The sequence below is a fragment of the Lytechinus variegatus genome, chromosome 4 (assembly GCF_018143015.1).
Source record: "Lytechinus variegatus isolate NC3 chromosome 4, Lvar_3.0, whole genome shotgun sequence".
Classification (NCBI taxonomy): domain Eukaryota; kingdom Metazoa; phylum Echinodermata; class Echinoidea; order Temnopleuroida; family Toxopneustidae; genus Lytechinus; species Lytechinus variegatus.
In genome coordinates, this window is record NC_054743.1 from 59,522,555 (window position 1) to 59,781,199 (window position 258,645).

General features: G+C 37.1%; 9 protein-coding genes and 1 long non-coding RNA gene across 11 annotated transcripts; 6 read left to right on the forward strand and 4 right to left on the reverse strand.

The window, feature by feature from the left end:
* Positions 1-1,061: 1,061 nt before the first annotated feature.
* Positions 1,062-11,326, reverse strand: LOC121414414. The gene is made up of 3 exons (XR_005969856.1): positions 11,316-11,326; positions 8,926-8,928; positions 1,062-4,134 (listed from the first exon to the last, which is right to left on the reverse strand). It is a non-coding gene; the product is annotated as an uncharacterized LOC121414414 (long non-coding RNA).
* On the reverse strand, positions 4,186-7,053 carry LOC121414413 (headcase protein homolog). Its single transcript, XM_041607582.1, has one exon. The coding sequence runs from the start codon at positions 6,902-6,904 to the stop codon at positions 4,991-4,993; it is 1,914 nt and encodes a 637-aa protein (XP_041463516.1). The 5' UTR covers positions 6,905-7,053; the 3' UTR covers positions 4,186-4,990.
* A 2,988-nt stretch (positions 11,327-14,314) lies between the features above and the next one.
* Positions 14,315-38,239, reverse strand: LOC121414415 (synapse-associated protein 1-like). The gene is made up of 9 exons (XM_041607583.1): positions 37,745-38,239; positions 35,445-35,518; positions 34,277-34,417; positions 32,340-32,479; positions 31,559-31,650; positions 30,659-30,733; positions 29,384-29,578; positions 28,458-28,519; positions 14,315-14,414 (listed from the first exon to the last, which is right to left on the reverse strand). Exons 1-9 carry the CDS (start codon positions 38,130-38,132, stop codon positions 14,325-14,327), a joined length of 1,257 nt encoding a protein of 418 aa, XP_041463517.1. The 5' UTR covers positions 38,133-38,239; the 3' UTR covers positions 14,315-14,324.
* A 163-nt stretch (positions 38,240-38,402) lies between these two features.
* Positions 38,403-47,042, forward strand: LOC121414416 (40S ribosomal protein S4-like). Its single transcript, XM_041607586.1, has 7 exons — positions 38,403-38,461; positions 41,292-41,369; positions 41,800-41,980; positions 43,174-43,271; positions 44,390-44,561; positions 45,165-45,275; positions 46,707-47,042. The coding sequence occupies exons 1-7, from the start codon at positions 38,459-38,461 to the stop codon at positions 46,844-46,846; spliced, it is 783 nt and encodes a 260-aa protein (XP_041463520.1). The 5' UTR covers positions 38,403-38,458; the 3' UTR covers positions 46,847-47,042.
* Positions 47,043-54,508: 7,466 nt separating this feature from the next.
* LOC121414418 (uracil phosphoribosyltransferase homolog) lies at positions 54,509-59,833 on the reverse strand. The gene is made up of 6 exons (XM_041607588.1): positions 59,690-59,833; positions 59,015-59,057; positions 58,602-58,734; positions 58,052-58,213; positions 55,369-55,467; positions 54,509-54,630 (listed from the first exon to the last, which is right to left on the reverse strand). Exons 1-6 carry the CDS (start codon positions 59,824-59,826, stop codon positions 54,524-54,526), a joined length of 681 nt encoding a protein of 226 aa, XP_041463522.1. The 5' UTR covers positions 59,827-59,833; the 3' UTR covers positions 54,509-54,523.
* A 386-nt stretch (positions 59,834-60,219) lies between these two features.
* LOC121414417 (alpha-taxilin-like) lies at positions 60,220-74,850 on the forward strand. The gene is made up of 13 exons (XM_041607587.1): positions 60,220-60,291; positions 61,706-61,907; positions 62,644-62,877; positions 63,259-63,362; positions 63,818-63,988; positions 64,610-64,675; positions 65,321-65,449; positions 66,313-66,432; positions 66,851-66,925; positions 68,508-68,600; positions 69,613-69,708; positions 72,993-73,113; positions 73,833-74,850. Exons 1-13 carry the CDS (start codon positions 60,247-60,249, stop codon positions 74,219-74,221), a joined length of 1,845 nt encoding a protein of 614 aa, XP_041463521.1. The 5' UTR covers positions 60,220-60,246; the 3' UTR covers positions 74,222-74,850.
* Positions 74,851-89,820: 14,970 nt separating this feature from the next.
* On the forward strand, positions 89,821-99,758 carry LOC121414419 (midasin-like). 2 transcript variants are annotated; one of them, XM_041607590.1, is made up of 8 exons: positions 89,821-90,011; positions 92,768-92,991; positions 93,920-93,992; positions 94,488-94,621; positions 96,501-96,608; positions 97,615-97,804; positions 98,946-99,227; positions 99,630-99,758. In XM_041607590.1, the coding sequence occupies exons 1-8, from the start codon at positions 89,904-89,906 to the stop codon at positions 99,738-99,740; spliced, it is 1,230 nt and encodes a 409-aa protein (XP_041463524.1). In that variant the 5' UTR covers positions 89,821-89,903; the 3' UTR covers positions 99,741-99,758. The 2 variants fall into 2 exon arrangements, with proteins under 2 accessions (XP_041463524.1, XP_041463525.1); XM_041607591.1 differs by having other exon boundaries at positions 94,491-94,621.
* A 421-nt stretch (positions 99,759-100,179) lies between these two features.
* LOC121413124 (midasin-like) lies at positions 100,180-165,486 on the forward strand. The gene is made up of 70 exons (XM_041605887.1): positions 100,180-100,339; positions 101,584-101,698; positions 102,316-102,518; positions 103,168-103,249; positions 103,651-103,853; positions 105,417-105,629; positions 106,025-106,213; positions 106,282-106,316; positions 106,723-106,811; positions 107,460-107,596; positions 107,888-107,992; positions 109,480-109,593; positions 111,083-111,230; positions 112,777-113,045; positions 113,830-114,008; positions 114,659-114,750; positions 115,615-115,731; positions 116,343-116,489; positions 117,052-117,196; positions 117,764-117,918; positions 118,459-118,586; positions 119,208-119,346; positions 119,584-119,856; positions 120,540-120,736; positions 121,601-121,770; positions 122,015-122,233; positions 122,666-122,868; positions 123,493-123,615; positions 123,867-124,064; positions 124,858-124,965; positions 125,896-126,105; positions 128,037-128,141; positions 128,900-129,043; positions 129,547-129,675; positions 130,281-130,440; positions 130,764-130,877; positions 131,570-131,723; positions 132,455-132,571; positions 133,854-133,938; positions 134,650-134,922; positions 135,137-135,456; positions 135,887-136,113; positions 136,576-136,735; positions 137,432-137,559; positions 137,998-138,128; positions 139,119-139,279; positions 139,952-140,298; positions 140,911-141,145; positions 141,681-141,987; positions 143,486-143,742; positions 144,175-144,533; positions 144,983-145,140; positions 145,863-146,054; positions 147,382-147,717; positions 148,862-149,040; positions 149,636-149,894; positions 151,780-152,062; positions 153,056-153,309; positions 153,884-153,979; positions 154,252-154,346; positions 155,246-155,616; positions 156,155-156,261; positions 157,502-157,606; positions 158,386-158,523; positions 160,741-160,944; positions 162,158-162,254; positions 162,779-162,914; positions 163,443-163,548; positions 164,640-164,755; positions 165,168-165,486. Exons 1-70 carry the CDS (start codon positions 100,227-100,229, stop codon positions 165,484-165,486), a joined length of 12,282 nt encoding a protein of 4,093 aa, XP_041461821.1. The 5' UTR covers positions 100,180-100,226.
* Positions 165,487-168,691: 3,205 nt separating this feature from the next.
* LOC121414420 (midasin-like) lies at positions 168,692-186,875 on the forward strand. Its single transcript, XM_041607592.1, has 19 exons — positions 168,692-168,853; positions 169,288-169,460; positions 169,968-170,129; positions 170,692-170,829; positions 171,853-171,991; positions 173,452-173,679; positions 174,179-174,273; positions 174,910-175,051; positions 176,761-176,999; positions 178,202-178,429; positions 178,832-179,071; positions 180,064-180,261; positions 181,057-181,386; positions 181,941-182,056; positions 182,741-182,915; positions 183,898-183,971; positions 184,531-184,645; positions 185,208-185,429; positions 186,371-186,875. The coding sequence occupies exons 1-19, from the start codon at positions 168,706-168,708 to the stop codon at positions 186,557-186,559; spliced, it is 3,351 nt and encodes a 1,116-aa protein (XP_041463526.1). The 5' UTR covers positions 168,692-168,705; the 3' UTR covers positions 186,560-186,875.
* Positions 186,876-232,227: 45,352 nt separating this feature from the next.
* On the forward strand, positions 232,228-238,348 carry LOC121413125 (calcium-activated chloride channel regulator 1-like). The gene is made up of 4 exons (XM_041605888.1): positions 232,228-232,366; positions 234,900-235,025; positions 236,498-236,722; positions 237,753-238,348. Exons 2-4 carry the CDS (start codon positions 234,911-234,913, stop codon positions 238,346-238,348), a joined length of 936 nt encoding a protein of 311 aa, XP_041461822.1. The 5' UTR covers positions 232,228-232,366; positions 234,900-234,910.
* Positions 238,349-258,645: the final 20,297 nt, after the last annotated feature.

A 258,645-nucleotide genomic window follows, 5' to 3' on the forward strand; every position in this document is an offset into this window, starting at 1 on the left:
GCTTGGGGATTACCTTCCATGGGAAGTCTTCTTACAATGTATATTTCTACATGTAGGCATACATTGATGTGGCCAAGGACAAACTACTTGAAATATGCATGTAGGACTACAAAATTACAATGTGTCGCCATAGATTTTGGTATTTTGATAGCGATTCTCAAGTGTAGTTCAAGATGTCAACAAGCATGATACCTGATCATTGGTGACATATCTGAACAGTTCATAAATTATGTTAAAGATGCATTTTATGCTTTCCTCTATGTGCATTCTTTCTTTGATGTACGAGTGTACATACTTTATCAAACACGATATTAAGCCTTTCTCATTTACACCTTCAAGATAAACATGTTTGACCATCAAGTGAAATTCCTTGTAAACTTTCTATTGTCAAATAATTCTTTTTAATCAACTGGCCAGAAATCCTGCTTGCACAACTTGTCTCAACTGCCTGGATGTTTTACAAATATGCTCAAAATACATTGTTTTCTATTCATTCTACTGTAAATGACTGTGAGGCAATCAGATTGTAAATACACTATCTTGAAGCAAACGAACATGTACTTTGTAGTTGTATAGACACAACCTAGTTTGTAATTAAAATCAAATTGTTTAATGTACAAGTATATATTCAGTGAAAATACGCTAGTCTGCAGATACAGACCCTAATTGACATTATAATCAAGAAGTGGCAGAATTGCCGTAAATTGTAAGGATTGTGTCTGCAATTCGGGCAGACCATCTACTGGGTGTATAGATAGGGAGGGGTCTGGTAATGGGTAGACTAATTACTATATGGCTAATTTAGGCAGTTACACATAAATTACAATTTTGTTGACAGTCTAAATAGCTAATTCATTTCTTTGGAGACATTCACACCTGCCTGAACCTGAAAAAACAACTAGAAAATACCAGCTTGAAATCCAATAGCGAATTATGTGCATTTGTATTGCATTCTGACATCAAAAGTTCATACAAACGTACATGTATGGCTAGATAATTACATATATAGCCATTTCATTTTTCAGTCCCCGATTGAAAGTATCTGCACGAATTTGATTTTATTTCTTCCTTGATTTTTCATCCATACAAACAATGTAAAATACAATAGGAATCAGTATCTGTTTACTAACACCTTTGTAATGTTACCGAATGCTTTTCAATGTTTCCAAAAACATGTAGCGAGTATTTTCTCCTATTTTTGTAATAGCAGGTGTGAAAGCAAAATAAACAACTGAAATGGAGATGAAGGGGTGGGGGGGGGGGGTTGACATTAAGAGTAAATGCAACATAATTATCTGACAGGTTCTCGCACACATGGGACATGTACAAGCCAAAAATAAATTCTCTCAAAGCATTATATACAGTACAAAACATGAGGTAAAAGTATTATTAAACATATATATTGGATGCAAAAGCAAAAATGAAATTCAACTGAGTAGACTATTTATAGTCTAATAAACAAACACAAATAACCAAATAACTGCTACATACACAGTTACATACTACAGTTCATTCTAATACTGGCTAAGACTGAAGGCATCTAGGCCTCATAAGAGTAAGACTACCTTTGAAAATAAAATAAATGCATGGAAAATCTAAAACATATACAATACTTTGTTATAATCTTCTTTTTTTTTGCACATTTCTGTAACATTCATAATATCTACTTGAGTTGTGAATCTGACTATGTAAAAGGGTCAAGTTCTTATTCCAACCCTTATAATTTATATCAAATTAAATTTGAACGCCTCTCCATGTATAGGCCTTTTGATTTATCTTTTAATAATATAGTATCTTTCGGCTGGTACATAAAATACTTTACTCATCTGAATAATGATCTTCTCAAATTTCAAAATATTTAAATTTGTTTCTAATTTAATCATTCAGTATCAGGTTACTGAAGGATCATGTAGGTTCCCCCAAATCGTCAGTGATTTAGATCACAGAATCTATAAGTACAAAATTGAAAAAAAAAAATCCACTAAAAGGGAAACAACTCCAATATGCATATGTATGAACTCAAAATTCAATACATACCGTTTCAAATGCAAATACATATACATGAAATAAATATGAAAAATATGTGAACGACCTATACAAACGTTTCAATCAAAATTTTAAATATACTTTATCGATTGATAAAACATGGATCCTTCACTCATCACTGCTATGCTACACGTAGCAATATCAGCTCTCAAAGCATATATTTGACAATTTTCCCCCAGCTGAGAGTTTTGACCAATTTACATGTACATCAACACCTGTGGTGTGCAACAAATAGATACCATCATTGTAACTTTTTGTTGTTTAATACAGATGTACAGTTATAGTAAACTACAGTATAACTGAAGTATATGTTACAGGCCCCTGGGTGGAGAGTACCAAATGCATATAAATGACTTGTCAGCTGACACAATGGCAGTGGTTGAAATGGAACCATATTCCTTTGTTTCATTCTAAAATAATCCCTTACAAAACTTTGAAAGAATGACAAATTCAAACGTTATGGTTAAAATAGAAAATAAAATATTATACAATAATATGGAATGGGAGGTTTTCCTTCTCTAACTCCTCGTCAATAAAATGAAGGAAGGATTCAACTTGAATTGACAAGATACCAATGTACATGTGATAATCATATATTAAAAATAAAAAGCTGAATTAATCACTTTTCATATCCTAAATGCTAAATCTACACACATGTATTTTTAATTGAAACAAGAATTAATATAATTTGGCTTGTCCAGATAACTTGTAAACTACATCATACAAAACAAAATTATAGTGCTAAACAGCTGCTGTATAATGATAAAGATGATAGCACTTTCAAACTCCTTTCCAAGAAATAAAATCAAATGCACATTTTTTTCCCCCTTTACTTGTTTTTCTTGCACAAGAGTTGGGAAAATACCCCACATTCCAATGTTGGTCCACTTCATATTCACAAACATTCTCCATTTTTCCCCAAATTGTCTAACAGTTTTCTATGAGTTTGATGAATAATCTATGAAAATATAATGCAAGGCTTCTCCCCAATGATGGAAATTAAGATCAATGACTGTTTCAAAAGTGTTCATTAAATTATCAAAACAAAAATTTTGCCATCTCCTCATTTATTAAGATGAGTTCAAATTCCACACAAAAGCCACTTTTTCGACTTTTACCAACACTCAAGCTTCATGTTTTTAATGTAAACTTCATATTTCTCATAATTTCTGAAGAGTACATCAAAAGTTATGGACATTTCCAGTGAAATATTGACATAGTATTCTTGAGTACTAAATCAACCATAAGAAAATATTAAGTTGGTATACATGTATGTGTTACTGGAACAGATTATCCATCTCAGATCTTTCCAAATAAAAACATTCATATTTCAAGCAGATGTTCAGAAATTTCATGAAAGCTTGTCAGGCAGAGCAACAACAAATGCTTCAAAACTGAATGGCATGCATTTGTGAAGTTTATTCACTAACTTTAATAATGGAAGACCCCTTTAATAGGTTTGCCAGGAAAGAAACAAAGAATCAAAGCCTCTGCCTTTATTTTTAATCAATGAATTCTCTTCACATTGAATGACTAGATGTAAGTTGTTGAAAACGTTATCAATGATATGCTCAATGTGTCAGTCCACAAAACAGAAGAAAGGTCAACCGCTCAAGTCTGACTCACTAAAATGGAAATAATTTAAGAAATTAACGACAATTGTCTGTCTGAACAACAAATAAGCATTTTCTTTTCTGTCTTTCCACATTGAAAGTGACCAGGGCCCATCTTACAAAGAGTTACGATTGATACGATCAACCATAACTATGGAAAGCCAGCAACATCAACACCTAAAATGCATGTTTGCTCAAAACAGTGTTTAGATATGCTGTTAATTCATACATTCATTTCTTGAAAAATTCAGTGTGCTTCTCTTTGTTTACATAACAACAAAGAACACTGTACAAATTGTAGACAAAAATTATGACATCAATGGATCTCCATACAGTTGAGGTAGATCGGTTCGATCATACCATAACTATTTGTAAGATGGGGCCCTGGAGTAATTTCTCTTTAAATAATTCAATCAGGATATGCATTTTAATAATAATTTCTACACTCGTAACATTATTGATCTGGAGCTTCAATCTATGAACCTTTACGTACATGTTCTCCCAAAATGAACTGAAACTTAAAAAAAACTAATTGTTTATTGTTGTTAAAGTTCAGTATTTTTCCTTTCAGGGGCCTACTGCAGAAAGAGTTGCGTTTAAACGCACGTCAAAATATCAAGCGCAAGTCCCCATTGCGGGTGCTTCATCGACTGAAAATCAAGTTGCGCAAGATTTTTTGAGTTGCGTTTGATTGCAACTCTTTCTGCAACTGGTCCCAGGAGACCTATTACCAGTATGCTGAGAGTAATTTTATATATACTTAGAGCACATGATCAAACACAGAAATTGCTAACTTTGCCAACTGAGTGCCAGCCAATTTTGATAATTAGGCATATCCTAAATCTTGGCAATTCAGCAGAGAGCATGAAAATCAATACCATCAGTCATCTTTCGTTATCAACTGATCATTGATGATAAAGCACACTATCAAATACAATGTAAACATGTATGTATGTGATCAACAATTTACAAACAAATTGATTATACTTGCTTAAATACAAAAAACATCAATATTGATAAATGCTTTACACATATGTATGAACTGCTTTGTATAGGAACAAAATCTATGCTTTAAACAAAGCATCTTGATAAGTTCAATTACCATGCTTTCAAAAAATATAGATATCAAACAATATACTAAGTTTTAAAAATGAGAAAATAAGAAAACATACTATGTATGAAAAGGTCAGAAAATATAACACCGTATCAGGCTCGAGAGAGTTCAAATCGGTCTAAGATTTTGCCATAATAATGCGATTCAAAATCCTTGCTTTCCGCTGGAGTATGCTTACATGTACACTGAATCAGCACTCTTCTAAGCGATCAAGTGGTTAACATACATTGATCGATTGTACAGAATTGGAGTGGACTTCGTAGCTGCTCAGCGGTTTCACAAAGTGGAAGTCGGGAACGCCGCAGTGGGGGCATTGTATACTCCTCGAGTACTCGCTGAAGAAGTGCGTGCCGCGGGTGGGGTCGATGACTGGCTTGCCGCACCGCTTGCATCCCGCCCTCCCCGGGCAGCAGGGGTAGGCCGCAAAGATGTCGTAGGAGTAGAGCGTCCCCAGCTGGTGATGACTACCATCCCAGCGCGACTTGCATATACGGCAGACGATCCGCTGAACACCCTCTAAGCACTGCATGCAGACAGCATTCAGGTACTGGGAGCTCTGGAGACCAACTTGTAGACCCTTGTTGTTACCATCGCCCTGTCGTTGCGGAGTAAGATAGAATGTGCCATCGATCAGAGGATAGCGATCAAAGACGGGAAGCTTCCTCGTACACACTGAACATGGAATGACGCGGGTGCCATGTATATTGAGAGTCGCGAATATGAAGGAGCGTATCTCCTCGGACTCCGGCTGACTGTCCTCTTCCATCTTGATGTGGTACGAGTTGAGCTTGTGTGCCGGCAACACCTGGTAGAAGGCAGACAGATCCAAGCGTGGTAAGAAACCTCGTGTACCAGTTCCGCCACTGCCACTGCTATTTGAACTGCTGCCAGGAGGAGGCATATTATCTGTCGTGGGATTCCAGTAGACGTTGCTGCTGAAGAAGTTGGTGTTGAGGGCAGCTTGCATGTTGCCAGACCTCTCTCCCTGCGGTCGGAAATCGGGTGGTCCACCGTGATGAAATTGTGGTGATCTGTTGGAAGGTTGGGCCTGCCTGTTGCCACCCTGTTGGTGATGGGCCATATTCAGTGGTGGCCCATGGTAGTCGTGATGGGATTGTGGCCCCTGATACTGCTGCTGTGGCATCGGAGATACAAAATGATGGGGTTGATTCTGGATTTTCCCTCCACTGCTTCCACCATGTTGCCGCTTATTCCAATTATCATGGCTCTGTGACTGCGTGCTGTGGCTCACTGATGTTGGGGTTACAGCGGGCGCCGATGTACTAGCAGTCGATGTTGCTGTTGTGGTTGGTGTTGCTGAGTGGCTAGAAGTTGCAGCTGTGGCAGCAGAAGTGGTACTGGTAGGTGGATTCGAAACCACTGCTATCTGTGGTGGAAAACGTTGGTTCTTGCTGCCTGGTTGATAAACACTTGGACTTTGTGGTGGAGTGTGGTTGCTTTCGGTCGATGCTGTTGAGGAAGCAGATGTGTGTCGCAGTCTACCGTGTCCATTTCCGTGGCCATTTCCATTCCCATGTCCATTGCCATTTCCATTGCCATTTCCAGAACTTGAAGTGATCGAATTAGCTCGGCCAATGGTTGGTTTCTCATTGGACTTCTTGCGGCGTCGATGTCTACGTTGCTGGGCATTCTCAGCAGCAGCACCCTCGGGGAGCTTCGGCGGGATCCATTCCAGGTCCTTCCGTAGATGACCCTTGCCACACTTGCACGAGCATGCTTTCCACGCCAAGTCGTAGCCTTTCTTTGTCCACAAATTCTGGCGACGCTGCTTCTCCGACCAGCTTCTCGCCCGACCAGACGATCGCAGATATGTCAGAACTTCATCCTCCCATATATCAAAGCAAATCTTATGCATGTATTTCCCCTGTGTACACTCTGGATTGTTGCAGACAACTTTTTGACAGTCATCCGGATCGTCCGTGTGCACAGGTCCGCCTTCAGTGCAACTCAACGGAACACAACATGGCTCCTCGTGTTCATTGTTGTTTACTTCGCCATCACCATCGCCAGCATCTTGCTCATCCAGCTGTTCTTCTACTTGCTGGCGAAATTGGTCGGCTCTATGCTGTTTATCATCGCGAGAGAACGGCATGGCTGTCCGACAAAACATAGACGATTACATTTTACACAGAATGGTTGTAACGGGGTATTGATAAATCCCAAAATTCAGTCCAATTTATGATGTAAACAAATGCACATGAGGGTCGTCTCACGCTTTCGAGATGATTGTTTGGATTTTTGGGGTCCGCTGGAGGCGTGTCTCGGTGCCCAGATCGGCTTTTAGCATATTTGGTTCAAGGTCTGTCATTGGACCAAGCCTCGACAGTGTAAATTATCAGGCTCGGTGATTGGACCGAGATGATGTAATTGCAAATTTGCATAGAGCTGCAAGTAAACAACTCGGGCTTATCTTTTGCGCACGACATTGTGGTTTTGCATTGACGGGTTTACCGTAACTGTGCCAAGCAGCATTCAGGGATCAACTCGTTTGTTTTGATTCTCTAACGTTGTAAATCATACTGTACTCCTTCAAACCAGGGTTCCAGTGTGGTCATGATAAAATAGGAAATTGTACGTACGAATTATAAGCTATAGCAGCAGTGAATGCAATTGGTAATTTAATAGGGGTTTGGGGGCATTCGCTCGGGACCAATTAGCATACAACTGTACACCGTTGTTTCCGGGACAGTGCAATGCATTACGTAATATTAGATAATGATCGATTGACGGACGTGCAAACTCCTATTCATCTTTATGATTTTGACATTCAATTCATTTATAAAAAACATTTAAAAAATTTGGTAAATAAGCGGGAGACATTGTCCCTTTTCTTGCGTTTACTTTCCTATTTTTTTTCTTTTCCTAATGCTAGATCTATATATCTTCTCTTCCTTTCTTTCTTCCTTCTGTCTATCAATCTTTCTTTCCTTCCTTCCTTCTGTCTATCAATCTTTCTTTCTTTCTTTCCTAAATTCCTTCCTTCTGTCTAGCAATCTTTCTTTCTTTTGCTTGGCCGGGGGACCAACTCTAAATTGCAGGGATTTAGAATAGATCCAGGTGGACTGTAGTTAGGTATACCAATCGTATTACAGATTTAATTAAGATATCTTTTAATTAGTTAGGAATTCGAATTTAAATCCTCTTTCATTCCTTATTGCTTCTTTTCCTACTTCATCAATATTTACCCTTCTCCAGTTTATCCATTCATCCACCCAACCACCGACCATCCGTCCGTTCGCCCTTCCACCCATTCACCCAATCCATCCACCATCCATTCCTCCACTCATCCATCCATCCACTCACTCACCTACCCATTCATTCATCCATCCATCAATCCACCCATCCATCCATCCACCCACCCACCCATCCATCCATCCATTCATCCATCCATCCATCCATCCATACATCTCTCTCACACTTATCCATTGATCCCTTCTGTAGGTCATCCATCCAGGCTCTCAATTCATGTATCAGTCCATCTCTTCATCTGTCCATTCCCTACTTCATCCATTTGCCGAGTCCCTCCATTCATCTATCAGTCCATCCCTTCATAAATCCATCCATCCATTCATCCAATTTCTCAGTTCTATTAAAAATCCATGTATCTATCCATCCGCCCCTCCAAACTTGATCCATTGATTCTTCCATCCCTTTACTTTTGTACTTTTTATTCTTTCAATCCATCTAGCCCATAAAGTTAATCCACCTACCTACCTACCTACCTAACTACCCACCCATCCATCTATCTATCCTCTATCTATCATCTATCTATCTATCTATCTATCTATATATCCTCTATCTATCCTCTATCTATCTATCTGTCTATCTATCTATCCTGTATCTATCATCTATCTATCCTCTATCTATCATCTATCTATCTATCTATCTACCTATCTATTCATCCATCCATCTATCCATCCACGATCCTTTTCATTGTTTATTCATCCTTTGATCTCTTCCCTGATTCATCAATTCGTTCACTTTCTCCTATTCACCCACTTATCCTTTGACTCCACACCCACATCCATCTTTCAGTTTATCTCTATCCATCTTTTTTTTTCCTTCTCTTCACTATTTTCCCCGAACACCTTTTAATCTGTTCATTCATTAATTAATAATAATCCTTGCAACATTCTGTAATTCACCTATATTGGAAAATTACAGAATGCTATCAGTATTGTGGATTAAAAATTTCAACTCATTCAAGATATTCATTTCAGAATAATTGACACACAAGATGAGCAAAAGTATTCACTGTCGCAATTTGAGCTTATGCGACCACTAGCACACTACTCCACGTTAAATATGAAACATCAACATTACATACATGACATAAATCACAAAACAAGTCTTTGGGACGTGAAATGATATAATGATGCATTTTTATTACAACCCATATTGCAATGTTTTCTCTGATACTTTACAGCAATGCTTATCATTATGAATTAAATATAGAAGTATATATTGACAATTAATATATTTTACAAGGAAAAATAATTCCCCTCATCCACAGATGAATCGGTATACTGTACAAGGTTTATTATTATTTTTCAGCATAAAATATGCAACACTAATAATATACAAACAAGGAAATCAATTAAAAAAGATATAATTAAAAAAAAATCAAAATTAATAACATACATGATGCGCAATGCATGTACATGTATGTAATGCATTGACAATGCTTAAGAAAGCAAAATATCCGAGGAGAAATAATCGTGGATTCATAGGTCAGAGTGAGACATAGTATATACATGTAGTTATGTATTTCAATGGTAATATCAATAAGCAACATCAATCAATGATTTTTTTCCCCAGAGAATGGCCAGGGGTGGGGGGGGGGGGTAAGTCATATTTTTTTAAATTTTGAGTGAAAATGAAATTTCCATTAAAAGAAAGGCAATACGCTACAACCTATATTTTGCAAGTTTCATTCATACATACAGCATACAAGTTGGTATTTGCCTGAGCAAAAAAATATGATCAAGACCAGTAGGAGGCGCGATGGCTCAGTCGGTAGAGCGGGGGATTCATATTCCACTGACCCGGGTTCGATTCCCACTCGGTGCGCTAGTACCCTTTGGTAAGGCATTAATCCTCAGTAACAGGTCCTTCGGAGAGGACATTGAGCCGTAGGTCCTCCCTCTGGTTGCTTGCCTACAAGTATTCACGCTTTCTTGGCAATCTGGTAAAAAATCACCACCAATTTCATCACTTAAAGCAGGAGATACCTCTGATTATACCTTTCTATGCAATCTATTATTAATTCCAAATTAGTAATCTGGAAAACAAAAATACAATCAAAATATACACAAAGGAATATGACCACAACCTTATTTCATGAAATGATGTCACAGAATTTAGGCTTGTGCTAAACTCAACAAGGCCTAGTTTTGAGGATCAAATACTTTTAACACAAAATACTGAGCCGTAAAGCGATGATAATGCATGAAACTTCTTCTACTTCTTTGTACCTATCCACTGATATATATATAAAACATATACAGGTATGTATTGTACATACTTGCTCTGGTTTTGATAAAGTTTTCAAAGAAAAAAAGTTAATAAACCACTGATATAATTCCAGCTCTCCCTTGAAATAAAAAAAGGGAAATAGACAGTCACAGAAATATTAATTTATTGACATTCCACAACCCAAACCAAACTCCAATAAATATAAACCATATGTTATACATCTACACATGTATGTTACTTTCATATTTCAATAAACCCAACCCAACAATACCCTTATGTGCTTACTACGGCAAAAATAATTAAACTGAACCTTGTGAAATGGCAATAACCATTCATCAAGGCCACATCTAAAATATAGTCAACAAATAGTCCAATATAAAAGCAAAGCAATCATTCCTTATTGGTGCATTATTAATAAACAGATCAACTATTAATGCAATATTGGTTTTTCTATATGCACACAGATTTTTCACATTACTCAGACATATCATGAAGTTAAAATATCATAAAATAACTTCCACTCATCAGTCAAGATCAAGATGGACCTTGACTAAATGATGGCATCGTGGTCTAGTGGTTATGACTCTCGTCTCTCAATCTGAGGGACATGGGTTTGTTTCCAAGCCACGGTGTGTTTTCCTTCAGCAAGAAATTTATCCACAATGTGCTGCACTCAACCCAGGTGAGGAGAATGGGTATCTGGCAGGAATTTATTCCTTCAAACGCAGCGTGAGCAAAAGCTGCTCTGTTAAAGCCAGGGTAATAGTCATGCTGCATTACTGTAGAGTGCTTAGAGACTTCTGATAAAGTATATATGTTAAGTGCAATATAAGCAATTATATGCCTAATTATTATTTTCTCTCACTTTCTAAACAAGATACCAGGTGAACAAATTCAGACAAGAATAGGGGGAGGAAAGACATGCATTTGATAATTTTGGTCCTTTGAAAAAAAAATTGTCACTCATGTCTACATCAATACATTTGATGGCCCAAAACGAACAAACAAATTTTGCCATTTTTGTCTACAAAATATCCATAGATAACCATACATGTAGGTTTAAAGGGCAAGCAAACCGGTTACTAGCCTTAAAAGCACCACCTCAAGTCTTCAACCATTCATATCTGGCCAGGTTTATTACCCATAATGCAACATTCTGCACAATGTAGTCTTGTGATTCAAAAAAGTTACCCTTTCTCTCAATTTTTTTTTACTTTTTCTATGATAAAATAAAATTATAGGCTAATTTATCCTTTGTATTACTATTAGTTATCACAATAGTTATAGTTCAAGACTAGTCATTTATAAGACACAGTCAATTAGACACAACATGCAGTTGAAACCCCTTTAAGGCATGGTTTTAAAATAAAGCTTCTGTTCAGTATATTTCATGGTAAATTGCCAATTCGTCCAAGTGCTGCCAACTCGTCCACTAACCATACGGTCTACCTGCATTTAGTCTAATACCATTCCGTCCATCAACATTTCGTCTAATAACCGTTAGGTCCAATAAACATTTGGTCCAATCATCACTTACGTCTAATCACCAGTTTGTCTATGACCATTTTGTCTCATAACCAGTTGGTCTAATATTCGTTTCATTTTCATTCATTTTGCCCAATTAAGACTTAGTCTAATTAGACCAAATTGTATATGGACTAAATGGCTACTGGACCAACTGGTTATTAGACGAAATGGCAATTAGACCATGTGGATATTGGACAAACTGGTGGCAGGCCGAATGAGAGTAGACAAGTTGGTAATTGGACGAATTGGCATTGGACCAAATGAAAATAAAGTTATTTCATGATCAGAGAGACCAATAATATAAGTACCATCGTTTCAATGACTTCTAAAAGTTCTATATTACAAAAAATTATAATGAAATATAATACCATCTTGAGGACATGTAAATACATAATAGGCCCCAAACAATACATGTGTATGCTGAAAAGAAGAGAAAGTTACATATAAATGGGATTAATTTCAATACCTTCACCCCTTCTTGTATCTACACTTGCACATCAGTGCCTGGGTTATGACTATCAAGTAAGATAGGGCACCAGCAACAAGCTGGTTTGCCCGACATACATGTATCTGCATGACATTGTCAAAAATCCTAGTGCTCACCTATTATTCAGGGGGTGGGATGATCTATTGTTCCATCCCCCCACCTGAATACCATGACATCATAGATTTACGCCCGTGCTGCATGATATAAAAGCTAATCATTCATAATATGATCCCAAAACTGTATATCTCTCAGGAACATGTATATCTAATACAAAATGTATTATGATTTTACATCTAGCATTCCATACATCGTGACAACTATGGCTCTAAGGGCTTTAGAGATGACCCCAGTCATTGGATTCCGGCTTGCCCACACGCAATGAATGTACAATCTCCGCTCCCTGTGGAGCAAAGTCCATAAATTCTTCTACAATACATCAACAAAATATCAAATCATAATAGAATTCTGCATACCACTGCCCTATATATTCCACGGGGGTTTGAGTGGTCACAAATAAAAAGATCTGAAAAAAGCTGAAGAGTATTGAAAAAGTCTGAAATAGAAAGAGCTCCCATACTCTTTGTACAGAGGAAAGCCAACATAAGCTGAAATTCAGCTGAAAATCAAAACAAGAAACTCTGAAATCAGATAAAAATCTGAACTCTCACGACCCTGATATTACATATAATTACCTTATTATAGCCTAGTTGGCTTTGGTGGATAACATACTGTAGAAAAGCTCATCTGAATGGCAGGATCATTTGTAGATGTGGATCTAATGGTCTAGCAGTATTTTGGAGACTCCTTAGCAAATACAATTGAATATTTGTTTCAAGTTGGTTCAATAAACTTGAATCATGTCTACACGATCTGAAATTCCCAAATGAAACTTATGTGTTCCTCTCCCATTAACAATTGAATAGTGTGTTGTGTTCAGGAGAATTTAAATTTCTGTTCTTTTTCTTTTTCATTTCAATTATTGTTGATGTATAATTTCTTGAAGCGCCATGAGCACCGAAAGGTGGACCTGTGCACTATATAAGTAGCCACTATCATTTAAATTGAAATTATGTATCCCATCCAATATTATGTAATGATTTTGAAATATAATATAACATGGTAGTGGGTATGAAATGGAACATGGTACTAGTTGGTCCGCGAATCTGTGACACAACATTAACTTGCAAGACAAACATATTTTGTTAAGATACCAATTCCAGTGTACTGTTATCCTTGCCCTATGTGTTTCTTTGTGGTTACAAGAGTACATACATGTAGCACATCATCATCATCAAAATATTGGAAATTATGTATATCAACCAAGATAATTCATGTACATCATAATATTTATCATCATCATCATCATCATCATCCATCGTCATCATCATCATCATCATCATCGTCATCATCATCATCATCATCCTTGTCATCAAGATTATAAATGTTCAAGATTAATAATGCAGGAGAAAACAGGAAACCATGACTGTCGCCAGAATCTGTGTTTTATGGGGTTTGATCGAGGAATGAGAAAGAATCTTTGAAGGGATGAGAAAGAGCCTAGGATGCAGACGACCAAGTAAAACCCGAGACATTTTGCACGTGTATCTCATCACAATCAATCATCATCATCATCAACCATCATCAAGATTTAATAGCATCATCATCATCATCACCATGTCATCATAATAATCATAATCATATATGAAGATAATCAACATGATCATCAAAATCAGGACCATCACCACTGGTTAACAGGATATCTGGTGGTTTCTGCTGACCACTAATTTACCTAGTAAACTCATGGAACAGTGAATCCTCTGGTACCAAGATGCTAAATACAGGATCAGACTGGTAGATGATTTAGTCTTCAACCCCCTGACTACTACATGTAGATTCTCCTTTTCCCTAAGAGTTCCTACTTGTACAACAATGCCCATAAATACAACCTGTGGGTTTTAAGAGATTCTCGAGTTCAGTCAAGACACTATTTGGTCCTCCTTGGCGTGTCACTGGGCGTGTCCATGTTCGTGTCCAGCCATTATTACGATTGTTTGTCCACTTCATCTTCCAGCATCTGATTGATCTCTCTCTCCCACTCCTCGTTCTGCTCCTCCCCAACGACCTCATAATCCTGCGACGGAAGACAGTGGGAGATAGTTCAAAGGTCATAAAAGATCACCAAAGGGACACTCAAAGATCTTAAGACTTAGGTATGTTACATTTAGGATAGAAATAATCACTGTGAATCATCAAATTCTTCTCATGATATTTAGGAAGAACATCATTTAAAAAGAAATTGCAATCCAATGTCCTCGTACCTCAGACACATTTGCTCTACGACGGCCGTACGGCAAATCAAAAACAGCCGTTTTATTCATTTTTATTCAAACCACCTAGTAAACTGGTAGAAAAAATGTTTAAACGGCTGTTTTCGACTCGCTGTACAGCAACTGTAGAGCAAATGTGACGGAGGTATCACACTCAAACGATAAGAATTCATGCCTGAAACTCTTCATATGGCAATATTGGTGCAGTCCCATTATACATGTACAAATTATCTGTGTGCAGCACATGCAACCTTTTGAAAAATCAAATCAATCTGTTATCACTTTACTGATTCCATTGGTTATCAGCAAACTCCAATTCTTGGTGGATAACAGGAAGCCTTTCTTTATCACTTGGAGATGGTTTATTGCTTTGTTCAAATTAAGAGCCAGCCACTTATAATCCATTATTTAAAAAATAAGCATGTTTTAAGGGCAAATTCCAGATCAGTCTTTACAACATAAGCATGATTTCAGTGCAAATTCCTAATTTTGTTTGGTGTCACACATGTCCGCACGTGGATGTCACGTGACTTATCCAGCCAATCAAAACATCTACCCTGCAAGGTACTGTGCATACCAGTGTTGTAGTCAAGGCTCAAACCTCCAAGGCCAAGGCCAAGGCTTTAATACCCAAGGCCAAGGCTTCAATAACCAAGGCTGAGGCCAAGGCATGGAAACCCAAGGCCAAGGCCAAGGCCTGAAAACCTCAAGGCCAAGGCCAAGGCATTTCAATTGTACAATATATGGAGAAAAAAATTAGACAACAATGCTTAGGCGGCATACATGACACACAGGACCAAATGTATAAAAGGTGTGAGCGAGCAAAATTTTTGACCCTTGTACATTTAAAACGAATATAATTTCATGATAGATCATGTAGATTTAGGCATAAAATTAAAATAAATATGTAGTTACCTTTGTACATTTAATTATTGTTCTAGGCGATTCACATTGCAATAATTATTACCAAGGTGATCTGATCCTGGCATGCCCATTCTCAACATATGTCTTTCTCCTCTACCTGGGACAGGGGAGGCAGAATGTATTTTTTTTTTGGGGGGGGGGGAGGTCAAAGCCAAAAATGCACTTACAGTATAAGTCAAAATGAGAATTTTGGTGCAGTTCAGCAAAGCTTTTTTAAGTGATTTCTAATTGATAAGACATATATTTTGATTTAGGCTTTAATTTCCTGCTATAGAAAGCATAGCGAGCAAGTGGTTTTGAAAAAAAAAATCAATTTTGAAGTTGTAAAACTCGATTTTGGGTCAATTATGGTGCTAATCACTGTTAAAAGGGCATCCTTGCGAGATGTTGTAATAAGATGCAATAAGAAATGAAATTTAAATATTTCGAGCTGTTTTTGTAATCATGAAAAAGGTGTGCATCTTACTAAACAAATTAACGCGAGCACAAAACACAAGCTGAAATTTTTACTGACCAGAAAAGGAGGCTGTTCTGGACTGCATTTAGTGACTCATAAATAGGATACATAACTCACCAATCAAATAATGCGAGCGCAAAGCGCGAGCTAAAAAATTTGTAATATTCCGACCTAAAAACTAGACATTCTAAGCATTTTTTTTTTTGTAAATTGAATGCGAACCTTACTTAACAATAATTTATGCAAGCACAATCCAAAATTTGTTGATTTTGAAACCTAAAATTTTGCTCTGTATGCCATGCTTGGCCCCTCAAAATTGTTGGGCTCATCATGCCATTGATGCCATAGCCCATTTGGAAATGACGAAATTGAAGTTTGTGTTTAAGTTTACCGAATCTTTTCAGAATATCATTAAGACTTAAACAAGGAAAACCTAATGGAATAGAAATCAACCTTGTTATCATTCTTTAGAGTAAGCTATTTTTAAAGTATGAAAATTGTTGTCAAAATTGCAGTCAAATCTGTCAGAATTATTCCTGTCATAAAATCACTATAATCAGTGGCGTACCGTGGGTCACGGCATGGGGGGCACCAGCAAAAACTTGGAATTGCCTATGAGCGCGCGAAGCGCGCCCAGTTGCCAGGTATACTGACCTAATAGAGATATTTTTATAAGGACAGTGCCAATAAACGGACATGTATCTCACTTGTCAAATAATGCGAACGCGAAGCGCGAGCTTACAATTTTTGATATTCAAACCTAAAAAGGGACATTACAATCAATCTTTTGTAATCATGATACGTACCTGTCTCGCTAAATAATAAGAGCGCGAAGCGCAAACTGAAATTTTTGTAAATATTGACCCCAAACAGGAAGATTTTAAGGACTATATTTTAGGAATCTTTTATCTATTAAGATTATACACATCTCACCATAGTCATCTAATGGGAGTGCCAATAAGCGCTTGCTGATTTTGTTAGAATTACATCTAAACATGCACATAAAGCGCTTGTAATCATGATTAACATACCCATCTCACTAATCAAATCTTGCGAGCGCAAAGCGCGAGCTGAAAATTTAGGAAATTCAGATCTGAAGAGGGGCATTTGAAGGCTTGTTTGTAGGAATTCAAGAAGACATTACGTAGTTCACTAACCAAATGATGCAAGCGCAAAGCGCGAGCTGAAAATTTTTGATATTCAGATCAGAAACAGAAAAAGGGACATTTTAAGGACTCATTCTAGGAATTGATGGAGAGCAGACATCTTTCAGAAATCCACTACTGCGAACGTAAGCACGGACAGGAAATGTTTTATATTAAGACCTTAAAATGGGACAATCACTTAAAGTGTTCATGAAAAAGAAGCATACTATTGTACATGTAAAAGAATAACTCGAAGTGCAAGCAAATATATTTGGTAGTTTGGTGTATATTTGTTTGGTGGTAAGCGCATAGAGAACTAGACCAGTTATTATGCGCTTAATAAGTATCCTCTATTATTATTATTATTATTGACTTGAAAACGGGAGGTTTTAGTATAACAGGATTATATATCTCGGTAAACAGACAATGGGAGCACCAGGAACAATGAAGACATATGCCCTGAGCAAATTGTGTTTCATTTATATGAAAAAAATGTTTCTTATGTAATGTAACATAACATAATTATAACATTATAATGAACATAAATGTCTTCTTTCCCACTACATTTCTCTTCCTTTCTCCCTCTTTTCCTCCTTTTTTTTGTCAGCCGATGGGGGGGGGGGGCACGTGCCCCCATTCCCCCCCCCCTGTAGTTACGCCACTGACTATAATCCTAATCATAATTATTATCATTATTATTGATATTGTCATTATCCTTATTAGTCATGATTACATCATATTACCAATAAATAATATTAATTTTCATCACTTCTCTTTGTTACATAATTATGTGATGATAATTGCAATTGATGGCACTGCTAAGTACACTTACTGCTTCTGCTGCTGCTGACTGGTAGTATTTAGTGTCATTAGATGTACAGAACAATTGAAACATTTATAATTACTTGTATAAAACAAATGAAAGTACAAAATACAAAATGCCTTGAAAAAAGCCTTGAAAATGCCTTGAAATTTCAAGGCTCAAAATCCTCAAGGCCAAGGCCAAGGCCCTCTCAAGGCCAAGGCTTGAATGTTCAAGGCCAAGGCTTTGAAAAAATAGGCCTTAAGGCGCCTTAAGGCCAAGGCCGAGCATCAAGGCACTACAACACTGGTGCATACAGCACCTTGACAGAGTATAGGGGAAGGCGGGGTAAGTTGAGCATAGGGGCAAGTTGAGCCACCAGCCCCAGGCCAATAATGAATGAGTCAGACATTGTGGTGGTGTCATGTATTGATGACCCATAGCATAACCCCTAACCCCACCACATTTTTTTCAACTTTGAAACAAAAGGTAGTTTTTTAGGGGGAAAAATATGAATTTCAGCCAAAAAAGTAAAAAAGAGTGTGAAATAGATAAGTGCTCTATAAACACACACGTCTTTAAATATAATAAAGACATGATAACAACATTATTAGTCCAGGTATGGATCTTCATTCTTGTCATAGTCTTTTATAGGATGGATGCATAATAAATGTGTGGATAAAAAATTATCGCACTAAGTTCGGACTGGGGTAAGTTGAGCCAAACAGCATGGGGCAAGTTGAGCCATGGTAATTCCTATGGTAATGTATCTTAAAAAACAAACAAACCATAAAAATCGATTGAAATGCTGGCTGAAAGGAGCAAATTTACATGACTGCTCTTTTCCTATTAAAAGATGTTAGTATTTATGGAGAATTAGCAAGTGAAAAGACGTAAAACAAAAAATTGACATGCTACTTCTTCCCTCATACATTTTGCACATAGTTTTTGTGGCTCAACTTACCCCAGAAGGTGGCTCAAACTTACCCCATATATGGGGCAAGTTGAGCCATTTGACATCGTTTTTTTCAAAGGTCACGATGACTTTCAGTGTGGGGATAGAAAGTTAAATATAGGGGGAAAATATTTCAGAAGAATTCAATTTCAAGGCAAGGTACTTATTTCGACAAGATTATTAATCATATCAATTCTAACATGCAAAAAGCAAAAACTGTCACAACTTACCCCGCCTTCCCCTACATAAGGCCTGCTTATACAAACTTTGACCAAGGGTAGTGTAGATCAAACAGCGATGAGCCTAACTTGATAGAAGGCCAAATGGATCCAGCCGATGTGGTGAATATAAACCATTTTAAATATAAGTTAAATGTTTTGAGGGCACAGCCACAGTGGTAGTTCGATAATAAACTGCCGTATCATACAGAAGTTAGTGGTCACAAGTTTTGTAAAGGAGATGCTGCTATATATATTAAATATCTGTAATGGTATGAGCATGGAGCTATTTCTCCATGTACTCAGATTGTGTGTTTTAACTGGGGACACCTCAGAGCTAAGTATTGATGGAATATATGGAATTCTTTTGAAGGAAACTACATGTAGATCCACTCTCCCCGTTTCAGAAGAGGAAACGCCAGATAAAATTGTTTTCCTGTTGTTTCATCCACACTGGCCAGAGTCCAAATACTCAATGAAATTGAAACAAGCTTTTGAAAAGCTTCTGTTTGAGACATTGAATTAAGTGTCTGCATGGTGGAGTATCGAGAGAGAGGGGTAGAGGAGAGAGAATGAGAAAGAGAGGGATGAAACTCAAAAGTCAACAGTCCAGGGGGGGGGAAGAGTTTCATGAAATGACTTGTAGAACGTTTTATCTGACAAAATATGTCAGTTACCAAAGTAATAACGCTTCTCAGCCAATAAAAATCAACAAAACTGGTCAGATCCGACAACTTGTCAAACGACAAATGTTGATTGATGATCCTTGGTTGTGATTTTATTTCCCTTTTTCTTCTTCTCTTCTTCATGATGACAAAGATAAGAAAGCAGAATACCTCTTTTCTTTTTTGGAAGAAGGGTTCTCCTTTCACTGAAGCAACATGAGAAACATGCCAAAAAGACAAGTGCATTTCAAGATTCCACTTATTCCACCACTTAATCATAACATGACAAGTTCTTCAAGTACAGTTGACTCCATGCATTCTACATACTGACAATGTCTATTTTTCCAAAGGATAGTTATAAACATACAAATTGCATTTACAAGATGATTTAGGGTTCATTAATCTTAACATTTGTGGCATTATTTGGTCGATTTCTTATTCTGAAAATTCATTATAAAAAAAAGAAACAAAATATTTGAAAAAAAAAGAACCATATGAACCCTAAATCAGTTTTTGGACTATTGAACCTTCGTTAGAACAATTTTTTTAAATAGGTAAACTGCTCTCCTATCTTCATAAAGAAAAGATGACCGAGAAGAATAAAAGAAAAATTATAACCAAAGAAAGTTTGCAAATTTAGGGAGCATTTCATTAACCTTTTTAATTACGGTATTGTTTTAGTGGCCTAAACATGTGAAGTAGTATGTATGCAGTGCTTTGTAACTGTACGGAAAAGGCGCTATATCAAATAACCTTTGGATTGGAATTTTCAGATTAACCAACCTTTGGAATACTGTACATCATTTCAATTACAGAGTAACAAAATCTTCAGATAAACATACTTTCAGAGTGACACTAATGAACATTTGGATCACAAACTTTTGGAATACCCGGTATTCAAACCTTCAAAATGACAAACTTCTGAAATAACAAGCTGTTAACATAATACTATTCACACTCATCCTCAAAGTAATATTTTTTCTCCTATGAAAATATATTGAACTCTTTTTGTTTTGCCACTGGGTGCCTTGAAAAGGAACATTTCCCCAGTACTGTTTCTTGAATAATATTCCAGGCCTTACATTTTGATATCTTTAAGTCAAGACAACTTTTCTATTGCCTGTTTATGTAATACAGCACAAACAGGAAAAAAATGTAAAAAGTACAAACATGTAAGGCAAATAGGGCATCCAAGTATGTTCAATGCTTCAAAAATACCACAAACCATTAATGAAAGCAAAGTAACTAAAAAGTTATATCTTCTCTCCAATCTGCATCCTCAAAGCACCTATGCTTATCATTATCATTCTTTACATTCATGCTTGCTAATTCACCTTTAGCTCAGCTTTGGCCGTGAGCAACATTGTAAAGGGGAATAGAAATAGGCGACTGGACTACTGCCCAATGGAGAGCTAGTTTGTGTAGACTTGTTTGTGCCCTGAAATATAATACATTTATGAAATCCTTGAGAAATGGCTGTATACATACAAGGGAATTTTTCCATGTTTGCATTCAATAATCATATCACTTGAGTTGTTCCATGTTAACACTATTCAATTTCTGATGTGGTTTACGGTACACCATGTGGAGTGTTATAGAAGCAGTGGATAGAAGAAGAGAGGAAATGGATAGGCGAGAAAGTGGAGATTTGAGAATAGAGTATTCTTTCTTGAGAATAGTCCTGAAAAGGACTGTAAACCAGAAGGAATGTTGAGTGAGAACAGCTTGAGTAGTAGAGCTGATGAGATGCTGGCTTGCGTCGGCGAGTAGAGATGATGAGTAGTAGAGACTCGACGTTTCGGACAGGTTGACTGTCCGTCTTCAGGAGTGAGTGTTCGCTCGGCGTGCGGCGGTACTTATGGCGTGCGTGCGTACGGTTGGGGAAAGCTCTAGGCCGGCGGTCACGGCGGGTAGACGTCGTAGGTGGCGCTCTGTGTGTGGGTCGGCGGTTTTTGGCAGGAAACGAGTGGGCGTCGTATGCGGACGTGGTGAGTAGACGGCGGCGTGAGTTACGGCGGCGTGTGTGTGTGTCGGCGGTGTGTACATCAATGGTGGCGTTCTGTGCGTGTTGGTCGGCGGACTCGTCGGGTGAGCTTCGGCGGGAGTGAGTGGGTGGCCTGGTGTACGGATGAGGTGTTGGGTCGTCGGCGGAGGTTGTAGCGAGGTGTCGGTGGCGGTGGTGTGTGTGTCGGCGGAGTCCCTGGTTGAGTTGGTGATGCAATCAGACTGCTGTGTTGGGTAGGAGGGCTCGGTGGAGTGACGGTGGACGGCTGGTTGTTTGTGGATTGGTTAGAAGTTTGGTGGTGACGTAGGATTGGGTGCCAGATGCTGTTGATGTGGAGGCCAGGGTCTTGAGGCACAGTGTTGTGTTGATGTATCTCAATGGCTTCCCTGACCCTTCTGGTATTCCAGTGCCGGATGTTGGTGATTAGGTGGCTCCTTTCCCATTCTATGCGGTGATTCTCTTGTTGTGCGTGCTTGACGATGGCGGATCGGTCCCAGTCGCTGCGTCGGTGGTGGGTCTTGTGTTCCTTGAGTCTGGTGTCGAAGTCTCGGCCGGTTTCCCCAATGTAGACTTTACCGCAGTCGCAGGGGATCTTGTAGACGCCTGGTTGTTTGTTGGATGGGTGCTTGTCCTTATGAGAGTGAAGGATGATCTCCTCATCAGCTCTACTACTCAAGCTGTTCTCACTCAACATTCCTTCTGGTTTACAGTCCTTTTCAGGACTATTCTCAAGAAAGAATACTCTATTCTCAAATCTCCACTTTCTCGCCTATCCACTTCCTCTCTTCTTCTATCCACTGCTTCTATAACACTCCACATGGTGTACCGTAAACCACATCAGCAATTGTACATGCCACCATGCAAACCTTCAAACAACATCTGACTATTCAATTTGTCACAAATGACAGTCCTATCCACCTGCTCCCCCCCCCAAAAAAAAAAGTGAATTAACTCAAGCAGATGCTGCTCAAGTAACGAGCAATGAATACTCATTTGCTTATAAGCTATGATTGTTGTTTCTTTTTTAAAACTTTTGTCTCATTTTCATTTTCACACAATTTACCTTTCTACCAGGGCAGGTTTTCTTTACTAATGGAGGATCAATCAAAATAATCATTGTGAGCTTTTAAATCATTTGCCCAGACAAATGTTATGGAAAAAAAAAAAAATCCCCTGCAAAAGACTGCTCTGCAAATACTCTAACATTCAAAATAATGACCGAAACTGTTGGGCAGTCAATTAATTGGGTGTAGTCCTAGACATGTTTATCTGTGTGCAGTGCATGTGAGCTTCAGAAGAATTGAGTAAACCCGTTGTCATTTTGCTGATTGAATTGCTTTACAGCAAACAACAATTCTTAGATGCATAAAGGCCACCGCACACCTTACGACCCGACTGGTCTGCGACGGAGTGAGGGGAAATGTGAGTGACGTCAAAGCTCTTGTCAGCTTGAGAGTCGCAGGCCGGTCAGAGACAAATCGCAAGGAAAATCGTAAGGATTTGACATGTCAATCCTTACAACTGGATCGCAAGCTCAGTCCAACATCCAGTCAATCAGACAGCGTAGTTGCCACGCGTACATAATACGCAACGCCCATACACGTCATTTTCTCAGTTGCTATGGCAAAAAGCAAAAGCACATGCGTGAGTCGCAGACAGCAGGGCAGTCGGATCGCAAGGTGTGCGGTGTCGAGGCTTATGACTTCCTTGCAATTCATCTCCCCTCACTCAGCTGCAGACCAGTTGGGTCACAAGGTGTGCGGTGATCTTTATAAACACTCTTTCACAATCACGTTGTCGTTGAGACACTTTCCTTCATCATTCAGATTCACAAGTGGGACTCAACTTGTTTCAAGATTAATACCAGGCGGGTGTTTCATAAAGCTGTTCATAAGTTAAGAGCGACTTTAAGAACGACTGGTGATCCTTTCTTACGTGCGTAACCATCGCTAATGATGCCATTTACCATAATAAATGATCACCAGTCGTTCTTAAAGTCGCTCTTAACTTACGAACAGCTTTATGAAACACCCCCCAGTTGTGGTAACAATCTCAAAATGAGTTCGAACAGAATCTAATAAAATTACCACCGAAGTGTTTGTACCTATGAATAAAAAATATGTGCCAAGTGGCTCTGGAAGAAAATGCGTAATTACTGAGAAATCAGCAAAAAAGCACGAAATTCTATCAAATGTTGGGTATTTTTCTGAGCAATATTAATAAACTGTCCCACATATGCTTTTCTGTGTTAGTTATCATTATCGGTTTTGAGCTAAGATTTCATGATTTCACAAAGATAAGTTTACATTTAATAGTGTACAAGATCTAGATATATGATAATATGGTGACAATTAACCTTGATTTTAAAGACTCTCTCATGAAATAATTGTTTCCTGCAACTACATGTACTACATTTTACCTCTAATCATTTCCGCCCATCTCAATAAACTGTTTTTAATCAATCTGCTAATAAAATTTCAAAAATAAATAAGAAGTTCATACATAATACCAATCTCATGCACAAAACAAGAAAATAAAGAGTAATTCTTGACAGAGATCAATGCTGTACAAATGATAAATTTCATGATTAACATTTTCTACATTTTGCATGAAGTGGCAATACTGAATACTAAAGAAGTGTAAGTCTTCCTGTCTCAAAACAATTGATTCACTTACATGATTCATGATTTCAATATCAAAGTTATGTAAATTTTGTAATTCGCTTAAAAAAATAATATGATATTTTTGTTGTAAGTGTAATTTGAGCATTATGATACCACCAGACTCTATAGTGTCCTTGGCTTTGTTTATGTCAAAGTACAGCGACTCTACAATATGAAATCCAACCTCTGACTTAGAATGTAAAAAAATGAAAGAATATGTTCAATTTTTATGTAAACTATCATCAACACACTGACATGTACCATATACATGCAAATTTTCACTGGACAGATTGCTACCTGCATATGTTTCCCTGCAAAGGAAAGGTCCTTGTTGGATCATGTGCTTTGTATATTAAGGCATGGATATATTCTTAATATGTAAATAAACTTTGGTTTATAGTTAACCATGAATAAATTTGGAACAGGTGTACACATTCACATGATATTAATATTTCTAGATCATACTACAAACAGAGTCAGCGTTTTCATACTGTACAGGAATATCATTTCTACCGTTTACACATCAACTGAAAATATTTCAGTGGTGTAATGAGGTAAAACTTTTGCTGGATGTGCTTTGAATAAGGTGCTTTGCAATATTTCTGAAATCAAATGAGCAAAAAAAAAAAAATGATTACAAAACAAAGTGAATCATGAACCACGAGTCTCGCCTGATTTTGTGATAGATAAAATATGCACTATGATCTTTTGACCCCTAGATGACCTTTGACCTTATCATCCTCATGAATACATGTGGTATTACTCATGGAATATAAGTGTAAACACAATTGATGAAGAAACAAATAAAAAATGTGGGCAAGTTGACCAAAAAGTTTACCTTTTTACCCCATCATTCTCAACAACACGATCATTTGAACGAAGTGTGATCAAAATTGATGTTAGCGCATGCGTGCAGGTGTTAAATGGGCATTAGTGTAATTAATTACTTATTGAGAGGTTACTTTCCATTTTAACAAGTAGGTAATTAAATAACAAAGGGATCAGATAATTGTAGCTAAGTATTTTTGACAATTTTTTAGGTGTGTCAAATCATGGGCCAGTGAAATATTGAATTAGAAAATGTCAAATTTTTGTGGGAGATTTGAAAGTGGTCGCTTTTCAATCACTTTGGGGGACAAGTTGTACGTGTACTGCAATGAGAGTGAAAATACCTGTGACTCTAGCCATTAGTCAAGATTTTGCATCCGATGTGATGTTTACTGATATATAAGATGCTGAGCAACTGAGAGAGGCCAACTGAAATACCCAAGCCACATACGCTGAATTGGATTTCTTTTGTACGTTATAGTTCTTCTTCCCATATAAGCACTGGCGTATCGAGGGGGGGGGGCACAGCCAGCCCGTGCCCCCCCTTTTGAGAAGCAAAATTAGAATTTGTAATGTAAAAATGCCGTTAAAACAGAAGTGTGCCCCGGCCCCTTGTGAAAGTGGAGACCTTTTATCATTTATTCTTGTTTAAGAACAGTTTTTTTGCTTGTCAAATTTTCCTCAGAAAAATATGGCCCCCCCCCTCGGAAAATCTTGGATATAAGTATCAGCGAATTCATGTGAAATGCCATACTGACACCTGGCTAGTTTACCCGACATACTTCACAAATAGCTGATTGAACCACACTAGAGCATGCTATCATGCAACAGCCCTTTCACAGCAAATTGTGAGCATGTAAATTCAGTTTCCCAAAGTTAAATTTCTGATCACCATTCATAAATTCGTGTATCTACTGGTAGAAGAAAACAAAGCGCAGTAATTACTGGCAAATATCAATTCTTTAGTGGTATGCATTTTGCCACGCTGAGGTATAGTGATCTTAAGAGGGCGCTATGCCAGTTTATGTTAAATCTTTGTATACAAAACAATAGCATAGCTGTCACTGGATAGCAAATCCAGTGTTAAATGCTACTGGATTTCCTCTAAAATGTCCCTGGATATCAAATCCAGTGTTAAATGCTACTGGATTTCCTCTAAAATGTTGAGAACGTGTAAACACCTTTTGTGCTTATGGAAATGTACACCTGAATGTTTCCAAAGTATGCATTTGTAATTAAGTATCCCCGGGGGCTTCCGACATTATTTGAGGTCCTAATCTCCGCCTCTTTTCCTTGGATCTAAATTTCACTCATTGGTTAAGGCTAAATGGGGTGTTGTCTTTGTAGGATGTGCAGCTCCTCTTGTTTTATACAATAGGAGCTCTGATTGGACACACACTAGTAGAGTTGCTCTCAGATTGATTAAAATGTAACTGTCTATGTGATAGGTAATTTTAGGTTAGGCGATCTTAGGATCGGACCAACTAACGTCGCGCTTAAATTGGTTATGGCTGTAATGGCCCTTGTGATTGGAAAGTGTTTTAGGGACTTCTCGCTGTGTGAGAATGAACAAGCGTAGCGAAGGCGAGTGAGTGCTCCTCACAGAGCCTGGTCAGATTATTTTTGTTCTTCGCTTAGGAAGGATGTGCACCTGCTAGTTGGTCTCCGGATTTGTGGCTCGCCAAGCCTTCAGAGAAAGACATTTCTTGTATTTACGAAGATTAATTTTTGACATTCATCAGAACACTGATATATCAATCTTTTTGAAGAGATCTGATAAATAAAATAGACTTCAACTGGAATGAACTTGTTCTTCTCTTTATTTTTGTCGCCACTATACAGTACCCCTCCAATTCCATTTTGTCTTTTGTGAAAATATGGTGCGGGGAAGATTACAAGCACCAGCTAGTTGAACCCTTCAAACCAACACTACCAGTGCAATAGTAGTGTAATATGGATTTATGTGTGCCCGATGCAAGCACATACAGCTCGCACAAAGGAACTGGCACAGTATAGAATTTGACATTTGACACCAATCTATCAATTTTTATATAGTGGGTTGTCCAAATTGGTAAGCAATACTGTGTCCATTACAGACCTCTGCACTCACTGAGAAATAAATAGGGTGATTTTAATTTCAGTGTTGACCTTATGGCACTGGTGTTTGGTCAATTTTTACATGAGTATAACACCAAACAAAAAATCAGGAATTAAAGATGGTGCTGAAAAGTCACTCACTAGGTGTTGAGCTGTCAATATTATGATTTGTGTAGACTTAGAATAGGTTTTGGAGCCAAGAAACACAATCCAAATTGTGCTTGCAACATGGACACCGGACTTGAAATCACTGGCACATAGAGCAAGATTATATACACCTACACCCATCCACATAGCTACTCACACTATGCATATTAGCATCATCAGTGTGGGTTGTTCAAAGCTGGCTGTTTTGCATACTCATGAATAATTCATGTCATGCATCTTAAACAGGAAACAAAAGGCCTGATCACTGAAGTTTCTTGATCACACAGTCTCTCATGTTCTCTCTTTATTCCCAGCTAGCTTTGTTTCAGCCACTGGAAACAAACTGAGGCTCTACCAAAAGGCTTATGTCACCTATGTTATTATCTATGTCTGTTACTGTGATTGCTTTGAACAACACCACTGACCTTGTGCAACAATTTCTACTGTTTCCAGGCGTGACTCTAAGATGTTTCTGAGGGGGCACGTTTTGTCCCAAATATTTGACAAGGCCCCTCACCAAAAAAAGAAAGAGAGAAAAAAAGGTCAACATTCATTTTACAGGGTCCTGAAATCTGCGCCTGGTTTCCAGCCTACATATATCTTTCTAATCAGTAGTCCAACAACACCGCTTAGATCATCTTGTGCAATACTGCCCTCTTTCACAAATGGATGTAACATTTCACCCCAAAATGAGTTTTTTTAATGTGTTTACATTACACAAATTTATTTCTTCTTCTACGACAAAGTTCATACAAAAGCACTGTTTCTAATAAAATATGATTAGTCAACAATCATGCTCATGTATTGGTGTCTACATAAATGAAAATTACATTTTATTCGTTTATAGGACATTTTTACTGTCACTTTCTTCATTTTGTCAAAGAAGGGCAGTCAAGTTTTAATGATATCCCACAGTGTTCAAAATTTTAACATCAATTTACCTGAAGCTCTTGCTGAAGTTCTTTTTCCCATTCCGGCACGTCCTCTTCACCTCCTTCTTCACCTGAGGTTAGAATGAATTAAAAAGAGAGAATATTGCATGACAAATCAATGTAACTAGCAACATCATTGATATTGGTTGAAAATAGTTCAAATTCTTATATTTAAAATGTTGTGTAGTATGTTTCACGATACACCATGCACACATTCAACACAGCCCCATATACAGTGTCCTCGATATTTTCAATTTTTTGTTATATAATTTCTAATTCACTTTTGTTTGTTTATTTCATATGTTCTAAATTGTAAAGCACTTTGATATGGATTTCATGAAAAGCCCTATATCGGACTAGGTTATTATTAGTATATTAAATGTATCTTTAGTTGGCAATTGTTAGTCCTGAAAAAGACCACTCAAACTAGAGTCTGGGTGGTCCATTTCAAGACCAACAATTGCCCAAGAAAGATACATGGTGTACTGTGGAACCTACTATACTTTTCTCCTTTGCCATGGAAACCTTAAGAAGTTAAAGGTAAAGTTTCCTTCAGTTGTGCATTAACACAAATTTTGGTCTGTATGAACAATCAACTGAAATGTCCATATATCAATCTTCCAGAATCAAGACAAAAGGGAATATCATATTCCCCATTTTCCTGGTTAGTTTCCAAATAAATAAAAATACTCTAAATTATATATGGAAAACAGATGGGCATTCTGGGGATGTGGAGATGTGAGATTTAAGCAACTTCAGAAGCCCTGTCGGTTAACAATAACCATCCGTTGACAAAGAGCAGATAAACGTTTTTCAAAATAAACAGTGAGATAATTAAGATGACTCAAGCCAAGTCAAACTTCCTTTTTTTTCTCTCGCCTTATTTTCTTTTTTTTTTGGGGGGGGGGTAAGAGGAAAGGGTACAAAATACAGACCCTTTTTGTCCATTCCTAGCTGTTCCATGCCCTTCATCAGATCATCTTCATCCAATTCAGAGTTGAAAGCATCGCTGATGAACTCTGACCCTGGTGGACTGTCAGGCGTTTCCATATCCAGCTGATCTTCTTCGGACTTGGTGGGTTTGGCAGGAGCACTGGGGGCGCCCTTCACATCAATAGGAGGAGTCTTGTCTGAAAGAGAAAAAAAAAAACAATATGATGATAATTATGATATTATCAGATGAAGTTATACAGCACTGTTTCCATAGGTTTACTTCCGCTTGTTATGTGTGCTTCCTTAGAAATGAAAACTGCCTTAACGATTTCTTTTGCCAGTTGGAACTCCAGTCTCCATTCTCACACACTTGTCAAAACGTCGAGTTTAAAGGGACGGTCCGGGCTGAAAATATTTATATCTGAATAAATAGAGTAAAATTCACAGAGCAAAATGCTGAAAATTTCATCAAAATCGTACAACAAATAACAAATTTTTTGAATTTCCAAGTTTATCAATATCTTGTGAAAACAGTTATTTGCACATCATCATGAATATTCATTAGGTGGTCTGATGATGTAACATCCCCACTCTCTTTTTTCTTATGCTATCACATGAAATCATAATTGTTTGATTTTTTCCATACATGTGTAAAATGATGTGTCTCCATTATGATGAAATAAGCTGCGGCAATAAATAACTAATGCACTTAATCAGTTGTCAGTTCAATTGTTTTAGTTCTTGGTAGAATTTTGAAAAAACCTAATTTGATATAACAAAATACAAAAGAACAAGTGGGGATGTGACATCACCAGCCCACCTAATGAATATCCATGACGACATGCCTAGAACTGTTTCATCGGAATAATGCAAATCTTTAAAATTCAATAACTTTGTTATTTCTTATCCGATTTTGATCAAATTTTCAGCATTTTGCTCTGTGAATTTTACTCTCTTTAATTAGATATAAATATCTCCAGCCTGGACAATTGCTTTAAGTGGTCCTGAAAAGGACCAACATACATGTATGCCCACGAAAGAATACACGGTGTTCCATGAAACACACTGCACTCTTTTTCTTCCTCACCATGGAAACCTTCAGAAGTTACATCTTCAATGTTTATTCCTCATAAAAAAATCATAAACACATAAAATTCAAATTTACCAAAGCAAGAATTTCCTCTTCTTATACACACAATCATACTAGATTTTCCAAAGCTAAAACACATACTTATTCCTTTCTGCGTGTGATGTACAAAAGAAAAGTTATGACTTACCACCTTTTAGCGATGAACCTTCATCTGATGAATGTGAAGCAGAACCGGTCCCGTTACTTCTTCTCCTTTCATCACCTTTAAAAAGAAATATTGAATTAATCAAATTTATCACCAAATCTTACAGTCCAGTATGTATGTAGATGAAACATTACATCACATACATAGCTAATAGAATAAGAACATGCCATTCAAGGTTAGTCCAAGATAAACAATATTATATCCTATATAAATTAAATCCTGTATGCTGATTGGTTTAAATAGCATCATGTGACCAAACATATTCTCACTATTTTGTGATGATGTTGAAAATGAAATGCCCACTGAAGAAAAATCGCTACTTGTGACGGAAAAATAGTAATGCCAGTCCAACCTTGTATAAATAACTCCTGCCATACTTACCCAAAGTCTGGTACATAGTTTAGACAATGTTATCATAGTTAAAAACTATAATATAAACTAACTCAATATTTGTTACTTGCTGCGGTAATTCCAATACCTCAAAATAAGTACTTCTTTCTACTTACTGATTCTGATTATTTTTGTCATCTTTAAAAAATAAATACACTATTTACAAAATGCCTTCTTTATTTACCAAATCTGGAGATGAAAATTACATATCCTGCAGTTTACATACAGACATCTAAAATCAATAAAACCTGTAAAATTCTATAATTGATCTGATATCAAGGTGAAGGTTGTTCTACAATTTTGGTGCCATTTCCTCTAAACCTGTATCAGCAAATATATAGTGGAATTGACATGGGTATTTTAGAGAAGATCCTTTGATTGTGAAAAAAGATTTTGACTGAACTGATATTCCTTGATGAGACTGCTATGGACTTCCCATTAATGCATTTTATAATAAGAGCAAGGACCAAATTATGAGTTTCTCTAACTCACCTGATTTTGATGCTAATGATGTTAGTTGTGAAGACTGCTTGATAAGGGAAACACGGTAGAAGTAATTCCTCCAGAAGTTCTCTTCTGTTATCCTGCGAATAAATTCATTTGAAGGACCATTGGCTTTTAAAGGAGATGAATGATCATTATGACATATTTTGATTTGATAACAGCATTTTTTGACCAAGAATAGACAAAGTGTCATGAAACAATAATTTGATACCCCCCAAATACTCTGTCTTTAATATCTAGTAATTCCTCACAATTTGAGAATGCCACATTACTATTTATGCAGACATGTTGACATACCCAACCATTACATGAGCTTAAAGTCTCTAAGAAATTTCTAAAGTAAATCTATATATGAAGATTCAAGCTTAGTACAATTACATACTTTTGGTATTACCTTATGTCACTATTCTTATTTTGTCAAATTATACATTTCTTTTTACTTTGTTAACATTTTTCACTTCTTTTAAATACCTATTTCATCAAGTTTTCAATGAAAAAATTCACATTTACATGTAATCTTTATTTCAATTCACTTGTTACACTTTCTATACTTTATTCCACTTTTCATACTATATGTATGAATACATGAAAGCTCCCCCCAAAGAAAAAAACAAAGTTAATCTAGCCACACCTCTTATAATACCAATGTACCAAAGGATAGGCCCATCAATTCCCAGAGCGTCTCTTCGGCTTCGAGCTATTAGTGATGATAATCACTAATAAATACCTACTGTCTTTACCTATAGTTGAACAGATATGACAAACTTACTTCTTTGGAACCAGAGCAAATCTCATCTTTTGGAGATTAGGATCCTCTTGTAGGGTTGCCATGGCGATAGGATGGATGGTATTGTAGTCAAAATGGAACTGGACGCCAGCCGGAGGATTCCTCATGAAATTCCTCTTGTCCTAGAAAATACAGACAATGAAACAATATGAGAAGAGCAAGAAAGAAACAAAAGAAAAAAATGTGGAATGAACAATTTACGATCAAAATAATATATATACCAGGGGCGGTATTCTGAACATTGTCTTTTCTCCATATTTTATCTTTTCTCAGAGATATGACAAAATTGGTATTCTGGTGGATGTCATAACTTTTGTCACAAAAATTGTCATAAATTTAGTTTCTTCTCTTTAACGCGCAACCAAAATACTTGGTTTTAAATACGCGTAACCCTTTTATACTGTACAAGCGAATGATATGACAAAATTTATGACGGGGGGGGGGGGGGTAGCAGTCATATGTTTTGTCATATCTTTTAGTACCAAATATCTCGATACCCTGCCGACTGAATAACAAGCATATAATGATATTATTTAGATTAGATTGTGGTATTAGTTTCACTCATCATCGATGACAATTTTCAATATTATATTTTCATGCTACAATTAGTTAGGCCCTACATATTAATTCCTCCTTTTTTTCTCTGTTTTCCTTCTTTTTCTACTTCTCCTCTAAAATCCTTCACACCTACTTCACAGCTCCCTGTCTCTCTTTGTAATTAAGCGCATCGATATTCGCGTAGTTGCGCGATGCCAACAACTGTATTGGGGATACGCCCTACCTGTCACGGGGCCTTCCTATTGGCTAGATTGGCTTCCACTGGGAACTAACCATGATTTTGATTGGTTTGCTTCAGAAAAGATGGGCGGGAACTTATAGAGATATGACAGGGAAAAGACAATGTTTAGAATACCGATTTGTGACAATCATAGCGGTGTCACATCTCGGAGAGAAATTACAAAATTTATGACAAAAGTTATGACAGTGTTCCAGAATACCACCCCAGGCTTTGAGGAAGTTAGCAAGAATTTTTTTATGTGGTTGGACTGGCAATTACTATTTGTAATATTGTCAGTACAACCAGGGTGAATAATTCTCTTTATATCCTACACAAATTAAATCATGTACATGTATGCTGATTGGTTTTAATAGCATCATGCAACCAAACATGTTCTCATTATTTTTGGGATAATGTTGAAAATGAAACGCCCACTGAAGAAAAACTAATATTCTGTACGTCAATGATGGAATGGTGCATCATTGACGTCACTTATCGCGCAGTCTCTCAGCGCAGGCACAAATCCGCATTATGCTGCGTGTGTAGCTCCTGGAAAAGTAAGTTAGTCAGTGCAGTGCACTATCTATATTTTGGTTCTGATAAAAAAAGATGAACAGATAATTACAGATTGAAAAAAGATGAAGATCTGACGTTGTTCTAACTTATTGAAATAATAACTACTTTTTCCTCGAGGTCTTCGCCCCTCAGGAAAAATAGTACTGCCAGTCCAATCTCGGACAAATAATTCCTGCTAGATACCTACTCAAAGCCTGGTATATTTGTATACCATACTTTTGAAATAATGGCTTGGAATCCTCTTTTTTAATAAGTTAGAACAACAAAATCTTTACAATCTAGTCCTCGTGGTTCATCCCCCATCTGGGCCCCATTGCACAGAAGTTACTATCACAGTAACTTTGCAATCCAATGGTAACCATGGTAACGATGCTCATCAGCCAATCAGAATTAAGAATTTCAGGGAAGTTACCACTGAATTGCAAAGATGTAATAATAAAAACTTTTGTGAAACAAAGCCCCGGAACCAAAATCGAGATAACACATTGCGCTTGCAGATCCCGGTCGCGTTACTTGCGCTGACTGGCCTACAATTCCAACTCCTTTAACTTAGGTTCCTACATACCTGTGATAAAGCAAGGATCTGTTCTTTCATCTGTTCTTCTTCATTGTACCCAACCCATGGAGGTACAGCTGCCTCCGATCTCTTGGAATGCTTCTCCTTTACAAACTTCTGCTGTTCCCTTGTAAACTCTCCTACTATCGTCTATTGAAACATGACACAATTCAAGACTAAAATCAAAATGTGATCAAAATCCATTCATTTTCGTTAACTATCATGGACCTCTTTTGGGTTTCTGTTTCCTTTTGAATATGATCAAATATTGTTCATTTTTTACACTTTGTGCCAACTTTCTGAAACATTGCAAAAAAACTAATGATGGTATAAAATGGAAATTTAGATGGGGAATTTCTTTCCAAATACACATGCAAATTCCTTTCCAGTTATCTCAGGTGATGGTTCGTGTAGGCTCTACTACACTTCACTACTGCTCACGATCGGTCAGGTGTAGCAGTAGTGAAGTGTAGTAAAGCCTACACGAACCATCACCTGAGGTACTTTCCAGTAAAGAGTTTTCTCAAGAGTATTATCCGAGCAAGGATATCACCCCTAGATGTGAAGAATCAAGAATTCAATTTCAGAGAGTGGCAGCATACTATTTTCAAGTTCGCTATTGATTCCGAACAAAAGCATTAAGAGAGTACATTGACGCTGCCAAGAAAGGGGAAACCAAATACTACACTGTATATAAGAAAAACCTGACAAGGGTATGTTTGCAGCTAATCATTCTTTCAAGTATTCAAGCTTTATGTTATTCCCTTCTCATTTTTTATTTTTCTCAGTCAACAAAATAATGAAAATATGCATACTAAGCAGACTCAAGTAAACTTTGAAAATGAAATCAAAATCATAATTCAGGGACCAATATTTTGTGTAAGAGTATTTATATATCTTACTTATGTCTTGGGAGCGGCATGTGTGGGGGCTCATGCCTTTGGGCAACAGTGATGTATTTCGCTTTTGTGCCCCCTGACCCACATGCCGTTCCTACATTACTTTAATTTAATGTAATGTGTATGTACTTTTTTATATTGGTCAAATAAATAATAATAACCAACAAGAAGCAAGAGAGCTGGCCCCTGATTTACAAAGACTCAAAAAATAAAATGTTTAGTTCCACATTATTATAGGCCTATTTCATTAATCTTAAAGTTTGAGTTAGCGTAGGTACCTGTTCTTCAACTGTCTTCTGGATCATGTTAGCTGTCTTAGATGCAGTATCAGAAACCTTCTTGAATAAAAAGCCTGTATAAAAACAACGAAAGTGACAAAATAAACACTTTACACTGACTTACAAAGCAAAAGAATATACGCTAAGCTAATAAGCAGAACAAGTGGAGCGCCTCTGGCAGTCTCGCCTGCAATACGCCATTCAATAGAGCAACAGTACTGACTTTGAAAAACAACTTTTAATATTTGTAAAAAAAACACACAATTCATATGATAATAAAATACTATACTGATTGACACTAGATGACCTTTGACATTGGTCATGTGACCTGAATCTCGAGCAGGATGTTCAATGATACTAGATTACTCTAATGTATAAGTTTCATGAACTACATTGTAGATCTATAAACTTTCATGAATGATGGCAATTCAGCAAATACCTACATGACCCTAATTGACCTTTGACCTTGGTCATATGACCTAAAACTTGAACAGGATGTTTGCTTATACTTGATTGCTCTTATATCCAAGTTTCATTAACGAGATCTATAAATGTTCAAAGTTAAGATGGCGATTCAACAAATATCCCCCTCAAAGCTAAGTTCATTGACCCTAAATGACCTTTGATGTTGGTCATGTGACCTGAAACTCACAAAGGATGTTCACTAATACTTGGTCTAATTTTCATGAACTAGGCCCATATACATTCTAAGTTATGATGGCATTTCAAAAACTTAACCTTCGGTTAGGATTTTGATGTTGATTCCCTCAACATGGTCGAAGTTCATTGACCCTAAATGATCTTTGCCAGAACAAAAACAAAAAATAAAAAATAAAAAAATGTGGTCAAAAGCTGCAAGTATTTATGCACTTAATATTGCCAATTTATGTTAAGTTCCCTAATTCCATTTGACCAAAAGCTTCAATGACCAATCACTGTCAAAGTCATGCAAAAAATTACATTGGGTCTCACTGCAATTTCATCCCGATAATGCTCAAAAGAGCCCTCGAAAATGAAAATTCAAAAATGGAAATAGTAAAAAAAAATGATGAAATCCAGGCATTTAAAATGCAGCCTTTAGCGCCTATATGGCGGCTCAGCTACAGCCGGGGTAATAATATGATACCAATTATCAAAGCGCAGTAGAGTATATGCACATAGTAGCTGCGCTATATAAATGGACCTATTATTATTATTTCCATGTTCTCATGAAGAAATCTCAAATTGTGAGTCAAGTGAATGGACAGCAGAAATCTGTTTTGAATTTTTTAAACATCTTTTGACTTTTTGAAATTCCTCCAGTGGAACAAGACAAACGTAGTCTGGTGGAACAGCCATCAGAGACAGACATGACTGAAGCTTTTGGTCTAACTGTGAATGGGTGCGCAGACATGGGGCACCACTTTTTTCAATCTGAAAATGACTAAATGCGTTTCATTCTTAGTTTACTGATATTTCTCAAGATCTACACCAGTAGAATTTATTTCTCTTAGTTCATGAGTCTTGGCATTCTTAGTTAAAGGACAAGTCCACCCTCACAGAATCCACAGGCATAGCACTGAAAATTTCATCTAAATTGGATGGAAAATAAGAAAGTTATATTTTAAAGTTTGGCTTAATTTGCACATCCTTGTCGGCAGGGCTTGTCGGTATGCAAATGAGTAGACTGATGACATCATCCACGATCCACTATTTCTTTTGTATTTTATTATATAAAATACTTAATATTCTAATTTTCATCTCATTGTCAAGTGAAATATAGATTAATTCCTCCCTGAACATGTGGAATTAACATTAATTTAATACTACAAGTATATGGGTCAATCAAGTTGGCCCTTGTTGTCAAATCTGTAAAAATGGAAAAATTGTATTTATATAGGCCTAATTCAGACAATAAAAAACAAAAGAAATAAGGACATCGTCAACTCTCTCATTTTCATGTCGCTAAGTTGTGCATATACTGTTTTTAGAAAAATAAGCAAAATTTTAAAATGTCATAACTTTCTTATTTTACATTCGATTTTGATCAAATTTTCAGCACTATGCTAGTTTCATTTTTCTCCATTTACCGTATTTAAATCAACATTTTTCTGGGATGGACTTGACCTTTAAAGTTAAACATGGTCATGCAACATTTAACCATGTCAACTGGAAATTTTTGCAGAATTTCAAAGAAATTCATGTTTAATCTGAGAATATGCAATACTATTTTTAATGATAAGGCCTATATTCACTGTTTTGTTTTGGAATAGCAAAATATTTTTGGATGTCATTTATCACATCATTCAAATCAAACTCACTGCCAAAACTATATGCAGAATTCAATGCTGCCTCTGCAGCCTCAGCTGCTTCTTCTTTTGTCATTTTGGTCAAGCCACCAAGTGCAGGTGTTCCTTTGTCTTCAGTTTTTGTTCCGTCATTCGCTTTCGTGTCGACCGATTCTTTGTCGTTGTTGTCATCGCCACTCGGGTGCTCCTCTGGCTCGATAGCGGAACCTTGCCCTTGGTCCCCCGTATCTGCTGGCGTTGCAATACGAGGAGCCGTTTCTTCCAAAGCTGGAGTATCGTCCTCGTTTCGGTCTTTGACTTTGGGTCCAGTTTCACCTCCTCCATCATCTTGTTTACTGACTTTGTTTTCCGATATTTTGTTATCTGGCTTTCCGCCCCACCAGCTACTCAACATATCCATATTTTTCTAATTTAACACTCAAAATGATGAGAAGGGCCGTGAAATTCGCTACGAAATAGAGACAAGTGTCGTGAATCTTGTTGTTTTCATTTCTTACGATTCACTTCCGGTCTAAAACAAATAATATTTTAAAAATAAAATTTATCATATTCTTACAGTTTATGATTATTAGAATTAAAATAAAAAATATAAAATTTGATCAAAGTATTTTAATACATTAGAATTCTTTGAAAATTTATTCGACTTTTTTTTAAGAATTAGGAAAGAATAAATGTTCATTCATATTTGACATTCATCAAATTGGCCTTTTCCTCTAGCCGAGCAAAATGGTACGGAGTTCATTAGAAGATTTTATTAAAATCTGTGTCAATCTTTAAGATCCGTTTATAATATGATACAAATAACGATTATAATGTTCATGGGAATAATAATGTTATGAAAATATATGTTTTGAAAGAAAAGCCCTTCGTGGAATGAAGAAAAATAATGTCAAAATGTGAATCTGTGAGACCGAGACTGCGGTACGCAGGCTGTATGTGTGTGTGCGTGTCGATTGCATTTTCGCTTGCCACAAACAAGATAGGATTTTGGGTGGTTCTTTGGCCCTAATGCAGTTTCGCACAGGCTGATTACCAGCACACCATCGCCACCAATAATTGTTCACAACTGTCGAGTCTCTCAGTCAAATGTTGAGGTCAATGACGTACCCACCGCTTTTCAAAATATCTGGAAAGGCTGTATTTTGGCTTTATTCTCACTAAGTCTTGGTCATGTCACTCTACATTCATCTGTTACTGTTAGATATCATGTTTGTCATTCATATACATGTACTTGTGTACTCAGCCAGGCTTGCTTGGATTCGTCGCGCATTTGTAATGTATTGTGTTTAATACGTATTGAAGTTAGTGACCAAATCATGCGGCAAACTGTGCCTGTGGCATGTGCATGCTGCAGGTGAATTCCGAGTCCATATCAACTTTATGGTGAGCGGTGAAGCAAGGAGCGATGTTTGACTCGAACGATTGATATTGCATGGAACTTAAGCTGAGTGAAATACAGCTGTTGGCATTGCCAATCGCGATAATCGGAAAAGCGGTGGGTATATTTATTGACCTCGAAATGCGACGGAGAGACTTGATTATTGATGACATTTGCGAACAGTGTGGTGAGCTGTTCGGTACGCTGGTAATCGGCCGGTGCGGAACTGCATTAGCGCCGGTTCTTTTTACTTTCAGCCAAGGTGGCGTCATGAGTTAGTACTAGTGTCAGTGTAAATTAGTGTTCATTTGCACCACCTGCTAAATTTTGAAGAGTTGTGTTGTCAGTCACTTGCAGCTTTCTCTTGAATTTTAGACATTTTGTGAATCTCTGAGTCTGAAAAAAATGAAAAGTTAATTCACCTGGAGAGCTGACTGAGTCTGAACCAAGTTTAGTCATTCATTGACCAGTAGAGCCGCACGGCCAATATTGTAGACTGTCTCCAATGTGCAGATGTGGGAGATTATCTCCAATATCAGAAACTTTTGTAAAGAATTTGGGTATCCAATTTCAGAGACAGTCTCCAGTTTTGGAGTCCAATTTCCTTTGTTTACATTTGCTGCAAAAGGATTACCTTGGCGGCAAATAAAAATGTGATAAGCAGATTCCTCATGAAAAATTACCCCTTTTCACCATGTACTTTAAAAATTCACTGTCTACTTTTGTTTTGATAAGGATTTTTGTTGTCAATCACACAAAACAAAAATGGGCTTCTGACCTCAGTGAGACAAAATTTTGGGTGGAAAAAATCATGCTTTTCTTGGTGTTGTTTCTTTTGTCCTTTTGCAAAGCAAGTCTCCAATGTGGGAGATTGTCTCCCCTATTGGAGAGTCTCCCATATTGGCCGTGCACCTCTACTGTTGACAACATGAATTAAAGTTGAAACTTATGTAGTCAATCATGTCCTGACCATGGGATGGGAAGGCCTAAGGTCAGGAAGATGGCAGGTCTTGAAGTTGAATGAAAAAAATTAGATTTGAACGAGAATGTGCCCCAAGTTTGACATATCATGTATATTCTATGACTCAAGCATATCTCACAAGTCGTCATCAGTCTATTGCCACAACACGCAACCATGGCATGACACCCAATATGGGAGACTGTCTCCCATGCAAGTGGGAGATAAAAAATTTTGGTTTCCATTCCAATTTCAGAGAGTCTCCAGTTTTACTTTGGCCTTTGGGAGACCAATTTTCTTTTACTTTTGCTGCAAAAGGATTACATGTACCTTCGTGGCAAAGCAAAATGTGATAGCAGATTCCTCATGAAGAATTAACCCTTTTCACCATCTAGGTCTAGATTTACTTTAGAAATTCACCGGCTACTTTTGTTTTCAAAGGATTTTGTTGTCATTCTGACATTCACACTAAAACTAATGGATTTCAGACCTCAGTGAGACAAATTTTTGCTTGGAAAAATTCTGTTCTTGCCAGTATTTCTTTTGTCCTTTTTTTTTTCTCCCATATTGGAAATCCAATATGGGAGACAATCTCCAGTATTAGAGACTTTCTTGGAGTCTTTTGCCATGCACCTATACTGACAATACACACAAAACACATTGTTTTATACATGGGCACTATCACTAAAGGCATGACAGGAAAGTCCCTATTTCAACTAAAATCCCTGCTGAAAAAAAAAAAGAATTTTGCCTTTAAAAATTCTGAATCTGTGCGATGTTTCCAAAAATGGCTCAGCTCAACCTTTGATCTTTGAAAATGGGTCTCAAAAATTGTCTTGAATATAGAATTCTGTTCCCCCTCCCGCCCCCAGATTGTGAATTTTCTCACAATTGCCAAATAAAAAAAACAAAGACCCACAAAATGAGGTGAAATCAATTAGGGCCTACATAAGCAGGAACTATCTAAACTCACCAGAAGTTGAGAACATGATTTGTCTCGGTTTATGATTTTTTTTCCCCAATTGTTTACCCCTACGGGTTTGTGGCAAATCATGTAAACCAAGAAAATTGAAACTCGTAAATTGGGCATGCCCTAGGTTTACCAAATTTCTGAAACTCTAATATTGGAGATTGGATATTTAGAAAAATATGTCTCATGAATGCAATTGTATGTTTGTCTTGTCTTGTACATTAATAAACCTCTCTCTCTTTGTATGTTACAGGCACGCGGGCCAAAGAAGCATCTGAAACGGTTAAATGCTCCCAAGCATTGGATGCTTGGGAAGCTCAATGGAAATTTTGTAAGTAGAATGTGTTTTTTTCACTTTGACTAGAAGTAAAAAAAATAAAAGACATGTTAATAGCTTGTGCCAGATACCCAAGTGTATGATGTCTATTCCCTGTTTAGGAGAAGAGCAATATGTCAGCTGAGAACAAAAGCTGTTTAATTCTGTTTGCACATGTACTTTTTAGTGCACTTTGACAAGACGTCTGACTAATAGATGCCATGTTGGGTGGTAACAAAAATTTGGTAGATGTTCAGTAAGTTCAGTAACACTTCATAACTTAATGAATTGTTGTCAGTGCACAATTTGTATCTAGTCAGCTGTTAGGTTGGACATATAGACCTAGTGATTTAGTGAATGAATGGTTCATCCCTTTATTTATTGGGGGGAGGGGGTGTCATCTATGCTTCTAAATGGACTCTTATGCAATTTTTTTTCCTCACAGGCTCCCCGTGCATCAACTGGACCTCACAAGTTGAGAGAATGCCTTCCTCTCATCATCTTCCTCCGCAACCGTCTCAAGTACGCCCTGACCTACGTTGAGACCAAGAAGATCATGATGCAGCGCCTGATCAAGGTCGACGGCAAGGTGCGCACTGACATCACCTACCCGGCTGGATTCATGGGTAAGTAAAGGCTGTACAGTGGTACCCATCTCGAAAGATCCCGTAGATGGAAGAGAGGGAAACGGAGAATGTTTCATAGAGCAAATAGTCTGTGATTTTCACTGATTAACTTGTCCTTAGCCAATCGTATCCAAGGATTTCAGTAGCTTATAACAGCAAAAGTCACTCTTTGTTTCAATAATGCCCCATGGTGTTTGTTGGCAGGTGGTATTGACTGACCACTTCATAGTGCTGAGCACTCCATTTTTCCAGCCCCCCCCCAAAAAAAAAAATACCCCAAATGTTATAAATTTGTTATGCCAGGGCCAGGGGTATCGTATGGGAGAGGTAAAAGGGGTTGGTGTTTTTTAAAATTTCCTTTTTTGTTGATGTGTATTTTCATGTACATTTGTATTGTGGCCTTATCGAAGGCAGCACAACTGATTTTACCACTGGTTGTGCTGTTCAATACAAAGGCCTATATCAAACAGCATTCCCATAAGGTCGTCAGCTTGGTTGTGATATGGTACCATTTTGGCATCACCCAGGGAATGAACACAAACGCCTTGAATAAAGTCTTATTTGAGAATCCTGCTCAGAGTTGGGCCCATTTCGTGAATAACTTACAACTTTTGAAACTCTGCTAAACATAATATAGTAACTAGCATGATAACATGGCTCAATGGCCAATCAATATCAAGGTTCCGTGATATTTACAATAATAATGGCAGTTATAGTAATTGTAAGTCTTTGTGAAAGGGGGTCTTTTTGTGCATCTAGAGACAAATGAATGATCGTGCCTGCGACAAATCAACTAAAAGATGTTGGACGGGACTAACCAAATTCTACATTTATTGCAGCAATATTCTGCTCAGATTCACAATGTATTTTGGCTATTTTCTATCATAAAAAATCATGTATGAAGTGTACAAACTTCAATAATTTATTTAGCAAAGATGGCGTTGCCATCGGGTGGTGGCTGTGTAACAAAATCTTGAGGTTTGCTATTTCTCACATTCCATGATATAAAGCACAGTGCTTTTTAAACAGTTTTGCAATCCCATTTCTATTTCTTTTCTGGTTCGTACAAATAATTTTTTTTTGTATTGGTCTGTAGTAATTGAATGGGTAAACTTCATTGAACATTCTTTTCCAATTTAGACTTGTCAAGACTTGCATTGAAATTAAGATAATTTTGTATAATCTTTTCTTAGATGTGATCTCCATCAACAAGACTGGAGAGAACTTCCGTCTGATCTACAATGTCAAGGGGCGCTTCGTTGTCCACAGGATTGGCAGTGAAGAAGCCAAGGTATGTAAGATTAATCACTTCTAGCTTGAAGACAAAGTTAAGTTATCCTGATGAGATCAGTACGAAAAGTCAGTGTATATAAGATTTGCTATGTCTCCGTTGCTTGGAGGAAGAGTGAAGGTGATACTGAATTTGTGGGAGAGGTAAAACAAATGTTAATTTTCTGCTAAATCTTCCTGTTTTAGGGTAGGGAGAATTCGTGAAAAAATGTCCAGATAACAATGTTACATGTGGCAAGGGGGGGGGGGGAGTTGAATGTAAAATCGTCAATCATCAAGAAAGGCTGTACCTAACCAATGAACGTAGAGGGATAACGAAACAACTTTATGACCTCCCCCCCCTTGCTGTGGCTGATGGAAGGCAATGGAGAATGACCGTCTCACATCCTCCTTTGTTTAATTACATCAGCCAAGATAAAATTTTCCTATAAAGGTCGTCATCATGGTTGCTCTCTGTACTATGCTGGCATCACCCAAGGAAAATACATTCTATCCTGTATGAACCATGAAATGTGTGGTAATCCAAGTTCTTAGAGTTGAGTTTTTCTGTCCAGATTGGATGAACCGAATAATATCCAATTTCATGCAGTTTAGTTTTTAAGTCCAAGGGCCCTTTGCTGAAAGTTGCCATCAAAGGTAACTTGATTTTGAGCCAGTCATACGCGCATATTGAGATGTTGATTGATGATATCTTGAACTGCAATTAAATGCAACTCTTTTTGCAGATTATGCAAAACATGTTATTCGTCCAAGTCTAATTTGCATGGGCCAAATGATATCCAATTTCATGCAGTTTATTTTTTAAAACATGTTTTAAACCTGTTTTAAACCTCTTCCCATTCTAATTATCAATGTGGTCCCAGTTTCTTAAGATATTTGTAGCAGGCAGATTTACCTGTACATCATCCAGGCCAAAAGTTATTTTTCAAGGGCTCCCTGTCCCAACCTACTTCCTAAATCTGCTACATTAGAAAAGATTTAACATGGCAGTGAATGGAGGATTTCATGGCTCTTGACAATTTTGTGGGTGAAATCGCCAAGAGCCCCCCCCCCCCCTTGTAATTTTTCCCTGACATCATCTCAGAATATTTTTTTTTTGCTTTCATTGTTTGACCACAGTTCAAGCTGTGCAAGGTGCGCAAGGTATGGACCGGACCCAAGGGTATTCCCTACCTCAGCACCCACGATGCTCGTACCATCCGCTACCCAGACCCCCTGGTGAAGGTCCACGACACCATCAAGGTCGACATCTCTACCGGCAAAATCACAGACCACATCAAGTTTGACAGTGGTGAGTGCACCGTAATTAGAATTAGAATGCCCCTTTTTGACTTCATACTTGGAAGATTTCTGGAATGTTGTAGTTTTGTATGAATTTCAGTTGAAAATGTATGATTTGCTCACTTGTAGAAAGCACTTCGGTTAAATGAAAATGGGTTTAGTGGTTTAACTCTCATTGGTTGTTACCCCAGACTAGTGAAACTATAACAGCATTTTCTCCTGATGCACAAATAACAATCCTACGTGTTACTCAAGTCATTACTTTTCAATCTATTATTGACTGAAAAATGGTTTGTCATGATCCCCTCGGAGAAGTGAAACTACGAAATACACCTGTTCACTAAGATATTCAAAATATATGCATAATTTTCAATCAAAGGATGTTCTTGTTGACAACCTGAAAGTTGGCCTGAGGCTTTCCAGAGCAACCAGGTACACCAGCAACTAATGAATGAACTGGATTCCAAGTATATTGTAGTTCAGTCATTACCAGTGGTTGAACGGAATACCTCGTTGCGAGATTCCCGCAAACAAAACATGCAGAAATTAAAATCTGTTAGTAAACTGGCTGATTGCTTTGGATGCACTGATTGAAAAACTGTTTGTTTCCTAGGTCACATGTGCATGATCACCGGAGGTCGTAACTTGGGACGTGTTGGTACCATCACCCACAGGGAGAAGCACCCTGGATCCTTCGAGATCGTCCACGTCAAGGACGCCTCAGGTAAGAAATGTTCAGTGGTATAGCCATAGTTGGGCAGATGAGACATGAACACCCCACCCCCTTCCTTTCAGGGGAATAAAAATGAACCCCAAACAGCATTTATAGTTTGAACCATAGATCATATGATTAACGATTAACATTAAGAAAATACATCCTACCATGATTTTACATAACATTGTAGATTAATATGACAAATTGTGTTGTGTCGTGAACCCTATCTAGGCCGGGGTATTTTGGGAGTTCATATGGCCGGGGGGGGGGCCCTCCCAGGCCCCCCTTGAGATTTCGGCCATCGACTGCGCGATCGCGCCGAAATTTGGCACAAGGGTTGTCTGGGATATAATCTACAAATTTGTATAGTGATTTTTTTCATGCGAATAGTTATTACGTAATTATGCTAATTTATGTGTAATTAGTATGCGAAATCATACTTTTTCCTCTAACTCCATAAATAAAGCTCCAAATGTTCTAATTTTTGAAATAGAAACTCTTTGTGATGTTCTTAGCAAGTGCACATGAAAGAAATTGTGATATCAGATCAATTTCTTATGTATTATATTGTTTTTTGCAATTTCTTATGTATTATATTCTTTTTTACAATTTCTTATGCACTTCTTTGTTTTTTGGACCGTTTGTTTTTCATTGTTTTTTCAATGAAATTCGTTGGGGACTCTTCTAAGATCATAAACAGCATAAAATACATACATTTAGGCCAGCAAAACTAAAAATAATCATACATTTATGATTTTTGGTTGAAAACACAATTTACATTGACATTGTACACGAAAGCACGTTTTGGAGCAATTTTGAGTCTGACATGCACTTACATAACATTGCGTAACTTCGGAACTGCATACCCGGGTGACGGAAAATTGGTCTCAAAAGTTGCGCAAGACTTGAAAGTAAAAAGTCAGCAAGCAGCGCAGTCAAAAAATTTTGCGCGGCAAAAATATCGCGCGACTCATTTGTCCCCAATCCCCTTATAATGAAATTAATAACACGAGCAATACAGACAAAAATGTTTTGAATACAACAAATGATTATTCCTAGACAGTTTAAAATTTTAGGAAGCAAATGAGGTTGAACTAAATAATAATACTAAGGGGCAGGACAAGGTGTTAAACAACTTTTTTGTAAAGCAAAATCCAAGCCCTTATATGAAGGACCTTGCTAAAATGTCACTGCTTTGTGCTTCATATGAAAAAGTATATGATTATAATGGCTTGACTAGTTCATGAAGTGAAATGGGAATCGGGATGTACGAAAAGGTTGATTATTTTATGGAATGGCTTTAAAATAAAATAGCATTTCTTTGACAATGATGCCATCTCGATCTCCTGGTTATCCTTTCATTGTCGGAACAAATCAGTCATTTCAAATCATTGACGGGACGCTTTATGAAACACTCCCACATCTTCTTTTTGCTTCCAGACCACACCTTTGCCACTCGTCTCTCCAACGTGTTTGTGATCGGCAAGGCCAACAAGGCCTACATCTCCCTCCCCAAGGGCAGGGGAATCCGTCTCACCATCGCAGAGGAGCGCGAGAAGAGGATCGCCCAGAGGAATTAAGCGACCAATCCCTCCGCGAAGCAACCGTCATGGATTCCACATCCTCATGAAATTTCCTCAACATCACAAACACAAAACTATTCAGTGATCCGTTTCATTCGTCCGTATCCAACTGTCCATTCTGAATTGCGACATGGCTAGAGGTGTTGAACAGAGACAATTCAAACACACAAATAAATATTATGTGACACAACAACTTTCAAACGTGTTTCTCTCATTTTTGTGTGTCATAGTGTAAAAACCTCAAAACTGGCTGTTTCTGTTGTGAGAAAGTTGATGTGTAAAAGCTTTATGACCTACATTCTATGTACAATGCAACCTGTCTATTAAGGCTACCCAAAGGGAAATGTGGCCCCTGAAGACAGGTTCTGTTAACATGTTTCCTTTCAATTAGGAGACTATTATAGTGGACACTATAGTCAGGTGGTCGCTAAGATGGGCTTGACTGTATTACAAAAATGGAAGCAGATACTGGGTATGTAACATAGAAAATCCATGATACGTAGAATAATACCAACCAGTGTCTAGTGAGGTTCCATGACATTTGCTCCGCGCTATGAATTCCACACACAAGTGTAATTACCAACTTTAACCTTGGATTTAACATTCCCTACTGCAACCTTAACCCTAAATAAATCGAGCAATTGTCGCCGGAGCAAGTGTCGGGTCATCTCTTGTGGACCTCTGTTGTTCCTAAACAAAGTTACCCGAAACACGTGTTTATACATCATGGGGACTTGAATGTGAAATGTACCAAGTTATGTAAACTTCATTTGAGTATGCCCAAAAGCAGTAGTGTTGGCTGACAAAACAAAATGACATTACTGTACATTAGATCATGAGTTTGATGCTTAGGTTTTCATTGTTAGTTTTCCAACATGTATGGCTGCTTTTGGGAACACGGTATGTTTATGATACTTGGTCCTGTGGCAAATTTGTACAAAAAGCCAAACGCGACACGGGGTCTATCTTATCCTGGAATTACAAAAACCTTATCAACAGCTTAATTTCATCTTGAGTCAAACGGCAGGAGCAGTTGTAGGATCGAAGACCAAGTCACAGAACCTCGACTGCATTTGTATTATTGGTTAGATTGCAGAAATTGGCAGAATCTAACCTTTATGATTCGACTTCAGTGGTCTGTTTCACACTGAGTTACATATCTATGACGGGGCTAGCTGCTAAGGGTAAATTGCCAATTCGTCTATTGCCAACACCTCCACTTATCACATGGTCTACCCTCATTTAGTCTTATGCCATTCCAACCATCAATATTTTGTCTAACAACCATTTGGTCCAATAACCACTTTGTATAATCACCACTTCACCTATGACCATTTCGTCTCATAATCAGTTGGTCTGATACCCTTTTTCTTTTTATTAATTTCACCCAATTTACACTTAATCCAATTAGACTAAATGGCAATTGGATCAACTGGTTATTAGATGAAATGGCAATTGCTGGATAGTGGACAAACCGATGGTAGACCAAATGATAATAGTAATTGAATGAACTGGAATTTTACCTATTGGAAATAAACCCTGCTATTCAAGGTCAAGTCCACTCCAGGAAATGCTCACTTGAATAGAGAAAACAAAACTAGCGTAGTGTTGAAAATTTCATCAATATCGTAAGAAAAATAAGAAAGTTATGACATTCTAAAGTTATGCTTATTTTTCACAAAACAGTGATAGTCGATGTCCATCACTATTTCTTTTGTTTTTTTGTTTGAATTATACAATATTTGATTTTTTATAGATGTGACAATAAGGACCAACTTGACTAAACCATATATTCCACATGTTCAGGGAGGAATTAATGGTATCACTTCACAATAAGGATAAAATTAGAATATTTCATATAATAAAATACAAAATAGTGAATGGATGACGTCATAGTCTCCTCATTTGCATACCAGCCAGGATATGCATATAACAGTTTTGTGAAATTAAGCTAAACTTTCATAGCTTTCTTATTTTACATCTGATTTTGATGAAATTTTCAGTGTTATGCTTGTTTGATTTTTCTCTTTTTATTAAAATCAACTTTTTGTTGGGGTGGACTTGTCCTTAAAGGTCAAGTCCACCTCAGGAAAATGTTGATTTGAATCAATAGAGAAAAATTAGACAAGCACAATGCTGAAAATTTCATCAAAATCGGATGTAAAATAAGAAAGTTATGACATTTCAAAGTTTCGCTTATTTTTAACAAAATAGTTATATGAACGAGCCAGTTACATCAAAATGAGAGAGTCGATGATGTCACTCACGATTTCTTTTGTTTTTTATTGTTTGAATTATACAATATTTCAATTTCTACAAATTTGATGATTAGGACCCCCTTGCCTGAAGCACAAAATGTTAAAATAATGGAATTCCACGTGTTCAGGGAGGAATGAAACTTCATTTCACATGACAATGACGAGAAAGTCAAAATATTTCATATTTCAAACAATAAAAAAAAGAAATAGTGAGTGACACCAACTCTCTTATTTGCATGTAACTGGCTCGTTCATATAACCGTTTTGTGAAATGAAGCGAAACTTTAGTGTCATAATTTTTGTCTCACCTGCGAAGCAAAGTGAGACTATAGGCGCAGCTTTTCCGGCGGCGGCGTCAACATCAAATCTTAACCTGAGGTTAAGTTTTTGAAATGACGTCATAACTTAGAAAGTATATGGACCTAGTTAATAACACTTGGCCATAAGGTTAATCAAGTATTACTGAACATCCTATTAGAGTTTCATGTCACATGACCAAGGTCAAAGGTCATTTAGGGTCAATGAACTTAGACCATGTTGGAGGAATCAAAATCGAAATCTTAACCTGAGGTTAAGTTTTTGAAATGTCATCATAACTTAGAAAATATATGGACCTAGTTCATGAAACTTGGACATAAGGTTAATCAAGTATCACTGAACATCCTGCATGAGTTTCACGTCACATGACCAAGGTGAAAGGTCATTTAGGGTCAATGAACTTTGGCCGAATTGGGGATATCTGTTGAATTCCCATCATAACTTTGAAAGTTTATGGATCTGATTCATGAAACTTGGACATGATAGTAATCAAGCATCACTGAAAATTTTGTGCAAGTTTCAGGTCTCATGATTAAGGTCAAAGGTCATTTAGGGTCAATGAACTTTGGCTGAATCGGGGGTATCTGTTGAATTACCATCATAACTTTGAAAGTTTATTGGTCTAGTTCATTAAACTTGGACATTAGAGTAATCAAGTATCACTGAACATCCTGTGCGCGTTTCAGGTCACATGACCAAGGTCAAAGGTCAATGAACTTTGGCCGAATTGGGTGTATCTGTTGAATTACCATCATAACTTTGAAAGTTTATGGATCTGATTCATGAAACTTGTACATAAGAGTAATCAAGTAACACTGAACATCCTGTTCGAGTTTCAGGTCACATGATCAAGGTCAAAGGTCATGTAAGGTCAATGAACTTTGGCCATGTTGGGGTTTTTTGTTGAATAACCATCATATCTCTGTAAGTTTATTGGTCTAGTTCATAAAAAAGGGAAATAAGAGTAACCATGTATCACTGAACATCTTGTGCGAGTTAGAGTAGTATTCAAAGTGAGCACTGCTGCTATATTGAAGCGCGTGATGCAGGTGAGACGGCCAGAGGCATTCCACTTGTCTTATTTTACATCCGATTTTGATGAAATTTTCAGTGTTATGCTTGATTTTTTTTTGGTTGGGGTGGACTTGTCCTTTAAAGTCTCCCTCATTGTCAGAGGCTCCCTGAAAAGTTTTTAGTGAAGCTCCGCAACATCCCCCTGATTAACACATTGATTTCTTTCATTGGATCGTGCGTAATCAAAATACATCTTCCTTTATCAATTCCCCAGAAAGATGAATATTAAAGTTGGCAGCTTTGCTATGGCAACAAGCATGTTAAGGTTTCAAAGGTAGCTACAATGATAGGAGAGCCACCACAGCAATATATTTGACTGCCCCCCCCCCCGGGAAAGCTAGCTTCCAAGATCCATTACTGTGCTTTTTGTTACAGGCCCCAGAAATATGCCCCCCCCTTCCCAGCAATAACTTGGGGGGTGTTTCACAAAGATTTAAGTATGACTTAAGTCGCACTTAAATGCCGACGCGTGCATGATATGCAACACGCGATCTTATTGATAGATACGCAATAGTGCGCGTCCTCATGACACGATCTGACCAATGCGGTCAAGCCTTTCATACCGTACGCAACTCTGTATTTAAGTGCGACTCTAAGTCATACTTAAATCTTTGTGAAACACCCCCCTGGTCTGAAATGGCCAAGTTAAAATAAGGAATTAAAAGAGGACCCTTCTTACAAATTTAGTGATATGATGTCGATTCTGAAAGCAAATGTAACATTATATCCTGAAATTTTTAGCCCATACCATGCTTCGGAATAGGTTGATACAAAACAGAATTTAAAAAAATTGGCATCAAATCATGATAAATTTCGTGGATAACTCGGAAATGGCCATGAATATAACAAATTCTTCTTTCATATCCTCCACATCACACTTCTAGGGCATGCACTTGCATATAATCTAATAATGAATGAGAATAGTGGAAGATGCATTTTCACTCTGAAGAAAAGTTTGTTGTAAAGATACCAGGAAATAAGGAAAAAGATTAAAGGTTTGAAGTTTTGAATTGATTTGCGGCGGCGTAAATGAGCAGCTGCACCATGTTATGCAATATAAAATGGATAAATTTCAATTTTTGAATGGTTCGTGGCGACTTATTCTTTTCTTTTCAGTAACGGGTGTGAAATGATTTGGGTATTGATATAATGAATGTAAAGTAAAAACTATTTTCTTAGAAAATGACATTTCATTGATATTTTACCATATGTAGGAAAGCTCGCATATGACGACACAAATCAAATAATTCAAATTGTAATTATTTTTGGGGTGGATTTTTCTCAAACCTTCGGCAATATCTTTCTTTTTCTGCTATTTTTACAATAAAACTTTTGTCAGGGTGAACTTCCCCCTTATAATAATGGGTTCAAGGAGTGAAGAAAGAAACATTAATGTGGGGAAAGTATGCTCACAGGCCAGTTTAACAACATATTCAAATTTCAAACATTTTTAAAAGGAAGGTCATTCATGACAAGTTGCCCAACATAGCGGCATTCAATGTATGCAACAGGGATTCCAAGGAGTAGCTGGAAAGGAATACCTTGTCATGAAATATCAATGTCCACATTATTAATTCAAACACAAAGTATAGAGTCCAAATGTGAAAAGGAAATACACAACACAAAACAAAGATGACAAGGAAAGCAGACAATACTTTCTCATACATATTTTATTAACAATATGGAAGAAATGAAATAAGTGAACATAATTGTTTTCATTCACACTATTTTTGTTCTTTATGTAATATCTCTACTAAATATGAATACATATTTTTAGTACAATATTAGGTTTAAAAAAAAAAGACCTCAAATATTAGGGAGAGTCCCTTCTGAAATCAAGTTGATTTTAATTACAAACTCCAGCAGTATTAAGTAACCCTCATACTACCTGTCAACACTGACAATTTGAAATCAATCAACTACTAGCAGAAAAGAGTCTACAACAGATCGGATTGTTTGATCCAATCACTTTGCGTATGCACATTGTACACAGATGCCGATACAACACATTCAGTTACACACAGAATCATTGTACGCAAATGTACTGCTGTTGGAGTCCAGTTAGCTAAACTTACTATTTAAATCTTTCGTTAATGTGAAATAAAGATTGACTTCAAGCTTAGTAATCTGGCGAGACATTTGATCTCATTTCTGGGTTCATGTCATGTCAGATCTTTAGCCTGCCAGATTGAATGTAATTGGACTCCCCATTTGATAGCAATAGCACCATATCGAAACTTTAAGGGATGCTCCAGGCTAGAGATATTTATATCTCAATAAAAAGAGTAAGATTCACAGAGAAAAATGCTGAAACTATGATCAAAATCGGGTAATAAATAACAATGTCATTGAATTTTAAAGATTTGCATTATTCCAGTGAAACTGTTCTTCTATGCATGTATTTATGAATATTCATTAGACGGGGTAATGATGTCATATCCCCACTTGTTCTTATGGATTTTATCAAACTAAAATTAGGTTCATTCAACAATTTTCTACCAAGAACTAAAACAATCGCATTGGCAACTGATTAAGTGCACTAGATATTCATTGCTGAAACTTATATCATCATAATGAAGACACATCATTAACACAAGTATGAAACTTATGAAACAATTATGATTTCATGTAATAAAATAAGAAAAGGGAAAGTGGAGATGTGACACCATCAGCCCACCTAATGAATATTCACGACGATGTGCATATAACTGTTTTCACAAAATATTGATAAACTTTAAAATTCAATAACTTTGTGGTTTGTTCTCCGATTTTGATGGAATTTTCAGCATTTTGGTCTGTGAGTTTTACTCTATTTATTTAGATGCAAATATTCACAGCCCGGAGCATCCCTTTAGGTAATCTAAAGATAAGTATACAAAGACTGGAGTATAAGGTTGCCAATGACAATATTCAATATCTCAAAATAACTGATAGCAGGGAGCAATCAATGAAAGCAAATGTCGAATATTTATCCGACAAGTCCTGTTTTATCAGACAGTTACCATTAGAAATGTGCTTCTCAGCTAATCAAAATCAAAGAAAGGTGTCAGGTTTGACGTCTTGTCAGATGGAAAATGTTCGATGAAATGCTCCCCTTGTCTTGTCAAGGAAGATGCCTAACAAAATGACAAATTCATGGAATCCGATATGTGGGTTTGAAGAGAAATCTTCATACAAAATTCTCTGCTCCACAGACTTTAAAGTATGCTGGAATGCCAGAAGTCCATCATCAAATTGTACAACCACACAAGATCTTGGAATTTCCTTTTGAGCACTGTATGGATTATAGAGTTTGGGAGATCAATCGATCATGTTTTGGCATTATGTAGATAAGCGGAAAGCAATATAATTTGGCAAATTCATTTAAACTAGGATTCTCAAATCATAATGACAATGAAATATACATAATTGTATAATTGCATTTCTCTTCTGCGTATAAGATTCTTTTTAAATACAGTGTATAGAAAAAAATATGATCAGTGAATATATACTTCAGCCAAATTCAATGGGATAGGAAGGGTGGAGGTACCTTAAAAACACAATAATGTATGTCATGTATGTTGCCGTCAAATACCTTGTTATTTATGTAGTAAGAAAATACTAAATTTATACATCCAATCCCAATCAGGAATTACGAAAAGGTAGCTATAACTGGGGAATAAATGATGCTTTAGCGTAACAATCTCAAACACATGTATAAAAAATCCATTTATGAATAGGTCTGGACCTTCAAGCATTGATGGATAGAGTAACGTCAGAAGTTGAGTGAGTATAGTGGAGTGAAGAAAGATATTTCTTCAGATCTTAAAATAATGCTTGAAATAATCCATTCTTATAATTTTCCTATAATGCTTGACTGTATCACACACGTCAGTTATGTTTCACTTGACAGCAAAGACAGTGCTGCAAGGCTACCTGTACATGGAGGAACAATACACTGAATGAAATTCAATGAATTCCAATGGTATTCTTGCATTATTGCAATGAATGATTGTCTTTCATTTCTTTATTGGTCAGTGGATTGTCAATCTGTCCCAAAATATTTCTGTCCAAAGTGGACTGGTGGAACCGGGTCCTTTTCCGATGACAAGACGGTGATGTTTGGAAATTCCTTGATCACAGTTTCCACACCTGCAGGCAAATATGAAATGGACCACAACAAAATGGAAGCATCCAAATAGTTAAACGATTGAAACATAAACAAACTCCATATAGGGCAATCCCATAAATTATTTATCCAACCCGTATATTTTTTATAATCAGAACCTATAATGATTCATCTCTGCATTGGATATCATATAGAGGTGCTTTGCTCTCAAATTAGCATGGCTTCAGTAGGTCATGAAGTGAAGTTAGTTGAGAAAATGGAGATTGGGCATACAGAAGTTAGATTTTTTTGTCACAGATTTGCCCTTTACACTCATGGGAATCTTCATTTCAAACTTTAACAAAGGGGGTCAATAATGTAAAAAGAAAAGTTGTCAAGTAAATGAGAAACGAGATACAAAAAATAGTTTCTTTGACACCATTTTGGGGGGACTGCTTGGAAGTTTCACTTAGATGACTCAGTAATCGAATCAGTGGCTTGAGTGAACCTCAAACTTCAAACCTTGTTTACTATTCTTTGAAGCTCTTACATTCAGTCAAATATTTCTGTGGTTAGGTATTGTTGATCAATTTTGACAAGTTATTATTTCAAAGCTTAGGATGTGCTATTTCAAACTTGGTGAAAATTTTGAAAAATCATTTCAGGTGACTTATTCTTGGTTTTGGGGTGGAGGGTCATAAATAAGTGACATTTGAGCTGTCGAGTTTTAAACTTTTGCTGATCTTGCAAACAAAGAAAAGAGGAAATGAAGCTATTCTTACCATGTGGAGTACAGAAGAGAGTGAGAAGAAGAATGTTTTTATCATCAACACCATGTTCTTGGAGAACTCTTACTGCTTGTATCACAGTGTTTCCTGAGTCTGGTTGCAAGAAGAATTGAACAAGGATAAGTCAAGAAATTACTCTTCGCACAACACCGTCTTCAATTCTTCATATAAATTGCACTGTTTGTCTGATTTTCCTTCCCCTTTCTTTTTGATGCCTTTATCAATTTCAAGCTCTAAGCTTAAAGGACAAGTCCACCTCAACAAAAACTTGATTGCAATAAAAAGAGAAAAATCCAACAAGCATTTCATCAAAATCGGATGTAAAATAAGAAAGTTATGGCATTTTAAAGTTTCGCTTTATTTCACAAAACAGTCATATGCACATCTCGTTCGCAGAGGCGTCGATCCTGGGGGGGGGGGGGCGATCGCCCCACCAATGAAAATATTGGGGGGGCAAACATATCATTTTGCCCCCCCAATAATTCCGGATATGCATTAAAAAAAAACAAGATTGTAATGTTCAGCAAGCGAGATGGTGATACACAACTCGTTCTTTATTTAAAATCGTGCTCAAAATGTCCGCTTTTCAGATTGGAATATACAAATTTTCAGCTCGCGCTTCGCGCTCGCATCATTTCTGTAGCAGAAACCCATACTTTTCATGATTAAATAGGTGAATGTAAATGTCCCACTTTCAGTTCTAAGCCTCAAAAGAACTCCTGCTTCGATTTGCAATCATCTTTTCTTGGATATATATCTTGTTCTTCATCAAAAACGTCCACTAAACTGTCATTTTTTCAGATCGAAATATCAAAATTTTCAGCTCGCACTCGCATCTATTGTTCTTTTAGATATACAAATCTTATCATTGGTACCAAAAATGCTTAGAATATCAAGTTTTCGGGTCAAAATATAAGGAAATTTCAGCTCACTCTCGGCACTCGTACTATCTGTGTAGTGAGATATGTATCCTCCTCATGAGTTACTACAAACAGTCCTAAACAGGCACGCTTTTCCTGTCAGTATACTAAAAAAAAATCAGCTCGCGCTTCGCGCTCGCATTAATTTGTTTGTGAGATACGTGTCTGGGTCTCACGAGTCATATATATATATACATATAAATATACATATATATATATACGTATACATACATATATATATGTGTGTGTGTGTGTGGTGTGTGGGTGTTTTGTACGATCGAGCGCCTTTGGAACATTAATGATTTTGCCCCCCCAATCTGAAAAATGGATCGACGCCCCTGCTCGTTCGGTATGCAAATGAGGAACTGATGACATCACTCACTATTTCTTTCGTATTTTATTATATGAAATATGAAATATTTAAATTTTCTTGTCATTATCATGTGAAATGAGGTTTCATTCCTCCCTGAACAAGTGGAATACCATTATTTTAACATTTTGTGCTTTAGGCAAGGAGGTCCTAATCGTCAAATTCATAAAACTTGAAATGTTGTATAATTAAAACAACAAAAAACAAAAGAAACAGTGAGTGACGTCATCAACTCTTTTATTTGGATGTAACTGGCTCGTTCATATAACTATTTTGTTAAAAATAAGCGAAACTTTGAAATGTCATAACTTTCTTATTTTACATCCGATTTTGATGAAATTTTCAGCATTGTGCTGGTCTGATTTTTCTTTATTGATTAAAATCAACATTTTTCTGAGGTGGACTTGACCTTTAAGATGAAGGTCTCCCACATGTCAAAATGTATTATTGTTGATGTACGTATATATATAATTTTTTTCTGCTATTTTTTTCAACAATTTAAAAAAAAAGAAATTTATCAGGTATAAATATATTTCAATTAGATTGTATATGCATATGTTATAAATGTCATTTGCTTATTATGTTATGCTAAGAAAAATTTATTACACTTGTATATGCTTTTGTTATTGGAACGTGGAAATAAATAAATCAAATCAAATTCAAAATAATAATATGTTATAACAGCAGTGATAAATATAAAGGCCAGTGACCTTTTTCATGAAGCTTTTTATCAAATGTTAAAATTTTAGTGGGATCCCTGTGCAGAAAACATGACTGGCTTTTCACAAGATGCCTTAGTATGTTGGCATTTATTTTTAACTGCATAATTATCTCATGACTTTGACATCCATATTCATAAAATGATTAGCTGTGAAATTTGCTGAATGCTTAAAAAAAAAATCATGCAGGAAATCAGCATGCAAAGCATAAACCTAAAACCCCACCCGAAGAGCTTATTACCCATTTCAAATTTTCCATACATGCGATAAGAATATTAATATGCAACACTTATAAAGCACCTTACTACAAATATTTCTAAGCGCTGCATATTATTACCCTGGCTTTAGCATGGCTGCCCCAATCGAACACTTGAGCATTCAAGTAATTTTTTCCTATAGGGTGCCCATTTACTACACCTTGGTGGAGAGTGGCAAATGTAGATAAACGCCTTGCAAAGGGACCCTAGTAATGTGGTAGGATTTGAACCCCAAACCTTGTGGTTCAAAGCCCGATGCCTGATCTCCTGAGCCACAACACCCCTCATATTAGTGAAGGTTAGGTGTCAAAGTTGAAAGCTATAAGCTTGTGATTTATAGGCCCCAAATAAGAAATAATTATTATGAACGTAGGTATGCAATGAATGGAGAAATGGATTGCAGAGACTTACTAAGTATAGGGTACATGAGAAGCACTCTTCGTCTACTAATATCGGGAGGAAACTTGGCATAGTACACCTTTGCCTCATCTGTCTCTTCGTTTGTTTTGATTAGAATCTTGCCGATTCGTATCGACCTGCAGCAGTCTCGTAGACCGTGTTCCATGGCCTCGCCTTAATATGAAGCACAAAGACAATAGAGGAAGGAGGAAAAAAATAATTCATTAAGTGACCTACCATTGTCAGCAAACACTATCTAATGCAACAACTGAAATTCATGCTCTATACCTAGGAATGAACACAATGCTTGTCACTGGTAAACCGTTTGATAACTTTTAATTATTCTAAACATAAACAAGATTTCTGAATATTAATCTGTAAAGTTAGGGTAGGATTTGTTTTCTTAATGTTATCTACTTCACCAGGAAAAAGTCTCAGTTTTCAGGGGAAATAGAGAAACAGAAGAGGATTAAGATACAAAGAGATAACGAGAAATTTAGAAGAAATGAAAAAAAATAAAGAAAAAAAGAGAAAGGGGAAATTAGAACAAAGGAGAGCTCACCACTTCTCATAATGCTGACGCCACAATTTCCATGAAGAAACTCCACTCCATCAAAGGGTTCATCTGTCGGTGTGATCACTTCACATGTCTTGTAAGGTAGCTGGTTCAAGCCCTCCTCAACAACCAATCGGATCTAAGAACATATTTGAAAAATCATAAATATACATGTATATAACATGATAATTGATACTAGAACAGGTACTACTATTTATAACAGAAAACCAAAGCACTGTCTAATTGATAAAATATAAATGATCATAAACTAAATGAAGGAAATTTTCAATGAGAACTAATTTTACACAGGCAAGAGAAATACTGAACTAGAAAACATTGGTACTTAAGTAAACATGAAATCACTAGTAGAAACACTATTATTTTCGAAAAGTGTTTTAACAGAGATACATGGATCTTACCAGCCTGTTTGCATAGAATACAAAGTCTCCTCTAGAAGTTGTCCTGAAAGAAAACAAAACAGAGTTATAAAAAAAGAGAGTAGAATTACATGTTGAATAATGACAGAGACCTAGATCTACTACATTGTATGTAGAAAGAAAAAGACCTAGCTCCTCCAGTAATTGGAACCATTCATGAAAATGAAACAAGCAAATATAAAATGAAAATATTACACAGAACATGCTTCAAACAGCCCCCCAAAAAACCCCACTAGAGTCGCGAGTAAAGAAAGAGAACGTTCATTCATGAAACAAGTCCTTGACTCATGAGTGAAAATGTACTAATTTACATGTATGAGAATTTTGTTGTGCCAAACAACAATATCCAAAAGCAGCATCAATAGGGACATCAACAACACTTAAGACTTGTAAATCTATCAAAACAATGCAAGATTAGACTTTAAAGCAAGGGTTAGGCTTTTGAGTTTTCATTAAAAAAATTAACTTCACTATTTGCCCTGATGCTGATCAGGCTTTTCAAATTGAATCATCAATGTTAAAACAGGTGACTTTAGAGCGACAATTGACAGCCTGACTTGGTTTTAGTTAGGGCATGTTAGCTCTGGTCTAGAAGACAACATCATTTGAAGTTGAACGTGTAGTGTAGATGAGCTCCATTTCCTAAATCAGACTCACTTATCTCTGATGAGTGTTTGCAGTTCATGAATTTGGTTGTTCAATTTTAAAATCTTGAGTTGGCATCCATACTCTGGTTCCTCAATGCTGTTTGATCCAACAGAACTGTCACTTTTGTCAGACTTGTCTTCTCCCATTGTCTGAAGCGAGTCTGGTCTGGACGGTCTAAACAGTTAGTCCAAGTCGAACAAACCTCAAATCTAGTCCAGGCTCAATGTCAATATGAGACGCGGCGAGCACGTGCTCTTTGTTTTTATTTTGTGATCTGTGTTCCCACGTATTCAATTCGACGTAAGTTTTATCAGAAGAGATGCAGCACCTATTTTGGAGCACTTAAGGAAGATAAATTCTCTAATAAAAGTAAAATCTGAAGCATCCAAATGTTTAATCTTGTTGTTAGCTTCGAAACATAAGCAAAAATGAGTCGATTTCACCAAAATTACGGTTAAAAATCGACAAACTGAATCGCGAGACTTTCTCGGGTCTGCTAGCGCGGCCGTTCAAAATTTCAGTTTACACTGTGACAACATTCAACGCAGAGGGCTACAAAGCTCATCATGAAAATCGCGATGGCGGAGAGCATGGGAAGTATCCTTTCTCACGTAAGGTTTTAGAGATATTTAGTCTTTTAATTTCGTCTTGTGCATATGTTGAGGAATATATTTTCGTTCAAGTTATTGATATTTCCATCATGTCTACATTTTTTGTCTGTAACTTGATCTTTTGTTTGCCCATATCAATAATAATTGCTTTTGGCATGACTTGAATTCGTATTCGTAGTTCACTTTCGTGCGTTCTGCTGCGCAGCGAGTATTGTAGCATAACATGGCCAAATATAGCCGGGTCGTTATGGCGAGACGTTTCTCTCCAGCTCCGCTGCTTAAGTTTTAGTTTGACCACGGACGTCGGGCAAGCACAATTGCGTAACGCTAACGGTAAATCTCGATTCTCGCATGCAACCTAAAATATCTTTCTGACACTGACAGAATGTCAGAGATATTAGAGAATTAAATAAAACCAATTAAAGGGGTTTTAGAAAAATCATGATTTTATAACATGAATGATCATATTTACTTTGTAATAATATTTTTTGCATATTTTGCAAAATTTTGCATTGATATAGATTTTAGTTTGACATGTTTAACAAGTTACATATCTAGTCATGTTGAGAAGAACGAGAGGAAAGGTAACAGAAGAATGAGATGTATGAAAAAAGAGCAATTGACAGTTAGAAGGAGAAGAACAAGATGATAAAGAGAGAACTCGGTTTGGGAAAATGAAGATTAAAAATAGGAACGGAAAAGGGGGAAAAATGGGAGGAAAAAAATAAAGATTTAAAAAGAAAGAAGGGAAGAAATTGAGAAAGATAGGATGACAATGAGGCCAATCCTACACAACTGGAAGGGAACAATATTAATATTGACTATTGAGGAATCAATTTGATGAAGGAAATAAGAGGACTAGGACAAAGGGAGGATGAGAAGGAGAATTAACACAAAAAATGGGGAAAATGAAGAGAAAAAAGAACAAAACAGCCAAAAGAGAAGGAAAAGTAAGGAATATAGAGAGAAGAACTGAAAGGGAGAGCAGGAGGACACTATAAAAGGAGATGATGAAGGGATGGTACTATTGAAGGAAGAATTAGGAGGATTGGAAGTAGAACAAACGAAGGAGGGGAAGACATACATGTATAAGTCAAAGTATTGATGTGATTAGACTTGGCCTTGGCTACATCTTTAGTAAACATCATCTCAAGCCTTTCAACTCCCACTTAATCAATGCATTGGTTAAGTTGTTTGGTTCTTAATCCCTAGCTATCACTTCTCCTTTTCATAAAAGACCCTTCACCTGAGCCGTGGAATACCATGCTTATTTTGCTCATTTCAAGCAATTACACCTTTTTTTTTCTTCTTTTCTATTTTTTTTGTACAAGCATTTTGAGATTTTTACCACAACTTGCCACAACAAAAATTTATTTAACTGACTAACAAACTTGCCATTCTCTTCAACATGCAGCTTTCAAAGAGCACCAACCAACAGACAAGCGAATCAATGGAAATGGAAGAGACCGGAGATACAACCTCGCTGGAGTCCAGCTCAGTGGAGCTGCTGACCAGTGAGGATCCATCCAGTGAGAGGGACGTCCCGGAGCTTCCTCGGGAGGAGAGTGTGGACAATCTATCAGAGAACTTTACAGATGCCTTAACCACTCAGGAAGGTTAGATTTGATCAAGGGGGTAAGGGGGGGGAGGTTGCATTAAGGAATATGACTGATATTTACGATTGATTTTAATTTTTGTACATGGGTTGCCATAGACTTGAAGTTATACTTAATTGTGCAATCTTTGATGGTTACTTTTATGTTACAAGTCCTAGATTTTATTAATTAATTTGGTTGTATTTGATCAGTTCAACACCCCCCACCCTCTCCAAGGTAGGGGCATATATCATGTTATTTGAATGGATGCTTCAAATGGGTTGATTGCATAATCTTTGCAAGGACCTTCCTTTTGTGTTGATGAATCATCATAATGCACCATATGATATGCCTTTTGTTATACATTGGAATTATATTTCATTTACCCTTGAAACATTTGTCCTTTAACAATTACTTTTTATGAGAAATATTATATGATGATAGATTTAAAAGTGTGCTAGGTATTTTTTGGAGACTGAGAGTTGATAATGCATTATTTTGCAAAAATTGTAATAGGCACTACTTTCCTAGGTTCTTCCACTTTTTCCTTATATCGGGCAGGAGGGCGGGGGATATGATTTTTTCTCATAATGGGGAAAGGGAGAAAAAAGGAGGGGGGAAGAGGAGCAAACAAAGGTTGTGTAACTATATATGTGCTATTATTCAATGGAGAATAAACTGGCCTTGTTAACATCCTATCAAAATACCTTGGTACCACCCTTGAGTTCCTATAATATCCATTCTCTTGTTCTATCAGAGCCAGTAATTGAGGAGATTGTCAGCAAGGAGAGTCCACTTGTTGAATCCATCCTGGTGCAGTCCGAACCGGTTGAATCCAGTCAACAAGTGAATGGTGATCTTCAAGGCAAGGAAGACGTGGAGACCAGTACGGAAGAGGTGTTGTCAGAAGGAGCCGAGACTGCCACCTTGGTTGTAGCTGAGGAGAAGGCATCCAAGGAATCCAAGAAGGAAGGAAAGAAAGTCAAGAAAGGCAAGTTTGATATAGGGCAGATGTCATGATCTTCAACCACAAAGCTCCCATTAATCACATACAAACTGGTGTGATACTATTACTATAGAATAGAATTATAAAGGCAAACTTGCATTACTAAACATTTGTCAAATATAATCGCCCAAGTTGAAGCATTATTTTAGACCATGTAATGTGGAAAATGAATTATTTATTCTTTTTATGAATTTCTCTGAAGTCTAACAGGTTTTAGTGGTCCCAAAAGATCTGTTCTTAGATTTAAAATTAAAAATTTGATGTATATAAAATAGATCATTTGGTTTAAGACGAAGTGGCATTACCTGCAGAATTATATTCTATATTTATTTGATTGTTATAAAAACTGCCCCTTTTACTTCTTAGGCAAAGATGCTGAACACATGAGCCGTGCCATCATGCAAGCTTTGAATGGACTGGAAACACCTGAGGACAAAATAGCTGCCTTATGTAAAAAATATGCAGAGCTGGTAAGTTCAGACATATAAATACAATCCATGGTGTCAAAGTGTATACAGATTTTACAGGACTAGATTAAAGAGAATGTACTTTATGCTATCATATTTGCCTTGATAACCCTTTTTCGGATTCTGTCAATGTTTATATGGACTCCATAACCTGGCTTGGCTACCCATTTTAATAAATTTATATTGTAATAAATCCACCCTAAATAATTGTTGATTTGTTTACTATGGCAACCTGTTAATTTTTCACAAACATGGCATGTGATGAATTGCATCTTTTTTTTCAATCTAGTAAATTTGTGTCTTTACAGCAATTCATGAAATTCTCAAAATTTAAACCTCTTAATAATAGAAGCAATGGTGATCCAATGTAAGTCACATTATTTAATCTTTCACAAAACTTTATTCTGGTTATGATGTAATTCTTACTTTAATTGATGAAATAATTTTGTTTCATTTAGCTTGGTGAGCACAAGTCCCTTCAGAGGGAAAGCAAGACACAGACTAAGCAGCTTTCTCAGATCCAACGAGAAAGAGATCATCTCCAGAGTGAACACGGAAGGGCTCTCCTGGCCAAGAGTAAGCTGGAGAGTCTTTGCAGGGAACTCCAGAGGCACAATAAGACTATCAAGGTAAGCAGATCCAACAAATTACTACTGAATTCAATCAGTTCAAACTGGTAATTGTGAAATTTGAATCTCCAGAGCGAGCATGGCAGGGCACTCCTGGCTATAAGCAAGTTGGAGAGTCTATGTGGGGAACACCATGTGTGTAATATGACTACCAAGATATTCCAACTGGTTACAACTGCTTCAAAGCAGTTTAACCCTAAATAGACTGGTTTGTTTGAAGTCTCCAGAGTGAGCATAGCAGAGCACTCCTGGCAAAGAGCAAGCCAGAGAGTCTGTGCAGGGAACTCCAAAGGCACAATAAGTTTATCAGGGTAAGCAGATCCCACTGGTTACAACTGATTCAAGCAGTTTAAACTGGTTTGTTTAAAGTCCCCAAAATTAACATGGGAGAGCACTCCCGTGTTTTCCTGTTTATTCATGGAAAATATGACTACCAAGCTGCCAATATTCTATTTCTCTGATTTCTTTATGAATCTGGAAATATCCTCCATCTATTTTTGAAAAAATTTATTGAAGTTTGAATATTATTATGTTTGGTAACTTTCATCATGTGTGTAAGATTCTCTCTTAGGGTTTACCAATCATTGATGTAAACATATTGTATGTTTCTTTCTTTTATAGGAAGAGAGCCTTCAGAGAGCCAGGGAGGAAGACGAAAAGAGGAAGGAGGTTTCCAATAAGTTCCAGGTAGATTTGACATTGATAAGATATGATGGTACACTCATAATTTGGTCTAGTTGGATACATGTGAGATAAACATTTGCACCATGTAACCTTTCATCAGTAGGGTAAAGAAAATAACCTGTCTCATAATGGTCTCAACCCAGCTCACAGAATTTTTCAAGAAGTTCCTGATTGGTTTCAGATTTCTAAGAATGATTGTACACTCCTACTTTGTTAAATTTGGTTGTTAGATCAACAAATATTTGCACCATGTAATGTGGTTGTCTATCAGAAAAAAATTATTTCATCCTTTCTCAATTACGAAAAGGCCTCAATCATTTGGTAAATTTGTACTGCGCTTTTTTGGGAATGGCCTGTATCACGGAAAGCTGGAGACCATAGTGCAGGATCGCTTTTCATGTTGTAGCTGCAATGGAGATGATCGTGGGATGAATCTTACTAGGTGATGAGCTACACTGTATCAATAATATGATTGAATAATGTTTGTAAACTCACATTAGGTGTTGGACCTACGATAGAGCAGACACTGATAAATGACTTGTTATATGAATAGCCAAAAGTACTGTAAGCAATTCTATTATATGCACCTTTGTAGCATTTTCTTTTATTTACAAAATGGTACTCATGAATATTTTTTGTCTGTCGCAGCAAACAATCAATGAGATCACAACACAAATGCAGGATAATCACACTAGGAATATCAAGCTAAAAGAAGAAAACATTGAGCTGGCATCCAAACTCAAGAATCTTGTTGAACAATATGAGAGGAGAGAAGAGGTAGGTACACTTTATTATCATATGTGACCTGCCACCTTAGGAAAAATACAATAAGTTGCTCAATATAAATTTGAGATTTTGTTGAGCTTAGAAAAGCACATCCAAAGCTTTAGAACGGTGCACAACATGTTAAAATTTATTAACAATAACCCACACCAGTACTTGATTGAATGTAGAAGGATTCAAGTAAACATTTGAAAGGATAAAGGAGAACCAGGTTTGAAGTTTTGGTTCACTCAAGCATGAGGTGTCCACTCTGCAATCAGGTGAAACTTCCAAGTAGTCGGGGGAAAAAATGGGGTCAAATAAATAAACTCTTGTATTTCGCTTTTTATTTAAGTGAACAACTTCAAGTTTTGACAGTATGAAGAAGAATAATGATTTTTCAGATATGCTGATTCCCAAATATTACTTTTTGAAGACCAAATTATTATTTATGCTATTGGCAGAGATATGTCATATGCATCACATTTGCAAGTGGTGTCTTTTGATTCTTGACAGTTTAACGGTATCTAGGCTAGAAGTGTGTTTATTATAATCACCGATGGCCAGTAGCACTCACAGTGACTTCCTCATGTATGAAAATCAGAAATGAATGAATGACAGTATGAATAAATGAATGAATGAATGGGTTTATTAATGAATTCATTCATGAATAAATGGATGGATGGATGAATGAATGGATAGATGGAAGGATGGATTAATGGATGGATGAATTAATGAATGGATGGATGGATGAAAATGATTGATTAAATGATTGATTGATTGAATGAATGAATGAATGAATGAATGAATGAGTTATAAGTGGATTATCTTATCAACTTCAAATTTATTATTTTCCTCTTTTGTGTCTCCCTCCACAGCACATAGAGAAGTTATTCAAGCATAAAGACCTCGAATCACAGCTCTATGATGCTAAATTACAACAATCAAATCTAGCATTAGCAGAAGAGAAAGAAAGGAATAAACGAGAAATGGAACTAGTAAGTATCAGTTTTGAGTAATGAAATACAAAAATGTAGTTATCATAGTTGCTCTGATTTTCAGATATATGGATCATATTCAATTCAGTTTTATTAAATTTCTTTATTTTCAGATGTTGCAAGATAAAATGTATGTTGATTGAAATGAGTAACAGCTTAAGAAGCCTATGCTTGTCAAACGAGGTGCTCCCTTACAGAAAAGAATAAACAATATAACCCAAATAAGTCGACTACCCCGAACTTCTGACACATCGGGATTCAACTTTTGTACAATATGTAACATACAATCATAAAAATTGAAATAACTCCATAACATGACCTGCATTCTTACATCTGGGTATTTGTATTGTGTTGAAAATATTTGATAATCTTCACATTTGTTAACATTTTATTTTTCTCTTTATTTTCATTCCTCCAGTTATTGACAGAATCGGTAGATTCAAAAAGAAGGTTGGAAATGTATACAAAACAAGAAGCGCAGTTGAAAGCTCAGGTGAGGTTTGCATTTATTTGATTTGGGCCCTGTTACATAAAAGATGCATTTAAAGACAAATTCCAGTAGTTGCAGTAAACACTGATTTCATGAGAAAGTCTGTAAAACAAGGCTTAATTGTCAGTCTATCATCGAGGATCTAGATCTGGTACAGTTACATTAACTGAACTTTGTGAAATCTTGAAATCTACGCTGAAAAATGTTCACACTGAAGATAACCAACACAGTGTATTATTATTGCTGGAATAAAGACCCGACGGAAGTGACCGAATCCGCGCTTATCTTGCTGATTTTTCTGCAATTACACAATTTCTTCTAGAATCCTTTGGCACATATTTTTTATTCATACAAACAGACACTTGGTTGGTCATTATATTAGATTCTGTAAAAAGTCATTTTCAGATCGTTACCAAAACTGGAATTTATCTTTAATTGCACAATTTAGCTTAACAGGAAACTGTGGTGAATCATGTAAAGTAAAGAAATCAATTGTTTTAGTCGTACCACTTTACTCTTCTCCCGCGATGCCTCATCCGGATTCCGATGACCCGAGTTCGATTCTCACTTGGTGTGCTAGTGCCCTTTGGCAAGGCATTAATTCACATTACCAGGTCCTGTAAAGAAGACTTAAAGCCGTCGGTCCTCTGGTTGCTTGCTAACAAGCATTCATGCTTTCTTAGCAGTCACATAAAAAAATTTCCATTTACCATTTCTATGCTGGCTGGCCTTATTTGATTTTTTTTTCAAAATATATCGGGTTATCTATGTATGATAAATCAGGAAATGATGTCTTGTGAGAGGTGCCAGGGGGGGTGTCATAAATAGTGTTTCACAGTATGCATGTGTATAGAACACACACTCTCCAGATGTGTGCTCTGAAGTAGGTACCTATAACATTTACAGACTTGCCAACCAGTACGTTTTAGGTGTATTAAGTTCGTTTTTGCATCCAAAATATGGCAGTACGTTTTAAAAAATGTGTTTTTTGTAAAAAAAAAAAAAAATTTTTTTTTACAAAATCCTAATTTATTGAAAAAAATCATCTCCACATGTCTCTAATTCATAAAATAAACTAATATGGTTATTAGATCATTGTAATTTCAGTCATTTTGTTAACACTAGGGTGAAGATATACACATGTTTCATGTTTGTTTTTTTCATCTGCAAGAGCAGTGTGCATTTTAGCTTGCATGCAGCTTGAGTGCCGTGATGAGCGAGTGCTCCAAGCATTTAGTATGAAATACACTTTTTTGGGGAACAATGCAGTTTTTTTTTATCACAGAATACAGTCTTTCAATCCCTGAGGTTGACAGGTCTGCATTTATTAATCATATTTTTATTGCCATCTCTTGTGTGATTGTGTGTGTGTTTGTAATGTACTTCACCATCTGGCCAGGGTTGTCACATAAGTGCCATAAAACGCAAAGGCAAAAAGACATGTGTCTTACATAACCACTCTCCAAGTAGATGTTGGTGAAAGTTGCAACTCTCCAGTCTTGTTTCTTGTTGTTATCAAGGTAACTCTCTTGCATCAATGCTGAATGAATAAATATGAGATCTCTTTTGTCTCTTTGTCACACAGTTGGCAGTATATACCGAGAAGTTTGAAGAATTCCAGAGTACATTAACAAAGAGCAATGAGGTCTTCCAGACGTTTAAACAGGAAATGGACAAGGTAAGAAAATATCCATGTTGTGTTAAGATCGTCTATGGATTAAAAATAATTTTACCTGTGGTAGTGATCATAATAGACCAGTTCGTAATTACTTCATGGGCAATTTCGGTCAAATGACCTTTCATTTCTTTCATCATGATAGGCAGATTTCAAAGCAAGATATTACGTAAGCTTGCCTTACATAGCAGGATGAAGAAATTGAATAGACCAGGTGACTAGAATAGCACACCAATGGACACTTAATGAAGGTGTTTGTTGCATTCCTACTTTGAAAGCATGTTGCACAATATACTTGACAAACTGTGAAATACCAGTCGTTCGTGGAAGCGCTTAGAAACATCACGTATTAAGCGCTATATAAATACAATGTATTATTATTATTATTGTTGTTTTTTGTGGATGTAAATGAAAACGACAATTCAAAAGAATATATGAATAATCAAGACATCAAAGTTGGTGCTTATCTCATTAGATTTTAAAGCACCATGTCACTTTAGTACAAATGACCTTCTTCTGATCATGCGTAGAATCTTTTGATCATGCGCAGAAAGGAACTACGAACTGGCTTATATAAGTTGGAATTCAAGCCAACAATGTGTATGACAAGTTGAGTGCATTTTGAAACTTGTATTGGGTGAGCATGTGTAGCATGGAGTGACAAAGTTGTGTGACCTTTTCCATTTTGACATAACTTGATTTCAAAATGTTTTTTGAAGGGAAAGGAAAGGGAGAGGAACTATTTTTTCCCCTGATACCAGCTCTATAAGCAATGCATTCTTTTACTTGACCATTCTCTCTTTTTTTGCCTGATTAATAGAAAGTCTGCATGTCATCACATGGGGGGGGGGTTACAGGAAATACATTCCTATTATGTTAAAACTTGGAAAACTTGGGGTATCTCTGTACAGAAAATGCCAAACAACTATGTATAACTTACAAACAGCAATTATGAAACAGCCCAAGACAAATCTCAAAATGTAACACTGATTTCTGTTTCTCTCTCGCTTGACAGATGACAAAGAAAATCAAGAAACTGGAGAAAGAGACAAACCTATGGAGAGGTCGATGGGAAACCAGTAATAAATCACTCATGACAATGGTGGAAGAGGTAAGAGTAATGTTGGGTTATTATAGTCGAGTGGTTTGATTATGAGGGCTGCTTTAATGAAGGTCCAATGTTCAATATCTACTAAGATACCAGTATTAAATTACTCGTGACAATGGTTGAAGTATGACTCGCCTTGGTTAATTCTAGTTTTTATCATTGGGGCTGCTTTAGGAAGGTCCAAGGTTCAATATCCACCAGGTAATCGGTAGTAAATCACTTGTGACAATGGCTGATGAGGGAAGACTAGCGTTGGGTTATTCTATTTTAGTGAATTGTTCATGAGGACTGCTTTTATTATGGTCCGAGCTTCAATATCCACTAAGAAACCAGAAATAGATCACTTATAATGGTCATAGAGGTAAGAATAATATTGGCTTGTTTTAGTTGATGGGTTTGATCATTAGGGCATTTTTTAATGAAGTTCCAAGGTTCAATGCCCACTAAGAAACCAGAAATAAATCACTCACGATAATAGTCATAGAGGTAAGTCTAATGTCAGTTTATTTTAGTCAAGTGGTTTGATCATCAGGGCTGCTTTTATGAAGGTCCAAGGTTCAATATCCACCAAGTAATCGGTAATAAATCACTCATGACAATGGTCGAAGAGGTAAGGCTTCCATCTTGATTTATTTTAGTCAAGTGGTTTGATCATTAGGACTGCTTTTATGAAGGTCCAAGGTTCAATGTCCACTAAGAAACCAGAAATAAATCACTTATGACAATGGTCGAAGAGATAAGACCAAACCTGGTGGATTATAGTTGAGTGGTTTGATTATATTGACAGGCTTTTATGAAGGTCTAACATTCAATGTCATCTAGTATCTCTCATGGCAATGATAGAAAAGATAAAGAGTTCCATCTTGGCTTCTTCATTGTGAGTTGTTTGATCATTGCTATGGGCTTTTATGAAGGTCGAAGGTCCATATATCAATCTCAGCTAGGCAAATAGGGTGGTGTTCTGATAACCATGGTTTATTTAAACCTGGGTTAACTTAGACCACACTTTTATGGAATGCCAGTTGTCAACTCATTCACCAATTTAAAAAAAAAATTCTTATCCAACTGCAAAAAGTTATCCAAAATTTATTCAGACGTGAAGAGGAAAAAAATCATGAATTTGACAGAATTAATTGATACATTATAATTGCCATGAATATGGAAGAAATATTGTGAAGCCCAGCATTCCATAGAAGCATGGATTAAAACTCTTGTTTAGAATGGGTTTTTGTCTCACCTGCGAAGCAGAGTGAGACTATAGGCGCCGCTTTTCCGGCGGCGGCGTCAACATCAAATCTTAACCTGAGGTTAAGTTTTTGAAATGACATCATAACTTAGAAAGTATATGGACCTAGTTAATAAAACTTGGCCATAAGGTTAATCAAGTATTACTGAACATCCTATTAGAGTTTCATGTCACATGACCAAGGTCAAAGGTCATTTAGGGTCAATGAACTTAGACCATGTTGGGGGAATCAACATCGAAATCTTAACCTGAGGTTAAGTTTTTGAAATGTCATCATAACTTAGAAAATATATGGACCTAGTTCATTAAACTTGGACATAAGGTCAAATATGTATCACCAAACATCCTGCATGAGTTTCATGTCACATGACCAAGGTCAAAGGTCATTTAGGGTCAATGAACTTTGGCCGATTTGTGGGTATCTGTTGAATTACAATCAAAACTTTAAAAGTTTTTGGATCTGATTCATGAAACTTGGACATAATAGTAATCAAGTATCACTGAACATCCTGTGCAAGTTTCAGGTCACATGATCAAGGTCAAAGGTCATTTAGGGTCAATGAACTTTGGCCGAATTAGGGGTATTTGTTGAATTACCATCATAACTTTGAAAGTATGTTGGTCTAGTTCATAAATCTTGGACATAAGAGTAATCAAGTATCACTGAACATCCTGTGCACATTTTAGGTCACATGACCAAGGTCAAAGGTCAATGAACTTTGGCTAAATGGGTTATCTGTTGAATTACCATCATAACTTTGCAAGTTTATTGATCTGACTTTTGAAACTTGGACATAAGTGTAATCAAGTATCACTGAATATCCTGTGCAAGTTTCAGGTCACATGATCAAGGTCAAAGGTCATGTGAATTTTGGCCACATTGGGGGTATTTGTTGAATTACCATCCTATCTCTGTAAGTATATTGGTCTAGTATATAAAACATGGAAATGAGAGTAACCAAGTATCACTGAACATCTTGTGCGAGTTATAGTAAATTCAAAGTCAGCAATGCTGCTATGTTGAATCGCGTGATGCAGGTGAGATGGCCAGAGGCATTCCACTTGTTTAACCCTAAAAAGACTGGGGGGGGGGGCTGATTCAGCCCCCTCGACATTTTTCGCGATAAATCCGCCGCGCAAATTTTTCTGACCACGTCGCTCGCTGACTTTTTACTTTCAAGTCTCGCGCAACTTTTGAGACCAAAATTAAGACCCCGGGTACGCGGTTCCGCAACATTTCGTAAGTGCATGCAGACCCAAAATTACTCAAAAACGTGAATTTGTGTACAATTCATATGCAAATATTTTTTTTATCCAAAATTTATAAATGTATCATTATTTTTCCTCTTACTGCTTAAAATCAATTAATTTTATCTTTTTTTATGGTCAAAATAAAGTCCCAGACAATTTCCATTGAAAAAACAATAAAAAACAAAAAGTCGAAAAACAAAGAAATACATAAGAAATTTAGAAAACAATAGAATACATAAGAAAATAAATGTGATGTTGAAGTTTTTTAAAAATAAATTTGATCAGATGCCTATCAAGAGTATGTGAAACATAAATTAGCATTTCAGGGGCATTATTTTATTAATTAGAGCAAACTTATGATTTTACGCATAAATTAGGAAATTAATGAGACATGAGATTTTTTTGCAGAATTTGATATTATAGTTTTGTTGGTAATGCCATGGGTAATGCGTGTGCCAATTTTCGTCGCGATAGCGCGATCGACGGCCAAAATCATTAGGGGGGAGCTGAATCAGCCCCCCCCCCCCCCAGTCTTCTTAGGCATCGAAATAGCCCAGTCTATTTAGGGTTAAGTTTAATCATCAGAATATGTAGAGTGGAATCCCAACATATATTTGGTAGGTCATCAGATTTCATCTCTTTCAGTAGAAAAAAACCTCAGATGAAAGCCCATTAAAACTGGAAATTTAAGCTTATTTTGATGTTTTTAATGTTGTAGTTTATAATTTCATTTTGCCTGAGGCAGTCATTATTTTCATCATATTTTTTTTTTGTGATTGTCTTTTTACAGAAAGGGCGGCACGAGAAGGAGCTGTTAGACAGGAAGATCAAGATCAACAGACTAGAGAATCTATGTCGAGCTTTACAAGCTGAGAGGAATGCTCTAATAGGCAAAGCAAGATCATCAAAAGGTAAGTCATATTCCTGAGGGATGTTTCACAAAGATTTAAGTATGACTTCAGCACACAATTAAACTCTTAGTTGTGTACGATGTGAAAGGCTTGACTGAATTGGTTAGATCGAGTCATGAGGACGCGCACTACTACGTATCTATCAATGAGATCACGTGTTGCATATCATGTACACGTCAGCATTTAAGTGCGACTGAAGTCATACGTAAATCTTTGTGAAACACCCTCTAGATTGTTTTGGCCTTGAAACAATTATTTTGAAAATAGTCATTTTGTCTTCCAAATTCTAACTTAGATAATTGGCTTGTCCAAAATATGATATTTCTTCATACTTCAAGATCTAAAGGTGAAGAAAAAAAAACAGATGTAGGTGTTTTCTTGCACAATTTTTACAGTCTGCTAAAAAAAAGTTCCACATATATTGCACAGCATGCACATCCCTTGCTTGACAGAACATTGAACTTCACACTGTATTTTCTCCATATTTTTTGAGGTTCTCATTGAAATTCTTCTATGCTCGACCAAGTACTTGTATAGGTTTACTGTTATCCATTTCGGACAAGCTATAAATATATATATAAAAGCTTTGGATAAGCTTTTCAGACCAAAATCTCACAGATTCATTTTGGGCGACTTTTTGTGGGCTTTAGGCTTAATAGTTTCATATATGTATGATTTATTTAAATGATGTATTATCTCTCTTTGTATATAATATTCAGATGGTTCTCAATCCTCGCCTTCATCAGACCTAGTCACAGAACTCAACTCAGCCCAAGAACCAACCTGCAACGGGGAAATCATCTCAAACTCCCAGACCGAGACTAACCCTGCCTCCGATCCGACAGACAGTAGCCCTTCAGGGGATAGCAGCGCTGCAGCGAGTGCGGATGGAGGGAACAAGGACGACGGAGGGAGAGGTGAAGGAGGAAGCGGAAAGGAGGAGGAGAAGAAGGAAGCAGCTGGAGTGGAGGAAGGGGATGGAGAGAAGGGAAAGGAGGATGGTGAGACGAAAGATAGCGTAGAGGAGAATGATCAAGCAATGGAAGAAGCAAATGATGAAGGTAGCGAGGATACCAAAGTAGAATTGCCTGTGTCATCAGAAGCATAGGATATGCCATTGCACAACTAGATCCCTGAGGGGCACTTTCATCAAGAACGTCAGCACTGAATAGATTGTCAGGTCTGTCAATTTCAGTCAAACCCTTGATTTTTATTGGCTGAGAAGCACTGATCTCCGACTGTAGCTATGGTATCTGTCAGAGAGACGTCTTGTTGGTGCTGGCAAGGTTCATGAAATGGTCCCCTGTTTCATAAAACTTGTGATCAAAAGCTGCTGTTACAAGCAACTGAAATTGTGGTATCTCATTGGCTGGTATCAGATTTGTCAGAAAGATTTCACATTGCTTATCAATAACATGTTTTTGTGAAGCCTGGCCAAGGGATGTAATTTGAGCTCTTGGAAAATCAGCTTGTCATTCATATCCTTTGCGTTCCCTTCAATATAATGAATTCCAATATCATGTTTTCATAAATCACTGAAATGATTTATTGTGTGAGTACCTTTGGCTTAACACACGAAGCCTTGATTCCACTTTTCATCTATTTTCCATTATTTTTTCCCTCTTTGCATGGTTTGATATTGAAATGAAAGTTGCCTACATGTAGGATTAGTGTTTTGACAAAGAACAATACATATGTGTTTTGACCATCAGAAACTAAGCATTTTGAGAAAATGTAAAGCAAAGGAAACCATTTGAACTTTGTTTGTCTGTGATTTCTTTTTACCCATTCAAAAGCTAATTTTATTCAAAATCAAAATTTCAAGGCCCATGTCCAAGTTCACATTTAACCCTATCTAGGCCGGGGTATTTTGGGAGTTCCTATGGCCGGGGGGGGGGCCTCCCAGGCCCCCCCTAAGATCTCGGCCATCGACCGCGCGATCGCGCCGAAAATTGGCACGCGGGTTGCCTTGGACATAATCTACAAGATTGTATAGTAATTTATTTCATGCGAATTGTAATTAAGTGATTATGCTAATTTATGCGTAATTAGTATGCGAAATCATACTTTTTCCTCTAACTCCCTAAATAAAGCTCCAAATGTACTAATTTTTGGTATAGAAACTCTTTGTGGTGTCCTTAGCAAGTGTACATGAAAAAAAATTGTGATATCAAATCGTTTTCTTATGTATTATATTGTTTTTTGCAATTTCTTATGTATTTCTTTGTTTTTTGACCTTTTGTTTTTCATTGTTTTTTCAATGAAATTTGTTGGGGACTCTTCTGTGATTATAAAAAGCATAAAATGATAACATTTAGACAAGCAAAACTAAAAATAATCATACATTTATGAATTTTAGTTGAAAACACAATTTGCATTGACTTTGTACACGAAATCACGTTTTTGAGAAATTTTCGGTCTGACATGCACTTACATAATGTTGCGTAATTTCGGAACCACATACCCGGGTGACGCAAAATTGGTCTCAAAAGTTGCGCAAGACTTGAAAGTAAAAAGTCAGCGAGCGGCGCGGTCAAAAAATTTTGCACGGCGAAAATATCGCGCGATTTGTTGAGGGGGGGGCCTCCGAGGGCCCCCCCCCCCGGCCTAGATAGGGTTAAGCAGTCAGGACAGGTGAGCAATAGGATCTATTTCAAGCATCACTCAAAAACTCAAATTTTTCGCCAGACACTTGGACATAACTTTGTTGTAGAAATCTGCACCTTTGAATCTGTTATGGCATCACACTTGCATTGATTGTGTGAAACGTCGTCATCAACAACAGGTGGAATATAACAGGAAATGACAGAACTATTAAACGTGCCTATGTGAAGGCAATTGATCTAGTGAGAGGGAGCTAAAATTTTGGAAAAGTATGGTCTCTCATTTCAGCTGTCATGTTTCAAGGTTGGGTCAATGCAATATTGTCGTATTTATAAGGTGTTTATCCACATTACTCGGTCCCTCAAAGAGGATGTTAAACCTAAGGTCATCTGGTTGCTAACCTACTAACAGCAGCCTCTAAGTAGTCTGGATATTGTGGGGGGGGGGGGGTAAAACCACGAAACCTCGAATTTGCTAATCCACTATCAGTTATGTCTGGGAGTTTAACATAAAAGGACACATTTGATATTTACAATTAATTGTAACTTTAAGTACAGGGTTTGCCATAGAGGTAGAGTTACACTTAATTGTAAAATTGATTGTATCTTTTATGTAATACAGGGTAGGGCAAGGAGAGCATTTGAAAGTTGGTGAAATGAGGGGCTTTGATTCTTGATATTTCTCGTGTTGATTTTCAGTGGGATATCATCTTAACATGAGAAAGAACTGTAGGCCCTCGTTTCGTAAGGATTATGGGGGAAAACAGTTTAAATGCAAAATTGAAATCCTTCAAAGATTGTGGCTTTGTATTAGGCAGCTAAGTCTTAAGTAAACTCCACTGAAGCATTTGCTTGAATTCTTTGCAGCCAGTTATGAAGAATACATCCCTGGAGTGCAGTGGTTTTACAGTTCACCATGTATTCTTCCATGGGCATATGTTGGTCCTGAAAAGGACTGCCCAAACTTGACTTTTTAACAAGTGTGTTCTTGTCATCTTCATGAGAATGAATACACTTGTCATACCATTGAGTTTGGGTTGCCCTTTTCAGGATTAACATTCATGTATGCCCATGGGACTATGGTGTACCATGAAAACACTGCACTATTCTTCTTTGCCATGGAAACCTTCAGAAGTTACTATTCCCTATTTTGACCGAAGGAAGCATGTGACATATCAGCCAGAATTCTGTTTTAATCTGTTTACATTTTACAAACAAAATTCTTCTTCCGGGCAAATTTCATAGAACAACACTGGTTCTGCTATGAGATATGGCTTGTTTATCGTCATGCTAACTCATGGATGTCTTGTCTATGTAAATGACAGACACAATTCTGTTCTTTTTAAAGGAAATAACACATTTGCTTCTTTCTTCATTTTGTAAAAGTAGGGCAAAATAGATTTCTAGAATAGTTTTGAAGGATTATGTAAGCAATTCACTCCTTTTGGTTTCATTTGCAGTAGCTGATGGATGATATCCCAATGTTTGGAGGAGATGGCAAACTGATATTTGATATTGAATATGTTGATAGTGCTGTCTATTGTTTGATCAATGTTAGTACTTTGTGCATTGATATGTTCTTTCACTTTGTCGGTGATATTTCAGCTCTTTTCAAAAAAAATATTTAACTATTGAATACAGAGGAGGGAACATGTAGTTTAACCCGTAATTGCTCTTTATAGTAGCATAAGTCTTTTTGGGAGCTCTTTTGAATAAAATTCAGATGAGTGGTTATAGTCTTTCAAAATGTAGGGTACCGGTAATGCTAGAAAATCATGTTCACTTTGCACAGTTGAGAGTGTAGAAAGCAATTGCCCCATTATACAAATAATGCATGAACATGTAATCTATCCTCGCTCAAGTTGAGGCTATGTTCGAGCTACTGGATAAAGCTGTTAGGCCAAGTGCAATATCTTGAACATTGCCTTAACAGCGAATGGATCACTTAATTAGCTATAAGATGTTAATGTTCTTTTATCTAAAAGTGGTTTGTTTAAACTCCAAGATTGCCGCAATATATATATCACTGCGTTGGAAAGTGAGTATTGTGTAGTCATCAATGCACATTCGCACTAAGCTATTCTGTGACCCACTTGGCTCTATAAACAAATATATGCTGAAATGAAATCTTATTCAATAGGTGCATCCTACTTAACTCTATGAAAAACAACTTCCTCATATTGAGCTTTCATTACCACAGTATCATTCTTTTTTTCTGATAATTACAGATTTATATACTGATTTGATTTATACACTTTATTACAGAACAGAAAATAAATCTATTCATCTGGACTTACACTTATTGAAACTGAGACAAGTTTCATGTCTGATCCGGGACACTTCTTCAGCTCGTCTGAATTCTGCGTCTGGGTCAGTTTGGTACGATTTCCCGCCAATTCATACAAGCTGAAGAAGTGTCCTGGATTGAACATGAAACTTCTGTCTTTCAATAAAAGGATAAATGCATTTATCATCTCTTTTGTAAAATTTGACCTTTTTCCTGGATGAATCAAAACATACATTAGTTAATTACACTTTATATTGTTAGATTCAGGAAATTAAGTGCCTAGCCTTAGAAACACCAGTATTAAGCGCCTTACAAAGGTTAGTATCATCGTCATAAGTACCCCAAGATCCATTTTGAATGAAGTTCAGCATCCGAGTCTTTGCTTCCAACACCAATGCTAAACAACCAGCGCCATGCTTGAAATCATTCTGGTCAGTAGTAAATGGCAGGTGTACTGTGACTTCGTTTCTCAGACATGGAATGTGAAATAAGTTTTCTTCCTCCATGAACATGGGGAATTACAATTGTTCTAACATTTAATGGTTCAGTTAAACTGGTCCTTGTTGACAAATCTGTAAAATGGAAATATTTTATAAATAATTCAAACAATAAAAAAGCTAAAGAAATAGTGAGTGAGGGACATCATCGACTGTCTCATTTGTGTTGCTGAGTTGTGCATATACCGGTAACTGTTTTGTGAAAAATAAGCAAAAATTAAAAATTTCATTACTTTCTTATTTTACATCCGATTTTGATGAAATTTTCAACATTATTCTTGTTTGATTTTTCTCTATTGATTAAATTCAACATTTTCTTGGGTGGACTTGACCTTTAAATCTTTGTGAAACACCCCCCTGGTTTCTGAACTTGGCATCTTTGGTTTCTGTGAATTCAGTCTATTTGCAATTAGTCAAGGTGTCTGTAGTGTTCTCCATATATGGCAGTGTATCCTATTGCCGGACACATTCATTTCAGTGCTTTAAAAATGACAACTAGAGGAAATACAATCAAGAAAAATTATCACTTGCTATTCCAAATATTCTGAAAATTATGAATATGATGAAATTATTTTATATTTTCCAACCATTTTCTTTGCACCGCACTTGCCGCATACCCCTCCGCGAAAAACAATTATTTTCGTGCGTGACAAATTATATTGTAATTCCGGACGCGCGCCGGACGGGTAAAAATATTCTTGATTATAATGATGTAAGAAAGAATTGGTGTGATTTTTTCGGGATTAATCATCTCATGAGTAAATTCTAAGTTTTTGTTTGCTTTCTTATAACGATTCTGATCAGATCTTTGTTATAAATTTGCGTTTGCTAACTAATTTCCTTTTTTTTAATTGCGCGTTCGATATTGCACTTCCAAATGCTCGTTCATATCGTAAGACTCAGTCATCAAGTTAAGTTCTATCGATGCGCTGTCGATCATTGACGGCTCTCCATCACGGTGAACCTCGCGCACGGCCGGGGTACGGGTACATTGAGAACTAGCCCTCAACGATTTAATCGATGGAGCGTACGAGATTGAAATTCGGCAAATCAGGTCCGTATTTCAATCAGAAAATAGATCAATTGGGATCAATTGTTAATGCCAAAACTGTGTTATATGTTATTTCAAGCATTTTCTGTCATTTTTAGAGAAAAATAAGGTAAAAGTTATATTTTCGCCTTGTTTTTGCAATCTCGTTCTTTGAATTGATCTGTGATATTGAACTGCGGAAGTCTTACGGTACGAAATTGATTTCCTACGCAGTTATATGCGCGTCCGGAAATATGATAGTGTCCGGTAATACAATACGTCACTATACATGTATGGTTTTCATGTTTGACCTTTAAGATCCATTTCATTTGGTTTATACAATGTCATTTTTGTTGTTGTTGTCTTTTCGTGGTTTCATGATGTCATTGTCATTGGTTGTCAGTTGTAGCTATTTTTTTGTGGTAACTTTTAATAATGTATTGACAAATTTGAAGTGACATTTGATGTTGTCTTCTATTTCAAATTATCGTTAAGTAATGTTATGTCTTTCGTATTATGAAATGAATGAAGATTGACAAAAGTTGATTTTCAGGATAAAATGTTAATTTCTGATTTCGAAAAATACCTCAAATAGTACCATCAGATGTTGCATGAGATTCTTGGTAGAAGTAGTTTCTTTAAAATTATTGATTTGAGTGAGGTATATTTCAATGATTTAAAATTAACATGTCATTTGTTTTGTAATTGATTATGTTCAGCACTCGTAAATGTACTGATATGTTCACATGAGGTAGCTTATCTGCTTATTTCATTGGACATCAAAGTATTGACTATTTTTATGTGTTTTGGGGGGGGGGGTGAGTTATGTCTCTATTCCACATTTATTTCTTACATCATGCTCTAAAATTATGTTTTTCATCAATGCTATTGAATCCGTATCCTTCAAATGGGCTGTTTATACAGTGGTGCTAAGAAGTTAATGAACCCCACCAGAACATATTTCAAGTGTTTAAAATTCTGCCATGTTTCAGATCTTTATTTGTGAAGTCAGGTGATAAAATATAACATTCAGTAAAGTGTATTTTTTCTGGGCTCGCCGAACATTGCAGTGGTGCTGTCTACGTTCACCACTCGGCATGAACGAGTGCATTTTCTGACGGGTTCACTAACTTTCTAGCAGTTATGTTCAAATCAGTTTATCTACTGTACCACTTTTTCAGAGGGAATATTTTGGATATTAACTACCAAACTGGTAGAAGACAAATACCTCTTTAGACTAATGTGAAGTGCCTTATATACATGTCTGATGCTTTTCACCTGTTGTCTGTGGTTAGCTTCTAACGTGCCAGCGAAGTTGCATTTTTGGGGGAATTTGTGATTTGATGTGAATGTTAGCCCTAAATAGACTGGGCTATTTTGACGCCTAAGAAGCCCCCCCCCCTTATGATCTCGGCCGTCGATCGCGCAGTCGCGATGAAAATTGGCAGGCGCTTTACCCATGGCATTATCTACAAAACTATATCAAATTCTGCGAAAAATCTCATTGCTCATTAATTATGCTAATTCATGCGTAAAATCACAAGTTTGCTCTAATTAATAAAATAATGCCCCTAAAATACTTGTTTTTGTTTCACATGCTCTCAATATGCATCTGATCAAATTTATCTTTCAAAAAGTTCAACATCACATTTAGTTTCTTATGTATTCTATTGTTTTCTAAATTTCTTATGTATTTCTTTGTTTTTTATTGTTTTTTCAATGGAAATCGTCAGGGACTTTATTTTGACCATAAAAAAGTTAAAATTAATTGATTTTAAGCAGTAAAAGGAAAAATAATGATACATATATGAATTTTGGCTAAAAACACCATTTGCAATGGATTTGTACACAAATTCACATTTTTGAGTAATTTTAGGTCTGCATGCACTTGCGAAATGTGTAATTTTGGAACTGCATACCTGGGGTCACAGTTTTGGTCTCAAAAGTTGCGCAAGACTTGAAGTTAAAAGTCAGTGAGTGACGCGGTCAAAAAAATTCGCGCAGCGGATTTATCGCGAAAAATGACAAGGGGGGCTGAATCAGCCCTCCCCCAGTCTTCTCCCCATTCTTAAGAGAATGGGGAGGTTTTTTTATAAAGATTCAAGTCTGACTTTTAAAAAAAATTGCGATTGAATTCCCAGTTGCATGTAGTGTATAATAATAATAATAATAATAGGTCCATTTATATAGCGCAGCTACTATGTGCATATACTCTACTGCGCTTTGATAATTGGTATCATATTATTACCCGGCTGTAGCTGAGCCGCCATATTAATAGGCGCTAAAGCGTTCAAGGAAAAATCCTACCGGGTACCCATTCACCTCACCTGGGTCGAGTGCAGCACAATGTGGATAAATGTGTATATGATAGTGCATGGTCGCATTGTTCATATCACACTGCAGATGGCATCTATTGTGTATGAATTGATTAGATAATTTATGCGTTAAATATAATTTGCACATTGGAGAGTTTGACGTATCTCTTTGTGCCCCCCCCCCCCCAATTTATACCTCTGTATAGGATGTATTCAGGAAATGCGAGTAGTTAAAGGGGAAGTTCACCCTGACAAAAAGTTTATTGTAAAAATAGCAGAAAAAATAATAAAAAATATTGCTGAAGGTTTGAGAAAAGTTCATCAAATATTTAAAAAGTTATTAGAATTTCAATGACTTGATTTGTGACGTCATATGCGAGCAGCATTCCTACATACCGAATGGTAAAAAATCAATGAAATGTCATTTGCTCAGATAATTGAAAATGGTTTTCACTGTAACTTTTGTATATCAATAGACAAATCATTTCACACCCGATCATGAAAAGAAAACAAAATTAAGTCATCAAGAACCATACAAAATTTTAAATTCTTACATTTTATATTACATAACACACGGGTCGGCTGCTCGTTTATGACGTCACAAATCCAAAATTTTGAACTCTAATAACTTTCGTACTCTTTAACGGATTTTCCTCAAACCTTCACCAATATTTTTTACTATTTTTTCTGCTATTTTTACAACAAAGTTTTCTTCAGGGTGAACTTCCCCTTTAATGATTGTAATCTCAGTGAATGGGACTTGATATTTTGCACATTACTTCTCTTAGAGAACACAGAAGATATCACACGAACTGACAAGGTTTTTGATTGAATTGGACAACAAAATGTAAATTTTGAGAATTCTGTTTCAAAAGGCACTTCATCCATTTTTGTAAATTTAGAGAAATGCATTCGTGCACTATATTTTGTACAGACAGAATGGAAAGTGATCAAAAGTGTATTTTCCAATTGCTGTCTCAAAACTAAGTATACACTTTTGTTCAGGTCCTATACCTGAAAAATATAACGTCAATAACTTTGTTTTAATCAGAAATGGATGAATTGCATTTTGGGGAGAAATATTTGTGTGTAATAACTTTAAATGTACTTGATGAATTGGTACTCACTTTCACAAGCTGACATACTACTCTTGTGTTTGTTTCTGCATGTTTCAATGCATAAATTGATTAAGGTATGATTATCGTTTTTTCTGGTATCATTTGTCAATATTTCATTGGAAAACCTTCAATCATGTTCTATCCGCAGTGTTCTGAGTATTTGGAATGCATCATTGTATTTTTTTAATTATATTTCCCCCTCAGAAATCCATCAGTCCTTCTTTTCTCTTTGCTTTTGTTTTTCAACAATAAGATCTAAACTTTTCCTTTATCTATATTTGATAGGAAAAACAGTAAATGAGTAGGCCTTGGGAATGACAACAAAATGACATTGTTTTATGGTTCACCTTATGTATTTTTTTATGAGGTGAAATTAATACTCTTTCTGGGCCCAGTTGCATAAAAGTTACTATTATGGTAACTTTGTCATCCAATGGTAATTACCATGGTAACTATGCCCAATAGCCAATCAAAATCAAGGATTCCATAATAGTAAACATTTGCATGGCAAAGTTGCCATAATGGTTACTTTTATGAAACAGGTCCTAATATATTTTATGAGTTCCACATCTGCATCCACACATGAATCTTAAAAAAAAACATGCTTGTGTCAAGTATTTTCAATATCTTGTATCATGTCTTTGGAACATACTTTCTCTAAAACGAGGCAAGTTTGAAATCTGCTTTAAGAGTACCGGTACATGACTGGACTTACACAATGATATCAGCATCTATCCCTTGTACAACTTTTTCACATCCTCCTGCCTAAATCTGCAACATAACTATACTTGATGAGATAATTCCTCTTGCAGCTCCAAAAAGCTAAAGTGGAATGAAATGATAAGATTAGTAGTGTAGTGGATGGGAATTTTTGTGAAAAATAAGGGAAACCTTAAAATGTCGTAACTTTTTTTATTTTACATCTGATTTTGATGAAATTTTCAGCGTAAGGCTTGTTTGATTTTTCTATATTGATTCAAATTAACATTCTTCTTGGGTTGACTTGACCTTTAAGCTTTAATGAGACATGTAGGATGATAAAAATAGAGATAGTCTCTCTTTCTGCAGATTTACATATTGCATGTTCATTTGTTATCAAGACAAGGTTTTAGTTTCCTAAGTTGCCATTTGCATAACGGTCATAGCACATGTGTATTAATGAAGCTATTTAACCTTATTTGGAAAAGGAAAAAAATCTGAGTTAGCTTGGACAATTCGGTTAGTGGAATATACGCTATTTATTCAGAATATCCTTGCAATGAGCATGTTTCTGGTACCTTTATTATCACTGTTTATGATTTGTAAGTATTCAATTCACGCTTGCCCAGGTTAAACAAGACATCACTTTTTTCGCATCATGTTTGAAGTGTCAATTCATGGAACTATGATGATGTATATATATGTATTATTCAGAAATATTGTGATAACCAGTATGCAAGTTTGGGGTAAGATAATGTGAATATTCTTTTTTTTTTCTTTTATAGGAACACAATTTTGTACAAGACAGTGACAAATGAGATTGATATTTGTGTTAGGACTTTGATAGTAGAGAATTTGACAATTCACCTGTATAAAGTTTGAAAGTGACCTAAATCTTGGAGAAAAAAATATGCCAATAAAATATGGGACTGTTCATCCATTGTGGACTAATGATTATTTCTTCCAGTGTGCATGTGTAATTACAAAGTAGCGGATAGGGAGAAAAGAGATGGGGGGGCGGGGGCGAGAAAAGGAAAGAGAAAGGATGAGAGAGAGAGGTTGTGTGGGTGTGTGTGTGTTGGGATGGGGGATACAGGAAATGGAGTGGGGGGAGAGGAAGAGAGAGAGAGATCAAGACCGGAGAAGAACGAGGAGGCGGATGAGGGAGACAGGTTGAGAAAAAGAATAGGGGGGGGGGCTTGAAAGCGATACATTTTAACGGCATGCAATCGTTATGAAAGGACAATAAAGCGAACAGTTGACATAATTTTTATTTTAACTCCACCTGCAGATTTGAAGTTTTGCACACAAAAAAATGTTAACAATATAAACAAATTGCCAATGAACATTCCTCCATATTTATGCTCCTCTTTCGGCCCATGCAACATGCACCTAGCAGTGTAGGAACGAGTCCCTCCCTCGCTATTTTTATTTTAGTTTACTGATTTTTTTTTTTAAGTCATTGGAAATACATTTTCCTTTTATTTCCCCATTCTTTTATGCCCCTTTTCCCTTTCTTTTCTCCATGTCCTTTTCTTTCTCAATATCCTTCCTTTTTTATTGCTGGGGGAGCAGGGCGAGGAGCATAGCCCACCCCTTTGCCCCGGATTGCGTGCAATAATTTCATTCTTGGGCGGTTATGGCATTCATGGCCAGTGAACTTTCCATCATTTAGGATGGCAACATCAGGCCCAAAGAAAAATCTAACAATAATAACAATGAACAGAATAATACTCATGATAGGCTATCCCCTATTCCGCTTTCAGCTTATAACTATAGACAACCATATTTCCATGCAAGTATAAAAAGAGGCAGGCATAAAATTCATGATTTTTTTTCATTCTTTCAAACTTCGATGAAACTTCATTCCTTATGACACCTGTCGCCCAACCCATTCCCTCCTTCCATGATGTAAAATAATTGGTAAAAAAAATAATAAAAAAAGCTCACATTCTTCATTAGTAAAAAAAAAAAGAATACACATCTTTTTTTCCTCGATAAAATAATCACAGACGGGTTCTCACGTTTTAAACGAGACTGAAACACATTTCCAGGGCCTGCATATCAAAAGTTGCATATTTCCCATCAGTTTTTGCGTCCATCGAGTTCATATCGATTCTGATTCTCTTGGAAGAGCCGGTGATGGTAGGCTAATATAGGCCTATAACAGGCCTGTTTGCAATTAGTTTTAACAAAAAGAAAATGATTATGAAACACCATCATATTGCTGTGGTCCCAGTGATGCGCATGTTTTTTTTTTTGAAAGCCCTGAGATAGCGACGTGAGCGAGCAAAGAAGGGAGTATTGAATCAAAATGAAATTGATATAGGCCTATACCATAATGCTACTGTGACATTTCCCCTATACGGCGGCCGTACGGCGAGTCGAAAACAGCCGTTTATATATATTCATTTTTATTATGAGCTTCATTGGACAAAAAAAAATTATGTTAAAACTGATTATTTCGACTCGCCGTGCGGTCGCCGTAGGGGAAATGTAACTGCGCCATTAGGCCTATATAGAGCTTCTTAAAATGGTTGGCTGCTCATGCTTCTTCTTCTTTTTTTTTTTTTTTGGGGGGGGGTTCTCTGTCGTTTTCTTTGTTTGTGTTTTATCATGTACGTGTCGATGTTGTTCTTTGTTTTATTTCATTATCCATTTGTAAGTTTAGACAAATGCATTATCGGAAAGAAGTGCATGGGTCAAAGTGTTCCAACTCACCGGCCCCTAATGAGTTACAATAAAGTGCCCAGTGCAAGTGATTCTTCCTGTAGTTTTGGGGGGCAGCGCCCATATGATAGACATCGGCTAATCTTATCTGTAAAGTTTCTTATTCATGCTCAATTGTCATGTAGGAGAATCCCGGGGGGGGGGCACTTACATTGACGAGTGGATACCATGCGCGACCCCGGCCGGGCGCGACCAAAAAATCACGTAAAAAGGATGTTACGTACGTATGTGATAAGCCTGGGTGTCAAAACACAAAAATATTGAAAAAAGGGTATCTATTTCACTAGGAAAATTACGTGTTTAGGGTTGAATTTGCGGGAATGATAAAACAAAATTAAAATATTTTATAAAGGATGTCCATTTTACCCCAACACGTCGTGTTTAGAGTCCGATTTGCACGAGATGTAGAAGGTGGGGTCGTACCCCTGGGGGGGGGGGGCACTTCCATTCACGAGTGGATACCATGCGCGACCAAGGGGTCTCGAAAAGCACCCTAAACACGTAATATCCATATTCTGAAAATGAACCCCTTAACAAGTATTGGCGTGTGAAACCCTACCCTTAACAAGTATTGGAAACAAAACTCCTGGCAAATACTCTTGGCAAATATTCCCTGAAATGAACACCTAAACAAGTACAGGAATGTTTTATTGTTACGGTTCCTTCGGTCGTCGGCTTATTTGGTTTAGTACGACCCCACTTCTACACCTCGTGCAAATCGGACTCTAAACACGAAGTGTTGGGGCAAAAATGACATCCTTTATAAAACATTTTCTTGTTTTGTCACCCCCGCAAATTAGACCCTAAACACGTAATTTTCCTAGCGAAATAGATACCCTTTTTTCATTATTTTTGTGTTTTTGACACCCTTCCCAGGACCAAAATCCAGTTAAAACCAATTAGAGCAAAACCAATTGATACCAGTTGGCCAACTGGTTTCAATAGGGAAATTGGAACAACTGGTTCCAATTGAAAACCAGTTGCCAATTGGTTCCAGTTAAAACCAACTGGGCAACTGGAACCAGTTGGCAATTGGTTTCAATTGGTTTTCAATTGGTTCCAGTTGTTCCAATTTCCCTTTTGAAACCAGTTGGAGGCAACTGGTTTCAATTGCTGCGAGTTGAAACCAATTGGAGGCAACTGGTTTCAACTGGAACCAGTTGAAACCAATTGGTTTCCAACTGGATCCAATTGGAACTTCCAGTTGGAATGAACTTAATTAGTTACAAATTAATTAACATTTGCACTATTGCTCATGCCAACACAGAAGCAGCGTTATCTGTCTATTAATACCAATGTAAAGGGCATTGATAACATAGAGACTTTCATATGTATATATTTATATGGGAGATGTGTGTGTATTTTAGTTTTGTCAGACGTGTATCAATCAGATATGATTATTTACGTCTGGGACCGACCTTTAACGTCACCATCCAAAAGACGTGACCAGGGCTCGAACTTCGAACCTCTGCATCAACTTGTAACTTCCCCACAGCTTGGATTACAGGCGCACGCCACAACGCCCAGTTCTTCAAATATATGTATTTTTATTTGATGTAATTTGGTAACAGTTAATGGTGTACTAATTATCTTTGAATCTGTTTTAATTATAATCTATAACATTTATGAACATGGCTTTCACTGCTAAGTATTGGAAACACTTATCTGAAAAAAGTGTGGTACTTCAAATTGAAAAAAAATAAATAGATACATTGTAAATTATGATGAATCTCATAAAACATTAATCTGTGCACACTGGCAGAAAATATGCAAATTAACTGGTTTCAATTGGATCCAGTTGGGTAACTGGAAAATTTCCAATTGGAAACCAATTGGAAATCATTTCCAGTTACCCAACTGGATCCAGTTAGGATTTCCAGTTACCCAACTGGTTCCAGTTAGAAATAATTTCCAGTTAGAAATCATTTCCAGTTATCCTCTGGTTCCAGTTAGGATTTCCAGTTGCCCAACTGGTTCCAGTTAGGATTTCCAGTTACCCAACTGGATCCAGTTAGAAATCATTTCCAGTTGGAAGTCATTTCCAGTTACCCAACTGGTTCCAGTTAGGATTTCCAGTTGCCCAACTGGTTCCAGTTAGGATTTCCAGTTACCCAACTGGATCCAGTTAGAAATCATTTCCAGTTGGAAGTCATATCCAGTTACCCAACTGGTTCCAGTTAGGATTTCCAGTTGCCCAACTGGTTTCAATTGGTTTCAACTGGAAATTGTTCAATTCCAGTTAAAACCAATTGAAACCAGTTGGAAATCCAACTGGTTTCAATTGGATTTTGGTCCTGGGTATCACGTTACGTACGTTACGTGCCCTATCGTGAAAAAGACATCCTTTTTACGTGTTTTTTTGGTCGCGCATGGTATCTACTCGTTAATGTAAGTGGCCCCTCCGGGGGTCGTACTAAACCAAATATGGTAAAGCCGACGACCGAAGGACCCGTAACAATAAAACATTCCTGTACTTGTTTAGGGGTTCATTTCAGGGAATATTTGCCAAGAGTATCGTTTTGTTTAATTCCAATACTTGTTAAGGGTAGGGTTTCACACGCCAATACTTGTTAAGGGGTGCATTTTCAGAATATGGAAATTACGTGTTTAGGGTACGTGCTTTTCGAGACCCCATGGTCGCGCATGGTATATCCACTCGTGAATGGAAGTGGCCCCCCCGGAGGAGAATAGAATTAGCCAACCATGCGAATTAAGAGAATTCGTGTAGGATGTTTTACCATAATTGTGAAACGTAACAAGTAGTAGTGAAGAAAAAAAATCACAAAGCTAATTTGTGAAATATATAGCTTCTTAATGGTACGCGGCCCACCTCATAAAAATGTTGATTAAAATAAACAAAGAAAATCAGACAAGCATTTGCATACTGACCGGGAAGTGCATATAACTATTATTTAAAACTTTATAATATCATAACTTTCATATTTTACACCCGATTTTGATGAAATTTTCAGTGCTATGCCGTGTTGGAATTTTTCTCTTTACCTTTTGTTGGGGTGGACTTAATTCGCATCTAATTTGAATTTATGCTACTATATAACCTTTGACTGTCCAGTATATCTCCTCTATACGACCTTCAGTCTGTGTAATAGAACATAGTAATGCTCGCACGGAGCGTAATGTTATATCATACCATAAATCTGAGATATTTATGCCTAATAAATAAATTAAAATTGATATTGAGTGTGCATTTTGTTTAGTTATTTATTTCTAGATTTCTTGTTTTATATCGCAAAAATTTGATAAGATATTAAGTGCTATGCTTGTCTGGTAATTATTTTTATTCAAATCAAGTTCATTTTCATGGGCATGATCAAAATGTACATCAAACCTTCGATAGAGACTAGTTGCAGATAAAATAAAAAATTATAACAATGCTTTGCCTTGAGACTAATTTTCTCTAACATGTGCGAATTTCGCAATCGTCTAAAACGACATGCGTGGAGGGTGTTCATACAATCTGTAATTATGATTTAATGTAAAATAATTCACCATGGATTTATTTGACAGAAGTGATATTCAGAAGTGTCTGAAACATTTACGAGCGTCGATTCAACGAGATTCGTTGCCGTTGGACAGCGAATTATTACGAGAAGATAAGGTGAGTGAGCACGTTGTTTACTATTTTTCCTCCGTTATGCTGCTGTCAACGTACCCGGCACTTTCCCGTGCAATTTGTGCGCAGTTCCGTAAGTACCACGAGATGACCCGAGCTGTGACGGGAGTGTGATTAGACGGAGCTGTGCTTGGTGATGGTGCAAGCTGCCAGTACAGTGCAGCTGTGGTCACTCATTCAATGAACAAGGTGAATGGGTAGACAGCTGGCAGCCGTCTGTTTTGAGGAGTTTTTAAATTTATTTTTGTTACACGTCTCCTCGTACACAGATGGCTCGCTATTGTGCAGCCATTAGGGGGCTTCATTGCAAAATCCCCCCCCCCCCCTTCGTTCGGGGCTCTTCAACTTTTTGTCTTTATTTTATTTTTAATTTAATGAATCAAAATTTTGAAAATTATTAATTGATATTGTGACCGAAATGCAAATTGATATTTCCTCTTGGCATTAATTGCCAAAAAACGTGGAAAAAATCAAGTTAATAAAAGGAACAAAAACAATGACTTACATGTACCTCGGCTGTCGCGCAAATTCACTTCTCTGTTTTATCCGAACTAAGTAGACCTACATAAACATATGATATGGCCATTGAGTCCCCTGTAAAGATCATGCTAGTAGAACTTCGGAGTTTGGTCTCTGTATTTGGTGAGTGAAGCCAACGGAGTTCAGCTGAACAACCAAATAAGCTTTTGGTCTAGTGCATGGGGTGCATTCACGTACAGCAGTAGGATTGGGTTGGTAGTGTGTACATGCACCACTGCACGTCAATGTTCTTTTTTTATGGTTAAAAAAAGAAACTGGAAATTTCATCAAAATGTGATGTAAAATAAGGTAGTAATGACATTTTAAACTCTCTTTATTTCACAGAACAGTTATATTCACATCTTGGTTGGTATGCAAATGAGGGGACTGGTGACATCACTATTTCATTTGTATTTTATTATATGAAATATGAAATGTTCCAATTTTCTCCCTGTTGTCCTGCGAAACAAAAGTATTATTCCTCCATTGACATGTGGTGTTACCATTGTTTTAACATTTTGTGGTTCATTCAAGTTTTTCCTTATTGTCAAATCTGTAAAAATTGAAATAGTGAGAGACATCATCATTTGTATGTCACTGAGTTATAACTTTTTTCGTGAAAAATAATTGAAAATTTAAAACGATATAAATTTCTTATTTTGCATTCAATTTTTATGAAATTTTCACTGTTATAATTTTATTTATTTTTCTCTATTGATGAAATCAACTTTTTTTGGGGGTGGACTTGACCTTTAAATTTATGTCTTTTATTATTTTTTCACTATCAATAATCAAAATGATGAAATATGAAATGGCAAATTGCCAATTCGTCCACTGCCAACTTGTCCACTCACTACACGGTCTACCTTAATTAAGCTTGTCTAATGCTATTCCTTCCATCAACATTTCACCTAACAACCATTTGGTCCAATATCCATTTGATCTAATCATCACTTTGTCTAATCACCAGTTTGTAGATGATCATTTTGTCTCACAACAAGTTGGTCTAATATTTGTTTTATTTTCATTCATTTTGCCAAAATGATGGTAGACCAAATGATAGTAATTAGTAGATGAGTTTTGGATGAATTGGCATTGGACCTAATGAAAATAAACCAATAAAACAAAAGGCAAGAATGAGCTCTAAGGCCGTGTTTATGCTTCCATTTTTCAGGCCAGAATCAGTGTTTCCAAACGTGATTAGTCCAAAACACGGTTGCGTCCATGCTTACTTTCATTTAAACGCTGTTTCAAAACGCCGATCGTAAACTCACAAATAGGTGCGTTTGTAAACGTCGTTTGACCAGAATCAGGCTTTCTGGGGAAGTATAAACAGAACCACGATCGTAAACGTGTTTAAATGACGTCATTTGGTACATGCTTCCGGTGAGATGAAAATCTGCGGGCAAATACAGTCGCATTGCTCCATATTATCTTCACGTAATAACAACACTCAGAAAAAAAACTTTCGAAAAAGGGCGCCCAGTTTGACCTCGCTTTCCTGCGAAGCCAGCTGGAGATCGTGATTTCACCTCTGGAAAGTTAAGCATAAACAGCACTCCCAGAACCACGTTTACGATCGGCGTTTTGAATCGACGTTTGAAAACGCTGATTCTGTCCTCGCAATGGAAGCATAAACACACCCTAAGTCAACTCAAATACCTTCAACTTGGTGTTCTTCAATGTGTCTTGTCTTTCTTACCACATGTGCTCATCTTTATATCCTCCTAGCTATAACTAAGTTCTCCTGCAGTCCTGCTCCCACTCTTCATCTCCCCCTTCACCATGGCCTTTGAATCTTTCCTCATCTGCTTTTAAAATGACCTCTGTTGTTTTGTTTGCCCTCTTCTAATTTCTCACTGGCTCTACCCATTCTCTTTCTGTCTTCTTTCTATTTCTCTTTTTTTCATTTTGAATTCTTTTATCATGTTCTTAGGTTTTTTTGTTATTTGGTCTATTTTTCTCCTTATCCTCTTTATCCTCTTCATTTCTTTGTCTTATATGTTTTTCTGCCTAATTAGAGATAAAGTCTACTTTTATTTTGTAAACTTTTTCTTCTGACTTGTTTTTGTTCTTAACTTCAAACTTCTCACCAGTTGCTTCCAAAACTGTATTTACATCCTGTACAGTAAACTGAGCTGACTGAAAATATTAGTTACCGGTATGTGAAGTATATATTATTTCAATGGTTTGGATAAAATTTTTCATATTTTTTTTGCCAGATTGTAAGCAGCATTGACAAGAAGAACCTCCTTGACTACTTGAGTGAACAGCTGATTGTATCAGGCCATACAGTTGACATAGCAACATCATTCTCACCTTTTCTCCTTGACCTCTTGGAGAGGTCATGCCAAAGGTCATCTTCTTGTCAGTTTTCATTGGATCGTCATGAGAGGCTATGTGCTGCCTGTTCTCGGCTGGTTGGTTCCTTTCCAGATGCTCAGAAGTGAGTAGAATATCTGAAAGTTAACTACAACTATTTTTGGCATCAAATGAATGAATGAAATTTGTCGGGAAACTGATCATGGGCCTGTTTCATTAAAAAAAATAATTTATCGTAACTCCGCAATTCTGGCAACTACAATGGAAACCTTGCTTTTGATTGGCTGCTGAACCCTGTTACCTTGGTAGTTGCCATAATCCATGGTAGAGTTACAACAGTTGTGTATCCTTTATGAAATGGGTCCTTGGTATATTTTACATGTAGTTTCTTTTAATGTAAGCTGTACCTATACCCCAAAATCCCTCGCCCAAGTTTGGAGTGCTTTGTTGCAGATATATAAAGGATGAATTTTAAGAAAATGTTTCAAATCGAAGGAGATTTGCCTTATTTTGTATCTTTCCTGGTTTTATTGTCTGCTTCAATTCTTTATTTGGATGGAGACAGAGTTTTGGGCCATATGGAAATAGTGGTTTAAACAGAAAGTATTGGTTTCAATTAATTGTAATATAAATTTCTTTATAAGAAGGGAAGGTAATAGTCTCTTCATGCATTTGACCACTGTAATATTTTCATGGAAATTTAGATTCCGATTAGATGTATAAAATTTTGTAAAATTAAAATCCATCAGAAACATGAATATTCATTCTACAAGTAGAGTCTCAAGTAACTGATAAGTTGATTCATTGGGGATAAGGCATCTTCAAGCGGTTTGTTTGGCTGTGCAGAGCTCTCCTGAGGGGGGGGGGGGGATGATGAGCCCTCAGGGGATTTTGTGGCAATCTTTCTTCGAAATTCATCCTTCAACAGGAATTGTATGGTTATGGTATATACCTTGCAATACTTTCCTGTTTATCCTTTTTTTTCACAACAGACTGTATTGATATGAATTTATTTTTAAACTGACATTTATCATGTCCGACTTTCTTGCTAGGTTCATCGAGAAGTATCTTCAGACATCACCCCCTGTCTTTGAGAGATTGCTGAAGACCAAATCAAAAGCAAAGGTAATGTTTCCATTTTTATTTTCATGAGACTGTCAATGAGCATAAATTGTGGAAGTGTTTTGGGTACCCTTCTCTTCTAAATAATAGATAATTGGTCATATTTAGATTAAAAGGCTAGTTTTTTAGCCTTGTCTATATTACAAGACTGTACTGCTTTTAGAATGTTGCATATTGAGTCTTGAACCAGGACAGATATGAATAGTCGATGACATAGGCTGCTGGTTTGTACGCCATTTAACACACACCCATCAGTCGCTTGTTTTAAAGCCATTATATGATATTCTCCATGCTATCTGTCACATGATCAAGAGTTGGACAAGTTGTCAACACTGAACTTGCCAAAACCTTTTTGTCCAAGTCACATTGAATCCAATGATAGAATTGTCCTCATTCGAAGCTCTTGAGAGTGTTTTAAAGAGATTATTGTTGATCTGAAATAGATGCTATTTCATTAAATATGAATTATAATTGATTTTGATTACCAATGTTTTGCAGAAGAACGCATCTTATCGTGACATAGCTCAGACAGCAAGACGTCTTGTTGAACATTCCCCTAACACATATGCAGATATGTGGGACTGGAGCCCATTCCTTGGTCTTCTAGAGTCACATGATGTAGAAACAAGATGGTGAGTCTATGTGTTGTAGAAATTTGGCAGGAAAAATGTATTTATGGATGTTTTTCGTGCTCCTGTTCATGATGAATGACCTTTTGATTGATTATATTACAGGGGCTTTTTTGTCATTTTTTTTAGGGGGGGTGGGGGATAGTGAGGGGGAAGGGGGGGGGGGGGGAAATGGGCGGGCGTAGTAATTCCCTGACATGAAGTCGATGAAAAATATGGAAAGGTCATGACCTAGTGACAAAATTGCTTTTTTACTAAGTGGTAACATCCCTTAAAAAAAATCTTCATCCAATCCACTCATGATGGTCAATGATCTGTCTTCTTCCATTATACATCCATGGCATACTAACGCAAGGCATTGTTGATAAAATGATTCTGGGTTAACATAGATATTTTACCCTAAATTATTCCACTACTGTTAGAAATTTTGTCCTACTCTTAGTCATTTTGCCTCCGAAGAAGATTCTGCTAGGATCGAAAGCTTAGGCCCCTTTTGACTCTCTTACTTATTTATACATGACATTGTGTATATATATAGTTAAGCAGGGTTTGAATGGATTAGCAATGAATTAACATTCATTTATTGATTCATGATTTTTGTCTCACCTGCGAAGCAAAGTGAGACTATAGGCGCAGCTTTTCCGACGGCGACGGCGGCGGCGGCGTCAACATCAAATCTTAACCTGAGGTTAAGTTTTTGAAATGACATCATAACTTAGAAAGTATATGGACCTAGTTAATAAAACTTGGCCATAAGGTTAATCAAGTATTACTGAACATCCTATTAGAGTTTCATGTCACATGACCAAGGTCAAAGGTCATTTAGGGTCAATGAACTTAGACCATGTTGGAGGAATCAACATCGAAATCTTAACATGAGGTTAAGTTTTTGAAATGTCATCATAACTTAGAAAATATATGGACCTAGTTCATGAAACTTGGACATAAGGTTAATCAAGTATCACTGAACATCCTGCATGAGTTTCACGTCACATAAACCAAGGTCAAAGGTCATTTAGGGTCAATGAACTTTGGACGAATTGGGGATATCTGTTGAATTCCCATCATAACTTTGAAAGTTTATGGATCTGATTCATGAAACTTGGACATAATAGTAATCAAGCATCACTGAACATTTTGTGCAAGTTTCAGGTCACATGATCAAGGTCAAAGGTCATTTAGGGTCAATGAACTTTGGCCGAATTGGGGATATCTGTTGAATTCCCATCATAACTTTGAAAGTTTATGGATCTGATTCATGAAACTTGGACATAATAGCATTCAAGCATCACTGAACATTTTGTGCAAGTTTCAGGTCTCATGATTAAGGTCAAAGGTCATTTAGGGTCAATGAACTTTGGCCGAATCGGGGGTATCTGTTGAATTACCATCATAACTCTGTAAGTTTATTGGTCTAGTTCATAAAACTTGGACATTAGAGTAACCAAGTATCACTGAACATCCTGTGCGTGTTTCAGGTCACATGTCCAAGGTCAAAGGTCAATGAACTTTAGCCGCATTGGGTGTATCTGTTGAATTCCCATCATAACTTTGAAAGTTTATGGATCTGATTCATGAAACTTGTACATAAGAGTAATCAAGTATCACTGAACATCCTGTTCCAGTTTCAGGTCACATGATCAAGGTCAAAGGTCATGTAAGGTCAATGAACTTTGGCCATGTTGGGGTTTTTTGTTGAATAACCATCATATCTCTGTAAGTTTATTGGTCTAGTTCATAAAAAGAGGACATAAGAGTAACCATGTATCACTGAACATCTTGTGCGAGTTAGAGTAGTATGCAAAGTCAGCACTGCTGCTATATTGAACCGCGTGATGCAGGTGAGACGGCCAGAGGCATTCCACTTGTTTTTTCTTTACAGGCATGCAGCTAACACAGTGGCTTGTATAACAAAGATGGGTGGGAGATACCGTTCTAATCTTTTCTCATCTCTCTTCACCAAAGATGAAATCTGCTCTTATCAATTAAGGTAGGTATATAAATGATAAAGACAGACCACCCCTTGCCTTGAATGATTTATTCTTTGATATATCGATCCATCCATTCATCATCCCTCCATCCGACCGCCCGCCCCCTATGCTTATCTACGATTGGTTGATAAGCTAATGAATATTCATATGAATGGGAAGAAAGGAAAAAATAAAATGGCAAAACTGCTTTTAAGGATCTTGTAACCCAGTCATTTCAAATGGGTTTGAGTCTATATGAATTGCCTATGTGTCAAATACAAATTATCAATAATTTTCTTCAAAGTCATCACCTAAATCTAGTATGCCAACATCCAATCCATCTTTTCCATGTAACTTTAAAGGGGAATGAAACCTTTGGAACAAATAGGCTTGTGTAGAAACAGAAAAATAAAAAAATAAGAATTAAATTTGAAAAAAATCGGACAAATAATTAGAAAGTTATGAGCATTTGAATATTGCAATCACTAATGCTATGGAGATCCCCCCATTGGCAATGCGACAAGGATGTGTGATGTCACTGATGTACAACTTTCCCTACGGTGGGCTATAAAATACCCTCAAAATGTCTCTGCTTTTATGATGATACAAACTCTTTATCCATGATGTATTCTTAAAAAGTATGTATTACATGCCCCCATGGAGAAAGAACACATGATCTATGGATAGATGTGATAAAAGAGGCAATTCAAGTAAAATGTATACTAGAGTAATGGGGAGTCGTTCACAAGTGACATCACACATCTTTGTCGCATTGTCAATTTGCTATCTCCATAGCATTAGTGATCGCAATATTCAAATGCTCATAACTTTCTCATTATTTGTCCGATTTTTCTCAAACTTTTGTTGATCTGTTTCTTTGATTTTTCTGTTTTTACATAAGCTATCTTGTTCCAATTGTTTCATTCTCCTTTAACTTATTTCTTTTTATTTCAGAAATGTTGTATTTTACTGCTATTTATAATTAAAAGTATCAGAAAATAAATTTCATTTGTTTTTAATGATCAGGGATGCAGAGACTATGAATCAACAGATATGTATGGATCAGGGCAGCTCTGAGGTCACGACCTTTGACCCTGACCTTCACTCTGCTCAGAAGAACGATGGTCATGACCTCTTAGTGCAAGACCATCATGACAATGTGGTGTCAGTGTGTGGTGTCCTTCTTCCCCGAACCAACGTACAGGATACAGCTCAGGTAAAATATGTCTGTGCAATGCAATCAATAACCGACTATACCTTACTCATAACTTGGGTGCGCCGTGGTCTAGTGGGTATGACTCTCGCCTTTCAAACAGAGGGTTATGGGTTAGAATCCTAGCCACGGCGTGTTTTCGTTCAGCAAGAAATTTATCCACAATGTGCTGCACTCGACCCAGGTGAGGTGAATGGGTACCCAGCAGGATGATTTCCTCGCATGCACTGAGCGCCGGTGATGGTAGCTGGAGCTAAAGCCAGCGTAGTAGTAGCAGCGCTTTGTATCCTCAGGCAAAAAGTGCTTTATAAATCCAGCTATTATTATAACTTTAATATGAGCATGATCTTAGTTTGAATATGCAGTGTTCCCAGCCCATCAGGGAAATCAGGGATAATTATTTAACTTTTTTCCAGTCTGGGAAAAATCAGGGAATTTGATAAAAAATACCTAAAATCAGGCAAAAATGCCTCAAATGAGGGAAAAATCAAGGAATTCTGATCGGCTCATAAGCCAAAAGCACGGTAGTCAGTCAGACTGTTCATTGCATATCAAAAAACATCAAGTGAGTGACTGGTTAAGGTGGTACTGATTAGTTTTACGTTATTGTTTTTATACTGAAAATGCATGTAATTCATTGCAACAACTTAGAAAACATGCGAAACTGGAATGGGTTTAAATTATTATCAGGGAATTTTTAATCTTCATCAGGGAAAAATCAGGGAATTTCGTTTTCTTGAAAAACTGGGAATTCTGATATGAACATTGAATTAGATGTCGATCATTCAGTATCATTTAGATTTTTTGATATTTTTTTCAAATAAGTTCTTTATTCAACATTTCTTTATAAACCATAATCAAATACAAAATGTAATTCATGCACATTCGGTATTATACATGTGTAGAATTCAACATGTAAAATTAGCTTGAAGTGCCTCGATCCATCAAGATATAAAATAAACTTATTTGTTGTGGGTTCATAGTGATAGTGCGTTCTATTTCATGCTGATATCTCAATTTCTTTTGATTTGATAATTATACATGTAGTGTTATATAAACATCTTTGTGAAATCTTCTAAATCTCTGAAAGGGTATGAGTTATTCAATTTTATAATGAAGGAAAATAAATTGTTTTTGACTTCAGACCTCATTGCCCAAGCTGGTCCAGGTCCAAACAACCAAGAAGAACTTGCGAAGTCTGGCCCTGGCCGTCTCGGCAGGAAATGGAGTCCTACTCGAAGGCCCAGTGGGATGCGGAAAGACGGCCCTGGTGGAGCACCTTGCGGCCCAGACGGGTCGAACAGCGCCCCCATTGATCATCAAGGTGCAGCTGGGAGACCAGACAGACAGCAAGGCTCTCCTTGGGACCTATCGATGCACGGATATTCCTGGAGAATTCGTCTGGCAAGCTGGAGCCCTTACTCAGGTATGGATGCACTGGTTCAGATTTAAAGATTGACAGCGTGGAAAGGAGGGAGGATTGGAGGAATATGCATAATTGTATTTGATTTAGCCTGAAGTATATGCTTCACTGGATTACTGAAGTTTGTGGATTCCAACCAACATGAATGGGATGTGATAGTGGGGAAGGGTTTGGGGAATGAAAAATATCAGGATTTTAAACAATTTGAGGTATGGCTCCCATCCAGACTTAAAAATTTCATTGGATCCTCCTTGAGGACATAGACTACGCCCCGATCGATGTCATCTCTGTCCTTCTACTGCTCCTAGAATCAAGGTTTCTATGTATCCCGTGACATGGTTTCCCCTTTCTACTGTATACTTCAGACCGTCCATCTCAATTTCAATTATATGTTGTTTATTTTAGGCTGTGACCCACGGTCATTGGATCCTCCTTGAGGACATAGACTACGCCCCGATGGATGTCATCTCTGTCCTTCTACCGCTCCTAGAATCAAGGTCTCTATGTATCCCGTGACATGGTTTCCCCTTTCTACTGTATACTTCAGACCGTCCATCTCAATTTCAATTATATGTTGTTTATTTTAGGCTGTGACCCACGGTCATTGGATCCTCCTTGAGGACATAGACTACGCCCCGATGGATGTCATCTCTGTCCTTCTACCGCTCCTAGAATCAAGGTCTCTATGTATCCCGTGACATGGTTTCCCCTTTCTACTGTATACTTCAGACCATCCATCTCAATTTCAATTATATGTTGTTTATTTTAGGCTGTGACCCACGGTCATTGGATCCTCCTTGAGGACATAGACTACTCCCCGATGGATGTCATCTCTGTCCTTCTACCGCTCCTAGAATCAAGGTTTCTATGTATCCCGTGACATGGTTTCCCCTTTCTACTGTATACTTCAGACCATCCATCTCAATTTCAATTATATGTTGTTTATTTTAGGCTGTGACCCACGGTCATTGGATCCTCCTTGAGGACATAGACTACGCCCCGATGGATGTCATCTCTGTCCTTCTACCGCTCCTAGAATCAAGGTCTCTATGTATCCCGGGCCATGGTGATGTCATCAAGGCTGCTCCAGGATTTCAGCTCTTTGCTACACAGAGGTAATGCAGGAAAAAAAAAGAACAATTTCATCAAACGGAAACCAAAACCCAAGAAGTTAAGCAATCTTAATTTAAAACAAGTTTCATCAAAATCAGTTATAGAATAAATGAGTTCATTAAGTTTGAAAAGTCTTGTACTTTCTATGGGATCCTCAAATTGGTAATGGCTGATTTTGTGGACCACCTTCCATTTGTTTTGTACATATTTATAGTTTCTCCCCTTTCTTTTATATATTTCGCACAATCTCCTCCTGACCATGACGTATGTGGTGTAAATTATATTTTTCCATGGCATATGTTATGCTCAGAATGAGGCAATACGCAATTTTAAAGATGATAGGGAAAATCTGAAAAATTGTGTACAAAAAGATGGAGAGTTGTCCACAAAATCAGCCATTTTAAAGCCAATTTGAGGATACCCATAGAAAGTACAAGACTTTTTAAACGTCCATAACTTGCTTATTTCACAACCGAGTTTGATGAAACTCTTATTATACTCTTTCCAATAAAATTGCTTTTGATCTTGGGATTTGGTTTCTTTTAAAAATAATTCCTTGCTGCCCAAGGTTTATTGTTGAATGAGTGAACAAATGTAAAGGTAAACGTTACGTATTGAAAATGGATAAAACTGCAAACTTACGATTCTCAACTTCTTATCTTTTACAAGTTCCGGTTTCAAAGAGATCCTGGGGTTAATGGGCTTTTGCTCATGCAGGGCCAACCCTGTAGAAATCTCTTCAACAGGGTTTGTAAACCCAGACATATGCAACCACCTTCAGAAGCAACCTCAAAACATATCTGTATAATGGCGCTTTCTGACAGACAACCATCTAAGTATTGAATGCTATCCTTGTATAGTTCGAATTTGCTATGTTTTTCCCCTTTCTGCAATTAGCTCTGAAGTGCCTTGAGCATCTAATTAAGATGGAAAGTGCCCGATACAATTTTATGTATTATTGAAAGGCTATTTGCAAGTTTCCTGATGATAAGACGTGGTAAAAACTTTTTACAATGTGCCTTATACATATCACAATTCACAAACATCCTGAATAATGCAAATTGGCTCGATCCTGATATTCTTATGATGAATTTGTGAATTTATTTGTATAGTTCAAATTTACTTTTTTTTTTTTTCTCCCTTTTTGTTCTTTGCTCTGAAGCCCCTTGAGCATCTAGCTCAGACGAAAAGTGCGCTATACAAATTTCATGCATTATTAATATTATTATCGATTTATTATTATTAGATTGCTAAGTACCAGTGCGGGACTTCACAGACAGCACGTATCCCATGGTGCAATGCTTGATCAGCTGTGGACTCGTGTTCGGGTGGAGCCCATGTCAAGGGATGAACTACATCAGGTAAACAGATCTGTGTGATTTAGATAACCAGCAGGCATTGGAGAGTAAAAATTATTTGCTAATGAAAGCAGAGCTGCTAACTATTAGGAAAATGGCATAATTTATATGCTTTTCACACCAAATTATGCCACTATGCTTATGTCCTTTATTACTACAAATTTTTTTTAGCGCCAACACATGTAGCTATGTGCAAAATACCTCGCGCAGTGGCTAACTCATCCGAAGGCGTCAAGTACTGCCATTGCATGCATAATTGTGTCACTTTGTTTACATTGCTGCGCATGTGATGATTGCTTCGGTCAGGCAGCATAGCGTAGTTGTACTTGTGCGTGCATTGCATTGCCTATGGAAAATTCTTGCATGAATCCACGCACGTGCGCAAAACGGGAATGCCTGTCCATGTTTCCAACGAAGAAATCACTGTATTTACTCATTTAACTGCACATCTCTTGAACTGGACCTGTTTCATAAAACTTGTTTGTGATAACAGTTTAAGCTACTGAAATCATCCAATTTGATTGGCTGATAGTGAAGTTTGTCATAGAAATTGTGCAATTGTAATTATAATGAGTCCTAATGAAATGGCACCCTGGTTTTCCACTCGGTTTTGGACACAGGTCATCACAACTCTGTACCCCAAACTGACCACTGTGGCCAACCGATTGCTGGACATCTTTTGTACCTTGACTGCTGGTCACCAGACATGGCTGGACACTCCGGCAGAATCCGAGGGCAGCCCTGGCGCTGATGAAGATGGATCAAGTACTGCTGGCGGCAAGATTGAATTGGGATCCCATGACAGGAGACTGGTTTCTACCAGGTAATATTTGAAATAATTTTGAATTCTTTTTATTGAAAGGCAGTGTCTATTTTCTTGTAGTTTTATGATTTCAAAGTATTTTCCTATTTTTATGTATTTTTTTAGATCATAATTTTCCATTATGCCTGTCTCCATAACTGTCTGCATGTGAGACCACAATAATTGTGTAGAATTTCATGGTATTGATCGAGTGTAACATCTCAAAATGATCTCTTAGAGTCAAGAAAAAAGACATTCTTCATTTTCTTGATTATTTCAAACTTGAATAACAAAATTTTAAAGGAAATATGGAAAAAGATGGTCTTTTCATGGATGTAAGATGAGAAATTTCAGCATCTTTTTGGGATTTTTTTTTTTTTATTTCCGTATGGTCTAATGGTTGTCAAAATAGAAAACAGTTTTATCATTTTAATGATTGTTTGAATAGCATTTAAACATTTTGACTCGGCTCTAATTATCATGTGCACATTATTTTTGTGTTTGTTAATAAGTTGCTAGTTCTTCACAAGTTTCTTGTTGGTCTCTGATTTTCATTGTTTACTCTGTTATTTTAGTTGTTCTTAGACTATATCCATTTATGTTCTTGTTTACCAAATTGTTGACTGAAAAGATATGAAAATGGTACATTTCTACCTTTTTCTGTTTTCAGAGATCTTATCAAGTGGTGTGAGAGAATTGAGAGAGATTTCCAGATCAATTCATCACAGAGTGCTAACATGGTCTTTCTTGAGGTAATGCTGCTATTTCACAAAACTAAGCAAACATTGAAGAGAGTAAAGCTATTTTGCTAAGTGGCATGTTTCTCCTTTGTCATACCCTATAGATTGTTGTCTCATAACAATAGCTAATCCACAATTTAATGATTGTTTTGTTTGATATCCTAATGGATCAAGAAACATGAATAATGATATAAATTGTCTATTACTTAGGAAGATTCTTTCTGTCATCTTTGAAATGTCATGGGTGAATTATCTATTGATGATGTGCATGTTAAGAAAAGTAATCTGTACAATGTACAGTTTGTTTGCACATATGTACATTCAGGAAAATGCCCTACCCTGTTGCCAAATAGATTCAATATATTCACAATTTTAAGAGACCAAAACTTTTATTATTGTGTGTTTGTTTACAGGCTTTAGACTGTTTCTGTGCAGCTCTGACCAACCCTAAGACTCGTATGGCTGTGGCTGAGCAGATAGGGGCAAAGCTAAACATCACCAAGGAGAAGGCTCGCTTCTACTGCTCTACGTACAAACCAAACATCGAAGAGGGGGACTCTACCATTACATCGGGGAGGGCAATATTGCAGCAGAAAGAGAGAGACACATTAAAGATGTAAGCTCTTTGTCTGATTGAGAACAATAAGTGGTATTCATGCATCTGTTTCATAACATTTGCTTCGGTGACAAATTGCTCTGCTCTAAGATCCACACACTAATCGAATGACCAACTTTAAAGGGGTGGTCCAGGCTGAAAATATTTTTATCTTAATACACAGAGCAGAATTCACTGAGCAAATTGCTGAAAATTTAATCAAAACCGGATAACAAATAATAAAGTTATTTAAGTTTAAAGTTTAGCAATATTTTGTGAAAACAGTGGTCATGAATATTCATTAGGCGAGCTGATGATGTCACATCTCCACTTTCCGTTTTCTTATGTTATCACATAAAATCTTTTTTTTTCATTATTTCATACTTGTGTGAATAATATGTCTCCCTTATAATGAAATAAGTTGAAGCAATAAATACCTAATGCACTAAATCAGTTGTCAATCTATTTTTTCTAGTTCTTGGAGGAAAAATTTGAATAAACCTAATATCATATATTAAAATGCAAAAGAACCAAGTGGAGATGTGACATCATCAGCCCACCTAATGAATATTCATGATGACTGTTTTTACAAAATATTACTAAACTGTAAAATTCAATAACTTTGCTATTTGTTGTCCGATTTTGACGAAATTTTTTGCATCTTGCTCAGTGAATTCTACTCTATTTATTAAGCTATAAATACCTTCAGCCTGGACCACCCCTTTACACTATACCCTACCCTAAACCTAAACCTAAACCTAACATAAAACCCTATTGCAACCCTAATCCTATATCTTCGATGAAATAAAGCCTGGAGCAATTTTTGCAGGAGCAAATGTCGTCACCAATGCATCAAAATATCCCAGTGTAATATTGACCAACTACAGTAGCAAGGGATGACGGTAGAGCATGCGGGCAGCTGTATTCGCAAATTTCACTTTGTTTTTCACTTTTTCATAAGACTTTTCCTAAATGTGTGGACAGCTGAAACAACCCCCATTCAAGTTTGAATGTACCTAGTTATCTTTCCAATCCCGATAAGGACCACTGCATCACAGTATTGGTATAGTACAAGGCCTATTTTATTTTGCTTGTTATATCCCAGTCATTCATAAAGTTGTGCTGAACTTTATGAACACATCTATATGAAACTCCACACCCTCTTGTAAGATTTATTGTACATGAACCTTGCTTTCTTTCCTAAAACTCTTAATAGGTCTGCTGCATAGTGGTTAGCTTTCAGCCAAGTAGCGGCAGTATTTGTTTAGGTGAATAGGCTATTTTATTTTGCGTGTTATTGAATTAAATCAATTTTTCAGCATAAAAAGCAACATCAAAATCATTTACCATCACAAAGGTGTACAAATGAATGAGCCAGGTCATCTGTAAAAACAACGCATGCTGCTGTATGAGGCCCTTTCAACAACACACTAAAATAGATAATTAAATATAATATGAGGGAATACATGTACACACACAATAGTGTACAAAAATATTACACCACAGTTATTCTTTAAGTTGTGCCTAACTGCATGATTTGATGATACATGTACATGTGTCTGTTTCTTTCTGAAACCCCAATAGGACTACTACATCACAGTTTGCCTTCACCAGACCAGCCGCTGTGCTGGTAGAGCGTGTAGCCTGCTGTATCGCTCAGAACGAACCGGTCCTGTTAGTTGGAGAGACGGGAACGGGAAAGACCTCTACCATCCAGTATCTGGCCAGCCTCGTAGGTCAAAGGTTAAAGGTCATCAATATGAACCAGCAGAGTGACAGCACTGACCTGCTTGGAGGGTAAGACTTCAGTTTTATTTTACCTAAGTGTTTTAATCTTGGAATAAAATAATGAAGGTGAAAAATGGAAAATGATGAAAATCAAATCATGAAAATTTTGTTTGATTTATTACATGTATTTTCTGTGATTTGGCAACGAATCCCATAATATGAAAACAAAGTTACGTGAAATTAGCAATTGAACAATGTGGCATATCAAATGGGCTCAAACGTTTGCCACTAACAGCCCCAGTTGATATCGAGTTTCATATACTCTTCTAAGCTCTGTTTAAACAGTAGACGTTGCGACATGTATAATCTCACTCTCTTACAGTTCCTTATATAACGTGCAGGTTATAAAAATGTAAATTCTCAAAGATGATTTATGGCACCATATTGATGTTTTCCCCAACCAGGTTCAAGCCCGTTGACCTTCGTCAGGTCGTTGCGCCGGTCAGAGAGGCATTTGAGGGTGCTTTCCGTGCCACTTTCTCAGTGAAGCAGAACACCAAGTTCTTGGGTCATATCCAGAAGTGCTTCACGCAGCGTCAGTGGAGGGAGCTCGTTCAGCTGATGATACACAGTCAACAGGCCGCCCTCAAGAGGTTTGAACAGGCAGAAGGCAAAAATGGAGGTGTGTTTGCTAGTTTAATTTGGATATTTGATTTTGCAGGGAAGGAGGGGTGTCTGAAACCTTGGCTGTGAAAGGTCTGATTGAAGTCAAATTTGATTTGGATATAGATTTATAAACAGGTTTTAAAGCTAATGCTCTCGGAGAATAAAAAACTGTAATTTCAGTAGTTTGTAGCACAATACTGTAAAAGTTTCTTGAACTTGGGCCCTATGGAGTATGCTGAGCAATTGAGTGTGGAAACTTTTTAGAATGCTCTCCAGGTTGTAGGGAAAGTGCATGCATTGTTGTTTTTTTGTTGCTTTTCTTTGATGAGTGATATATCTAATGTATCTGTGAAGTGCCTAGAGACCTCCCAATTTATCAAGAGCTGTATGAAAACAGTTTGTCTTTATTATTGATGTTTGTTTTCTTTCTCTTTGTGTTACCTCTATTTTTTTTGTTTTTCTGTAACAGATGGGGCAAACAAGAAAGACATTGGAGGTCAGTGGAGGTCACTGGGTGAAAGGTTACACCAGCTTCAACTTCAAATACAGCACTCTGAGAATACCTTGGCATTTTCTTTTGTTGAAGTGAGTTTTGTGAAGTAACCTGAAGTAATTGTGTGGAGATAACATAGAAAAAGCGGGGTTCTACCAGTTTATTTTTGAATCGGAAAAAACCCTGATGGTAAATTGTAACGCAGCTGCCACTCCTAGACGATAGAGCCGTGTGTGATGTGTGGTATTGTTGTTTGGATTGGACATGCATTTCTTCATATCAAGAATTCAAGATTTCAATATATCAGTTCTTGATATCAAGCAATTCAGATATTGAGAATTTAGTTCATAATGTAAAATAATCTGTTTCTTCATACCCCAAACTCGTGTTTGTTAAGAAAGGGAAATTCTTGATACAAAGAATGGACTCCTTGATTCAAGAAATAGTCCCATGACATTTGCTCTGGTCTAAATTCTATACCGTAATCGAGTGACCAACTTCAACCCTTGGTTTAACACTATACCCTACCCTAAACCAAACATAAAACCCTCTTGCAACACTAACCCTACATTTTAGACAAAATTAAGCCCAGAGCAATTGTCACAGGAGCAAATGTCGTGTCGCCCAAGAAAAAGGCTAAAATAAAATGGCTTGCTCTATGCAAAGAATTTCTTCCCCTGCAATGTGATCTACATTTCATGTGCTAGTCTTATTTTTTTTGTTTGAAACATTTTATATAGGGTACCCTGGTGAAAGCACTCAGAAATGGAGACTGGATCCTCTTGGATGAGATCAACCTTGCAACTGCTGAGACCCTGGAGTGTTTGAGCTGTCTCCTAGAGAGTACCGAGGGGTCGGTGGTCCTCATGGAAAGAGGGTAGGTATTATAATATTGGCACTCATCACTTAGTGGCTCAGTGGATAGAGTCTCTGGACTTTGAACCAGACGGTCCATGGTTCAAATCCCACCATGGCACTTTCCCCCTTTGGCAATTCATTAATTGACATTTGCAAATCTCAACCCAGGTGTAGTAAATGGGTCCCTGGTAGGAAGAAATTCCTTGAAAATGGCTGAGGCTTTGTGTTCGACTTGTTTTCAAGATTTATATGCACAGAAGAGTTTTCATTTACACAATATGCTATTAATGAATTTGATTTACTATCACAGGGATACCAAGCCGATTGTTAGGCATAAAGACTTCCGATTGTTTGCCTGTATGAACCCTGCCACCGATGTCGGTAAGAAAGAACTGCCTCCGGGAATCAGGAACAGGTAAGAAACAAACAAACTGGGTTCTGCTTCATATATTCCTATAACTCCACGTCGTGATGAATGTTAAAAACAACTGTGATCATGGCATTTAATTGGCTTATACCACCCTTTTCATGAATATTGATATCATAAGTGTTGCATTTGTTGTTGACAATAAGTTTTATGAAGTGGGATTCTGGGCCCCGTTTTGTCCCAAAGTTTAGCATTATTGACCTCACTGATAACAACCTAATTTCAGATTTAACAACAATGTACATGTATTTGTAGAAAAATGCTTAATAAATTACAAGAAAACATACAATTCAAAGGAAATTAATGAAAATTTGGTGTCGCAGTATTGACATTTAAGTTAGCAGTTTTCGAATTATGCAGTGGTAGTAATACCACATTACATGAAACTGAAAATGAGGGATTTGCAGTGGTATGCCCCTTTCAGAGGGAAATCATAACCAATAACCATTAAACATGCAAATGTGAAATATACAAATAATTGTGAATGGGGCTATAGGAAACGAGCTACATCTCTTTTTTCCTTTAAAGCTTTATTGAAGAAGTTTCTTGTATCAAAGTACGTGTAAAAATCTCACCTGCACGTGCACCCACATCTGCACCACTTCACATGACCCCTTTACCCTCTCCCCCCTTTTTTTTCTTAACATTTCAAATAATTATGTGACATCATTATTATACACCCGTGAATTTTTCTCTACAATGGTTTTCATGTAGCTGCTTTCCTCTGGCTGCTATTCTCTCAAGCATTTTGCTTATGATAGCTGGCCACCATCTGTGTAAATTATTCTATTATGTAATCGTCACAATTTGTAATTATTTCATTTATTTTTGTATTTCTTTATATTCATTATGATTACTGTGTTTGATATATTGAATTTTCAATAAATGCAGAAACACCTGCAAAAAAAATGATGAGTGTGGTTATATCTGCTGCATACATTATTTGTTGCTATGTCTGACATATCAATACCTAATTACTTTATTTGACGACATTGTTCAGGTTTAAAGAGTCATTTGTCGATGAACTTGAAGAAGTTCTAGATCCTAAGATCTCAAGAATTTTCCCGGACTTCGGTCCAGTTTGGATGCATTATTTGTTGCTATGTCAAGCATACAGTCACCTAATCACTTATGTTTAACTCCATTGTTTAGGTTTTCTGTGCTGCTTGTTGACGAGCTTGAAGATGTTCTAGATCTCAAGATCTTAACAAAGAACTATCTCAGACCTTTCTCCGATTTGCATACATTATGTGTTGCTATGTGTGGCAAACAGACACCTCACCATTTTTTTTCTGACTCCATCATTGTGTAGGTTCATCAAGCTGTTTGTCGACGAGCTTGAAGAAGTTCAAGATCTCAAGATCCTGACAAAGAGCTACCTCAGACTTCTCTTCAATTTATGGACATTTACTCGTTGCTATGCCTGGCAAATGGGTGACTAACCACTTCTTGTATTTAACTCCCTCTTATTATAGGTTTACAGAGCTGTTTGTTGATGAGCTTGAAGAAGTTCCAGATCTTAAGATCTTGACAAAGAGCTACCTTAGACTTCTCTCCATCACAGAGGCTCAAGTGGAAGGCATCGTGCAGTAAGTGACGTTATTACATGGCCTTGATTGCCAAAGACCTGGGGAGCATTCCATGATATGACTTGTCAGAAGTTTTATCTGACAAGTACTGTTTTATCTGACAGTTACTGTGGTAACAGTGCCTCTCAGCCAATCATAATCAAGGAAAGTTGTCAGATCTGATAACTTGTTGGACGAAAATGTTGATGAAATGCTCCCCTGTAGATACATGTACCAGTCAATGTTATAAGCTACTGAAATCCTGCTACATGATTGGCCAATTAATGTTTAAGTTTGGATTAAAGACTCATGAAGCAGGGTCATGAGTCATTGATAATGTAGAGATGAATGAACTGGGGACAGCCTTGCTGGATAGAGAGGTCTGGAAGTGTTTCTGTGTTCATGGTACCCCTGAGATGGCATAGGCCAAAGCCTTTTCCGGCCATGAACTGACTGACTGAAATGGACTATACATTTATGCCTTCTGTTGTCATGATTATTTTTCTTTAAGGACAAGTCCACCCCAACAAAAGCTTAATTTGAATAAGAAGATAAAAATTCAACAAGCATAACACTGAAAATTTCATCAAAATCGGATGTAAAATAAGATATTTATGACATTTCAAATTTTCGCTTCATTTCACAAAAACAGTTATATGAACAAGCCAGCTACATCCAAATGAGAGAGTCGATGATGTTATTCACTCACTATTTTTTTTGTTTTTTATTGTTTGAAATATGAAATATTTTGATTTTCTCGTCATTGTCATGTGAAATGAAGTTTCATTCCTCCCTGAACGCGTGGAATTCCATTATTTTAACATTTTGTGCTTCAGGCAAGGAGGTCCTAATCGTCAAATTCGTAAAAATTGAAATATTGTATAATTCAAACAATAAAAAACAAAAGAAATAGTGAGTGAGTGACATCATCAACTCTCTCATTTGGATGTAACTGGCTCGTTCATATAACTATTTTGTTAAAAATAAGTGAAACTTTGAAATGTCATAACTTTCTTATTTTACATCCGATTTTGATGAAATCTTCAGCATTGTGCTTGTCTGATTTTTCTCTATTGATTCAAATCAACATTTTTCTGAGGTGGACTTGACCTTTAATGAAAGAGTAATATTTCAGACAAATTTGTTTTCAGAACATATCAAACATAGAAAAGATGATTTGACTAAGTAATGAATCTGTTGGGTGTTTTATAAAGCTGTTCCTTGTATGCACGTTTCTTTACCTATTAATATTACATGTGCATTTTCATTTAGATGTCTATTTATTTATTTTGGTATATAAAACATTGCACACAGCAGCCTTGCGGCTGAGTTGCACACAATCTACATTAATCATGATTGATACAACAGTACTTTATTTTTAGAGCTAGATTTGACGTGTGAGGATGAGTTTACAAATGAAAAAGATAAAGAAAATTTGGCTTGCTGCAACATACAGAGATTTGGCTTCGTATATTTTTTTCAGTATTATTGACCATTATTCTCATTTTAGATTCTACTTGTCCGTAAGGAAGGAAGCCATTCAGAAACTGACCGACGGCACCGGTCATCGGCCGCACTACAGCCTCAGGACTCTTTGCCGTGCCCTCAAGCTTGCCTCGACAAATCACTGTGATTCAGTGCCGAGGTCACTTTACGAGGTCAGAAGATAAACAAAAAAATAGGATTACATTATAGATTATGTATTTCCTCTTTATATGCCAGTTTGTTGGAAGTATCTGATTGTCATTCTTTGTCAGTTGTAGAGCAAACTGAGGATGTTGCCTTTTGAAGCTGATAACAGTGATTTTTTTATTGTCTCACCTGCGAAGCAGAGTGAGACTATAGGCGCCGCTTTTCCGACGGCGGCGGCGGCGTCAACATCAAATCTTAACCTGAGGTTAAGTTTTTGAAATGACATCATAACTTAGAAAGTATATGGACCTAGTTCATGAAACTTGGCCATAAGGTTAATCAAGTATTACTGAACATCCTATTAAAGTTTCATGTCACATGACCAAGGTCAAAGGTCATTTAGGGTCAATGAACTTAGACCATGTTGGAGGAATCAACATCGAAATCTTAACCTGAGGTTAAGTTTTTGAAATGTCATCATAACTTGGAAAATATATGGACCTAGTTCATGAAACTTGGACATAAGGTTAATCAAGTATCACTGAATATCCTGCATGAGTTTCACGTCACATGACCAAGGTCAAAGGTCATTTAGGGTCAATGAACTTTGGCCGAATTGGGGATATCTGTTGAATTCCCATCATAACTTTGAATGTTTATGGATATGATTCATGAAACTTGGACATAATAGTAATCAAGCATCACTGAATATTTTGTGCAAGTTTCAGGTCTCATGATTAAGGTCAAAGGTCATTTAGGGTCAATGAACTTTGGCCGAATCGGGGGTATCTGTTGAATTACCATCATAACTTTGAAAGTTTATTAGTCTAGTTCATTAAACTTGGACATATGAGTAATCAAATATCACTGAACATCCTGTGCGCGTTTCAGGTCACATGACCAAGGTCAAAGGTCAATGAACTTTGGCCGAATTGGGTTTATCTGTTGAATTACCATCAAAACTATGAAAGTTAATGGATTTTATTCATGAAACTTGTACAGAAGAGTAATCAAGTATCACTGAACATCCTGTGCAAGTTTCAGGTCACATGATCAAGGTCAAAGGTCATGTATGGTCAATGAACTTTGGCCATGTTGGGGTTTTTTGTTGAATAACCATCATATCTCTGTAAGTTTATTGGTCTCGTTCATAAAAAGTGGACATAAGAGTAACCATGTATCACTGAACATCTTGTGCGAGTTAGAGTAGTATTCAAAGTCAGCACTGCTGCTATATTGAACCGCGTGATGCAGGTGAGACGGCCAGAGGCATTCCACTTGTCTTGTAGATGAGGTGCTATTTAAGTTAAAAACATATGTAGATATTTTCATTTAAAAAATGCTAAGAGGAGGCCCCAAAGGTTTACAAATTTAAATAAAAATTACTTAACTCAAAAAAGGGTAAATGCAATTGACAGTGTTCTTTGAAGCAATTTGAAGTTTCTTGGTCCACGTTTCCTAAATTCCTTTAGTAGTAGTATTTATTTTTTTATTTGCATTAGTTCGTAATTCGATAATGTTGATAATGTAGTAATAGTAATAGTTTTTTGAAAATTTCTTTTTCTTTTCCAGAGCTTCTGTCTGAGTTTCCTCACCCAACTTGACCGCGCCTCCCACCCCATAGTGGAGAAGCTTGTTTGCAAGCACGTGATTGGCAAATCCAACCTCAAGAGCTTGCTGGGCCAGTCCATTCCTCCTCCAGCAGGGGGGAACAAGTACATGAAGCTGGAGGGATACTGGGTAGCTGTGGGAGAGAAGGAGGGGTACAAACCCAAGGACTATGTGATCACGCCGTCGGTGAAGGCCAATCTGAGAGATCTTGCAAGGATAGTATCAGCAGGGTTAGTGCACCAATAAAGAATAAGGAATGTATCATGCATCTAAAAACAACTTTACAGGTTTAAAAATTGCTGCCTATTAATTGATGTGTGATGTTTTATTTATATATTTATTTATATATTGATTGATTGATTGATTCATTGATTCATTCATTGATTGATTCATTCATTCATTCATTCTCTTTTGGAAAGCAGGGGTGTGGGGGGGGGGGTTGACAGTTGGTATGTACATGTAGAGAAAGCTCATTTCATTTGACCCCAAAATAGTAGTAGAAATCTTGTGTCATGTAACAGAAAGGTTAGTGATTAATTACTACATGAAATGGCCTGTGAAGACCATGGTTGCATGTGCATTTTGCTCAGTAGACTGACTAGGAAACAATCATGACTGTTCTTTCAAATTAGCAATTAATCGCTAACCCGGTAGTCCCTGACAACGGGGATGGCTGGCCTCACCTAACACCAGTATCACCCTCACCCCACACCGGTATCACCCTCACCCCATCCCTCCACTTTACTCTATTTGGTGCCTCCATCTCCTTCAACCCAACCCTCGTACAAACAGAATATGAAATTCTTCATGCTTGGATGAACAAGATGTTCATGGATTTCAGTCAAACTGCATATAGAATTATAATATTTTCTAACGTAAAGCACAATTTTCAGCACAGGAAGAATTGAAATTTGTTGTCGTTTACTGTTTAACAAATGCGCATTATTTAAATAAATTAACTTCCACTTTCATCATCAAATAATCTTGATCTTTTTTTCTTTTTCATTTATGAAGGCGATTTCCAGTCTTGATCCAGGGTGAAACCTCTGTTGGCAAGACCAGTCTGGTCAACTACCTAGCCCAGCTGACCGGTAACCATTGCGTAAGGGTCAACAATCACGAACACACTGACCTCCAGGAATACGTAGGATTCTACGCTGCTGATGAATCAGGCAAGCTGGTCTTCAAAGAAGGTTAGTATTCTCTTGCTATCAGTCATGTTGGTCAGATGGTCAGTTTTTCTCCCTGTCTGATTGGTAACCATTGTGTAATGGTCAGCAATCATGAACACACTGACCTCCAAGAATACATAGGTTTCTATGCTGCGGATGAATCAGGCAAGCTGGTCTTCAAGGAAGGTTAGTGTTCCTATTTATCTCTTACATCCACTAGCCATTGCTCATAGTGGTCAATTGGTCAGTTTTGTCCTTTTCTGACCGGTAACCAATGTGTAAGGGTTAACAGTCAAGCACACTGACTTCACACACTTACAGTTCTTGAATTATATGACAGTATTTAGAAGTCAACAAATTAAATATATAAAAACAAGCTTAATTGAAAGTTTTCCCGGTGGCAAGATTGGTAGGAGAGGTTTGCGGTAACACCAAGTAGGTTAACACTCCTGACTAGGAGCAAAGCTTATGGGCTTGAAATATCAAAAATAACAGTTCTTTCAGTCAGAGCTGTTATCAGAAAGATAAACCAACAGTCCTTTTCAGGACTAACTTACATGGTGTAACCGCAAGCCTCTCCACCCAGTCTTACCACCATGCAAACCTTCAAAGCTCACAAGATTTATAATTATCTTGTTATCCATGTCATGTTTTATGTTTCTGTATCCTAGGTGTGCTTGTGGATGCTATGAGGAAGGGACATTGGATCATCCTAGATGAGTTGAATCTGGCTCCTTCGGATGTCCTAGAAGCTCTCAACAGGGTAAGTCATCAAGGTCCCTTTATCACAAAGTTTAGCGATTGATCCTGCTGCTTCGTTAAGAGTATACCCGCGGCATAATGGTGGCTCAGTGGTAGAATGCCTGCCTCAGAGATGACACAACATTTTCCCCTGCGACAATTGGTCTGGGCTTAATTTCGTCTAAGATGTAGGATTATGGTTAGGGTTGCAATAGGGGTTTTCTTATAGGTTAATGTTAGGTTGAGTGTAGGGTATAGTGTTAATCCCAGGGTTGAAGTTGGTCATTCGATTAGTATGTAAAATTTAGAGTGGAGCAATTGTTGCAGGAGCAAATGTCATGGAACTGCCTCAGAATGGGAGGGGGTGGGTTACTTTGATCCTGTCTGAATCCTCCCAAAGACTTAGAAAATGGGACCATCTGCCTTCCTGTCTGGCACTTGACCTATTAGAGTAGACAATGATAACATGGTATGAAGGGCCTGTTTGGAGAATTAGTTCTAGCTGAAGTGGCTACCCTGTTATTATTTGTTTTGGCGTCAACTGTGCCTAGGCGAAAAGTGAACTGAATCGCTATGACCTGCAAGTCTCTCCTTCTGATATAACTGATTGTGCGGAGTGCAGGTGGTCCACTACAACGGGGTTTCCCCCTACTCTTATACGAATAGTGCAGTGGGTTCTTAATGAGCAAAGGTGGTGACTCTCCTCTATGCGGGGCCTCCATTTAACATCCTATCTGAGGGACGGTGTGTAAATAAGAGTTATTGTTATTAATATTATTGTTATTATTATTATTATTAGCAGTAGTAGTTGATAAATTTATACATGTTATTTGTTTATTTTCTGTGGTGACGTGTCTTCCTTACAATTTATTTTGGTCCTTAACAGCTGCTGGATGACAATAGAGAGCTCTTCATCCCAGAGACACAGGAAGTAGTTGCTGCTCATCCAAAGTTCATGCTATTCGCTACCCAGAATCCACCTGGGCAATATGGCGGCCGTAAGGTAAGTCGGCACTCAGTTCGATGTGATGCCATGATGATTAAGAGTTTCACGGAGAAAGTTAGCAGGCTCGTTGTTGAATGTAATTGTTTATAAAAAAAAACATTAACAATTATCCCCTATCAAAAAAAGGGAAAATGATTTGTGAATCCACACCTTGATTAGATCAGGAAATTGCTGTTAAAGTTTTGATTGGATACATGTCATAAGGTTTAGCTTTGTGCAGTTGTTTTTGCTAACTTTTTTTTGAGCAGTCAGTGCCTTTAAATATTTTTTCTCTCTCTCTTTTTAGCTTTTATTGATAATCACAAACAAATTTCTTTTGTTCTGTATTGTTTCTTTTATTTCCATTTCGAACATTGACAAGAATAATATTGTGTTTTGTTCCTTACATCTTGATATGTATTATAAGCAATATGACAAAGATTTTCATGTACATTAAATGAAGATAATCATATAAGCAGGTTGGGAATGAAGGAGGCTGCTAAAAAGTGGGGCTTGTAGAGCGCAGCCTCCTATAATTATCATCAACGACAATATACATCTTTTTGACTAACAGATGAAATTCATGTGTTCTTAGGTTATTAATTGGGATAATTTGAATCTTTTAACAGGTGTTATCTCGAGCATTCCGGAACCGGTTTGTTGAACTCCACTTTGATGAGATCCCAAGTAGGGAACTGGAGACCATTCTTCATGACCGCTGTCAGATCCCAGTCTCGTACTGCCGCAAGATGGTCGCTACTATGCTGGAATTACAGGTATGTCTAAATGTGTTGAATTCAGATCATCAACCCCTTGCGACAATCTGCAAGCACCAAATGAACTTTCCTGAACTTCAATATACCTGAAGTACTTTTGCTTAGACATTTTAAGATTCTGTTTAATTCAGATTTTTTTGGGAAAACAAGATATTTTTTTTTTCATTTCTACTATATTCTCTTTTCATTTGTTTTCAAGTCAAGACACTTCGTTTTTATCTTTTTATTCTTTTGCCATTCTTTTTTTTTCCTTTTATGAAATTTTATCGAATTTTTTGTGTACACCTTGTTCCCTTTGTCATGTGATCCATTGCAAACCCCTGGATTGGCCTTTTGTATCTGATTGCCAACATTTTTGACTCGTTAAAAATTTTCTATAGTATGTATGAAATTGACAAATCTCATACTTTCCGATACAAATTCATACAGTAACTTCGATGGCTTCACAATCAAGGCCTCTGTTTCAGTTGTGTTGCAAATTATGATGAGAACCGTGACAGTGGGAACTAAGTATACAATTATTTTTCTTTCTTCTTTATACTGTTTCTCTACTTCTGTCAAGATGAGACGTAAAGGATCGGGTGTGTTCGCTGGGAAACAAGGATTCATCACTCTCAGGGATCTGTTCAGGTGGGCGGAACGATACCGACATGCTAGCCAGGGTGACCAGGCGTTTTATGACTGGAACCAACATATAGCAGATGAAGGTACACTTCAAACAAGCATTCAATGACTGCATAAAACATATAAAATGCTTCAAACAGAATAATTTTGAGTTTGTGTAGGATATTGATAATGATGATGATAGTGGTGATGATAGTGTTGATGATAATGATCATGATGGTGATGATGGTGGTGGTGATGACGGTGTTGATGAAGATAATCATTGTGATGTTGATGATAATGGTGATGGTGATGTTGATGCTGATGATGATTATGATTGTAATGATGATAATGATTATCTTGATGATTATATTGATTATGATAATGGTAATGTTGATGATGATGGTGATGATAATGTTAATATCAATGATCAATACAATATTGATGATGATGTTGATAGTAATGATCGTGATGTTGATTATAGTAAATGATGTTGATGACGATGATGATGAAAATTGTGATGGATATGATCGAGATGTTGATGATAATGATGGTAATATCAATGATCATTATAGTGTTAATGATTGTTGATGGCAAAGGCATAATGAAGGCACTTTCGTTTACGAAAACTGTCAAAGAATTTGTACTTATAATTTTCTTTTCTCCTCTAGGTTACATCCTGCTTGCTGGTCGAGTGAGGAGAGAAGAGGAAGCAGAGACGATCAGAGAGGTTCTAGAGAAAAACATCAAGAGAGTGGTGAACCCACAACAGCTCTTTACCCTATCAGAACACACCTCACCGGTCACAAGAAATATTCTCGAGAAGGTAACAACCACCATTCTTATTCCATTTCTGTAGCATGTAAGCAGATTGAATTAAAAAGGATTGAAATGAATTCATGAGAAATTAAATAATGTTTCTCAGGGTAAGCAATCTTTTACACTTTCTTCTCTGCTGGAGATTAGACAGATGTTGCTATTGTTATAAAGCACTGCTTTCAACATGCAGGACAAATGTTCTAAGACGTATGTATTCAAACTAAAGAAGATACCACAGAGTAAACGATTATAAGGTTCTTTAGGCCTTGTGGAATGATTCCATTTGGGCAAATGGAAGTATCTATTACAACCCTGTTTTAAGTTCACAGTTTAATTTCATTTTAAGTTATTGACAATTTACAGGATTAATTATGGTCAGTATAGTTTATGCCAAGGACTGAGTATACATGTACATGCATGTGGAATGCTCAGGTTTTGGAATTATGAATGCCATGCATGTAAGTGCAAGATGTCAATGGTAGAGTATGTTTTACTCATGTGATTATACTGTATGTCTTGTAATGATTAGAATTTGTGTTTTTTTTAGGTAACATCTGCAACCTCCCTTCCTGGCTTCAACCACATCGTATGGACCTATGGAATGCGTAGACTGGCTGTTCTCGTAGGACAAGCCCTCAAGTTTGGCGAACCAGTGCTTCTCGTCGGTGAAACTGGGTAAGCATGAGAACAACATTATTTGTCATTGGCATTTTCAAAAATAAAAACGAGAGAGTATGTACAATGCATTGATAAGATTTCAATGAATAGAAATAATTTGTAGATCCTTGCTCACGCAACAAGTTTTGCCTGGGTAGGGAATAGATCAACTTATTAGCCATGGCCTGCATTCCTTCTTTTCTATACCTGATTAAGTGGACAAAGATCTTTATAATTTTTTCTGCATAAATCACCCTTCCATAGGTAGAATTATTGTCGAAGTTAAAGCATTTTTTCTGACTAATTTATGCTAAATATATGTTACCCATCATTTCAAAGAGATATCTGTTTTCTCATTAGATTTGACGTACCATGATAGATTACTTTTATGTTTCATAGTTTGATGTAATTTGTCCATTCACTTTATGTTTAAGAACGTTGTTAATTTTTTGTTTAAATTGAAGCCATCATATCTTGTCTATTCTTAACATGTTGAACAATGTCAGGTTTGTAATTTTTATATATTTAAGGAATCATTTGAAAACATTGTTTTCATAACATCTGTAAATTGCATGGAGACATTGTTTCAATGTATTAAGCACTATATAAAAGCAGAATATTGTAATATTTTTTGTTCAGGTGTGGCAAGACCACCATATGCCAGCTGTTTGCTGCCCTCGCTAGTCAGAAGCTCCATGCAGTCAACTGTCACCTTCACACAGAGACATCCGACTTCTTGGGAGGGCTACGTCCGGTCAGGCATCATAGCGATGAAACTGTAAGTAAAAGCTAATGCAGTTCCATTCTTGAATAAATAATGGAGTTTGCGATACCAGTTGTCTTTAGACTCCTACAAATATTGCTTGGTGCCAAGAACAATCTAGCTTTGTTTGCTGCAAAAAGTGTGTAGAGAGGCACTTACGTCTCATTTGCTTTATTGAAATTTTTCATTATAAATCAATTTAATTCAATGTTTTATTGTGATGCTAAGCATATAAATGTATTGTCTTTTCAGGATGAGGAAAGTAAGAAGTTATTTGAATGGTGTGACGGTCCGCTGATCCTGGCCATGAGGGAAGGAGCCGTCTTCCTCATCGATGAGATCTCCCTGGCTGACGACTCCGTCCTGGAGCGTCTCAACAGCGTGCTGGAGCCCGAGAGAACACTGCTCCTGGCGGAGAAAGGCAGCGGGGAGGAGTGCGGGGATGATATAGCCGTGATCAAGGCGGAGGAGTCCTTCAGGGTGGTGTCGACCATGAACCCTGGGGGAGACTTTGGCAAGAAGGAGGTATGGATGGGGCGCTTAGGGTAGTTTTGTTTGATATAACAAAAGCGGAAGATGTTTGGTAAAAGCAGACAGCTTTATCACAAGCATGAGGTCTTTCCATAGCAATAGTATGAAGGAGGTTGATGGTGATGATGATGCTGGTGATGGGAGAGGTGGTGGGAATGGAGATGGAGGTCATGAAGAAGATGATGTACAGATGATGTCAATGCAGGTGATGATGGTAATGATAGGGAATGATGAAGATGGTGATGGCGTTGATATAAATGGTGATAGATTGTAATGAGGACTGGGAAAAGAATTATGACAGTGATGGTAATTTTGGAGGTGGTAGTATTTTTAATGGTGATGATGATGGTGATGATGAAGACGATGATGATAATGCTCATGATGGTGATGGTGGTGGTGAAGGATATAACACGATTATGCAATCTTTTGGAAATCAATCTAGATTAAACCTTAGATGCTTCTGATAAGCAACTCCTTATTGTTTTTCTCCACTGTAATCAGAGATTTTTGGGACCTGTGATGTGCTAAGCCTTTTAACATAACATCAGGTTTAGGGATGCATGAAGAATACTAATAAAGGAGAGTCTCTTTGTATATGGATTAGACCAGAGATCCTCTTGCCTTCACCCCTTGACTTAACAATTATCTCTATTTGATTATAATCGTTCTTTCCGTAGCTTTCACCGGCTCTGAGGAACAGGTTCACTGAGATCTGGTGCCCTCAGAACACTCAGCGTGCTGACCTGGTGTCTATCATAGAGCACAACCTGTGTGATGGGGTACAGCTGTGCAACCAAGAGGACGGTTCCAGCGGCATCGGCAACGCTGTCATGGACTTTGTGGAATGGTTTGCCAACAATGAGGTCGGAAAGAAGTAAGTCATGGTGACTTCTGTGATGGTAGTTGGGGGTGATGATGGTGATGGTGATAATCATGATGATGGTGGTGATGGTGATGATGATGATGGTGGTGATGGTGATAATCATGATGATGGTGGTGATGGTGATGATGATGATGGTGGTGATGGTGATGATGATGATGGTGGTGATGGTGATAATCATGATGATGGTGGTGATGGCGATGATGATGGTGGTGGTGATGATGATGATGGTGGTGATGGTGATAATCATGATGATGGTGGTGATGGTGATGATGGTGGTGATGGTGATGATGATGGTGATGATGATTTGATGAATATGATGATAATGGTAATGTTGATGGCGACGGAGATGATGATGGTGGTGATGTTGATGATAGTGGTGATGGTGGTGATGATGATGGCAGCGGTGGTGATTATGATGATGATGTTGATAATGGGGATGATGGCGATGATAATGATGATGATGTTGATGATGATTATGGTGATGGTCATGATTCTGATAATTGTGATGATGATGATGAAGATGATAATGATGATGATCATCATGATGATAATGCTGAAGATGTCAATAATTTTAATAATGAATTTATGGTAAAGATTATGATTGTGAGGATTTCGTATTTGCTGATGCATGATGCTTCTGATGTAATAGCTTAGTAAGAAACTGAAAGTGAAAATATTAAAAAATTTGATTATACATACAAATATAGAGATAATCAGTAAAAACTATAAATAAAATGGATCAATGATTATATATAAATATATACACATACAGTATGAGTAAAAATTTGCACAACATATACAAAAGTTATCAAATACATTTACTGAAAAAATACTTGTTACAACACATACTTTCAGGTGTACTGTCAGCATTCGGGACATCCTCTCATGGGTGAACTTCATAAACGTTTGCTGCGACCCTTCCCATCATGACCCCATGACCTCACCTGATGACCTTTCTCCTCTTGACCCGGCTGTGGCCTACATCCATGGCGCCTGCATGGTCTTTGTGGACGGTCTAGGCTCAGGTAAATATGAATAGATATTTTTTACTCTTCGTGTTACCCCACCAATGTACGGTTAAGTACAGAAAGGGACTTGGCTCTTGGCTCAAATACCATGTTTATTTTGTTCACTTCTCTGTAATTACAAATTTTCTAACAAAATAATTTGGCACAATTTTATTTCGATTGGAATTTTATTTGATTCTGTTTGAATACATTTCTAGATATTGACAATATTATTTTCATCGCATTTGTGTTTTACATGTAGGTACAACCAGCAACTCCTTAGTGCCTCCGACCCAAGCCAGACACACATGCATCCGTTGGTTATCAGATCAGATCAAACAACTCACGGACCAAGAGATTGACCTCTCCAGCCTCCTGGTGACCTCTGACCCGAGTGACCTCAAGGAGGTCAAAGGTCATGGAGGAGGGATTGTGTGTGAAGGGAACAAATTTGGAATTCAACCTTTCTTCATTGAAAGAGGTATAGAATAGAAATACTACTTTTCTTATTTTTTAGATCATATCATTATATTGTTTATTGTCCAATTTGGGAAAATTTAATAATAATTTTGTTTATTCATACTCTGATTTTGTTTACAAATTTTACATAATGGTTACTTTTCATTTGGTTGAATAATGATAAACGGAAATGAATTATAACAATAGGGTCTCACCTGTTAATGCCTCCAAACTATCACCTTAATTTTGTCTCTACACATAATGTTTGCTGTAAAACATATATGTATGCTATAATTTGTTATAATTTTGAAATGCATTGTACACTCATTTGAATGAACTTCTAGTTCAGTAACAATACTCATCAGACACCAGAGAATTACAGTTGCTGAGATAAAAGATCAAGTTGAGTGTTTGATAAAAGTTTACTTTGATGCTTGAAATATTTTATGAAAAGGGCCATCGCCAAGATCACCAGTAGGTTACGCCCTTGATGCCCCGACCACCGCTCTCAATGCCCAACGTATTCTGCGAGCACTGCAGCTGCCCAGAGCTATCCTCCTTGAAGGGTCCCCAGGGGTAGGGAAGACCAGTCTGGTGTCAGCCCTGGCCAAGGCGTCGGGTCACGAACTTGTGCGGATTAATCTATCAGAGCAGACGGTAAGTTGTGGGATGATGGTGGTGTCGCTAGTGGCATTAATGGTTGTGGTAGTGGTGGTTGTGTTGTTGTTGTTGATGGTAGTGATGATGGTTTTGATGTTGATGATGGTAATGATGTTGATTGTGATGATGCTGAGGATAGTGTTGCTGTTTGTGTTGATGATGGTGGTGTTAATGATGATGGTGTCGATAATAGTGGTGTTGATGGTGTAAATGTTTGTGGTGATGATGATTTTGTTTGTAGAGTCGATAAATTTTATGACATTGTTGCTGCTGATATTCTTGTACCCATGGTATGAATCTTGCCATTGATAATTATCGTCAGTTGTTGTTGTCAGTGGTAAATATGCGGAGTCCATGGGTTTGATTGGCTGTTTAGGAGTGGTGGTAATGAAATTGAGCTGGTGATGGCGGTGGTTACTATGTTAGAGACGACAGTATTGATAGCAGTGTTGATGATTTTGATGATGATGATGATGATAATGAAAACAAAATTGGGGATGAGGATAAGTGATGATAATGGTTTTAACAACAGACTTGTTATGATAATGTCTACAATACATCTTATCATGAATTGAAGATCATTATTTTAATCTAATTTTAACACATAATTTTCTTTATCAGGATATCACAGACCTGTTTGGAGCTGATCTACCGGTAGAGGGAGGTGAAGGGGGTCAGTTTGCATGGAGGGATGGACCCCTCCTCCAGGCTCTCCGAGCTGGGCATTGGGTTGTCCTTGATGAGGTAATTCATATTAACAAACTGATGTTTCTTTTTTTATATTCATGCTTGCACAATCATTTGTTTAGTATGACATTTATTCACTCATGCATTATTTCTTGACTTGTATTCATTCATTCATCCTTTACTTATATCCATCCATCTATCATCCAGTTTATTAGCATGGGATAGATTATATCTAGATAGATGGCTCTAATTAAATGCCTATTGTAATAATCATTACTTAGTAAGCTAATTTTGACCCATTTTTGCAGCTGAACCTGGCCTCCCAGTCAGTACTAGAAGGTCTGAATGCCTGCCTGGACCACAGGGCAGAGGTCTTTGTTCCCGAGCTGGGCCGATCCTTCCAGATCCAGCACGAGAAGACCAGGATCTTTGCATGCCAGAACCCGTTGAAGCAGGGAGGGGGCCGGAAGGGACTGCCCAAGTCATTCCTCAATAGGTTTACACAGGTAATGGGTGTAGTGTTAACTGGTGGTGTGAACTTGTAGCAGAGTAGGAAGTACAAAGTACCAAAAGCTAGATCCACTTCAATATCAATGCTTGAAAAGAGCACTTCAATTTTTCTGGCCAAACATTGGCACGGATGAGCTCAGCAATCTCACTCAACTTTTCAAAATGAGTCAGGAAAGTCAAAAGAAGACATTGGAATTGGATAGGTCATGTCTTCAGAAAGCAAGATGATGGTCATTGTTACGCTGCTTTAACATGGAAACCAGAAGGAAAATGAAAAAGGGTTGACCGAAGACAACATGGAGGAGAACTGTAGAGAAGAAGAGAAATACCTACGGATGGAAGAGTTGGAATGAGGCTAGGGGTTGTGCTAGAGACCTCAAAAAAGGAAAGAAAGTGTGGAGGCTTTTTGTGCAACAGGGCACTAATGAGGATAGTAGTAGTAGGCGCAGCAAAGGGCGACAGTTGATTATCATGACAGCCAAATTTGCCGCTAAAATTCCCCAAGTGACACGCATTGGGGCAACAATCTTTTATAGAATGACCTCAGTGTGTGTCGCAAACAATTTACAAAATCAGTATTCTACAAAATGAAGATTGATGACATTTGCATTGATGACACTGCATAAATTGATTGTCCTGGAATGATTATCCTGGAATTTTTAGACATTAGGGGAAATTCAGGGAATTTTGTTTTTCTTGAAATGCTGGGAACCCTGATCTTAATATATGCATCCATAGATATAGTTTGACTTGTATGCTGTATCCTTTATTGTTTCTATTTATGTATAGGTATACATAGAGCCGTTCACATCAGGGGATCTGCTCTTCATAGTCAGCTCAGTGTATCCTGTGATTGACAGAGATGTACTGTCCAAGATGGTGGAATTCAGCAACAGGGTAAGTTCCCTAGGATTACTGTTAACTGTCCATATTTATCAGGGACAATTCTAATTTGATGAAAGATATCATTTAAGGGTCTTTCAGAGATCTTTTATACAACAAGTGATCTTTCAGAATTCTTTGCATGGACTTTGCCTGGTCTTTCAGTGATCTTTGAATGATCTTTCAATGATCTCTGATCTCCGCAAAAATCTTTAGAGACTGCCGAAAGATTATTGAAAGATTATTAAGACCTTTGAAAGTTCATCGAAAGACTGCTGAAAGACCACTGAAGGACCATTTTCTTGTAAGACCATTGTAAGACTGTTTTGAACCGTTTCAAAAAGTTTTGGAGCCCATGAAGACCACAAAGACCACTGAAAGATTGGTCAGGACTTGTGTAAGACCTCAAAGACCATTGTAGGTTCATTGAGAGACCTCTGAAAGATCAACCAAAATTCACGGTCTTTCAAAGGTCTTTCAGCGGTCTTGATCTCTGTGGAATGTATTATTGTACAGGCAGCCCTACAATATAACCATTTTCAGCCTCTTGTTTTCCCATTCCCCCACTTTCTTGGATTCTATGGTTGGTAAATAAGAGATAGTAGCTAGTACCAGCTCTTGCAAATTTGAAAAATCATAGATTTGTTGGATAGGAATAGATTGAATCAACAGAACAGATGCTATACCTAACCAAGCATATATGCTTGTCAAACAATATGAGGATGACCACCCCCCCCAACAACAACGACAAAGAAATGATAGGGCACATTTTGATCAGGTGTGATGATGTTTTGTTAAGTTGTAGAATGACATCTGCATATGTACTTGACATGGACACAACTACACATGAGGACTTGCAACAGCTTCAAATTCTCACCAATTTGTTCATTTTCAACCATATCTTCATAAATGTGATATTATTGTTATTGTAAATTGTGATTGCAGCTGTACAGGAAGACGATGATCGAGGGTCGCTGGGGTCAGAGAGGAGGACCATGGGAATTCAACCTCCGTGACCTCTTCAGGTGGTGTGACCTGATGGTGCATGACCAAGGGGTCGAAGGTCAGATGGGGGTCAAAGTTCAGATGGATCCGGGTCAGCATGTGGGTCTGGTCTACGGTGATAGGATGAGGACTGCTGATGATAAGGAGAAGGTGGGTCCAGGAATGGGATTGAGAAAATGGGTGATGGTGGTGAGGTTGGTGATTTCATATGATATTGTTGTTGCTTTTTTTTTAGTTGTTTTGTTTCTTTTGTATCTTTTAACCCTATCTAGGCCGGGGGGGGGCCTCGGAGGCCCCCCCCTCAACGTATCGCGCGATATTTTCGCCATGCGAAATTTTTTGACCGCGCTGCTCGGTGAGTTTTTACTTTCAAGTCTTGCGCAACGTTTGAGACCAATTTTGCGTCACCCGGGTATGTGGTTCCGAAATTACGCAACATTATGTAAGTGCATGTCAGACCGAAAATTGCTCAAAAACGTGATTTCGTGTACAAAGTCAATGCAAATTGTGTTTTCAACCAAATTTCATAAATGTATGATTATTTTTAGTTTTGCTAGTCTAAATGTATTAATTTTATGCTTTTTATGATCACAGAAGAGTCCCCAACAAATTTCATTGAAAAAAACAATGAAAAACAAAAGGTCAAAAAACAAAGAAATACATAAGAAATTGCAAAAAACAATATAATACATAAGAAAATGATTTGATATCACAATTTTTTTCATGTACTCTTGCTTAGGACACCAAAAAGAGTTTCTATACCAAAAATTAGTACATTTGGAGCTTTATTTAGGGAGTTAGAGGAAAAAGTATGATTTCGCATACTAATTACGCATAAATTAGCATAATCACTTAATAGCGATTCGCATGAAATAAATTACTATACAATCTTGTAGATTATGTCCCAGGCAACCCGTGTGCCAATTTTCGGCGCGATCGCGCGGTCGACGGCCGAGATCTTAGGGGGGGGGCCTGGGAGGCCCCCCCCCCCGGCCATAGGAACTCCCAAAATACCCCGGCCTAGATAGGGTTAAGATATTACATGTACACACTGAATACTATTTAGTCATGTACTTGAAACAAAGGAGACCCTAGCCTTACAAGCCCTGCTTTTTCAGGGGTTCTCCTTGTCTTTCTCTCAATACGTAATTAGTTATTTGCTGTGTTTCTTTTTTTCTACTGTAATAATGATTTATGGTTAACTGATTTTCATTTGTAGAATGTGAAATCACACTTGTAAGATAAAATCTATGTGCAGACAGAACGATGAATAAATATCTTATATGATAATGGTGACCTTGGTTGTATGATGGTTGGCGAAGATGATGGTGGTAATGGTGTTAATATGGCATTTTTATGGCATTCTTGTGGTGATGGTGATGATGGTGTTGTAGTGGTATTAGTGGTGATTATGGTGGTTTGGTATTGGTGTTGGTAATGGTTTTGGCGTTTTCATGGCCTTTGCATGGAGATGGTGGTGGTAATGGTGGGAGTGTTGTAGTGGTATTCATTGTGATGATACTGGTGATGATATGGTGGGGGTGGTAATATATTGGTGTTGGTGATGTGGTGGTAATTTCCATTGATGGTTGAAGTGGTGCTTTTAGTGATTACAATCTTTGTGATGGTGCTTAAGTATTGCATCTGTATAATTTTGTCTGAAGGAAAGCAGCAATGGACATCTCTACTTAAATCATCAAACAGGCTTAGTCCGAGAACATTTTTGGAGTAAAATAAAGTAAAGTATGGTAGTGGTTGCGATGGACTGCACATTTTGGTGGTAATGATTATGGCATGCAGATGATGTTGTGGTGTTGGTGGTATGGTGGTGATGCTGTATTGGTGTTGGTGGTGGTGGTAATGGTGATAATGGCCGTGATTGTGGTGATTGAAAATGTGGTGTTTGTGGTATGGTAGTGATGACATGGTACACGTATTGGTGGTGGTAACAGGGATGATTTGGATGATTGTAGTGATTCCAAACGCACATTACCACCAAGCAGTGCTGTTTCTAGGCTGCCTCAGGAAGCTTGCATCCACCATTTTTATTCCATATACAAGTTGAAATGTTTGACTTGCAGATTTACAAGCTGTATCATGTAGTCTTCAGAACCAAGGGAGAAGAGTTACCATCAGAGGCCTATAGGAGTAGCAGACGATTCCATATCACTCATTCACATGTCCAGGTAAGTAACCACCAGTCAATTCATTTTCAGTTGTATTCCATTGAATAATTATTTTGTAAAGTCTGATTATAGAGTGTATAAATTAAAACATTTACCACACTAAACATTGTTAGGATTTCATACACTTTACTTGACATTTTTGCATTCTGAGTTTGCACACCATGATTTTAAAAAGTACAGTAGTAAATGTAACACACTGTATAAAAAAACCCCAAATATTTGAAATAATGCATGCTATTCTTTGAAAAAAAAAGAAATGGACAAAAAGCATCAACTATACCTGTATCTTATGAGGTTGTAATGGTGGTATCGATGATATCTAAAGACGTTTTCCATGAAAAAGAATTGCTTTGTTAAAAAACAGTTGATAGGTGCTCTCTATTTCGTTATAATCGATGCATGAAGTTCTTTCAGGGGCATGGATATTTACAAATGTACAACGTTGCCTTGTAAGCGATGAACAGCTGACAATTTTTTTTAAAGTCCTGTAAATTGGGCCATTACATGCAGAGGCTTTTGCCATTGTTCATGAATAGAAATGGGGAAAAGCAAAGAAAATATGCAGGATTCCTGCTGAAAGACATGATTACCTTTGTTAAGGTGTCATATATTTCCAGACCCTGTAACAGAAAGCTTAGCGATTGATCGTAGGACCGATTTCCACGATCGATTGCGTTTGATAAATCATGCAATTCAGCTCCACAATCAATCGCTAAGCTTCATGTTACTGGGTCCTGGTGTCTTTTCGTCCTTGTTAGGTTGGGTATTCTTTCCTGGCCCGTGATCCCGCCTGTGATGTGAACAGCGCCCTCTCCAGGTCACCCCTTCAGCTGCTTCACCATGACTTGGACACACTGGAATCTATCATGAAATGCGTCGAGATGAACTGGATGTCCATTCTGGTAAGATTAAGCAGTCTGTATTTCTTTATTCAATAATTTGACATGATTGTGACCTGTATCCTTAAATCATGGAATTTTTTCCTTGTATTCTGAAATTTTGTAGATTACATGTATACTGTGGGTGATGTACTGTATGTGCTGATTTGCTGATTACGAACGTGAATTTCACATCAATTAACATTCACATGCATTCTCAAAACAGCCCAGGGGCCTGTTGCAGAATGAATTGCAATCAAATACAACTCCAAAATTCAAATACAATTTGATTTTCCTCCAATCAGATGCATGTATTTTGCATTTGTGCTTGACCTTTTTTGAGTTATGTTCAGACACATCTCTTTGTGGAACATGCTCCAGCTAGAACAATAAGCGCTCATGAAGATGTTTTTTTAAACAGACTTTGTTGAACAAATTCAAATATATATGTACATGCATACTGCCTGAACTATTCAAAATATTTTTTTTACACCAAGTTTTACTTGTAATCATTTGTTATGATCCAGGTTGGTCCAAGCTCAAGTGGGAAGACCTCCCTAGTCCATCTCCTAGCTTCTCTGACAGGTCATCGGCTCCAGGTCCTGGCCATGAACAGTGCTATGGATACTACAGAACTACTGGGTGGATTTGAACAGGTAAGAAAGAGTCTTGACTCTTAAAGAATAAGATTTAATTTTTTAGTGATTTCATAAGAATATGTACCTCTTTTTCACAATTAAGATAAAAGTATATCTAGGGACCTAACTACATGTACAATGGCCCGTATTCTGAAGTTGGGTTAAGTTAAACCATGGGCTAACACTACTAAAAGTATGGAGAGCTGGAAATGTCATGTAATTTTTTGAGCATTGTAAATTTCTCATGTTTACTCTTTTCTTTTGTCATGGTATAATGGTGAGGAAAACTATTCCAGTTCTTGTTCCCAGACAGTTATGAATGACCTGAGTGACAGACAAATTGATGAATTTAAACAGTGCAGATAGAGATTTGTTTCACAATTGGCTATCTACATGTATACTTAAACCACAACTTTAGACTAAAGTTCAATCTAAACCAGAGCTCAGAAATGCAGGACATTAAGTTTAAACTTTAGATCAGAGTATCAGTATGTTTTATACTTGATCTGATGTTTCAGTACAAGCATCCTGGATCTGCTTTAAATGCTAGCAAACAGTTTGGTACCTTGAAACACACAGATGACATTCACTTTACATTTCCGTATTTCTTTCCGTCTTTCTAGGCCGATCTGAACCGGCATTGGGAGAGTTTGTTGGGTATGATAAATGATGTTGCTATGGCAACCATCAGAAGTCTGCTAACCAGTGATGCATCCGGAATCAGATTGAAAGCAAAGAGAATCATGGGAATCTTGAGTACTCTGAAATTGCCCGATGAAGGAAGTAAGTTCAGTTGTATATTCACATAGTTTTCAAATTTATTATGATTTTTCTATAATCAAAATGCTTCTTTTCCGTATTAATTCAGATCCTGCTTAATTTATGCAGCAGTAGCTGTAGTAGCGTTGGCGGCAACAGTAGCAGCGGCAGCAGTAACAGTGATAGTAGTATCGGTAGAAGAAATGGTAGTGGTAGTAGTTTAGTAGTAGTAGTAGTAGTAGTAGTAGAGTAGTAGTACATGTAGTAGTAGTACTAGTAGTAGTAGTATTAGCAATATTAGTAGCAGCATTGTTATTATTTATTATTATTGGTACCATCTTTTTCAGGGGAACAAGATAGCCTCTTTCCTACTCAGCAGAAACTCAACTTGCTTGACCAACTCTTGGCACAGTTACAGACTTGTTCAGAAACTATGCAAGGTGGTCCAGAGCTTGCAATAGGTAAGTACAGAGTGAATCAGAATTTCCTTTATTGAAATACATGTACAAGTTATAAGAAAATAAATGGAAAATGTATAATTTAGAATTGTATTAGATTCATTCGCTAGGCTGTGTATTTTCTTTTCGATCAGAGAATGATTATTCCAAATAATTTGGGGAATTGCAAGTAATGATCAAATATAAACATGCTCAGAACTCTCGGGGGAAAATTTCATTTGTTATAATAATTGCATTGATTTCTTACAAAGTTATTCAGTCATAAAAGTGATACAAGGGTGTTCAACCGAACTGTTCGTCAGTTATTTGTGGCTTTGCTATTGATTGCCGAAATATTTTGATAAAGTACATGTCCTTTTGATCTTGTAATTTATGGACATATGCGCTAAAGCTTGGGGAAGAAAAGTTGGAGCTTCAGGAATATAAAATATATGAACATGCTAACACTGCTATTCAGTTGTTGTAAACAATTAATTATGATCTAACAATGCTTGTTACAAAGTTAGATAATAATTGAAGTCTGGACATTACCACAGATGCCAAATAATTGAGAGAATTCTTTATCTTATCATATGCCAGTCATTTGTGAAGTTGTGTGTAACTTTAATATCAGCAATAGTAAGCTTTCTGACCATTTTGATATTACACAATGAAAAGTGACATTAATTGATCCTCCCTTTTCTTGTGTTTCACAGTGGTCGAAGCTGCTGATGCTTTGAAGAGCAAATGCAAATTAGAGGACCCTTCCATTCCTGGTGGGGGAGGCAAGTTTGAGTGGGTAGATGGACTCTTGGTCCACTCCCTCAAGAATGGAGACTGGCTCCTCATCGATAATGTCAACTTCTGTAGGTTAGTGTGGGAACTCTTGTATTCAGTTTTCTGAGATGAAGAAAGGATAAAGCACAGATAACGATAAGTTTCAGCAAACCATTATTGAACAGATGTAACAACAGCAATCCTAATTGAGAGAATAACATTAATGGGTTGTTGTAAGAAACTTATATTAGGTTCCAAATAAGTCCCTACATCAAGTGCAAGTTCTTTGATTAAACTCAAATTTGTAGTTGACTTACATTCAATTTCACCTCAATTTTCTTGCAACACCCCCCTTTCATATTAATTTGGAATCAAACATGAGCTTTTGCAATTCTCCATAAGTAGATGCTACATGTAAATGTAAGGGATTCCTCAAATTATATCTAAACATGAGATACTGAGTGAAAATATTTGTATGGTGGTCATCATGAAAGATTGAAAAAATTATTTGAGACAATTATCAAGGCATTGCAAATTGTTTTGTTCTTTAAAAAAAATACTGGCAAAGACGTGGAGTTGGAGATCCGCTGAAAGATGCAAATGCAACTTTGACTGTTGTTACAGTGTCAAAGCTTTTCAAAATATTTTTTTTCAGATACTTTATAAATTTAGAGAACTATAAGACTATCATTTAAAATCAGTGTTGAAATAGTATTACTTAAAATTTATATTTCATATACCTTTGTTAACACTGTATATTTTTAATTGTTAAGTTGACTGAAGATGCTGATAAATCATTTATCATCTAATTTGAAACTCCTCAGTCCCTCTGTGTTGGATCGTCTGAATGCTTTGCTTGAGCCTGGCGGTGTCCTGACAATAAACGAGAGAGGGGTCATAGACGGCCAGATCCCCGCCATCGCACCTCATCCACAATTCAGGTTTGTGAAAAATCACTCATTCTGGGACTTTCCCTTTACATAAATGTAGGTTGCTACGTCCTGCCCCACGTTGGTCGGGGGGGGGGGGTTAACTTTTGATATGGTAAATTTTTAGCAAGCAATACATTTGCTAGATTGAAATTCAATTTACTTTGTATGTTTTTTTAAATATCTTCAGTGTATTACATTAAAATATGGATATAAAAGAAATTTATATTGAATACCAGACTTATGACAGTCAGTATATGGGGAGTTTCCCTTTCTAATCTTGAAGATGATTTCTACTTCCTGACATGGGGGGGGGGCTTAACCCTAAATAGACTGGGCTATTTCGACGCCTAAAAAGACTGGGGGGGGGCTGATTCAGCCCCCCTTATGATCTCGGCAGCCCCCCCTTATGATCTCGGCTGTTGATCGCACGATCGCGACGAAAATTGGCACACGCGTAACCCATGGCATTATCTACAAAACTATAACATCAAATTTGGCAAAAAACTCATGTCTCATTAATTATGCTAATTTATGCGTAAAATCATAAGTTTGCTCTAATTAATAAAATACTGCCCCTGAAATGTTTATTTTTGTTTCACATACTCTAGATAGGCATCTGATCAAATTGATTTTTAAAAAATTTCAAAATCAAATATATTTTCTTATGTATTCTATTGTTTTCTAAATTTCTTATGTATTTCTTTGTTTTTCGACTTTTTGTTTTTTATTGTTTTTTCAATGGAAATTGTCGGGGACTTTATTTTGACCATAAACAAGATAAAATTAATTGATTTTGAGCAGTAAAAGGAAAAATAATGATACATTTATGAATTTTGGCTAAGAACACTATTTGCATTGGATTTGTACACAAATTCACGTTTTTGAGTAATTTTGGGTCTGCATGCACTTACAAAATTTTGCGTAATTTTGGAACCGCGTACCCGGGGGTCACAATTTTGGTCTCAAAAGTTGTGCAAAACTTGAAAGTAAAAAGTCAGCGAGCGACGCGGTCAAAAAATTTTGCGCAGCGGATTTATCGCGAAAAATGTCGAGGGGGGGGGGCTGAATCAGCCCCCCAGTCTTTTTAGGGTTAACTTATTAACTCCATTTGGCAAGTTTTAAACTTGAAGGCACTAGCTTTAGGCATGGACTATATGGATCTGATGTTATTGGAGGTGCAAGTTGGACTTCTGGCTGCACTTTTGGTGATGTCATGATTATTTTATTGTTAAAATTCTTTGGGGGAATATCAGAAATGCTGAAGTATTTGTTTTTTATACATTTCATCCAGATTGTTCCTGTCTATGGATCCACGCCATGGCGAGATCTCAAGAGCAATGAGAAACAGAGGAGTGGAGATATACATGTTAGGAGAGGTGAGTATATACACATTGATTTCAAATTGGCGGTTGGTTTTCACCTGCTATATCTATTTTCTGATTCATCTCATCCCTCATAGTCTAATTCTTGATTACATGTATGTGCAACCAGAGCATTCTAGTTGTAGTGAATTTCAAATATGAAAGAACAACTCTGATTGGTTCCAGGACAGTGTTTTTGTAACCAAACATGTCAACTGTATTGATATTTCATAAAACAAATAATGCACAGGTTTGAATTTCCAGAGGTTATTGGCAGCACATATAAACCAGCTGTTTACAAAGTTATGGTGAAATCATTTCTTATATTATTAAAAAAGATAACAGCAAAATTGCACCTTCCATATTTCAGAAAATGTTTGGTATACTACGTTATGAGCTTTTAACTTATATATTTCTCCTGTTAAAATGTTACATATATGTCTGGAAATTTGGAAATAAACCCTTGAGTGTGGATGGTTTCAAGGCTTTGTTAAAATGTAACATGAACTGAGAATATTACCTTGCTAAGAAAAAAAAACTTTCTCTCCCCATTTCCAAAAATGGAGATTTGATTGATTACTTAATTCAGTGGACAAATTGGCAATTTACCTGCCCAGTCCTTATGGCATCATTACTTATACATTTGAGTGCATTGCATTGTTCACTCACACTCTCTCACCTGTTTATTACAACTATAATTATTTTTTTCAACTCTGTGGTATACAGAATGAGGGTGGGGCATACAGCGATCAAGACACAAGGACCCTCCTACACTCCCTGGGCCTGACTTCCGAAGGCACTATCACCAGCCTCATCAACATCCACCAAGAGATGCGATCCCATCTCCAGGGCACCGACTCCGCCCGGTTACCAAGCCTCCTCCTGGCAGCATCCATGGTGATGCAGCTCTCGAGGAATGGATCGGGGATGACGAGGGCGCTATGGGAGGCATGCATGGAGGTATATGTCAATGGGCAGCTCCTCATCGCTAATAAACAGGTGAGTTTTCTATTATATCACCTATATTGTTTGGTTCCAGTACAAGACTAGGGGAGTAAGGGAATTTTGTATTCAATGGGGTAAGTCTTTGCCACGTGTTGAAAACAACCTGTAAAATTATAGTTCCTTTTTGACCTATCAATATGGTTTATTATTCTCTTTTAACATTTTATGAGAGATACTTCAAAATGCAAAATATTCTGAATTTGAACAGAGAGCAAGAGAGGTACTTGAGCGATGTCTGCAAGGACAATCTGGTAGCACAGCCGACGATGCAGACCAAGACTCTCCAATGGAGATTGAGGAGCACTCTCTTACCAATTCCCACCTTGCCAATAGTGAAGGATTAGAAGACAAGGATTACAAGGATGATGGTGATGACGACGACGATGATGATGATGTGGAGGATCATGTCATCAAGGCCTACCCTCTAACCGATGCAAAGAACCTAAGCACCAACCCGATGCTGGTGACCATCCAGCGACAGGGAGCTGTGTTGCATCATCTCCTTACAGAACTACAAAGCTCAGACAGGTTTTTAGTCCAAGCACTAAAAATAATTTATATGTACCAAATTCCCAGTGTGGTATGATATTAAACGGTTTATATTTGATATCAATTATACTTTCTGTAGTTCTTCATCTGTTCAAACATGAATAAGGTAAAGATTTGTCAAATCTTGGAAACATAAAGAATATGTAATGAGGAATGAGCATTATACATGTAGTAACACAAATCTTAGGATATATGTTTTCTGTGCTTCTTGTGTATGTTGTGTAACAAATATTGTTCATATACAAGTTCATGAATATTGTGATTATTAGGTCTACAGATGAAATATGACTGTTGCAGTTTTTCAATAACACTGGATAATTCAGTATCTCTTTCTAGATCTGTGTATATTGATCTGGGTATATTAAAGTACTCTAAGATTATATTTAATTCCTTTGTATTCACATTGCAGAGCCACATCAACAGAAATGCTCTTGAAAGCTGCTCTCCTTATTGTCCTGGAGAAAGCCAGCCTTGGGGACTGTAAGCTGCGCTGTGATTGGTTGAAGTCTCTTGCATGCCCAGGAAAGGTGCTAGACATTGGATCATTGGCTGAAGGTGTCCTTCACAGCTTGATGAATCATCCAATCATGGAGCAGATTGAGAAGGAGATGAAGGAGCTGTGTTCTGGTCACCAGAGTAAGTTAAAAGTGATGACTGTCACATGCAGGGTTTCTACAGCTCAAGAAATATTTTCCGAAAGTGAACCCCTAATTTCCTGAAATTTAGCAGCATTTCCTGGAATCCTATGTTTTGTTTCATAAACAGAGTATGAACATTGATACAGTAAGCCTGCAATAGGTCCAGATAATTTCCAGAAATCAAGCAATCAATGTTAGAAAAATAATCACTAATCCTGGTTCCTCATTCATGAAAACTTGTGACAGTGAAAAATTCTCAATTTCTACATCAAGTTCAATATCAGCCAGCTAAACTGAATGATTTCAGTAGCTTTAAACTGTTATTGCAAACAAGTTTTGTGAACTGGGCCATAGGTCTCCTATCGTAGGATGCTCTGATTTGAAAGTAGACCTCTACATCTTCTCATTGTATATGTAAGAGAAAATAAAACTAACATTTTTTTCTGTCTTTGTTTTTCAGTGAAGGAATTCTTGATCAACTCTCCCCTTGATATTCTCTGGAACGAGCAGTTACACAGACTGTTTAATGTTCACCTCCAGAGGGCAGTATCAGCTCAAGAAGAGAGCATGGAAGATGACGGGCCGAATCCGATGGAAAGAATCCAATCCCTAGCTAGAAGGTTTGTTAATGAGATTTCTCATGTTGGGGCAAGAATGCCCTTCGCAAAACTTTTTCACACAGTGCATCGGTGCAGAAATGCCCTTATGCAATGCACTTTCGCATGAATTGGACACTCTATGGCACATTCGGTTGGGTTTTGTGGTCTCGTGGTTAGTGCATTGGACTCATGATGGTAAGATTGTGAGTGTGGATCCCCGCTTGGCCTTTTCCTCCACAAAATATGCCCAAGAGTATTTTCTGTCATCAGTAAGGCCAGCCCTTATGACTAATTAACTTAAGTATGAATTGTTTTAGCTATTGTTTGTACCATTTTGCTGTTAATGTAGCAGAAAGCTGCTCTTTCAAGTTCCTAGGGAGCTACTTCAACAGAAAGAGATAAAAAGTTGTACATGAACCTTGATTACAGTGTTTTATACTATGCAATATAACACTTCACTAGTCTTTCTTTCATACTGCAGTGATTATGTTACCAAGTAGTACTTTCCATTTCAAAACATTTGTTTCTCTTTGCAAATAGGATTATAGGTTTGTTTATTCTCTGTATTAATATTTTTCTCAAAACCTATATATTAAGAATAGCGATAGCACAAAGTCAATGAGTGACCACATTACAGTGTTGGTCAACTCTCTCTTCCTTTTAGGTACAGGGATGCAAATTTGTATCTGATTTCAACTCTTATGCATTTATGTTCAGATTATTTGTGTTCCTGAGAAGAGCATTGTCCGAATCTTGCCTTTCCCATCAAACCACCCAAGAGCCAAAGAGCAAGAAGAAGAGGAAGCCATCAACAGTCCTTCAACTCTCTCAGGCGTTTGAAAAAGGTACTCTATTACCAATATTTTTGCTTCTTACAAGTACAAGAGACTGTCTAACAATTATCCTAATTGTGACTCATACCACCAAACTATCGATAAGTTGTTAGGGAAGGTTTCTGTCAATAGCCATATTAGTAATTTTGTCTTCAAAAAGGGAAAGATCAGGAAATCAGGTTATCTGATACTTTTCCTTCATACTGTCACAGTTTGAATTTTAACGTTAAATTAAGGACAAGATACAAGAATTTCCTTGACACCTTTATTTTTTCTGGACTCATCCTGTGCTGGTCTTCTGTTCCCAGTGGGACGTGTTCACCAATTTCTTTGCAATGTAAACTACATGTATAAACATCTCATGCTTGAGTGAGCCCGGAACTTCAAGTGCGACTTGGAATAAAAGGGATTGAAAGTGTGAGTGATTTTTTAAATTTTTGATTCATACAGGTCGTCTTAGTAGTGAAGCGTTACCTCATCAGTCTGTGGCTCATGTTGGTCCATTCTTCCAGTCCTGGGACCAGTTCTTCTCAGAGAGGCTCGCATTTGATGGACCTCTGGCAGAGGACCAGGCCTTTCAGGTAATCTGAAGTTTTCATGAACTCAAGTTATCCTCTGCCCTTCTAAAACAACAGTTACGAGCTGAACAGGACAGATTTCCTTGAAGGTCAACAAACCACACATGATTAGTCTCTGGGCGCATCTCCTCCTGCTTAGGAGAGGTCTTTCGAGAATACAGTACCAAAGCGATGATGTCATTTGCCATGGTTTTCATGGTGGCCTGGTTCTAAACAAATGAACCCGCTGAATGAAAGCGTGTGTTTCTCATAGGAGAAAATGGCTATCTATTTTATAGACAAGCTAAAGACGTACAAATGTGTACTCTGCGGCTCTGTTTAGAACCAGCCGGCCTTGACACCATGTCAACTGACGTCAGACTTTGGTACTCTCTAAAGCTCTCAGAAAAACCACCTACCCAAATGAACTCCATTTGAATTCCACTTGCCAGGCATTAGAATTTTTTTTTTGAAAACACAAACCTGAATATTTTTGTAAGTTTTCACCTGTGATACAGCAACCTTCATCAGACCTTCACCTTAATTGGCATAGTTGCTATTTGATCTTAAAGGAATAAAATTGTACATTGGCAATGTCCTATTACTCTGTCGATCTCAGGAGAGGAGGGGAGGGGAGCTTGCAGGTTCCCCCCAGGCCATAAGATGTCCCAAAATACCCCTGCCTAGATGAAGAAAGTAATATACATCTTTCTCTTTCAACACTGTATATTTCACATCCGCAGCTAGACAATGTATGATGAAGGCATGCCAGTTAAAACTTGCCAAAGAAGATCAATTTTTCTACGATTAGGATAAAAAGAATGTATTTTCTTTCTATAATGTAAGTCAGACAAATTTCTTCACTAATTTTAATGTTCTATTTATCATTTTCCCCCAATCAGTCGCTAGAAATGTCATAAAGGCTGATTAAATTAGTATGAGATGTACAAATGTGAAACTTTTTTGTATAATTAAATTATACAATGAAATCATTTTCTTTCACCCCCACCTTAGATTCTTGTGGCCTGTGGTTGGAGGGATAGGTTATGGCAGCTATGTACTCAACCAATCACAGTTGGCGATAGATTCTCTTTTGGTCAGCTAGCACTCCACTGGGACTGGTTCTTGAAAGAAACTGTCCAAGTAGTCAAGTCAACTCTATATGACTCCTCAAGGTGAATATAATTTTTTCTTGTATGTTTGTGCGAAGTCGTACGGGTATCGGCTTCTGCTGGGATGAATTGCTATTTGTAGACCCCAAACCTTGTGAAAAGCATTGGGAACACGTGTAATATACATAAAACAAACTCATTTTACCAGCCAGAAATTCTTCAGCCAAGCTTGCTTTTATAACCTTGTATAAATGTTATGCTAGGGAAAGAAAATGATATTTTATTTACCATAAGGCATTTCCAATGGCATTACATAATTTCTGCTGGGCATAAATCTCATTCTTTTGTGGGTGATTTTGTGATGATATTGGGGTTATCATAAAGAAGTTGAATACTGTCATGTTTAAATGGTCTTTACAGCTTTTATTGTTCTTGCTAATTTTCAATTGCTGATCCAAGGTCCCACTGCATAAGTACTATTATATAATACCTTGCTATTACAGCAATGCGATGGTAAGAGGGAGAAGGAGTCAAATCAAATGCCAGTTACCCATTAGTTGCTATAATGACACAGAAACCACAATTTTATAGTCAGTGATAATCTAATGGGACCAAGCATATTATCTTGAATTACTGGATGCAAGCTAGTAATAATTTATATGATAATTCACTCGAAATATGCTTCTTTCTCTAGCACTCATACGTGTCCTACCTTGATTTTCCCCCTCTGATTAGCTTACCAGCTGCACTTCACACCATCATGAAATGCCTGCATGCCTCGCTGACCCAAACTGACGCTACCTCCACCATGACCCTCGACCTCGGCCAGTGGGAGGAGCTATGCAGACTCCTCGGCCAGCCACTCCCCTTCCGGACGGCCCACGTCGCAGAGACCAGCCAACGCGTCTCCAGGCTCTGCCAGTCGTTGAACGTAATCAGGCAGGTCAGAGGGAAGGTGATCGGGAGGCAGCGGGATGCTGATCGTTGCATCGCCTTCATGTCGAGCAGTCGTGGACCGTTCACGTGTAGATTGCTCGAAGACAGCCTCATGAAGGTTCTCGTTCTACAGGACCAGTCTGAATGTAAGTCATTTTCAACCTAACTAAATGATAGAGAAATGGGGTGTTGTGGCTCAGTGGACAAGTCTTGGGACTTTTTACCACAAGGTCCTGGGTTAAAATCCCTATGCAGAAAGTGCATCCTTTGGCAAGATGTTAATCTATATTTGCCACTCTCCACCCAGGTGTAGTAAATTAGTACCCGGTTGGAAGGAATCCCTTGATCAGGGTGACTGTGTTAGAGCTTTAAGTCAAGTGATTAGCTAAGTCTTAGCCTTTTTTCAAACAAGAATATATAAAAACTGTTTTTTACATTTTATTTAAATTTTTATGATTAAGGTGAACAGATTTATGGAATCCTAGGAGGTGCGAATTATATCCTACTATACATATGCCCTTTAGTCTGATATTTTTGGAGTGGTTTGATTTTTGTTGATTTCATAAGTCCTTCATTAGCCTTAATTGGTCCAGTTGCTCTTTGTCCATTGCCTGCAGGGATCAGTACAGTCTTCCATACTTGTTTTAGCAACTTACTGACAAGCTGTCTTCATGTTGGTAATTTTTATTGCAAAGTAGAGCAAAACCTGGACAGGAATTCTCACTTTTAATATTTTTTACCTCCACTTTGTTGTACAGTCGCAGCTGAAGCAGTTGGCCCCATTGAGTACAACCTGATCCGGGAGGGCCTCCTTCCCCCCAATCCCACCCTCTATCCCGAGGACCATGATTTCACCCCCGATGAGAGAAATGGTATAGTCCAAGATGCTCATGAGATGACTGTTTGGTTATGGCCCATGAAGGAGCACTTGGCCATTACCACTTCTCAGCGGGTGGTTGCCGAGTTGATGTCTGAAAGCTTCAAGCAGGTGGGGTAAGTATCGTGAATGAAGTGAAACACCAAAGCGAGGATGATGTAGTGAGGATGATATTGTATGACAGGGTTTCAGCTTCTTCAGGTAATATATAGTGTGCCTTTGAATAGGCAACTAGATAAATTGGCCTAATAAATAATGATAATATGGACATTCAATTCGCCGGTATCCATCATAAAAAGATGCTCATGGCACAGTTAAGAAAATAAAATAAATGGAAACCTATTAAAGAATGGGAAGAATTATATTTACTTAAAAGCTTGTTTGAATAGCCAAAATTTTTAGTGAAATTTTGAAGGTGGGAGGACAAGGAATATTATGGATGCCTTATTATAACAATGTTTATTGGCATTACTGTATAAAGCGACGTCATGATGTTGTTCGTACAGAAATATCATGTAAGCATTGGTGCCAAAGCTAAGTCGCACATAGTTCATTATGAAGCATGATGTTTGAAAGCATTCTCAACTGAAATAATAAATGTAAATTAGATAAATCTCCATATTTTATTCACTTTTTCTTCTTTAAATGCAGCCTCCAGAGCAACAACGAGAACCAACTGAGAGAAGTGGAATCCTTGTACGAGTTCACCCGCTTCCAAGTTCCCTTCAACCCTTTCCACCTCTATCCCCTCAACTCGGTCCTCCTGCACCCCCATAGCAAGATTGGATCAGTCCAAGGTCACACTGGGGTCATCGCTGAGGTAGCAGCAGCCCATCTCACCCACGTGCAGTCCAACACTGTAGTGGCAGAAATGGAGAGGTGGTTGTCATGGAAACCACGTGAGGGAGATGAGGAGGAGATGCAGATTTGTGGAATGGAAGACGGCAGTTCAATTATGGTAATAACTTGCAACAGTAATACAGTTGAAACCCACACTTCGTGAAAAATTAGATGTAAATACTTTTGGATATTACAGTATTTTTCTGAATTTCAAAAGGATATTTTTTTTTTCATTTCCCCTCATAGCACAAGTACAATGTAGGTTGGATAATGCAATGTCAAATTACCCCTGATAGAATAGTATCTTTCTTGCAGCAACAAATAATATTGCTATGTTAATGAAAATGAAAAAATAAAATAAACATTTTGAAGTTTGATCCTTGAGATAATCGAAACCTGTTGATTATAACTATCACACAATAACGTGGGTGCATATCCAGTCATTATAATTTTTCAGAATCTTGAAGATTAAGATAAGTTCTTATTGCAAGTTTGAATCGTGAAAGAGTCTCTTTTGGAGGTGTTGTGGTTCAATGGATAAGTCTCTAGACTTTGAACCACAAGTCCCTAGGTTCAAATCTCACTGCAGCAGATGCATCCTTATGCAAGGCATTTATCCACATATTCCATTTTCTACCCAGGTGTAGTAAATGTGTACCTTGACTGCGTGAGTGCCTGATCAGGGTAGGCATGCTAAAGCCAGGATAATAGAATATTACACTTAAAGGACAATTCCACCCCAACAAATATTTGATTTAAATTAAAAGAGAAAAATTCAACAAGCATAACACTGAAAATTTCATCAAAATCGGATGTAAAATAAGAAAGTTATGACATTTTAAAGTTTCGCTTCATTTCACAAAACAGTGATATGCACATCTTGGTCGCTATGCAAATGAGGGAACTAATGACATCACTCACTCACTATTTCTTTTGTATTTTAGTATATGAAATATGAAATATTTTGATTTTCTCGTCATTTTCATGTGAAACATGTGAAATGAATGTTTCATTCCTCCCTGAACACGTGGAATTCTATCATTTTAACATTTTGTACTTCAGAGAAGGAGGTCCTAATCGTCAAATCCGTAAAAATTGAAATATTGTATAATTCAAACAAAAAACAAAATAAATAATGAGTGAGTGACATCATCAACTCTTTCATTTGGATGTAACAGGCTCGTTCATACAACTGGGGGCCGTTTCATAAAACTGTTCGTAAGATAAGAACGACTTTAAGAATGACTGGTGAACCCTTCTTACGCGCTAAACCATCTCCAATGAATATACCATTTACCACAAGAACGGATCACCAGTCGTTCTTAAAGTCGCTCTTAACTTACGAACAGCTTTATGAAACACCCACCTGTTTTGTTAAAAATAAGCGAAACTTTGAAATGTCATAACTTTCTTATTTTACATCCGATTTTGATGAAAATTTCAGCATTGTTCTTGTCTGATTTTTCTCTATTGATTCAATGAAAATTTTTCTGAGGTGGACTTGACCTTTAAAAAACGTTGTCATGAGTGTAGAAAATGTGTTGCATGTTACTATTGTTATTGGAAAGTGCTGATGATCCATCATGTGTTTACATGATATTAAATCTCTTTTGCAGGGTCCCGCCAACCTCTACACTCCTGTCCAAACCAGGTGTATGTTCCGCTTACTCTCCGATCACCACAACCATAGCCAACCCTCTACCACCACACCTCGTGCTGAGAGAAAGCAGAGAGATGGGGCGGAGCAAGTGCAGGAGGGGGGCAAGAGTGTACCCCTGGCTTCCTGGGAGGCACATCAATCACACCTCCAGGAGATCACGCAGGTTCTGTGGAGAAACTCTGGATGGATGAGCAGCAGGGGACATGACTTCATGTAAGATGAAATTACAGCATATTTTTAATATGTATTGGATTGATGATGTGGGAGCGATGGTATCTGGTGGTTGTGAATCTTGCCTTTCAGAAGGTTTTGTGTTCAAACTGTTGCACATGACATGTCTTTCGAGAAATCCATCTACACTGTGCTTCATGCGAGCCAGGTGTAGTAAATAGAACCTGACAGGAATATTCATTCTCTAAAAATTCTAATGATTTTTGTTCACAACGTTTGTCGCATGCACTAAATAGAATTCAGTTAAACATAAAAATGGTAGAGGCTGCATTTCCTTTTGGTAAATTGCCTTAAAGATTTTGTGTTCTGAGTTACAAAACAAAATAGAAATACTGTACAAACCTTTGATTTCAAATTTGTATCCAATATAACTAAGGATTTTTTTTCTCTTTCTCCAAATGTTCTTTTCATTAGGGCATCTGGTGTATTGTATCTTGTCACAAGCGCTGCCTGGCTTCTGAGAGCTTTCTCCTCGTTACTTCCTGATGAGGGAGACAAAACAAGATGGCTGGCAGCCTGCTCAAACCTTGTCATCATGGCAACAACTACAACCAGGCCCTCTCCCTCCCCAGGGAGTCAGTCACCCATTGAGAGCCTTGGGGAGATCTTGAAGTGCAACAGTGGGCGGAGCCAGACAGACAGTGAGGCACTGCCATTGGTCAGGGATGAAAGGGGTGGAGCTTTGAGAGTGATTGACAATGTAGGTAGCCTTGTGGAAAGCCTTCTTCAGGATCTGGGGATGCTCTTGAACAGATGGATGGGAAGAGATGCAGGTAAAATTGATCAATAATTCGTGTTTATTCTTTCTCTGTATTGTTTTTAAATGCAATGCATATCTGTACTTATTCCAATCTCGGACAACCACAAACTAAGAGAGACATCATTCTCCCTGGAATGAAGAAATGAAGCAAGTACATTATGCAGTGGCAGATCCAGTTGCGGGCACAAGTGGTGCATGCCCTCGCCCTTTTCTAGATTTACCTATTGTTCATACACATTGATTTAGCTAAATAAAAAAAAAATTGTCATTTGGCCCCCCCTCCTTGAGGTGTTACTTGTACCCTTCTATTTCAAAATACCGGATCTGACACTAATATATGCTGTGCTAAAATCTAAAAAAATCTCAAAATCTAAACCCTCATTTTGGGCAATTTATTGTTGGTTTTGAGGTGGCTGTTCACATATCTGATTCCAACTGTATATACTGGATTTTTTCCCTCAGCAGATACTGTAATGCCTGACACCTTTACAATGGAACTGAATGCCTTGGGTACCTGTTGGATACACTTGGGTCATCTTCAAGCTGTGCTCTTAGCCCCACAGGGACCGGTAGACCCAGCAGAGCACCATGCTATCAGGTTGATATATGTCAAGGAAGAGGTATAAATATATTCAGATCCATATAAAATCTTTATAGTGTTATTGATTTAGAGAAATCTTGAACAAAGTAATTAGCCAAAGGAATTATGAAGCTATTAGAAAATGCTTGTATTCTAACTAAGAGACATCTGGGACTTTAATGGGAATTTGATGAAATACTTGATTTTTCTTTTCTTATTTCTTTTCTTCCTCTTTTCCCCATTCATCTCATTCTCATCTTCCTCCCTCCTCCCTTCCAACGTCATCTACCCTTCGCTCATACTTCCACTGTTTATCCTGCCCCATCCACTCCTAACCCTCCAACAATCTCCCCTCCCCACCTCTCATCTTGCCCTTCCCCTTTCTCCCTTCATTACCCCCTCTCATTCCTCCCTTCTGCCCTCCCCCATACCCCCTCCCCCCTCATTCCTTCTCTTAACTTTCCTTCTATTTCCTTTCTACTGCTTCTCTCTTCTCTTCTCTTCTCTTCTCTTCTCTTCTCTTCTCTTCCCTTCCCTTCCCTTCCCTTCCCTTCCCTTCCCTTCCCTTCCCTCCCCTCCCCTCCCCTCCCCTCCCCTCCCTCCCCCCCTCCCTTCCCTCTCCTCCCCATCCCTCCTAATTTGCTTACTCCTCCCCTTTTCCTCCTCAAATCCTTGTCTTCTCCCACTTCCTCCACCTTTTCACCTTTAGTTAAATGCAGCTTGCTTTTATAGATAAAGCCCCTTGAATCTTCTTCTTTGTAGATTATTGAATTAGAAGCTGAACTGAAAGTCAGGGGAATGTCATCCAAGTTCCTGACGGGGAAGTCCCTGTTTGAGTTTAGCCACCAAGAGGTCCATCCTCGCATCCATGCCTTGATCGAGAGGCTTGCTGCTTTGAAGGAGATGGAGGTGGAGCTTTCCAAGAGGAATGCTTTCAGACCACACGCACCTCAGGTATGATGATGATAGTTCCGATTTACATCATAATAATAATATTGATAATGATAATAATACTAGTCATAATTATAATAGTCAGTTCTTGTATAGAGCACAACACATTATGAATAACATCTCTATGCACTTCCAAAGGACTTGGATATCATTACCCTGGCTGTAGCTCAAGCAGCCTTCAAGCACTCAGTGCATTTCAAGGAATAAATTCCTGCCAGGTACCCATTAACCTCACCTGGGTTGAGTGCAGCACTAATGTGGATAAATTTCTTGCTGAAGGAAACTACGCCATGACTGAGATTTGAACCCATGACCCTCTGTTTCAAAGTCCGGAGACTAATGGACTGGGCCGTAACGCTCATATGTATCCACGGCACCAGATATTTCTTCAGTGCCTTTTCCACAAGATACAAAGTGCTTTTGAGATGCAATCTGTGGTTAGCAAAGTAGAATAAATGTATACATATTAACAGGCAATGGCAATATATTGATATAAGTCCAGTCCAGTCATGATCAGGATATTAGGATGGTTAAGGTATTGTTTAACTTTGTGAGCAGCCGATTTAAAAAATTCTCAAACCAAGATGAAACATGTGTACAAGAGCATGTATTTGACAACCATTATTGAGAATAAAAAAACAACTACAAGGCAAACCCCTATTTTGTAAATAGGCGTCTTATAGATGCCTAATTTGTACATATAAGTGTTTGGGATGAAATTAAGATGGTGTTTCCGGTCACTTTATATTTCAATTTTTGAAGCACTGAATAATTATTTTCGAATGCAATTTTTTCTGGGCTTCATTTTTGTAACATATCACAGACACAGGTGACAAGTGTGACCTTCTAGCTCAGATTTTTTTAAAAGTCAAACCAATGTTAACCAATCACTTTAAGTCTTCATATTGTTCTTAAATTGATTTTAGGAGAGGAGGTAGTTTATTCCACAGCCTTGTTGCAGTAGAGGCATCGCCAGCTTTTGCACATCTGTGTTCCCATTTGCCCAAGAATGCAATTTGAAAAATTTAATTGGGAATTCGATAAAGGGAAGAAGTCCAAACTCCTCTGTTGGTGCCTTTCCAGAAATAATTTTTCTTTGTATTCTTTTTGATGGAAATTGTAATGCTCTCAATCTATTATGGCTCAACCAGTTTTTGAGCCAAAATAAGAATGGAGAAAAATGTGGTGTGCGATACAAAAAGATGGATTACTTTATATAATTTCCCAGTATTTATTCTTTTAAGCTCATATAAAAATAATAATTCAAAAATTTGAGGCATGTAAAGGTTTAATTTCAGTTATACTTTTCTTTCTCTTCACTTTTCATCAGTTTGATGACATCATCAAAGATGTCCAGGTGTACCTGACAACCAGCGGCTCATCGCAAACAATCAAGGACCTGCTGCAAAAGCACATAGACATCCTCCACAAGCCGGACGAAGACACATCCATGCTGAGAGACCGGCTTGCTGCTTGGCAGGCATCCCAGGACCACTTCATGGACCGCATCAGGGGCGAGTACCCTTCCTACCGGGACCTCTGGTCCGGTATGTTGACGGGCGTGGCTGGTCTTTCCTACGGGATGCAGCTAGTTGCCCACTCGGTTCAGTGCCAGCATCACAGACAGCATCTCCAGTTGGCTGTGCTGCCAAGGCAACCAGAACAAGTAAGTAATAAAAATGATTTTTTGTTTGTCAGAGAGAACATTTTATTTAACCCCTTTAAACCCTTCACCAAATATGGACTGTTGTCAATATTTTCCGTCAGAATTACTAATATTGAAGCATAAACAGTGTAATAAGAAATAAAATCCCCCAAAACTGGCAGATTTCAATTCAATTTTCTATTTCATCTTTCTCTAATATTTAAATGATTACATCCAGAGAGAATTTGGAAACCTTTATTGTTGAGTACTTGAGTTGCCAAGAAATATCACTCGGCATCTCCTAAAGTGACTTCGTTGCATCCCTGCATTGTTTGTGCTGAAATTGAATGATTATCAAGGAAAAGTTGAGAATTCCTTGTGATATACTCAACTTTGCATTTTATGAAGGTGCCTTACCCTTAACCCCATCTTAACTGGGCTATTTCAGACCAACATCAGTATGCAAATTTGCATATGACATTTTCCCTAATATTTGTTTTGTGTATGTTTTTGCCTTTAAGTCAATTTAGATAGCTACAAGAATGCTAATTTTTGGTGAACATAGATTTTCACATTTCTAATAAAAATCTACACATAAATTGCAGAAAAATAATTAATTTTTCATGTATCTTGTTTTTTTTATTCTTATGTATTTCCTTGTTTTTTCGAACCTTTGTTTTTTTATGAACATTGTTGGAGACCCTTTTGCGATCATAAATGATATAAAATTAATCCATCTAACCAACAGAAGTAAAAATAATCATACATGTACATTTATGAATTGTGGTTAAAAACACAATTTGCATTGACTTTCACATTATTGAGCAATTTTTGGACCGACATGTGCTTACAAAATATTGCATAATTTCAGAACCGCGTACCCGGGTGTCACGAATTTGATCTCAAAGATGCACAAGACTTGAAAGTAAAAAGCCAGCGAGCGGCGGGGTAAAAAATCTTTTCTGCAGCGGCATAGCAGCAAAATTTGTCGAGGGGGGGGTCAAAATGACCCCCCAGATTAGTAGGGGTTAAATCTTTGCTGACAACTGCAATCTGAGCCACAGAATATATAGTTACATGTAGTGCACTGCTGTGCATCATAAATGATGATTGAAATCACAATGCCGCCAGGAATGATTTTCAAGTTTTCACTCATATTCTTTAGATCACATCGGCAGAGGAGTTGGTGGTCTCCATTGCCGGTTTTTCATCTGTCCAGCCAGAGTTTTCTAACTGGCTGTCCGTGGCTGAGAGGCTGACCACAGTGAACGTCCACTCCCTCCTACAGAAGATGTGGTCAAGGTGGTCAGTTGGTCAAGCCAAACAGGAGCAGCTAATGCACAGGTTTGTTGCTAGTAGCCAAGTTTTCCAAAAAAAATTTATGCCTACTCTTAACACAATCAATGATTTAGGGCAAGATCTTTTAGGAGGAAAGTAGAAATCTCAGGGGCGAAGATTTGATTTTTTTCATGGTACATGCACATGAATGGGACCCAATCCCTGGCTCCGTGGAGAGTAAGTACACGTTAGTGAATGATTTTTACTCTCTAGGAGCCTCCTGGCTAATGTTGTCCAGAACAATCAATGTTTTAACCCTAATTCTCCCGGGGGGGGGGGGGGGGCATAATGTCAATCAGGGTAAAATTAGTCTTGAGGTGTTTCTTTTAAAGAATTACATGTACCTTATGGCATTTGATGGGAATTAGAAATACACCAGTTGTATGCCCTTTTGGTGATAAAAAAATATACATTGTTTGAGAGAAATACTCATAATACAGCGTAAATAGGAAAAGACATGCCATGGCTTCAGTTTCAGACCCATTTAGCAGGATGATTTACAGGAGAGCATTGTTTGAGGTACATGTATTACTCAAGCAGACAACAGTATCAATCCACTTTATTTTTTTTTATGATTCTCAATTTGAATGTTTTATCATAGTATCCTAAAGCTTGCTCTCCACCACACCACGAACCATGCCTCCCTCCATGGCCAGCTCACCCCTGTGACCCTTGACCTCTTGCATGGCATTATGGGATCTTTTGTGTCTCATTACCATCGGGCCGAGGAAGCTGCCAGACAACGGGAGGAAGAGGAGGCTAGTTTGTATAAATACAAGAGTCGTAGCCATGGCGATGGAATGACAGATGAGCAGATGGAGGAAAAGGAACTTAGAGAGAGTTTTCCGTCTTTTGAAAAGGTAATTTTAAGGGGGTCGTGGCAATACTCTATTATGCTGTAGTAGAAATATGCCAATGTTTAGCAATGCCATGAAGTACGGTACATGTATGAACATCCAGCCCGCCTATATGTAATCTTCCTCAAATGTTTTGTGTCTTGTTTAAAGTTAGTATGAAAAGTTGTAGTAATTTCAATTTTTCACACTTTTTTTGTGAAATGAAGTGAAAATGGAGAAAATTTGGTTTAAGACATATCAAAGTGTTGAATATTCAAGATTTTGGTTAGAGTACCATTGAATGGGCTAGTATCAGCAGCCCAAACCACACTCTCATCATGACAAAACTTCTTCAAAACATCAACACTAATACCTCGGTCACATTTGCTCTATGGCGGCCGTACGGTGAGTTCCTTTTTTGTATGAGCTACAGTGGCGTACCGTGGGTCACGGCATTGGGGGGGCACCAGCAAAAATTTCGGGTCACTTAGGGAGCGCGCGAAGCGCGCTCAGTTGTCAGGTATACTGACCTAATAGAGATATTTTAAGGACATGCAGTGCCATCAAACGAATATGTATCTCACTGATTGAATAATGCGAGCGCGAAGCGCGAGCTGAAAATTTTTGATATTGAGGGCTAAAAATTGACATTAAAAGCAAATTATTTTGTGATCATGATACTTCACTGTCTCGTTAAACAAACAATGCGAGCGCGAAGTGCGAGCTAAAACTTTGTGTATACTGACCCTAAACAAGGACATTTTAAGGATTATATAGTCATCGAAAGCTAGTGCCATCCTTTGCTGATTTTGTTAGAATTACATCTAAACACAGTCATGAAGCACCTTTTGTAGTCATGTAATGATTATCATACGTATCTTACTAATCAAATACTGCAAGCGCGAAAGCGCGAGCTGAAAATTTAGGAAATATAGACCTGTAGAGGGGCCTTGTAAGAGTAGTTTGTAGGAATTCTCTAAGACCCTACGTATTTGACTAACCAAATGATGCGAGCGCGAAGCGCGAGCTGAAATTTTTGTATATATTGACCCCAAAAATTGATATTTTAAGGACTATAGTTACGAATCCATTAAGTCAGAGTATACATCATAGTAATCTAATGCGAGTGCCAAGCGCTTGCTGATTTTGTTAGAATTACATCTAAACACATGGAGCACTTTTTGAAGTCATTGTAATCATGATTATCATACGCATCTCACTAATGAAACACTGCGAGCGCGAAGCGCGAGCTAAAATTTTTTGATATTCAGATCAGAAAAATTGACATTTTAAGGACTGATTTCAGGAGTTCATGAAGAGCAGAAATCTCACCAATCCACTAGTAATGCGAACGTTAGCACGGACAGGAAATGTTTTATATCAACACCTTAAAATAGGGCAATAACTTTCAGTAGTCATGAAAAAGAAGAATATATCACTACTTAAAACAATAATGACTCTAATTGCGAGGAAATTTGTTGTATATTGATTTGAAAACCGGAGGCTTTAGTACAGCAGTTTTATATATCTCGTTAAAAAGTCTATGTGAGCGCCAGAAACAATGAAGACACAATTAAGCAAATAAAATTGTGAAAAAATGCTTCTTATGTTATATAACATAATATAACACTATGATAAACAATACGTTTCTCTTCCTTTTTCCCTCTTTTTCTCCTTTTCCCCGTTTTTTTTTTTTTTTTTTTTTTTGGCCAGCCGATTGGGGGGGCACGTGCCCCCCCATGCCCCCCCGTAGTTACGCCACTAATGAGCTACATATAGGTGGTTGGAATAAAAATGAATAAAAAGGGTGTTTTCGACTCGTTGTATGGTTGCCGTAGAGCAAATGTGACCAAGCTATAAAAGAATCCTTTACCACACCAACACTGAACTTTTTTCTTCACTAATTCAGGAGTTTGCAGACATCACAGCCGAGCCCAGCCTAGATGACCAGCCCAAGCCTGAAGATGACACTGCGACCTCTGACCCTGACCCAACATCCACCAGGCAGCTGGACATGCCCACCATGCGACTCTTGCGGGACACTCATTGTCGGATGTTTGCAGGGATGGTCAATGTTCCGTGGATATGGTCAGGGGGTCAAGGGTCAAACAGTGATGTGGATGTGAAGAATGTGGCCAAGCTGGGCTATGCCACTGCTGTAGAACTTGCCCATGAAGTTCTGCCCTACATGGGTGAGTTTGATTGATTTGATTTTGATATGATATGATTTGATTTGATTTGACTTGATTTTATTTTATTTGACCTGATTTGATTTGATTTGATTTGACCTGATTTGATTTGATTTGACCTGATCAAATTTGATTTGACCTGATTAAATTTGATTTGACCTGATTTGATTTGATTTGATTTCATTAATTTCTTCATATTTCGTATTCACAATTGAATAATAACAGTATGTATACATGTATGAAAAAACTGCAAAGCAGATGATACAATAACAATTGATTGAATGCTGACAAAGATGATAAATTGAAGGATCTACCGTAATGCTAGACTTGATGTGATGTAGATCCCCTTCTTGATTAGATTTACATGTAAGATGACATAAACTATAACGTTATTCACTATTAATTAATCAAAGTAATTATTCAGGGAGAAAATATCAAAGAAAACCTACATATGTACATCTGCACAAATGAGCTGGTAAAATTCAATCACTTCTGTGCATTTTGGGTTTTACAGAAGTATATAAGTCAGATATGATTATTCATCTTTTGAGAATGACCTTGAACATGTACATTCTAACTATTCCATCTCGGTGTTCAACTTTAAAGAAAGAAAGAAAAAAATAATAGTAATTATTATCAGCAGGTAGTTTATCATGTGCATACATTGCATGTATCTACATGTAAGCACTTACAGATTTATTATTACCCCTATCATCAGATCCAATCAGTTATCCTTCCACACAATGCCACATTCTCCACTCCCAGGGGAGTATTCCCGCTATTTGAGGCACTAGTAATGCTACAGCTTCAGTTACTTCCACATCCTACCAGGTACCCATTTAGAACCTGGGTGGAGAGTGAAAAAGTCTGTATTGATGCCTTGCTAAAGGAAGAGGTAATTCCTTATGCAACACCAGAAAGCAATGATATTGACGTACAAAATGAAGGCCAGTGATCATTGATTTTCCACCTTGAATGATTTGGTTTTCAATATAGCTCCTCGCCTTGACAAACACTTGATCGGTGCTCATCTAGTCAGAGTTCATGACCTCCAAGTCGCCATAGCAACAGAGCAATCTGACGAGAAATCCAAACCCATCAAAAAGGCTGAAGATGCTTCCAAGCCATACGACATCTACCACGACCCCAACATTCCGGAAACAGTTCGGTGTAAACCGGTTCTGGATGACTTTATGGAGAGAATAAAGGGTCTTCTTGCTGAATGGCCAGAACACCCAACTCTAAAGCAGGTAGTAAAAAAGAATTAATACAAAAATATGGTGGAAGTGGTCTGTGGGGCTGTTTCATTCAAATGGTTTTAACTGAATTTGGCTCTGATAGGTATTTTTTTCAAATAAATCATGATTCTATTTGCTCATTTTATTGAAAATTGCATGTTTCTAAATGTAACAGATTGGGTTTTGAGAGGAATTAAATCGCACAGTATTTGCAGCAGGTGTTTTCCAAAAGGAAAGAATTTGTTGCATTCCTCAAACATTGTTTCTTACATATAATTACCAGGAAAGTGAATGGATACTAAAGTGAAAAAACAACAACATTGTGTCATGCTACTTTTGTTTTCAGGGGAGAAAATAACTATTATTGGAAAAACATTTTTATCTCAAATCTTAGCTCTTCTTGCCTGGATATGATTAGATCTGTTTTGTTTGATGATTTTACTACACACTCCTATGGGAAATGCTGTGTATGTGTTTTTTTACCCCAAGTCATCTCTATTTTACAATGGGTAAAGTTGGATGTCTGCATCTTAATAGGGATGTTCCCATTGGCAATGTTTGTATGTTTTTGTTTTTGTTTTCACAGCTAACTATGCTGATAGAGAGAATCCAGTCTTTCAGTGTGGACAGTCCTCTCATGAAGTTTGTGACAGGGTTGGAGCTACTGCTCTCAAAATCACAGGTAATCTTTTTCTTGCTTTGAGTATGTAATAATTTCTGGATTTTCTCACTTTCATTCAGCTTAGTAAATCTGTGTACATGTTTTTTGTGGAGTTCACTAACTTTTGAGCACCATTGTATATGAATACAGTTTATTTCAGGATGAAGAGATGACATTTAAGTGCTTTCCTAAATTATTTTATCAAATTAGTTAATCTGTGTATAAATGTTATGAATTACACAATAGCATTATTGCTAATTTGAGAAACAATGATATGTTCTTATTTTGATCAGGAATGGGAGTCAAATGCAAGCAAGGCTGTCTCAATTCAGACCAACCTTGAAGAGATCACACAGACTATCATCAGATGGAGGAAACTAGAATTAAAGTATGTCAAATTTTTTATAGTTACCCGGGTGGGAGGGGGTGGTGTTTCACAAAGGTTTAATTATGTCTTAGAGTAGCACTTAAATGCAGACTCGTACATGACATGCAACTCGCAATCTTATGTATTAATACGCCTAGGTGTGCGTCCTCTTAGCAAGATCTGTCCAATGCGGTCACGTCTTTTATAACACACGCAACTAGGCATTTAAGTGCAACTCTAAGTCAAGCTTGAATCTTTGTGAAACACCTCCCTGTTGGTTTGTTACCTGGAAACTGTTTCATAAAACTGTTGTGTAAAGTTAGGTATGACTTGTGCATTTCATTTAATTTACTGATTTCTGCAACTTGTCATTTAAAAATTAGCCAAGAAAATGAAATAAATTGTACATACATGTACCAAAATATTTGATACTCGAAACAATGAACAAAATTGTGTTATCTAGAACATATCCATTTGAGAAATTTGTAGGGGCTGCCACTATAAGCTAAGCTTGTCTGTTTGGCATCCACATGACTTGATAATGAAGGGCCAATAAGATCTCAAAGATTTTTAATTTTTTTTTTCACTAAGTGTGACTGTAATTTCACTGATACAATTGATAAATGACAAAGCTTTGCTTAATTGAATGGGATATTTACTGTAAAAAGCCAATAGAATTGATGGATTGATAGTAATGATATTCTTTTTTTGTATATTGCTTGCTTTTATTAGCTGATTATGATTTTGTTGATCTCTGACACTGTAGATGGCGTAAGCATTTGGATAGCCCAGCAAGTTATTGTCAGATTAAAAAAGCATTGCAGAAATTACAGAATATTGTTAAAAGTTCTTGATAAATACATGTACATTGCAAATTCACGTCACTGCATAGTCATACCAATTTTATTCCATTTCCTTAGCTGCTGGGTAGCAATGCTCGACAATGTGACCTTCACACAGGCAGAGGGCTCCCTCAAGTGGTGGTTCCACGTGTATCGCCTCATCCAGACATACATCGCCCAATCTCAAGCTGACATCCATACACAGAATCCCAGCAGTGGGACTGAGGATGTAAACCTCACACAGAAACCAATAAGTGGGGCTGAAGTTGAAATTGGTGGTCATGATGAAGGAGAAGAGGAAGATGGGACAACTATCCGTGGAATCGTTGGTATCCTGCAGAAGCTGATAGAGGGCGCCAGTCTTGGAGAGTTTGCCGCAAGGCTCGAAATGCTTCGTGCATTCCATTCTCAGGTTGTTGCCTCGATGCATTCCACCGAGGAGACGTCAGGTCAGTATTATGAGATGTGTACTGCTAATTTCAATTTTGGTTTAATAAGTGTTATTTCATAATTGCTGTGCTCATTTCACTAAAATTAGATGTAGGATGTTGATTTTTCTATTGAGATTAATTTGTTTCATTAATTCGCATATAACCCAAAGAACTTTCATGAAACGACTGTTTACGTACATGTAACATGTGATGTATGCAAAATTAGAAGGGTCTTTTTATACGCCATTATTTTGTTATATGCAAATTGAGAAAAGAAACATCATTAATTTTATATTTGTAGATATTTTAATAAAGAATGTCTCTATTGTATTACCTTAGCCATCATATTCAAGGAACATTTCAACATTATCTCTATAATTGGAGCTAAAAGAAAATCAAATGATTTTAAAATTCACCCTTGCCTTCATGTATAGCAATATGTTGGATTTTTTTCTTGTCTACATCATGTACTTGAATATTTCTTGATTATTTGTCACATTTTATTTTGGTCTGATATTCTTCGAAAATTGTTTTTATCCTTTTCTTTTATTGTTAGAATTGTCCTGTATCCTGTGGAACATGTACTGCTACTACAGACAATTCTTAACGGCCGTTTCCATGGAAATTGAGAATAAAAGGAATCCAATTGAGAAAGAGTTGAAGGTAAGGAACAAGTGTTATATTATTTTTTTTCTAAATACCCATTTGCTTTGTTTTTCTGTTCTTACAATTTTCTTTCTCACCATGCCTCCCCTCTCTTTGTATTCTGAACTGCAATGAACAATCTTTAACTTTAAAAAAATCTCAATTTGTGCTTTGATTTTCTGTTCTTTTCATCCATTCTTGCATGAATATCCTTTATTCCCTTTTGTTATGATATTTTTATAGTGATTTTCCTTCTAAATGCAATATAGGTATTTCCAAGGTGAAGACTTTAGCTTACTTCTTTGTATAATACAATGACAGTTTAACTTAGTGATCAAATGAAAGAAGATAAAAAAAATCATGATAGTTACTATGATGGACAGACAACAACATAGATTCTTTAGTTTGGTATTTTAATTGGAATGCTTTAGTGAAATGTACACCACTGCTGCAGGTGGGCTGATGTAATTAACGATGTTGTTGATTTGGAATGCAGGTCAAGGCAGATAAGTTTGTTAATTTCATGGCATGTTGTTTATTACCACAGGGGTTGTTAATTACATTCTTACCAAGTCATGGCCTTTTGCTTCTATCAAAAGTAGGTCATCTTTCTGCAGGTTGCTGTGAAATCACACCCAATTAATGGAAAGATTTCATTTACTTGTGTGTTATTTGAAAATAGTTTTTCAGGGTGTTAGTATGATAGTACAAGAAATAAAAATACATGTACTTGCATTGGAAATTTTAAGAATTTAACCCGCACTACAATATATTCATTTCTTTGTGTCAAGTTTCCAGGTCATGTAAGTGCATTAAAAATACATGTATTAAACCAACTCGAGAATCATGAAAAAAAGATGCACCTTAAGAGTGATTTGCTGATTTGACATATTGGATTTGTTTTTTATTGAAGGCTGTAGTCATATAATTTTGATTATTTATTTTCCCCTTACATTCGGAGAGGTGGTATGCTGTGTCATAATAAAAATAGAAATTGAGAAATTATGTTTAAAAATTGAATGAATATAGACTCTGAGGAAATTTACTAGATGCAATTTTTTTTCACAACTTTTGTCTTTGTTTGATTCTTCACTTGTTATTGTCATACTGTTTTCTCCCCTTAAACAATACAATTAAAAACATAACTTTATTTTAATCATTGATCTTGCCTCGATCTTAAATATATTGACCGATACATGCGCTAGTCTACCAACCAGCTATGGTTAACAATTAGTTGCCATTATTTTTTTCCATTCAGGACTTTGTTAAGATTGCCAAATGGAATGATATAAGTTTCTGGGCAATGAAACAAGCCGTGGAGAAAACTCACAAGACCCTCATCAAGTTCAAGAAGAAGTATGAGGTAATTTCCAACAAATGATTGTTCAGTAAATAATCGACTTTGGTGACGGTGATAGGCAAACTGTCACTTTTGTTGCAAGCTGGATGTAGCTATCTTTCTGAAGCGAAGCTGTGGAAAGATAGCGAGGACATCCAGCTTGCCGAGGAAGTGATTGTTTGCCTTGTCATCTGAAATTAAGAGGTGATTATATGCTCTATATTCCACATCTGAAACCGCTTTAAAAGCACACTTCTCTGCAATAAGAGATTTTAATTGAAAGAAGGAAAAAGGCTTCCTAAAAAAATCACTCTAATTGATGCTTTTTTACTGTCAGTGCATATGTAAACTGTGCACATGCATCTAGATCTTGGTTGAGCAAGATAATTGTGATCTCTCAAAGGAATTTTACCCTAAGAACAAAACACAATGCACTTTTATTTTGTGTGACGTTTAACTGGTAGTGCTTATGTACATTGGGTGCACATCTAGATCTTGCGCGATCTTTTTGAGTGTCAATGACCTCTTTATTTCGCGTGTACTCAAACAACTAATAGGGTTGAAGTTATCAGCGAAACCCTACAGATCCATCACTGCGAGTGATGATCGATAGCTAAACTACCCTCTATAATGTGACTGACTTTGGACCAATCCTATGGCCAGATTCTTAGTATGCGAAATATTATTGTTAACATCTAACAATTTATTGTTATATTTCCATTAACTAAAGAACACATATGTTTTCCAATTGTTGTTTAAATATTGTTGATGCTAAGCATATCTGTATATGTTACACACCCCAGGTCTGCCTTCAAGGTCCAGCGAAGGCTGTCTTTGCTGATGAGAAGATAGAGCAAAACAAGCAGAAAGATGAGACCAGGGCCAAAGATATCGCCTGGAAGGATGAATGGAAAATAATCTTTGATGATAGCAAATACCAGGTATGTAAGAGGGGTGAATACTCACCTTGATAAAGTCTCATGAAAGATCTTGTTGGACGTTTTATCCGACAGTTACCATTATGAAAGTAATAGTGCTTGTCAAGTCCACAAGCAGTTGATCTACTTCTCAGATAGACTAACGCCACGTGGGCTAAACCCATTGGCCTATATTCTGAAGTCAGGTTTAACTTGGACCATGGTCTAACTCTGTGCCAAAACTATGGGAAGCCAAAAGTGTCAATTTTTTGTATTAAGTTTGTATGTTTCTTATGTTTACTCTGCTCTCTCCTGATTCATTGATGAAGACAATCATCTATTTATACTTCCTAGACAATTATGAATGATTTGAGAGCCAAATGAGCTGAAATATGATATCTCTACTGTTAGTGATTTATGTACCAATTGGCTATCCTTACTTAAACCACAACTTTAAACCCGAGTATAAGTTAAACCCGACTTCAGAATACGGGCCATTTAGTCTACAATCCATTTGGTCTCATTGCTGTTAAGTTTGTACCATTGGTCAAATGCCCATGTAGTCTAATTTTCATTCAGTCTTATGCTTGGTTCATCGAACCGACTGATTCTGTACCAAGTGAATATTAGATGAAATCGGTGAAGCTTAACCGGAAACAAGACAAACTGGTGAATGGGCTAAAGGGTAATTAGACCAAGTGTCAGTAGACGAAGCAAGTGTAGTCCAATCAGTTCTGTGAGAGAGATGTAAAGACTGAGTGTGAAATCTCATGGTGTAATTCAACTCCAATTTTTCTTCTGTTTTACCACACTTCGGTGAATTGATAGTGCAATATGGACTTGAGAGCATTTCATGTGAACTAGAAAGTGTTATTATGAGGGTCTTGCGTGTATGGGTTGACATTTATATCTTAAAATATGTTAATTTCCCTCAAAATATAGATTGGCCAATATACACTATATATTTGATATTTATTATCAAACAAATTTTACTTGTGGTAATCTGTTTAGATACCGAATAATTGCAAGACTACTGTTCCTGTTTGAAAACATGAAACCGTGTATCTTTTCTCGAAATTGCTTGCATCATTTTTTGTCTCACCTGCATAGCAGAGTGAGACTACAGGCGCCGCTTTTCCGACGGCGACGGCAGCAGCGTCAACATCAAATCTTAACCTGAGGTTAAGTTTTTGAAATGACATCATAAAGTATATGGACCTAGTTCATGAAACTTGGCCATATGGTTAATCAAGTATTACTAAACATCCTATTAGAGTTTCATGTTACATGACCAAGGTCAAAGGTCATTTAGGGTCAATGAACTTAGACCATGTTGGGGAATCAACATCAAAATCTTAACCTGAGGTTAAGTTTTTGAAATGTCATCATAACTTAGGAAATATATGGACCTAGGTCATTAAACTTGGACATAAGGTTGATCAAGTATCACCAAACATCCTGCATGAGTTTCACGTCACATGACCAAGGTCAAAGGTCATTTGGGGTCAATGAACTTTGGTCGATTGGGGGTATCTATTGAATTACAATCAAAACTTTGAAAGTTTTTGGATCTGATTCATGAAACTTGGACATAATAGTAATCAAGTATCACTCAACATCCTGTGCAAGTTTCAGGTCACATGATCAAGGTCAAAGGTCATTTAGGGTCAATAAACTTTGGCCGAATTGGGGGTATTTGTTGAATTACCATCATAACTTTGAAAGTATGTTGGTCTAGTTCATAAAACTTGGACATAAGAGTAATCAAGTATCACTGAACATCCTGTGCACATTTTAGGTCACATGACCAAGGTCAAAGGTCAATGAACTTTGGCCATAATGGGGGTATCTGTTGAATTACCATCATAACTTTGCAAGTTTATTGATCTGACTTTTGAAACTTGGACATAAGAGTAATCAAGTATCACTGAATATCCTGTGCAAGTTTCAGGTCACATGATCAAGGTCAAAGGTCATGTGAGGTCAATGAATTTTGGCAACATTGGGGTATTTGTTGAATTACCATCCTATCTCTGTAAGTGTATTGGTCTAGTTCATAAAACGTGGAAATAAGAGTAACCAAGTATCACTGAACATCTTGTGCGAGTTATACATGTAGTTTTCAAAGTCAGCACTGCTGCTATGTTGAATTGCGTGATGCAGGTGAGATGGCCAGAGGCATTCCACTTGTTTGTTTTCTCATTTACTGACTTCTCTCTTACAAAATATTCAATTTTCCAGGTATATTTTCCACCTTCACTACCGACGACCCCTCTAGATGGCGGTCTCGTTGCTAGGATACCGGTCCTGTTTGAGAGAATGAGGAAGCATTGCTCGTCTGTATTGACCAAGAGGAACTACTCCGTGATGTCTGAGACTCTGGATGACTTCGTTGGCGAGATTATCACGTCTCTCCGGGAACTCCAGGCTCTTGAGGTTACCAAGGTATGGCAATTTGTTTGATTTGATTGTAATAGTTTGTTTAGATATCACTTAAAGGGGAATGAAACCTATGGAACAAATAGGCTTGTGTAGAAACAGAAAAATCAAGGAATAAGAATAAAGAAAGTTTGAGCAAAATCGGACAAATAATGAGAAAGTTATGAGCATTTGAATATTGCAATCACTAATGCTATGGAGATCCTCCCATTGGCAATGCGACAAGGATGTGTGATGTCACTGATGAACAACTTTCCCTTTGGTGGACTATAAAATACCCTCAAAATGTCTCTTTTTGCTTTTTCTTATGATGATACAAACTCTTTATCCATGATGTATTCTTAAAAAATATGTATTACATGCCCTCATGTAGACAGAATACATGATTTATAGATAGATGTGATAAAAGAGGAAATTCTAGTGAAATATATACTAAAGTAATGGGGAGAGTTGTTCACAAGTGACATCACACATCTTTGTCGCATTGCCAATTTGCTATCTCCATAGCATTAGTAATCGCAATATTTAAATGCTCATAACTTTCTCATTATTTGTCCGATTTTTCTCAAACTTTCGTTGATCTGTTTCTTTGCTTTTCTGTTTTCACACAAGCTATCTTGTTCCAATGGTTTCATTCTCCTTTAACTATGGAATTGTAGTTCTTCAAATTTGTAGCCTTGTTGTAATTAAGGAAACCAGATGTCTCGTATGTCTCTGTGTCTTGTGGATCTACATTAGGCTGAGACATCATTTTGAAGAGCTCTTCCATTTTTCGTTCAACTCAGTACGATATTTTCAAGTTTTATTTGTGGATGAATAAAAAGATTAACTGACTCGAAATGGATGAATAAGTTGCAAGACTTTTCTTTTGGTGTATACTTTGATTAGCTCAATCTCAGCTATCTAAATATTCATCCTTCTTTTATAAAAACTGTTTTGTTTGCCCTAAACTAGTGCTAATAATATTGACAATTGGTTCAACTTATATCAAGAGATTTTTTGCTGATTTCAACTTGTGATTGGTTTCCTGATATTCTTTCAAAAAATTGCAAAATGGGGAAAAAATGAATATGATTGCTTAGTACAATGTACATGATTATTTCCATATTTCACATAATGTATGTCTTTAATATCTTTAATACGTTATCTGTGTGTAGTTTATACTTAATGTTGATTAGTTCTTATATTACATTTGTGACTCTATATTTTTGTATTTTAGGATGCAGAACCAGAGAAGCAGAAATCAGAGATCAGGCATATTCATCAGAGGAAAAGAAAAGCCTTGTCTGAACTCTTCAAATATCTAACATCAATAGGTAAGTGACAAAGTTTTTATGTGATTATTTTGTGTCTAGTTCCAAAAAACCCCTCATTTTCTGACTAGTACTCTTTCTTTGTGTACTTACATGTATCTCCTTATCGTTGCTACTTTTGTTACTGCTCTGCCAGTTTTACTGCTGCCACTAGCGATACTGCTAGTATTGATAACTATGTAGTTCTACTTGAAAAATTACTTAGGCTACTGCTACAGCATCCACAGTTTCCTTTTACTAAAAAAATGATGCTTCTGCTGCTTCTACTACAACTACTACTTTTACCATGACTTACACTGCTACTACTGCTGTTGCTGCTACTACTGCTAATACTACTACATCCACCACCACCACCACTGCTATTTCTTTTTCTACAACTCTGACCAAGACAATGGTAAGTTACTGCTGCTCTTACATGTAGAGTGTACTTCTGCTGATGGAGCTGCTACTTTTGCTGGTGCAGCTACATGTACTACTGCTGTTACTAATGCCGATTGGGATTAAAACATTTAATTTTTTTTTCACAGGACTGTCCTACAAGAAGGGGTTACTTCGGCTCAATCAGACTGAGAAGAATCAACCAGAAAGCTTCCTATTCTTGCCTCCAGTTGACCTTCAGGCAACCTTCAAGTCATGTGATTCATCACCTGATCAGTGGCCTGTGTAAATATGCAATGATGTGATATAAATCAAATAATATTTCACTCATACTAGTATTGGGTTAATAAAAAAGGTTTGAAAACTTTAAGTAATTTATTGAAACTGAAATAATTGCTTTTATAAGAATATAGGAAAGCAATTTTCTTTTTCTCATGAAATTTAAAAAAACTAAATGGATTGGAATGTCTAGATGAAAATGAAACAATTTTACAATATTTTTAATTCAAACTTGGCTATACTTTGTAGTTATATCATGCAGATATATTTTGACTGCTATATCTGCCAGAAACCCAAATAAGCTGACTTAATAACCTTTAATAACTTTACAGTTCTAAGATTCGAATGAAATGAAAAACTCTTGCATGTCTCAGGTGATAAGAACAATGTTGTACATGTATATATCCATGTATATGCTGTATACATGTGAATAAAAATTGATTACGATGATAATTATAAAAGATACAAAAAAGCAAATTAGAAAACTGAAACGGAATATGATTTATAGCATCCTTTTTGAATCTCATGTTGCAGGTCTACGTCACACATTTCTGAGACATGGCCAGGTTGTCATGAGTACTTCTTCAGATGTCAGGCTCGAAGGGCAGCCCTCAGAGATGCTGTAGCTAACCCATCTAAGGTATATCTAATATAATTATTCATGAAATAACAGTAGTGATTCTTGTCTGGGATATCATGTCTGTAGTATATGACACTCCTTGGGATAAATTGATTCTAAGTACCCATTAACCTGGATGGAGTGTGCAGACAAATAAATAAATGCCTTGCCAAACAGGATCAAGGGTATTTTAATTCTAGTTAATTGTGATTTAGCCGTGAACCAGAATAGCCTGGTGGTTAAGTCGCTGCCCGGAAAGCAGTAGATGGCAGGTTCGAATCCCACTGGTTCCAATTTTTTCTGACTTATGACTTTCATTAAAGATCGAGCATGCGATCTTAATACATAGGAGTAATGCCGAAAATTTGTTTACAAATTGCCAAAGGATGTTATTGTCGCTGTGGAATGGAAACCCCAAACATTATGAACTATATCAAATCAGAGATGTATCCATTAGACCACTACACCTCTTCAATCTCAAATCTGTTGCAGCATGTGCTTGGGGATGTTTGTGTATATTGAATGAATTTTGTAATTGGCTACAGCATCAGTATGGTTTAAATGTGCTGCATCCTTATGTTCAAAACTAACCTGGAGAGGGGGCTTAAAATACTGCTTTATTTATTACTCTAGCCTGCATAATATTTTGTCTTATGGTTCACTGCTAGAAATTAATTTAAGGGTCAATTTTAGGTCATCAAATCAATCACAAGTGTTTTGATTAATTTCAAATTTGTAATTGATTCCAGGGGGGCGTTTCATAAAGCTCTTTGTAAGTTTAAAGTAACTTCAAGAACGAGTGGTGAACCATTCTTACGCGCTAAACCATCGTCAATGAACATTTTGATGCATTACATTTACCGCAAGAAATGTTCACCAGTTGTTCTTAAAGTCGCTCTTGGCTTACGAACTGCTTTATGAAACACCCACCCGGTCTGTTTCTTTCAACAAGTGTAAATTGATTTAGCTTTACTTAAAATCGATATATCACTTATGAATTCAATACTGATATTTACAATTGATTGCAATTTTTTCTTGCAATCAATTGCAAGTATTTGTTGCAACACCCCTTACTCTTCTATTTATTTGTTGCCTTCTCTTCTCTTGTGTAGGAGCTTGGTGTGGGGAACATTGAGAGAGTGAAAGGATTCACTGAACATCTTTCCGAACTGATGCTTGACCAGAGAAGAGACGTGGCTACCATGGCAACGGGCATCTCCCAACTGAGGTAAGAAGAATTTTTTGAAGATGAAAGGAACTCTGAACCTGTTTGATGGGACCAAAAGTCGTTCATCCTTCCGAAGAGAGAAACACTGACTGAAATAAATGTTGATGATTATTATGATAATACTGACGGTGGTGATGGTAGTGGTGTGGTGATGATGGCATTGATGATGATGATGGTGACGGTGATGATGGTGACGGTGATGATGGTGGTGATATTGATGGTGGTGGTGATGATGACGATGATAGTGGTGATTATGATAATTTCGATGATATTGATAATCATGATGATTATGATGATGGTCATGAAGGTAATGGTAATGATTATGATGATGATTTTAATTTTGCTGCTGATGATGATGCTGATGGCGAGGGCATTATAAGGGTAAAGCATCTTGCTCTTGTTTTCTATTTAGGAACATCTTGACCGAGATGGAACATCTTCCTAAAAACTCTTCCTCGGCCAAACCAGAACACGCCTGTCACCTCCCACCTCAAGAGCAATCAGCAGCATGGATTGCCAGGTCAAAGGTCACCATTGACCATTTACTACAAGCCATTCTCCAGTTCTCCACCATCTTAGACTGCTGCCCAGAGAGAGACGAGGTTGATGGCGACTCCAAGACCAAGATCTTGAGTCCAGTTCCAGAGGAGAGTTTGACCAAGGCTGATCGGTGCTTCAAGGGTGATCAAGTGTGGCTGGAAATCAAGACCAATATCAAGGTCAGAAGATAAAGGATGTTTCTGAAACGGAATTGAACTTGCACTTCATCACAAAGATGTTCTTATCAAATTTATAATTTCAAAAATTCCATGTATATTAAGTCATTCCTTCATGTTTTCTAATATATTTTGTGCATGAACCAGTTATTGTAGTTAATCTTCCAAAATTTTACTGGTTGTTAGTTGGGGGGGGGGGAACAGTGTTTCAAATACATAGCTTGGAATGCGCAGGAGAGACAAAATGCTTACATCTGCTATGATGGATGTATTGATCAAATTCTTTTTATTAACTTTATTTATCATTATCTGTTTGTTTTCTCAGTCAATTTGATAGATTAACATTTTTCTAATTATTGAAATAGGACTTATACATGTATTTCAGCAATTGATGACATACATATATAATGATATATTTTGATGAATGTCTGACTTATTATTTTGAATCCATGTTAAGAGAAATATAGATTGAAACTTTTCTCTCTCGTTGGTCACCAACCAGGTCATCCAAGAGTCATTGGAGAGATTAAAAGCTGATCTTGATCCAGTTGCTCATCACATTGAACACTCTAACATGAAACAATCAGTGACACTCATTCCATGGTAAGAAATGAGGGGCAATCCCAGAAAAAAATTAACTGTTCTGTACATCTAAAATTTGTGTTTATTCATAATGTTTTCACGATAGAATGTATACTCTATAAATTCTTTGTTGTTTTGACAAATGTTGGCATGCAGTTATTTTGGGGAAAAGCCATTATATTTCCTTTTGTTTTGATAGATCTCAAATTGATTATAATGATTAGTTTTTGTCTCACCTGCGAAGCAGAGTGAGACTATAGGCGCCGCTTTTCCGACGGCGGCGGCGGCGTCAACATCAAATCTTAACCTGAGGTTAAGTTTTTGAAATGACATCATAACTTAGAAAGTATATGGACCTAGTTCATGAAACTTGGCCATAAGGTTAATCAAGTATTACTGAACATCCTATTAAAGTTTCATGTCACATGACCAAGGTCAAAGGTCATTTAGGGTCAATGAACTTAGACCATGTTGGAGGAATCAACATTGAAATCTTAACCTGAGGTTAAGTTTTTGAAATGTCATCATAACTTAGAAAATATATGGACCTAGTTCATGAAACTTGGACATAAGGTTAATCAAGTATCACTGAAGATCCTGCATGAGTTTCACGTCACATGACCAAGGTCAAAGGTCATTTAGGGTCAATGAACTTTGGCCGAATTGGGGATATCTGTTGAATTCCCATCATAACTTTGAAAGTTTATGGATCTGATTCATGAAACTTGGACATAATAGTAATCAAGCATCACTGAATATTTTGTGCAAGTTTCAGGTCTCATGATTAAGGTCAAAGGTCATTTAGGGTCAATGAACTTTGGCCAAATCGGGGGTATCTGTTGAATTACCATCATAACTTTGAAAGTTTATTAGTCTAGTTCATTAAACTTGGACATATGAGTAATCAAATATCACTGAACATCCTGTGCGCGTTTCAGGTCACATGACCAAGGTCAAAGGTCAATGAACTTTGGCCGAAGTGGGTGTATCAGTTGAATTACCATCAAAACTTTGAAAGTTTATGGATCTGATTCATGAAACTTGTACATAAGAGTAATCAAGTATCACTGAACATCCTGTGCGAGTTTCAGGTCACATGATCAAGGTCAAAGGTTATGTAAGGTCAATGAACTTTGGCCATGTTGGGGTTTTTTGTTGAATAACCATCATATCTCTGTAAGTTTATTGGTCTAGTTCATAAAAAGTGGACATAAGAGTAACCATGTATCACTGAACATCTTGTGCGAGTTAGAGTAGTATTCAAAGTCAGCACTGCTGCTATATTGAACCGCGTGATGCAGGTGAGACGGCCAGAGGCATTCCACTTGTTACGTTTAGAAATTGCATCTCTATTATGTTTTTATTATGAAATCCACACAGGGAAAGCATGGACATCTTGAAGCAGTGTCATTCAGGCTTCACTGGGATGGCTGATATGTTGGGCAAGGTGGTAGAGGCATTTACACTGCCAGAGACTGGTGAACAAACACAGCTGGTCCAGTCTCTTGTGTTCATCATACAGTCCATCAGGAGCTGGAGTGTAGAGTTTGAGACATGGCACCAGTCTCTTTGGGAGAGGTCTGTGCTTACACCAGGTGAGGCCCTTGCTTGTTTGTTTAACCCATAGAGGTACACCGCTTTCATGAGGCCAAGATTGATCTTATTTTGATCCACAAATAGGCAGTAATAATTACCTAGGTCCAGAGGTAACATAATACAGATATAGTATATATCTATATGAGTAACATCCATAAACCTTGTCAAGAAACAATAATGGGTAGCAACCCTTATATAGAGGAATACCCCTTTCATGAAGCCAAGATTCATCTGCTTTTGCTGCTCAAATTTGAAACATTCAATAATTTTCGCCAGATGTAACATTAGAATAGGTAACATCCATAAGCCTCTTCAAGAAACAATACTGGGTAGAAAGCCTTATAGTGAGGAACACCCTTTTCATAATGTGCTTCTGCTCCTTAAATTAGCAACTGCCATCAATTTCTATTGATTTTCATACTTTGAAAGAAATAGAATGTGGTTATAATATGATTCAAATTATATGATTATAGCAGGAATTGCATGTTTAAACAGTGATTTTCTTTTCATGATGTTGCCAATTTCTTTCAAATGTTGTGTGCTTTCATCAAGGTGACTCAGAGGCTTTAGGTTGTTTGTTTATGCGGAACTCGTGGAGAGCATTTCATGAAACAAGTTATCAGTGATTTCACTGACTGTCATAAGCTACTGAAATCCTTGCATATGATTGGCTCAGATCTAATTATTTAGTGAACATGACTGTTTACTTAAAAAAACTCCCCTGTTCCTGGGCAATGTGAAAGCAATCATTCTGTGTTTTGAATTAACTTTCTGTTATTTTAGGCAGAATATTAGAATTAAAAAGCTCTCTGTAAATGATTGCGTTTCAGATGGTCTAACTTTCAAAGTATATGATCTAGAAACACCTTAAATGTATTGACTGGATATTTGTCTGCTATCCTGTTTTGCATTTTTATGTGCCAGTACTTTTTTTTACCCACTTCTACCCGTAGTTTAGTTTTTTATTTCTTGGTGGTAATAATGATGAAAGTATTATGATTTTTGTTTATTTATGTTGTTTATTTACTCATGACAGATGCAGATGTGGCCACCACCATGTCAGAAGCAGTTTCTGATGCCAAACTGAAAATGGAAGAGACCATACGGTGTATATTACTTGGTGTCCAGTCCCTTGTGAAAACAGACCAAACCACTATGCCAGATGAAGAAGGAGATGCTAAGAACGAGACCTCAGAACAGAAAGGTAATAAAGATCGTGGAAATGTCAACTGAGATATCTGAGTATAGACAAAAGTTTGCTAATATATCTTATCAAAAACATGTAATAAGAATAAGAATAAAAATAATGATATCATATTTCTTATAGAAGCCTCTTCAGCTCCAAAAACCATTCTCCCAGCAGGCCCTGCTTAACATGATGTTATTATTACCCTGGCTTTAGCTTGGCTGTCTTCCTACCAGGTACCCATTTTTTACACCTGCTTTATAAACCACCTGTGCTGGACCACATGTTTGGTTTCTTTATTCACATTCCCCATTGTAACATTTATTTTGTTTATAAAAAGCCCACCTGTTTATAAATTCCAACTCTTGTCTCTTTAGAGTTGTGTTTCTACAGATTACAATGTAGTACACTATACAGTAGAACTAATTATAAGTGTTTTCTTAATTTCACAGAAGGAGAGGAAAGCGAACTCGATCTTGAAGGTCTTCTAGTCAAGAAGATTGTATCAGGGTTATCACATGACCAGAGGTCATTGGAGGTCAGTAAGGTCGTGACCTGTGGATCAGACCTTTTGAGTATCCTCTACAATCTGAGAGAAAGCTGCCGATCGGAGCAAGATGAACAGGTATGTGGAGTTTTTTGTCCAGTCTAATTAAAAAAAATGATCCAAAAAGGCCCTCCAAGACCAAACATTAAGGAAAGCCTGTTGGCATTAGTAGAAAGTTATGATAATTTTAGAACACATTTTTTTTTAAATAGTTTTAGAAGTCTCGCTTATTGAAATTATGAGATAAGCTTCCCCCAATTTTTGTGTTATTGAATGCAATTCAGAAAAATTAAAAGTTATACATATTCATTACAGAACCTGTATTGTTACTGCCATTCTTTACAGTTTATCTCTGAAAGATATGTTATGTAAAGTAGTATTTTTAAACAATTCACAACTTCCCATTGTTATATTTCAACCTCTGACTTGTGCACATTGCTAGTACAGGAGTTGTAAACATTTACAGATCTTCTTTATTCATGTTTATGAAATGAAGTCCAGACATGAATTATCATGAGTCCTAGAATAAACATCATAAATGATATCAGGATTATTTGAAGGATTATCATCTCACTTGATATGCAGATTTTCAACGAGTGTTGCTCCATGGCGGCGAGTCTCATCCCCATGATGCAACAGTGCCTTGGCCTCGCCTGCGCGTTCCTTGACCACATGGTGGCAGCACACCGGGCGACCAGCAAACTTCTCTCTGTCCTCCTCTCGATCTTCACCGACCTTGCATCTCAGGTAAGAAGGGAAAGTTGGACTTTTTTCAGGTGAGAATTTCATAAAGAGATTTGTTATTGATTTTTCACTGATAATTGTTTTAAGCTATTGAAAAGCCGGCATCTGATTGGCTGAGAGCAAATTAGTCATTGATTTTCACTGCTTCATGAAACATTCCCCAAGAGAGCATTTCATGAAGATAATCTTTTGATTGCTGTTATAAGCTATTGAAAATCCTTGCTTCTGATTGGCTGAGGGAAAGTTAGTGAAAATCACTGAAAAATCTGTTCATGAAATGCTCCCCTTACCTCATGTCCTCCACAGTCGCAATGGGAGAGAAATATCCATTGACCTTGATTGCTGTCATGAAAAAATGTATTCAAATGAAGCGATAATAAGGGTGCAATTTACACCTTTGTATTACGAAATGCATGAATGGTGCCTATACTTATTCACTGTCTCAATATGCTGTGCTCCACCGATACAAACCAGACAGCAGCGAGCCAGTGTGAGATCTAAAACATTCTTTTGACTATTAGATGATGAGGTGCATTGTGAAAGTCTTTCTCGTTTCTGTTTTCAGGGTTTCTGTCTTCCCGCTGAGTACTCGGACGAGATGGCAGGCGAGGGCGCTACAGAGTTTGAAGATATCGAGGGTGGGGGTATCGGTGATGGAGAAGGGACCAAGGATGTCAGTGATCAGATCGAGAATGAAGACCAGGTAGGTCTAACATATAAAGTTAAACTTGATATTTACAATCGATTGCAACATTTTCTACACAGTTTGTTGTATATTTGCAGTTATGTTTAATTAAAAAGTTGATTTTATCTATTATGTTACATGACACAGGTGAGAATAAGCTTAAGTTTTCAGATTGCCAAGTATGGAATTGTTTCACATTCCCAAAAGTAAAATTTGTTTTGCTAGTTTTTGACTTGAATGAAATAATGTACCTGTCCATTTTTTTATTCAGTCAAAGCTTTTATATTGTGGTTTCGTGATTTCATGACAAACTCCAAGTCAATGATATTCCTTGTCTTTAAGCATTTCATCTTGTAATTTTCATTCTAAACACGCATTATTGTATTTTTGCATACTCCTTATCATAGTATATGTTTATGTGTATTATTACTGTACATAATTCTACATTTTGATATCAGTGTAGGCTTTTTTTTCTTCTACTTGTGACTGATCTGTACAGCTTATTTCTTTATGAAAAAGGGGTAAATAAATAATAGTATTTGATGCAATTACCGTTGTGTTGGCTCAGTTGGTATAGAGCGTCGATCTCACAGCCGGGAGGTCAGGGGTTCAAACCCCAGACGCGTCAGACCAAAAGATGTTAGAAGATGGGAGTTTGCTGAGTTTTGGCGTTCAACAACTAAAGGGATAGAGCCTTGTCGATCTGGCACTGCACAGTGGCTGCCAGGCCCATGATCAATTGGGCAAAAATAAATTTTAGGAGTATTTCAATTCTGATATCAATTGCAAATGATAAAAAATGGATTAAATGGTATCGGTGGTGATTTTTTACCCGATTGCTAAGAAAGCATGAATGCTTGTAAGCAAGCAACCAGAGGACCGACTGATTAAGGTCCTCTCTGAAGGACCTGGTACTGAGGATTAATGCCTTTCCAAAGGGCACTAGCGCACCAAGTGCGAGTCCAGTTGAACCCGGGTCACTGGAATACAAATCCCCTGCTCTATTGAATTAGCCATCGTGCCTCCTTTAAAATTGAACAGATACAAGATACCAAGATGCCTGGTGAGAAGGAGAAAGAAGAAGAAGATTTCAGCGAGCAGCCAGATCTGAAGGACGAAGAGCATGGTATTGAGATGTCAGAAGACTTTGAAGGCAAGCTTCATGATCAGGAGCAAACAGGTAAGAAAATCTGTAAAAGAATATAATGTGTTCAATCAATTTTTTTTATAGTAATTTTCACAAATTTTGGAAAATAAAATGAATACAATCAATATAAGTATAAAATCAGGTACAATAGATCACATATATACCGAGGAAATTTGAAATGCTTGGGGATTGACAAAGGCAGTATTGGCCGATCAAGGGCAATCCCCGATGAAAAAATACATGAAATACATTAGTACATACATGTACAGGTAATGAATCCTTGAACTTATTAAACACAAAGTGCAATAACAACGGTGCTAAATAAGCTCATAAATAAAGGGAGGGAGAAGCAAAAAACCCCAACAAAGCTTTAAGGATTAAGTAGGGGAAGTTTATATTTATGTTTGAAAGAGTGTTACATCCTGACCTCCCAAATTATTTTTTACTCTGGGTTGCATCAGAGGCTTTCCCTATGTTCCCTAAATATGTACAAAAAGTCATCTTTATACAGTATATGGATGTCATTTATAATCTTTATTTTGTTTTGCAGATATCTGTACTTTAAAGGATAAGTTCACCCCAACAATAAGTTGATTTGAATAAAAAGAAAAATCCAACAAGCGTAACACTGAAAATTTAATCGAAATCGGATGTATGAGAAAGTTATGACTTTATAAATTTTCACTTAATTTCACACAACAGTTATATGCACATCCTGGTTGGTATGCAAATGAGGGGACTGATGACATCATCCATTCACTATTTCTTTTGTATTCTATTATACATGTATGATATATTCTGATTTTCTCCATTTTGTCATGGGAAATCAAGTTTTATTCCTCAGTGAACATGTGGAATTAACATTGTTGAACATTATGTAGTTCAGTCAAGTTTTACATTATTGTCAATTTTGTAAAAATTGAAATATTGTATAATTCAAAGAATAGACAAAAGAAATAGTGAGTGATGAACATTGTGAATCTCTCAAATTATCTTGGATTTGACAGTTTGTAGAATGAAGTTCATACAGAGAGAAAAGCAAGGCTTGGACAGAAATATGGTTTATTTAAAAAAAATGTAATATCCCCATATATAATACACCAAACTTTGTGATTTTATCACTTTGGTAGTTTATTGTAAATGAGAGAATTGTGAATCTGTCAATATATGTAATATTGTTTTTAATTAAACCTGGGTTTTACTTAAGTCTTATTAAGCATTTTAATCCACACCTCTATTGAATGCTAGGTTTCATTTTTTTCCTTATTCAACACTCATTAAAAAATGATGTACCGCATAATTTTTTGAAATCAGTGTTATGCTCACATTATTTTTTTTTAAGGAAATATATCTGGTGAATGAGCTACATGTAGCTAGTGGTACTCCATGGGCTGAGTTACCCTCGGGTGAATTGAATCAGTGTCGTGAGAATACCACACTATTTTTTTTTCAATTATTTATAATTTTTCCTTTTTTCCCCCTTTTTTTACAAGGAGACCAAGAGAATGAGGATAAAGATGAAAAGGGAGAGGAGGAGCTGGACAAACAAATGGGGGATGTAGATGGACCGGAATCTGATAAACTTGACGAGAGGATGTGGGGAGATGAGGAGGAAGAGGAGGAGGAACAAGATGGAGAGAAGAGCAAAGAGAAGGAAGACGAGTTTGGAGATGGTATGGATGAGGAAGAATCAAGGATGGTTGCTAAGGATGAGAATCAAGGTGAGTATTCATAGCCATTCTTAAAAAAATAGTTGTCAATAAATTCTGATTCTTTAATCAATAATAATTCATAGTAATTTCTGTTATTTGTTAGATAATGACATGTTTTCATTTAAATCTCCATAGTTTTTTGGCTTGGTTGCATAGCAGAGCGAGACTATTAATAGATGCCGCCTTTCTGATGATTGCAATGGTGTCGTCAACATTGAAATCTTAACCTATTTGAAATAAATCTCAACCTTGTTCATGAGACTCGGACATGATGGTGATCAAGTATAACTGAACATCCTGCCAGCGATGTAGGTCACATGACCAAGGTCAAAGAGAATTTAGGGTCAATGAACTTAGATTTTGTAAGGGGATATCAATGAAATCTTAACAAAGGTTAAGTTTTATATTGATCTTGTTGATGAAAGTTGGACATAAGAGTAACACTTGGTGGATAATTGTCCCTTTTCTTTTGTCAACTTGTGATTTTATTTCTTTTTTTATCTTGTAGGTGATGCGGAGGGAGATGATAAAGAGGATAAGAAGGAGAGAAAGGAGAACACCGAAGAGCCTCCTGACCCTAATAACCTGGAACCTAAGGATGAGGTAGGTCTTCCATATTATTTCTAACACAAGTTGTTGAGATACATGTATCTTCAGATCACACTTGATAAAATGATAAATATTGCATAAATGGGTTCTGTGATTTCAAAGTAGAACATATTTTTGCACCAGTAAAAGATGGATCAAGTGCGCCACTGAATAGGAAACTAGATAAATCAGCACCTTATAACTGCTTTATATCATTGTCATTATCTCATTTGCATCATACTTGGCAAGTTAAAGTTGAATGATATATAAATCAATGATTAGGAAATTTGTCTTGTTTTCAGTGACATCTTCGAGTAAGCAATCTTTATTTGCTGGGTAGAAGCCAAGGATGTCTGTAGAGAAATAATATGGCCTTTAGATTTTAGCCATGCATAGGCCTACAGTGTCGGCATATTTTCACTCAAATGCTGTACAAATACTGTGAATCATAATTTTTTTCATGTTTATTTATATTTGTGCACTTACAGAGGTAGATTGATTTGACATTTTCACTTCAAGAAATGTTATATTCCTGGTAATGATAGCATATACGATATTGTGTAAGAAAATTAGTAATATTCTAAGTAATCCAAGAACGTAGAAAAAATCTGTCCACATAATTTCTTTTTTAATTTCACGTATCTGTTGCAGAGTGAATTCAACGATGATGAGGTTGACCCCAGAAAGGCCAACGACCCACCTGCAGCACCTGAACCAGGTGACCTTGACCTTCCTGATGACCTTGACATGGATAAGGAAGAGAAGATGGATGAAGGGGAGGAGAATGCCGAAGGTACATGTGTATTATAATAGAGAAAGTTGTCTGTTAAAAATAATGATACTACTCCCCCATGAGTGGAGAATGCATATGTTTACTTTCCCAATGACTTTGATATGGATGAGGTTGATAAGATGGATGAAGAGAAGAACACTGAGGGTATTAAAAAAGAGAAATGTATCGCAATATATTATTGATGATGATACTCACCAGTGAGTGGGGAATGATGCTCATTGACCTTCCTGATGACCTTGATATGGATGAGGTTTATAAGATGGATGAAGAGGAGGAGAACACTGAGGGTATTATAATAGAGAAAGGTATCCTAATATATTATTGATGATACTCCCCAGTGAGTGGGGAATGTACACCCATTGACCTTCCTGATGACCTTGATATGGATGAGGTTGATAGGATGGATGAAGAGGAGGAGAACACAGGGTATTATAAAAGAGAAAGGTATCCTAATGTATTATTACTGATGATACTCCCCAGTGAGTGGGGAATGTACACCCATTGATCTTCCAGATATTCTTGATATGGATGAGGTTGATAAGATGGATGAAGAGCAGGAGAACACAGAGGGTATTATAAAAGAGAAAGGTCTCCTTATGTATTATTAATGATGATACTCCCCAGTGAGTGGGGAATGTACACCCATTGACCTTCCTTATGGCTTTGATATGGATGAGGTCGATAATTTGGATTGAGGGGAGGCCACCTCTAAACGTATAATAATAACAACACGAGAACGGTCTCTTGTATAATTTATGCTTAATTCCCAGGGAGTGCAAAATGTACGCACATTGACCTTCTTGATGATATTGACATGGATAAGGATGAAAAGATGAAGGGGAAGGGGGGAATAGAGTAAGGTTTCCTCCATAAGCGATGACACTCCCAAGTGAGTGGAGAATGTTCACACATTGACCTTCTTGATGACCTTGATATGATTAGGATGAAAACATGTATGGAGGGAGGAGAAATCTGATTGCATCATAAGAGAGAATGTTTTCTGTAACACTCCCCAGTGAGTGGAGAATGTGCATACATTGTTTGCAGGCAAGTCTGAATGATTCATGTGACCAAGAGGTATTGTTATGATGTATTCATAAGAAATTTGTGTTCTTCTTCCATCCAAGAAGTTTTGATAATATTAGTAATCTACATGATGGAACATAATGTGAAGAATGCTCGCACCATCTTTTTTACTTTAAAGGGGAAGTTCACCCTGTAGAAAGGTTTGTTGTAAAACTAGCAGAAAAAATAATAAAAAATATTGCCGAAGGTTTGAGGAAAATCCGTGGAAGATTAAGAAAGTTATTAGAATTCAAAGTTTTGAATTTGTGACGTCATAAATGAGCAGCTGCCCTATGAGTTATGTAATATAAAATGCATGAATTTCAAATTTTGTATGGTTCCTGATGACTTAATTTTGTTTCTATTCAGGATCGGGTGTGAAATGATTTTTAATTTTCTGAGAAAATTAGATTTCATTAAATTTTTTACCATGCGCTTTGTGGGAATACTGCTTGCATATGTCGTCACTAATCAAATAATTAAAATTCTAATAACTTTTTAATTCTTTGATGAATTTTTCTCAAACCTTCAGCAATATTTTTTATTATTTTTTTCTGCTATTTTAACAACAAACTTTTTGTCAGGGTGAACTTCCCCTTTTAAGTTGTATTTCATCCTATGTCTTCCCCTTCCTGATCGATCAGAATCAAATCCTTTGGACATTGAGGAGGAGAGGTTTGATGAGGCACCGAAGGACAAGGAGGAAGACCAAGAAGGGGAAGGAGAAGGCAAGGAGGATGAGAAGATGGAAACAGGAGAGAATGATGGTGAAGATGAAGGCGCCAACCAAGAGGAACCTGTTGCAATGGAGACAAATGAAGAGAATCGGGAAGACGGAGACGAAGAGGGGATGGGAGACGACAAGAAGGGATTCGAAGACAAGGTGAGAGCTGAATACTTGCTTCATAAAATACTGTGAAAAATATTATTGCGAGGACCCAGAAACACAAAGTGTAGATAATGATGATATGAATGATTTTTACAATTGCTTGATGATGATGATCATCCACAGCATTTATCTTGCTCCGTTCAGGAGTTGAGAGAGAAATTTGCCGCATATTTCTTGAGAAAGTTGGACCGTTTTCGTTAATTCTTCCTCCGCTTTTGCCATACAGTTTCGTTTTTGAAGCATCACAGTCACATTACAGTACACTAGCACTCTGCGCTGTCTGCGTCTGCGCACAATGTCGACCCCAAGTTAGATATTGGCCTGTCCTCTGCAATGATAGATGGCGCACTGTATTGTGAATCCATCAAATTGAGCAGGGACGATTTGAATATTTCGATACCGTCAATTTCATGGAGGGAAGACGGGAGAGTACACAAGAGAAAAGAAGTTCAATCATTCTTTATTATTCTAACCTGTAGGACTGAAATGCACCTTGGTTGAAAAAAATTATTGAGAAAAATTAAACAAATCATTGAATACATGTTTATGATTAAAAGATTATATGACAAAATGTCAGTCTTCTATTGTAATGTAAGATACTGTAAGGTACAAACAATAAAGCAATATTGACTGACTTAGACGAGGGTGATATCAATTTTGTGAGGGCGATATATATTTTGCCCCCAGGCCAATCAATATTGCTATTATCAACCAAATCAGGCATCTCGAGCAAAAATTGTTAAAATTCAGATATTTCAGAGTTTAAGAATGGGAATCTATTTTTGTCATGTTGAGCAGACTGGGCCTCTAAACTTTACCATTGTGACGTATTTGAAATTTTTGAAATGACGCGTCCTGGCCTGAGGACGCAGTGTCCAGCGTTGTTTAACATTGTGACGTAAAGCACTGCGAGACTCAAGGACATGTACAAAAACACATTGAATACTCCGATGTTACTCTCTGCCTTATTGCCCGCTACATTTCCACACATTTTCTCGTAGACTTTCCTGGACGGGCAGTAAATTTGTCCGTGGTTAAACAAGCGGAAACTTATTGACCGACCACTTGATCACAGTCTTAATCAAGCAACAATGTATTAAAGTTGCCCTGCTCAGATGTCCGATACAGTTAATGATACGTAGTATTTGGAGGTGTTAGTACATTTAACATGACAACAAATTCTATATCTCTCAAAGGGAGAGGAAGATGAGAACGAAGAAGAATCCAAAGATGAGGAGGAAGGGATCGACTATGCCCCGGATGAATCCCATGATACGGACCAAGCCCCTCAAGGATCGGAGGCCATGGCTAGGTCCAAGGCTTCCAAAGACATGGTCCAGGCACCGGACGACGAGGATCCACTGAAGGAACAGGAACAGAAGAAGGAGGAGGCGGGGAAGTCGGGAGAAGATGCTGAAGAGGATGTAAGTGGTTTCTGCATCAATTAGTGGAAGGGGAAGTTCACCCTGACGATAAGTTGAATAAAAGCGGAAAAATAGGAAAGTGTTGGTAAAGGTTTGATGAAAATCACTCATAGTTGATATACGTGTTTTCCTCCAGCAAGAAATTTATCCAAATCGTGCTGCATTCAACCCAGGTGAGGTGAATGGGTACACAGCAGGATTAATTCCTTGAATGCACTGAGCGCTGGAAGGCAGCTTGAGTAATATAGGAGCGCCTTGAGCACCTAACAAGATGGATACGTGCACTATACAAATCCTTTATTATTTTATTTTGTTATTTCAGCAAATCATTTGGTGGGGAAAAATATCTCTCTTTTATAACACCAATTAATTGTTTTTACTTTGTGTGAACATGACTTTCAGAAGCACAAAGCAGGTACCGCCGAGTCACGGCAAGACCAGAAAGGTCACGAGGGGTCAGCGACCTCGGAGGTCACCACCCAGGAGCAGAGTGCCAGGGAGGAGAGCAGAGAAAGCAAGAAGCCCAGCCAATCAGATAGCAAGAGAAGTCTTGGCTCCACCCAGGAGAGATACAACAAACGTCTCAAGACAATGGATGCCAGCGAGGAGACAGAGAAGAAAGATACTGGCAAGGAGAAAGAGGTTTGTCAAATGGTTCATTTTCTGATATCTCCTAAGCTGATTGTAAATTTAAAGATACAATGCGTAAAGTGGTGATGTATGTGTATTGTGGTGAATCATATGTTGTTGGCAGAGCCCTATCCCACTCGTAGCTTAGGCTGAAAATGTCAAGCCCAATTGTGATATAATGTAAATTATTTTTTTTTGTAGGAGCTAATTACAAAGTATTTAATGTACCTGTCATGAATGAATGCGAAAACAATGCTTGATGTGACATTAGACAAAGCCAGGCATTCTTTAGAATGACCTTTGTGTAATCACTAAATGTTTGGATGAAATTTGGTCATGTTTATTTTGAATTTTACTTTCACTTGACCCTGGTAATGTAGGTAAGTAAACATACTTTGTCAAAACTCAGTCCTGTGTCTTTTGTCAGGATTCCTGCTCGAAGTGCAAAGTGCGTCTATTCATCAGCAAAGGAAATACAGGAGGGGGCGATTTTGCCCCCATGACAGCCCAAATCGCCCCTACCATTCCCCTAAAAATTCATGCTTTGGGGTGACTATTCTTTCTAGAGTCGCCCCAAGATCTGTCAGAATCAATATTCGAGATTACTTAGAAAATCAATATTGAAACTGTATGGCAGAATAATATTTACTTATGCTGCATAGCGTCTTGTTACCCCTAAAAAGTAGCCCTTGAAATGAAAGAAATAGCCCCCTAAATTCTGCAATCACCCCAAATTAGAAAAAAATAGCCCCTAAAATATAAAAAAATATTCAATACCCTGCTCTTCATAATGGCTTACCAGCATATCCCACTACTTTGTCTAGGATGAATGTCAAACTTGGTAATCAAACGCCACTAGTGGGATTCCCTCATATAAGACACTGTCTGACATTTGACAAAGTAACTTATAAATACTAATTCAATTTAGAGATTATGAATATCAAGTTCATTTACAGGCTCTGGTAAATTATTCTCACCTTCAATATATTTACCATTTCATAAAGAATGAAACAGAGAAATCCGATCTGTACGAGCATCTCGCCGACTCGGAGGCACACCACGACGCCCAGACAATGGATGCAGCCACCGAAGAGCAGATGAAGGAGAAGGAATCGGTTCCCACAGCAGGAGACGAGGGAGACGAAGAACTGGAAGATGGTGATGAGGAGAAGATGAAGATGGAGGCGGAGAAGGAAGAAGAGGTGGGTTTAGGAATTGCAAGCGAATTTGTTTGAAATTAAATCCAAGTTATTATTGTTTGGAGGAAGTCTTTAAGATCTAGGAAAATTGTCATATGATCATTCTTGTATTTCATGAATACATGAAAGTGTCAGAAGGCCAAAAATAGTTTTCAAAGATGCTTATTAATGACGGGGAATACCTAACATTAGGAGGGAGATGATACAGGGAAAAGTGGCAGGAAGACTTTAAATTATTCAGATACCAAAAGACCCTTTCTATAGCTCTTGTAAAAGTGTGGTCTGGTACCACAGAAACTGTCGTTTAGACAACATAATTTGCTTGATATCAGGTAAAAGACCAGATTTTAATTCCCACAATAATTTTGTGACCAGAAACTCAATAATTTTGAATGATTTTTACCAGATGATGGGGGAAAATGAGATAGGGGATGGGGAAGTGGGGGAAAACTTTTTTTCTTATGAAATATTTTCATTTTTCAAACTTTTCTGCCATTACACATACAGTATAACGAAATTGCGAATGGATGAAGTCTTGCCCTTTGACATGGCATAATAGATAAATATTTTTTAGATTTTCTCCAAAGTTTGAGAGGCGATGGTTTGTCACCACAGTGACAGCATGGGCCTTCGGTATCATAGGATAACCTGTAACTGCTATTCTCACAGCAACTAAATCAACTTCAAACCGACCGATGCCATGCCACCGGAAATAATGGAATAACTTTTGTCGGTCTGGAGTTTGTTTCTTTGGTGTGCCAGTAGTATAACAGTGCCATCTCTGACCTTTTCCCACAGAACCCTACAGTCAGTGATGAGCTTCCTTCGCAAACCCTGCTCACCCTCTCCGACAGCACCAAGCTGGAAGCCCCGCCCCCCAACGCCAACCCAGACACCAAGGAGGAGGACCAAGCCCAACAGGATGAGGATGCGGGAGAAGATGATGACACCATGGAAACGGAGGCGGGAGGAGAGAGGCCGACGGAATCCACCATCCATACCGTCGTGGAACACCTGGGTCAGGGAGCAGGAGTGGCGGGAGCGGTGATGGATCCGGAGGAGGTGGAGAAGCTTCGAAGGGAGATGGAGGAGCAGTTGGCGTTGATGAATCGCCATGGCGATGGAGAGGTAGATGAAGATGATGTGTTATTGAAGTATTTGAAGGCTGTCACTTGTAGGCTATGGGTTTTCAAAGTTTCTTCAGGGGTCCGGAAATAGCCCCCAAAAAGCCGAGGAATGTGAAAATCAATTTTTCAGTAGCAACAGACTGGGAAGGTTGGGCACTTAGCAAATTTTTGGCGGGAATTCATTGTGAATAATGAATTTGACACATTTGCTATCGATAACAAATCACACTTTTAAAGGCTTTATAATTGTGGTACTTGGATGATATGAGTGACATTTATTAGTTTATACTTGTGTAGGTCACATGTGTATGTGCTTTGGAAATTCAAGGAAATGCTTTCAATTTATACCAAGGGTTTCTGTATCATGTGTCAATGTAGTTCTTTGGAGTCCATTGCTATGACCTGAAAAAAAATTATATGACTGAAATCCACTTTACTGGCAGTATATTTGTGTGTTATGAAAGAGCCTCTAGGAGATATGTTTGAAATTTGACTTTTGCAAACTTTAATGTATTTATCATACTTTTCTCTATGTGTTGTTGTTTCATCTTTCAGGGTGACGAAGCTGAGAAGATGTGGCAATCCTGTGAGTCGGTGACCTCATCCTTAGCTAGGGATCTTTGTGAGCAACTCAGACTGGTCTTGGAACCAACCCAAGCATCCAAACTCAGGTAATGATGACAATGGTCTGCCATTGCTGTTGAGGACATTATTTTTATATCACTTGGTGATTGAACATCTCGGTGCTGTTCCAAATAATATGTCAAGGTTCAAGATGTGTGTACATGTATTCACATCCTTGGCACTGTTGCATAAAAGTTACCATTACGGTAACTTTGCCATCCAATGGTAACTATCATGGAATCCTTGATTTTGATTGGTAGTTTCCACTGAACGGTAAAGTTACCATAATGATGACTTTTATGCAACGGTACCCTAGAAGACTGATTTTGCTATTAAATTTCCCCAATTTTGGCTCCAGTAACTCAGCTTTAATAGACACTTTCTACTTGACTTCTGTGCGAACCATTGTCTTTTGTTGCCTTTTAATTAGTGTCTTTATTGGGACTTATATGTACTGTATTTGTCCCACAAGCACATTTGCAGATGAGATAATCAAAAAGAAAAACCAACTAAAATAATACATTTTGATCCATTATTTCACAACTTTTTGATAGCTCAATCTTTTGGGACCAACAATATCTGTTTTACTCAAGTAGAGATTTTTCTTAGAAGACGTACAACACATGGTTTGCACAATAGGGTGAATGTTTGACTTACGGAAAGTCGACTCATGCAAGCTTACCTGCAATTTGTTTTTTCTTTGAATTTTGTTTTCTGACTTCTCTTCGTAGGGGTGATTTCCGGACCGGGAAGCGCCTGAACATGAGGAAGGTGATTCCGTACATCGCTAGCGGGTTCCGCAAGGACAAGATCTGGCTGAGGAGGACCAAGCCTAGCAAGAGACAGTATCAGATCATGCTGGCAGTGGATGATTCCTCCAGTATGGCTGATAATAGGTCTAAGAGGGTAAGTGGTGGTGGACGTGGTGGTAGTGTTTGTGGTGGTGGTAGTGGTGGCAGTGGTATTGGTAGTGATATTGATCCAAGCCTGGCAAGAGACAATATCAGATCATGTTGGCAGTTGATGATTCTTCCAGCATGGCTGATAATAGGTCTAAGAGGGTAAGTGATGGTGATGATGGTAGTTGTGATGGTGGTGATGGTGGTAGTGGTATTGGTAGTGATATTGATCCAAGCCTAGCAAGAGACAGTATCAGATCATGTTGGCAGTGGATGATTCCTCCAGTATTGCTGATAATATGTCTAAGAGGGTAAGAGATGGTGGTGGTAAGTGGTGGTATTGCTAGTGGTGGTGATGGTAATGGTGATGGCATTGATATTTGTAGTGATAGTGATCCAAGCCTCGTTATGGACGAGACAGTAATGGATCATGTTGGCATTGGACAGTTTATCCAGTATGGCTGATAATAGGTCTAAGAGGGTTAGAGATGTTGGTGATGGTGGTGGTAGTGATCCAAGCCTAGAAAGAGACAGTATCAGGTCGTGCTGTCAGTGGATGATTCCTCTAGTATGGCTGATAATAGGTCCAAGAGGGTAAGAGGTAATGGTGGTGGTGGTGGAGGAGGAGGTGGTGATGGAGATGATGGTGGTAGTGGTGGTGGAGTTGGTGGTGGTAGTGATGATGGTGGTGGCAGTGATAGTGGTGCGGGTGGTGCAGACGCACTATTATTAATTATTTATTATTTTTCATTTATGGCGTCACACCATAATGCATTACATCATTGCCTCACTCAAGCACGTATAGCTCTTCTTGCGCTGGTGGAGACAGGGTTTCTTGAATCTCGAGATTAATCGCAAAGAGGGCCGATCGGGCTAAAATCTTGTGGTTGAGAATACTCGGGGCTTGTGCAGCTATGCCTAATGTCTATCCGTTTTTCACTGATAGTCTATGCCTTCTTTTCTGTATTTTTTTCTTTTGTACCAACTAGCTTGCCTTTGAATCCCTTGCTGTGATCAGCAATGCACTGACATGGCTAGAAGCAGGACAACTGGCAGTCTGCAGGTATGTTTAATTTTGTATTTGAATGAGTCACAAATATTTTTTCTAATTCCGCAACTGAGGATGAACATAAGCGTGCTCATAATTTATTGTATTACCAAAATGGAGTGCATCAACATAAATGATTGATATTTAATGGCTTACTTCATAATTTACCTGACTTATAGGGTATTGAGGAACGAAATTTACAATACATCAATCAATGATTATAGCAAAGCATTCTTTGCTCTTTGTTGATCCCCCCCCCACAAAAAGAAAGACCCACATCAGCAGTTCAGTGCAAATTTACAATCAGTTACAAAACCTATATATAATTTTTTGACCCCAAATCAGCAAGTAATTGATCATACGTCTCCTGCATCACCCCATTTGGGTGCTACCTGACTCTGTAAATGCTTACATGTATGTCACTACTGTAGGTGTGAATTTACTGAATGACAATAATTGAATTTGATTTGTCCCTCATTGTGATATTGACTGCTTGAGGTCATAATTACATGTATTCTCACGTTCCGTCAGTAAATTTCTTTATTATTTGCATATTACTTTTCTTTGGTTTCAGTTTTGGGGAGTCGGTGAAGCTCCTGCACCCGTTTCATGAACAGTTTTCCGACCAATCAGGATCGAATATTCTCAGACAATTCACGTTTGCCCAGAAGAAGACAAGAATTGCTCAGGTAAATATTCCTCTTAACCTTGATTTCCTTTTTTGTACTCTGGAAAAACTGTCGGATCTTAAATGATTTTCTACGCATTTATGTGTACTTTAAAACAAAACAATTTATTCTAGAAATGAAGGAATTTCATGTTTTATGACAAAATTTTCTGGATGATTTTTCAGCTCATGGATGTGCACCAATTAGATGTCTTGTTCCTATGATTATGAGTAAAGCACACTTTTTGAAAGGAGATGTTTTTAATGTTATGAAAGAAGCTAAAAATCTCATTTCACCTGACCTCAATATTACAAGTTTTTTGTCCTACAGATTTGCAATCAGATGTGTTACGGAAACGATAAGTATCCTTGCTGCATGTATAGACACTTTACCATGATCAATGAATTTGTGTCAATTTGCATGTCTTCAGGGTAGTAATAACAGAAAGGTTTTTAGGAACATGTGATAAGTCCATCTTTGCAGTAGTAATCAAGAATTATACTGTTTATTATACTCCCAGTTCGTACGGGGTCGAAAATCTATTTTGCTAATTCTTATTTACCTTCTATCTCTATTTCTAAAGCTATTGAAGTATGCCTCAGCTTCCATGCTGACGGCTCGCTCGATGCGGCCACCAGGGGGCACTGTGGCTGGTCATCCGGAGACTTCCCAGCTGCTTGTGATTGTGTCTGATGGGAGGGGCCTCTTCTTGGAAGGCATGGAGACTGTGAAGAACGCTGTGAGAGCGGCCAGGGATGCCAACATCTTCCTCATGTTTGTGGTCATCGACAACCCAGAAAATAAGGTACAATGATGATGATGGTTATGAGGAGGATGTTGATGGTGTTGGTGGTGATGATGGGGATGATAGTGTTGATGATGATGGTGACGGTGGTGATGATGGTGGTGATGGTGATGATGGTGGTGATAATGGTGGTGGTCTAATTGGTGGTAATGATAATGTAATTTTTTCGATGGAGGTGGTGATGTTGGTGCTGGTGATGATGTTGATAATGGTGTTGATGCTATTGATGGTGATTATGATGATGATGTTAATTATTATGATCGGGATGATGTTGATGGAAATTATGGTGGTGATGATGGTGGTATTAATGAGGAAGTCAATGATGCTTGGGAGAAGAATTGGGGTTTCATGAATGATAATTGATGGTGATGATGATGATAGCAATGGGGATGGAAATAATGAAGAGAACATTAACATTCATATGAATACTTACCTTGATCATTCAGCCTCCTTGCATACATGTACATAGTTTTTTTAATCAAATCAAATTCCCAATCCTGCTGTCATACCAGTCTCATGAACGTGGTGAGTTTACATCTTTTCTTGGAGTTGTCATTTGGAAAAGGTATTTCATAGGGTGACTCGAGGGGCCCGTTTCATAAAGGACTTGCAGCTGTTGTAACTTTGGCATAATGGGCAACTACCATAACTGATGGTAACAGGGTTCAACAGCCAATCAGAATCAAGGTTTCCATGGTAGTTGCCATAATGGCAAAGTTGCAACAGTCGCAAATCCTTTATGAAACGGGTCCCTGCTCGGGGGGGGGGGGGGTCATTTCCTGTGAGCAGTGCTCCATGAGGTTTTCATGTGGGAAATGTATTAACTGATGTGAGGGAGTTCTAATGTTAAAGTGATATTCCTGTAGATGCGTGATTTAGAGAACAGAACTGGTTAAAGAAATACAAAAAGTCGAAACCTATTTTTTGCGTATTCCGTGCAGGATTCCATCTTGGATATCCGCGTCCCCATCTTCAAGCAAGCGGGAGCGATGCCGGAGATCCAGTCCTACATGGAACATTTTCCATTCCCGTTCTACATCATCCTCCGCAACATCAACGCTCTGCCGGAGACTCTAAGCGATGCATTGAGGCAATGGTTCGAGCTGGTGACGGCCACTGATAAAAGTTGATGAAGCATCCCCTAGTCCCACGTATAGGGATTTGTGATCATGAAGCCACACTAGAGGAGCTTTTCATGGAGGGAACTCTCCAATGTTTAGCTGACACATGTGCTTTTCAGTCAACCATTATCAAGGAAAGTGGTCCGATCTTGTCAGCCAATGGGTGTTGATTTTACAGCTAGCATATACACTGTTGGATCACCCATGGTTGTATGGCACTCATATCTATTACTCGTGAATCACCATCCAGAGCCGCCAAGTAGTACGGATTTTCCGTATTTAGTACTGAAAAATGAGAAGAATACCGATGGTTTCATGCAAAATACTGATTTCTCAAGTTTCAGTTTTATGTGTTGTCCTATGGTATTTTTTTGAAAATACTGATTTCCTTGCCAAAATACTGATTTTCAGCTTTAAAAATACTGAAATGTTCTTGTTCAGGTTGGCAGCTCTGACCATCTCAAACATTTAAAGTTGTGGCATTTTATTCTTGCTGCTCTAAAACGTTAGTAAGACTCAGAGAAATAAAATTCATGCCCTACATCTTTTAGCAATTTACTTATTATTGCTAGAAATGAGACAGGTCTCAAAGGGCCGACCATGACAGGTATGTTTAGTAGAACACTTCATAAGTTGGTGCTCAATGAAATTCACAAAACTTCTGCAAGATATTACCTTTTGAGTTATTTATCGTCTTCATGACAGCATCAATATTTTTGATAATCGAGTATATGATTATGAGAACAACCCATTTCCTCCTCCTTGCTAATTGAGTTAACCATTGGAAACTGCTGCTAATACATGAACCCATCTTATGTGTATTTCTATCCTGGAATTCCACCCAGAAATACCTGAGATTATTGAAAAACTGAGCAAAATTGGACAAGCACAAAAATAATTTTATTTCTCTTGATTTACTAGGAAATGAACTGTCTTGGTATTGGGTTTGTGTTATATTCATATTCTCAATAACTTATTTTACAAGACCCAATAACATGCACATCGTCATGTTCATGTTTTACTGTATTATGGAAAAATAATACTTCTTTTTATTTTTTTTTTGTATGCTGGCAGAACAGTACTTATTTGTTCTCAAAGATGTTTATATACCTGTATTTTTAATATATTTACGAGAACATTTTGCTTATTACATTTTTAATCATGTTGGGGGCTTTTATGAATCTGAATAAAAGCCTTTGATATATTTTCAGTATATAAGAGGAGTCTGCATGAATGTCATGTGAAATTCATCATACTGGTCATATTTCCTGAGTTGCCAAAAGAGACATTTGGATGAAGTCCATATAGAGCTCTTATGTTAATGGTTACCGTTGGGTAATTCCATAAAACAATGTTTGTCCGACCTCCTATACTTCCTGCAAATATTTTTTTTAATTTTATAGTTCATATGAAAGGTATAATATCTACAAATTACCAACTCTTGAGTAATTCATGAAGGGAATTATTAATATAGAAATGGTTATTTGGTGTCCCCTCTTCTAAGTTTCTGTTAAAAAAAGAGATGTTCCAAGTGTTTCGAATACAACGTGCAATTGCGTCTTCCAACATTTTTATATTATCGTATGTATTCTTGCATTTGGTCAAACATCTGAATCTAGTCTATGATTTAGTTGCGTATTTAAAACAGGTACAAATGTCTACATGTAGATACAAATTATGCTGTTTAAACGTTTTTTTTCCTGTAAATTCAACTTTTAGTAGATATAAGTGTTAATGTAAAAGAATGGAAAGAGTTATCCGTGATTAATGTTAACATGGTTTTATGATAAACATGTAAACACATGAAAACCTTGATTTTATAGTTTTATGTGATTGTATTTATTATTCAGAGAGCCAGCACCAGCAGCCCAGCGGAAATTTTTTTACAAATTTTCATGTATTCCCCTTAGTAAGTGATTGCGGCCATGAAAAGGACCCCCCCAAAAAAGTGTATCATCTCCATGTGTTTAGTCTCAAACTTCAGACCCTTTTGAACAGATATTTTGTTTGTGCTAAAAAATAATGCACCAAAACCTTTGCATACAGATGCAGAAATTGGCTCATGGGTGGTGGTTGGGTGGAGTTGGGGGTGAGGTTGATGGGGGGGGGGGGTGATTGAGGGGGAAGGGGTAGAGGAGAAAGAACACATGGGGAAAGGTATATCTAACTTGGGAGGTCCTTAAAAATTACAACAGCAAAACCCCCGAAAAGATAGAAGAAAGCTGATTGATCACCACCATTAGGAAATCAACCCCCTAAAAAAGCAAAGCCCCAACTATTGTGGTTCTAGACTCAAGACTTTGTGTGTCCGTGTGTGTGTGTGTGTGTGGGGGGGGGGTTCTGCTGGCACATTTGAAGAATTTTCTACTTTATTCATCTCAATACAATGGAAATGGCTTATACCCTGGGCCGCATGGGGGTACTTTACTGACCTTGCAGTTGGGAGTTGGTGTGTGTTTTATCCCATCTCCTCTGCCCCATGCCAAATACATGTAAAAAAAGAGATTTATTTCAGTATAAATTGAACCAAACTATAACAAGTGTCATCATTTAAAAGTTTTTAAACAAGTCCACAATAAAATAATGCTCTTTAAGTTAATACTTACCGTTAGGACACATTTTTATGAGCCCGTTCAGCCTCAATTTCCAGGTGAGAATCAAAACTGATTGGAGTGATTAGTAGTATCATTCACTATAAAACAATGACCATGTTTTATGGAATTCATTTCCTGATCGATTTAAAAAAAATATTTATTGTTTAAAAAATTTTTTTTTTATTGTTTTAATGGTATTTGTCAATTTTTCGTCTTAATGTGGGTTTCAATGTTTTGATATTTGTATCATTTCCTTATTGTTTTACTTATCTCCAGGAACCAAGGGCGGCATGCAATGATTGGTTAACCCTAAATAGACTGGGCTATTTCGACGCCTAAGAAGACTGGGGGGGGGGGCTGATTCAGCCCCTTTGCTTATCTTGGCTATCGATTGCTCGATTGCGACGAAAATAGGCACATGCGTTGCCCATGGCATTATCTAAAAATTATAATATCAAATTCTGCGAAAAATCTCATTGCTCATTAATTATGCTAATTTATGCATTAAATCATAAGTTTGCTCTAATTAATAAAGTAATGCCCCTAAAATGCTAAAAAATTATTCACATGCTCTAGAAAGGCATGTCATCAAATTTATTTAAAAGAATTTTAACATCACATTTATTTTCTTATGTATTCTATTGTTTTCTAAATTTCTTATGTATTTCTCTGTTTTTTCGACTTTGTGTTTTATTGTTTTTTCAATGAAAATTGTTGGGGACTTTATTTTGACCATAAAAAATTGATTTCAAGCAGTAAAAGGAAAAATGATGATACATTTATGATATTCGGCTAAAAACACTATTTGCAATTAATGGATTTGTACAAAAATACACGTTTTTGAGTAATTTGGGTCTGCATGCACTTAAGAAATTTTGGAACCGCATACCCGGGGCTACAATTTTGGTATCAAAAGTTGCGCGAGACTTGAAAGTAAAAAGTCAGCCAGCGACGCGGTCAAAAAATTTCACGCTGTGGATTTATCGCAAAAAAATTCGAGGGGGGGGGCTGATTCAGCCCCCCAGTTTTTTTGAGGTTTAAGCGAGTATTTTACTTAGCATATTGCTTTACTGGCTAAGCCAAATGATTTAACAATAAACTACTTGGGGGGGGGGGAGAATGGGGGCGCATGAGGATATGACAATTTTGTTTTTTACGAACAAACATAATGATATAGATTAGTATGAGGAATTTTGTTTTTTATACGGGCTTGTAGTTCATGTTGTGAGGATATATGTTCCAAGTTTCGGTGCGAGCGGTGGCAGAGATAAGGGGGGGGGGGTATACGGGCTAAGGATATGGAGAGAGGGGGGGAAATCATACATCTCCATAAAAATGCTTTTTTTGGATAAGTGAATGTTGACTTTGCATACGACATACTCAAAGACCTTTTCATATTATTTGCATAGTACCCTGCATAAAAATAACATATGATTAGACTTTATGTTCTTGCAAGAAATACAATGTATTTGATATTTGATCTCCCGATCAGATCAAAATTCATTTCCTCATAAAATTGGTTGCTCTAACAGGGTCACTGCTTTGCATTTCACAAATTTTCCCATCAGAAAAATGTAAAATTCTCACAAAAGGTTATTGTCTGTATCCCCACACCATAGACAAGAAGCAGTAACGTTAGAGAGAGGGAGAGAGGGAGAGAAAGAGAGAGAGAGAACAAAAACCCCCGGGGGGCCACTTCCATTCACGAGTGGATACCATGCATGCGCGACCATGGGGTCTCAAAAAGCACCCTAAACACGTAATTTCCATATTCTGAATATGCGCCCCTTAACAAGTATTGGGGTGTGAAACCCTACCCTTAACAATTAGTATTGGAAACAAAACGATACTCTTGGCAAATATTCCCTGAAATGAACCCCTAAACAAGTACAGGAATGTTTTATTGTTACGGGTCCTTCGGTCGTCGGCTTGACATTAATTGGTTTAGTACGACCCCACCTTCTACACCTCGCGCAAACTGGACTCTAAACACGAAGTGTTGGGGCAAAAAGGACATCCTTTAAAAAACATTTTAATTTTGTTTTATCATCCCCGCAAATACGACCCTAAACACGTAATTGCCCTCGCGAAATAGATACCCTTTTTTCATTTTTTTGTGTGTTTGACACCCTTTTCACGTTGCCTACGTAACGTGCCCTATCGTGAAAAAGACATCCTTTTTACGTGTTTTTTTGGTCGCGCATGGTATCCACTCCTCAATGTAAGTGCCCCCCTGGGCAAAAACCACACCTCCTTAAAAAAAAATCCCCTCTTTGGATTTCGTGAATGTTGATTTGCATAGAACATACTCAAATAACCATTCATATTATTTGCACAGCACTCGGCATAAGAATAGCATTATTAGACTTTTTGATGCCAAGACTTCTATTGTATTCGGTGACATGCACAATTGCTTTCACACGATATGACTGATTGCCAAATAAAGAGAAAAGACGCGAGATGGTAAAACAATCGTGCACACTACATACCCAAGCCAATGGGAGTGAGTTTTTAAGTGGTATTGTATGATTCTGGGACTCACCTGTCCACGAGATTGGGGCGTGGGGTTCATCTACATTTAAAACCCAGTTGAAGGTAGTCCGATTAATCCTCTACATGTACACCGGTAGTGTTAAAAAAGAAAGATGCCATATAGTCGATTATTTTTTTCAGATACTGTCTTGAATAAGGGGAATATTCTTAGCACCGATTTATTTTATGAAGAGGATAAAACGCTCACTAAACAAATAGACTGAGCGCGGGTAGATTTTGTTTTAATCAACTAGCCTGAAATGGGGCCGTTTGAGGACTATTTTGTAAAGCGCAAGCAAGATATTTGGACCTGAAAACGGTAACTTTCAAATACTCTTTGTAATCTAATGTTGCGAATCTAACTAAACAATGATTTCGAGCGTAAAAAGCGAGCTGATTTTTTTTTATATACTATTCTAAAAAGAATAGTATATTTATGTACTATTCTTACAAGAAGATGAAAGTACATAGAATGCATATTCACCAATAAAATTTAGCTCCGAAAGGTCAATTACCTTTTATATATATGGTATCGGTAAGATAAAACGGCGCAGGTTGGTGGTCTTGGTGTCTAAATGCATGTACAAAGATTCTTACAGGAAGATTAGAAATAAAAATAAAATGAAGCATCGATAATGCACATTCACCCATACAATTCAAGGTAAAAGGTCAATGATCTTGTCAACATTATATACCGTATAATGGTATCTCAAACACCGCAGGGTGGTGATCTTGGTGCCAATGTATTTATATATATATATATATATATACATATATATATATATATATATATATATATATACATATACACACACACCCTCACACACACACACACACACACGCACATGTATAAGACATGTTTGATATAAAAAGAACCAGAAATATATCCTAATGTTCATATTCTAATTGCGAATAATGTAAAGAAAGATGGCTAATTTGAAATGAAAACATTGAGGTTTCATAAGTCTACTATGAAATAATGAACGACATGAAGAATTGTTTAGGGGTCAATTAGTTGAATAGTTGAATCATTGATCAATGATGCTGTCAAAATACAAGTTCATGGTGAAACTTTAATCAAATAACACTTCTTTATAATATATTGCAATGCGTTTTCAAAAGTAACGAAAAATAAATATAATCAGGTATATATGAAATGTTTTATCTCAAGTAGCAGCATTAATACATCATAATATCTAAATCAGGTAATGTCTCTTTCTCTCCAGCGATAGGTCACTCACTTCAATGCTATAATACAAACTGTAAACTAGTTGATCAATCTTCTGAAAATGGATAGGATAGGTCTACTCTCATGTCACAGCTAGCATCATCTGAGAGCATTTCCAAACAGCCGAGGGTTGATGAAGACGAAAAGAAGGCCATCATTAGAGCGGCATAGTAAATGACGTATCTCAACTTCAGCAAAGATAAATTCCTTTATTATTATTAATTACCTGTCGTTGCGATCTGCCGGAATGTCTTGAGATGCTATCGCTGCAGGACAAAACTTTATATCTGCTCAACGCACTAGATCACCCATGATGCTATTTCTACTATAGAATCGATTTGTACAAGGATGATATATTTGGTTCGAAACAATTGATTGTTATCATGCAAAAATTAGGCATATGATAATAAATAAATGAAATGCAATAATATATATCCATCGACCTAACTAACAAAACTCCTACATCACCACCTACAGTTTTTGAGAATCAAGCTGAGTAACATATCAGTGATAGCATAGATCCTGGTCTGAAAACCCTTGACAGAACGTTATAGGCTTTCATGGAAAGGGCCAGATCAAAGCAACCATACCTAAAAATGTCAGAAGGATTTTAAGAGTTTTATTAGTCTTTGCTGAAGTTGGAACACTGCAGCTCAAATGACTGCCTTATTTTAATTCTTTATCAAGGCCCCTGGCTATTTGAATGTTCTGGGTAATGCTTGCTCTGACATGAGAATTAGGCCTATCCTATCTATTTACAGTTGTAGTCTATATAGCATTTATTGCAGCATTTGAGGTTAGTGACCTATTGCTACAGAGCAAAATAAATGAGTACATCGATGGGATTTATAAAATGCATATCTAAATGCTACTACTTTAGACAACTTCACCATTTTAAATTTTATACATGATTTTTTTTCTTCACTTTTGGTAATGCATTACAATATATATTGAAACGTGTTATTTGATCTCAATTTCACCTCGAACTTGCATTTTGATATCATCATTGATCAAGGATTCAACTATTAATTTTGTGTTCATTTTCCACGCAGGCCAAACGTTTAAAAAAATCAGAATCACCATACCTACATACCACAATCAAGTTGTCTACCTATTTACTGGCTTATGTCGAAAGGGTGGGTGCTGTCCCGTTAGGGTGCGTCAACGCAAACGCGAAGATTCGTCCAAAGCCCCCCCCCCCGGTTTGGCCGAAAGGGGGCGTTGGGAGCGTCGCGTCGCGTTCACTGGAACGCGCCCTTTCGTCCAAAGCCCCCCCCCCCGGCTTGGACGAAAGGGTGTGTTTAATAATAATGAATAAATAAATACAAATATTTATGAGAAAGCTGAATATAAGGTATTTTATCAAACATTGCCAATTTGCACGTAAAATAGTGGATTTTCAATCATTTAAAGCATTGACAATTTGAGGAAAAGAAAGAAAAGTTCAACTAAGAATAATAATAATAATGATAATAATAATAATAATAATACTAATGATAATAAAATCAGATACCCACCCTTGCAATAAGCCACTTGGCGCCAATTTTTCACTCCAAATTCATTTCCATACATTCACTCTTTGGGGTGAAAATTATTATCATTATCATTATTATAAGTATTATTATTATTATTGTTATTATTTTTATTATTATAAGTATTATTATACAAACAACACGCACATATTATTATACACACAACACGCACATATTATTATACACACAACACGCACACATACACAACAGATACATCTCACAAAATATACTGAGGCAGGGTCTCAAGTGTAAAATATAGTAAGGTAGGGTCTGAAGAGTTAAACGTTGTGAATGCTGACCCGACATCAATTTTGGCCTTGCCCTTCCAGGACACATCTGCCGTAAGTTTTATAATTTGGGGGACACCAAATATCTCCAGGTATACGAATGTTTTCCTTTGTAATAAATACACACCTGCAAAGTATAAAATTGAAGGTAAGTTACTTTTTTTTATTTGAAAGAACCTTGAAATCAGTCATAATTTTTACATGTATCAATATTACACCATAAAACATTTCCACCGAAAAATCCTCATGCAGCATGCCGTCATTGTTTTTTTTTTACCTTAAAAAGAATGTTTGTGCCATATGATGATTTATGTTCCTATGCAAATTTCACATATCACTCGTCTTTTTTGTTTGTTCCGCAGCTTTCTTATAAATATTTGTATTTATTTATTCATTATTATTAAACACACCCTTTCGTCCAAACCGGGGGGGGGGGGGAGGGGCTTTGGACGAAAGGGCGTGTTCCAGTGAACGCGACGTGGCGCTCCCAACGCACCCTTTCGGCCAAACCGGGGGGGGGGGGGGGGGTTGGACGAATCTTCGCGTTCGCGTTGACGCACCCTAACGCGACAACACCCACCCTTTTGACATAAGCCAGTAAATAGGTAGACAACTTGATTGTGGTATGTAGGTATGGTGATTCTGATTTTTAAAAAACGATTGGCCTGCGTGGAAAATGAACACAAAATTAATAGTTGAATCCTTGATCAATGATGATATCAAAATAGCACCCACCCTTTCGAAATAAGCCCTATTTACTTATATTCCCCTGACGTTATTGAAATACCTAAAGGACCTCTAACCCTAAATGCATTTTCATGGCCTTTATTTACCCTTATTTCTGAGTGAAATTATTAAACATCCATGTTTGCATTACATCTAGCCATCTTTCTATAAAATGCGAATATAGTCGATAAATTTCTTTTGTGGGGAATCATGCATGGATATATACATGTATATACACAACAAAAAAGTAAGTCCCCCCTTAAACAAACAATAATTTCCAAACCAATGGGAGTTTTTAATATATTTTTACATGAGCGTGTAGGTAATTTTAAAAGCTACCCTCTGAGTAAATGTTATGGACGTATTTTACGTCATGCTTCAGTGAGCACCGTCAGAAGGCAAAAATGTCACTTTTCAAAAGTCACAAGCCAAATATCATGACTTTGATTCAATTTTATTGGAACTAATTCCACATTCTCATCATGAAAAATAGTCAGAAGGCTTATAAAAGGTACTTTCTAAAAGACGATACAACTTTTTGGCTAAATTTCACGGTTGAATAAACACAAGTCCAAATTTACTATAATTGGATATTTTACACATTTTTATCAATAAAAATGATAGAATATGATGACAGTTATTTTGGGGAAGAGTTTCTTCATCAGTATTCATCGTTTCACGGTTCAATGAACATTTATTAAAAACAAAAAATACGATTTTCAAATATCATAGGCAAGTATTGTTTCATTTTGGTAACTGAAAATGATCTTTTCTCAACTTTTTCGTTGTGTTCATGACCAATTAACATGATTCAATGATTCAAAGGCGTTTAATTAAAAATTCACGCTTGAATGAACATGTGGAATGTGATTAGCTCTTTTTTACGTTATTGGAAAAAATGCAATTTGTAACTATGGATATCTGTCACAAACCTCCTTGCATAGTTCATTTGATTTGATTTTATGAAAATCCCGATGTTTAATGCATCAGTGAGCACACAATACTCGAAAATTATGCAAATGAGAAGAAAGTTCAAGGCCTTGGCCCCACTCCGTGCCGTATCGAATGGTTATTTTGGTGTGCGCACCTTTTGGATAGTGTTACTCTGAAGCCATGTGCGAAGTTTCATGAAATAACTGTTGGCAGAAGTAACAAAAATCGTCCATGAAACAAACCCTCATTTTAAAATTTTGACTTCCTCTCTCGTAGACTTGTGTACATTATGGGTGCATATGTTTACGAATAAGTAACCCCTTATTCAATATGGTGGAACTTTTTTTAAAGGCTGTCTTAAGCAATGTCGTTTGGCAGTAATGTTTATCAACCTATGGGCAAAATTCTGTGCAAAAATGAAATCGATTTGTTTATTTATGGATGAGTGAGCACGCATCAAAGTGGGAAAATTGGTATTTTCAATGTCACAGACGCATTTTAAAGGATAATAAAGTGATTATTGGGGGCAAATTCGGTTTCAAATGATACTTTAATTGCTGTTGTTTTTATCATCCATCATTTCTATCACCACACACTTTCCGAATTTTAAACATTTTCATGGTTGAGCGAGCACAATCGAAAACTTAGGAATGAATACTCTTTATACTGCATAAATGTATTCTTTTCCTAACAATTTCTCAGGATCAGTTGAATGTATGGACAAATCAGTGGTGGATCCAGAATTTGAAAATGGGGGAGGGGCCTATAATCGGGGGAGCCACCAACATTTTCAAATTTTAACATGATCTAACAAGTTGTAGAGGATACTACCATAAACCCCTATGATGATACGTCACAATTCAGGGGCCGCGGAACGGTTTTCAAAGTGGGAGGGGGGAGACTGAGCCAAAAGTGAGGAGGGGGGGGGGGGGGGCTGATCATGCAAAGAAATAAAAATAGTAGGGTCATTTTTACATTTTTGTACTTGCTTTGGAAAAAAGTTGGGGCTGAAGCCCACCCCCGTTTTCGCAGCCCCTACAATACATTGTGCTCACTCAACCATGAACATACGATATCAAAATCTGGTCTGAAGTGGTTGAATGATGGATAGTAAAACAGCATAAGACCATAAAATTCTCCTGAAAACAACTTTGCCCAACTTCGTATTTGAACAAACTGAAAAACAACTCTTGTGACTTAAAAATGGTAATTTTTAATTCAATTTTTATTAGTCATGCATGACTCAACCGATCGATCTCATTTTTCTCCAGAAGTTGCTTAATGAGTGCAGAAAACCACCTATGAAATATCATATCTCAAACTAATTCAGTTCAAAAGTTACAGCAATTTGATTTAGGGGGACTTACTTTTTTTGTCGTGTATATATAGATATTTATTAACTTTTGACCTTTGACTTTGGATTTCAAAGGTTAATGAATATTCTTTATGATTATTATGTGCATTTTATCTTCTTCCAAAATTTGTTTTTTTACACCAACATCACCAACTTGCTTCGTTTTATCTCAGAGACACCATTATACGATATACATGTAAAAAAAGTCACTGACCTTTGACCTTGAAGTTTATGGATTAATATGCATTCAAGGTGATTTATTTTATCTTAAATGATCTTCCTGTAAGAATCTGTGCATTTTGACAAAACCATCACCAACTTGTGCCGTTTCATGTCAGAGATAGTAATGTAAAAAAAGTTGACCTTTGAAAGGCTTTGACCTTGAATTTATGGGTGAATATGAATTCAATATGAAAAATACGAGACATTTGGCTTCCTCTTGCTCGTACGCACGGGCGTCCGTCGATATAACACATGATATTTTTATGAAAATATGCACCCTTTTTCTTAAAAGTTGATGGAGAGGGGAAAATTTAATCGTATCAAGTCGGAGTATTCAGTAATGAGTACAGGAGAAACTATATTTCACTGATTTTCATGATTCATCCCATTTTATTAACTCATCTGTTCGTGTTTTGTGGCTAATATTTCCCTTACGCATTGCTTTTTGGCAGAAGTTCTATGGAAAATGCACCTTTTTTACACAAACGTTGAGACACTCTGTATTCATTCCCCATTGCTCGAGAATGAATGGGTAGTTAACGGCGGGGTGACAAATTTATTGAAGAATGGAGTGTATATTTCATGAAAATGAAAGCCATTTCCCCATTGGATGTTATCTTCAATACGTGTTTTTTTTAGATAAATTTAGTTGTCGAATAGGCTCTCCTGGCATTTGAGGTCTCTATCGGTGACGTCACTCAGGATCGTCATGCCTGAACCATCGGCCGGGCAGGGGTCGCAATGGTAGTATGATTTATGCATAATGCATTCGATATATATACAATTATCTTGTCCCCCCGTTCAAATGAATGTGAAACTCATATAATTTTCATCAGAGCATTCAACAGGAGTACTGTAGTACACATTTCTTTGTTATAAGTGAATTAAAGTCCCTCCAGTGAGTTTGATCACCCCTATTGTGAAAATGTATCACCCCTAAGTTGTAACACAGCTGTTTGCACTCAGGGTCACTCCGTGTGTTTGTGCGTCCAAGAGTTGTACACGATTTTCTGTCTCATTTAGGCAGAAATCTTTCATAATGTAGGTGCTTAATTTTATTGTCTCACCTGCATAGCAGAGTGAGACTATAGGCGCCGCTTTTCCGACGGCGACGGCGGCGGTGTCAACACCAAATCTTAACCGAAGGTTAAGTTTTTGAAATGACAACACAACTTAAAAATAGACCTAGTTCATGAAACTTGGTCACATGACCAAGGTCAATGGTCATTTAGGGTCAATGAACTTTGGCCATATTGGGGGTATCTGTTGAATTACCATTATAACTTTGAATGGATCTGATTCATAAAACTTGGACATAATAGTAATCAAGTATCACTGAACATCCTATGCAAGTTTCAGGTCACATGATTAAGGTCACAGGTCATTTAGGGTCAATGAACTTTAGCCAAATTGGGGGTACTTGTTGAATTACCATCATAACTTTGAAAGTTTATTGGTTTAGTTCGTAAATCTCGGACATAAGCGTAATCAAGTATCACTAAACATCCTGTGCGAATTTCAGGTCACAAATGTAAAATGTGGATAAGGGGTAATCAAGTATCACTGACAACTTTTAGGTCACATGATCAAGGTCAAATGTCAACGACCGTATTGTATCATATATGAATGGTGTTTTTGTTAATAATTATTTTATAGTAGTTTTCAAAGTCAGCACTGCTGCTATATTGAATCGCGTGATGCAGGTGAAACTGCCATAGGTATTCCACTTGTTTTATTTTATCTTCCTGTGTATTTTGGGTACCAAGATCACCTACCTGCGCCTTTTCATCTAAGAGATGCCACTATACCGTATGGTATATAATGTAAACAAGGTCATTAACCTTTGAAAGGCTTTAACCTTGAATTTTACGGGTGAATGAATAGTCTAGGTACTTAATTTGATTTTATTTGATCTTCTTGTAAGAATCTGTGCATTTTGACACCAGGGTCACCAACCTGTAATATTTTAGCTTGGAGATACCATTATACAGTATATGAAAATGTCGTTGACCATTGACCTTGACAAAAGCCACTTTCCAGTAACTACCACCAATACCTACTCAAATCTGTTGAATAACCATTTCCAATTATTTTATTCCAGATGGTTACTAATTGCGAGATAATGTAGGGGAATAGTCTGCTGATGTGCCCATCCTCTTATAGGGTCTGAATTTGCAGCCTATTATGCCTTTGTATGTAAAATGTTACCATAGAGCTATTCTGTAATAGCTCCATGATGTTACTAAAGGCCCTCTCGCTCAGGCAAATTTTATATCGTGCTAGTCTTTGCGTGGAGACCCACTTGTTGATTTCATTCAGGGTCTGCGCCTGCAGACTAGGAGAATAATGACATCTTCAATCGCAGACAAAAGCCTTTTTGTGTTCTTCATTTTTCATATTCATCCCCACCCATTGGCGGCGGAAGGAAAAAAATTTTGGGGTGTCTACCTGAAATTTTGGGATGGACACATGTAAAAAATTGGACGAGTGCTCCAAAAATTTTTGACAAGCAATAAAAAAAAAAAAAAAAAAAAAAAAAAGGGTAATCAACCTAAATTTTAGGGGGGGGGGGGACAACACACGTTTCAATGGGGGTCCACGTGAATTTAGGGGGGGACGCAGAGAAAAAAATTGACAAGCAAAAAAAAAAGAAAAAAAAGTTAGCAAAAAAATTTTAGGGGGGGAACGTCCCCCCACCTAAAATTTAGGGGGGGACACGTCCCCCCGTCCCCCCGCTTCCGCCGCCTATGTCCCCATCCATCAATTCAATTATGCATTAATGTTTATGAGAAGACTTCAATAGGTTCATTCGCAGCAACCGTTATCACAATTCGCCTCCGCTAGATGAACCAATATACGTCGCATTAGAATAAGGAAGTAGCTAAATTTTGGAACTTACAAATTTAATACTTTCTCAGCATTGCGGGGAAGCGGATGTGAGTTCAAGATGGAGTGGATAAAGATTATTTTCTTGATTGGAATGCTCAAGATTTTTCTTTTTGGAATGGCTACCAGTCAGAAGAATGTTATCACCCTGAATGATGGAGGTTATTCGAATGTGCTCATCGCAATCGACAGAAAAGTGCCCGAGAACATGACCATCATCGAAAATATTAAAGTAAATATGATTCACAGTTCATGTTTCTAAGATTATAATATTCATTTTAATCAAATGTTAGTGTTTTCTAAGAGAAAAGGGAGGACGAGATATGACACTGAGATTCTGATCAAAATCGTTCAAGGAATAACAAAAGTTATGACATTTTATATATTTTCATTATTTTGGTGAAACAGTTCTATGCATGTCATCAATATTTATTGAGCAAACTCATGATGTCATTCTCCATCTTGTTCTTTTTCTTGCGATACTGCAAGAAATAATTAAACAAATGTTCAAAACAATTTTACTGAAAGTAATCTTCTTTATTTATTTACAGACAACGGGTAAAAAGTGTTAAAACCAAATATTAAATGAGAATTATCTTACATATCTTGAAAGTTCGACTGTGAGTAATCCAAAATTATGATATTCCTGTATAAAATCCAAATCGGATGGCAAGGAGTTCTTAAAGTCCACTCTAACGATTTGAAATGTCCGTGAAGACGAAGTTAATGATGATAAACAGTCAATTTCAGCAATCCACGGGTTGACAAATGTTCTGTAGAACATGATCTCGATGAGAACTGTAAATTCCTCAGAAGATAAATGTTATATTCCAGTTGGAAATAAACTATGCTCTGCAGAGGCGAAACATTGGATCGGTGGCCGGGGGGGGGGGGGTGGAGGGCAAGAGAGCGGTGTTGGCTCAGTCGGTAACGCGTCTGCCCGTCGAACCAAAGATCATGGGTTCGAGTCCACCCCGGGCGGATGACTGAAGGCAGTGCGTTGTGTGTAAACGCCTCTCCCATGTTTCATAGATATGTTACAATGTAAAACACTCCGTCCCTCGGATAGGACGTTAAATGGAGGCCCCGTGTAGAGAAGAGTCACCACCTCTGCACGTTAAAAACCCACTGCACTGTTCGTATAAGAATAGGGGGAAACATTTTTTTCCTTTTTTGTGGTCTGTACGCCATTGTGAACAGGATTCTTTGCGGCAGTAGGTTGATGAGTACAAAAAACGAGGGGCGCAGTATCATGGCGCATGTGCTAAAAAGCTGCTTAACGAGCGAGTCTAATTTTGAGATATTTTTTGACATAATATTCAATAAATAAATCATATCCTACACTTTTCCTTTGTTTTTCTTTCCTCCTTTTTTGCTCTTGGTTGTAGAACTTTGGGGCCATGGTCCAACCCTTCCATACTCATATACGGCAGTGCTATGCGGTTGGGGTCCGGGGCGGAGCCCCCGGTACTTCTTGATATCAAAGCCATTTAAACCTCGCAGATTGCCGCTATTTCTAATCAAATCGCGGGTATATACAGAATAAAGCTTTCACACAACATATTCATTCAACCCAGTTTCACTTTCAGCTCATTCATAGAAGTTTGGGAGTGAATATATTTCGTGTAAAAATCAATACAATTGATTCAGACATGGCCCTGGGAAGCGGGGGTGCTACGTGTATACCATTCTCCTCAGACAGCACCTCCTGGAATCCTTGTGGGTGAGAAAAATTGAGAAAACCAAAACGACCTACATTTTGTATAAAACACCCTCTTTGCTTGTCAAATTACTCGGGACCAAAGAAACTTTCATTTTGTTGTTGTTGTTGTTATTGTTTTTTGCTTATCATATTTACATCAGCACCCCCTTTAAAAAAAATTCCCAGTGCCCTTAATTCAGGTTTATGTTTTTTCTGTAAAATTGAAGAAAAATATTATTCATTTGTTTTTTGGAAGAAAGTTATACAGTGGTTGAATGAACCATCATATTTCGTGTACAGTTTGATCAGGAATTGTGTTTACTTTCGATTTAATTTCTTTGCTTTGAATACCATCCTTTTAATCCCTGTCTCCATATCTACCAAAAATGTAGAACAACCCAAATTAGATTTCCTTTAAGGTGAAGTAGAAATATATTTTGATCTTGAAGAGTATATTTTGTGAAAAAATAACCAACGTGAGAAACTCTATAATCATCATCCCAGGTGCTCTTTCATTTACAAGAATATGTTAGACGTATGATTTAAAGAAAATTTGCGAAAGAATCCGATTCGTTATTATTTTTGTTCATTTATTATGAAATAAACGTGCTTTATGAAGTTCTTTGGAATAAAAAAGGAAGAAGAAGAAAGTTAACTCTTCGTTCACTTCCTTACCCCCTCCTTCTCCCAGACTATGTTTAAAAGTGAATTAAAAATACATTTTGATTTAGAAAGGTGCATTTTTGTGAAAAATGTTAACCAACGTGGGAAAGTCCATAAGAAAAGGCGGCTAGTTTGGCGCCACTGGGGCTTTTTCTTCCAGAAGGATATAATTGGAAGAAAATTATACAAAAACATGCATACATGTATATAAGAAATTGATCCTTTAATTTTCTTTTTTTTGGTTAATTTATTATGAAGTAGAATTTCTTTTTTATGTTCTCTGGAATAAAAACGAAAGAACAGGAAGAAAATGGTAACTCTTCGTTCACTTCTTTAACCCCCCCCCTTCTCCCAGACTATGTTTACATCAGCATCTCAGCGTCTCTACAATGCAAGTAGGAATAGCGTCTACTGGAAACACATCAAGATCCTTGTCCCGAACACCTGGTCTAATCTGAGCCGGTTCGAACATTCCAGGACGGAATCGTTTCATTCAGCTAACATCATCGTGCACCACTTCCGAGATGATGAGCCGTACGTTGAAAACCTAGAAGGATGCGGAAAGGGAGCTCTGAGCCTGATGCATTTGACGCCGGAATATATTCTGAATGAACAATATAGAGAAGATGAATTCGGAGATACAGGTAATTGTCACATTTTTAGTATCACATCCATGTACCGATATAACATGCTTAAGTAAATAGCACGATTATAATTGATCCGACCCTATTTTTCTCATTTTCTCATTTAACCCTCGAGCAAAAACTCATAGTAATCTGGATCACGGACCCATAACCAGGGCCCAATTTACCTGTGATATGTATGGTTTTCGGTTTTTGCCATATTGATGATAGACAAGACCAATATGGGGAGAATTTGAGTTCAAGAAGCATTTTGGGGTAAAAGTTGGGAACCGGTCAATTTCACCTAATTTGAATGTGCTGAATCTGATAAGACCGGTTCCCAAGCCAAATTTTTATGTTTTTACCACCTAATTTGCATAAACAAAATGGCTGCCAAATTGACTATTTATAATCTTATTTCTACGATATTCTTTTATAATATTCGCTTTCACCGATATGGATACTGCAAAATCCTGCATACATAACAATGTACCATTCAGAAAAATTTGTTATTTTCTGTTTGCTGCTAATTAATTATGCAAATTTATGCATATTTTGCAAAAATGTGCTATAATTTGATAATTACACCTCAGTCATTGAAGATTCTTTGCCAAACGATACTGAATACAGAAGAGGAAATGATAAAAAATAGGGGGCTAAACACAGATTAGCTCCATGGTAAAAACATGGGAAAAACAAGGTTTCCAGCTGCCCAGTCACTGCCCAATGCAGAACAAATTTTCACACTGCGTTCTGTGGTTGAAAAGTGCTAGGGATGCCTGATGAAGGTAAACCAGCATGGAGACAGTTTTCAGAAGTGCAGTCTAGAGGTTATCTGGTCATGGATGATATTTTCCGCACCACCTCATGTAAGACAGTGTCTGATCTCAGCAATTCTGTGAAGCTGGTAATATGCAGATTGGCAGACATGTGATTTGAGTTTCTTCATGCTCATTGTTCTATCAAAGACAACGCCAAGATATCTAGCCTTGCATACTGTAGATATATAACTTCCTCACCTATTAAGACCCGAGTTGTAGTCATAACAATTACGCATATGGAGATGACAGAACAAGTTACTTCAGTGGCAGCACCAACAACAGCAGCTGCACGAACCTCTGTATCTTTAAATTTTGGATCAAAAGTGAGGTATACAGCTGGATGTCAACAGCATAGAAGTGTACACCATGACCAAGTTGCCACATTATAGAGCCAAGAGGAGTGATGTACAGTTTGAAGAACAAGGGACCAAGGACAGACTCCCAAGGAACTCCATAGCAAAGGATAGTAACAGGAGACTGCATGTCAATGATGAATACAGCTTGTCCTCCTGTTGGCAAGGTAAAGGGAAAGCCATTGGAGTGCAGAATAATCAATTCCAAAACAGACTGTCAGTCTCTCAAGAAGAATGACATGTTCAGTGGTACCAAGACCGGTTGACAAGTCAAACATAACTTAGGCAACTGCTTTCTTCATAGAAAGAGATCTCCTGGCTCTACAAAGAAATTCTTGACCTAGACTTTGATGGTGATATCTCACACTCGCATGCAGCCTATCAGAGCTCGGTCAGCTATTGGATGCTGTTGGGTTTAATACCGATCAAATGAAGTGGATTAATAATAACCTACATGAACACCAAACATGTCAGGAACCAACCAGCCTCTGAAAGATATCTTCGTTATAAATTAGAAATAATCTATCTTATGAAGATATGAATATGTGAGAATATTAGAAGTTCGATAAATGGCCAAGGGGACATAACACAATTCACTGCGGTATTGAAAGGTGCACTCCGAGCATTTTAACACCTGAAACAAGATCTGGTCAGACAGCAGATTATCTCTCAAGGCAAAAGTTTAGGTTTTCTCTATGGATCTGTGACATAAGAATCGGACATATCTCAAGAACACAAAAACGATAACTTAATACCTACAAATGAATGGCTCACAAAAATAGGAAAGAAGACCGATGCATTATGTTCTTTTTGTAATACGACACCCGAGACATTAGATCATTTATTTTTTGTATGCCCTAAAATAGCATCCTTTTGGAATGCGTTGCGTACGAGAGTGACTGACTTTAGTCCTAATTATTTCCTTTCACGAGAAACTGTTTTATTTGGATTACTAGAACCACTTACTCCATCCACCTTAGCATTTAATTTTCTAATTTTACTTGGTAAACAATTCATTTTGCGATGTAAATACCAAGAGACTCTCCCTAGTTTAAAACAATTTAATTATTATCTTTTATCTTATAAAGTTACCGAAGAAATTATTGCAAAAAAGAAAAACAAACTCAATAAACACAATGTAAAATGGCAAAACATAAACAAATATTTTTCCATTGCATAAATTGTAACCACTGTAGATTCATATTTTGTGTTATCCTTTTTTGTGACTTTGTTTTATCTTCTGTTCATGTTGTAGTGGTGCTTCCAGTCATGTTAATACATGAAAATGTCATATTTTTTGTTGTTGTTGCGCTATACCCCGGCGATGCCGCCAGGTCGACTCTGGACCGTTAGGTATGGCCGTACCCTCCCTTTTTCTGTTAATGGATCGTCCTGTCGGCAGCGCTGGGGTACAATTTTCTTGTAAATTAAGATTATGTTGTATGTACTTATACAATGTTCTTTTTTATTGAAGTGCAACGATATGTTTTGTATATTTTGATTATTTTTTATGACGAATAAAAACTGCAAAGATAAAAAAAAAAAAACGATGACTTCGATACCAACGGCCTCCGCAGAATAATTGTGCTAAATTGATTTGATTTTAACAATTTTATAATATGAGGCTGCCCTATCAATCAAGCCATCCAATGGAACACCAGCTCGATGATAACTGACATTGATCATTCAACACCCCGAAGGTGTATCAAGCTGGGGGAAGCCGGATGCCTCTAAGTTGAATGAAGCGGCAATCCTTGATAAGACAGGTGCAGTACTGCATTGGAAAAGATTTATTATGGAGATGCACATGTAATCAGTTAATGAAGTCCAATCATCAAAATTTGTTATCAAAAGGACATGCAGTGACTTATTCGTTGTGGAACTTTAGAACACCATAGTCTGGCTTTTAAATCATTTAAAACGGTCTAATTGATAGGCAAAATGAGATGGTTTATAAATATGTGGGTTCAGTTCTGAGAATTTTTTTTTCAAAATTGGAACAATTTGACAAGCATAATGGAGAACACACAAGACATTTCATTTTCCGCAGACTGTTTTCACTTCATTTTGTGCTAAAGAAAAGCACACTGAATATACATACATACATATATATATATATATATATATATATATATATATATATATATATATATATATATATATATATATATATATATATATATATATATATATATATATATGTATATATGTATATATGTATATATAAATGTGATCAATCTTGGCGATGTACGTGTACGGGTCTCCTTCATAATTATATTTGAGATCAGTAGTATGGAGAGGGCCGTAGCAAGGTCAATACCCGTCTTCATCAAGCTTTCGGGCACATGCCCTTCATCAGGATCTAAACCAAAATATAAAATACAAAATATAGGCCTACTAATAACAATGGTAGATACAATGCAATGTGATATATTACGGAGATTTATTATTTATGGACTATAATTACTTATCTGTGAAAGGTTGGACCCATTGGCCCGTATTCTGAATTCAGGTTTAACTTAGACCATGGTCTAACTCTTTACTAAAATAATTATGGGAAGCCAAATGTGTCACAATTTTTATTAACTTGATTCTTAATTGGGCTCTTTCCTGATTCATCAATGTTAAAGACAATCGTCTATTTATACTTCCTACACACTTGAGAGCCAAATGAGGTGAAAGATTATATCTCTACTGTTTGTGATTTATGTAACAATCGGTTATCGATACTTAAAACACAACTTTGAACCGGAGTTAAACCCGATGTCAGATTACGGGCCACAGTCTCACAATCTTTATTTGTAGCAAAATATTCTGATATGACATAATTATACCAAGACCGCTTTGAGACTAAATTTGAAATTGCAAAACCAAATTAAAGTACATGTTTTAAAACAATGACACTATGGCAATCATTATACACACTGGCGGATCCAGGGGAGGGGGAAGGGGCGCTCATCCTTCTCGTGCCCCACCTTTTGAGAGCCACAATCAAAGCTTGTAATGTAACTATGCCATTTTTACCCACGTGAGCCCCCTCCTGAAAGTGAGGTCCTATTTTGGCTTGTCAATTTCTGCAGACGAAATGACCGAAAGTTTTGATGAAAACTTTTTTCCTTTTGCTTGTCAACTTTTCAGCGGGAAAATGTCCCCATCCCATATGGGAAAATCCTGGATCCACGTATATTATCACAACAGTGTCAGAAATAACCATTGATAGCAAAAAAAAAAAAAAAATAAATAGACCAATTGTTGATAACCCAAATCATAACATTATTATGAATAATAGTTTAAAAGAAGTCAACTGTGAAGTTCCTGGGTATTTTACTTGACGAATGTCTTACATGGAACCCCCAGTTTGAAAACCTTAAAGTTAATGTATCACATACACTTGGCACTATGTCTGAGCTTAAATTCTACCTTCCTTCTAAGGCAATGATTTTATTATATAACTCTTTTGTTGTCTTCATTGTTACATGGTACCACTTTGTTGCCAGGGGACATTGTTCCTCCAAACATAATATGTTGTTCAAACTACAAAAGAGAGCTGTAAGATTATTGTATACATGATCTCATTATCTAGCCCCATACCGACCCAATCTTAAATGGGCGTGCACTATTAAAAGTTGCTGATATACATTGTGAAGATAATTCAGATCGCATTTATCATGTTAAGATTGAAGAATATTGCCTCGCTAATTTGATTCAATGTTTACACGTTATTATCAAGTTCATCCATATAACCCAAGAAGCTGGGAAAACTAACATTAAAAAACTCCCGTACCACGTTAACATCTAAATCAATAAGACACGGGGCTGCCGATGTCTGGCCCTCACTTCCAAGTGAGATCTAACCATCTTAATTCTTATCGACATTTGATAGGATATTGCAAATTCAAAATCTGTCTAAATATTAACCGGAAGGAAGGCAGCATTGATTATGTAGGGGGGGGGGGGGAGATTAAGGATTTCTCTTGGGCAAGTTACATTATAACTGCGCTTTCTTTGTATGCTATTTATTGTATACGTATTTCGCAATCGTATTCTGTAACCGGAAAACACCCTTTCAAGCTCCTTGCAGCTGTTCGGTTTTTCCCATATATCTCTTACAACATAAGTTTTATAATTTCAAATTCGTATGCATATTCACTGTATTGTTGATTCAGTTATTATGTGCTTATTCAATTATTATCTTTTTATTGTTTGAATGTACATATTTTGTATTGCTTTGATCGTGAGAAATTAAATCTATCGATCGATCGAAAACGTTGTCTGTAAATAATGTAAACACAAGTCCCAATTCTATAATTAGGGTAAGCACACAATACTGAATTAAATGCTTGCATGCACATTTACTATTAACCTGACTCAGTGGGATTCATTGTGGATGATCATCTTTTTTCATTGTGGGACGCAACCTATGATCGCATGGCAAGACTGGAAAATTTAAATTTTCCCACAGACATTAATCAATAACCAAGGCACTGTATATTCCGTCCATTCCCGGTACTAATCCAAATAATGTGGCTCCTGTCAGTAACAAATCGTTTTCCATAAGACATCAAATCGAGGACATTTACACACAATATGGTAAAAAACACGAGGGCCCGTATTCTGAACACGGGTTTTAAGTTGTGGTTTAAATATGGATAGCCAATGGTTACATAAATCACTCAGACAGTAGAGATATCATATTGAAGATCATTTGGCTCTCAAATCATTCATAATGCCTTGTCTAGGAAGTATAAATAGATGATTGTCTTCACCATCGATGAATCAGGAAAGAGCACAGTAAACATGAGAAATATACAACTTAACATAAATTTTGACATTTTTGGCTTCCCATAATTTTAGCACAGAGTTAGACCATGGTCTGATTTAAACCTGACTTCAGAATACAGGTCATTATGGTCAGACTTCTAGATTCCTGCCCAGATAGCAAAATCATCTGGGGCCCAGTTGGGTTTCATCTGAGCGCTAGATGGGTCCCCAGATGGTTTAACCCATATGGGACCCACATGAATGATATACAACATGTAATTTGTTCACATATAATCTTTGGCTTGGGTCTCATCTATCTAATGAAAGTAAGTTTCGACAAACGTTACACTTGAGTGAGCAATGTCCATTTTTGTAAAGCTCGCAGAAATCTGTTTGCGCGGTGTCAAGGGGGAAGGGCGAAATCAAAGCACAACCTTTACTACACTTTTTGTGCCAGCTGGATCTGAGGACATAACTAAATCTGATCAAAAGTCTATATCAGACATCACCAGCAGTTTTTCACTAATTAGTTTATCATTTAAACTGGTTTACATCTCATTTTTCATTTAATACTTGTTTGTCCACACTTTTTCCAAGCCTGACAATTATTAACAAAATGAAAATGAAGCCTAAGCCATGTCATGTAAATCACAGCTCAGTGTAAAGCAAATAGCGTCACGATGGCCTCGGCGTGTGGGGAGTGGGGTGGGGTGCAATGCACTCTTCGAAGTGTTTTGGGCAAGGAAACAAGTTAAAAAGGTAAAAGATATCTTCAAATAAATTTTACCAGCTAAATTCAACGTGTTCTTCATGATTAAGGTCTACTTTTATTCGCATAACTATTTCCAAGTTCTGCGCAAATCATTTTTCACTAACTTTTCAAAAGTAAGTGGTGCTCACTCAAGCGGAAATATATTTTTCGACACTTGCATCGTCATTTGCTTAAATGGATTGTACCAATATAAAATGTGGAAAAATCTTCAAGATATTACAAATGTATAATTTTAAAGGATTTTTTCTAGGTGTAAACTTTGTTTTGATACACACTGTATATATATATATATTGTCATTGTGTTAAAATCTGTATTTCACCGTTTTGGCTCAATGTTTATATCTGGTATTCAGTATTTATTACATCATATATTTCATAATATCATATATTCCTTTTCCATTTTTTTGTGAAGGTGGCATCACCAATAATAGTAATAATAATAATAATAGTAAAAATGATTATAGAAATAATAAAGTTTTGCCCTTCTTATATATTGCCTCTTCATTCTTCATAAATGAAATGTATACTCTTTTTCTTCAAACGTTTTCTAGATTTTATCATTGTATTATTTACAATTTTTCCATGTAATGTATGTACCTTGTTTTTATAATGAATGTACTAAATGTTATAAAATCTATGAAATCTATAAACCTACCTGGAATATACTGGCACAGATAAAACCTACCTGGGTCTCATATGCATATTACCATCCATCTACAGCTAATCGTTGTGATGAATTTCACGCTGAGATGACGGTGTATCATAATTTTCATACTCCTGAAGAAAATATAGTTTAGGAGTTGAAAGATTTACAATGTTCATCGTCACAAACCGCATAACAACGATTGCATTCACCTGTCTATATTCCCACAGTAGTGCAATCTGTTACGAACGCCAGTATTTGCCTTCTGTAACTTTTCACAATTTGGCATTTTTCTGGAACATTCATATGATCTGATACGAACTGATACGATATCATTACGATTACTCCACGATTGAGACCACAGTTTTATTCGTGGCGCGCATCGTGACAGTGGGAAGTAGGTATTAGTTCCAATTCGCTCCACAAACCGTGGTCTTAATCGTGGAGTAATCGTAGGGATCGTGTCAGATCTTTCAGATCTTAAGGCCAGTCGTGACAATCGTTGTGATGGTAGAGAAAGTTTTGGACGGCTCTTATTATTTCCCGATCAGCTACGAAAGGCCACTCTTAACGTAATCTCGACAGTGGGAAGGAGGGATCAGGACTCGTTTTTTTTCTTATCCTTTCCACCTTCCATTTGTCAATCTAGACAACGTCCTAGTCCGAAATTGGGGTTACTACCGATGGGGATTGTTTAAGGAAAACTACGACGGGAAAGGAGTCGGCACTGCTCCTACCTACGAATCAGGTTTCACGAACGGAGATCTCAATAACGACATTCCGTCGATAGAAGGTACCCGCTGCTCTCTCGAGATCAAAGGAAGTTTGTCACCTAGTGGTTGTACGACAAACCCGAACAAGAAGGATTGCCACTTCATTCCTGATACAGAATCTGAACAGACGGCGAAAACATCCTTGCTCTTTGCGACAAGAAAAGATCATGTACCTTCTGTAAGTAAAATGCATATTCAAGGGCAACTCCAGGGTGATGTGAAGGGACATGGAGAGGGGGGGGGGTAGATTTGACCCATTCTCTCGATTCAATTACAAGAGTCATAAACAATAAGTCTACCTCATGGGCTGAAATCCCAAGGGGGACAGGGGGACGCGTCCCCTACCAAAAATAGTAGGGGGCACAATATCATTGTCCCCCTTCTATTTTTGGTCTTTTATGATGGAGAAAAATACATCATTCACCACAGTCATAATCGGAATAATACATGTATTTTGGAATAAGAGACCTTACATTTTTGAGGACCCCCCCCTTTTTGGCTTGTCAAATTTTCCGACCCCTGCTCCCGCGCCCATGGTCTTCCTGACGGTTGATTCTTTTCTTTCTTTTCTTTTCATTTTTTCTTCTCTCTTTTATCCTTATTATTTCTATTTCAATAATCGAAAAATCACACCCTGTTGGAAAGAACACAGAGTCACCACAGTGTGTTCACGGGGTGGACTATGTTAAAATATTATTCACACTGTTCAAAAAGTTAATATCAAACGGCGTAAAGATAACTTTACACATTTGACAATGCACCTCGACAGTGTGACTGTTCAGTGTGCAGTCAGTCTGCAGGTCCCTATGCTAATGAGCAAATAGGCCAGATTCATCAAAGTCCTCTCGTGGCTAAATCCTCCTCCTTGCAAATTCTTGCGATTCGTGAGATTTTCTTAAATAATTTAACCCCTTTATCTTCCAGTAAAATTAATTATTATGGCATGAAAAGAAAGAGTAAATGTTACTCTGTTATATTAGTAATTTCTTTTGAATAAAATATGTTGACAAGTATGTGAATTTAAGGCCTGAAAAGATGCCTCAATACACAATTTGCTATCCTATTATCTCTTGCAAATTGTGCAAAACTTTTTATTTTGAGCCTAAATACTATTTATATCATGAAGCTGAAAGTCTGTTCCTTCTCTCAATATGTGGCACATTTTAATTAGTCTGCCGGCACAGACCCTCATTGGAACTTTGATCAACAAGTGTGCCTCCACGCGAAGACTAGCACATACAAAACTTGCTGTTCCAATAAGGCATGAGTAGGCTGCACATTCAGACCCTTATTTCGAGTGAAGGGTTTGCCCAGCAGACTACATTTTAATCGGGTCAAGATCACACTTTTCCATCCAGATACAAGACGAAGTTTCTGAAATTTGATTGGCTGAATAAGGCCTCATAGTAACAGGCGCGGGTACTTTGAGGAGATTACCACATGGGGAGTATAACCTTGGACTGGCCTCAGGAATGGAATGTTGATGGGTGTGGTCTCTTTGACCAATCAGAGTGCAGTATTCTTGTTTGAAAGCTGCTAAATGTACTAGGCCTATAAAGAAAAGTGTGATCTTGACCCGATTAAACAAATTTTTCGTTTACAACCTTTATTAAAACTTAGATCTTCCGTTAATCCATCATCATCTAAATATCATTTGGGATCAAACAAAAATAAAACCTAAAAATAACAACTTTTATGAGGTGAAAATATTTATTTTGTAGCATGTTTTAGATCAAACATTTCACTCACAAAACACAATACATGAATAATTATTATTATTTTTCTCTGCAATAATACCAGATTTATAAAATTTTACATCGATTTAGAGCAGCAATGACCGAATAAGAATAGGTGTACTTTGGGGCGCACCTAACTCATTAAAGATACAAAACCTCTTTATTCATGAATATCATTTGGATGAAAGAAGCTACTTTTGAGGACCTGTCTACTGACTGGTGTGTTCATTTGGTCGACTGTGTGAATATGTGATTCACACCGCTGAAATGCTCAAATTGGATTGGTTTCCACGCTGTGAACAAACTGTGGCACATACTGCGGGACACCGTGTTCTTTTTTGTAAGACATAAAGGAACGCTACTATTCGTACCAATTTTTCCACCCCAGGCATGTATTCCAAACGATCTTACAAGAATTTCAAACCATTGGATGTTGCGCTATCTTTATGAAACCATTGTGATATTGATATTAATATTGAAAGTTTTATAAGTCAAATCAATTAAAAATTGCTCCTTAATATGGTCTTGACATAAAATACACTGCCAAGAGATTTTCAGGTTGTGATTTAAGGTATATTACCTCTTTGCAAATTGAGAAGCCATGTTTGAAATTTTCCAAAAGTGCATTCTTGAAATTGTGTGACGACATCGGCAGTTCCAATTTGTTGATTTCAACTATATTTCGTATTTCAGATAAGTGAATTCTGCGATGATGGCTCCCACAACATGAAGGCACCAAACCTTATGAACATCCTTTGCGGCAAAAGCGCATGGAAGGTTATGACCGAAGACACTAAGGACTTCCAGCATGTCCAGGGTGATGTAGATCGGCACTCCGACATCACTCCTGTGTTTGAGGTCATTGCGCTTCCGTCTGTCAGGAGTGTAGTCCTTGTCCTTGACGTCAGTTCGAGTATGCTCGTAAGTCTCGGTTTATTTATGCCTTTCCTTCCATCTACTATCTCCGATGAGCCCTCCAATATTACCAATTCATCCTCGAATGATGATTTCTATATGGTATTATATAGTATGAAAATGTGGCCTGTAATAATATGTAATTACAAATTACATGTATGTTAGAAGTATCGCAACAAAGATGTATTTGCATTCTGATAAGAATGCATTCAATATCAATGTACCATCACTGCTTGTTATTTCTTTCAGTTTCTTTCTCCACTTTTTATTTTTTTCATTTTGTCCATGCAGGGGTGCAAATTCGAAAGAATGATCCAATCATGCAAAGCGTACATAAGTAGGATTCAATATGGCAGCAAGCTTGGAATCGTTTCCTTTAACTCAAAGGTTGAAATTCATGCACATCTGACGGATGTTAAAGATTTCGCTTCCCGAGAAGAACTCAAGAAAACTTTGCCAGAAAATCCAGATTATGATACCTGCATAGCATGTGGGATATTATCAGCAATCGAGGTAAAATGTCATGAGTGATTTCAAGAACGGTGTTGAAATCTGGTGTTGGTGTTGTGACAACACCCACCCCAGCCACAACACCGTACTTGAAATCAGGCTGGTGTTGGAATTGACTTCAGAAAATATGACGTATTTCCGGCAGTTCGTCTTGAAGGCTGGTGTTGAATGCAGTCTGCTGAACCCAGCGCTCCGGCTGATGTTGAATATCTACGTGCAATTTCCCCATTCACCAACACCAACCTCCAGGGATTGGGAAAATCATGATTTCAAGTTCGGTGTTGGTGTTGACAATATCGAGCTCATGAACAGGCGGTCCGGCGGGGCCACTACTTCCATTGATGAGTGGATACCATGCGCAGTACGATATGCGTGAGCAATGATGTAGGTGAAGGGAAAACCGACGATCGACGTCCGCGACAAAATTGAAATATCACTTTACTTGTTTAGGGGTGCAATTCAGGGAATACTTGCCAATAGTATCGTTTTGTTTCCAAAACTTGTTAAAGGTAGGGTCACATGCCAATACCTGTTAAAGGGTGCATTTTCAGACTATAGAAAATACGTGCTTAGGGTGTTTTTCGAGACCCCTTGGTCGCGCATAGTATCCACTCATCAATGGAAGTGCTTGAATAAATTGTGGGGAGATAATTTTTATTTAGTTTATACATAAATTGGGCGAGTTGGAAAAGATATAAATCATTCACTTTAAGAATATTATTTTGGAAAAAAGGACATCTGTGTGTGATCTGAAACTAGTTTGAAAAATTATTCGAAGGGCCTTCTTCTGCAACAACAGTATCCTTTGTAATTGTGTTTGAATTGCACAACCCCATGTCAAAATGCCATAATTAATGTATGGTAATATTAATGTATGATATAATGTAGGCCTAAGTAAAGTAATATTTGAGTTTGTTAATAATTCCGATGTTTCTTGAAAATGATTTGCATATATTATCAATATGTTGTTTCCATGATAGCTTATTGTCAATAGTAACACACAAGAATCTGGTCTGTGATACATTTTCAAGAACGGTGCTACAAAAAATGAGATTATCGGGTAGTGTATGTGTTTTATTACTAAAAAGCATATAATTCGTCTTTTGCAGGTTAAGTGATAGTTTATTCGCCTTAATCCAGTCAGTTACATGTATGAGTTCAGAGTTTACATGTGATTATTTATATTCACATATTCATATTCACATATATTCCAGGGCTGCCAACCTTTGAGAAGAGTTTGGAATGAGACATTGCGAGTGAGCGAAGCGACCAAGCCCGAGGGCGCGGAGATATCAGGGGGGGGGGTTGTGTGGAAGGGGTGTGTCCCCCCTTCAACGGTAGGGAGCTTTTACAATTTGGCAATTTAAATGGTGCAATCTGGCACATACTTTTAACTCTGATTCCATAAATACATAAGGCAGGATTCAAATAGGTTAATTGATTATTTTTAATGAAGTTCACTTACCTTGAAAAAAAAATCCACATTTTTAAGTGCATTATTCCATATCAACTCTCTTTATAATAGCAGTGAAACCTCAACCTGTGATTATCTGCTGCTCCCCAAGACGATACTAGAACAAGTGGTCATTATGATGGCTGTCCATACTGGGTGTCAATTAGCAAAGCCATTTCCCTACCTCTCATCCAGTTAAATTATTCTAATGGGCTTTGTTGTAACTGGAGGTTGCTCTCTGCGACGCCATCAGCCTGTGATTATCTGCTGCTATTATCATTGTCAATTATTCACTAGAATTGAGTTTAAGATACCAATTTACGAAAATATAGGTTCTTGAATTATACAGAATACACCCAACATGCACAGTCACACAGACTAAATAAAAATTAAAATACTTTAACATCTAACGCAGATCGTCAGCCACACCGTCGATCTAAGTTAGGTCGGCGCTCGTGTAGTGGTACAGAGACAGTCAGTGTCACCCTCAATCACACTCGTTTTAGAGAAAAATTAAATCAAAATTTCGTTCTCAATAGAATACACACAACATAGTTCATAGCACTATATCAATTTATACAAGCATCCTTCCAAAGTCATTCTTACTATCATAATAATGGCATATAAAGGATCTGATCAAAACATATTTTCAAGACAAGACAAGAGACAACTTACCTACCGGCTGAAATCTGAAGTAGAAGTATACTGAGTTGCGCGGGCGCCGGCGCGGCATCTCAGCGCCGTGCCGGTGCCGGCCGGGCCGGCGGGCTATCGCATGGCATGGCTGCTGGCATTGCATTGACACTCGATCGCTCGTTGTGCCTCGTGCGCACAAAACCCCCGCTTCATAGTAAAATTTCGACGCCACCCGCACTCACACGCGGAATACAGTAAGCCAATCGCAACTCAATATCTTGTCTTTGCGCGGCAAACCGAAACCAATTTGCATTGATGGTATATTAGCTTTGCGCTTGTGTGGTTAAAAACTTTGAAACTTTCGCCTGGCCGGGTTATAATGTTATTGAATATCCGATATAGGCTAATAAACTTTTTTTCTCTCTATTTTCGGGGTTCAGCGTGAGAGTGTGAGAATCGGGTGAAATGCGTGAGACTCACGCAGATTGCTGAGAGTTGGCAGCCCTGTATTCACAGAATATATGTGAATGCCCCCCAGCTAGGAGTGGCGTACAATAATTGTGTAACGATGTCGAAGTCGCTTAATTTACTTTACGTATAATGTTAGATATCGTCCCCACTATGATTAGCATTTAAATTATCTTGCAGGTACTGGGGCCATACGCACGGGGTGGGACTATCGTACTTCTCAGTGATGGCATAGAGACTGAGTCTCCGAAAATCAAAGACACGCTTGACAACATTACAAGGGCAGGAGTCATTATTGACACCATCACTATAAGCAACAATGCTGACCCGCAGATGGAGGATCTATCCACAAACACTTACGGCACATCAGGGTTCTGTCCCGGTAATTGTCCTGGTAAAAAGAGTAAACATTGCTTAACGCAACAATTCCTTGGTACCATAGCAGAAAGACCTGACGTAGGAACGGGTGCAATGCTTATACTGGTAAGCCGATTAATAACTTAAAAATTGGCATCATTTTTAAAACTTGGGATGGTAAAAATGCAGAATTAGCAGTTGTTAAGGAGTCGTTGAAATAAATGTCATGAATGCGTGTATTAGACACTGCAGAGTCAGACATTCCTGTTTGCACTCACCACTATTCAAAATTATCCTCCATTTTTTTTCAGTGCGCGCATGAACTGGCGGATAGTGATTTCAATCGCCATGGCAATCAGTAACATGCCCTTTATACGCGCAATCACCACTTGTAATCGCTGGCGAACAACTTGTAATATGAGGTTTAACTCTCCTCTCCAGAAGTTTTGTGACACATGGTAGGCCATAGTGAAGTAAATCCATATCGTATCTTATGAAATATTAACGTGGATCCTTACTATTTGATAAACCACCTTCATTTAAAAACCACGATTGGTCATTTTGACAAACCAACCTCCGTTGTGAGCGCGCATCATTAGGGTCCACCTTTTCATATATATGGTAGTGCAAATTATCGCGCTGTATGACTGATCCCCAAGCACTGCGCGTTCCGCGTTGGAAACACGTTTAAGAGATATGCTTTATCTTATGTTTGATGCTGTGTGCATGTGCGTGCCTGTGCCGCAAAGATTTTTCTTATACAACATTTACTGCAGATCTTCGGAGGTGCATGGCGGTTTGTGACCAAAGCACTGTAGCCTATACTTAGGTATGCACAGAGATACGATCTTACGTATACGTAAGCTCCCGAAGGGAGCTAGAGAGGCAACTCTTTTCGCGCGTTTTTGATTTTCCATAGGTTTTGTACATAACAAACATGGCTGCCATTTGTCCAATTTGAAGGTTGATTTTGGAAGGTCAATGTTTAATTCATGAGTAATGACGTCAAAATATGCACAGTGCACTTGTATGATTGGATAAAACGCTAATGTTTTATTCATGTCCTCATGCATTAAACATTTTTTCCGTCCCACAATTCCCTACGATATCTGTGCGAAGTGTCGTTCTTTTTGATTCTGCGAAATTCAACTTTTTGAAATACAATAGCAAGTCTAATTATCTGTTTTTAGAATTGATGTTTGAAATCATGATTTCTGAGTGAACTTCAAAGGAGCAGAAAATCTTGGAGGAAACATTAATGTCAATCTAATGACATTCCATAGGAATAAAAGTAAGTTAAGTTCAATTCCTTACTTTGATCTTAGTTGAAATTGTAATGTGTTTGCTGGGGTTCGCCGTCGCATGGATGGCTTAGCTTTATGTGCAGTTAACAACGCAAACCACAATTTCCATATTTCCTTTTCTTTTTCCTGTCTGATCCTAAATAAGTCTGAAATCTGACTGACATATTTTCTCAGAAAATAACATAGTTTTTCGTAGAACTAAGTTGGTTAATTGGGATGCTTCATGTCCGCCCTTATCAAATCTGTATTTCAGTTCTTATTGTCAAATATCAGGGGTAGATGTGGACTTGTTTACGGCAAAGCTGCATCAAAATTAAGCCAAATACCGTATATAGCCAGAGCGGGATGCGGACTTTGATATCGCCGGTGCCAGCCGGCTGCGAAATTGCCGATGTAGGCTAGGTCATTAGGTTTTGGAAATTAAGTGTCAAACAAGCTCGAGTTGAAATTTGAAGTTATAGGCCATGGGCCGAGTACTGATTTTTCGACACCGCTATTTCAATATAATTATCTGCATTTAAAATGAAATGAAATTAAATCTAAATGAACTGAATGATGAATCTGTTTGGAATGATATTGCCTTTATTGGTAGATTTTGCCATGCCCATGGTCACTCGTGGAATGATTTGAGACAGATGTTAACGTTTTTCTTTTTTTTAATAAAAGTAAGCCCCTAGGATAGGTCTATCGTAGATATAGATTTTTAAAAAAATCTTGATCTGTCTGGTTTGACTTTTTTTCTTCAAAGATTTTTTAAGTTAACTTTAATTTCATTTTAGTTCCTGGCTGGACCGTTTGACTATTTATTTATTTTTTATTTATTTATTGATATATTCATATTCCACAATCATCAAAGTACATTTCGTAATCATGTTTTCAATGAAAAAAAAAAAATGCATAACATATGCAGGATTGAAACGTAGCAATGAAATGAAAAAAGTGGAGGGGCCTACTAAAAAGCAGAGCTTGTAAAATGTAGACCCCCTATCAAAACTTTATACAAGGGTAATAATTATGATACAAATAGAGTAAAATAATCAGCAAAATTCTATAAAATTATATAGATATAAACACTGTAAAACAAATGTATTTACACTATATACAAAATTAAATATTGACTTTAAAAAATAATCAATACTACCGTGGATAAGTATGAAGTTCACAAATATTAGATTGAATCAATAAGAATTCAGGAGAAATTTTTTGATGAGTAATTTAAATCGTATAAGATTAGCTGCCTCTTTCATTTCTCTGTCCAGAGAATTCCAGAGTTTTGGTCCTGTGAAAAATACAGTTTTGCTAGAAAATACTGTTTTACTTTTAGGTAAGTGATAGTCATTTGATTGTCTCGTATTATATGAATGTAAAGTATTGTTTCTCATAAATTTCTTTTGTAGGACATTAGGTACACTATTTCTATCTAGCTGATACATGAATTGGAATAGTTGCAAGCGGTACAGGTCATTGATTTTAAGGATACGTTTCTGACTAAAATATGATTAGCCTAGCAAAGGAGTTTAATGATTCTTTTTTTTTTTGGGGGGGGGGCAACATTTCTATGTCAGGGTTCAAACTGCTCAATTGTTTTTTTGCAAGGTTGAGAAAATTTATAGTGCCCTATTTTGAATTGTTTAAGTATAAGGCTAAGCAGAGAGAGCGGCTGATCCGATTGATTTATCTTTATTGTCCTCACTTGATGTTATTTGTGGTGAAAGGCAAAGGGTCATTTAAACCTGCCAGCAAGTGAGCTAACCCTTTTTTTAAATAAAAATCAAACTTAAACCTAAAGAGGAACTCACTTAACGTAGAGATTCAAATCAGACATGTTTATTAACAAGTGCAAAAAATTTAATGATTGACTCGCACTGATGAATGAGCGAGAGCCATATTATCACACAAATGATAATTATCTTACATCTGTCAAAGCTGGCTTGGTGTGTATATATTTTGAAGATTGACAAAAGACCTCACTAGAGTAGGCCACGTATGCTTGAACCATTTAGTTTTTGGTAAAGACCTGCTTTTTTCTCGTTGGGAATTGTGAAAGCTGGAAACTCTGAAAAATTGTTTTTAGAGAGGAATTTTGTTTATCACTTTTGAAATTTTTAACTGTAAAAGTATTGTATGTATATTGAATTGCAGATCCAATGGGATCCAGTTCTTAGCAGTCCCGGCCTATTCGGAAGTACAAAGTCAAATACCATTTGCACATCACCAAGAGGTACAATCTGATGAGTAACAGGATATCTGATCTAAAAGCTTGCCAGTTATGCTTGTTTTCATAAAAATATAAAAAACCTGTTTTTCTGAATCATGTTATATCCCATAAAGTAAAGCTCCATGATGAGACAATATTCTTTGGATTCAGATTCACCAGTATTTCCATTATCATCAATGCATACTTATTGTCCATGTATCTTAGCTATATTAATCATATGAGAAAGAATAATTCATATCAGCGGCTCATTTTGTTCCCTTTTCTTTGTGTTTACTATGCAGGTTTCACAGGCTGTTTGAGTATCACCAGGGCAGATCAAGAAGAAATATGAAGGCCAGGTTCATAACAAGCAGTTGCTTCATTGCAATTACAGATTTAAAAATTTAATGAATTTAAATAAATGTGTCGATACATATTGAATGTTGCTTAAACTACACATCTGTTGAACAAAAAAAGATTATTTGGAGTATAGATATTTAGGTCCATAGGTTTCACACAAGATTAAAATATTTTTCGAAAGGGCACACTTATCCCCCCCCCCTTTATTAATGTTCTAATCATCTACATGTAGTACTTATAGTAGTGAAAGCACTTTGAATAATATTGGTAGTTTGAAAGGGATAGGTTGTATTCTGGTAATCTAAACAATGCAGAATGGGCCTTTACTGAGGTCTGGGCTATGTAACATACATGCCTACAGACATATAAAAGGTGATAAGAAATAATGGATTTTCATTGAAAAAATGTGCATAATAAAAACAAGGTGACAGAACAGAGGGCGAAGAAATCACTCTTAGTCCTGGACCCCAATTCATTAAAGCCTGTGTATAGCTTTGGTAAAGGGTCAATAATGTGACTGATAATCGAATATCATCTAATATGACAGTCTTACTGAAGCGTAGAGACCGTTAGATATTTTTCCAACTGCACTTCTCTGAGAAAATTTCAAATATTCAAATCTTGGATATATAGCGCCCTCTCTCGGCGATGCTTGTTTTAAATTAAAAAAATGGGCATCCAAGCACTTATCTTATAAATTTAGTGATTAGATATCCCAAAGTTACAGACAAAGAACATATCTTGAAAGTTTCAGCCCATTCCATGATTTGGAATAGGATTTAATTGAAAGACAAAAACACACAGATATTTTAATTTGATCGGGTGACCCGATCAAGTTAAATTTCCATGTAAAATCGCAAAATTTATCCTGTAAAACACATTTTCATTTCATATCCTCCACATCATTAATGTTATAGGGCATATCCATTCATATTAGCTAGCAATGAATTGGAATAGTGATAGGTGCATTTTGGTGGATTTACCAAAACTATACACAAGCTTTAAGACCAACCACTATTCTAGCTTTGCCATTCTGGTGATTACCATGGAAACATTAAAGCAACAGATCAACATTGGAGTTCCCATGCTAGTTGCTAGTTACATTTGGGGCCAATTTACCATAATTGAAGTCCTTATGAAACAAGAACCTGTATGTATTGCTGGACATTAAGCTGCATGTTGAATTCATTTTCTGGGGGAAGTGAAAAGTTGCACTATTTTTTAAAAATCTCTATGTTTTTGTAACACTGTATTGTCGATGTCCCGTATAATGAACTAGATTAGCTCTGCAAATAAAAGAATTTGTTGGAAACTAGAACACAGCTCTAGCAGCACTTCACAACAATAGACAATAAGCAACTTTGTTACTGATTTACCAATGTGCAGATTTGGGAAGGCACTCTTTAGAGAAATGTGCTCCCCTTTTTTTATGAAGTGTCACCGATTAGATTAGCATGCTATTTCTTGTCAGCAAATGCTGAAAAAATAATTTGATATTTTAGTAACTGACTTTGAGAGAGAGGTATATCGATAATCTTTTTATTAATGGCATCCCTGATGCCCCCCCCCCTTATATTGACTATGTAAAGCTTATCAATAACTATGTAAGTGAATATACATACTTATTTTTTTTCATATTTTTTTCTCCAGATTTTACCCAAAAAATACATCCCCTCTCTTGTAATATCCTTGCAATTTCTGTTGCACTCATAGGCATTTTGCTGATGTAATTTGATGCTTTGGTGAGAAAAAAAATATTTTTATCATGTATTCAAAAATTTATTAACTAATAAACATTTTAATTTGAAATATTACTTTCTAATCTTGATATTCGTGATTTACTTAATCCACCAATTTATATTGCGTGAAAGATATGTGATGATGATGTTATTGCTACCAAACTGTGTTTCCATGGGTATAATACTAGTACAACAGGTATTTAGTATCAAAATAACATGCGTGGAAAGATAGCCCATAAAAGCCATTGCAACATGGCATAATGTGACATTCAGGTGCAGCCGAATTAAAGACATAAATGAGTTTGATTTAAAAGTGGGATAGAAATAAAAATGAAATGAGAATAATTGTTTGCTCGCATGATAATGTGGAATGTGTGTGTGTGCATGGAAGAGAGAGAGGGGGTGGAATTTATAGAGAAATATAGGGGGTGGGCAGGTACAAAATTTGTTATTTTATTTGGAAGTGACCTTTAAGATAGCGTTGATGAGAGCAAATACATGGGGGGGGGGGGGTACTGGGCTCTCTTTGGCTCCCATTCCAAACGCAGACTTTAAAAAAAAATCTTCACAAGATTTGCACCAGATTGTTCATTTCAATATCAAAATAAAGACAAAATGACCTGATTGCTCTCTTGCTCAGATCATTTTAAGTATGTACCCCACCCCCCCCCCAAAATAATAAACAAATATTTGTGGCTATTCATGATGTGTAATGAAAATAATGGGCAGTGCTGATGAAGAGAGCAAGCAGACCCCTAAGTTCAATCCTACTAATGGATCTCTTGTAAGCTTCCAAAATGTCTTCCAGGGAAATATCTTAATTGATGTAGTAATAATCGCGAAAGAATTAAAAATATGTAAACAAGAAAAGATGAATAAACAACTGAATACCTTGAGGGGGGGGGGGAATGATCAATGAGATGAATTTACCAAAGACGCAGCTCTATACATTTCATATTCAATCACGTCGCGTATTATGCTAATTTGTGACAATTTGCTTATTTGCATATTTTTACGCTGTGCGCGCAGGCCAATTTATGACCACGCCTCTGTTTCGCTGGTGTGCCATGAAGTTGCGGTGTCCATAGCCTTGTACGCAAAAAAATGGGAGCAGTGTGCACTTTTGACCTTCCAAAATTTCCCCATGTCTGACCGGATGCAGAAGCGGAGTTTCCACCCCCTGCAGGTATGTTGCAAAAGCGCCCTCTAGATGCATTCTGAATGAGGCATTGAGTGCGCTGCCTATAGGTGTCACGCGCGTGATCCCCATAGACTTGTGTGTTAAAATGGCACTTTTTAAAAGTTCATAAAAAATAAATGTGAAATTAGAGGGTGGAATGTTTACTACCATTGGATAGGACATATATCTGATATTCCGTATCTGACCACAAAAGGTACCATAGCCAGCTCACTTTAAAAATAAATTGCCATTTATGGAGATAAATGTGAATGGAAAAATTTCATCAACTGAAACGGTAAAATAGCCATAATTCTTCCGCCAGTCAAAAAATAGTTCCAAGTCACTTATTTTTCGTCCCAATTTGGGCGAAGGAAGTTCAGGAGTTACCATCCCAAGAATCGGTGTTAAATTTTCAATCAATCAGCTATATCAAATAAAAGAAAACTGAAATCTTACCCGGTGATCTTGCAACTCTGTGTGCTACTGGAACTTTGGCCTCGCTTTCAACCTCTTTGTATTCATATTTAAAGGTATCATCCCAGTCTAAAAGGTACTCATTCTGATAGAACAACATTTAACTACCTTGTGGTGAAATTTGAAAGAAATCTACTGACGCTAAGTGTGTTTTATATGTCCCTGTTTCGGCGATGTCTGTAATCTTTGGGAGTGTTGTTGGGCACTTCCATATGCCAATGTATGCGCATTGTTGTTTTCTGTTAGTGCACCTTGGTCCCAATGACGGTCACAACTTTTGTTTTAAAAAAAAAATACATAAAAGCAATACATAAGAATTGAAGAGGCGATTTGTGCAAACTTAAAACTACCATAACTTTCTTTTTACTGGGGCTATTGAAATGAATGAGGAATTAAATGAAAGGTCTTGATCTTGATGAGCTCTAAATGATGCTATGAAGCAAATACCTCATTTTTCAAATCACGTTATCCAGCCATCAAAGGTCGTTAATTGTGTATGAATTTTGGCCGAATTGGGGGTCTCTGTTGAATTACCATCATAACTTTGAAAGTTTATGGATCTGATTCATGAAACTTGGACATAATGGTAATCAAGTATTACTGAACATCCATCCATATTCTGTTCCTCTTCTTGCAACGTCTTGCATATAACATATGAATAAGTAAATGAAACGAAAATTTGAAGGATTTTAATTGATGTTGAATGCTTTGATTTGTTATTCATTCAGATCTTGAACTCCGAAGTAACCATCAAATCCGATCCTGGATTTCATGTTTTTTGGGTGGACATCGATGACACCCTTGGTAAGAATACGGTGATCACAGTAGAGTGGACGGAGAGTAATTCATTACTGGTCGAAATTACTGGTCCAGACGGTACTCAGATTGAAAATAACGATCCAAGATATCACAGAGGAGACAAGATCGTGACGATTACTCTACCTCAGGCGAAGGTAAATCCAAATTTGTTATATTCAATTTACCTCTGTGAGACTGACTAAGCACAACATTTAAAGATTGCAGGCCTATAATGCATTCTTGTTATTGTAGAACAAATTTCTACCTGACATTGTCATGCTGATAAAATATCATTTGAATGAATAAATATTCTCCAAGGACATGTGTATACATTTACACGGTGACATGACGTGTGCTCCTGCGACATTTGCTCCGGTTTTGATAGATCGGAGGGCATTGTGTCCGAGTTCTTGAGATTAGATTTTATGTTTGGCTTAACATACAGATATTCCATCGGAGCAAATATCATGAAACCATATATGCAAATTCACACATGCACCATCCATACACAAACACACCCTCCTAAATAGGCCTATATCTATGCATGTACATACATACATACATACATACATAAAATGATAATATTCCGCATTTATATAGCGCTTAATACATCGGAATGACGTCTCTAAGCGCTTTACAGACATATTATTACCCCGGTCGTCGGATCCTTGCATGCTCCACTTTCTCCACTCCCTGGGGAGCATTCCAACAAGAGTTCCATGACTCAATTGCTAGGCATACTACATATAGGCTTTCACATCCTACTGGGTACCCATTTAACACCTGGGTGGAGAGTGGCAAAGTGTGGATTAACGCCTTGCCAAAGAACGCTAGGCCATGGTGGGATTCGAACACACGACCTGATTAAAAGGCGAGAGTCAGAACCCCTACACCACGAGGCTTCCATGCTTCCGCATATATATACGAAACAAAATGTGAAGCTATACATACAAAACAGCTTTGGCAACTCTTTTATTTTAAATATTGTGTAAAGAAATGGATGAAGAGAACAATGGTAGGCGGAGCTTAAATCAAGGATCACCAGAGCTATCTACCCTTTGGAAAAATTGGTGATGCCGATGAAACGTCTCTGCCGGAAATGGAACCCGGGCCCCCAGCTTTGAACGCCGGTGCCTTAACCACTAGACCACAGAGACGGGTTAGTGGCTAGGGCGACACTGATCCAATTGACCGTCAGATTTTCTACACCATTCCAATTATAATTCCCTTTGTCGGGTGAAGTTGGGATTTGAACAATGACAAGCCGCTATGCCTCAGCTGGATCAAAGCTAGTGCTTTGATATATATATATATATTTATAAATACAATAGACTAATGAACTACCATTGGAAAGCTTAGAGCCTCTTCTTTTTTTTCTGAAACATCTGAGATTATCACTTATTCACGCATAAGTGAGCAAAAGCAATTCGAAGAGAGGATACCAACAAGTCGCTTGGCAGGCGTTATCTGGGTTTCAAAAGAAAATCACTTTTGTGAATTGTTCAATATCTGCTCTTTAATTTGATACCCCAATCAGAGAGAATGGTCAAGAAGTGACAAAGTTCTGTTTATTTGAAATAAGGCTTGATTTCCAAAAATTTCATTAAATTAAGAGGTTTTACAGGCTAGCTTCAGACTTTCTCGACACTTGGAAGTTGACGATCAGCCATGCATAATGCCTTTTGTTAACCATGTGATAGCTTCGGTAGGAATCTGTCGAAAACACTTTTGTTTAATGAAATTATGGAAATACATGCATTGTTTCTTAACAATTGTCTGTAATTGAAGCATTAAATTAAGGAGCAGTTATTTTGAGTACATGTTTGTGATTTTTTTTTTAATTCAGATGCCCCCGCCAAATGCCTTTTGTAAATCCTTTCTTCAAAATGTTTTAACTCACTCATGCGTCAATAAGAAATCTTTGTGGATGTATCAGATGAAAGAAGAGCTAGACCCTACACCTTTCAATGATAGTTCATTTGTCTATTGTATTTATGATTAAGTTATGGTAAATCATTGCTAAATCTCGGTTTCGTTTTTTTGTGGGACGCATTGTATGATATATACGTGTGTGTGGGTGGGTGATATGCGTGTGTGTGCATGTGTGTGCAAGACAGGTCTTGTATGCCGATGATATGACAATTTTTTTGAAAGACATGGATTCAATAAAAAGGTTGCATTATATTTTTGAAGAATTTGAAAAAGTCAGTGGCTTAAAGGTAAATATGTACAAGACACATTTTATGTACATGGGTAAGAAAATGGAAAAACAAATGACCCTGTATATGTATTTGGCAAATATGTTAGGGAAGTTAAAATTTTAGGAGTTATATTTTCAGTTGACTTTAGATTAAAAGATGATCTGAACTATAAAGAAATATTAAGTAAAATAAAAAAGCTTTTAGGTTGGTGGAAACAACGAGACTTGACTATTATGGGAAAAATTCATTCATTGAAAACATATGCATTGACAAAGTTAAATTATGTTTCATCCATCCTTGTTGTCCCCTCATGGGTGTATATAGAAATCGAGAAATTATCATTTGATTTTATATGGGGAGGGAAAGATCGTATTAAAAGAAAAATTATGTATCAGAATTATAATTGTGGTGGGGTTAAAATGATAAATTTTGAAATATTTGTTAGAACGCAGCGTATAATGTGGGTAAAAAGACTTTTGTATGGAGAAAGAAATCTGGGGTGGAAGTTATTTTTTGATTATTCCCTAAGTTCAGTTGGAGGAAGGTTAATTTTTCTATGTGATTATGAAATGAAAAAGATAAAAAGTAAGTTGAATATTCCATCTTATTATTTGGAAATGCTAGATGCTTGGCAAAAGATTGATAATTTAAGACATTTCAATGGTTCTAAAAATCCAATCATTTTCAATAATAAGAATATTTGTATAAAAAATAAATGATATTTGAAAAAGATTTATTAGAACGAGGGTTAATTAAGGTTGAACATATCATTGACAATGGACATGTTAAACCAGTCGCATATTTTTTGAACCTTGGTATGGGAAGTGATCTTTTGTTTATAATAGGTGAAATATATCATGCAATTCCAAGTGATTGGAGAAATGATTTAGGTTCGATACAATTTTGTGAGATAGACTTAATTAATTATAATATAAACTTGCTTCTGTTGGGGAGGGAAATTAGCTTTAAGGAGGTATTATCAAGAAAAATATATGAATATTTTATTAAAGAATTGCAAAAGTCATATGATTTACAGATAAGAGATGGACAAAATAATTATAATTATACAGAGAAAGAAATTAGTGAATGTTTTTTTTAGACCAAGAATAACATTATTAATTGGAAGACAGAGGGAATTTCAATTTAAGCTTCTGCATGGGGCAATTTACACTAAAATTAATTTGTTTAGATTTGGATTTGTTGAAGATAATCTCTGTTCGTACTGTAAACTCGAAACGGAAACATATTCACATATATTTTTGTCTTGCTTAAAGGTCAAACTGATATGGGAAACTTTGATACAGCGATTTGAATTAGATGAAATAAAGGAATTGAATTGGCGGGATATATTTGTTGGTTTGTCAGGCAATACAAATAGAATAAAAAGTTGTAATACTATTATCTTTATGGTAAAATATATATTATTTATATTTAGAAAGGAGGGGGTTTTACCAACCATTGACGATATACATAAACTTATTTTAGAATATAAGGATCAAGAAAAGAAAATAGCTATTAAAATGGGGAAATTAGGGCGGCACTTGCAAAAATGGGAAACAGTAAAATTGTGACAAGGTTAAGTTGTAAGTCTTTATTTACTTTCAATATATGTAATGCTTCTCCCGTGAGCTTGTTATATTCAAAATTTTTCATCGAATTGTTTTGTACTTTTAAACATGATTTATTTATAATGAGTGTGAGCAGATCTTCTGGGCAGTGGTGTGTTGGGTGTGTGTGTGTGTTTGAGTGTGTTTGTGGTGGGGGGGGGGGGAGGGGGAAGTTTGGTCTTTAAGCATTTTTATAATAACTGATTTCATTGTTGATTTTTTTAAAGATATATATGACTCATGATTTTGTTAAGTTAGTGGAAAAAAGTGAAAATATGAAGTGTAAAGTATTATATATGATTTGAAATGTTAAATTGAAATGTTATGTTCATGAAATCAGAATAAAAACATTATTCAAAACAAAAAAAAATGTAGATGTGTAAACGTATTATGATGCATGTAGGTACTCATAATTAAAATATACTTGGAAAATAACAGAATAATAAATTAGTTTCCTTTTATTGATAATTCTACCCATTCCTGAATTTGAGACTATGGAGGCCATGAACTCTGAATTATGTCTTGCCAAAAATATTTTCGTTGACAAACTATGCCTTCTTAAAATAGAGAAATTACGAAATGTGTATTAAACCTCTCACTTTGAAGCAGCAATGCCAAATTACCGATCACCAACAAAAAAAAAACAATTGAGACTTTCATGACTTACGTAACCACATTGATAGTACTTCTTTATTTTTCAATCACTTCACTTTATCTTCTCTTTTCATGAAAATCAAATTGAATGATGAATTACATCCGGAGTCTCATTTAGTTTTTTAATCGTTTTTGTCTCACCTGCACAGCAGAGTGAGACTATAGGCGCCGCTTTTCCGACGGCGGCGGCATCAACACCAAATCTTTACCTAAGGCTAAGTTTTTGAAATGACAGCATAACTTAGAAAGTATATGGACCTAGTTCATGGAACTTGGCCATAAGATAAATCAAGTAGTATTGAACATCCTGCCTGAGTTTCAGGTCAAAGGTCATAGAGGTCAATGAAATTAGACCATGTTGGGGGAATCAACATCAACATCTTAACCTAAAGTTAATTTTTTTTGAAATTTCATCATATATAGGGTCACTGAAATAGACCATGTATGGGGAATCAACATCAAAATCTTAACCTAAAGTTAAGTTTTTGAAATGTCAAATATATAGACCTTGTTCATGAAACTTGGACATAAGGTTAATAATCAAGTATCACTGAGCATCCTGCATGAGTTTCACGTCACATGATCAAGGTCCAAGGTCATTTATGGTCTATGAACTTTGGCCGAATTCGGGGTCTCTGTTGAATTACCATCATAACTTTGAGAGTTTATGGATCTGATTCATGAAACTTGGCCATAATAGTAATCAAGTATTATTGAACATCCTGTGCCAGTTTTCAGGTAACATGATCAAGGTCAAAGGTAATTTAGGGTCAATGAACTTTGGCCACGTTGGGGTTATTTGTTGAAGTACCATCATATCTCTGTAAGTGTATTGGTCTAGATCATAGAACGTGGAAATAAGAGTAACTAAGTATCACTGAACATCTTGTGCGAGTTATAGCAGTTTTCAGCACTGCTGTTATATTGAATCGCGTGATGCAGGTGAGACCGCCAGAGGCATTCCACTTGTTTATTCATATCAATAATGTAAATATTCCATTTACATTGTTATCTTTCTTTACAAAAGGCTGGTTTGTGGCGAATAAGAATCAGCAACATAACTCGTGTTGAACATGCAAGAGTATTGGTAACATCTGAGCAATCTACAAAATACTCCCCCGTTATAGTGAAGGTTCTCTTGGGATCCCATGTAAGTATGAGGATCTAACTTTCTAATACAGAGACCAAAATAAAAATAGTGTAAGTTTTCAGAGTTCCTGATGTTTTTAACTAAGCCACATACAACTGTACAATGTCACACAAGTGATTTTTTCCCCAAAATTTACATTTGTAGTAATTTTTATACGAAAAAATAATGTTACGTTGATATTCTTTACAACTTAATGATGTATGCCCGGTATTGTTGCTTAATTATTGAAATGTGTAATCATAATCGATATTTGATATAACAATATAAAAGGGAAAAGGGTAGAGAGTAAAAAATAATAAATACACATTCGCAATTCAAATCTAAATAGGGGTTTTGAAGTTTGTACTCAAAATGTTAAAAATACACTTCAAATACTTCCTTGAAGTGGATCCCGCACATGGTGTATTATTATGATTTATTTATAATTTTTTAACAACGACATTATTATAGTAACAGTAGGGATATTGTTTCTTTGCTTTCTATTTTCCATTTTATCTTTTTTTGTATTTATGTGTCATTAAATATAGAATGTGGATTGTTCTAGCAAACCTGCTCTAGCAATATATGTTAAGGTTGAACAAGATTATTTACCGGTACTCAATGCTACTGTCACAGCTATCGTTTCATCAGAATCGTCTTCCACGACATTATCTCTTTTCGACAACGGTTCGGGTAAGTCAAGGTATATGCTGTATATATATATATATATTATATATATATATATATATATATGTAAATTTTATAAGAAGTTGGAAAACATATTGCCCTCAAAATACTGATGACAAATTGATTGAATTCGCAAATGGCTTTATAAGTACTCTCTTAATAAAAAAAAAACCCACAAAAAAAGAAAAAAATATCAATTATAGGCCCACTGGCCATCACAATACCGGTAATACCCTCTGAGACAGTCTAACGACTATAATCTTCCTCTTTGTAGAACATTGTTCGCAAAAAACATTGATGTATGATGGCCCGAGATTCTAGAATTCTCTTATTGAAGATATCATTAATAGCCTTTCCCTCAGTTCTTTTAAAAAAGAAACTTAAATGATAATTAAATCTTTGGAACAAGATAGCTTGTGTGAAAACAGAAAAATCAAAGAAACAGATCAACGAAAGTTTGAGAAAAATTGAATGAATATAAGAATGTTATGAGAATTTGAAGTTTAGATTATTATAGTTATGTAGATCCCTACCATTGGCAATGCGACAAAAATGTGTGATATCACATGTGAACAACTTTCCTATTGCTTTTATATATATTTCACTTAAAATGCCTCTTTTATCACATCTATCAGAAGATCATGAATTCTTTCTATAGGAGGGCTTGTCATACAGGTTTTTAAAGAATATATTATGGATAAAGAGTTTGTATCACCATAAGAAAGAGCGAAAAGAGACATTTTTGGGGAATTTTATAGTCCATGAAAGGGAAAGTTGTTCACATGTGACATCACACATATGTTTCGCATCGCATACATTCGTAATTTCGAAGCGTCGTTATTCCGAAGGTTCTTATTTCCGAAGGTTCGTTAGTCCGAAAACGAAATAAGGTTCGTTTGTCCGAAAATGAAATGGTTAACGAACCTTACTTCGTTTTCAGACTAACGAACATTCGGAACAACGAACCTTATTTCGTTTTCGGATCAGCGAACCTTCGGAACAACGAACCTTCGAAACATCGAACCTTCGGAATAACGCCACAAATGTTCGGATTAACGCCCCTTTCACGTTTTCGGATTAACGAACATCGAGGTATAGGCATTTTACGTTTTTCGGAATTACGAAGTGTAACCGTTTCGCACTGCGAATGGGAGGTTTTCCAAAGCATTATTTATCGCAATATTAAAATGCTCACTACTTTCTAATTATTTGTCCGATTTTTCTCAAACTTTCTTTTTATCTTATTTGATTTTTCTCTTTCCAGACAAGCCCACTTGTTCCTAGGGTTTCATTCCCCTTTGAAAATTATTTGCTTAAATAATACAGATCATCATTTCCACAATTTTTAATAATCATATTTTTAAAGGGTGTTCTTTGACTCTGAAAATAACAATAGGGAGAGAGATTTGATATACAGTTCAGGTCCTGCCAGTCTGGTGGATCACGGGCCTTAAACACTACCCCGTAGACTCGCGTGTTAAAGTGGCACTTAAAAAAATTATTAAAAACAAGGATGAAATTCGAGAGTTGAATGTTTACTACCAGTGGACAGGATATATATCGGCATTCCATATCTGACCAGAAAAGGGTACCTCGACCGGCCCATTTTAAAAATAAATTGGCATTTATGAAGACTACACCTGACAGGATCAAATTTATCACTTGAGACAGCCAAATGGCCCTAATTCTTCTGCCAGTAAAAAAAATATTTCCAAAGTGGTGATATATCTTCCCAATTTGGAAAAAAGGAACTTCAGTAGATACATTGCCAATCATGTTCATTAATTTTTGTCAATCAGCAATATAAAATTCAAACATTGGGAATGGGTTGGATCAAATAAATATTTTTTGCCTGCCAGTTGTAATTAGGCCCGTGTAACCGGGTTATTATGTGTGTATGAAGTTCCATCTCTGTCACAATATGTGTAAGTGTATGTGAGAAATAAACATGAAATAACATATGACACATCATTAAATTCACCATTTCATGCCCTTTTTACTTTTTTAATCCGCCCGTTGAAATCCTGCCCTGTCATCTTTCGTTATATATTTTCCCTTGTATTTTCATGTCCCTCGTGTGTGTTACAACTTTTTCTTGTTCTTTGTTTTTCATGTTTTTGTTCTGCTGTTCTCTGTTCTTTCACCTCTGTGTCCGTCTTCGTAGGTGATTATTCTACAATAATTATTCAGAGGATTCCACAAACTACAAGCACTGTTTATTCTATTTCATAGTGAATTCCTCCATTTTATCAGATCTTTAAAATGTTAAAAATAATCTGCTATTCTTTATTATACTTTGTTTTGTTTTCCTTATGGAAAAAACATCATATATTGTACATGCCTATTCATATTGTTATATAAGTTCATTGAAATTATTTTCGACCATTTTACTTTGTTCTGTTGGAAATAAATTGAATTAAAATAGTAAAGTGTTTAATATTCCCATCCGAATATACATGTATATTCAACATTTCCTGCTTTTTGAGAAATTATATCAGAAATATAACAAAGTCCAATCAAATTTGTTTTATCACTGCAGGTTGCGACCTTATGAAAGATGACGGAGCATATTCAGGATGCTTCACGGATTTCCGAAATAATGGTAGACATGATGTCAAGGTCAATGTTCTAGGATACATTGATGTAGAAGGAGGATCATGGAGAGGTTTGTATATTTGGCTTTCGGCAATATTTCACAGAGGGTGGCCTGTTTACTTTTTAATATATGTAACACCAAAATTTTACTTCATGTTTATGCAATAGAAATAAACGCAAGGCGTCTTGATTTGCCAAAGAAAGTATTTTGTTTGAATAATAGCGATATTTGTTTTATCTTCTCTTCGATGTTTTATTCTCAATTGAGCTAAATAAAAAAAAATCGATGATAATAGTTAAATTTTGTAATTATCATCAAAATTTTCAGAGATGTTGTCAACTCGTAACAACAACAACGTGTACCAAAAATTTGAATGCATGAATTTATTTAAAGTATTGAAATAACACATTTTTAATGACCCGGGAGTTGATTTAGGAATTACAAATAATTCCTTTAGGAATTAAACTCAAATTTGCTATCAATTCTTACCAACCTCCTACTTTTTTTTCAAAAACGGAATGGTGCATGGTGCATGGTGCATTTGATTCCCAGGTTAGATATTCATATCCAAACTCAATTTTGGTCAAAAGTGGATTTTCCTCTTTTGGAATCAAGTTTATATATATATATATATATATATATATATATATATATATGTGTGTGTGTGTGTGTGTGTATGTGTGTGTGTGTGTGTGGGACAAGGCACTTAATTATTGAGATATGCATGATAAGCAAAAATTATCAACAACACATGAACATTAAACGAAAATAAAGCAAAAACGCACACGCAGATGCGCGCGCACAGCTCTTTGAGTTGGTAAAGTTGGGGTAAAAAAATCCAGATTTGAAATGGAAATTTAACAATTAAATAATAAAAAATATAGTGGAATTTACTTTAACTGCATGTACAAATATGGGGTTTCTAGTGTGTCTTAAACTCGATTTGGTGACAAATCTTCGATATTCCCTCGAAGCCACATTTCTGTAGACATATTAACTAAAGAGGACATGATGAAATCTTGATAGGGAATACTTTTTTGAAAGCCCTTTTCTGATTGTTTATTAATCTAAAATATCACAGACATGATAAATAGACGCGTATCCTCATCTGACATAATGGACGAGTATGGCAACGTGAAATTTCAATTTTCCTATTTATTTGGCACATTGGTCCATATTTTGAACTCGGGGTTTAATTCAAATTCTGGTCCAAAGTTGCGGTTTTAACTATGGAAGCCAATTGCGACAGAAATATTTAGCAGTACAGGTTTGATATATCAGTTCATCTGTTACTTGGATCATTCATAACTATGTGGGAATAATAACTGAATTATTTTTCTTCGCCATTATATCCTCATGAAGAGCAACTAAATATATCCAAAATACAATATTGACAGGATTTCAACAATTTTGGCTGTCCATACTTTTTGCAGAGAATGAGACCATGAACTAAGTCAAGTCAGACGTCAGAATACGGGCTAAAGAGAACGTAATTAAAAATAAAATCATGCCTCTTAATAATTTATGTTTGAAATTCATAGAGAGGAGGTCAGCTGACTCTAGCGATTCCGTTCCGGCAGCGGCACCATCTTTCATGCGTACAGCATCAGGAGGTGTCTTCAAGGTCGAAGGCTACGACCCTGAAGCTCCAGACATCCTGCCACCGTCCCGTATCCATGACCTGGTGTATACCTCATTCTCATACGATAACAGCACAGTGACACTCAGCTGGACTGCTGTAGGAGATGACCTAGACCAAGGAACGGGTAAAAAACTTCCGGATTTGATACTTCTATTACTACTACAATTATACAGCGCTTAATTAACCCGGGATAGAGTACTCCGCTTTAATAAGCGTGACCAAGTGAAAACACAACAACAAACAAACAAACAACTTGATGCACTGAGTGCTGGAAGGCAGCTCGAACTAGGCAAGGTTATAATAATATTGAGAACCAGAATATATTACCTGTTTTTTTAGTAACTTTACGAACAGATATTCATGCCTAAGGTGTCACATTCACGCTATAGAATTCACGAGATGTGGGCATAAGGAATCTAACCTCAGATCTTATGTTTAACTGCATGAACTATATACATTTTGTTATCTTTCTAATTTCAGCATGATTAAAAACATTATGTAGACTAGAAAATGATCACAGATTGATACTGTAGTATAAAACAGTATTTACGATGGGCCTATCATTGTGCACAAACTACTTGCATGTACAATATATAGCAAGTTGGTATTGTATACACCAATAATTCTTGGATCTGTTTCTTATCACGTGTTATAAAGCTACTGAAATCATTGAATTTGATAGGCTGATAGCAAACTTGTATATAAAACTGGGCCCTGAGTCATGTTTCATGCCATCATCGTTAAGATACAAAATGAGCAAGCGACTGGATTTCTTAATATTTGTTAGACAACAAACAAAAATCAAGGAACTGGACTTCAGTGTTTCATGAACTTCCCCGATAACTTTCAATTTTAAGCCACAAGGTGTGGAATATAATGATTTCTTCTAAATGTAAAATAGTTATGTTATAAGGTATAACATAGTTTATTTACATTCAAAGTTTAATCATCATACAAAAATTACATCATTGATCTTAAGCTTTAGCCTTAAAAAAAGAAAGTTTAGGAGCTCGACAATAGCTACAATAATTTATTATCGTGTTTTGTGAAAAGTAAGAAAAACAATGACCATTTTCCGGGTGATAAAATGGAAACAGGGAAAATCCTTAAGTAACAACATTGATCATACATATTTTGCATTATTATCTCAAAAGCATCCAGATACGAGCTCCGCTATTCTACCAATATCTCTGACCTCCAAAACAACTTTGGCAGTTGTCATGAAGTTACAAGTGATCAACTCGTCTACGGGAACCTCGAAAACATCAAACCATCAGGGCTTACTGAAACCATCACCGTCACCCTTCCAGAAAGAGGGCAAGGTATTGTGTACAACTTCGCAATAAGGGCGTGGGATGAGGCAGGGAATGAAGGAGATCTGTCGAATTTCGCTTCCTTGTCAATCCGCTTTATACCAGAGCCTATCGAACCAACTACCCAAGACCAATCATCCACCAATCCGACAAGACTAGGTGAACCATCTACCAATCTTACTACACCAGACGGGTCGTATTCCAAACCGACTAATGAACAAGAATTTCATCCCGATAAGAAATACATCGGTATATGGTGCGTGGTCGTAGCGGGGATCCTTGCTGCTGGAATTTGCATTCCTATCGTTTGCGTTTGGATCTTCTCTTACAGACGCAAGTATCCCGTGAAATTCAAAACAGAGGATGGTATCCAAGTTGGAGGGGTGGAGAAATTAAATCCAACCTATAGCAACCCCACTTTTGCTCCCATAATATAATTTGTTCCAGCAACATGTGAATAGTGTGAAAGAAGGCAGTAGAAACGATTAATATTTTCATTTTTGGTGAATGTACATTCATATTAAATGTATTGGATCATTTGTCTAAACAACGCACAGTTCCCATGTATTGCTTGTTCAATTTCATCGCGGTAAAGAGACCACAGCTTGTCACACGTAGAATTGTTTTGTTGAGAGCAAAACTGGAAAAAAAGTACCCACCCCTTCCCATTAATACATTTTTCAAGATCCTAAGATTCTTTTATAATAGCAAATAATTTTTAAGAATAATTCATAACAAGACTTCTGTACTTACGAAATCTACTTATTGACCACTTTTTGTCTTCACGTTTCCTTCACTCCTCACGTAGAAAAGCATTAATAAAAAGGATTGGAAATGTAAAGTCACAGTCACACAGGCGCAGCCGACTCCAGAGGTGCGTTTCATGAATGGACTTGTCAGAATTTTTATCCCACAATTACCTTAGTAACAAAATATTCAGCCAATCAAAATCAAGGAAAGTTGTCAGAGCTGGCAACTTGTTGGACAGATAATGTTGATGAAATGCAGACCGATCGATAATATCTCTTTTGTAGTAAGATCAGAGATTTTGCCGGTTTGATGCATTATTTCGTCGGTGACGTTCGACTGAAGCGTAATGTGATGAATCGTATCCGTGATGAAACTCTAGGGCCCGAATTCACAAAGGTGGTTTCGTTTGAACCCATGGTTTTTAGAAACCGTGGGTTTTAGAAACCATGGTTTTTGAAAAACCATGGTTTCTAAAATTTGGTATTCACAAACGATGGTTTCTAAAACTCACGGTTTCAACAGTGGTCTCAAATGAAACCATGGTTTCAACAGTGGACTCAAATGAAACCATGGTTTAAACCATGGGTTTTACCTCAAAACCAGGGATTTCCCCTTTTTAGCGCGTACTGAGCATGCTCAGTTTCATTGAAAACTTGCATTCTACAGCTAGCACTGGCATAAGTGGCAATACGGTCTGATTCTTCAATTACTACAACTTTCTTTCGTTTAAATATAAAAAAATGAAAAAGGTGTAATTTTATGCGCTTCTAGCTAACTATTATCTTGCGATTCCCAGGTACAGATGTATTGCTGCTGTACTGTATTTGGTGATCGACTCGGCCCCGGGACCCCGCTCAACAACCGACTTAATTTTGTGATCATAATTTATTTTCTTCACTTTTGTCGCAGAAGATAGACTCTAAAACTTAGTGTAGATGCCTGATTTGTTTAGGTTTGTCAACTTTCTCTCTGAGCGTGAGTAGCGAAAAACGGATTAAAGATTCCGGTGCTTTTCATAGCAATATTAGTAGCTCGGCCCCCGTAGCTGCCGGGGCGCTTCAGACCCGAAGATATCCCCAATCATGGAAGTGTGCATGTACAGCCAAAGAGCCGAGCTTGGCTGAGTTTACTCCAACGACTTGTAGGACTAAGCCTGTTAATTCATCGATCAAAGAAGAATGTCTATTGCTGCTCTCCTTCAGACAAAATTAGATGAAGCTTTACATCGTAGGATCTGCCCTTCTACTTTTTTGAAATAAATATATTTATTTTCCATATGGTGTGTAGCTTGGTTTTAAGTGGTAATAGGCTTCAATTTCTTGACTTGTAGATGTTCGATTCATCATTCAGGCTAAAATTGCATGTATAGTACACATGCACAGGCGCTGCAGGGGGGCGGGGGGTCGGGCATTTTTTGCCACGGCCCCAAAAATGTATTAAAGGAAAATATACATGGGGCCTGCTTTGGACGATATAATCCCGGCCCTTAAAAGGTTCAAAAGCATGGCTCTATGCAGCAGTTGCCCCCCTGGAATTTTTGAAAAATGTTATTTTACTGAAAACTTTTATATCCACTGAAAATGTCCATGAAACTTTCAGTTTCTCTTTCAAAAATGCAAATTTGGTTAAGTATAGTGTTTACTATGTAATTATTTAACTTCATATGGCAAATAATAAAACCCACTTCACAGCGGGATATTATATTTCAAAACAAGTATTTTTACTGTTGAATTCTATCTTGTGTATATGCATTTTCCTGAGATGAATGGAGATATGAGAAAATGGAGATGTTGAGAGGGATGGAAATGAGAGGAATAGAGTTGATAAGGGTGATGGAGATAACGGGAGGAATGAAGGTGATGAGGGTGATGGAGATGAGGGATGGAGGGAACTGAGGATGGAGATGAGAGATGAACGCAGATGATAAGGGAGATGATTAGAGGAGAGATGTAGATGAGAGGGATACATATAAATAAGAGGAGTGATGAAGATGAAAGGGGATGATCATTACTATTGTCATCAACATTACCATCATCAACACTAACATCACCATTGCCATCATCTTTATTGTCATCAACCTCATTATCATCACCACCAACATCGTCACCACCATTACATGTATAACCACCACCACACTTGTCACCATCAGCAGCACCAACACCATCATCCTCATCACCACCAAAGTCATCTTGATCATCTTCATGATTATTTCGTCCAAATCAGAAAAAAGGGCAAAAGACTACTCTTTTATCATTTCTGTATATCTTTAATTTGCATGAAACCATCTTGCACCTTGGAAAATCACACCAGGAAATTACATAAAATATAACACACTGAAAATCTAATAATCAATTGGCATTTTAAAAACATTGCAAAATTACAAACATTTGTGAAATAATAAGGTTTAAGTTTTGATATATTGCCACATCATTCTTGTATTACAATACAATAATGGCCCAAATGAATAATTATTATTAATTATTAACTGGTATTTTTCTGGTTGCCCGAGTCGAGCTCTACTTGTTAGGCTACCTGGTTTCCCAAACTAGGCCATCAGGTTATCCTTTGGGGTCAATTGAAATTATATTTTTTTCCAAGAAAATGCATTAATTGCCCTTTTAATTTGTTTCATTCATGCTCCCTAAATATGCATGTGCCAGGCCAAGCTAGTGTTTTCCTGTTTGCCAGAGTTGAGCTCTACTCATAAGGCTACCTGGTTGCCCTAGCTAGGCTGTTGCCCTGGGGACACTTGAAAAGAATACATTTCAACAAAAAACAAGGTGAACCACCAGTCTCGCCTGATATCACAATCAATCTAAAGTGTATGCTTTATGATCTTTTGACCTTATTATCCTCTGGGACATGCATATGGTATTTAATCCCCAATGGTTATCTGTACAAAGTGTAAACACAACTGATGCAAAAACAAAGAAAGAGCAATTAGAATTGATGACCCCCATGGACACATACGCATATTTTGGGGCATGCAATAAACTTTCTGTGAGCTATCAAAGTTTTAATCTTAAGCATTTGAAATAGACAATTTAAATTATGTGAGAATATTTCACATGAAAAAGTAAATGAGGAATTTGCATTTGATGCGTCCTGATTAAATAGCGTTTTTTTAATGAAAAAATAATTGAAGATACATGTAGTCTGAAAGAAACTAAATCTGATAAAAGTTCATTTCAAATACTTGTATTCATGTGAAATTCTTAGTAATAATGTGCTCTTTTAACCCTACATGTAAAACCCCCCGGGGGGGGGGGGGCATAGAACTATGGTGGGGGTAGGGTGAATGAACCCCCTCCCTCAACATATTCCACAACCATTCCGCTGTGCGAAATTTTACGACCATTCTACATCTTTTGAGATCAAATTTACGATGCATGGGCATGCTGTTGGAAAATTTACATAAGTGCATGTCAGACCCAAAATTGCTCCAAAACGTGATTTTGTGTACAAAGTCAATGTTGAATTTTCTCATCTTCTTCATATGGACATGATTATTTTTACTTTCACAGGTGAAATTACTTGATTTCAGCATAATTATGCTTCAAAAAAATGTTCTGCTATAATTTTGGCAAAAAACAAGTTTGAAAAACAAAGATATACATAAGCAATTCATAAAACAATAAAATAAAAAAAAAAAATCATTTTCAATCTAGGATTTTTTTTCATTTTGATTGTTAGCAATGGTATAAAAGTATGATTTATGCACAAATTAGCATAATTAATTAATGTAAGAGATTTGACGATTTCGGAAAAATTAACCAAACAGCATTGCACATGACATCCCCCACTATTTTCATACCAATTATCAAGGCGTTAATGTGATCATTGGCAGAGATCTCAAGGGAGATTGATTCAACCCCTCCCCCACCCCTGTAAAAAAAGTGTTAAAAAGACATAAATAAATAATGAAATTCTTACTTGTACATTACAAAAAATACCTGTTCTAGAGCAAGTCCACTGTACAAAAAAAAAGTTTATGTGAATGGAATAGAGCTGAATAAAACATGAATGCCACTGAAAACGTCAAAATAGGATGTAAAATAAGAAATTAATTAATCAAGTGGTAAAACAGGTGATATGCAAACAAGTCTATGTCACACACTCACTCTTTCTTCTGTAGAAATATATTATAATGCTTGATTTTTTACAGAATTCACAATTATGAGAAAACTCTTCATCGAATTGAGTATAGGTTGCCACAATGGCTTTTTACATAAGTTTCAGGGAGAAATCAAACCATATTACACCTGTACTTTATACACATTATGAGGGGGAAAAAATCACGATACTAGTGTATTACAAAAAGAAACACTGAGTGGAGAACGTCACTTTGTCACTCATTTGCATACTGACCAGGATGTGCATATATCTGTTTTGTGAAAATAAGCGAAACTTCAAAATGTCGACACTTTCTCATTTTACATCAAATTTTGATGAAATTTTCAGTGTTATGCTCATTGGACTTTTCTCTATTATATCAAAGAAACTTTTTGTTGGGGTGGACTTGCCCTTCAAGAAAGTACAAGGCTTGTTTCCCTCCAGGAATTCTTGTATAGACATGGGTCCCATCGATCACTCATACAGTTGTTGTTGGGTAGTCTCAATCTCATCTCTGGTTGTTGAAGTTCTCACAAAACCTCTTTTTTCTTGCTATGGCTTGCGAAACATCTTTGATCAAGTCTCACAGATGATTGCAACACTGATGCCTCATCACCACGTATTCCCTGAAATTATCCTGTAAATGAAGATATATTGCCAGAAGTTGCATCTTACTCTGCGTTTTTATTTTTTTTTTTTTAAGATGACAAAGAGAAAACAAAATGTAACTATTCTATTGTCTTTACATTGTAAGATTTGAAAAAAAGACTGGTTCCCATATGGAATCCTTTAAAAATCACTTTACTGGTCTAAAGGCTAAACCTATCCGTATCCCATAAACATTTGTGTGACAAACATACATTGAGCATAGCCGATGCAATACTTTTTTCAAATAACCAAGATAATGATGCAACCTCTCAAATTTTTTTCTTTAATGTAAATTAGGGATTTTGGAAGAATCTGTCCACAATGGATGACAAAAAATATAGTTCTAATTTACATTTCTGATTGTATTATCATATGCACAGTTCATTGTAAATTAAAAACAGGCAGTTGCCAAAATTTATTATCACTTTTTACATTGAGTCTTCCTTCTTACAAGAATATCACTAATACTTGAAATACACTAGGCTTGTCATGAGATGTTATTGTCATATAACTTTCTTATTAAAAAAATACTTACACCATACAAAAGCAGAATTGTCAATACTTGCAGAAAGGTAGTCTATCACTAGGCCCTTTGTCCCTCTTCAGGCTCAGATCATCTTCAAGAATGTTGATAAGGTAGTGTGTGGTCTCTTTTTAAAGTTTCCTCCTGTCAACGACTCCTAATTGCAGTTCTTGTTGGCATATTCCTATTGAATTAGAATGAGAAGCAAAAGAAAAATATTGAAAAAAAAATGTATTCTTAACTACCTTTACTGCGTACTGTCAAAATTAATAGGCCTACCTTTTAAATCTGCATATATTTGGTCAGTTGACTTTTTTGCCAACAACCTAATCAGATCGCCATTCTCATAAAGTTGAATTTAAATTGATCAACTGGATCTGCAAATATTTGACATTTAGGCATTATACTCTATGACCATGTGACATGGAATTTAGATCAATTCAGTCACTGTCAGATGTGTACATCAACCAAGATTGAAATTGATCAAAATAAGTGGTTCTTTATCATGACAACAAATTTTATGATAAAAAAGTTTTAGACGGTGACAAAGAAAAAATTTAGAAAATAGACAATAGTCCACATAGAAACAACAAAAATGAACATACCTCTCTAACAATCCTCCTTCAATAGTCTCTCAGGACAGCCTGTGCATGTTGTAAGATGTTTTCATCCATTCAAAAATTTACTGCAGAAATAAACAAAGCACAGATAGATACATTAAATTAAGTTTTAAATCTAATGGACATGAAACATAATTCAACATCTCTTCAAACCTGCCAGATTTCCAACCAAAATGTAAATTCTTATTATCATTTGGGGTGATTTGTTAAAATAATCCATTCAATTAATTGTTCTACAGAACGGTGCTTCATAACGTAGCTCATCGTATTGTAGCTACATCATGTAAACAAAGCGAGTCAAGCCTATTGTATTACGCAGTGCGCAGCAAGGGATGGGAAGATTTTGCAAAAAAAAAGGCCACCAGATCGATCTGATTATTTAGGCCCTATAAGAATATTTATTCCTCTTATTATATGTGTAAAAATGGTATAAAACTTAAATTTAGTGTATTTAACCAATTTGCAGTGATGTGGATATTGAAGGGGATTCCATCATTAATTGTTTACCAGCTTCGACACACACTGACACAGCCATAGGGCCTACCCAAGGCCAGGGCCTAGACTAGCGTGTCTAACTTTGGCTACGGCTTCATGATGAAAAAAAATCAAAATATCAGAGTCCTCAAGTGGTGCAAGGCTAGATCTACTACATTTCTCAGGTTGGTTCTGAATAAGTGAATTTTGAAAAATAATTTTTGTGATCACTAGACTACTTGGAGACAGGATCTAAGGTAGACACGGTTTAGTGTTTTCCCATTCACTAAAACTTTAACCAAGGCAATATTTTATGCTGTTAGTTATTAATTCTGCAATTTTGTGCAGTTACTTTAATTAGACTACTAAGATAAGGTACAAATTAATTAAGAACAAAATTTTCTTGAATTTTGCACAATTATAGTTGAAATTATGACTACTTTGGCGACTTTGTCGTGTTATCGCTATGCAGCAAGATAATATCACAATGCCTTCTCCTGATCCTGAGCGATTCGGTGGGACAGCTCTTCGTTATATTTTGACAGGACACAAAACTTCACGCGTGGGACCAGGGTGACCAGATTTCACAAAATGAAATACGGGACAATATACAAAGATCAAAATAGCTGGTTTCAGACCGCCTCGAAGTTGCCCACACACAGTGTTAGACTTGTGAAAAATATAAAGAATTGGGAGGGTGAATAAAAGAATGAAGGAGAGAAAGAAAAGAGATGAATTGAGAAGGACAGAAAATGAAGAAATTATTTTTAAAAAAATAACAGAAAGTTAGAATAAAAGAAAGATGAAAGAAAGAATAGAGATAAAAAAGTTTCCGTCATTCTTTGAAATGAATATAGAAAGAAAGAAAAAGAAAGGAATGGAAGATGAATAAATATGTAAAAGAAAAAATAAAGAGAATCAAAGGGAAAATTTGAAAGTAAAAAAATGAGGAGGAAAGAATGAAGGAAAGAAATATGTATCCTTCATTCTTTGAGAGAAAGAAAAACAGGGAGAGAGGGAGGAAGGAAGGAAAGAAATAAGGAAGGAAGGAAAGAAAGAATGAAAGAAAGAAAGAAAGAGGGAAAAGAATTAAAGGGAAAAAATGAAATAAAGAAAGGAAGAAAGAGAGGGAGGGGAGAATGAAGGGAGGAGAGAACGAAAACTTAAAATAATGGAAGAGAAAATAATGGAAGGAGAGAAAGAACGAAAAGAAACAGGAAAGGAAGAGAGAAGGAAGCCATGAAATTTCAAGGAAAGAAAGAATGAAGGAAATAAAAAAGGAATTTTGATAAAGAAGGAAAGTCAGAGAAAGAAAGAGAGAAAAAAAATGTTCAGGAAAGAAAGATAGGAAATAAAGATAGATGGAACAAAAAAGGACAAGCAGGAACACTGTTAGAAAATTTATCCTTAAACTAAAAGAAGTTCCTGCAGCAGAGTCTCGAGAACACCTGTAATCTTACCAGATTGCGTAATCTTACCAGATTGCGTAATCTTACAGGAAACTGGTATTTGGTGTGTGTAATCTTACAAATTTCCTTACATCTCCTATTTCTAACAGACCTGTTCTGTTAAATTGCAGAAAAATTCCTGTTTCATGAATTTAAAGAATGATTCTGGTATTGCTTTCTGCAAAATCTTCTTTTATTTTTCTGTAAAATCAGGGTTTTTTTAACAGTGAAGGATAGGGTAGAAAAGAAAGAAAGAGGACAAAAGTTCAAACTTCAAACAAACAAAAAAATCCAATCATCTAACAAAATCACTATGTTATTTGGTGTTATTTTTTAATGTATTTAAAAAATTTTAAAAAGTAAATTGTTTTAGAAAATCACCGCAGAACTTGCAAAACTTTACAGTTATCCATTTAATTGTTGTTTCTGCTCCGTCATCTGTTGGTTATTTAATGAAAATTCTTCACTTTTAAATGTATTAACTACATTTGTTCAATATTCTGAAATACGGGACAATTAGGCGTCCCGGGAAGGGTTTGTCGGGACGCCGGGACGAAGGAGCAAAATACGGGACAATCCCGGGAAATACGGGACGTCTGGTCACCCTGCGTGGGACTGAAAAAAAACCTTGCGATAATGCTTTTTCCATCCCAAGAACACCGTTCCGCTCTTAACTTTGCATGCATTTACAGCATTAGTTATAATATTTCTTCACAAACAAATACATGCAGACGTAGAAAAAAATATTCATTGTCGCTATAAAATGGTAAATTACTTACGATGTTCTCAAAGCTCGGCAAATACAGATATTAAGCGCTTCGCTCCTCTTCATTTCGTGCAAAGCTATTTATCGTCGTCTATGCACTTGCTCAGCTAGCTAGCTCAGCAATGTACCGAAATACTGTTCTGTGATTGGTCAATGTGCCTAAAAACCATGGTTTTCCTAAAACCCACGGTTTGAAACCACCTAAAACAGTTGACTCAAAATCATGCCGAAAACCCACGGTTGAAACCATGGTTTCATTTGAAACCACCTTTGTGAATACCAAAATCAGCAAAACCCACGGTTGAAACCATGGTTTCTGCAGAAACCACCTTTGTGAATTCGGGCCTACTGGCCCAGATGTAGAACGAGACTCTGTAATATGACACTGCCAAATTCGCGATAGCATGGGGATAGAAGTTTGGTATTTAAATGGCATGGACCTACTACAGATGGTAATGGGTACCCCATTTGTCCCTACTTAATCTCTCTTTAAATTGATAATCTTATAGAAAACACCCCTATATTCATCGGATTCATGATAAAACACCAGATATTGATGGATTGTTGGCTAATTATCCTTCTTAAAAATCATCACGTTCTAGTTGTTATCGATATCTACTAGATATTAGAGAGATTTCGATTGTCTGCGACTGCAACGTATTCCTAGTTCACCGGAAGTGGTGACACCGCTCGTTCAGTATCACGTTCGTACATTGATGAAAACAGTTTCGACTTAATCGACGTACGCGTACCTACCCGTACTGGGCCCTTACCAGACCACAGCATATACCAGCGTGATAGCGAGCGGGCCGTGGGCCGATGCTCGGCCGGAGATTTAGGCGCAGCATCACCCTACGAACCAGTGGGGCGACTGAGGGTGCAACACTTGCCTCTTGCGCAAAAAGCCGCAAAAACACAGTTGTTTGGAAATAGAACATCAATTACCTATCGGATATGTAGTGTCTGAAAACAGGACACACTAAATGTAATGGAAAAGCTGGTAACAAGCAGTAATTTGCAGTTTACCAGCCCTGCTGAATCAACGAAACTCAAGTGCTGATGCGGCTTCATTCATTTTTGCTAAGCTAGGATGACGTCATCATGCTCGAACAAGCGCTCGTTCGAGCACTATGACAGCGAACGTCAAAACCTTCAAATACGAGTCACAGATTTGGGCAGTGAACGAGAAGGCTCGTCACAGAATACTTCGCGCATGCGCAGTGCTCCCAAAATCCCTTAATCTCGTACGTCCACATGTGATGGTCTCAATTAGTGGACTTCAAGACTGTGTACAATTTTTCGTTGCCCAATATGGTATCAAAGGCATTTGAGCAATCAGATCGCAGACGCTTTCTATAACGCTGAAAATCTTTTGTCAGCAAGCCCTTAACAAAGCATCCTTTGTCGAGAATTGGTGAATCAAAGCATTGTCGTCCTGTACTGACCGCACAGAAACGTTGTTAGCGCTGAGGGTGCGTTTACAGAGGCCTCGTTACAATTGGCAATCTGGCAGTGATCCCTAATAATACAATGCATTACCTACACGTTGAAATGTATGTTTTGACTCAATAATCCGAAAGATGTGACTAGGCTTTACTGTTAGCTCTATGTTAGGATAACAGCGTTTCTGCGCGGCCGGCACAGGACTCTGGACAAACGAAATATTTGCAATTTTGTCCGGCGCGAATTTTAAGACGATGTACTGACCCGGTTCACCAACTTTCGACAATGACCTCTAATATGTTAAATATATTCTGTACGTTGCAGAAAGCGACTGCAAAGTGGATGCTATCGTACGATATTATATATATTAAGGCTTGAATTTCCATAATTTCATTAAATAAACTGTTTTCACCGGTTTCCCACAGAAGCTATCGCATAGTTAACAAAAGACTCAATGCATGGCTGATCGTCAACAAAACGGAGTGCCGAGTGAGTTTGAACGCTAGCCTGTAAAACGTCTTCATTTTATGAAATTATTGAAATTCAAGCCTTATTTCAAATAACCAGAACTTTGTTATTTCTTGACCATTTTCTGTAATTGAGGTATCAAATTAAAAAGCAGATATTGAACTTTTGAAAAATGTGGTTTTCCTTTTGAAAGCCAGATACAACCCGCCAAATGACTTTTTGGTATCCCCTCTTCAAATTGTTGTTGCTCACTCATGCGTGAAGGAGGAATAATATAAGCAATAGATAGAGGAGATTCTAAGCTTTACATTGGTAGGCCATTTGTCTATTTTATTTGTGATAAAATTATGATAAATCATCGCTAAATCTCGGTTTCGTTTTTTCTGGGACGCACTATACAATTAATGCACGTAAGCGGCTGCATGCAGAATCAAATAATGAACGATGTGCCTGATCATGAAGACCCAATGAATATACCGCACCGAGTGTTGTGATTTGTATTCCCATACAAATAATGACATGAAGACAAATTGTTAAGGTTCCATAACACAAGTTGACTAATCCTTTATTTGATAGCTCCGGATAGTGCCGCGCCTTACCTCGCATGCAAAGAGGTGTACATACGCGCAGTATATGTAAACATAACTCATCTCATTACATCTCCCTTCTTTTAACAATAATATCATGTTCATCTTTAAATTGTTTAACAGTTTCAAAAACATTTTGAAATGATTTATTTTGGTTACTTAATTTCTTCTCACTTGCAAAAGCTTCAAAGGCATGCACTTTCCTATTCATTTGCAATATCATATGTCATATATTTTCACAAAACTTTTCACAAAACAAAAACAATAACAAGAGCTGTACATATGCTCAATCCTTCAACAATTGAAATTCTCTCTTCTCATCAATGTTTAAAAAAAAAAATCCTAACACAATGCCAATAATTTCGGCATTTATTATTATTTTTTTTTTTTTTTTACTATGAAATATAAACAAAAGCTTAAACTCTTTCAGCATACTTGTTTTGCTTTGTAGTGCGTCGATCCACATATAAATTTTAACGTTAACTGTTTGCAAAAATTTCCAGTTCTTATTCATCTGAATCATCGTACATATTAATAACATGTAACAAATTTTTAGCACTTATAACTTTGCTTGCGTAAACATATTTACATATAATACATTTAAGGGTCAAAACGTTCAGGTCTGTGCACATGACGACCTGATCTAGTGATATATGTGTTCTGGGATTGTTTGCCGTTTTTTCTGACATGTGTCTCTTGAGTTTGTTTGTCACTGAACTTTTGTGAATTGAGTGTATCACTACTTGTTTCAGTATTGTCATGATCAAGCTGTGGATTGATCTGTTCTGTTTCATGTTTTTCTCTGGTCTCCCGGATATGCCTACGGGTGCGGCGAAGAGTTTGACCACTAGGTGTTCGTACTTCATAGGATTTAGGTTCAGGTCTCTTGTTAAGGATTGTTCCTTTATCCCATTTTCCACTCTCCTGATTTTGCACTCGAACCTGTTGTCCCTGATGTAGTGGTGGAAGGGAACGTGTGTTCCTGTCATAGTAGGTCTTCTGCTGATCTTGTCTTGCTTGGAGGCGTTCTTTGACAGCGTCTCTGTTAGGGTCGTGGTTTCTGATCCTAGTTGGAAGATCTGATTGTATCTTTCTACCTAACAGTATTTCTGCTGGTGATGGTAGGTGATGGTCAATGGGAGTGGCTCTCAAGTATTGCAAGGCTTTGTTGATGTCCTGCTTGGCTTGCTTTGCTTTCATCATTGTCGTCTTGATGGTCTTGACTTGTCGTTCAATGTAACCATTGGACTGGGGGTATCTTGGACTTGAGGTTATGTGAGTGAACCTCCATTCTTCAGCGAATGTCTTGAACTGTGCACTACTGTATTGTGGGCCATTGTCACTCATTACCTTTTCAGGTGTGCCTTGTTCTGAAAATATTTCTTTGATCAACTCGATGACATTGGCACTTGTTGTATGTTGGAGTTTCTTCACGATTGGATACTTCGAGTAGACGTCCGCAACCAACAGATACTCCTTCCCATCTAGGTGGAATAGATCAGTTGCGATGATTTGCCAGGGTCTTGTCGGGATGTCATGAGGATGTAGTGGTTCTGGTGTTTGTGACTTTCCATATTCCTGGCATATTGGACATGACATCACTCTCTCTTCAATGTCTGAATTTATGCCATGCCAGTAGATGGAATTTTTGGCTAGTAGCTGGCTTTTTATCACTCCTTGGTGTGCTTCGTGTAGTTTGTTTAGGAACTCTTGTGTTAAGGCTTTTGGAATGAACACTCTTGACCCCTTGAGCAACACACCATCTTCAATGGACAATTCATCTCGGTATGCCCAGTACTTCCTCAGTGGTTGTGATACATCACGTCGATCTCCAGGCCAACCTTGAAGGATGACATCTCTCAATGCGCACAACTCATCATCTTGGGCTGTTGCATTTCGAACTTGCTGAATCTTCCCTTCAGAAAACATGACATGGTCGATGCGCACTGGTGTTTCTATAGTCGGACCTGGTAGGGGATTGAGTCTGGACATTGCGTCTGATAACAACATCTCACGTCCAGGTTTGTATTTGATGATTACATCGTAACCTTGAAGGCGTAGAAGCATCCTCTGTAACCTTGGGGGAGCAGCTCCGAGGTTCTTTAGATGGATCATCTCAAGTGGTTTGTGGTCAGAAAGAATCTTGAATGGCTTGCCATACACGAATGTATGGAATTTCTCGCAAGCGAATATCACAGCGAGCATTTCCCTCTCGATGTTGGCATACCTTCTCTCTGTGTCAGTCAGTGACTTTGATGCAAAGGCTATGGGTCTGCCTTTTTGTGTCAAGGCAGCCCCGAGTCCTCTAGATGAAGCGTCAACTTCGATCACAACATCTTCATCAGGATTGAAGTATGCCAGAGTGACTTCATCACTAATCAGTTTCTTGATGGACTCGAATGCCTGTTGATGCGATGCTGTCCACGCAAAAATTGCATCCTTCTTCATCAACTCTCTAAGTGGAGCTGTTTGTGTTGCAAGGTTGGGGATAAATGGAGACATGTAGGTCACTATTCCGAGGAACTCTTGCAACTGCTTCGTACTTGCTGGTGCCTTGATGGCATCAATGGCTGTAGTCTTCCGAGGGTCTGGGTGAACACCATCCTTGTCAAAAATCAATCCAAAGAATCGGATCTGGTCCTTCTTGATTCTGCACTTCTCTGTGTTGAATACTAGACCATGTTCCCTTGCTACTTGCATGAGATTGTGTAGATTCCGGTCGTGCTCTTCTGAGTTTGCTCCAATGACGGCGACGTCATCAGCTAGGCCTATTACCCCCGGACATTTCTCTAGTATCTGATCCATCTTCTGCTGGAATATATCCTGAGATACAGACAATCCAAACGGAAGTCTTTTGAATTTGTACCTGCCAAATGGACTGTTGAAGGTAGTGAGGGTACTTGACTCATCATCCAGCTTTACTGACCAGTATCCGTGCTTGGCATCGAGCGTTGAAAATACCTGAGCTCCAGCAAACTTGTGTTTTATCTCCTCTAGGTTAGGAATTGTGGTATGCGCTCGCTTGATTGCCTTGTTGAGGTCTTTGGGATCCAGACATACACGCCAACGTCCATTTGGTTTCTGAGCATAAACCAAACTCGATACCCAATCTGTTGGATCAAAAACAGGCTCTATCACACCTAGTTTCTCCATCTCGTCCAATTCTTGTTTTATCTCATCTTTGATATGTATTGGACATCTTCTTGCAGGGTGAATGACAGGCTGTACATCTTTATCAATGACTATGTGGTATTCTCCACTGAACTGTCCTATGCCTTCAAAACGATCAGGGTAGAGTTTTCTCAACTGCTCCTTGTCTGTGATAGTGCAGTCTGAGGACTCCTTCACCTCACAGTTCATTTTCACAAGACCCAACTTCAGCGATAATGGCAATCCGCCTAGGGCTGGTCCATTAGCATCCACCACATAGAATCCCGCGTCAATCTTCTTGTTGCCTCGCATGCATGTGATTGTGTGGATTCCAAACGATGGTATGACCTTCTGGCCATATCCTGTGACTATTGTCTTTGTCTTCTTGAGCATCCCAGGTAGTGGTCGGCCATCTTTGTCCACTCGGTCTGCGTACATTAGCTTATACAAGCGTAGAGGTAGGAGGTTTCCTTGGGCTCCTGTATCCACTTTAACCTTTAGGACTGCTGGTTTCTTTGGCTTAAGCATGATATCAATGTCTGCAAAAGCTTCATCCTGCTCAATGTAATCGATAGAAATTGTCTCAAATCTGCATATTTCAACCTCCTCATCTGGATTATCATCTTCTTGCATTTCATGGACCTGCTTTGATGAATGGCGACTTTGGTATTTCTTTGGTCTCATCTCATGCTTCTCACTTTGCTGCTTCTTCTGATATGGTTTCCCTGAGGTGGTTTTCTTTCCTTGGGAGGATTTCCTGCAACACTTCTGCCAGTGGTTCTGCCCTCCACATCCGTGACATTGGGTACCATATGCTGGGCACTGCTTACTTGGATGAGATCTACCACAGTTTTGGCATTTCTTCTGCCACTTATTTTCGGTGTGTGTTTTCTTTCGAACTGCGTCCATGTTCATCTTGTGGTTTCCAACAGCCTTCATCATGCTCATGTGGCTTTCTGTTGCTTCATGTGTCCTAGCCGTGTCAAGTGCTGCATCCAGCTTGAGTGTCTCGTCCTTTCCTAAGAGTCTCTCTTGAACTTTGACATGCTTGGTACCAATGATGAGTTGTTCTATGAGACGTTCTTCCATTTCAGCATCTGTAAACTTGCACTTCCTTGCTTGAAGTTTACACCTGGCCACAAAGTCATCAACTGTCTCATGTTGATCTTGTCTGAACTTCTGGAGGTTGAATCTACTCACACGGAAGTTTGATTTAGGCTCAAAGTGTTTGGAGAAAGCTTCGAAAATCTCATCCGGCGTCTTGAATTCTTTAGCCCAGGACTTATATACTTGTATCCCTTCTTGTCCTAGCCATAGGAGAGTATAATTACATTTCTCATCATCAGATTTTTTAGATAATGGTCCCTTGAAAATTATCTCACAGTACTGTCTGAAATTGTTAAAAGATGATGGGGGGTCTTGGGATTTCCAATCCATACATGGTGGTGTGATACCTGTCATGTCCCCCATATTTGATTTATTATTTAATTTCTCTATTGTGCAGATGTTTGTGTACAGATCTGTTTGGTAAAACCTTGTGTTACACCTTAGATCTAAATCTAGAATCTATACATCAAATAATGGTCTTCATATAAAATAGAGAAACATGTAATAATTCATCATTCAAATTATACACAATATAATTTCAGGGAATTGACTTAAGTCTAACACATCAAGGATATCAATTTCAATATTCTGTCTTCTCAATCTCAGTTTATCTTGATTCAATCAGCTGTTAGTGTCCTCAATGTTCAATATAGATTCACAGTCTCAGTTCCTCATTTAAATAGATAGACTCTGATCTTGTCCTTTCGCATACTCACTGACATGGTCACTTTAATAGTCTTACTTAGTTTGTCATCTGTGAATTATCTTCTGAAGTTCTGGCAATCAACCACCCGATTTGTCTCTCAGTCTCAGCTGGGATTCAAAGTCATTGAACATTCTGATGCTCAGCATGCAGCCCGTGGAAACTTATGGAAAGTCTCTCCTTTGACAATAACTGCAGGCACTCTGTTTCATCTCAATTTCACCGGGATCCAGTTCAGCAAAATTTAGGTCGTTCCCAATCAAGAGACAGATAATGTAGACGTTATCACAAAAAGTCCCGTCCGGTTGTATTGTGACGTCAACAATCCTCATCAACATAATTTATGTCGCGATGCTTGACCAATCAATATCAGTCCGCGTCGATGTCATGGCAACCTGCGCTTGAAAAGTTCATGGGTGTGTGTACCATAACGTATCACCCCAAGCGCCGTAGTGGATTCCTCCGGTACACAACGGGAAAACTTCGGCACGGTGTCTCACTGGGCTTTCGCTCAAACAACCAGGCCGGTTCAGTCAATTCCGTCAATCACACGGCACAATATAAAACGTTTCCCATCTGATCATCAGGGTAGATATATCGAAACAAATCGATCCAGTCATTTCTATGATAGAAGTTTTGCACCGCTGCCACCATGTTGTGATTTGTATTCCCATACAAATAATGACATGAAGACAAATTGTTAAGGTTCCATAACACAAGTTGACTAATCCTTTATTTGATAGCTCCGGATAGTGCCGCGCCTTACCTCGCATGCAAAGAGGTGTACATACGCGCAGTATATGTAAACATAACTCATCTCATTACACCGAGGTCTGCAGGACCGAGTGCGGTATATCCTTTTAGCGAGTCGAGAACAGAGTTCATTATTTATGAACAAGAATGCGTGCATTGTTTGCCTTATACAACCCCCTTGTTACAACCGCGTAGCCAGGATTTCATTTTGGAGGGGGCGGTAAATGCACGCGACGCGTGCCAACACTTACAGAGCGCGCGAAGCGCGCTCCTTAGGGGGTGGGTGCAGGGAGGGGGAGTTTCCCCCTCCCGCGCGAAGCGCGAAGCTTTTGGTGTTTCATAAATTAAAATGAAAAGGAGCTGTCTCTCTTGTCTCTAGTGCCTATTTCAGCTCCAATTCAGTTGGCTCATTGTGATTTTGAACATTGTTTTCATGAACCTTAATTTGTTTTCAAAAAGTGATTGTGAACGCACAAAAAAGGAATACATTGGAGGAAATTAAAATAATAATACCCTCGCTCGAAGCGCGGAAGCTAAAGCGTTTTATCAGTTTTTTGCCATGAAAAAGGTCCCGACTAAAGGGTCTTCTCAAAGATATATTGAATACTTCGCTTGGAAAGATCAGATTTGATTACAAACAATTTAGCGACAGTGCATATCTTTAACTCGCAAAACAGAGGAGAAGATGTGTATATATATGCCGGGAGAAAGATATTCAGCCCCGCGCAGAGCAATGAAACTCTGAAATTTCAAAGGGCGGCCGTTTCATCAAAATAATGCAGATACGTCTAATACCACCATTGGCTCTAATTAAAATGATTTTCTAAGATTATTGAACTTCTTTATGGGGAAATAGTGCGCAAAAAGTTGAAACTTCTGTGATTTATTGAAATTAAATAAAAAAATAGGACTCCTAATTTCTTTGACTTATCCTGAAGTGCTTCATTTTGAATAATAAAGAAACTTAAGTGTCATTCAAAATTTCAAACTGAGGGCGCAAAACAGGGCAGGAGATGAATGTGAAGGGAAATGACATGAAGTTTAATAGAATTTGATAAAAAAAAAAAAATTGTACTTCTTTATTTAATACGACGCGAATTTTAGGAACCTGTTTGCCCCAGAATTATGGTTGTTTGGTAATGAGCTGAAAAGCAGGAGAAGTTGACTTTATGGAGGTGGCGGCAGAAATTGATATAAAATTTTACCCGCCCGGAGCCGACCCGACCAGAAGTTGCGCGATCAATTTAAAAAAAGATAACTTCATATACTTTGGCTAGCCTTACTCTAATTCCATGCCCTAATGGATATACATTTGAACTTTAACCGGTAAGAAACACATATACCGGAGGTGGAAAAACAGGGTTAGAGAAAGGGTGGGGGAAACAATGGAGAATTGCAATATTGTCATTTAACCGCGCGCAGCGCGGAAGAAAAATTCATATATAAATTTAGAGCAAGAGTGATGGAGTTTCTCTTAAGAAAAAAAAAAAGAAAAAGAAAAAAAAACACAAAGCTACCTTTCTTCCCTTTCCTCCCTTCCCTTTTTCTTTTCTCCTCTCTTTTTTCCCTTTTTTTTTTTTTTTTGGGGGGGGGACGTTTTGGGGGGGGGGGCGACCGCCCCCACCGCCCCCCCTGGCTACGCGCCTGCCTTGTTACTGAGTTCCCCCAAATGCTATATTTTATCTAAATTCTAGATAAATCCAGACCTCGCACTATCCTGCACTCTGACATGTCTGACGTCAGAGTGCGGGATAGCACTTTTGGTATGACGTCAGAGTGCAGGATAGTGCAATAGTGCGATTCTCTGAATATCATGTGATACCATTTTGACCAATCAGATTACAGAACATTTTGGGGAATTGTATGACAAAGCCTATCCAACTATCAACACACCATTGCTTCGTTAGAAATATGCAACGTTTTAGTTGGGTTAAAAGATATAAAATCGTTTTCACTAAAATTCGAGATTTGGATTCATTTTGTCGTAATCACGCTGTGCATAATTACCTTTGTACATACGCATGTATATACATATCTTTCATTTTTTCTAATCCATAATGACCTGCTATGCTAACTTTTGTATATATTTCAATCGATGGAAAATACATGTAACATGACTGTTAAAGGACAAGTCCCCCCCACAGAAAGTTGATTTTGATAAAAGAGAAAAATCCAAGAAGCAAAATACTGAAAATTTCATCAACATCAGATGTACATGTAAAATAAGAAAGCTATGACATCTTTAATTTTCGCTTAATTTTACAAAACAATTATCTGCCCATCCTGTTCTGTATGCAAATGAGGGGAGTGATGACATCATTTATTCACTTTTGTTTTGTACTTTATTATCTGAAATATGAAAAATTATTATTTTTCGCTCTTTGTCTTGTGAAACAATATTCTATTCCTCCCCGAACGTGTGTAGTTACCATTGTTTAAACACTTTACGGTTCAGTCAAGTTGGTCATTATTTAAAATCTTTAAAAATTGAAACATTGTAAAATTCAAACAATAAGAACAACAAGAAAATGTGAGAGCTTGACATCATCTATTCTCTCATTGCATATCTCTAGATTGTGGATCCCAACTGTATTCTGAAAAAAATAAGGGAAACTTAAAAATGTCATAACTTTCTTATTTTACTTCCGATTTTAATGAAATTATCGGCATTATGCTTGTTTGCTTTTTCTCCGTTGATTCAAATCAAAAGTTTTCTGGGGTGGAGTTGACCTTTAAAATCTAGCACCTGTTTATTTTTAATACAAATACATTAACTTAAATCGTATTAATCATATTCCAAATCGTGATCATAAGGGAACACATTGTAATTATGTTTATTAAGTTTATACTCAGTTTAAATATATTTATCCATTCTATATTTCGTCAAGTTTTATACTCAGTTTAAATATCCATCCTATATTTCGTAAGGTTATATGGTGTCTTGCTTACCGTTGTGTTTACTCAGTAGTTTAAAATCGGTTGCAAAATATACACAGTCAAATTATGATCGCTTTGATTTGGTTTGTACTCCACAAGGATTATGCTTTTATCGCAATATTCCTAGACTGTAGACAATTAAAAATCAATGAACTACGCAAGAATGTATTTATATTGTGTTATTTCTTAAGTTACCAATGCAACCTGTACTTATATAATGATATTTCGTGATGTGCCGAGCTGG

Coding starts and splice junctions, on each gene's coding strand:
- LOC121414413 (XM_041607582.1), bottom strand. CDS start 6,904: ATGTTTTGTCGGACAGCCATGCCGTTCTCTCGCGATGATAAACAGCAT.
- LOC121414415 (XM_041607583.1), bottom strand. CDS start 38,132: ATGGATATGTTGAGTAGCTGGTGGGGCGGAAAGCCAGATAACAAAATA. Junction 31,651..32,339: donor TTTGCTCTGGTTCCAAAGAA/GTAAGTTTGTCA, acceptor ATTTATTCGCAG/GATAACAGAAGAGAACTTCT. Junction 28,520..29,383: donor GCTAGGAATGGACAAAAAGG/GTCTGTATTTTG, acceptor TTCTAACCTCAG/GTGAAGAAGGAGGTGAAGAG.
- LOC121414416 (XM_041607586.1), top strand. Junction 44,562..45,164: donor CCACATCAAGTTTGACAGTG/GTGAGTGCACCG, acceptor TTTGTTTCCTAG/GTCACATGTGCATGATCACC. Junction 45,276..46,706: donor CCACGTCAAGGACGCCTCAG/GTAAGAAATGTT, acceptor TTTTGCTTCCAG/ACCACACCTTTGCCACTCGT.
- LOC121414418 (XM_041607588.1), bottom strand. CDS start 59,826: ATGGGAGAAGACAAGTCTGACAAAAGTGACAGTTCTGTTGGATCAAAC. Junction 59,058..59,689: donor CAAACACTCATCAGAGATAA/GTGAGTCTGATT, acceptor GTTTTCTTTCAG/GACAACTTCTAGAGGAGACT. Junction 58,735..59,014: donor TATTCTATGCAAACAGGCTG/GTAAGATCCATG, acceptor ATATGTTCTTAG/ATCCGATTGGTTGTTGAGGA.
- LOC121414417 (XM_041607587.1), top strand. CDS start 60,247: ATGAAAATCGCGATGGCGGAGAGCATGGGAAGTATCCTTTCTCAC. Junction 60,292..61,705: donor TGGGAAGTATCCTTTCTCAC/GTAAGGTTTTAG, acceptor TTCAACATGCAG/CTTTCAAAGAGCACCAACCA. Junction 61,908..62,643: donor TGCCTTAACCACTCAGGAAG/GTTAGATTTGAT, acceptor TTGTTCTATCAG/AGCCAGTAATTGAGGAGATT.
- LOC121414419 (XM_041607590.1), top strand. CDS start 89,904: ATGGATTTATTTGACAGAAGTGATATTCAGAAGTGTCTGAAACATTTA. Junction 93,993..94,487: donor AGACCAAATCAAAAGCAAAG/GTAATGTTTCCA, acceptor AATGTTTTGCAG/AAGAACGCATCTTATCGTGA. Junction 96,609..97,614: donor ATCTGCTCTTATCAATTAAG/GTAGGTATATAA, acceptor TTTAATGATCAG/GGATGCAGAGACTATGAATC.
- LOC121413124 (XM_041605887.1), top strand. CDS start 100,227: ATGGATGTCATCTCTGTCCTTCTACCGCTCCTAGAATCAAGGTCTCTA. Junction 111,231..112,776: donor TGCCGAGGTCACTTTACGAG/GTCAGAAGATAA, acceptor TTTCTTTTCCAG/AGCTTCTGTCTGAGTTTCCT. Junction 145,141..145,862: donor TGATATATGTCAAGGAAGAG/GTATAAATATAT, acceptor TCTTCTTTGTAG/ATTATTGAATTAGAAGCTGA.
- LOC121414420 (XM_041607592.1), top strand. CDS start 168,706: ATGTCAGAAGCAGTTTCTGATGCCAAACTGAAAATGGAAGAGACCATA. Junction 168,854..169,287: donor CGAGACCTCAGAACAGAAAG/GTAATAAAGATC, acceptor TTAATTTCACAG/AAGGAGAGGAAAGCGAACTC. Junction 173,680..174,178: donor TGCTAAGGATGAGAATCAAG/GTGAGTATTCAT, acceptor TTTATCTTGTAG/GTGATGCGGAGGGAGATGAT.
- LOC121413125 (XM_041605888.1), top strand. CDS start 234,911: ATGAAAGATGACGGAGCATATTCAGGATGCTTCACGGATTTCCGAAAT. Junction 235,026..236,497: donor AGAAGGAGGATCATGGAGAG/GTTTGTATATTT, acceptor TGAAATTCATAG/AGAGGAGGTCAGCTGACTCT. Junction 236,723..237,752: donor TGACCTAGACCAAGGAACGG/GTAAAAAACTTC, acceptor TTATCTCAAAAG/CATCCAGATACGAGCTCCGC.